At 40.0% G+C, this 216,848-nt stretch overlaps 4 protein-coding genes across 11 annotated transcripts; all 4 read left to right on the top strand.

Annotated features, from left to right (window-relative positions):
• The first annotated feature begins 964 nt into the window (after positions 1-964).
• dlg1a (discs large MAGUK scaffold protein 1a) lies at positions 965-137,770 on the top strand. 8 transcript variants are annotated; one of them, XM_051946971.1, is made up of 26 exons: positions 965-1,098; positions 2,293-2,463; positions 5,148-5,991; positions 7,180-7,276; positions 33,703-34,083; positions 41,546-41,668; positions 80,190-80,243; positions 85,022-85,072; positions 86,730-86,854; positions 87,707-87,876; positions 88,406-88,542; positions 88,946-89,090; positions 91,382-91,514; positions 95,120-95,276; positions 95,962-96,064; positions 111,582-111,696; positions 120,594-120,776; positions 124,493-124,556; positions 127,456-127,471; positions 129,165-129,206; positions 129,586-129,636; positions 130,713-130,814; positions 131,307-131,479; positions 131,599-131,708; positions 132,221-132,312; positions 133,001-137,660. In XM_051946971.1, the coding sequence occupies exons 1-26, from the start codon at positions 1,080-1,082 to the stop codon at positions 133,105-133,107; spliced, it is 3,765 nt and encodes a 1,254-aa protein (XP_051802931.1). In that variant the 5' UTR covers positions 965-1,079; the 3' UTR covers positions 133,108-137,660. The 8 variants fall into 8 exon arrangements, with proteins under 8 accessions (XP_051802931.1, XP_051802925.1, XP_022054549.2 ...); XM_051946965.1 differs by lacking the exons at positions 33,703-34,083; positions 41,546-41,668 and having other exon boundaries at positions 968-1,098; positions 133,001-137,770; XM_022198857.2 differs by lacking the exons at positions 33,703-34,083; positions 41,546-41,668; positions 129,165-129,206 and having other exon boundaries at positions 969-1,098.
• Positions 137,771-137,895: 125 nt separating this feature from the next.
• On the top strand, positions 137,896-157,098 carry meltf (melanotransferrin). Its single transcript, XM_051946978.1, is given in 20 exon segments — positions 137,896-142,762; positions 144,348-144,502; positions 145,360-145,459; positions 146,279-146,461; positions 147,365-147,521; positions 148,273-148,340; positions 148,450-148,634; positions 150,108-150,273; positions 150,600-150,751; positions 152,037-152,133; positions 152,215-152,409; positions 153,254-153,291; positions 153,293-153,361; positions 153,364-153,410; positions 154,884-154,951; positions 155,037-155,062; positions 155,064-155,218; positions 155,980-156,128; positions 156,131-156,172; positions 156,763-157,098. Coding segments are annotated over 20 exon segments (2,169 nt in total). The 5' UTR covers positions 137,896-142,713; the 3' UTR covers positions 156,831-157,098.
• A 4,662-nt stretch (positions 157,099-161,760) lies between these two features.
• On the top strand, positions 161,761-164,064 carry fkbp2 (FKBP prolyl isomerase 2). The gene is made up of 2 exons (XM_022198866.2): positions 161,761-162,361; positions 163,635-164,064. Exon 1 carries the CDS (start codon positions 161,910-161,912, stop codon positions 162,324-162,326), a length of 417 nt encoding a protein of 138 aa, XP_022054558.1. The 5' UTR covers positions 161,761-161,909; the 3' UTR covers positions 162,327-162,361; positions 163,635-164,064.
• Positions 164,065-165,597: 1,533 nt separating this feature from the next.
• Positions 165,598-171,860, top strand: ncbp2 (nuclear cap binding protein subunit 2). The gene is made up of 5 exons (XM_051946977.1): positions 165,598-165,755; positions 166,960-167,046; positions 167,406-167,500; positions 167,679-167,822; positions 171,326-171,860. The coding sequence occupies exons 1-5, from the start codon at positions 165,681-165,683 to the stop codon at positions 171,417-171,419; spliced, it is 495 nt and encodes a 164-aa protein (XP_051802937.1). The 5' UTR covers positions 165,598-165,680; the 3' UTR covers positions 171,420-171,860.
• Positions 171,861-216,848: the final 44,988 nt, after the last annotated feature.

Below are 216,848 nucleotides of genomic sequence, written 5' to 3'. Positions count from 1 at the left end.
GACATGCTATTTGTTTCCTATTTTAAACCAATACTCAGTGTTTATTTTAACCATGACAGCTTCAGAACATAACTGTGTATATATTGTATCAACCATGACAACGGAAATCCCCTAGTTTGATCCAAACCCTGATCTTTCCCAAGTTTTAATGCCTAAACCTCACCAAACAGAGGCGGCAATCGTTTTGATCTGCTAAACACAACTAACTGTTTACATTGACAAACCCACTAAACCCACACAGGGACGAACTTGCTTGAACTACTGGTGGGATTACATTGCAATTTAAGCCCCTTGTCTTGTGCTTGTTGTGTGTTTGTGTGGAATAAATCAACACAATTTAGCAGAAAGAGACAAATAAAACAAGAGCTGGCAGGTATAGATATAATGTGGGAGCTGGATCAGTATCTGTAAATCCAAATCTACCCTGAGTGGATTACATGTGGATCCAGTCCACACCCGAGAATAGAGCAGGCTTTCATCCACTTCACACAATATGGCTGTTTAGCATGACAATACCTCCAAGACACAAGCTCCTTATCAAGAGCCTCTCAAACCTGCTGTAATGGTGTTTGGAGGTGAGCGCATGAATGTGTATGTGTATGTGTGTGTGTGTGTGTGTGTGTGTGTGTGTGTGTGTGTGTGTGTGTGTGTGTGTGTGTGTGTGTGTGTGTGTGTGTGTGTTCATCCCACAGGACCGCCTAACCGGTCGGACGGTGTTTTGAGTCACCTGAATGAAGAAATTGAGAACTAGTTCTGCCGAAGGGAGACGGGAGGGAGAGGAAACAAATCAAGCTAGCTCCACCATCACGTCTCCGGGTTCTAAGTCCACGCGGCGTCTGGCGGCGTTTGATGTCAGCGGCTGACAGCTAGTGCCTCGTTTTTTCTCCAACTTTGAAACACTTTTATGAAGTTTTATTTTGTTTTGACGACACGACAGGCCTGCGTTTGTTGCTGTGGTGACAGTTTGGTGTCCCAGTTTGGCAGCAGGCTGTGGCGGGACAGACGCACACATCTGTAATAACAGTGACAGCGCCGCCGACACAAGCCCCGGGGAGGAGGAGGACCGAGTGTGCGGCACCATGCCTGTGCGACAGAAAGGTAAATAAAATACTTTTTTCATTGTTTATTTCCGCCTTTGAAGTTTATCCAGCCGACATATTGTTCTGTTTTGTTAAAGGAATAACTTCGAATAAATCAGCTTGAGTCAACAGGCTGTGTTGGTGTAGCTCCGTGCGGCGCTTCTCTTTACGTTACAGCACGAAACTAGTTTAAAAACCCCACAATTTAAAGTTGAATTGTTCACCGGGACACAAACACGAGTTGTACAGAACAACTTAACAACTTTTAGTAAGTAGTCAGACACTGTAGTAAATTCGGCATGGACATCCACAGAACAACCCTGTTGTGCGTTTGAATTACAGTGAGTAATTTAATGCCGTGGGCTACCAATAAAGATCGTTGCAAATGATTAGCGCACAGATAACTCCATGATTTGTGTGTCTGTAAACAGTCTTTTGACATCTTTCCATTCAGGAAAATTGCGTGGATAAAGTTAAACGCCTGCGTGTTTAGTTTCGGTTTAGTCAGCTGTTCATGGAGGCTGGAATGCAGTCTGTACCTTCCTTTACAACATTAACTCAAATGCCCTGATGCCCTTCAGCACTAGGGCATCAGGGCAACATAAAGACATGGCAATAAAATTTAACAGTAGCTTCCAATCCATAAAATGGACATAAATGCAGTTGTTGTTGTTTTCCCAAGGGAAGACATAAATGCCATTCAAGATTTTTTTTTTTAAATTAAATTACAGTGGTGAGTGAATTTCCAGCTACCTTTCTGTAAAGTACAAATAAAGCTGTATTAACGTATACAATTGCTGTCAGAAAATCAACACTGATATGCCAAGCATTGCAAACAAGCAACTGAGACAAAAGCAGACATGATTTTCTACTTTATAGAAGAACAGGGAGATGAGATGCGTGACAGTATCTGTGTCTGCATTCGCTGTTTGGAGCCACATGAAGACCCTGTCATGTCTGAACCAGCCACAGTTTCTTACCATCGTAAAACCAAATTACGGAAAAGCTTTACCTAACAATTTGTCTCGTCTTCTTTATTATTTCTATTTTACTACTAACCTCTGTGTAATTGTGTATATTCCAATAACCTCTGTTTATTGTACTCTGGCAAAATCATTTCCTCAGGAATGAATATAGTTGATCTTATCTATAGAATGTCCTTATCTTGAGTGTGGAAAAAAATGCTTTCCACTTATTTATATGTTATATTTAGATGCTCAGCGAGCCCTGGAGTTGCTCCAGCAGTATCGAGCCAAACTAGACCAAAGACAGCAGAACCAGAGCCGGACCAAGCAGGCCATCGTGGAAGAAGACCGCCAGCTGCAGCAGTCTCTGGACAGAGTCATCAATGTCTTCCAAAGCCAGCTCTTTAGTGCTCTTCTTGGTAAGAAAACTTGCCTCGGTCAGTTTTTTTATCAGGTGATAAACCTATTTTTTGGATGGTGGGAAATTCAAAGAATACTAAAGGGTAGTGATGATGTGTGTGGGCTGTTTTCAGTTGAATGCTAGATACATTTTAAACCAAATTTAGCAACATTCTAATGTTTACATGTGCTTAATTTCCCACTCTACGGTAAAATTTGTCTTAGTAGAGACTAAGGTATTTAAATCAGCATAGTTACACTCAAGTAAAAAGTTAGTTCAACCAAAACATTGTGCTTTTGCTTTCTAAGCAAATTAGACCACATAAAAACATTTAGGAACACAGTGTGGCTGCAGCCAGATGTATTTGCCTTGGATTTAGCAATTGTCACATCTTATCAATCAAGTGAGTCACATTTCAACAATCACTGGAATAGTACAGTCAGTCTGTTTATTCTGATCCACATAAAAGCTTGAAGGCAGGAACATGTATGTGTTTTTGTCCAACAGTGCGATAGTGCAGACAGAAGGCTGGACTGATTACAAGACAAAGAGACAATGTTTGCTGTCTGTAGAGTTCATAGCGTCTACAAGATGTTTGAGCTGCCCTGTCACATGACTGGAGATCAGAGCTCACACATGTAGATGTGGCATGGGCTGTCACAGACAACACAGAACTCTTTGTGCAGTGTAGCAATTCCATCAATGAGTTAACAATCTGACAAGTAAGTTGTCTTTGTTAAAAACTGTTGCTCGTTTAAAGAAAAATGCTAGGCACACGTGTCTCTGTGTGGTTATGTGCATGGTGACAAACTGGTTCTTAGTTCCTGGTCCCACCTGCTTGGTGCTCCACCCACACCTTTAGCTCTCACAGAAACACGCCCATCTATGTTTTGTGAGCAGGAGGCTGCATGAGTCGGAGTTCCTGTTTTGAATGTGGATTTGACCTTTAACCGAGCTGTCTCTGATGTGTTAAAAGTAGTATTGTGAAACAGTGCAGTCCATGTTGTGTTTGATATGCATTTTAATATCTCCTTTAATTGATTCTAACTTGCCATGAAGACAAGACAAGCACGTGTCTCTCTGTTAATATACGGGCTAATTCCATGAATGATGACTGCTTTATGGTCATTTTTGTACTCTTCTTTTCACACATTTCCCTGCAACCTATTGCTACTATTAGTACCTCTTTTTTCTTCCTCTTTACCATCCGTTTTATGTGTGATTTGGCAGCCTGAGCTCACAGCCATGATTTAACGCAGAACCGCCTGTGTGCAGAGAGGGGGAAGTGAAACCTTGGATAATAAGTCATCGATACATTCTGTCACTGTACTTACTTCTCAAATGGGAAATCGCAGTGTCATGAACTATTTCTATTTAAAGTGTTAAAGCCTGGATACTTCAGGAGGTTTTTTTCTGTATTACTATGGTGACAGTATCCTTATGTTGCCACTAGATGTCCTGATTGTATTAGCTATGTTCCATTTGGTTTCCTTACTAGTGTACTCCGAAAACTTGGGACTTTTTGTGACCGGCTTAGTATAGCTTGCAACTGAATGATGTAATGTGCAATATAAAGTAAAAATGAAGGTCTTCTGTATTTGGAACAGCTCTTAAGGGCTCATTCTTTTGTGTATTTTCATAATACATAAGTCCATCTGTTGTTGTTTTCTCTTGTCTGCTTTATCAATCAAATGTTCAGTCTTTCAAATATTAAAAATCTTGTTTAGTTCATTTAACTGTTATCTTTTCTCCAAGATTTTTTTTAGTTTAAAATGATTCAAAACAGAAAAGCTACAAAGCTTTGTAGAAACTTCCAACCTACTGGATGCTGCACTGGAGCACCAACATGTCAGAAAATTGTTTACACGAGATCTAACAAACAATAATCCTACCACAACCATAAGCCCTTGCTAACATTGTAAAATACATTGAATGACCATAGCAAATTATTGTGAACTCAAGTAGTGTAATCCTTGCCCTACCTGCATCTCTATTTGTGTTTGTTTCACCATGACACAACAGAGAGACACACGTGGTGGAACAGAGCATTAACCTGAGCATGTTTTTGGACTGTGAAGGGAACCCGGAGTACCTGGAGAAATGCACAGGAAGAACATGCAAACTCTGTGCAGAAGGCTCTTTTAGCTGCAAGGCAACGGTGCTAACCACTGAACTACTGTGCAACCCTCACATGCACTACAATGCACTAAAATCCATGTTCAGCCAGACTGGTGTTCAGAATGTAGAACAAAGAAGCTTGGATTGCAACACACAAGGAGTGTGACTTCAGTGTCTGCTAAGGATGCCATTACTCCACTATATCTTTAGGTAGCGCATCCTTTTTGGGATGCTATAGGAATGCTGTATGTATCTTCAGTATCTTGTATAATGAATCTTTAAACCAGAAAATGTTCTTTGAGTTTGTTATTAATGAATGTAAATGTCTGGAAACATAATTTGATCATTAATTTAACCGGTGCTTCATTTTCTTTTAATCAGCATTACTGCTCTGTATCGCTCAGAGAAAGCCAGACTTGCATTCATTGTTTTCATTGATTTTATTATGTAATTAGTTAGACTTTGATCTATACAGTTATGCACTCAATTATTCATCTATCTCTGCAATATATCATAATCTCATTTACTAAATCACGAAACCATTTAGTCAGTGGTTATGGCTCTAATCTGTCCTGTTCTCTCCAGATATCCAGGAGTACTATGAGCTGACCCTCCTTGCAGACAGTAAGCACTCTGTGGATCAGCAACATGGTCCTGGGAAACTCAGTGCCTCCTCCAACCAACCAGCAGAACCCTCAGCCCAGCCACAGCCCTCCACGACTCCCCTAAGCCCCCAGGCTTCTGGTGGACCATCCCAAGCCAAACCGCTGACCCCCAAACCCAGATCAATCAAGTCCCCTGCCCCTCCAATCCCATCGCAAATACCTGCAACAAAGCAATCTTCCCCTACGACACAGTCCAGCACACCTCAGTCACAGCCAGCCAAAGTGAAATACCGTGCACCTCTTCCTCCTGTCCAGACTGGAGCCTCCTTTTCGTTGGCGTTGGACACTTCTAAATCTTCTCCCTCTGCCGCCACCTCTTCCGGTGTCAACAGTGTAGAAACTCCTTCTAGCTCCCCAAAAGCATCTCCTGGAGTTGTACTGAATGGATCTGAACCACATCTAACTGCCACCAGCTCTAGCATCCCTTCAGACACCTCTACCAATCCACAAAGCCTTTCTGCCTCCCCCGACGTCAACCTGGTGACTGTCTCTGCCCTCGTCTCCAGCACCATCCAAGGCCTTGTATCTCCAACTACTCCAGACAAACTAAAGCCCACCGGCACCACGCCAAGCACCAGCACAGGTCTCAGCAGAGTCACAGATTCTACCATAGTCTCTCCATCTCTTTCGACCCCCAAGGACCTCGGACTGGGCATAGTTACCTCCAGCCCAAGTCCAACTAGCCCCAGTCATGGAAAGTTTACCTTCAGTAGCCGCAGTCCTACAAGTCCACCTGTGCAGCTAAACAAAGGACCTCGTCTTAGGTATGTCCAAAAATGGATTTGGTTCAGTGTGACTTTTAATAACATGCATGACTTTTAGTAGCATGAATTTACATTTTAATTGTTAGTATAGAAGGGCACTGACATTTCAACAGACTAAGCTGATAAAGTTGCTCTTAAAAATTTAGTGTCAAATATTAAAGCAATGAGGAATTAAAACCAAATATGTGGACCGAACAAGGGAGCTTTTTCAGTGTTTCCTATCAGTAAAATCTGAGTTACTACAGGAGGCTCTTTTCTTAATGTGGCATTATACTGAAGTTCTGCTGTTTATGCTAAAAAACTGATTTACTTCCACCAAAATTAAAGCACAAAGCCATCTTAAGAAATTTCTTTTGTAATTCCTGGTGTTTGATATATTTGAGCAGATTTAAAAAGCATGGGCTTTTTGACATTTTGTCAAAACTGCACCATATTTTATTATGCTTGTAACAAAAAATTGTAAAAACAAACAGTGGTCACATTTTTTTTTCTTTCTGAGGGTCCATGAATGTATCATGCGTGACTTACAGGTCCATCAATAAGTTTCATCCTGTATTATTTAATCAACATCATTTTATTCTACATGCCTCATTTGAAAATTATTTGTTAAGTAAAACTGAGCAGCCAAGGCAAATGACCACTTCCTAAAACTCACTTTTATCGACTCGCCTTCCAGTGAATTTCTCTTTTATCACTGTTCTACCTGTCAAAGCACTTTGTGGAATGTTCTTCTGAAAGGTGCTATACAAATAAATTATTATATTATATTATACGTGATCAATAAAATCAATACAGCATGGTTAAAAATGGTATAAGGGGGAGCAAGCTGTTGGAAGATACATTCAACATGGTTAATAAACTTTCTTTAGTTGATGTGCAGAGTGAAAAACCGTTTGTAGAAGTTGATAGACTGTCGGTAGCAAGTGGAGCATCCATTTTTCAGTTTTGGAAACAAAACAATAAAACGGCCAGGTACTGCTTGGCTTTCAAAAGATTAAGCCAGCAAAACTAAGAGACTAAAATACTAAATAATGGTTAATTCACACTTGAGTTATGTTCAGTCAGAGAAGTTAATAACATGTTAATTTATTTTGCACCACAATCTTGGGTATAGACAGTACACAATAATTACTGGCAATTTTTTGAATGTATTTACAAGGATCCTCTCTTCCTGAACTTGTTTCCCAGTCCAACCAGCCCTGGGCCAGTAAAAGTTCCCTCCGCAGGCCTCAGCCATAGTCCAGTCCACTCCAGGCGACCTACAAGCCCACTGACCCCAAACAAGGTAAGACATCTCTTGTTTTGTGTGAGCACCTGAGGAAACCTGCAGGAAATTTCTTTGCAGTTGATAGCAAAGTGACGTAAAGATTGCGTCCTCTCTGAAGGTGAGTGATTTGCTGTTGCTTGGCAAAGTTGAGTAGCAAGAGTCTGGAAGAGAGGAAAAAAGCGAGAACAGGTTTTAGAGCAGCAGTTTAACATGTTTATATGGCCTTCTTTATGCTGTGAAGAGCGTAACAGGTTTTCTGATGTAGCTGCCATGTGAGGCTCCCATCGATTATGGCTAGTGGTAAAGATTTTGATTTCAGTCGATGCTCATGGGGGCTCCACGGTGGATTGGTGGTTAGCACTTTCGCCTTGTAGGTAGAAGATCCCCACTTTGTGTTTCTTTCTGCAAAGAGTTTGCATGTTCTCTCTGTGCATACGAGGGTTTTCTGTGGGTTCTCCAACTTCCTCTCGCAGCCCAAAAAGCATGCTGAGGTTAATTGGTAAGTGCAAATATGATTGTCTCTACATGTAGCCCTGTGGTAGACTGACCTGTCCAGGGTGTCCCCAGCCTTCATCCTAAATCAGCTGTGATTGACTCCAGCCCCCCTCGACCCTAATGAGGATTAAGCGGTGTATAGATAATGGATGGATGGATTTCCTGGTCGTCATATTCTCATATTCTGACTGTATATACAGATTAGATTTTGCCTGGGGAGTGTATCAGTTCATAATATTAACCTTTGTTTTGACCACCTGTAGCGCTGCAAAGTACACTGCTTGCAAAATATATGCTCTCATCGTTGTCTTTCAACTTGAAGATCCACACAATAGATTTGCATGCATGAGCAATAGCTGGAGCTGCAGCTACAGCTGGATAGCAGTGTTTCCCCTCCTATATAACCAACGAGGCGGGCCGCCTCGCTGTTATAGGCCACCGCCTCATTAAAATTCTGCCGACATTGCCGCCTCACTGGTCCGCGGCAAAAAAAAAAAAAAAAAAAAAGTGCAGCGCAAAACCCGCCGGACCGACGACACCGTCCACGTGGGGGTGCGCGGAGACGGTGGAGACGGCCCGATAGTATATATATAATCCCCCCCCCCCCCCCCCCCCCCCCCCCCCCGTCAACAACTTTCAGCTGAAAGTGTCCCGTCAACAACTTTCAGCTGAAAGTGTCCCCACCACCTCACAGCCATTTCAACCCAGGGGAAACACTGGGATAATATTGATTATCTTCTAAACCATTAACGATTGGAGTATTTTTGATAATGTTTTAGCTCCAAAGGGGTTTCGTTCACTGTGCTACACCCTGCTTTGTGTCTGGGCCTTGTCTGTTCTCAGTTTGTCATTTTCGTACCACTGTCTTGTCATTTGTAGGTTTTACAGTAATCCCCAATATACTGTCATTAGGTCACTTTGCTAATGCGAGTACAGAATAACAAGGTTTCTTAGCACTATAAGCTCTGACCATGGTTTCAATATAATTAAATCATGCTAAATGTGGAGTTTTCAGTTAAAATGATCCTGTATTTTGCACTTAATGGCTCATATATAATTTCTCCCTCATGTACATAGTTTTGATATGGAGCAATCATATTTTTCCTAGTGACATGTCTCTTCTTGAATCGGTACATTGAAAAGCACTAAGTGGCTACAGCAGGCAGAATGCAGTGGACAGGTCATTTATGCAGGCTGGCTGTTTGAACATTGGCTTAGATTGTATTACATAACATGACAAGAGAAATCAATTCAGTTCAGTAACATTTTAGTGTTCAGTAGAGTCAGCAGAATGAGATCAGAGGGTTGATGCAACTGGTTTTGTCTTGTTGATCTTCTTAAAATAGGGACTGAATGCTTTTTTTAATGGTTTGTGCTGTTTGACCGCAGGCTTACGCTGCACACATTGTTACTTTGATCGACTGCCGGTAGTACGCATCTTAGGAGACTGTGCTTGTATCGACTTGCTGTCTTGATACTGCAGTTGTTTGCTTCACAGTGCTGTATGTGCATCGGGCAACATTTGTCCTTTCAGGTGCACTGCTTGTATTGCACTTTAGTTGGTAGCAACTTCAGATACTTTAAAGTGCTTCTTAGGGATTCACAATTAATCCAAATATAATTGGAAACTGGGGTGACTAATTTAGCTATCCTCTATGGAAATATTAATACTCATTTTTAATCAGACAAAAATGGGATTTTTGAATATGGCAAAATTCAGACATTTCCATTATATGCATTATTGAACTGTTAAAGCTTACTACAATAGTCTTTAGTGAGAATATGAGATCCAACAATGACGCTCATTAGCACAACCCTGCACAGAAAGACAGACGACTTTCTGCTTGCAACAGTGAGCATCAGGAGATGGCCAACAATGAATGCAGGGCCAGGAGCGAGGCAGAAGTAGAGTAGGACATTGTGTGTATCCACGTGTCCGTGTGATGCTACATATTTGCCTGTGTGACACAGATTGTTGACTTCACCCAACTTTCCCATCTTGCGCTGCCCCACAGGTCTTCTATAGTACATATATTACAATTTTTTGCAACATTTTACATTTACCATCAACTGTAGTACTGCCGTGTATCTAGAAGAAGCCTGACTGAATAAAATCCCATCTCCATGTGAAGCTTCAGGCTGCATATGGAGCTTTAACTTCACCCATACCCACAGTCAAAGTTGAAAGTAGAGCATCCATTGCTATACCGCTGTTACTGTTCACTCAGTCTAATCCCCCACTCCTGCCAAACAAGAGACCTGACCTGATAAAACAGCAGAGAGTGGTGTGTGTAGTATATGAATGTGTGTGTGTTTATGTCTGAGAGAACACGTCTGTCTGTGTGAGTGTTTGCCTGTGCATCCATGTGTATGCGTTTCTGCGCCTGTCTCTAGATGTTTGGCTGTTTTTTTGTGTGCTGACTGTGTTCTGCGTGTGTGCTGACATATATTCTGAGCCACGCACTCTTTGAGCTCAAAACGTGGCTACCAGCTGCTATAGAATGAAGACAGCAGCTGGAAAACAGAAGGGAGGGTTTAGGTGCGCCAGGACAGCTGCCATGTTTCCAAACCGGCCTCTATTTTAGCGAAGAGGTCCTGTCTGGCTGCTCTGATGAAAGGACAGGTGGAGATGACATGAGAAAGGGAGGAGAGCGAGATTGAGGGATGAAGGAGGAGACAGAGACAAGCGGACGGCAGAAGGATGGCACCAATAGCAACAAGCAGCTGAGAGGTGGAACGGAAAAGTTGCGGGTGGAAGATGTTTTGGTGAAAGTTTGCCGGTCGGACTGGTAAGGGATGGACTGCATCTGTATCCTCACTACCAAGGTGAGAAACAAGAACAGAACAGATTAGAGTAGAGCAGAACAGAGGGGTATGGCAGACAAGACTAAACAAATGAGGATGTGAAGGACCAGGATTTCACAGTGTGGTTGCACAGCCTTGGATTAAACTGTGTAATAAGTGAAATTGTAATAATAATTTTGACAACAGTGGCATTCGTTAAGCCATTACAGTAAACCCTGCGTGTGATTTTTGTGCTATACCTTTAATGTACTACGTGCCCTCAAATGATCTTTCATAAACTGTAAACTGTCGTCAAGATGATGTGGTTTATTTAATGTAAAATTGAGAATAAGATCTGTTTCCACATGCAAATGAAACACTTCATGATCTACAGCAGGTTTAGTAAATGATGGGACACAGTGTGCACCTGCTCACAATTAGCCAAATCAAATTAGGGGCAGGTTGCTCATTGTACAGATGGTTTGCTTTAATTTGTGAATGAACAGTCTATAAGGTGATATCTTAGAGGAACAGGCTGTGCTCTAGTGAAGCGACTCTAATGGGAATGCCGAGCTGTTGCTCAGCTGTTGGTTTGACAACATGTGACACCCAGAGAGACGAGAAACTGGGTTGATAGGACACACACTTCAAATACTGACTGACTGGCTGTGTAGGTAGATGACTGATGCAGTGGACGACTGAATGACTAACTGGTCTCAAGGCGGGAGAGGAAACTGAAAACTAGGCTGGCAAAGTTAGACACATACATTATGCACATATGTGCATGCTTGGAAATGCATGGCCCATTTAACAGCGGGAGGAACGGGCAGACATTCATGTATTGCTATACTGTAGTTTTCACATCCAAACTGTAAGAGCCGTAGTTGTGCGTAGAGCTTCAGACTAAGTTTTCCATTTGAAACAATGGCTGCTACCTGCTTTCTCAGTTGGTCCCATCAGCATATGATTTAGTTAGACCTCTTTTTTTTGTCTATTTATCAATGCTCTTGCATGGTGATAGTTGTCTAATACCTTAGCGCTAGTCCATGCGTGCTTAGTGTTCAGGTTCATGTATCAGTGCCAGCTGGTTTTGTGTTTTTGTTGTAATTTTTTTACTGCAGTGTAAAGTCCTGCAGCTCTATGGATACAAACAATGCTAGAAAAAGAAAAATTTAAAAATGTATTATGTGTAGTATTGCAAAGTTATAGTGTCATATATCACAAAAAAGAAAAAAACAAAAGATCATTGATTTTACAGAATAGAAATAGTGACATTATATACTATATTTGCTTTAAAATGTACATTTTGTTGAATTTTCATGCTTTTCTCAGATTAACTCTGCTCACTTTCAGCCTGCAGTTCATCTGAAATGTTGTTTTTTTTTTTGTCTGTTGTCTGTTTGTTATAGCAAGGTACGGACACTTCTCTGATCATCTGGTTCATGTAAATGGTTTATTTTTGGTTAAATTTAACTACACATGCAGAATAAAGCAATTGTAAAGAAATGTCATGATTTTGTGCTCAAAATGGCACGTTATAGACAAGTAGTTCTAAGATCGTTGGAAAGTTAAAAATCCAACAATTCTGTGTTTTTACAGTTTCTGTCTCTGATAAATGGTGCCATTTTGATGATTTTTAAAAAGGTGATGTCCATCTTGAACAGAATTTTGATATACAGAGGGTTCACCTGTGTTGACCCAGTAACAAGTTGCCTGCAATGGATGGGTGTGATGGCACACAGTAGAGTCACAAACTGCCCATTGTACTGCAACCACAGGTACTGCTAACACAGTACCTGTGTTTGAAAGAAGTACCTTTTCTTCCTCACTGTCTCAATCTGTCTCTCCCGCCTGCACCTTAATCATCAATGGCGTCTGAGTTGGGACCTTTTGTTGGCTCTGCTTCCGCATCCTCCTCCTCCTCCTCCTCCTCTCTCACCATTTTTTTAAAAATTGATTTGCTCTAGACCACTTCATTTTTTGAAATATGGTAACAGCTAAATGGATTGTTACTAAATCAATTATGAGTTTATTAATCTATGATAAAATGTGGCAGAGCACAACACAGAATGCAAAAGAATTATACCATCGGTGAAACTGGCAAACAACTTAAGCAAAAATGGTTACTTCGAAGCATGTTTATGTAAATTTCATGAGGGTGATTAATTTGACATTTTTATTGACATTCAAACTGTTACTTCCCTGCTATGAACCATTTCATTGGATCCAGAACTTAACACAGACATCTGTAAGCTGTTCCATGTAGACCCTTGCAGACTTGGGCACATGACAAAATTTACATCACGCAGACCCTGGACACAGAGAATCGAAGAACATGAATTTTCATTTACACAGCTGGTAACACTACCTAGCTAACGTCACTGAATTGTCCACCAATTTGGGTAGATGCTGTAAAGCATTACCTCTTCATTGTACAATGAATGTCTCCATCAGATTTTTGCTTTTACTTTGACTCATAGTGTGCAGTTGTTACATCAGGGCTTCCCCTTGATGCTTTCCTGACACTGGCTGTAGAACCTGAAGGAACTTTCCTGCCACTTTTTTATTTTTTTTTGTGGTAAAGTTTTCTGTTCCTACTCTGCAGATTGCTTGCATCAACTCCTGAATACTCCTGGTCAATCAAGGCATTTTCTGTTGTGGAGAAACTGCATTTGTTTCAGATCAATATTCTGTAACACCTATGAATTTATTTAAATACCTGAGTAATGAGTGGCACTTGAAGTGAAGACGTGGTGTTTTTTTTTTTTTTTTGTTAAACTTCTCTAATAGGGAGGGTAAATATCTCTTGCACTGGCTTTACAAAAACAAATCCACTTGTCCTGGACAAGCAGACAAAGTCCTATGTGAAACCCTGACATGCACTCTGAAACTCAAGTAAGTCTGAGTGTTTTGGCAAGTATACAAACAGACTGGAGGGATTCCATCTCACATTCATCTGGTTAATCCTGTTTATCTCATTGAGATAATGGATTAAAAAAACAGAGGGTGTTCCCTGAGCTCAAGACTGCTAGATTACTGCTGCAGAGTGTTTCAGTACATCCGCTCTCATCCTGCTTGATTAATTTCCTCTAGCAATCACTCCCACTGACTTTAACTGCATTTTTCGTCAACAAGAACAATTATATAACATAAAAATTTTCGGTCCAGTTCACCTATTGACTATATAGCAGCTACAGCAGTGAAACATAGGTCAGTCAGGTAAAATTCTTGAGTTAAAAGGGATGTATTTTCCTTATAAAATGCACATAATAATATAACTTCAGTTCTCAGATATTTACTGAATGTATGCACTCTTAGTATCTGTGGTCCCAGCTTGTGTTATCAACCATATAGTCTATTTGTTTTTCTTTCTATCAATATTTTCCTCTCTGTCTTGCCCAATCCTCTTTTCCTCTCTGATCTTTCCAGTCTTAAATCCCATCCTGGTTTTATAGTGTGCAGTTGTAGCTTGGTCTAATTGAGTGTCACTGGCCTTCTGTGGACCAAGAGAGCAAAAGTTTTTCCTAAGAGGCTTACCTTAGGCTGCTAATAGACTTTGCTGAGGTGGAGCTATTTTAAGATGGACAAAGAGGAGAAAAGATATGAAAAAAGACAGAGAGACACACGAAATCGAAGGGAAAGGGAGAGAGCTTTTCTGTAGCTGCATGAGGACACAAGTTGATTGCATACCTAGCTTTGTTGGGTTATTTTAGTCACTTTTGCCAGAAAACTCCTTGCTACATCCTCCACCGATTCGTCCATCTGCGCAACTGTCCAGCTGGCATTGTGATGTAACTGTGAGGAGGGGCCATGGATGACAAATTAATCAACGGAGAAGGCATGAGAGCAGAGGAGAAGACGGAGAGAACTTCCCAAACTGCTGTAGGACAGTTGAGCTCAGAGACATGCCTCTGCAGTAGGACTGACACAGCGATGTAGGACTGCTCTCAAAGGTTGCCTTACTTCATGAGACCCTGGGGAACAGGTTAAACATCTCGTTGGCGTCTGGATGATCCTCACTTGTAAAGAATTAGACTAATCCTGTAGGTCTCCAGATTGGCCTGCCTGGAGTATAGCTGACACCTGCTGAGCCAGCACAAGGGCTACATGTGAAAATGGACCACTGCGATCCTGCATCCTCTAACAATGTAATGTATATTTACTTATTTAAATTACAGTTTATCTTCTGACTGTCTGTTGGTGGTGAAAAGAAAATGTGATGAGCCTTGTTTTTATGGTAGAATGTAGTAAAGAAGTCTAATCAACAAAAAATCTGGTGGATTTTATGTTCTGTAATTTTGCTTCCTCAGTTAGGGTATTTTAGGGCTTGTTTTCAATCAAACATTGATGTGTGTTTACGTGCCACATGTTCATACTGTACATAAGGTATGGCTCCTGTAATCCTTTTGGGAATACGCTTAAAAACATGATAGAGTAATGATTTGGTATTTTCTCTGTCAGTCTTCAGCTGTATATTGCATATCTAGCAGATGTGCTACGGAGCGCGGAGGTTGGCAGAAAACCAGGAGGAGCTGAGTAATTAAGAGGAATTAATCCAAAGGCCAGAGGTTATAGCTTTAACATTAATGATAGCTGCTTGCTAATGCTTACAATCCTACAAGCCTATGCTGTCCAGTTACTTCTGTTTCAATCTCTGCAGACTAACAACTGAACTCCACTAATTGCCAAAAAACTCTAACCTTACCTATGCACCTCTACTGACCACAGTGGAAATGTTGCCCCAGGGACATAATAGAGCAGTCATCTAATGGGAGCAGCCACCCAAGGTGTGTGTTGGTCTCTGCCGCTAACCGCAAGCTAGCCGCTACTAACACCGGACGAAACGGCGAACTAACACAGAAAATAGAATATCCGAGAATTTAGCAAATAGAACGATTTACAACACAGAGCAGAGATACAGTAATAAAGAACAATTACAACCTGATAGAACAAATAAAAACGTGCTAACTTACCACCACATGCTTTCGCAAATTGGACGTTGATGTCTTATATGCTGAAAGCTCCGTTTTGCCGGGCAGGCACATTTTACACAGCATTATAACGTTGTTGCCCTTTGTGCGTTTGAACGCGAATAAGTCTTCTTCTAAGTTTGGCCAAGGGTTTTTGTGGCTTTCCTCTCCAGAATTTGTGTCCTCTTCGGACTTTTCCTCCTTCATGATCTCCATATCTTGGTCAGCAACAGCCATCTTCCAACGCGTAGATCCAGATTATGATATGGAAAGGGCGCGCACAAGCCAAGGTCACGCAATTGACATTCAGTTCTGGGGACACAGTGGTTTTCTGCCCGCATTTAATTTTTTCACAATCAATATTGTACTCGGTAACGTGAGGGGTTTCAAATGTAGCGAAGTAAAATACTTGGGTCAAAATGTAATTGAGTAAAAGTAAAAATTACACATTTCAAAAACTACTCTGAAAATTACAAATTACTCATAAAAAGTACTCAATTACAGTAACGTGAGTAAATGTAATTCGTTACTTTCCACCCCTGTTTTCAAGTAGTTCTTGCAAAACTTTGACGTGTGTTTGCGTTCATTTTCTTGCTGCAGTATTTCTCCACATTCAGTGCAGGTGTCCAGCTGCAGAGTAGCAAACATCCCGAGACTTAAATATTCCTACCACCATGCTCACTGTGTTTGATGCACTGCAGCATCATTCTCTCTCCTGCTGATCTCCTAACAGACACCCTTATGTTACTTACATCAATTTGAAGCTCAGATTCATCACTGAATAGGACTTTTTTTTTTCTGTCATCCACTGTGAAATGCTACTATGTCTTAGCCAACCTCCTGAGATTTGGTTTGACTGCTTCTTCTGACAAGCAAATTATACGTCTGTGATGAAGTTTCTTTTCTCCCTCTGAATGAAAAAAATGTGATGCATTGCTCTTTTGATATTGTGGTCACTTTGGTCTTCCTAATTGTGCTTTGAATATTAATTTATCAAGTTCACACAAAGACTTTTAGAATTCCTTAGAAACCTTCAATTTAGTCAGGATTTACTGTTGAGAAAGCTTCTCTTTGCTTAGAATAACAATGTGACTTCTGACATTTCAATTTAGTTCTCATGCCTCGTTTTCCCACTATCACAATGATACTAAGTCAGCTGTGTTCTGCTGGAAACTAAAGGCGCAGCCATATTTAGAAGAGGCGAACAATGACTGCAGGTTGGTTTACTTCAACAGGCCTCTGAGTTGATGACATCCACCTGAGTGTCATCTGAGCTGCTGTCTTAATGGAAAGATAGACAGAAGTGTGATCTTTTGTACAAAGTAGATCTGCTTAAGATCTGCTTAAATAGAATTAGAAATAGTGTAGAATCTAAAATATTTAGTCATTTCACTTGTTACATTTTTCTACATCCTCAAACTTGCTAAATATTTCCAGTGTATGTTAAAAAAAAAATTTCCATGTGGTTTAGGACTGTAAATATTGAAATTCTCTGAGAACATAGTCTCGGTGCTGCTGTGCATGCGTTTTGCCACACAGTGGCACTGTATGTATGACAAACACGGCAACATGACGGGTTCGCAAATTTCTGCTCTGCAGTGGCTTGAAGCCTCTGTTTGCTGTTTAACCACACAGCCAGCTGACATATCCCTTGATGTTAAATAATTTTAAATATTCAGTCAATAACCATCTATTCACACCTGTTTGCTGCACAGTTGATATTTGTTGTCGAAAGGTTTCTGCAGAAGTCAGTGTGTCCTCTCATAGCATTTCAGTGACAGAGGATGAGAGATGACTGGAGAGGAAAATTCACTCATGTGGAAACTGAATGCACAGCTGGTAAAAGCTGATCACGTGACCATATTTTAAATGTTGATGTATGAAATATTTTTTAGTTGGTTAGCGTGTAGAATGGAGAATCAACTGTGATTGGCTGGTTGGGAGTGTATGAGGTTACCACACACATACACACAGCGTGGTTATTTCTGTGCTGGCTGACCTACTAATGTTAACATGTAGTGCATGCCTGCTAGGCTCATGAGGTAGCATCCTCTCTCTCCCCTTCTCTGTCTCACTCTCTGCCCATTTGTTATTTATTCCTTTCTTTTATTTCCTCATTATTTCTTTCTTAATGTCTTTCACTTATTTGGTTTGGGCTGCCATCCGATGCTATATTTACACTTCCATTGTATTTTGTAAGCCATATGACCCAAAACGCCTGTGGCTATCCCAGATGTATGAATGTATGTATGTGTTCCAGCAGGATCTCCATCTGTTCTTTGCCAAACACAGAGAGACTCACTGTACAGCCGGGTTTAGGACAGCTAGGTTATTACTAAAGCCAAGATTTTTGGAAGACTGGCACTTGAGTCAGTGCTTACACTTTACAAATATTTATTCTATAGCTTATTCTGAAGGAATCCAGTCTGAAATACAGTACAGAATTCAAAAACAAGACATGTCAGAGAGGTAAATGTATGAAAGCAGAATAATTTTATAAAGATATGTGACCTATTTGTTAATGTCAGTCCTCAGGTGATATCGCACAGTTGTGACTCAGACTGGATGCAGTGTATAAAAGCTTTTATATTTGCTTTCCTAAACACACTTGAGGAAATTACACTGCCACATCCTAAGTGCTTATTTGAAAGAAAAAGAAGAAGAACTGGGTAGATGGCCTCTTGAGGTGTTTAAAGATTTACAGCCTATTCAGGGTGTGCAGCTTCAAAGATGGCATGGAGCGCCAAAAATGTCATCGGCAAACAAGTTAACTCCAGCAAACACACAGAAGAGGAACTCATGAATGTTTGGTTAACTTCCAAGATGAAGTTCACTGAGACAATTTGTAAATGTGCTGACAGTCATCCAGATTAGTTACATCCAAAAGGCAGAACAAATCAAAGCAAGAAACCCTGTTTTGTTACATCTAAATAAATAAGGTTGAAGTTCCACATGTATGAGTTTGAGTATTCCGAGGAAGAAGATTAAGTCCCTGCTGTGCTCAGAGTAACCTTTCATGTCATTGCATTATTTATATGGCTTGTCTACCTGCATCAACTTCTAAACTTAATTGGCTCCTTCAGGCTTGGATCCGTGCATCCTTTATCTGTGTACAGTTAGGGGGAAAAAATACCAGAAACAATTTTTCCATTACTGATTAGCAGCTTTAAATGTAACTTAAGGCATAATCTTGGATTGTGGATTGATTGCTTTATCACCTATAAAATTACTTCAGATGGTATCAACTTGTTTCTCCATTTTTCACCTAATTTTCCCTCTTCTAATATTTTCCCCCGTGACTTCAAAGTCCCCTTTTGTTCACTTCATCCCTGCTTTCTTCTGCATTGTTTCCCTCTCTCTGTTGTCTTCTCTCTCATGCTGCGTTGTTTGTTTTCAAGTGGAGGTGAGAAGGCAAAGTCAACTGCAGAGAGACTACTGTGTGTGTTTGGGTTTGTGTGTGACAGTCCAGATGGCCCAGCCGTCAGCATCAAGAGCCTCGGCTGTGGAGTGAGCTTTGACTTGTTTGACTTCCTCTGCCCTTTATCTCCCATAAGCCTTCTCTCCACTCAATCAAAAATTAACATTGCTACACTCTGTGCTGGAGGTATTATGATTAGCTGGCTATTTGATTAGTTCATCATATTGAGGAGTATGTTTTACGTTACAAAAATGTTGTGTTCTTGCTGTTTTTTGATGTGTTAACTTACAGCATTTTATATGGACGTGATGTTTTTTATTATTTTGTTTTCCAATTATTAATTGATTGGCAAAAGAACACAGCAATATTCCCTCTGGTGGTTGAAACTGAAGGTTTCAGGCAGCACTTGGGAAGTGTCTCAAATACAGTGAATCATAACTGAAAACTAAATGAAATAATAATAAAATAAAAAAAGACAGACTTATTTATTTGAATTTGGCCAGCGTGAACATGAATCAGAGGTGGCAGCACACATTGCTCCAGCAAAAACCTCCAAATTCATCCAGCAAGACAAGTTGCTCAACTGTTGGTAATATAATAACTGCAACAATCAAATACATGCAAACCTATCCATTCTTTAAAAGATAGTTGCGTGTCTCTGCAATGGGGTTGTGTGATTTACTTATCCGTAGTCTATAGTGCGGACCTGCATGGAAGCCAAGATATGAACTCCTGTGAATTCATGCAACATTTTAGCCTCTTAAAAAATGATTACTACTTTACCTCAGAGTATATACTAACCTTTAATGTTAAGGTTACTATCCTGCCTGTCTTGTCTTTTTGTTATTTATGTTGTTGTATGAAAGCTACTGAACACTTGGATTTCCCTCGGCATTAACAAAATATCTCTCTATCTAACCTTTACAAAGCCCTGCCTGATTTTTTTTTTTATCTAGCTCTCCTAAAAGTAATCACTCTTTTGACAAAAACTGTAAGTTTACTTGAAGAACAACTATTTTTGAGTGACTTTGGTATTTTGACATGTCAATTTGGATCTGAACTAACAGTTCAAGAGAGCGATTTAACTGTTTTAGATCTTTGCTGGAAAAGGTTCCCTGGTAGTGAGGTACAGCAGTGAAAATATTTGAAATAAAGCGAAAAGAAATTACACTTAAATTGATATTTTTTTAAACGGTTAGGTGGCTAAAATACATGTTGCTGCTGCAGTTGTTGCAGTTCACTGCTTAGCCTCTGTACCAGTCCTTCTGTCTGCCTCTCCAAACTGGGGATACCAGCCGTCATTTACTGCAGGTTACGCGGTGATTATGGATAGGTATCTCATGCAGTCCCACGTCAAAGAAACCAAACTTTACATCATAAGTGATCGATGTGCACTTTATTGCAGTGAAAGATTAAATATTTGCATCTTTTCTGGAGAACCTCATTGTATCATACCCTACTGTGGAGTGTTTTGGTGCTTAAGACTTCAAAGTCATTGATCTGTTCCTTAACTGGACCGTGTAGATCATCTTGTAGATCATAACTTACGTTTCATTGCTACCTGAAACAGCACTCGACTCGCCCACAAAGTGTTGTTTTCATGTAGGTCTGTTTTGGTGTGAATACCTGCTTACACCAGCAGAATGAATGTGAATCATCTCAGCCAGTTTGAAGTCACCTGTGGTTTAAAAGGGCTCAGTGCCAAAGTGGTAGTCCTGCCACCAGCGCGGCAACACTGTGTTCAAATGTCAATTGAACAAGTCACCCCAGTGGAGTGTGTGTTTAGGAGATCATAATGTGAGTGGTTGTTGTGCAACAACATTGTCTCTGCCTCACTCATTCACTCTTCAGGTCTCTCTGTCTCTCTCTCTCACTCCACCAATGTTGTATTTGGTCAATTCAATCCTCACTAGCCTGTATAATACTGTAGCCATACCTCCCCGCTCTTCACTCTTTGTATGTAAAGCTTTACTGCAGCAGGTAGAGAGAGGTGGAAAGCAAGAAAGAAAGGGGCATGGGGGATGCTAGAGAGACAACACATTTTTAATTCTCCCTCCACCTCTGGGTGCACGTCTCTGCTCTTTCTCTCTTTCTTTCTATCTCTCATTGATCTTGCTGTTGAGAGGCGGGCCAAGAGAGGCAGTGGAGCGAACCGAGGGAGAGTGAGCAAGGCAGGGGGAGAGAGAGAGAGGGAGAGAGAGAGAGGGACATAGATGGAAAGAAAGCAAGAGAGGGAGAAGGGTAGCAATAGAACGAGAGAGGCAAACACTCTCACACACAGAGAGAGAGAGGAGATAGAGGAGTGGGACTGCTGCTGCAGAGGAGGACAAGGGAGACCACATCTATACTGACACACACACACACACACACACACACACACACACACACACTCATACATACACACAGCACACTTCTACATGCACACACATTCATTCATGCACATACACAGACAGACTGACCCACACATGCTGACAACAACAACAACACCCTGAACACACATGTGCTGACACATTCTGACACACACACGGGCAGACAGTGACCATGTTGCTCTTTGCGTCCTGACCAGCTATGAGGATTACACTGATGAAGATGATGATGATGATGGGAGCGATGAAGAGCATGAGGGAGAGGACGCTGGCCTGCCACAGCTGAGGACCGTAGCCAGGCGTTTGGGGGGGTGGGTGGAAGGGGGCGGGGGGGCCGACAGAGTGGGGGATTGTGGGACAGGATGGAGCGCGGCTGATAGAGCACATGCGTGTGCGTGTGTGTATGTGTGTGTGTGAGTGTGAGAGAGAGAGAGTGTGTGTGAAGGTGTGTGAGCGTGAAATGTGTCTATGAAGGCTAGGATGCCCCCCCAGCGCAGGACCAGCTAGCTAACGTTAGCCACATGTTGTGCCACTGCAAAGTAGCATGCACCAACAACACCATATCTCTGATGTTTGGATGCAAGGTAGGTAGAGAGCTTTGTGTGTTTGTGTTTTGTGTGTGTGTGTGTGTGTGTCATTATGGCAGAGTGAGAGAGTCATGCAGGGGGTTGAGTTAAGTAACGGACAGTGAGAGAGAGACACTGACTGAGGTGAAATGTGCTGAGAGATAAGGGAAGAGGTAATGACGAGGCTAAGGGTCTCAAGGTTGAGGTAAAGTAAGGTGAGAGTTAGTAGCCGGCAGGAGAGCGAGAGAGCGCAGGAGAGACACAGAGAGAGAGAGAGAGAGGTCGGATTATGTTTGTTAGTGGTAGAGACAGCGAGAGAGAGAAGCTGTTTTGTGTTCAGCTGTTTGCTTCATATTACGAAGTCTTAAGCCAGTTTATAACAAACAGCCTTGTTGCTTTATCGCTGGTATTTGATGCTTCATTCATTTGAATTCCCCGCTGAAAGTATTTAAAGTCTTTACTGAATACGCCGCATGTGGAATTTACAAGTTACACACAGAGAACACATAACTCACAGTGAAATATCAGCACCTCAGTCCAGTCGATAGATTATTTTGAAGTCTTTTGGTAAGTTTTGGAACTTTACATACATTTCTGTTGTCATGGAAAGCCGGTCGACTTTGAGCTGCATCCAATGATTCTTTTCATTGTTCACTTTTTTGTCTCTTATTTTATTGATTAATTATTCATCATTTCTGCTGTTATTATATAGTCAAATCAAAAATTATTCCCGCCCATGCCAAATGTTTACATTTTTATTTGACCGCTATGCTTCTTCTGGAAATGAAATGAACAGTGATAAAAGATGTTAAGAGTGTGTTAGAAATTTTAACTGTGTTGTTTTCTACATTTTTACTGAAAAGGCCACATCCAGAATTATTACAAGAGCTTGGTGAGGACTACAGTTTTGTGCAGCATGACTGCTCACAAGACAGGGTATGGAGATGAAGCCATATTCAGATACAAAGCAAAATCAAAAAGTTAAAATACAAGGAGTTTCACATTGTGAAATATCTTAAAGAATGTGACAGAAAGCCAACACTGCCCCTTGTGCTAACTTCCACTAGTTGTGCCAAAGGTCAAGGAAAGTCCAAGGATCACCACTAAGGGTGTCCTGAAGCACACAAAAACCTGTCTAACCTTACCAAAAGCTCACCTGGACAAAGAAGAAAGCTTCTGGTCATCAGGTCTGTGGGCAAATGTGGTGAAAATTTAGTTTATTGGACACGGGGATGTGGCTTAGTTTGGCAGAAAATAATCCTTCAATCCCGGGAAAAACTATTTCCACAGTCAAGTAAGGTGTTGGGAATGCCATGCTTTGGGGGTGATTTTTAGCAAATCAGCCAGACATCCTTGTCAAAGTACGGCAAAAATGGACTACTTTGTGGTTGGGAGGCAGTCAGCAGAAAAAAACAATTAAAAAATTGGACCTCCTAACAAGACAATGGTCTATGAACTACTGCCAGAATGGTCAAGAAATGGTTAACAGGAAACAAAACCAACATTTCTGAGTTCAGACCTGAATCCCATCAGTAATCTGTGCAGAGAACTGAAAACCAGAGTGATGGAAAGGAAGCCTTCAACCTCAATGACCTGAGATCATCACAAAGAGGAGAGGAACAGAATCCCAAGGGAGATCTGCAGAAAGCTTGTTTGCATTTCAAATTATATCCTGTTTGTTTGTGTGGCAGCAAATAAAGACTTTGCCACCGATTACTGAACAAGAAGATGAATAATTTAAGACCTGGCATTTTAAGTATAATTGCAGAAAGAAAATAGAAATGATCATCAGCTGGTAGGACAATGTCTTACCAACCTCTTGTCACTAGTTTTTGACATTTCCAGCCAGAAAAAAACAATTGGTCAAATATAAATTCCCATTCAATTAAACTTTAACATGGGTGTGAATCATTGTGGACTGAACTGTACTGCAAAACCCTGAAAAATGAATGGCAAAAGTTGTTAAAGCCTAAGATAACTGCTTATTTTGTTCAACTAACAGTCAAAAAAACAAAGTATTCCACTTACAGTTATTTAAGGCAGAAAAACAACAAATCTTCGCCATTTAGGAAGTTGTGTCCAACAAATATTTGGCATTTTTGCTGAAGTTGGTTCAAAATGAATTTTATTTAAACGTAAATACTAAATCTTCAATTGTAAAATTAAATGATAAATAGTTTAGTGTATTTGGCGATGAGGATGGGTAACTTGTGAATTGTGTTGTTTAGGTTGAACATTTGCAAAGTTAAGACAGTGTTTCCCATTGGCTGTCTTCTGGGCTCTGACCTCTAAATTTAAAACACTAAAATGAGAATCTGACAAAAACTTTGTGGTGAGAGGTTCCGTGAGCCCCTGTTGCACTATAAGATATTATATATATATATATATATATATATATATATATATATTATTGTGCAAAGGACTGCAGATGGAAATTAGCTCTGTGCTAAATCTGGTGCAGGCATCTTTTTAATGTTACTGCACATTGTCCTTTTAAATAAACTAAACTAAGAGGTTATCCTGTATCTTACCGTATGCGGTCAGAGACCTACAACCCTCATCTGCATCTTATGTGTCCCATGTTTCGTGTGTTTAATCAATTAACTTGTTTTATTAAAAATAAGATTCCTCATGACGTCTGCCTTCCCAGTAAATCCATATTCCAGCAGCTGCAGCTGTCTTGAACTCACATTCTGTTAGGAATGGTAAATGTTTCACTTCCTGACAGGCATTCCTGGCCCATTATTATTAAATTAACACCACCATATGCCTTAGGAGTATGTCGACTTGTTAATTATATAACATCAGCCTGACGCTAAACGAAGGAGCTTAGGTTAGAATTGGCATTCATCGTCTTGCAAAATACTCCAAAATTGTTGAGTGGAAAATCAACACATGAAATATTAAAGTTCCACCCAAGTGCTTAAGGAGCAGTGCCTTTGATGTGGAGGAAGTGTTCGTACCCTGTGCTGCATCTTTGAATAGTCATTAAACACCCGGCTAACCCAAAAATGGCCTCATAAATAGGTCTATAAACTTGTCGAAATAGCACAGTGAAACTGGACCTGATATTGAGAACGGGCTCAGAGAAAAGGAGTAAAAAACTGAATATTTTTCAACTTGGTGGTATTTGTATAAACGCTGAGACAGAGAATTGTGTTCAGTTTGCTGTTACAAATTCATATACAGGAATGTACTATAAGAAGATACAGTGGAACTCCTGAACTGTGTATGTGTTTGTGTGCATGACTTGGAATGCTGTTGTCCAGTTCAGCAGTTAGGCCACAATAAAGTGTATAGGCTTCACTTCTGTCCTATTAGATCACCTCATCATGACAGCCTGTTAGATAGAGGCAGCCCGAGAGACAACTGCTAGACTGGAGCTATATAGAGAGAGAACAAGTCAGCATGAGTGTGGGCGACAGCGGTAGTTTTGTCCTCCAGAAGTGTAGCTATACAGGGTAACAAGTGAGTGTATCCTGAGGATATCAAAAAGTTCCCTATGCAAGATTTTTGAGAGATGGTGGACCTGGTTAGCTGCCATCATCCATTTTCAGACTTCGTTAGCTTGTGTTGAAAGTGGCCGTGCTCAGACACTGCAGTGCCAGAAATGTACAGCATTTCAGGAACGATATGGGTAGAAACAATACTTGACCAGCACCTTCACCTACACATGTAAGTTCCCTTTTAGAAATATTTGTAACTAATTTGATGAGGAAACATTTGACCAAAAAAATATGCTTATGAGTGCTGACCAATTTTTATTCAACAAGAACTTTGCATTTGGCAAAGTTCTTGTAGTTCTTCTAGCTTCAGTAGCTTCAAGAAGCAGTGCCAGGAAATATGTTTGGATTTGCTGTACTGTAACATGTAAATTGTAATTTACCTCAATCAAATTACATGTGAAGTGCACTGATCAGCCACAACATTAAACCCATGAACACGTGAAGTGAATAACACTTAAAAGCTACTGTAGCTCAAACTGCTGAAAACCTTAATGCTGGCAAAAATAGAAAAGTGCCAGAACTCACAGTGCATTGCAGCTCACTGTGTATGAGGCTATGTAGCCACGGACCGGCCTGAGTGGCCATAGTGACTGCTGTCCACCGCTGTAAGCATCTACAATGAACACGTGAGCGTCTTAACTGGACCATGGAGCAATAGAAGAAGGTAGCTTGGTCTGATGAGTCGTGCTTTGTTTTACATCATGTGGATGGCTAGGTGTGCGGACATTGTTTACCTGGGGAAGACATTGAAGCAGGATGCACTTTGGGAAAAAGACAAGCCAGCAGAAGCAGTGTGATGCTCTGGGCAAGATTCTGCTAGGAAATCTTGGGTCTGCCATTCATTTAGATTGTACTTTGATACATGCCTTCTATCTAAACGTTATTGTGGGTCATGCACACCCCTTCAAGACAGTGGTATTCTCTGATGACAGTGTCCTCTTTCATTAGGACAATGTGTCCCTCCACACTGCAAACGTTGTATAGGATGACGAAAAGTTCAAGGTGTTTACTTGGCCTCCAAATTCTCAATCCGATCCCGCATCTATGGGATCTGCTGGGGAAAAGAAATCCCAGACAGATTCATGGAGGCTCGACCTTGCCACTTTAAGGACTTAAAGGATCTGCTGCTATCGTCTTGGTGCCTGATGCCACAGGACACCTTTAGAGGTCTTGTAGAGTCCAAGCCTTCAAAGGTCATAACTGTTTTGGCGAGAAACCAAAACAATGTTAATGTTGTAGCTGATTGTGATTCTTCATCATCTTGTTCTTAACAATTGAGTTTCTGCAGTTAAACCAATGGAATGTAATAATGTGATGACAAAGCTGACAAAGTATTTCAGCATTCAAAACAGTGTCTTAGATATTATAGACATGTTTTGTTGACCTTTCTTTTTTAATCTTGCATAAATATTGGCCCAGTTGGATAATTAGCATATTTGTTGTTTTCCTTACCTTGCAGTGTTGTGGTTCCTGTGGGAAATACAGCAAAACACACAGTATGTAATTGGGTGTTTGTAAATTGACCTTTTGGCTAATCAATTCCACCTATGCTGGCGGAATAATTCCCTCAGAGGAATAAAAGTTAAATATTCTTATATTAAATAAAGGGAAAAGTAATTGTCTCATATATGCATACACTATGTATATATACAACTAATCTAGCTAAAGGCAGTTTTTTGATTTTCACTTTTTTTTCTGACTGAAATTATGACAAGAACTGAACTATCATTTTGACTGCAGTTGCTAAGATAAATCATAATCAGAATTGATCAAATGTAAATGATTCTGATGCCTGTTTGGTTCGATTAGAATCACAAGTAAATGTAAGATGCATGCAGAGAGACAAGCAAGAGACATGAACACAAACAGCACAGAGCAGAGAGGAGAGCACATTTTAAATACATGAGGGTGAGCAACATGCAGTTTTTACCTTGCCAGCAACGTGTCCATTTTGGAGGCTGTTTAAGTGCCTGGAAAGATAAATCAAACCCACCTTAACTGGGTCAGACATTTGAACACATTCAAAATAAATGAATGTGTTCCTCTATTTCTGCAAAGTCTGTGTATTTTTACTGAAGACACTTTACCGAGTGGAGCCACTTGGAAGTTATTTCAGTAAAATCTTCATTTGAACCAGATTTCTGCGCTTCTCCAAACATATTTAAATTCTTATATCACATATTTTAGATATAATGGAGATATCTGTAGCAAACTATCTATTTAAAGTACTATACAAATTAAATAATGATTATTAATTCATTTGGAATTTTTAAATAACAGTTCAGAATAATTACCCTGTATGTGGGACAAAAAAAAATGTCCAAAACCAATCAGTTTTACTCAGTCACAGTTTTAGTGAAAGCTGTGAAAAACTAATCCTTTTGACAAATGCGTCCATTGATTTATTGATTGGCTAACTCCATATTAAACCATTCACACACATTACTGTCACTTTGTCACTGTGGCTAAATGAATCTGGTCATCAGCTGTTATCTGGCAACGAGGGCTTTTGTGCTTGATTCCAATAAAGCATGAGAGAAAGTGTGATGTAAGAGATAGAGGGAATGAAAAGATATGGAGAAAGAGAGAAAGACCAAGGCGCGCGTGTGTGTGTGTGTGTGCCCGAGAAGTTCCTTACGGCAGAGGATCCCCTGCTCTTTCATATCTCACCAAGCGTGACTAACTCCTGGCTTTACTCTGACACACACGTACACACAAACTAACACATAGACATGTACTAGGATGCTGAATCTGCTCCCAATCTAGTCACGTTTCTCAGGCTATGCAAGACTGGCTGACACACTAACACATGACAGCCACAACGCGCACGCGAGCTTTTCTGTGTGTGTGTGTGTGTGTTGTGTGTGGGTGTGTGTGTGGTGAGCGGGCTATCTGCAGGCACAGTCCTGATTAGGCTTACTGGGCTCTTGATAGTTGAGCAGGCAGCAGAGCACACACATACATACACACTCTGTGCTGTAAAAACAGAATTATTTGGTGTGTCTGTTCATTCATGCATTTATTCATTCAGAGGTGTTCTTGTGCCATGTGAAAATTAAACACCAAATTTAGGATTATGGATGAGTATGTGTGCGTGTGCGCTCGCATGTGCATGTGAGTGCAGAGGGCAGCAGCAGCAGTGTTGTGACAACAGTGTGAGCCAAACTCTCTTCAGGGTCTTAGCGCCTGGCTCTTCAACCGCTGCTTTCAAGATTATTTTGAGGCATTTCTGACTAATTAGCAAGACGACAATGAATGAAAGGATCGTGGCGAGAGGCGGAGAGGAGATGAAATGTGCTGAAGGTCATGAGACGGGGTCAGATCAGTTCATTCTGTCTGAGCGGTGTTTATTCCCAGTCCCAGTCTAAATGAGGTTAAAATATGCAGCAGTGGAAGCAGGGGGAGCGCACACACATTGCCACGTCTATTTGAATTCACAGGAATTAGCTGATACCATTCGGCGCTCTCCTGTGAAAAGCAGCCGCCCACTCCCCGCCTCAAAACATGATTTCTAGAATAGAATTTGCATCTTGTTGCTGACCAAGATGACAGTTGGCTGCAGGGTCAAACGTAGTGTTAGTGATTTAGTGCTTGTTGAGCTTGCTCTGGTGAGTCCTTTTGCTTGCTGTCACCGAGTGGTTCTGTAAAAACTCAAGTCACTGTTATTTATGTTGCACATTCAAAATAACAACGCTTTCCAATAGCAAAATAAGACGGTGATGCTTTACTTAAAAAGCTCAAATATTAAGGTGCACACCCAACAGTGTTACTTCTTATACAAATTTGCCTAATTGAAACAGTAAGGTTGAAATTCTTCAATTTTATGTGTAATACAAGTTTACCTGACTAATAAATATTAAGTTGACAACATACAATATTATATACTCATACTCATTTACCTTACTAAGAGAAAATCAAGGAATATAAAGGTTCCCTTTAAGAAGGTTATTGGCGACACTGGGAGGATAAACTTCCTTTTATCAGGAAGAAACCTCCAGCAGAATCAGGCTCAGAGTGCGGCCATCTGCTTCACCTATTTTGTAAAGGCGAGACAGAAAAGCAGAGACTAACAGACAGACAAAGAAGACCACATAAACGCTGGACGGAATGGTGAGACCAGATCAGATCAGTGCAGCTCCAGAGCCAGAAATACCTGAAGAGATCTACAGGAAGAGTCTACAGTGAGGACAAAATACGGGAGAGTAGACACGTTAACAAGAAAAGCGCTCAAAACGCAGTACTCCGCCAAGGCTGCTCAGTTGACGTATCATTTCTGAGGGATGAAATCTTTGATAAAAAATGACCTTGCGCTGAGCACAGGCACGTGTTATGCATGTGCACATTCTGTATCTATACCGAATTGCGTGTAAATTACTCTTATAAAGATTTTTTTATCAGTTCATTTTGGCAGACCTTTGTTTTGGCCCTTTTAAAATAACCGTTCCCTCCATGCTTTTATTTTGAAGGCGTATTTTTAATGTTATGGGCTCTTATTGTGTGAAAATTCCAGTGGCATAGAAAGTGTTTATCAAAGAAGCGGTGTCTTGACATGATGAAGACGCTGCCGAAAAATCTGGAAATTCACATAAAGATGAAAGGAAACGGTTCCACGCTGTTGCTGTCTAGCAAAGGACGTGTCTAAACTTAGAAGCACCTAGCTGGAATGATGACAAGCTCTTACGGAGTTTCCTGAAGAAAGATGTGAAGGTCAGAAAGGTGAATTTGTGTTCAAGATAAAGCTGATGGCTGAATGTAAATAAGACTTTGTGAAACATCAGGAGCGTCACCATTGTCTGGCTGGAGTTTGCTACATTGTGAGACCTAAATATGTAGCGGGAATTGTTTAATCAACAGTTTAATCGTTTGTTCCTTGTATGATTTCCAGCTGATAAATCACAGTCATTTTGTAGTAGGGTCACAATCATGTGGTCATCAGCAGGTAACTGACACAGTGTTCAAGTCATGGTTACAGCGATGCCGTGCCAGCAGCTATATTTGGCAATGGGAAGTCTTTAACAAAGCCGTGGATCCAGACTATAAGCTGCATCACTGTGAAAATTTAATGAGGTGGTCTTTGTGTCATTTCTGACCTGCCCTGAAAATTTCACCCAAATCTGTTAGTCTGTTTTTGAGTAATGTTTCACATTAGCAGAACAGTAACAGAAAGAAACTCGAAGAGCCCTCAGTAGAGGGCAGAACCACGCCCTCTACTGGCGAAAACCCTGTCCTCCCTATACAAATGATGCAATATGTATCAATTTTGATCATCGTACGTATCTCCCTTCCTACTTGATCTGCTGACCTGTAACTCCACAACTGAGCAGGGGACCTTAGACTGATCTTCAGTGCCAAGTTTGATTATCCTGACTTCAGCACTTGCAGAGATATCGGAACGGACATAGCCTCATACATACATACATACTTACCCAATCAGATACCGCACCGAATGCAGTAACCCCGCTGACGTTCGTCAGGCGTGGTTAAAGAGGAAACTGACTGAAATCAATTCAAAATCAAAACCTTGCAAAAATACAAACACTTGGGTCATTAAAAGACATTAAGACTGGACATGTTTAGGAAGCTTCAGGAGAAAATTAACAGCACTGGTAAAGATGAATCTTAAAATTTAAAATCACCGTTGATGGGACAGGATTTGTTGTGAGATGATTGTAAAAGAACAGGGTTAACAGGTTGATATTGTAGAAGTAAACCTTCAAGGGCTTTAAAAATTGAAAAGTGAACATCACAGATTGACCAAACATTTTGATTTCCCAATGTTAGGTCTTTTAATTCAAGCATACATCAGGTTAGAGACTGAATAAATCACAACAAGAGAAGAACGAATAATAATATTTTTCAAACAGTCTGCACTAAACTGCACAAAACTCCTAAATTTATCTCTTGGGAAAAATGTTTAATTAACACTGTGGGTTATGTAGTTACTGATGAAGAGACACAGAGGGAGCTGTATGATAAATCACAGGCAGACTAGTTTAGTAGGGCATTGTATTGACTTAAGAAAATTACCAATAAGGCCAATTGTGACCTATTTACCCTAATTGGTGAACTTGCATCATGTTTTTATCATCAAAATGTGATTGTGAGAAGAGGTTTTTCATCCATTTAATGCACATACAGACCCAGGGAGGTCGGCTCTGGCTTACTGTCGGCTACCTAGAGAGATAACAGGTCAAAAGGTCAAATGTTATATTATTGGAACTGACTGTGTGACTGTCTGGCTCTCTGCAGGGGAGGTGAATCTCTTCTCTAAGCTGTGGGCTGTGTTTGTCTGGCAGTGGTGGTAGTTTTAACTTGCTTATTGTAGTCTCAGCTCATGATATAATGACTCAACTCAAACCGCACATACAGTGAGTTCAGAAAGTCTCCTTTATTCCATTAATGTCTCAGCTTGTACTAATATTTCGTCACATATTTCCCATTGATTCACCTGATCAGTATGTGATGCATTATGAAATGGAAAACTGATTGCAGTGACAGGTACCAGCTAAATCTGGTACTGCAAGAATTTTTTCTGATATTAAACCAACAAGACACTGTTACATCACAGGAACTGGGGCCAGGGTGTTACTGTATAATATTTCAAGTTAAATTGGATTACATTTTTGATTTCTATAGAGTGGGCATAGGGCTGTTGTCACTCTCTATTGTTGTGTCTAAAATTATTTTGTGTGGGTCCAAATTCACCGGCAACGGTAGAACTACAGGGAACCTCGAAGAAATCCAGAAAATGACAATCTGATGCAAGCAATTGCTTATAAATGTAAAAGGTGAAAAAGGCAAACATTGCACAAAGAAAGACAGCACGTCAATCAAGAGACAAATAATGTCCAAATTGGAATCTTTTTTCCCCACTTGTGATGCTTGGTTTCCCAGATCTGTTAAGTGTGCCCCCTTTCTGAAATTCAGTCATTGTATTATTCAAAAGGTATTACCATGAAAGTTAGTACTGCAGTTGTTTTGACGTTTCTGCGGTTGCATCAATTATGATGTAAAAGCTTCCCAACTGCTGTGTCTCTCTCTAAGAGTTGCACAGCGAGGCCGACGTGCTGTTAAGCTGCCAAGAGGTCCTACTGTGTGAGAATTACAAATCCTCTAAATGGGCTTTCCACACAGCGCACTGTACACTCTCACTTTCATTTAACCCCAGGTTAAGAATTAAGCTGTGAGTTCAAAACCTGCAATTTATTGACAGAGTAACTAGATTCTGCTTAGATTATTTGTTCTTGACTTGAGGTGCTGTATTAGCTGTAATTGCTGTCATCTTGGTGTAGATATGATCTGGGAACGCATGCTTCATTTGTCCTCGAAGCTTGAAAACCCATCTGCTTCTCTTTTTTTTATCAGTATCTGCTCTTGCTGGCTTGTTTAGGTTTAAATAGGAAATTTAATGAGCGATAAGGGATTTTACCTGGATCCACTTAGTCTGTGTAATCGTGGAAGGAGTGATTGTCTCTTCTTTTTCAGTGTATAGAGGGGCTTCCTCCCTGCTGCACCGCTGGCCGAGCTGCACGCCATGTAGCCACAATGTCATAGATTCACAACTGGCTAAGGACCTGGCATCCCTCCCCCATCAGCTTCACCGACTCCCTCCACTGTACTCTGTCCAGTAAAGCAGAAAATACAACTACGTTTTTAAAACATTAAAAAAAGAAGGCTGCAGAGAGGATGCATGGGAATGAAGAATGAGATGAGGGAGACGAAACAGTGAGACGTTTTGTAGTGAGAGTCGTAGATGTGGAAGGGAAAGGGGCATGATGAAGGTATAGAGAGATGAGATGGAGAGAAAGAAACAGCTATTCCCTGAGGCAGCCTTGTCTCCTGCTCGCTGTCCTCATTCAGTTTTGTGCTTTATTTTGCCTAAAAACTTCTGTGTGAAGTCCTGTGTGTGTTTGTGCATGCACGTATGTACAATATGGGAAACTCAGGAAACAATTACTTCCATGCTGTGTGTACACCTGGACTGGCTCATGTGCTTATACACACAAACTGTACTACAAAAACATCTCATTACACATGCATGTGCGCACACACACTCATGTTCTACTGGGCTCTTTTATCCTGGTTGCAGTTTTGCACTAATGCTTTCCTCTCTTCCAGCTTTACTAAATCTGCTCTACCTCAGAACTTGTCTTAAACTAACCTTTTTCTTTCTTTGTCTTTTTTTTCCTGCTTCCTGCCAACCTTCTTCAATCTCATCCTCCCACCTATTACTGTCCCCTTTTTCCTGTGTATTTCTCTCTCTGCTTTCCCTCACACACATTTCCTTTTAATTTCCACCTGCTTTTTCCTCCTCGCCTCCCCCGTCCTTCTCGCTACAGAAGTATCGGTATCAAGAAGAGGAAGGGGCGTCACCAGGCGCCCCAAAACTCCACCATCACCCCTGCCTTCAGCATCAAATGGGAGTAGCAAGAGAGCTAAGGGATGGAGGGACCCTGGGGAGGGATGGAGGGACCCTGGGGAGGGATGGAGGGACCCTGGGGAGGGAGGGAGGGACCTTGGGGAGGGACGGAGGGACCTGGAGGAGAGACGGAGGGGGCGTCGGGACCATGGAGAGAGAGAGGGAACGGTCATTGGGAAGGGATGGATCTCGCCACGGTGACCTGCGGGGGGCAGAGCTGGTTCAGGTGGCGGAGCGGCAGCTGTCTCAGATTCAACACGTTCATGGATACGTCACTCACACACACATAACGCCCGCTCAGGTAACCAACTCTGGCTGTCTATCTCTGCAAATTTAGTGCTATGTCATCATGTCAAACAATACAGACAAACATATATGTGGCTTACTGACACCGTCAATCTGTTCAACATCGCATCTGCTGCCTAACACCATCTACCTGTCTGTCTCTGTTTTAGAGTCACACATATGGCTCAGGGCTTACTCTTACATCATGGTCACCAAGGAGATTACCATTGTGTCTGTCAATCCATGTGTCAAAATTACTTTAGTGAGAAATGTACTGTATATTTGAAGAGTGATATTCTTTCTCTCCTATGAAAGCACTTTTTTGTTTTGGCTCAAAGGACCAATCCATCATTTTTGAGTGCATATATTTTGAGGTATACTACCAGTCAAAAGTTTGGACACACCTTCTCACTTAATGGTTTTTCTTTATTTTCATGGCTATTTACATTGTAGAGTCTCACTGAAAGCATCAAAACTATGAACGAACACAAATTGAGATAAGTAGTAAACAAAAAAGAGTGAAGTAAGTCAAAACATGTTTTATATTTTAGATTCTCCCAAACTGCCACCCATTGCTTTGATTACTGCTTTACACACTCTTGACATTCTCTCGGTTAGCTTCATGAGATCACCTGAAGTGGTTGTCACTTCACAGGTGGGTCTTGTCAAAGTTAATTTGTGGAATTTCTTGCTTTCTTAATGGGGTTTAAGACCATCAGTTGTGCTGTGCAGAAGTCAGGTTGTAACACAGATTACTAGCTTGGAAAATCCAAACTGAATCTCCATGTAATCTCCTATCTCCATGTTAGGAGATACAGGAGAATCAGTTTGGCACTGGGCGAATTGAATCGCGTTTCCCTCCCGGGAAAGTTTGGTACGACCAATCATACCACGGGAGGCGGGAGTTAATGCTGCATCATCTTCAGCGCCTGGATTACCCATAAAACACCTGCACACCTCCCGTAACCAAACACAAACATTAACAAAGTTATTCCTAACACCGCTAATCATTCGGAAGGAGTCTTTTGTTGCGTAGCCTTTTCAAAAATAAGTGTTGTACTTGAGAGTACCCCATGTATTCGCAGATTTTTGTGACAAAAACGGCAGTCATCATTCACCGCAACGCTTTCTCGGCTGCATGCCATTGTTGTTTGGACTACATGGACTTCAAGGTCGATTTGTTTGTGCGTCACATCCGTGTTATGCTGATTGGTTCTTTCTCGTTCAAGCTGCATTCGTTAGCCCCTCCTTTTTGAAATCGTCTCCTATCATCACAATGCCAGACTGCCTTTTTTTAAATTTATATTAATACATAAATAAAGTCAGTCTGGATTTTCCAGGCAAACAGTTGACAGCCCTATTTGACAACTGTTAGAATCCATATTATGGCAAGAACCAATCGACTAAGTTGGGAACAGACACCGCTGGGGATTAATCCAGAACTGAAGGCACACTGAACCAGCATGGATACCACAGCATGCCATCTCATCTGATTAGCGTTTAGCTGGACCATCATTTATTTTCCGACAGGACAATGATACACCCCCAGGCTGTGTAAGGGCTATTTGACCAAGAAAGAGAGTGATGGATCAGATGACCTGGCCACCACAGTCACCGGACCTAAACCCAATCCAGATGGTTTGGGATGAGATGGACCACAGAGTAGAGACAAAGGGGCCAACAAGTGCTCAGTGTCTCTGGGAAGTCCTTCAAGACTGTTGGAAACTATTTCAGGAGACTACCTCATGAAGTGCATTGAGAGAATATCAAGAGTGTGCAAAGCGGTAATCAAAACAAAGGGTGGCTATTTTGAAGAATCTAAAATATAGAACATGTTTTGACTTATTTCACACTTTCTGTTTACTACATAATTCCATATGTGTTCATTCAAAGTTGTGATGCCTTCGATGGGATTCTACAATGCAAATAGTCATGGAAATAAAGAAAAAACATTAAATGGGAAGGTGTGTCCAGACTTTTGACTGATGGTGTGTATTCATACATAATAGAAAGCACACTGTCACTTGATGATAATTGAAATGATAGCCCAGTTTTTCTGCTGTTTACAAAGCATGAATATTGAAAACCCCTCTTAAATAATATAGGAAGAACTGAATAACTTGTACATTACTAATTTGTTTTTCAATGACTGTCTGAAGGAATTGCAATTGCTGCCTGGATTAGTGGGAGGTTTGGTGAGAACAGTTTTCAGGAACAAGGGGCTGCATTCTTGTATGGAAGTGACGACGAGGTGGATGCTTGGCATACAAAGATTTATCATTAGGGGCCTGTTCCGTAGCACAACTTTACCAAATGAGCCGGCCTTATTAGTCTAATTTATTGTTGGGTAATTTAATTCCATGGAGCAAATTTGATATAGTTCAAGGTCAGTGGTTTTAGCAACTTATGGTGAAGAACTCCCCAACAAGAAGACAGGCCTGAGTAACCACAGTTCCTGTAACAAGAACCTGACAAGAAAGCCAAGATTTTACCACTGACTCGCTTGCATGCTGTCATATTGTTTTATTTGTTTTGCAGAAAATCATCAGAAATAAATAATAAAAAATGCACAGTAATAAATAATAAGATGTTGACTTGCATGTATGTTCAATTATATGGTATGTGATGTCAAAACTTTAGTCCAATGCTACAAAAAAGTCTCAGTCTACATTACCTCAATAGAGCGATAATAGGTACATAAATACTGAACAGTACAACATCAAGAAAACACAAAACATTAGGCAGGATTAATGAGACCTGTCGTATCTAAAGCCATACCCTTCTAACCTCTATTTACATTTTTAAATAATGTAGGCTATTTGTTAATACATTGCAAAACAATATCAAAAAAGTAAATCTGGATGTGGTTAATTAATAAATGTTTATGTAGTCATAATGAATTAAGTATAGGTCTGTAACAAAGGAAATGAACCCATTTGTTGGTCTTTGTCGTGGTGTTTCCTTTTATTGATGATGTGGTGGATGAGGGAGCTGCCATGGAAGTAGTGTTATAGTTTGGTTTGGGATGTTTTTTAACTTACACATTTTCTGTTATTACTGACTGTTCAAATGTATTAATCAGGGTTCTCACCAGGATTTTTTTACAGCACGCACGCGCATGCGCAATAGCCTTCATTAAATCTCGCGAGTGGCCAGCCCAGATGTCAGCCCATGAGCGTCACGCAGATGCTCCAAATGCTCGTGATTTAGGTCACTATTCACCATACATGGCATCATGGAAACAACCGAGACATGCTAATTGTAACCCCGAGATTGGAAGCGACTCTTAATTTTAGGCGGGAACGGGTCAATCGACAGGAAAGTACGGCTGAGGTGGGAAGACATAAATTAACCTAGATAGGCACCCAGTCGATAAAAACAAACGCACATAGCGTTATCTGTCAAAATAACAGCGTAGCGGCCCTAATCACAGCGTAATCTTTTAAACTGACAGCGTAACGGCCCGTTCTGCTGAAATGCGCTGGCGAGAACCCTGTTAATGTATTACACCCAAGATGTAATCTTGGGGCAAACTTTACCATACTTTATAAAGAGCTCATTTTTCAGTATCAGAAATGATAGATACAATTTTTTTTTAACTGATTTATCTTTATTCTGCTATGTAAGAATATGAGTGATAGAAATAGGAAAAATCATTTGCATATTGTCAACTCGATCCCAAAAAATGGACAAATTATATTTTCAGGAGAGCTCATGTCCTACAAATGGGAGCCAGACTTCCCCTAGCTCCCTTTGTTATTCACTATCAACATAGGTTGCATCAAATTGTGTTTAGTTTTAGTTTTATTAACTTAGTTACTACTTGCATCTATTTGATCAGCCATTTGTTGCCAACTTTTCTATTTGGTTTTGTTTTGTTTCTAGGCAACTGTATCACCTTATTTTCATTATTAGATGTTTGTAATCCTGATATGTTTCTAATAGTCTCACTGCTGTACCACTGAAATTTGAGGTGGCGGATAGAACTCATCTGTGTTAGACCTCTTATGATTAAGAATAGTGTACGCATGCAGTTACTTCAACTATTTGAACCCGTACAAAATTAGCCTGATTGGGTGAACTTGAATTAACCTGATTAATTTGTTTGGCTCATCTAAGTCAGTTGACAGGCTTTAATCCCCACTTACGGAACAGGCCCCAGATTGGGTTTTGCATCCTGAGCCTTGGATGTGGTTACCTTAAGGCATGGAAAGCCCTGGTTAAAGGTTAGGGAATGGTTTAGGTGTGATTAATGTTAATAAAGTGATCACATCTATAGTCTCGTGCTGCAGCGTTGGTTATTTTCTGTTTTTAACTGAATGCTTTGAGGTAGAAATTACACACATTAATTGCAGTCAAGCCTAAATTAAGCTTGCTTGTCATGGTCCTTCAGAAGATGACTAATTTGACGTAAAAGACTTTCAGGCCTTAGCACTGATCAGATATGTTGTCACTGTGTAGTTAAGTGTCCTGAATTTTTGAAACTCATTAATGTACATGGTGTTGGTCAAGGTGGCACCAGCAGGGCAGAGGCACTTTTCCAGTGGATTCTGAGTAAGAGCTGTCTTTTGAGGGAACTTAGAAGTCAAGGATACTGGGCTAAATTTGCTTCCATACACAGAGCCTTTCTTTGTACCAGGAGAATACTTTTGCAGAACTCTGCATGCTGGGGATTCAGTCGAATGCTTGTCCCATTTTTTAGTAATGAGGCCCATTACTATCTCTGTTCTGCACTCAGTCTATGTCTGTCTGGCTCTCTCCCTCTTTGTCTCTCTTTCTTTTTCCTCTCTATCGCTCTCACACACACTCATAATCGCACAGCGTAGCCGGGTAATCTCTTTATTTTGGTTGATTGGACTGTATCTGTCTGCAGATTAGTGCTTACATCACTGTAGTCACACAGCCCAGACCGCACACACTTGCATTTATTCTCCATCACGCACATCAGTTTCCCAGCCACACATGTACACTCATTCACACGCACACGCACGGCATTATGCTCCATAATTTGTATGTTATCCTCTGTTAAATGTTTTGTTCCTTAAATTGCAGGGTTTACCAGTGTCTGGTAAATGATCATTTATGGTGTTTTTTAAGCAACAAAAGTGAACCCATAATTCATTTAAATGACATAAGAATATGCAAATTAAGGATGACAAATAGCTTCCTACCATATTAAATTTCATGTTTATAAAAAAAGGTAATCAAAGAGCAAATAACCTAGAGCTTTTCCGCTGGTTTCTCAGATATTTTCACAAGCAATTGCTCAGTTTTTTTTCAAGCTATAAGCTGTGATTTTGAAACTGCCTCCTTCCTCTGCTTTTCACATTTCCTCTCATTTTCCTCTGTCATTTCCAGTTTCATCGTATCATCATCCTCTCATGTCATGCATGATTATCAGTTAGGGTATTATTTTAATAAATCAGCCCTTACGTTGTCAGCAGCAGTGTGTGCGTCTGTGTGTGTAAGTTGCGACAGCCCTCAGCTCGCTGATGGCAGTCAGAGCTGAGGAGTGTCTGTATTAGTGGTGTGTAAGTCATTACAAACTGTCATTTGTGCTTCTCTGCACTGACTCACTTGTCGGTCACCACGGGTTCAAAGTTTGTCCGCTGGGAAAGCTTCGGACAAAGCCTCAGCGGTTCACTTTTGGCAGTGTGGTGAAGGGAAAGTTGTTGTGTAGCTCCACCTTGTGGCTGGATATCACTCCTCCATGTCTTCATGTCAACAGCATTTCACTGTTACAATCACAGAGGGGCTTGTGCTCACATTGAGGACGCATATTGGTGTGTTTCTTGATGTGACTGTGTCATTGTACCATTTAATGACTGAATGATTAGCAAGTCCTTTTAACTATTTATCCATAAGCCAATATAAAGGGTAAAATACTGCATACCAGTGTAGATGTATTTCTGGCTTGTAGTTCTTGTTGCATGCTATCTGGACTCAGCTTCTTTCACTTATGATCACCTCTTACGCTGGTGGATGCTAATGTCCACTAGCTTTATTGAAATGCTCAGATGTCTTGATATTTTGGCCCTTGACCACAGCACAATATCATTGTCATCATTCTCATCATCATTCTACATACTGGTCTGTTCCAGCAGCTCATCACCTGTCTGTCTGCATACAATCTGTGATGACTAACCCCTGAGCATGTGGTCAGTGTGTGGGATGCTGTTGGTGTATTTGGTTTATTTTGAGAACTCGTCTTTTCCAAATGTGTTTATGTGAATATGTGTGTGTGACCACAGGTGCTGGATCTGGCTTGCTTCTGTATGACAGATGGACCTGCCATCTTGCTCTCCCCATGTACATGTTCCCTTCTCTCTCTCTCTCTCTCTCTCTCTGCTCTCTCTCTTTCTTATTCTTTTACACTCGCTCGCTCACACACACAGACACAAACGCCCTTGTGAGCACTTGACCATCCTCTCTCTCTCTCTCTCTGTCGCTCTGTGATTTATCTGAAGATTTATTTGTGCGGTACTTCATTGTATAAATAATCCGTGCACACAATATATTGCTTCGTGTGGCGATGTTACGTACAGACGGGTGACAGATTAAAAGAAAGATCTGAACTCTTGACCCCTACAGTGAGGGGATTCAGTGGCTCTGTTATGCTGTGGGGGCATACTGCTGGCATGATTTGGGTTCACGCGTCCCTCTGGAGTGAAGAGTCAATGCAATTTCATATAAAGTTGCACTGAGTGGTAACCTTTATGATTAAACATCCCGGATGACAATTCCACCATTGACAGATTACATGGGGATCACTGAATGGTTTGATGTTTGTGAAAATCATGTGAATCATTGCTATTGCCATTACAGTCACCAGATTTTAGTGTATTTGAGGTTTTGGACCAGCATATGGGACAGTGCTCTCCACCAACAGCATGAAAATTCCAGATCAGAGAATATCTTATGTGTTTTTCCCCCAGCAGAGTTCCAGAGGCTTAGAGAAACTATACCAAAGAATATTAAAGCTATTCTGACAGCACTTAGAAGCCTTAATAGGACACTTTTTATTGTTTTTTTCCTTTAATCTGTCACCTGTGTATATGTTTTTAAAAATATTCCAGCTATTGTTCATCTCAGTATAATATATATATATATATATTTTTAATTTTCAACTGTCATTGATGATCTGTGAGTTTCTGTTATATTCAGATGGCTATTTCCATTGGTCACAGATGTGCTCATATGTACTTTGTGGGTTTTCTTACACAATTGCATCTTCTCCTTTGCTGTGACCCAACTGGTGCTCTTAAGAAAGAAATACATTACAGATGACTACGTGACAATCGGGTAGCCACCTGTGCAATAATCAGACTGTGGTGCGCCTACAGTGTGTGTGTGTGTGTGTGTGTGTGTGTGTGTGTGTGTGTGTGTGTGTGTGTGTGTGTGTGTGTGTGTGTGTGTGTGTGTGTGTGTGCGTGTGCGTGTGCGCTGCACCATGTTTGAGCACTGTCTGTACATTGTAGGTAGAATCACCTGAGGCTCCCTTTGATGACGAGGGGTGGCCTCACCCAGAGGGAGAGAGGCTGAACGAAGTCCCAGCCCCGCATTTCTCCTCCCTCTATTCACAAAGCCACTCCTATTACCAGGTAATCTTGCCTCTGAGCCAGTTGCATGCGTTCCTAGCATCATTCATTTGTGTTTTCCGATGTTTTTCGTCTCTGAAGTTCGAATTATACAGAGATCATCCACAACATTAAAACCGCCCACCTGGGACACAGGGAATCAGTCCTGTGGTGTCTGACATCTGGATGTTAGCAGCAGATCCTGTGGGTTGGACTTTAAGAGCCTTGGTGGATCGTGCTTGTTCTGATGCATCTTGCAGGAGCTCCATCAGATTGGGATCTGAGGAGTTTGGAGGCCATGTCAACATCTTGGGATCTTCATTGTGTTCCTTGAGCTACTCCTGAGCAGTTTTTGCAGTGTTGCATTGTCCTAATGCTGGTGCTACGTGTCAAAGCAACACCCACAAGAATGCCAGGACACTGTTTCCCAGCAGAACATTGAACTGTAACGAGATGATCAGTCTTGGTTTTAATGTTGTGGCTGATCCATATATGAGCATGCAGTTCCACGTTTATTTGTGAGACACGTGTACGGATTACCCAAGGAATTAGTAAAATGTTGTTGCCTTAACACGGCACAGAAGCATTTTAAGGTGCTCCATGTAGCATTTTAACATCAATAAAATGTTAATAAACCAAACTTAATGGGACACTCTTACTCTGTGCAGTTGAAGCTAAAGTGCCAGAGGTCTCAGTGGCAGATGGCAGAAGGAATGAAAACTAAAGGAAAAATAGCTCCGAAGATTTTTATATTTTTAGAAAAACAAGACATAACTGGAGGGGAGCAGCATGAAGGCATGGGACAACTTTAATATCCTCTCTTCAGAAATGCAATGGTTTGACTTTAGAAAATGATACCAATACCAATCAAAATTTGTCCTTTATTTATTGTAAATATATCTCATATAATTATATCGAACATAATTAATGATGATGATGCAAAGGAAGCTGACATTTTCAACAATGCTACATGTAGGACCTGTAGGAGAGCATGGCCACTTATTTGTAAAATTAAATTTGAATCTACGTCATCATGATGTCTGTGTTGCATTCATCTCTTGAGTCCAGAACCAAAACAGTGCATTCATGCTCTGTTCCTTCTGGTTCATGTTCAATGCAGAGCATGTGAGTGCTGTGTTTGTTGATGTTTATGTGATTTGTGTGACTTCTTGTGTCTTTTTGCACACACAGTTTGTCATGGATGTGATGTGGGTAATTACACAAGTAATAGACCTGTTTGCAATTGCAGCATCACTATATGATTTCTTTATTCCTGATACTTTATTTAAAGGTTGAACTTGCAGCATTTTATCCAGCCCTGAGTTTAAATGTAGTTGTAGTTTGTAAACTGCAGGAGGCAGCATTGGCCAAAGAGCCAGTAGTGTGTGATGCTGTGAGACAAATCAAGATATGACTGAATTCAATTCAAACTGATTACCAGCAAACGGTACAACTTACTGACGGCATATTCAGACTTAATAATCGGAATACCAGGACTTATTGTTATCCGTATGGACAAATCTGTGATGTAGTTGAAGTTGATCAGAGGGTAAGTGCACTTCACACTGCAGTGTATAATTTATATCTACTGCAGAGACTGAATGAGGTGGAACAGTAAAGTCATTTTGTCTTTCTAAAACACACAAACAGTAAGACACACATAGTCCATTCAGAGACCTTAGTGGCTCTTAGTCATTAAGCTAATGCAGATAATTAGGAAGGAAGTAAAGACGGAGAGAACCAGGGAGCGGCAAGAGATGGAGTAAAGAGAGAATTACAGGCAGACAGACAGAGACAGCACAAGATTTGTTGCTGGATGGTAATCAGCCTGTCAGTCAGCCAGTGCACTCCTCCCAAAACAATCTCTTTTCCCTCTGACTGATGCAGTAATAGAAATTAAGACTGTGTAAGACTCTCCACTCAGCTTACTGTAATGTTTGAGTGACATTTGCTTCATTGGAGGCATTCATCAGACTAAGCAGCTACTGTTTGGTCCACTTTGAGAGAAAAACCTATTTCTGCCTTGATGGACTTGGACTCAGTGTGGATGACTCATTTTTTTATTTATTTTTTTTTATGTTTAATGAAACAGAGTGTAACTAGCTTGACCTGGCTGTTAGGTATTGAGTAGCTTATAGTCATTTACACATTTAAAGCTATTATATGTGACTGTCCACATGATGGCTCACTGTCTACTGTTGCACTTGTAACATGTCCAGCTGTCTAGCAAAAGTTACATTTTATATGCTGACAAGGTAACTTAATCAGGAATGTTCATTTTATTAGGACTTGAATCTGTCGTCTGAAAACAACAGCCTCTCTTGCACTGGATGTGCCTATGTTTATTATCATTTTCAGCCACATAGGTTATATAAATGACATAATAATTTAAGGGGAGCTGTGGTAGCTCAGCTGGTACAGCGTGAGCTCCGTTTACAGACCTGCATCATTACTGCAGTGGCCCAAGCTCAGCCACCCGAAACCCCCGACAAACGTTCTTTGTTTTTCTAAAGACTCCATAAAAATATTCATTGCTTTATATATTTTAATGCAAAGGGACATAGAACAGGTATCATAAAATGCTGTGACTATGTTGAATACAGAAAGCATTAATCAAAAAAATCAAATAATTCCAAGAAAAAAATATTAGGACCCTTCCATGGACAGTCTCTGATATTAAGACAGGTGGATCATTCATGGCTCATGACCACCATCTATGTATTGCACATTCTGCAATCAAGTAAAAATAATAATGATGTAAAATACACATTGGATCAGATGCAGTGCATAATGTATATCCTAAGTTCCAGCCTTTGCAACGTTACCTTTCATTTATAGTTGTGTGTCTAGTCTCTTGCCGACCACTTTCATCTTAGCCCATTTTTTCTTCCACCAGTTCCTGAGGTAAAAATAGCTCATCATCTTACAATTTGTCATCTGTGTTCACCAGCTAGTCACTACCTTTGTCTATCTGCTGTTACATTGGTTGTCTGCACTGAAAACAGCTGCCAGCTGAGTAAACAAAAACAGTCAGCTGTTTGGCCGTAAAACCAAAGCAATAAGCCAAACGATGCTAAAAGTGTCTGCATCTGCTGAGGAAAGTCAGAGTCCAGTTTAAAATTGTGGTTAATTCCTTAACATCCTTCATAGTTATTTGATAGACTGTCATTGTCATATTGATTATTGCTGCTGTAAATCACAACATGAAATATTAAACTGTGCTGCATAGCTAAGAACACACAGCCCACCCAGCCCCCGTTCTTAGAAGTCCTAATTTTCTGTCTTTGCCTTCTGGGATTCTCAGTTTGCTTAACCAGGTGCTTTGCTTTCTCTGCAGTGCTTTATGTTTACTTCTCTATATGCCCAGTGTTTACCAGGGGAGCTGGACACAGCCCTGCAAAATGCTCCTTACCAGAATCTGAAAGGGAACTAATGGAAGGGCTGAGGGAGGCGCCGTTAGGAAACACTAGAATAAACCACAGTATAGATCTGCATGGTCGTCTGGTTTACAGAGCTTCTAACTGCATCAGGGTCCTTTTATGGCTGTTAACAGCATAAATATGTAATATTTATTACATTTTTTATGGAAACCCATGTTACAGAGTAGCTAATGCAATGTGACAACAAACAGTACAAAATTGTTTCAGTTTCTGGCAGGCCACCGATGTTGCAGATATAGAGCAATACTTCCACAGATCCTCTTCTAGAGGTTCAGACAGCCTCCAGTCTATGTTAGATTACAACCTAACATATATATCTGCACTGTCACTGGGTTGCAGTGCTTACCTCGTCAGACTGTCTCGAGCCTGCTGAGCTGGGACATAAAATATGTTGTGGGCCTGTCTATGTCGGGCCCACTGCCAGTATAGCACAGAGAGGCAGAGAGGAAATAATTTGTTAAAACAGTAAACACAGCATTTGTATGCTAGGCTATCTATCACTAGCCTGGTCTACCTGTAGAGGATTGAAGGGCAAATTTGGCTCTCTCAGCAGTCCAACATTAAACATGCATGATGTGTGCTTTTATTTAATTGGTTCTGAAATATTAATAGAGTTGGCATTCACTGGCTGACATTTGACTGGAGAGAGAGAGAGAAGGAAAAAGTGAAAGAGAGAGAGGCACATTAAGGGTTGTGATGTGGCCGGTGTGTCACTGAATTGTTGCTGTGTCAGCAAACATGTCAGTGCATTGTACTTTCTGTTATGGTGGCTAGCTGCAGACAGGCTGGTTATTGAAGACGACTGGGAGATGCTAATGATTTGGTTCCAGTTGTAATTTATGCATGCTACAGTGATACTGTTGAATTTTACTGTGCGTTCACACTGCGGGGCAACATGATTGATTTGGAGCTTTATCCTCTGATTGTTGGTAGTGCAGGATGCTCAGGTTTCATCAGTATAGTGTTCTGAGACCGTAGTTTTTTTTTTAAGAGACTGTTTGTTTACTAGGATGTTATTCAATGGTGTCAGCAGCCTATGTTTTATGTTAGGTCTTGAATGTTTTCAGTCATTTTATACTTAACTAATTGCAAACTTCTTCACACATAGCTGGTGTACTGTTACTTAGACTTAGTGAGATATACGTAGGTCACACAAATGTACAACAAGAGAGGAGAGCTGAGGATCTACAGCAATGGTTTAGATTCTGTGACACTGCTCTTGTGGCACACATAAACTGTATGTAATAGATGTAGCCACTGTTATGTAACCCATTGGCTTCAACACTGCTGTTTTGAAGCCTCAAGTTTCAAATTTGATCGTTGCCATCTAAACCAGATGTAACAAGTGAGAAATGGATCTGACTGAGAACTTGAGGACAGTACACATTGCAATACAGCAGCAACAACTGTAAGTCACTTCCACCTTGACTTCACTTCTCAGACCCAAAACACATCTATTCATTCATTTGGTGGCACAGTGGAACTTTGTGCTAACTGCTAACATCAGCATGCTAACGTGCTCACTGCTAAAATGTTTTTGTTTGAATGTCATAAAATCCTGCGGTGCTAACAGGACTTGCTGAAGGCAATAAAACATTTTTAGGCATGACGTTTGTTGATTGTCCCCACATGAGCCAAATCATCCAGGGTAGATCATACGGAATGAAAGTTTGCAAAATAGACTTTCTAGTGGTAGGCGTACAATTTCAGGGACAATTTCAAAGCAACTTTGTTTTTGACAGAACTGTTAATATCTATAGTGCTTGCTGTTTTTTTTTTGTTTTTTTTTATGTCAGCTTGACCAGTCTGTAGCCTTTGTGCATTCAGACCATAATAAACACTGGTCACACAAGTCCTATGCAGTGTCAGGAGATTGAAGCCAGATTTTGGGGGCTGCTACTTTGAAAATCCTCCATTCATCTCACCCACTATATCTCACTGTTTGATTTAAACCAGGGTTCTTCATGGAAGACTAATAAATAGCATAAGAAATCTCTGTGACATCTATTCAGATCTTGGGAAATGCATTAGTCAGCCAGTACCAGGTGTATTTCAGGACACGGAAAGCTGTTGCCATAGATACAGTTCCCAAGGAAACACAGGAAGATGCTGTGACAGGGGTCCCACTCCACCTGTGGCTAATCCTTCTGGAGGCTAAGGTAACTGTAGCTATCGCCTCATACACTTGTGCATGTCACCTAGAACGGGTCGATTTAGTTGTAGTAGTGACGTAGTGAAAGCAACTCTGAGTTACCCATGCACGACTACCTTGCCTTTGGCCCAGACATTATAGCTAATTGAATGCTTGCTAAAACCTGTAGGCCTTCATGCCATGCTTGAGGGATGCTGTGAGGACACTTGCTAGCCTGGTTGCCTCTCCTCTCCTCTCTCCTGTCTTCTCTGTTCTTTTATCTCAGTTGGTGCCCAGCAACAGCCTGTTGTTTTCCATTCTGGAGTCATGCTCTATGCGTGCATGTCTGTGTGCGTCTGTGTACGCCTGTGCGTGAGAGTGCACGAGAGAGTGAGTGAGAGTGTGTGGGAGAGCTGGGTGCTGCAGTGTCTGGAAACAGCCTCAGGAGAAGATCTCTCTCTCTCGAACACAAACACACATGTAAAGACAACAAACATAACGGCTAATGCATGCATGTACTTTGTCACACACACACATTCTCATAGCCGTCGGTGCTCTGCTTCAGTGTGAATTGTTGCTACTAGGTAGGAATTATTGCTGCTACACGTGCACACCTCAGCACACCTACATACACACAAATACACAAACACTTATCTTGTTGTCTGTCTTTGCTCTTCTGTGGCATGAGGCTGTGTTCTACCTTACCTCCTCGTCAACCTGCAACAGGCATCATTGCTTATGGCTGTGTGTGTGTGTGTGTATTTGGAGTAAGGGGATGGGGTGGTGGGGGGCTCTGTTGTGTCATTGGTTGACTGGAATGTCGGGGCGTGGCTTGTACCAGTAATAATATCTGACAGTGAGGGAGAGAGAGAGGCATCGGGTTGCAGCTCCAATAAAAGACTGCAAAAGACAATTTGCTGAAAGACAAGCAGAGAGAGAGAGAGATGTACTGAGAGAGAAGAGAAGAGAGATTGAGACTTGGAGCCACAACAGAGATGTAGGAGGGAGGGGAAGAGAGACAGAAGAGTTGCAGAATGATTCTTCCGACCATCCACCTACTTCAGATGCTCTCCTCCTCGCTTACATCCTTCCACCTCCCTCCTTTCATCTGTCCAGCCACCCATCACTCCCTCCCTTCATCCTTCCATATTTAATGGGAGCACACACAGTGACAGAGGGGAGATTGACTGGTCATCTCCTTGGATTCACAGAGAAGGAGGGAGGGAGGCAGAAGGAGGTGGGGTGGGAAAAGACAGAAAGAGTGAACTCCCTTAAATAATCAATCTTCATATCCTGACGTTGCCTGGCCCACACTCCCCCTCACTCTGTCTTCTCTCTGAAGAGAGGCAAGAAAGGAGCTGAGGAGAGGAGATTTTGGACTTCCAGAGATGTGGATGTTGGACATTTCTCCTGGCTAAAGTGAAGATGGGATGATGGACAAATGGACGGACAACAGAAACAGACAGGCAGATGGATTGATGGATGGACAGATGCACAGAGACCCTGACAGACGGACTGATGCTCAAACTCTAAGTGGACTCTGTCTACCTGCCTGGCACTTTCTACCTCCTCCTCCAGCTCCTCCTCCTCATCTCTCCATCTGCCAGCTGCTCTGTCATTCCTGAGGGAGCAGAAGAAGATAAAAGGGAAAAGAAAGAGGTATTATTAAGAGAAAAATTGGGAAGAGAAGTTAAAAATATCACCAAAAGCTGTGCAATCTTCAGAAACTGGTGAAAGGCAAGAGTGAAGTTGGACTGTATATTTGAAAGCAACGTCTTTAGAGCTGGAGAGAGAGCAAAGCTACAGAGGAGAGAAACTGGAGATGAAGCAGCGGAGAAGCGCTACGACATAAACTCTATATTGTCTGTCTAAGGGAAGAGGAGACAGCAGAGACGATGAACTATATTTTTGGCAACAACACCCTGTACCCCCGCAGTGCAAGGGTAGGTGGGGCGTCCGGGGGTCAAGGGGCGGGGCTAGGAGTCAAACAGAAACTGGGGCCCAAGAGGGGCTCTTCGGAGGAGCTGGCACCTCCTCACACCTCCTCCCCCTCCACCTCCTCTCCCGCCTCCTCCTCTCCCTCCACGTCCTCCTCTCGCTGGCAGCAGCTGCTTACGTTCTTCTCCAGGAGGAGTGCCTTCACCGACTGTATCACTGCTAGCCAGGTAACACACGTCACAGTCTGTGTGTGTGTTCATGCATTGTGCTTGAGGGATGGTAGGGGATCAGGGTGGGAAGCATGTAACTTAACCTGAGTTTTTGTTGTGAGTGTGTATCTGTGTGTGTGTGTGTGTGTGTGTGTGTGTGTGTGTGTGTGTGTGTGTGTGTGTGTGTGTGTGTGTGTGTGTGTGTGTGTGTGTGTGTGTGTGTGTGTGTGTGTGTGTGTGTACGTACACAGAGCTGGTCATTACGTTCGCAAACATTCTCTAGTTTCAGTTTCTTAGCCAGAACAGGGAGGCAGTCAGGGGCAGCAAGCAGGTTTTAAATTGAAGTTGAAGCAGCTCTCTGTTTGTGGTTGAGATTTTTGATAACGTTGTCATGGAAATGAGCTCTGGCATAGTGTATGAGACCCAGAGAGCCAGTGTGTTGCCATGGCAAAGCCATCATTTAGCTAAGCAGTCTCCACACTGAGAGTCTACACTGAAATCACAATTTTACCATGGAAAGGTGTGGCGTCACTGTCACCACGTGTGCAATGTGTTCTTTATTACATCATAGCAACACGAGCCATAGAAATATGAGTGTCTTTGTATTACATTGATATTTTTGAGATCAAAGGTTTAACATAGTCTTTTTAGTACTGTGTGAAAGACCCCCTTCTGATGAAAATGAAGTTATGTACCTTGCTAACATGTCCATATGGAGTTTTTCAAATGCTAGAAGTCACATCATTCGCGAAATAAACAGCCAACACCATGGTTGAATATTTCTTCCTTGAAACTGCAGTCTACTGATGGCAGTCTCAAAAATGCAGATCCAGGCCTCAGGGGTTTCATACATAACAAACCTAAGGAACAATTCCTGTCAACTTGCAGGGTGGAGCATCCTGTGTCACTATTCTGCTTTAGAATTGGAGTCCGGTTTGATCATGTATAGCTAAGTGGTTTCAGTATTACTCCTAGCTGTTTTGTACAGTGGCATAATTTTACAGTGTTTAAAAAGAGCCATTTGTGAGCTGGTGTGCTCAAGCGACAGCAAGGAGGGAAGGGTGTATGGAGAGAAAGAAGCAGGGACTTCATGGTTTTGTTAAATGTAAGCTGTTTTAAGGCAGGAGTGGCTTTACTTATGGCAAAACTTCTACATATGTAGCTTTGATCCATAAAAAAATATTTTTGGGGAGTTTAATCAATCAACAGAGAGGAACTTTAATAGTTTTACCTTAAGTGGTCGTGGAGGGGCTACAGAAGCGACACATGTGACAGCTGTACCACCCTCCAAATATAACTACACTTTGCACTGTGTTGATCACAGAGATACAATGTAAAGACCATCAGAATTGTATTTGGCTGCTTTTAAGTTTCGAGTACCAGATGAGAACATTAATCATAAAGACTAGAAGAGGGAGCTTGAAAAAAAGCTCTGTCTTGTCGTCTTGTGTTTTCAGTAACATATGTTATGAGGGCATTTCTATTCAACATAAAGAGATGTACACATGAAAGCTGAACAGAAGTCTCGCACAGACCTATCCACACAGTGTTGTGTCAGCACTGGAGAATGGTTTGACTGCACCTCATAATGATTCTGCTACAGAGAGAAAATGCACTGATTTGCTTCCATTCCTTTAAACTACTTACAGTAGTCCTGGGCGGTGCTTAGCCCAGAATGCAGCAATAGTGCCCCTGCAAAGTAGTGCTGGATGAAATGTTTTGGGGGTAACTTTTGCACACAGAGGCATGCGCTGTCATCAATATACCTCATTAACTTTGAAAACCAAGCAGGCCTAAATTACTGTCTGATAAAAATCTTCTTCAAACCTTGAAATTTTGAGCCTGTAGCTTATGGCTCAGAGGTTGCGATGTTTTTTTTACGAAGTGAAGGGGGTCTTAAAAACTATAACAGACAGCTATTGGAAACTGAGGGGAAAACGTGTGAAATGCATGGCAGAAATAGCACGCTTATACTTGAAGTCTACATCCAGTGAAGCAGAATACACATTCAGCAACAAGACAAGATCAAACAGAGGTTAACCAATCAGACGCCATAGTTTCTCTGTATGACACAGTAGATCAAATAATGTATATGCAGCTCCTGTATTGTGGGGTTTATAATAGACAGTAGAGCCTGATAATTAAATATACATATAGAACTATAAACTAAACTATAACTCAAAACCTACACTGTTACAGTCTAGTATGGTGGAGCTGCTATGCCCTATGTGTCAGCTACAAACCCTGCTTTATGTCCAGTACATCACCACTTCCCCCATGCAGGCACAACAATGCTTCTATATAGAACGAGGACATTTGACAAATCTTGACAGATGTACGTAACATATTTATATCAATTTATTTTGGGTGGAGATCGAATGAAAGCATAGGATTATGTTCCCTTCCTCACAATTTCTATTTTCAACACAAAGAATGTGCCACACTCATAAATCATTAACAGCAAAGTTAACCAACTGGAGGCATCAGCTTGCATAAATCTCTTAACTAACAACCAAAGCAATCCAGCAGACCGCAAACAACCCACAAGGGTGCTTGTTGAATCATGATGATTTTCACATGGAGCCGCTCAGATGTTGACAAATGCTTTAGCCACTGTCTGCAGTAAATGTTAAAATTCATCGCCCTTTTCTATTTCCACAAAAATACCAAAAATATTTCGAAAAATATTTTGCATCAATTGCCTTAAGTACATTCCAAAAAGGAAGAGTGGTCAGATTTAGGTCAGTTTTAACCGTTTCATCCAGTGAGTCAACTCTCAATATTGTGTAAATGGCAAAGGCCTTTTCTGTAGATTGGTTTACTGTACAGAGCTTTTTCACCTTTCATGTGCATTAAAGCGTGCGTCATCAACCTTTATGTTCAGGGCCTTGCTTATTAATATTGGATGTTTATATTTAGGTGCTGCGTCTTGGACTCAGCTCTCGGAGAAGACCAGTTTTCTCTGAGGAGAAGCGGCCCTGAACTCTCGGCCCATTAGGAAACTGCTGCTGTTAGATGATGTGATTGGCCATTAGTGAGCCCAGCCCCAACTCCACCTGCTGATACTGTGTATTAAGCACAAATAGAGCATCAGCTAAATTTATGCTTGAGCCTCAGGTCAAAAACATTGCAAAAATCATTTGGTTACACACTTGTGTGCTGATGTTGCACTTGTTATTGTATTTGTGCCCAGTTTCTCAGATGTAGGGCCCCAGTTAAATTAATTTTATCACCATGAGACACCTGCATCCTTAAACACATATGAAAACCAATAATGTACACTGTAACAGCTTTTAGCACCTTAATTACACTGTTGTAGACAGCTAAGTGAAGTGTACCTGTGCAGGGGACTGCTCTGGAGCCCCTGGAGTTTGTTGTGATGAGAAGGAGGCTGTACAAGCTGCTAAACGTAATAGAAAACACTACCCATCTGGCCTGCAAAATGCTGGAAAAAATGCTCTGTTGTTCTGTGATTGCAGTATGAAAAACACAGGAATTTTCAGCAGCTGACAAATAATAATTTGGAAAGAAATAATCATTTTAGAATGATGTGATTTTGTAGTAGAGTGTATCTTAAATGGAAAATGAAAGAAATTATTTTACAATGAATTCAAAAATGACTTTTTTCTTTGAAAACTTTTTTTGGTGTAAACCATTTGGAACATTTCTATCTGGCAAAGGTATTTGATTGGCATTCAGACCTGGCTTTGCAGTCATCATACAAGGTTTGTAGTGCTAAGAAAAAGGCTTAAAATAAGATTTTCTTAACCTGAATTCAGAGCCCTTCCTGGAGATATAAATGAAATGTAACTAAAAAGTCTAACTTACTTTTGTTTATGAACATGTGCTTATCAGTACTTCCTACAATTTGCCAATGTTCCCTAAATGTCTCACATGCAGGCTACAGTAGATGCTAGCTAGGTGTCTGTAGACAGAAAAACCTCTGGTCTTCCAGCACAGTTACTGTGTGTGACAAGAAATAACTGAAAATAGTTAAAGAAGGTGTTTTTTGTTTGTTTGTTTGTTTTTAATCTACTTGGGATATTTGAGCCATGTTTTATGAGCATTTAACACTTCAGTATTGCAGTCAATCATGTTTCTTTAACAATCTGAAGCTAAAATCATGGTCGTTATGAATATTCAATTAATTATGCAGCCGTACAGCTGATGTTGCAATTCTCTTTGGCAATCAGATCTTTCTATTCTGTGTTTCTCTCCAGTTTTGCTGTGCACATGTTGAGGTCAACAAACCTTGTCTTGTAAATAAAATTTAAATAAATAAACTATGAGCATCCAAAAACCCTTAAAGGCATTGTTTAATTTGTCTGATTCACATAAAATGAATATACTGACCTTTAGTGAACTTGTATGTATGGTTTCTAAAAGAATTTAAAATAAAATAACTGTGGACATGGCAGGACTTGAAAAACATCAGCCAATCAACGCGCTCGGACCGAGGCGTTTGGTTTGCTCCCTTTCCTGTCAATCAAAAATCTTCTGGCTCAGGCCTAGTTACGTAGATTACGTACGCCTTGGACTTACGTGTTTTCTGTATGTGTTGCTTTGGTATAGCTTCGTAGTTAGCTGGCGACTTGTTTTGCTCATCTTTTTTTACATAATGGCAGATAAAGATCCAGGGGGACCCAGCTGTAAGAGAAAGTCATTTTTTGAGGTCAGAGAAAATAAAAGACAACTGGACCGCGACAATGCAAAAACAAAAGTGATTATTGGCGAGTCATTTGGGCGATGGCGTCAGCTCAAGCGACAAATGGACCTAAAGACAGATGCCTTGGTTGCTAGATTCCTTCTAGACAGGTAAAATGTATTATTGTATTATACTGCGGCTGTAGGCAACTTCACGAGTCCTACGCAAGTTTCTGGAGGGGGGCGTTTCTTCGTAAATGTTAAGAGGGGGGAGGTTAGAGGGGGGTGAGGGAGAGGTTGTATGTGCGCATGCGCATGCTACGTTCAAAGTCGTAGGAAATTAAATCTCCTCTAATGCCTTTAAATTGAGTAACCAGTGTTCTATCAGACAGACTTCTCTTATAGATTAGTCGTGGAAAATGACAATATGTCATTTCTTTCTTCACATTGCACCTGCTTCAACTTGCCCACTGTGCTTATGACCACAATGTAACACAACAGGATGCTAAAATGATATATCGAGAGTCCATCTGTTGTACATAACACATATTTTATTATTAGAGTATTTTTAATTGGTTTCAGCAGATCTGTCTGGGAGGCGACTTTGTTACTTATATATAAAGCATTTTTAACACGATATTATCAAAGGCACTTCTTAGTTTGATTTCAGAGATTTTTACGTATATCCCTGTGTTTTCTTGTTTTGCCCAAAAAATTACACTCTTTTTTGATTGCAGATGACAAATAATGAATCCAAACCTGCGTTATTCATCTGAAACTCCTGAATGGATGCAGTGTCACTCTGTGTTCCATCCTGCAGCTCTTTTACAGTTGTCTGTAGATTTACAGCTCAGCCCATGGAAAAAGTTAAGCCAACCCCTTGCAGTAATCATATTGGCCAGTGTTTTCACAAGGTGTTGCCATTTTCCTGTCTAAGGCACTTACTGCATGACTGATAGGCCATTATACTAAACACACACACAGCTGTTGGCCCTGTTGATGAGAGGAAGAGAGACTATTTTTTTAATTCAATAATGGAAGTGGTTTGAACCAGTTGATTTAAGTCTCATAGCACAAATCATAAATGTGTCATATGTGTGTGTGTGTGTGTGTGTGTGTGTGTGTGTGTGTGTGTGTGTGTGTGTGTGTGTGTGTGTGTGTGTGTGTGTGTGTGTGTGTTTCCACCTGCAAGTGTTCAGGGTTATGGCCAGATTAGATTTTGATGGTTGAACTCTGGCACTGGGGAGGAGATTGATGTTCACCAGTACATGTATATAGATATTCATTGCTGTTTAATAAAATAATCCAACACTTTTAACTGTCATTGTAAACTTTAATCATATAGAGAGAAACAATATGACATTTAGAGGTCTGGAATATGTTAGCTTCCAGATAGTACTTTATGTCGCTGGACAGCATTTTACTGCAAACCTCTAACTTACTGCCAGTACCGATATTGATGCTACTTGCTGTTAGCCCACCAGTACATCTGTCTGATTAGGTGTCGTCAGCGTTGGCTATAGATTCTCTTTCAGTCATGTCATTGCTAATTAGCAAGTAAATATGATCTCTTTTTAGAGTGCAATTGGTTTTGTAGCACCTCTCTGCAGAAAGCAAAATGCTGAATTTATGTTGCCTCAGGCACTCTGTGCAGCTTGGCTAGGTGTAGGGCTGCAGCTTTCCGCTATTTTAGTAATCGAGTATTCTATTGATTATTATCGAGTAATTGGATTCCGCATTAGGCATGCGCATTACAGCATCAAAAGCAGAAATGAACACGCTGTGCAACAGAAATAACCATCCTGGACACATATATAGTATAGTACAGGGGTATAGTACATATGTAGTATAGTACATAGATAGTATAGTACAGGGGTATCCAACTAAAACTCAAAGCCACGGGAACCCCACATGTATTTAGCATCACTGTAACCATGACAACAAATGAACACTGTGTCAGCTGTCTGCTGACAATCACATGATTGCGATCCTACTACAAATCGACCGCTGCAGACTTATCAATCTGAAATTGTTAACTGACTGAAAAGCCTTGGCTGAATACTGTGCTGAATACTATGCTCTCTGAGTGCCGGTATGGACTCAAATACAGTTGGATCTCAACTCTACTTCCCATTGGCTCATGATATTAGTTTAGTTGAGAGCAAAAGCCGCGTTCCCCTGATTCCATCGGTTGATGAACTCAATTGGCAATGTAGTCTTATATTTTTTTTTCGAACCAAACACCCGCGCCACACATTGGAATTCCGGCACGGTGCCTTAATACTTACAGAAAACATACAAGGTAGGTATGTGTCCACTAGATGCATTTTCCCACATCTAATGTGACTGCCCACCACGCATAGTGGACGGTCAGTAGCGGGCCACCACATTGTCACATGACAGCAATTGAGCTTCAGCGGGCCACTACGTGGTCACATGACCGAGCTTTCAGCTTGACAGCCGGCAGATGCATCGGATAAACATAGCAGCTTGGCCACAAACTTTGTCTTTTATTTCAAAAACACTTAAGGGGAAAGTATTTCTAAAAGCATTTGAGGTGAGAAATGAGGTGTAGAGCAGCTGAATCTGTCTTTGTTTTAGTTCACTGATGGCTAGTTTAGACGACCGTTTAGACTGGTTGGGCAATCCTGCCATAAACAATAAAAAAGCTGCACTGGTTAAAATAGAAGTGTCCCGTCAAATTTAAGGACCCAGTTTGTATCGAATGAAGTGTGTCTCTAGCCTTGGACCACGGTCCGCCATTTTGTGACCTGGGGTCTAGCATGTAGTCGATTAAATGAATCCTCGATTCAGAGAAATTTTGCCTTTAGTAATCGAATTACTCAAATAACTCGGGGAGTCCTTTCAACCCTAGATAGATGTTTAGCATATCTTATGGTTTAGGGCTCCTATCGTCATTGTAAGTTTAGCAGTCTCAGTAATCACAGATGTAGAGTTAACCTCTCTTTTACAGTGTTTTTGTTGTGGACACAAACAGCAGTCCTCGCTTTCTCTCCCCCACCCTTTCCTTGTATAATTGATGAGTGGTAAAGCAGAGGTATGAAAGTCATCCTGGCTCCTCTGAAAGAGCTCTAAAAGCCTTAAAGAGGTGTTTAGTGGTCACAGGAAATGGGTGTGGGGAGGGAGCGTAAAACACTGAAGGAGAAAATTAGTGATTGATTAGGACTGTTAGAGAAATCTGATCCTGTTATCTCATGTCCATCAACAAAAGGAATGATAGGTAATCTGTCATTTTATCAAGACTGGTTATGAGGTAAATAATGTATCAATTGAGCAGATGTTTCTATAGATAAAGTATCAACATCAGAGGCAGTAAGAAAGTGGGACTAGTGTTACTAGTTTAGTTTTACTCTTTGGTTTTACACTTAGCCATTGTGTGCAGTTTGCCAGTATTTCCACTTGGCAACAGAAAAGTTAGAAAACTGGTGTAATTGTATCTAAATTTATCACGGCAGATTTCAGTATTATCACAAGCGAAAGGTGTAAAACAATGAGTAGTACATCTGTAGTTTTTGCTAGAATGAGTTCTGGAAATATCACCTGTATATTTTGGGCGCCACATCATTAACACTCAAACTGTACAGCATTTGTACAGTACAGTTCAAAGTACTCTCCCCAACACATACCCCACTCTTGTAGAGAGTGGCTCATTATCCCCCTCCTGCTCAAGGAAACTTTCCACTCTCCCAGTGCCTCATGGGATACCACTGTGCATGTGTAGGCTTCACCAGCTTTCACTGTCAATCTTCGATCTGTTGTTCCAGCTTTGCCACCTTACCATGGTGACATCACCTTCCTCCGATGGGCAGATAATTGCATGGTTTGGTGCATTTGTTGTGAGTCGCATACTGCGCTCATTTATACTTGTCCACTGTGAAGCTTCATCACAGTTTGAGGCACAATATTTGAGTGGGCGCAGTAATAAACTGAAGTAAGTTGTATTTTTGTGAGTCTTCACACCATAACTGTGAATTTCACCTCCCACAGGCTTCTTAGTGCACTCAGAGACTATACATCATCGGCACATAGAAATGGAAAAGTGCTACAGTAGAGGAGCGGGGAGAGAGTTAGGATAATTTGCTATGCCCTTGCATTTATTTTACAAAAATGCTCAAATTTGCAAGAAAAGACAAGACTGCAGTGTTGTGGTACTTGCAGAAAACATACAAAGTTATCTTGAGACTGCACAGAAAGAGCTCTCATTCTCGTTGTGACATGACTGTGCTGTGCTCACGTCATATGGGAATAAATGTGGGAGCCACTTGAAGGTTAAAAGCAATCACTTGGAAACATTAACGTGCTCAGACTTTGTTTGAAACCCTCAAGGCACCCTGACTGACGTGTACTGCCTGCTTCGGTTGATTCTGATCAGCTGTTACGTGCGAATTTCGATGTTGTGAGCTGTTGTGTAGAAATCATCTCAACAAAACAGCCGCGTTATTTGTTTTCTTCAAAGTGAATCAGCATTTTTCTAAGTATGTGGTAGGGAACAGGATGTTCTGAGGCTACTGTACATGTCCTATTTTGAATAAGTGATGGCAACATAGAGATGATGTCATCAGTGGGTGGGGCTACTGCAAATGTTTACAATCGGGATCAGCGTTGCCCATGGTGACTAACGAGCTGTGCCTCTTGTGCTGGCCAACACTGCAGGTGGCATCAGCTGTTGTCATGGTGATCCTGCTACGCTGATCACCAAGAATGTGTGTTTGTGTGCGTGCATGCGTGTGAGAGAGAGAGTTAAATCGGGGGAAAAAGAGTACATGAATGTGTGCGCATAAAGTTGCAATCTTAATATACACTTCATCGCACTGTACACACTGGTGCACACACACACACACACACACACATTGTGTTGTAGCAGTGAGTAGTGCATTGGGTTTGTGATGCTTGAGAGTGTGTGAGGTGTTGCGTCACCTTCTGTGTGTGGGATGAAGCCTGCATATCAGCTTTCTCCCACACACACACACACACACACACACACACACACACACACACACACACACACACACACACACACACACACACACACACAGAGACGTCTCCACACAGGCACACTCTCTCTTCTCCCTCTCCATCAGTCTCCTACCTCCAGCCTGTTCTCTGTCTATGCTGATATAATCAACACAGATTAGCTGACCACGAGCAATTACTTAATATGACCACGAACTAATGAGGCTGAACACAACATAATGACATCTCCATCCTTTCTACTGTGATTACTACGGCACGGTTTCACACTGCTGATGGCTTGACCTATTCACTGCGACCACTTGAGAACTTCATAACTAGATCCACGCTAAGTGACGATTGAGGTTTGAATTAAAAGCTTGCTTCTTTAGAGCATCAGATTTTGATGTTACAGCAGCAGTTTTTGCTTGTATGATATCACCAAGCAGAATGATTTTAGTGTGTTTGTCATGCACTAACACATTGATGTGCTACAGTAAGTGAAAGGCTTATTGCTATACTGTACAAGGCACAGATTCTAATTGAAAAAAGCTATTGTTACATAGAGAATACAAGACAGCAAACATTATACCATGTAAACTATGCCATCCATGTTGACCTGTAATTGCTGTGCCTGCTCATTTGCCAATCAGTGTTTCTTGATTAAAATTAAAGTTTAATGCAATGCTAATCTCTGGTGTACAGTGACACAATTGATAGTCAGTAATTCAAAGGTTAAGGAGTCTGGCAGAGGAAGTGCTTGGCCACTCTGACAAGGTGTGCCAAGTATGAAATGTTTGTGATGAGATCTGTAATATCAGTTTGAAACAAATGTACATTAAATGTGTCAGGCTTAATACTGCTTCATTTATACATCTGTACAGAATCTATGCTCTAGCCTGGAGTGCATCTCACCAGGAGTGTAACTACACAGGAGCACAGACTGCAACATCTGTGACACACCATGTTGATTTGCACAAAGATAATGTTTTGTTCAGTATAAATGTGAAATCTAATAGGCTTTTATATTTGTAATTTATAATACCTTCTCATAAGGCACGTGTTTCACCGATGTGGCCATACGCTGTTTTCTCTGTTATTATTCTATGGATGTGAGTAAAAGCATTTCAGTGGTCATATAGATCATCTAATGTCATAGGTAACAGTTAGTGATTAGTTCCATCTCTGACGTGATCTGTTCAGTTTCAGTTGCCATTGTACACAAAGAAGCTTGACGCTTAGCTATCATAACACTGTTGTATAGAGCCCACTTGTCTTAAATACTTGAGCTCTGGCCAGAAGCCATTGACCACCACAGAAGTCTTTGTCATGTTGGTCCACTGCTTGCTTAACCCCGTAATACAAACACGAAACTACCCATATGCCTAATTTCTCATGTCACTGCAATGTAAAAAGCACAAATGAACTGAAGTCTTCAATGTCAACAGTAAACTCCTCCTGGTGGCACAACCAGGTTCTATAACTAATGTGCAATATTTTGTTTGACATGCATGTCTTACGTCCTGTGCCTTATTGGTTAAAGATATTCTTAATTAGGTAAGTGATGAACAGCAATTACATAAACACATCAGCTGTCTCTGAACCATTAACAGCCTCAACACAGACACACCAACACAGAAGTATGAGGGCACACAGGTGTAGCATGGGTTCTACACATTATAGTATATGATAAATTATAAGTCAGTCTTTAGGACCAAAGTTACAAATGAAACTCGATATCATCATGAGATGGATTCACATCAGAAATGACACCTGTCAACATGTTGATGCTCCAACTGATGAGTTCTCAGTGAGAACCTTTATTCTGACCACATCAACACTCGGGCTGTCTCAGAATCAGAATTTTGTAAGCTGAATTTGGTTTAGCCATTCACAATGATAATTTTAATATTTTTTTTCTTTCTTATATGCTTTCTTATAAATATAATGTTGGGATACTATCCGGATTGGTTGGATTAATGAGGCAACACATGTATTTCTTTTAAGTTAAGCTGTTTGTGCCCACTATTAGTTTCACTTCAAAGGGGTAAATGGAAAATAACATGAACAAATGAAACAATTCCAAATATAGTCCATGGCTTTGCTTGCTATGAAATAAGTGACATCTCTCATTTCTATGCTACTGTATGAGCAGTAGTTTGTCATGTTCATTATTGCTGAAGGTCATGCTAATTCTTTCAGTGAGTTGCATTTAACTTTCTAAATAAGGTTTGAAAGTTCTAAAAGCTGCAATGCTTTCAACATCTTCTTCAGAATGTTAGCTTTCCAGATCTGCAGCTCCTGACTGTAGGAAGACCTCTAATTTTGACCTGATTATGACTTAAGTGTTTACTATAGGCTGACCCGTAGCTATGGCCCTTTACTGTCAACACCAACTTTGGTGTGATAAGGGGAAGGCAGAGAGAGACCGTTGAAACGTTCTATAAAAGAGGCCTTTAATGACTTTCATTTAGGGCAACAAATGCATTACATAACACTTTCATAGCTGTAACACTGAAAATTGGGCCTTTCTAGACACTTTATGGCTGATCAAAGTAACTTAATTACCGCTGGCACGCACCTCACTGTGTTTGCAGCTACATGCTGGTGACATTACTTTTGGCACTCTGGAGCGACTCACTTCCCACAGAACTGGTCCTACGTCACTCACAGGTTACCTTAAGGCCACCTAAAGTATCACTGCACTTCAGGAGTCAGGTTCTCTCATCAGATAACTGCGAGCACAACACATGTTGTCACAGGGAAAAATTAATGACTCAAAGAATCTGAGTTGAATGAAGGATGTTTTACATCAACATTTAGAGTGCAGTCCTATTAAGCACAGCCAAAATACTCAGAATAGCCTTTGTGGTCATTCTACAGTAGGTGTGTCCAAGTCTATATTTTCCCCTCGCGCACGTTCGCACACACACACACACGCACACACACTGGCGAAGACAGTAGCATCTGCTGCTGGTAATAACTTGTATCTTGACTTTGTCACAGTTGCCCGGACACAGTTATCATTTAGACCTAAAACAATTTATTAAGAGTAAGATTACCTTTGACACTTTCCAGTATCTGCAGCACCTACCGCTTCTACAGTACAACTGAAAACAGGTAACAGTTTCAGAATTTTGCTATCAACCACATTGTACTGAAGTTGTGCTTCTTTAGACATCCTTTGTTTGGTTAAAACAAGCAAATTTAATGTATCACTTTGGACACTGTGAGCTATATTTTATACTTACACATATTATTTATTAAACATTTTCACACTATATGATTAATGAAGATCATCACCAGATAATTCAGTAATGGAAATAAATACTTGTTGCAGCTCATACTTATGGTTTTTCTGCACTGTATACTGCACTTGTGTTGTATTGCATTAATAGCTGCAGGACTTTAATCTCTGTCAGTATTAGGCAGAGGGCGGCTTGTCTAAATGCTGAAAACAGAGTTTGTAATTAAGACATGGAGGAAAAGACATCCAGCCTGGCAGACACAGGAGACACATAGACAGAGAAAGAAACAGAGTGGTAAAGTCATCTGCAACAGACACTGAGACCATTCCCTAAACAGAGAATGCCATTACAGCAGTATTACTTCACTGATACTTTGGCTCACAGTTGGAGTGAGGCACAGCTAGTCTTGCTAACAGAATACAGGGTTTGGTTTCACCAGAAAGTGTGAGAGACAGAGGGTGACACAGATAGATGGGAAAAAAGAGAGAGTATTGTAGTTTGAACAACACAATGAATGAGGCACTCAGTCACTGTTGAACTTTGTGTGCTGACCTGAGGAAGTGATCTTATCCAACAGTTCCACAGTACAGGATCACATCCTGAGGTCAGCAATGAGTATGTGAGGAGGAGATTCTTCTGAGATCATAGGAGACTCAGCTGTCCCTTTACTGATGCCTATACTATGGCATTACACCCTATAATAGTCCTTATAGTATCTGAAATATTGACAGATGGCAGTGCCTTGTAGTTCACAGACAATTACAGCAAACAAACGCTACTGATTATTTTTTGAAAATACATGCTTCACATCTTCATCAGCTACAGGTAAAACTACAGTGGTACATTTATCACCTTAAGTCATGCAAAGATCCACCGTCTAGGGTACAAGGTGTCTGTTGTGTGTTCTGGTACATTTAAAAAAAAAAAAGAAATTAGACCTCATGTACATTGGGAAAGAACCAAACCATAATAAATATGTTATAACTTCACTTATTATGCGGGGTTGTATATATTGGGCACATACATCTTGCAGAGCAATATTGAAAACTTGGAGCAAAAAAAATAAAGGAGTCACTTCATTTGCAACATTTTGACCGTTAAATTTTGTAAAAGTAGTTTAGTTGATGCATCAAGACGTACATAAAAAAACAAACAAACAAATGGAGCACAACTGATTGATAATGTACAGAATTTTTGGGTTTTGTCATATAACTGTTTGTGAAGCATTTTTTATGGTTCCCAAGATAGTCTGAAGGCTAGACTCCCAGAAAGAACTATCACACATAAATTAGTGCGTGTCACTGACATGCTCTATGAATTTTGGAGGAGTCTTCTGTATGTTACATATTATGGGATTTTGAATATTCACACTCACAGTAATGTGGAGCACCATTTGAAGCTGTGTTTGGAATTTGGTTTTCACAATGTTGCAGTGAAGGACACTTGAAACTGAGACCATAAACTCATTAGGAAATATTTAGTGATGTACCAAATCATGAGAGATGTAGAGTTTTCTCATGAACTTCTGCAGGATCGGACTTGTTTTTTAAACCAGAAGAGTTTCCCCCTGCTGGTTGTTAGAAAGAAGGCGCTTTTCATACACTTGTACATTGGCTTGACTTTTCAGACCAGAAGTCTCAATCCATCTTTTATGTACATTCTGAGGTTTTGAAGTCAAACCTAAATCTATTAATCTCTATTTATTTATAAAAACTTGAAAAATTAAAATATACACAGACAAGGACACAGTCACAAAAGACAGACAAAGACACACAACACAGAAACAGAGGGGGCTAGGCATTCATTGACAAAGATCAGAGAGCAAGTAAAAAATAAAATTAAATAAAGAAATACAAATCTCACATCATTTCTTTCAGAGTGTCAGCAGTGTTACGCCAAGTATTTAGGGTGTTCTCATTAGCACCATTGATCCGGGCTGTGGACAGTTCCATATAAACGACATCCAGAAAAAACGAAGTCCAGGCTTTGATCGAGAGGGAATGTGGTGACTTCCAGCGAGTAGCAATCATTTTTTGGCTGCTGTTAGTCCTGCTAAAATGACACGCTTTTTGAGCATGGAAATATTAAAAACTGACAGGTCATTCAAAACCAACACACGCATATTCGCTGGCACTGTTTCTTGTATCAGGTCAGATAATTTAGATGCAACGTTGCTCCAAAATTGAACGACAGGAGGACAGTCCCAAAACATATGGCTAAATGTACCCTGAGCTTTTAAAGAGCACAAATTGCAAAGAGAATTATTAATAAATTTCATATGGTGAAGTTTAACCGGGGTGAGGTAAGTTCTATGAAGAAAATTAAAGTGAATTTGCTGGTGGTCTGGATTACGTGATGCTTCAAGGATACTGGACCACAGTATATTCCAATCAAAGTCCTGAGGTAAATCTGGGCAGTCTCTACTCCAGACTCTCTGTATTGCAAGTGTGGGAGTGTCCGTTACCAGCAAAAAATTATATAATCTAGAAACCATACCTGAGGTTTTGACCTGTTTGGCAAACAGTTCTCGAAGTGGGTGTGTGGGTAAGGGACACTGCCAGGGTACACCATACGCCTTAAGCGCTGACCTCAACTGTAAATAGAAGAAAAAAGAGGAACCTGGCAGATCGAATGCATCCTTAATATCATAAAAAGAAAGAAGGCCAAAATTATTATAAATATCCTTTAAGTGGTGGATACCCTTCTGCTCCCAATGAGGAGCAGAGATAGGTCTGCCACCTATCAGCAGCACCTTATTATTAAATATTGGAGAGAGGGTATGCCACTTGAAAGAAATATGAGTATGAGCTTCAGCCTGTCTCCATGTTTGTATAAGATGGGAAATAATGGGGCTGAAACGCAGTTTACATTGCTTTTGAGATATATTGACAAAAAGGACATCTTGGAGCATCCATGGGTTCACTATATTATTCTCTAATGTGAGCCAGGAGACAGCAATTCGTGAGTCAAACCAGGAGAGCAGGGGTCTGAGCACAAACGACCAAGAATAGAGCTCAAAATTAGGAACAGCCAAGCCCCCGTACTCCCACCTCCTCTGTAAAGTGGACATTTTCAATCGTGGTCGTCTTCGATTCCATACAAATTTGGAAGTTGCAGACTGGAGTTTACTCCAATAACCAGATGGTGGGGGTAGGGGGACCATAGCACTAACAAAATTAATCCTGGGCAAAATAGTCATCTTAACAATGGAGACACAGGCCCGAATAGTCATAGGAAGACCAATCCACTGATCCATGTCACTTAGAACCTTGTTCAGAAAATGTGAATAATTATATTTAATTATCTGATTCAGAGAAGAGAAAATCTCAATTCCCAGATATTTAAACTGTTGCACTACAGGGATATTTAAAGGAAGAGTAGATAGTTTGGCAGAATCATTTAGGTGTAAAAGGGCAGACTTAGACCAATTAATTTTAAAACCTGATATACTTCCAAAGTCATCACAAATGGACAGAAGGTGTGACAGAGACTGAGCATGATTTCCTAAAAACGCCAATATGTCATCTGCATATAACGATAGCCTGTGATGTGTATTGTAAACAGTTATAGGTGATATTAAAACTGACTGACTAATTGATTGAGCTAGTGGCTCCATGGAAAGTACAAAAAGTGCAGGACTTAAGGGACATCCCTGACGTGATGACCTGGAGACTGGGAAGAGAGTAGAGAGAGTTTGACCAGTTAGCACCTGTGCTGAGAGATTGGAGTATAACGTTTTAATTAACCCAATAAAAGTACTACCAAAACCCATCACCTCCAAAACAGACCACAAAATACGGCCATTCTAAACGGTCGAAGGCTTTCATAGCGTCAAGTGAAAGCACAGACATAGGTAAACTATTGTCTATCGCGGCATCAATAATGTGAAGAAGCTGTCTTACATTATCTGTAGCCAACCGAGATTCAATAAAACCTGTCTGGTCTGGACTGACTAGTAATGGCATATAACGTTCAAGGCGATGAGCAAGAAGTTTTGCAAAGATCTTCAAGTCAGAGTTCAGCAGGCTGAGAGGACGATAGCTAGAGCAGTCCGTGGGATCCTTATCTTTCTTAAGCAGCAGTGAGATAAGGGCTGTATTAACATCCCTTGAGAACTTGCCTTTTTCAATGGAGGAAGTGATCATGCTAAAAAGAAACGGACCCAGCTGTTCCCAAAAACTGATATAAAACTCAGGAGGTATACCATCGACACCAGGCGATTTACCTCTTTGCATAGCCCTTGCCGCATCTCTTACTTCCTCGAGCGTGATTGGTTTATCCAAGTCAGCTGAGTCTGTTCTTGACAATAGAGGTAAATGTAATTGGTTCAAAAAACTGTTACACCAGTTCCTATCTGAAGGCACCTCTGACTTGTATAAATCACAATAATATGTGCGAAATAATACATTTATCTGTTTAGGGTCAGTAGTGATGCTACTATCTACGGATTTAATGGCTGGGATATCCGAGAAATGTTCACTGTTCCTAATCCTCATAGCCAAGAGATGACTTGGTCTAGCACTGTGAAAATAGAAATGTTGTCAAGTCCTATGGATTTGAAATTCCGACTGCTGCTTCAGAATATTGTAGGGTCAACATTATTTTCAGTTATTTTTGCCAATAAAAATTTGGCTTTGCTTGATTTTGTGTCTGATGGAGATGCCTTTCAAACCGGATCATAACCTTCAACCCCCACCCCAGAAAAGTCCCTGCTCTAATCATAACACGCTGTTAATTAATACAGATTTATTCTGCCATGTTGTGTGTGGCTGCTGGTGTGATATATGATAATGAAGATCTCAGGCTGTAACCTCACATCTTAGATCAGCCACTAAATCCATGGAGGCCCAGAGCTCTGACTGTGCTGAGATGGAGTCTATTCATGAGCTCCACATTTAGAGGATGTCAGAGTATCTGCAGCCATAATGGTGCTTGTAAATTTAGTTTCTGTCTTAGAAGGAATTTGGTTTAATTCAGCCAGTAGCATGCTGTTTGGAATGATCGAAACAGTTGTTAAGTAGGGGTGGGAAGTACAAAGGAACTCATGACACTGTATTATCATGGTGCACTGTCTCTGTTGTTTGATGTCCACACTGTCGGCCAATTTTCTCCTTTGACTTTCTTCTTTCTCCACAAGTAAGTTAACTTCCCTTCACTTTACTCTCATATAATTTCAAAGCAGCATCAGGAGAAGTCATGGAGTTGTAACAGAAGAATGCACTTAGTGCCTCCATCAAACCATGTAGTCAGGAATCCAACCAACTAGCACATCAGCAGCTTCAAGGTGGTGTGAAGTCTGTTAGATATTGATTTGAGATGCAGTGCTGCAGTGTCTTTCTATGATAGCATGCAGACTGTCAACCAGTACTGATAATGTCAGACTACTTTAACAAATGTATCTTGAATAATGAAAGAACAGTCCTATTGAACACCATCATTCCATTTGTGTGTATGCATTCCAGCCTCCCCTCAGTGCTCTATACATCTGTGGAGTCTGAGGCCCCCTGCTGGTGACATCCAGTATCAGTATCAATCTGGTCTCCCAGTGGAGTTGGATAAAAATGCTAATTGATTTCTCTTGAATGGGTGGCGGAAGTCTGTCTAGCAAGTCACCTAATCCCCTGGCCAGGATGCTGTTTCCTGTTGCGTGTCTGCATTCCCTGGTGAACACTTGATCCTAATTGATTCTCCTTAGAATTGTCAATTTTTGCGTGAAACACTGTGGTATTTAGAGATAAGAAGCAATTTCATTGAAGGAAAGCATGGAAGAAACAAAAGTGAGATAGAACATTCCTTCCCTTTGCACCAGCAAAGGGTTGTCTGAATTTCATATTTTCAGCTTCCACTCTGAATCCAGCTGACCTGTAAAAACTAATTTGTGTGCATGTACAAAGGAGTATTTAATATCTATTATGCTAATTAAGTGAAGGTTTTACACTCAACAAATGAGGATGTATTTCCTGGATAGTCAGGTCAGTCTAACCCAGAACCTAAAATGAGGACTCAATTAGGCAAACCATTTTACAGAATTAATGTCACACTCGATGCACTAATTTGATGTTTCTTAATGTGTTTCTTTCATAAATGTGTCAAAAGGGAGTGGGGGTAGAAAACTAAGTAGAGCTTGACATGGTGTGGGCACGCTGACTCAGATGTTTTATAATGAAAATAAGGGAGGGTAATGTTTCGAATTTGTCACACATTTGGTTCTAATACAGTAATCATGCTGGGCACTAGAAAGTGGTTGACAGATCACTGTGGTGATTTTCTCAGGTAAGATTGGGGAATTTTAAATGAAAACTCCTCTAAAACTCTGATCCTAACCCTTCACTGCAGCTTTGTGCAATTCAGATAAAAATCTATCTCACATCCTTGTTTTTGTCTTTCTCTTGTCTTCAGCCTCCACCTCATTCCTGCTTTTCATTTTTAGCAGCCTCCGCCCCTTCCTTCCCCACCCTCCAGCACTATATTAGCGCTGGCTTCATTTAGCGCTGTGATGCTAACAGCCTATTCTCCTTGCTCATCCTCTCCTGACTGAGCGGCTAGCCTGCAGCTCTAGCAGTACTTTACACAGGGACAACACATACACACTGAGCCGCTATAACAGGCTTTCTCTCAGCCACCCTCTCCTCATCTCTTTGTGCTCTCCACATGGGTGCTGCTTTTTAATGTGCCTCGTCTGCCTATCTGTCTCTCTTTCTCTTATCAGCTTGGTTTGGGGCAAGTTGTGGCATATATTAGTTGACATTTTTAAGAGATGGACCTCATAGCTATTACCGAATGAATGTGTGTGTGAATGTGCGCATCTCTCCAGCTCTGTGTACAAACCTGTGGCAGATCCTGTTCTTTCTTAAATATCAGCTGTAGGCAGCCAGAAGCTATTTAAACTGATGTGAAACATATTCGCCATTCCCTTTTGACTGTGTGCATGTAAAACTGATATCAGCAGTTTTGGTCGTATTTCTATTTAAATGTAAATGAAGACTGATTTACTGATGAACAATTGATTGATGTTTTGAGACTTTTACCATATATTCCAAACACATTTATTTATGAATTTATTTGCATTTAATGAAATTAGCAAATACTTTAATGCTTAGTGATCTGTTGAAAGCCACACTGGTGTTTTCTGAGATTTACACACGTGGACAAAATTGTTGGTACCCCTCAGTTAAAGAAGGAAAAACCCACAATTCTCACTGAAATCACTTGAAACTCACAAAAGTAACAATAAATAAAAATTTATTGAAAATTAAATAATCAAAAACAGCCATTACTTTTGAATTGTTGATTAACATAATTATTTAAAAAAACAAACTAATGAAACAGGCCTGGACAAAAATGATGGTACCTCTATAAAGATTGAAAACTATTTGACCAGAGTGACATGATTAACTCAGGTGTGTCATTTAATTGACATCACAGGTGTTTCCAAACTCATAATCAGTCAGTCTGCCCATTTAAAGGGAGACAAGTAGTCACCCTGCTGTTTGGTGAAAAGGTGTGTACCACACTGAACATGGACAACAGAAAGCGAAGGAGAGAATTGTCCCAGGACATCCAAAAAAAAATGATAGACAAACATCTTAAAGGTAAAGGCTATAAGACCATCTCTAAACAGCTTGAAGTTCCTGTGACAACAGTGGCTCATATTATTCAGAAGTTCAAGACCCACGGGACAGTAGCCAACCTCCCTGGACGTGGCCGCAAGAGGAAAATTGATGACAAATTGAAGAGACGGATCGTTGGAATTGTATCCAAAGAGCCCAGAGCAACCGCCAAAGAAATTAAAGGTGAACTCCAAGGCCAAGGTACATCAGTGTCAGATTGCACCGTTCGTCATTGTTTGAGCCAAAGTGGACTTCATGGGAGACGACCAAGGAGGACACCACTGCTGAAAAAAACTCATAAAAAAGCCAGACTGGAATTTGCAAAAATGCATGTTGACAAGCCACAAAGCTTCTGGGAGAATGTCCTTTGGACAGATGAGACCAAACTGGAGCTTTTTGGTAAGGCACATCAACTCTATGTTCATAGACTCAAAAACCAAGCATACGAAGAAAAGAACACTGTACCTACGGTGAAACATGGAGGAGGCTCAGTAATGTTTTGGGGCTGCTTTGCTGCATCTGGCACAGGGTGTCTTGAAAGTGTGCAAGGTACGATGAAATCTGAAGACTATCAAGGCATTCTGGAGAGAAATGTGCTGCCTAGTGTCAGAAAGCTTGGTCTCAGTCACAGGTCATGGGTCTTCCAACAGGACAACGATCCGAAACACACAGCCAAAAACACCCAAGAATGGCTGAGAGAAAAGCGTTGGACTATTCTAAAGTGGCCTTCTATGAGCCCAGATCTGAATCCCATTGAACATATGTGGAAAGAGCTGAAACATGCCATTTGGAGAAGACACCCATCAAACCTGAGACAACTGGAGCTGTTTGCTCATGAGGAGTGGGCCAAAATACCTGTTGACAGCTGCAGAACGCTCATTGACAAATACAGAAATCGTTTAATTGCAGTGATTGCCTCAAAAGGTTGTGCAACAAAATATTAAGTTATGGGTACCATCATTTTGTCCAGCCCTATTTCATTAGTTTGTTTTTTTAAATAATTATGTTAATCAACAATTCAAAAGTGATGGCTGATTTTGATTATTTAATTTTCAATAAATTTTTATTTATTGTTACTTTTGTGAGTTTCAAGTGATTTCAGTGAGAATTGTGGGTTTTTCCTTCTTTAACTGAGGGGTACCAACAATTTTGTCCACGTGTGTATGTGAGGTGACACGACTGATGAAGGTGTAAACAGCTGCAACAGAGCTAACAAAAAAATCAGGGAAACGTCAAGTCAGTATACAGTCTTTACATGCCCACACACTGCTGAGAATGTGTCTAATCAGGCTAAACATTTAAAATCTCTTGTGTGGGTTTATGTGTAGATAGGGTCTCAAACAAAAAAAAAACATGTACAGGAAATTTATATGACTATAGAAATTATTCAAATGAAAGTTTAAACTTTACATTTAAATTGTCACGTATCGTCATAGATTTAGTTTGTAAATTCTTATTTATACCCAACCACTACATCTTAGTTTAAAAGATTAAAGACAGTAGAGCTTTTCTCATAGTACTCACATTACAATGGCCAAATACTTTGTGACAAACTGTTAAAAAATATATACAGGATAATAAGTTCACTTTGTGTCAGATAAGGGCATGTGTTCATTATGTGTTTTCTCTGGCACAAAAGCTCTAGTAAGGTGCTAGAGAGTGCTTCATCAAAAAAAATGATCCCACATAGTGCATGGGTTTTGTTTGTATGACAGGAATTATCTTATCAAGAGCATGCATCTAATGTATTTAAGTGAATCTATTTAGTATTCTATCGAGTAGTTTTCCTATTACTGCTTATGTGTTGATGAAATGTCTAGCACCAATAGATATTGGAATATTTTATCTTCCAGGCATGATCTTGACAACACAACATCTCTAATCTCCATTTTATTATAGATTAGAGTCATATGATAGACGAACATGTTCAAAAATGAGCTTCTCCGTCATATTCTTGGTTACCAGAGTGACGAGTCCTGACCATGTGATTGGTTGCCTGACAAGGAGACGTTGACAACATTGATAATTTTTTAAAAAGTTAAGAGATTTGCAACTATCAGTGCTTGAAGTGGGTGCAAACAAAAGGCAGAGAACAAGTGCAAACAAATGAATAGAGACACTGTCGCTCTGGAAATTACTCCATATGGACACTCAGCCTGACTGAGTTTCCTCAACATGAGGCCCTTTTGAGTCTTATACATATTTCACATTAGCATTAGCCATCGATATAGTCTTGCATGCTTGCTAATAATTTATTTGAAGTTTTGGTCTCCAAGACTGACAACTTGAATGCATCAGTTTTGGACAAACTTGTGCAGATATGTCCATGATACAAACCATTCATGAACACAATTGATTCAGAGTGTGCATGGACAGGAGGGGCTATTCACAGTCGGGTCTGTTAACACAGTGTTTGTGATAGAGCGAGAGCGAGAGCTGGGCAAGGAGAGGCTGAGCGAATCAATGTGCAGCATGCAGCTCTACTAAGAGTGAAGATTTTACACATTTTAAATAGCAAAAAAGAAGAAAATCAATATCTGGCAGTCAATGTTGATATTACAGTGGCCCACCACAAATACATCAATGCATGAGAAGCATTGGTGCATGTGCATGATAGAGACTGGAAACGCATACGGTAATATGTAAGTGCATGAAGATGCACACTGACACACATTGAGACACGTTGTCATAGGGAAGTAGGCCAACGCATAGAGAAACGCACTCACAAACACTGTGTTGCAGCTGACCTGGCCTGCCTTGTAGTGCTTTAAAAGAACAAGACAAAGGTTGATGGAAGTGACTGCTCTCTACCAATGACAGCTCTCTCTTCACTGTACACACACACATATACACTGTGACTGAGCTCTGAGCGCTGTATCACTGTCCCTGGTCGCCTATCGATTAGTCATGCCTGGCTGCTGTCATGTGCAGGAGGCCAGGGAAGCCCCTAATTGGCTAGTCCGGGAAAGAGAGACACAGAGAGAGGGGGAGTTAAAGAGAGAGAGAGGGAGAGAGAGGCAGACGCTGAGAGAGGGAGGCAGCATAGAAAGATGAGAGAGGCAGAGAAAAAGATTTGTGCATAGAGATATGGCCTCATATTAATTTATTATGACAGAAAGACAAAGCAAGACAAGACGAAAGAAGGAAAACTAAGATATTTGAACACTTTCTGTCCTTTATTCCTTCTGGATGGAAAGAATAAAAACAAATCTTGACAAGAAATCAAACACTAGAGTCCTATCTAGGTTCAGTTTCAGTTTACAGTCTCTGCTTTTTGGAATATGTACATAGAATCGTAGCATCTACGAAGTAACCAACACTTCTGATACAATCCTGGAGTGCGCACTGACATTGGTGGATAATACGAGATAATCTGAGTGACTGACCACTGGAGTGGAGCATAACCGCGGAGTGAGAAGCAGAAATCTTCTATTGGAGAGCATGAATTGACTCCCATCCTCTACAGGAACGAATAGCAAGCAGGACCGAAAGGAGATTCAACTTCTTCAAGCGGTTTTGCTGCTTCTTTTTGGGACCAACTTTTTATCTTTCGGTTGACTCCATAACACTAAGAAATGGTGAAAGGGTCACTGTGCTCCTAAGGGGAGAAAGTCGAGAACAGGAGTATTCCACTAAAGGCGGATGCTTTTCTTTTCGGGACAAGTGGATTTTCTCATCTACAAGCGAGATGAAACAAAAGAATCAGTGCCTGCATGTGAGGGATTGTTTTGTAATTTCCTGATATTATAACGATCTTTACGCATAGAGAGACTGTGATATACAAGAGAAGCTGCTGAAATTCCAACTTTGCACTGGACACAGAGGAGGATTGGCTGTTCATGAGAGGCATGACCTACATTATTCGGACACAAGTGATTCTGAGGAGCTTATATCTTTATCATCTGTGTAAAGGAGAGAATGTGGTAAGAGAAAGATATAAAAACAAAAAAAAAGACTGGACGATTTCTTTTGGACTTTGTATAAATTTTTGTCGATATGACCACTTATTTTCACAGCCATGAGTTTTGTTGTAGCCCCAAAAAGCCTAGCAGTGGCTCCAATAAGGGCAAATCTGGCAAAGGAAAGGCCAAGTCAGGGAAAAGCCACTCTCATTCGAAGCATAACCAGAATTTATTGCAAGTGCAGACGCCAAACCACCAATTGCAAGCGTCACCGTTACATTCACCAAAACACCATCCACATTCATCAAAGCATAGCTGCCATTCACCAAAGCGTCTCCTCCCTTCTCCCTCTCCTAGTTACTATCACATAGCACCACAGGCTCAAAGTCATCAGCTCGCTCCACCATCACCAACTTACCCGCTGACTCCACAGTCACCAAACAACCTACTGCACTCGCCAAGCCAACATCAACTTCACCTATCGCCAAGCCACTACCAGCTTCACCTGTCGCCGAGCCACCAACAGCTTCACCTGTCACCAAGCCACCATCAGCTTCACCTATCGGCAAGTCATCATCAGCTGCAGCATCATTCCCACAACCAGCAACACCAACCAGCTTCGCCCTGCCACCTACTTTCTTCGCCCTCAACTCACCAAATCTGCCACCAACAGCAACTCCATTCCCCCAGTCACCACTCATTGTTCCAGCAGTACCAGCACCACCACCACTGCCCTCCTGCTCTTCCTCATGCCTCCCAGTCGTTGTCTATCCATCCTTTTCATTCACCACAGCTCCCCTTGTGCTCAGCGTTGGGGGGTTATGGGTGGAGCACACTGCCTACCAACCTGGCCACCAGAAGCTCAAGAGGGAAGTTTCCCAACCTGAAGGACAGTGTAAGAAAGAGTCCCACAAAGAGCAAAGGCAAAGCTGGGACCAGGCCGTGGCCCAATGATACGTATATCTGGGCCGCACACTCAATGGAAGTGCCCCCACATGTGCCGCTCATACACCACTTTCCACAAATACAAGCCCACGTGCAGGTAGGTTGTGAATGGATCTATACCAACAGTGGGCAGGTTTAGGGCACTGATCCCTGGAGGGGAAAGCGTGTATATAATTATTACCAGCTGCAATAGCTGATCTTATTCTCACCTTGTAAGACTGTGGGTGTGTCATGATGACTAAATGTGGGACTGGAAACCCCTACTCTAGCCACAAAGGAACATTTGAGTATTTCAGCAGGTGTTTGTACCATCTGTTTATGGTCAGATTTAACATGGAAAATGCAGTCATAAAACATAACCTATATGTGGTTCACACTTGAATAAAAAGATGGGTGTAGCCCAACCCTTTTAGCTTGAGGGTAGCAAATGTATTGCACACACACTGCCTCAAATGTATTTTTCTTTAACGTGGTTGAAATTTTAGCTCACAAGATTAACAATCATCAGTCGACATTCTGACCCTTCTAGCCACCATATCTTACATTGGCTTGACGAGACCCCATTTAGAGGGTTTTGAAGCAGTGGCAGTACTCTATATCTGCTCATTGAATCTGTCACCACACATGGCATAATAGCCATTTCTGGGTCAGATCGCAAAAGATGAGAGCCTCAACCAAGTAGACTCTGAGTCAGGGCTTAGAGTCAGAAACAGTATTATTGGAAAGTTTATACGCCACTGTATATTAAAGATGACAGAAGCCACTGTGATGTCACCCGTGGATTTATGCTACACTGTTATAAAGCCTTGAGTTGGGCATTTGACCATGGAGCAGTACTACGACTCCATGGTCAAATGCTCTTTTGAAACCAGACTTAACAAATGAGACTGAGAACTCTAGGAGCGATAATTTGCAATACAAACAGCCTACAATATTAGAAAAGTCTTGAATCTAACTGTTGAGACCATAATTTGAAAGGTAACAGATCACGGAGGAAATAGGATTTTTTTTTATACACTTATATGCATTCTGAGTTTTTTTTTTTCCTATCAGGAGTCGTGCCGTACTGACTGTTTTGTAGTGAAATTGCATTTTCTGTTGTCTTTGTTCAAACTACTACTGGAGTCAATACACGGACAAGTACATTAGAACTAAGGGAATTAAAAAATCCGTCTCCATCGAACCTATAATATGACCATGTGATGTAAAGTCTTTATAATCCACTGGCTGCTATTCAGAAATCCTAACTCTTCCGACAGTGGAGAGGGCATTGTAGTAGTATATATCCCAACATTAGTGTTTCCAGTATTTTTGTCAAATTGCCCTTTTAAGTGCAGCATTGACAGCCTGAAGTGTTTCAGTGTTTTCCATACAAAGCTACACTCTGCTCTGTCATTGCAGTGTTCGTATCATGAACAGGATGTGGTTCTCGCTTTTTCTCTGAGGGACGCAGAAAGTAATTCAGATGTAGAGATGAAACACATTATGTGTAAATGAGAGTTTTTGTGTGATAACGCATCACAAAATAAAAGCCTGCAGTCGATGGAGTATCACAGAATGATGATCATAGCTCTGTAAGAGTGGTGATGGTCAATTCTAACCTTTCAGTGGCTCAATCAAATGAGCAGAACCATCCACGGGTGAAAAGTTTTGTGTAAACTGTACAATAGGGAACCTAAGAGAAGAATACAAGCACAGCAACTGCTTGTTATTTACTGTTGGTTGGGTCATTTCATTGCTGTACATCTGCTCTGGGCACTGTGACCGGAGGTAGCAGGTAGTGATAGTGTGATTAGCGTGATTAGCATGGAAGCTCTGATTTGATTAGAGTCACGCTCCATCTGATTAACTCATTAGTCAAATGGAGTTTCACTGCATATTAGGAAGACAGAGCAGATAGTATTAAGAGTTGAGTATTGCAAACAGATGAATGTGTGCATCAGTTCTTAGCTCTCAATACTGTCTCCTCAGTACTGTAAATACAATCACAAATACATCAAGAGAGAGAAAGCTCTGAGATAAGCCTTTAACATTACAGCTCGTACTGCTCAACATTCTGTTCCATTTGACTTTTCCTCTTTGCATTTTAGACTTTGTGTTTGTAAGTTCTTGCACGATTGACTGTTTACGCTGCACTGATTGATTATTTAACTAACTGCTGCTGTGTGTCATTAGACGTTATGGGATTCCTGATTTCTGCTTATCTAATCACAAATCAACTGCTAATTGATAATTGAATTTCATGTTGATGGCGTAGCGGCTGAACAAAGCTCCCCACACTAATGGAAAATCAAAACCACTTCAACAAAGAAAGGCCCAAATCACTTTTTTGTCTCTTTCTCTGATGTGGATCTCTTTCTAAGCTGTGCTGTGCTGGACTGAACCAGGCCATAATGCCACGGTAACAAAGCTGCTATAACAGCAATTATATAACAACGAACAATCACTTGCACAGAGCCACAAAATGCTGTCTGGATATGGATGTTGTGTGCGTTTGTGTATTTGTGCATGAGTGCTTGTTTGTTTATAGTTGTACGTTTGGCGTTTTCATGTAACACAGCCCCATCCACACACATATTGATGTTACATAAGCGTGCAGTCTGACATGGCGTGTCAATGGAATCACCAGATGACTGACCGACAGGATTTGTCGCTTTGTGAATGACACACACACACACACACACACACACACACACACACACACACGTGTGTGTCTTGCTATCATTGTGGGGACATACCATTGACTCCCATTCATATCTAACCCCTAACCCTTACCCTAACCCTAACCTTAACCAAACCCAAACCCTAACCAAAACAATGGCTAACCCTAAAGAAATGTTTTTGCACTTTTACTTTTTTCAGTAACAACAACATGGCCAAGAAAACACTGTTTAAACTTGTGGGGACCAAAATGAGGTCCCCATAAGTGACATAGTTTTCGGTTTTCCTACAGTTATGGGGACATTTGGTTACCACAATATAGCAAAAACATGGGCACACACACACACACACACACACACACACACACACACACACAGAGAGAGAGAACGTGTGTGCTTTACACAATGCTGTTACAGTGGTGAGGGAGTCAGATAAGGTTTAGGCAAGGCAATGGACTGGTGAGTGTTAGATAATAACAAATTAAATTGTAGCAGGTAGTTGTCAGATGTTAATAGCTTCCATTAACATCAGCTAAAGTGACAGCCTCATTCAGAAGAAGAATTAGGAAAACACAAGTTGTTATTTTTTTAAATGAGAAAAGAACTTCAGAGGTTTTACAGAACCATTCAGTAAATGTGAGGTGTTTCGCAGTCATTGCACCTAATGCTGTTTACCTTCCAAGTAAGATTATTTTATGCTTAAATTAAATTGACGAAGCTCAGAAATACTTAGAGACAAGCAAGTTTAGATCAGTGTTTTCCAACTTTTTTGGTTGGTGACATTGTGACAGTAGCATCAGCATGTGGCTCCACATTTAGGCTTATGGTGTAAATGAGCTATGAGTCCTGAATGGATAATATTGTACACTGTTTTATTGAAAAACAAGTCAGAAAATGAGTCTAAGTTATGTTGCAAAGTGCTTGCTCATAGGGAATCTTTGGAATTGTTGGATTTTCCATGTACAGTATAATATTGCAGAGTCTAAACCTTATTGTTTAAACTTGCTAGCTAAATTTACATCATTAATCGTATTCCTTTACTTAATAGCACTTTGGCTCAATGTATTTTGTTTTCTGTGTCTTACATAAATACGTCTCATTTTGAGAAGAAGCAACAGATTTTTTGTCTTTCTTGATTTTTTTCTAACCACGGTGTATTGTGATGGTTTCTCAATGCACTAAGAGCAGCAAAGTTAGGCATTCCATTCTTGCATATGCTGACCCTACTTAAAGTATGCAGCATGAACATTTAGTATAGTATTGTCTCTTTAAGTAAAGCAGCAAAAACCTCATTTCCACTCCAATATATCTTTCCCTTCCTCTTCATTTACATGAACAGACACAGATGGTAACAGCTGCATCTGTCAGAATATCCTGTCTGAGCATCCATGACCTGTGTTGTTTCCTCTAAGCCATCCCTGTTTCTCTCTGAACTTGCCTCCACTTCTGTACTCACACTGCTGATTTTCATTCTTTTTTTAAACTCTTTTCAGTGCTTTTGGTTCGTGTGTGCGTCTGTGTGCACCCACTGCTCCTCGTTGTTGTTGAGCAGGCAGATTTCACTCCTCCCATCGTATTCATAATCCCTCTGAACCCCCCCCCCCTCCGCCACCCCCATTCTGTTCCCATGTGGGATCAAGCATTCAGTCAGCTTGACTGACAGACAGTTGCACATGTGGCCGAGAGAGAGAGAGAGAGAGAGAGAGAGAGAGAGAGAGAGAGAGAGACGTGGAGTGAGATAATGTGTGTGTGTGTGTGTGTGTGTGTGTGTGTGAGGTAGAGAAAGAGAGAGAGAGGAGATAAAGGAGTGGAACAGGGTGGATGAGAGGTTGAGATTAGTGCAGAGGGATAGATGCTGTTGCCGCTCTGTTGCACATTCATGTTCTGAAGTCGTGGTGGGCTGTCCGTTTGGTTTTCTTGCTTGTTTGATGCTTGTTTAGCTGGTTGGATGCTGAACTTTTTTTTTTTGGGCTACAGAGCGAGGTGGCGCTCTTACATGGACTTGAGCGCTCATTGCCGATGTGATGGAGAAGACTAGACCTGCAGGCAGTGGGCTTGTGAGCATTTAATACTTTGTGGAGAGAAAGTGAGAGAAGACAAGAGGAATGATGAGATGGATGTTTACTCTCCCCTCACAAGTATGAGGAGAAAAAGACACCATTTTGCTTTTAATGAGCTGGCGTGAGGTCTCTGTATTTGCTGTGCTTGCACAGGAACCAAGACATTGAAGATCATGTTAATCACGTGCAGCTGCTTTCTGCCTAGCTCCTTTTAGCGCTGATCTGTTTAGGCCTGGACTCTAGAGTAGAATCACTTGGTGGAGAAGGGGGAGGGAGAAAAAGGCAGAGGTTGCACAAGACAGCGTATGTTTAGGAAGGTTGCAAATGCTGGAAATCAGATTTGTCTAGGACGTCGACGTCATCAGTTAAATGTGATCGAAATGCAATGATAAGTGTTGTAAAACATAGCCTCATAAAAACCACACACCAGTGTACATTATCCGACACAATTTAAATTGTAAAACTACAGATAGATTGCTTTATGGTGCAGTACTTGACAATAGCACGTTATGGCACAGTAGCAGAGCTGTATCAAATTGTCAGTGTGGTTTGCGGTGTAGTACATTAGTACTGTCCACTATAAGGCCTGTGCAGTATGTCATGCGGTGTATGCAGTCGCTCCATGGTGGTAATCTGTAACAGATGTACTCAACATGCTGTACCAAAACATGAGACGAGTAAGTCACTCTCACTGCTTTCTGTTTGTTTGTTGACGTGTCACCGTGTTTTCGTTGTAATATTCTTCACTGTAAAAGTGATTAGTAGCGCTGTCATTTTTTTCACGCAGGCCAACCCCCCTCCAGTGGTCGTCAACACCGACAGCGTGGACACTCCTCCATATGTGAGTACAGCCTCAGATATGACAGTGACAGCAGATTTAAACATCTGTGTGCTTAATAGAGATCGACCAGTATTGTTTTTCAGTGCCATCAGTTGGTCTTCAAGGACAAAAAGGAGTAAAAGTTAAAGTGACAAATTCAGAATCGCACATACACCATCACAAAAGGAAATGTGTTTGCGTAGTTATGATTTATATATGTTTTATATAGAACTTTTCAGCATTTATTCTTCAGTGTTGATAGGCTGTTACTCATGACATGTAACCAATCAGGACGTGCTGTGGGCGGGACATTGCTCAAAAACACAGAGGTGGCTGCACCAGAACCAAAGTAGCACACTTTTGAATTAATTTATTTTGTCTGAAAAACTCTTTTTAGTATCTGTATCAATAATCACATAAATGCTGAATATCAAATTTGCTTATTGTTCAGGACAGTAATTGTTTGAGCCCTACCGTTTTGTACCTGAAAGATATGCAGCAAGGTGTTGAAGTAGTTTGACAGAAATATCTTGTGTGTAAGACTTTATTTGTAATTGTTGAATTTATTTTGCCTGTTGTCTAATTAGTGGTAGATGAATGTGGTGTGCATTGTTCATTCATCACGTTTGTGTTACAAGGATGTAATCCACTTTGTGACACACAGTGAAGAGAAAGTTTGTACTGTTAATGGCAATTCCAAATCCAGTACTACCATTACTAACATGGAGTCATACACACGTGGACAAAATTGTTGGTACCCCTCAGTTAAAGAAGGAAAAACCCACAATTCTCACTGAAATCACTTGAAACTCACAAAAGTAACAATAAATAAAAAATTATTGAAAATTAAATAATCAAAATCAGCCATCACTTTTGAATTGTTGATTAACATAATTATTAAAAAAACAAACTAATGAAATAGGGCTGGACAAAAATGATGGTACCCATAACTTAATATTTTGTTGCACAACCTTTTGAGGCAATCACTGCAATTAAACGATTTCTGTATTTGTCAATGAGCGTTCTGCAGCTGTCAACAGGTATTTTGGCCCACTCCTCATGAGCAAACAGCTCCAGTTGTCTCAGGTTTGATGGGTGTCTTCTCCAAATGGCATGTTTCAGCTCCTTCCACATATGTTCAATGGGATTCAGATCTGGGCTCATAGAAGACCACTTTAGAATAGTCCAACGCTTTTCTCTCAGCCATTCTTGGGTGTTTTTGGCTGTGTGTTTTGGATCGTTGTCCTGTTGGAAGACCCATGACCTGCGACTGAGACCAAGCTTTCTGACACTAGGCAGCACATTTCTCTCCAGAATGCCTTGATAGTCTTCAGATTTCATCGTACCTTGCACACTTTCAAGACACTCTGTGCCAGATGCAGCAAAGCAGCCCCAAAACATTACTGAGCCTCCTCCATGTTTCACCGTAGGGACAGTGTTCTTTTCTTCGTATGCTTGGTTTTTGAGTCTATGAACATAGAGTTGATGTGCCTTACCAAAAAGCTCCAGTTTGGTCTCATCTGTCCAAAGGACATTCTCCCAGAAGCTTTGTGGCTTGTCAACATGCATTTTTGCAAATTCCAGTCTGGCTTTTTTATGAGTTTTTTTCAGCAGTGGTGTCCTCCTTGGTCGTCTCCCATGAAGTCCACTTTGACTCAAACAACGACGAATGGTGCGATCTGACACTGATGTACCTTGGCCTTGGAGTTCACCTTTAATTTCTTTGGAGGTTGCTCTGGGCTCTTTGGATACAATTCCAACGATCCGTCTCTTCAATTTGTCATCAATTTTCCTCTTGCGGCCACGTCCAGGGAGGTTGGCTACTGTCCCGTGGGTCTTGAACTTCTGAATAATATGAGCCACTGTTGTCACAGGAACTTCAAGCTGTTTAGAGATGGTCTTATAGCCTTTACCTTTAAGATGTTTGTCTATCATTTTTTTTCGGATGTCCTGGGACAATTCTCTCCTTCGCTTTCTGTTGTCCATGTTCAGTGTGGTACACACCTTTTCACCAAACAGCAGGGTGACTACTTGTCTCCCTTTAAATAGGCAGACTGACTGATTATGAGTTTGGAAACACCTGTGATGTCAATTAAATGACACACCTGAGTTAATCATGTCACTCTGGTCAAATAGTTTTCAATCTTTTATAGAGGTACCATCATTTTTGTCCAGGCCTGTTTCATTAGTTTGTTTTTTTAAATAATTATGTTAATCAACAATTCAAAAGTGATGGCTGTTTTTGATTATTTAATTTTCAATAATTTTTTATTTATTGTTACTTTTGTGAGTTTCAAGTGATTTCAGTGAGAATTGTGGGTTTTTCCTTCTTTAACTGAGGGGTACCAACAATTTTGTCCACGTGTGTACTTGGCCTTTCTTTAATCTGCGTCATGCTGTCAAGATTATAGTATAGAATTGTATTGTATTATTGTGTAGCATATACAATGAAAACACCACAATCACTGCAATCATATTGAACTTAGTGTGTGTGAAGGGACAAAGGGAAGGATGGGACAAAAATAATCCACGTAGATGGATGTCTCTCCACAGCGTTCATGTGTGGATTCGTTGAGACTTGTGACTTATTTTTTACAGTGTAGTCAGTAGATTTATAATTTCATATTGAGCATCCAAACGCGACAATAAGTGTCATTTGTTTAAATCAAAGGCTATTTTACCGTGAAAACACTTGCATTCTTTTTAAAGCATCCACTAGAAACATGCAGTGAATTCAGTGTTTCCAAATAAATATGTTCATTGATGATAGCATCCCAGGTTTAGACAGAACACTCCGTCTAGTATTAGATGGATCCAGATGTCACTTTACTGGTAGCCAGCTGCCACAGAGAATCAGCGTGTGTTGTTAGATAAGTTTATTATGCAATTACTGTGGAATTACTCCCTGCTGAATTGAAAAGGAGATAAAACACGGACAGAGAAAGATTTTTCTCAGGCCGAATTCACTTCTTAGTTTTCTGGTGTTATTGGCGACCATTATTCTCTTCTGCAGTAATATGAATGGTTCACAAATACAGAAATTATTATGGACTCTTTTATGAGCCAAGATTATGTGGGAGCTAAAAATGAGAAAAATTATTTTTTTAAGAGGGGAAAAATGGATTTCAGCACACATTTACTGACTATTGAGGGTTAGTAGTAGATGGCATCGGCTGCATTTCTAACTGTGATAATCCTTGTAAGTGGAAACGTTAATTTGGTGACGCTCTTTTAATTATACAGGAGTGATGTTTAATTCTAAAAATTACACACTTTTTTAAAAGTAATTTTCCTCGTATTCATTCTAAATAGATTTATCTTATAATAGTGATGGTCATGGTCCAGTCTGAATAAAAACAGAGCGTTTGGTTGATAATAGTGGAAGCGCTGCACATGGTAGCTGATGGAAGATTGTGGCCTCTGTTTGAAATGACAGAAATTCAAATTCTAAACTAATCTGGCTGCACAGAGACACAGATTACAGCCAAGGGGATTACATGGGCCATTGGGATGCCACTTGACCACAGTGTGTGTGTGTGTACGTGCCTGCAGCAGCTGTATCTGGAACAAGACACTCATCTCCCAGTATAAACCGAGTGCAACACAAAATATATAATAGTCTGTTCAGATCAGATTTAATTCTGTGTGCTTTTCATTCAGGCAGAAAAAGTGGATGTTATTGTGTTTTATAGTGCGGGCCGTCTGGGCTGAGCAGTGCGATTGGCCCATGGGCTGTTCATCAGGGATGCTCTTAAATATGACATCAGAGATACATCATCATTAAGCACGCATTACGTCTTTAATCTCTGGGATTCATGCGTCATTCATAAATAATCAATTGTCTAATTTCATATTTCTCGACTTCTCATATTTGTTGCAGCTTGTTTTAGCTGATGAGAGCATTAATGATCAGATAACAAGCTCACAGGTTGGATCACCAGCAGTAACTGGCTTGACAGAACAAAACACTGTAGAAATTCTGAATCCTATAAAGCTGTACAGCAGACTCACATCTAGACTTCAGCAATATTTAGACATGTTCAGGATGACCGGGGTTCAGTATTTTTACTTTTACATTTGCACAAAGGCTGTCCTTGAGTTCAGTTTTAAGGTTTATAATTTAAAGCAATATCTGTACTTTATATGACTTCATGCTTGTCCTTTTAGTAAATGTTTTTTTCTGCACTGCATTTACTTGACAGATACAAAACTGGTGATTTTTCAAATTAGTAATTTCCATTAAAAAAACACGTCAAGCTTTAAAAATGCAAAATATTGTATTAAATAAGTAGCTTTGAGTGTTTTTGACAAATAAAAAGCAGTATCTAGTTGGGACTCTTCACCATATTTACTGTGTATCAGGTTTTAGCAGTTCCACCAATAAGATGTTTCTCTTCCCAAACTCCTCTGAAAGTTTCATAAATGTTAAATTCATTCACTATTTCAGGTCAAATAAGTATCATGATTTAGTAAGTCAGCAAAAAGATTAAAGCTCAAATTAGTTTCTCTTAGTTTTTGTTTCCTCCCTCTTTGCTTTTTCCTTCTTTCCTGCCAAAATGATGCGTAACGTGTTGATGCATCTGTATTACCAATCTGATAACATATCCATGACTGAGGCTATTTAGCTAGTACTTCTGCACCTTTGCTGTAGTTTTACTCTGAATGCAGGACTTTAGTTTGTAATGGAGTAATTTGAGTATTTTAGTAGTTCTTTAGTAGACTTCAGGGTTTTAGTACTTTTTTCCAGCACTGCGATGAATTTTCTCATTTGACTTTTCTCTTCTTCTGCTCTCTAACAGGCCAATGGAACAGAAGCAGACTATGAGTATGAGGAAATCACGCTGGAGCGGGTAAAACATGCAAAACACAATAAAACACACCACTAACACACAGTTCTATTAGACACACTGTCAGTACATCTCAATGACACTCTGAAATAAACAAACTCAAACATCTTTCGTGCTGTCAGGAGCGAACAAAAATAAAACTTGACTAAAACAAACCAGTTAAAATGTGATTTAAATCTTTTTACTTTAATCAACAGTTGCACCCAGAAGTATAGATTGAAATTCATGCACTTAGGAAGAGCTGGCAACATAAGCAACCAGCTCTTATAAGACATAAATTCAAATGCTGCTCAATCTTGATTGGTGCGCAGAAGTCCTGGCAACTTTAAGAAGTTAGAAAAAATTGAATTCATTTATTTCTTGTAAAAAATGATGTGTTCATACACAACCACATTGCTCATAGTAGAAAGCTGATTAAGGACTGCTAGTGTGTTTAAGTCACGTACTGCAATCTAGAAAAATATTGTTCCTTCTGTGAATGATTCTGTACATATTTATATAAAAATACATGAGTATTGGATAGTGACTATTTTGCCACTATCTTAGACTGACAGACATTTTGCTGATAAATTGAGTTCGCTGAAGTAAGTTACATTGTGATTATCTTTTTTTTTAATCATATGTTTTAAAAATCCAGGTGCTTTTTGCTGTTCCTTTGTTGAAATGTCTTGTTTTTTCGTAAAAATCCTTTAAAACCAAAGCATAAACCAGATAAGGTTGCAAAACACAGATAATAATGGTCATAAAACTCCCATCTGGCTTGTATTAGTCCTATTAGTCCTCATTTATCTTTATATCTCTATCTCCATCTCATCTTTCTGCTTTCCCTCTACTCAGGCAGGCCATTGGTCAGATTCTACTGACCCTCTTTCCCCGTTCTCTCTATTTCTTGTCCATCCTTCCCTGCTTTCCTTCCCCCTCTCTCATTATATTCCCCTTTCTCTCACCCCTGAGGCTGTGTCTCTCTCTCTCGCTCTATTCTCCTGTGACCTGGTTCTGTCTGCTTGACTGGATCTGCTTTAAAGATACTATGGACATACACGCAAACACGGGTGCAGACATTACACTAGTTTTAAACCCAATGACAGAGCATTAGTGAGTGAGTGGCTGTTATCAGATAATTTGAGATCTCTTATGTGCCATTTGGCAATCAGCAATGTTTGGAGACAGATGCGCTACATCTTGTTTGTTCGAATTCCAAATTAGTTTGGCAAGAAGTAAGAATTGGGGAGATCTTTTATGTAGCTTGGAAATTACTAACAGTGACAGAAGAAGTGAGATGCCTCTGACTGATAACTATGGTTTATCATATATGTGTTAGATGTAGTGTAGTCATTTATTGTGTGAGGTTTTGGCCACAATAACATTTTGATCCTATTCATCTTATATAACTGTATCCTAATGTCCTTTCTGTTATTTATTACAAAAAATCATCAGTATAGTGCACTGTCAAAAAATATCTCTAGTCTGGATGAATAATATATGATTTGGTTTGACGTGAGAGGGATACAATTGAGCAACATTTTTATAAAATCAATTTAACATTCTCATCAATCTTGGATCATACTGACTTCACACACCACAATTTAAATCCAGTGTCGCTGCTCAGATGATGTTTATTTTCACCATTAAAACACTCCACGTCTGTGTGTGTGTGTAGGGTAACTCAGGCCTGGGTTTCAGTATTGCTGGAGGGACTGATAACCCCCACATCGGAGAGGACCCCTCAATCTTCATCACCAAGATTATACCTGGAGGAGCCGCCGCCCAGAATGGACGACTCAGGTAGAAACACAGGCACAGATTTGTTTTAGGTGTTAGGATAAAGTGTTGACTAGTGGTGCTACTTGCACCAAAGCTGCTGCATGCCAAACTGTTACCTTCACAATTCTAATCTTTACCAAAGATTTACAAGCTTAAATAAAATATCCTTTAAAGTGATTGTATTTGATTGTGTGCAGAATGGATTAGTAGCCATTCAGTAATTTATAAAGCTGCGTTTCCTCGTCCATGTTCAGAGTGCAGCAAAAATGCTCCAACATGTTGCATCACACTTGTGTAAGCGGTGTCCTTTTGTTGTTACTGGTTACTCAGTGATCGACCAGGTGGCGTCATTGTAACAAAACACTGAAGTCAGACAGGAATGCTTTTGTCAACAGCAGACAAACAACGCTTTTAGAGAGTGCTGTGAGGGGTGCACCTCCTGTCACAGTGCAATGGTTGTCTATCTTTTCACTTCACTTCACCATTTAAGTTGTGCTTACAGTAAAGAATGCAGAAATTGAATGTTATGCCCTTGACAGTTTTGCCCTTTCCCAAGGTACATTACTACCGCTGGTTGTAATGGAGCTTCAGGCACTAGCAGAAGATGCCTGATTGAACCAGGCATTTTCAACAAAGAGTCTTACCTCACTTCATTTCACTTATATTGTAATGGATAGCCATATGTCCTTTTGTCTTTTCCTTAAGTGAACATTTAAAGGACCTTAATTGTGGCTTAAAAAGTCATTTTGTGTGACTTGCTCTCTCTCTCTGTCTAGTTTTAGAATAAGCAACTGTAGAGTCTGTTTTTCTTCCCTATTTATCTCCTGATGCCACTCAAATGACTTCTCCTCTGTGCGTGATGTTGCTGTGCAGGGTGAATGACTGTATAGTGCGGGTGAATGAGACAGACGTCAGGGAGGTGACCCACAGCGGGGCTGTGGAGGCGCTGAAGGAGGCTGGAGGTCTAGTCAGACTGTGTATACGACGCAGGAGGAGCATCACTGAGAGAATCATGGATATCAAACTGGTCAAAGGACCCAAAGGCAAGACAACACTACAAGCACATCATACAGTGGAGTCTGATAGTAGTAAAACACAGATATGCTGTAATTTTGGTGTTATTGCACCATTCCAACACATTAGATTGAAAATAGAGCAGTAACTGTGAGCTTTAGGTGCTGGCTTTCAGTTTCAAAGCAATTTGAAGGGATTCACATGCTTCTACTGTTCTACTACTTACTGACTGCCCAATGAAAACATGGAAATAAAGACTGTTAAAGTGAAAATGTAAGATGAGGGTCAGTGTTTCTTCTTTGAACTCTGCATGTTTGTGAAGAAAAGATCTAGTAATATAACTGAGTATGGGGATGAAAGGAATCAGAGCAAATAAAACCCTTAAAGCTATGGAATATGAAATCTATGAGAAAGTTAAGTTTAAATATTTTTGGTTCTGTCAGAACTGGTCAAAATGACAAAAGGTGAGAAAATGTATCAAATAAAAAAATAAAGAAAATCTTTGGGTCACCCAGAAGTTGCATCCAGAAGCTAAGACCTGCTGATGTTTTCTCTCAGGTTTAGGATTCAGTATAGCCGGTGGAGTTGGAAACCAACATGTCCCTGGTGACAACAGCATCTATGTGACTAAAATCATCGAGGGAGGGGCTGCACACAAAGACGGACGGCTACAAATAGGGGACAAACTTGTTGCTGTAAGAAGCATCTTTCAATTTTTCCTCAGCTTGTTCTCCGTGGTTTTTGTTTTGTTTTATCTGATCATGTAAAGTGCACATGTAGATCACAGCCTTCATCATAAATGAAAATGAAATACGATAAAACAAAAGAAGTTGTCTTGATAAGTTTTGGATATGCTGTCATTAATAGTGAATTGATTAAATGCTATAAATTGCATTTATTCATTAAAGTAATCACGCTTTTTTTAAGCAGATAATTAACCACAGTGTTCCTAAATTTAGAAATTGCTCCCATTTTTTACAGCAGCATCCATTGTATGTTTTTGTTCCAGGCTTTCCAGTGTACATTTGTGCTGTTTCTGTGTTTTCTGTGCGTCTATGCGTGTCTGCAGATACTAACACAGTCTCGATTCATCTCCAGGTAAATGGCTCCTGTTTGGAGGAGGTCACTCATGAAGAGGCAGTGGCTGCACTGAAGTCCACTCCTGACGTTGTGTACCTCCGTGTGGCCAAACACACCTCCCTTTTTATCAATGACAACTTCCCTCCACCCGATGTCACTAATTGTGAGTAGAGACCTGGAGGCTCTCAGTGCATGATTTAACCATGAGACAAGAGTGGAAACGAATGGTTTGAATTTGCTGATTGCATAACTAGCATTGGTGAAATTCCACCTCCATCAGACTGTATAGATTCTTGCTTTTCTTCAACTTGCAGTCGAACAGTGCTCTGGTGAATGTTGCACACATCACTGCAACCAAGATGGTGAACATTTTCGAGCCAGATGGCGTTGAGTGATAAAAAACAGCAAGGAGCAAAACTGGCAATTTTGCTCCCACAAACAGAGAAAGCTCCCGTTTACTGCTTGAGGCTGAGTCGAGGCTCTTGCTCCGAGCGACTCACTCATGAGTCACGAAATCCCAGAGCGCCATTAATACAAACAACCAATCAAGGTAGCGTGTTCAGTCACTGATTTAAAACAGGCTACAGAAAAAGGCTAAAGAGGGAGAGCAAGCCCTGAGGTACAGTACAACAGGGCCAGGGAGTAAAATGAGCTTTCATGTAAAACAGTGAAAGAGATCCAGTTAAAGATGAAGGTGATGGATCCCATGTAGGTAAGAAGTAACAGTTCATAGACCGGGCACATTTGGACAAGACTAGCAGTATCTGTAGACCTTGTGATTTAGAAATGACTGCTCTTGTCATTCTGTTTGGCATATTCACAAAGGATAGAGAAGGTCTGTTTTGCTCAGATTTATTGACATTATGATGTGTCTACCTGAATTGGCTCCCAAGATGATGTTCAAATTTGTATTAATTACTGCCAAAGCCTCTGTTACTTTCAAGCAGGAAGGTGGCAGATACAAAGTGTAGAGAAGAAGAAAACCACAACCCCAAATCACTGAGGAACTGATTTGCATGGGACAAAGATTCAAGATAATCACAGGACGTCTGTGGTTTGTTTGCAGTGACAAGTCTGCTCTACAAATTACGGACATGACAGTGTCACGCTCAGATAAAATCACAGACCACCGCTGCAATTGGCACAACTTACTAAAGTTCCCTAAATAATACTTGTCCCATTCACATATGGCTTAATGTATTTCAGAGCTTGATATGTGCTGTTTCACTTAATCTGTGAGTAGTTATAATGCTCATCAGCATTTAGGTCTGTAATGACATGGCAGCTTTTAACTGTTCACCGCTCATGAAGTTTGTGCTCCAGTTAACTGGACCCATAATCTTGGTGCTTATCATCATTTTAGTTCAACTTAAGGACAGTCAAGGTTGAGTGTGAGGGAGTTCTCGTGACTAAATGTGTCAGAAAAATAGGTTTTAGACAGTCAAAGTTTTGGTTCAGTGCACTTACTAAAGTTGATCATAAATGTTGCTGTGCATCAGTTCTAGATACCACATTGTATAAATTTTCCCACATCGGTTATTAGAGACCAGATAATTACCAGTGCCATTATCATTACATACCTGAATTTACCTGGAAGAGTTTGAATAATGATGCAGTTTTTATTTTATTTTTTATTTAGCCTTTATTTATACAGATAATCTCATTGGGACACTGGGTCTCATTCTCAAGTGAGACCTGTCCTCAAATAACATAAGACAACATTGAGTCACTGACAAACACTAAGGGACCTGTACTAGACAATATAATAATACAATATAACACTGAGTTACAGACAGACAGGTTCATGACAAAACACAACATAGACATCAAAGTGGATGTGCAAAGCACCAAGCAATGAAGTTAAAATGTAAAGACACTAAGAACAAGAACAAGTCCTAAAAGATGATATTTCCATAGTGTTTAAAAGATGTTTGAAGTCCTCCAGGAGAATCAAGTGGGAGTTGTCAAGTTGTCTCCAGGACATAAACCTCCCTGTCGTCACACATTGAGAGTTTTAAAAGCAACTAAAATTACTAAGAAATCTCTCTAGTCATATTTAAAATATATCCTGCAATGATCACATCTCCCAGACAGTTTATTTGTTATATAACAGTCTGATTATCAGACTGGGTAAATTTGGTTCCCTGGATTACTGCCACTTGTCATCACTCCAGATCAGCATAATATCAAACAACACGTCATTTATCACTGCTCTGAATCTAACACTTTACCAAGCAGCATATATCACACCGTCGTATCTCAATATATCTGCTGTACATTTCGCTACATGTGTGTTTTAGTACAATGTGAGCTGTGATTAAATATATGTCAGGATGACAGTGTTTCCAATACAATAAGAGCATGAGCATCAGCAAGTGACATTTCACAAGAAACAAATGAATTTTGTAAACAGTATGGTAAAGTAAGGAAAAAATGTTGTGTGTTTTTCTGCAGCGTACTCCCCACATCAGGACAACCATATAAGCCCCTATATGAGCGGCAGTCAGTCTGTAAGCCCCGCCCCACTGACCACACCCAGATACTCACCGCTGCCCAGGGCCATGACTGGAGAGGATGATGTGCCCAGGTGAGACCTCACTTTATCCCAAAAACACATTTCACTGTCTTGACAATCAGGAACAAAGATATCTCTGTGACAAGACTAGAGACATGTGGTAGCATTCTAGCTCTGACCTTTACCAAGGCAAGCCACGCAATCAAAGCTATTCATATATATATTACATTATTCATTTTTAAATTCAGCTTTTCAAAATAAGTTTTCAAAGAACAACTCAGTTTTGACTACATATTGAACCTCAACAAATGCCAGTGGGATGGAAAGGCATGTTACAGTATATATATATATATATATATACACTGTACACCTTTTTTCTTTTTTCTTTTTAATAACATGTAAGCGTACAAAACATTGTGCAACGAACAACAAAAAAAAACAGACAACAGGGGTTCAAAATTGAATTATACAATAGGTTGTGAGTATTGTGTGTTACAGTATATTTAACATTTTCAACTTTTTGATTGTGGGGCTGCTCAGCGGTGTAGTGGTTAGCACTTTCGCCTTGCAGCAAGAAGATCCCTGGTTCAAATCCCGGGGTGGGCCTGGGATCTTTCTGCATGGAGTTTGCATGTTCTCCCTGTGCATGCGTGGGTTTTCTACGGGTACTCCGGCTTCCTCCCACAGTCCAAAAATATGCTGAGGTTAATTGATCACTCTAAATTGTCCGTAGGTGTGAATGTGAGTGTGATTGTTTGTCTGTATATGTAGCCCTGTGACAGACTGGCGACCTGTCCAGGGTGTCCCCTGCCTTCGCCTGAGTCAGCTGGGATAAGCTCCAGCACCCCCCGTGACCCTAGTGAGGATAAAGCGATGGATGGATGGAACTTTCTGATTGTCCTAAACTAGTTATGTGTGACATCAACCAAACATATTTTTAAAATTCTGATATTTATCAAAGTATATTCATTCTACACCTGCCATTTAAAAACTCACCGAAACATAAAACTGTTGGCACTAAGTCCTGTAAAAACAGAACGTTCTGTACTGCTCAGCGCAACTGAAAAGCTATTAGTGACTCAGCTGTGACCAACAGTCACATGAAAACTCAGGGACTTTTTGGCTGAACTGCAGGCTGTGTTTACACAGGAAAAAAGCAAATATATAAAAAAACAAAAATTGAGAAAATTGAGTTAAGATACAGTAGGGCCAGTCGTACAAGTTACATTTAGCATGTTTTTTTGTAATGTTAGTAACACCTGTGGGCTCATGTTGTCCATGCTGATTTTCAGTTTTTTTTAATTTTGTAAAACAAAAGGAAAAAAAAAGAAACTTGTACCATTATGCACAAACGACATTTATGAGTTCTCTTACTTCAAGCAGTGGTTGTGCTGTTTCCATGGAGATGCAGGGGTTTATGTTGCAGTGGAAAATTAGCCCATAGTGAGTAAAAAAGTAATAAAAACAAAAAAAAATAAGCTTCTTCGGATTCAGAAGGGAGAGGCAATTATTTGTCTAAAACAATTTAATTACTCATGATTCATCTCTAAATATGTATTTTTCACTGGCTGTGTTACGTTAAACGGAAATTTTTAGGGTTGAATATTTTACCCAAGATGTGTATCTAATTGTAATTTTTAAGCGGTCAAACTAGAGAGTAAATATGCAGCATTGATGTATGATAGTGATTTTAATTTTTACTTAGAGGCTGCTCTAAAAATGTGCATGTGTGGGAGAAATCTGGACTTAAATTTTTGGTATAAATTTCTGTTTATCTTCTAGCTCTCTGCAATGTTCTCTTGGTCTCCAGTGATTACTTAACAGTAAATTTAGTTTGGTGCCTTTTTGAAGTGTGTGAGATTCTCCAGTGATTCATGCAACTGACAATATTTGAATGTATCAACTACTGGATGCCCAATTATTTACATACAGTATGTGGGAGATCATTTTTCTTACTTTTTACAGTGAAACCAAATGTTTTAGACTTCACCATTATTTCTTAAAAACTGTCAACCAAGAAAGAAAATTTTAAATTTCAGTGTGTGCCAAACTTTGAGGGAATTCTGTTCAGTTTTGCAGTTTTGTCCTTGTAGTTTTTCATGCTATGTCTCATGTTCTTCTCTGAGGTCTTCAGTGACCATCAGTGATGTCCTCGATGCCATTTTATGAAACGGAGTCCTAGAGAGTCCCAAATACACTAAGTGACCTCTGTCCTTCCCTGCTTGCTCTGCTGCTGCATGAGCAACTGTGTGTGTTTGGCAGAAAAAGGCAGATGGCTCTGCAAATTTTGTCTGGCATGTAAACTCAGGTCACATATGTACACGCACGCAAACACATGCAGATACACTCTCAGTGCTGCTCTACTGTCTTTAATCCATTTTAATGGAGGGATTACAGCCTATCACAGCCCTCGTCACTCGGCTGGCGTCACCGTGGTTACCAGAATATGACTCATTTCGTCATAGACCTCAGGGCCAATCAGTGCCCTTTGATTATAATAAATCTGATAAGCTTCAGATGGACTGCAGAATGGTCATTTTGACGTCTGCCCTTCTCTTTTCTCCAATTATTTTCTCTCCTATTCTGTCTTTCATCTTTTTCTCTCTCGCTCTCTGATTAGTCATGCGAGTAGAGGATTGTGGGTTTTAATAAAAGGCCATTGAGTGAGCACAATTGTTTTACATCTGCTTTGTCTCTAAGCAGATGATTTCAAATGAGAGATTTGATATTTATTCAGAAATAATATGACTCATTCAATTGTTTTTCAGATACACCAGTTCAGCTTTTCTATCTCAGTACCATTTTCAGTACATTAACCCAGGGTGTCTGCCAAAACTAGTCTCCAGTGTTTTTTCCTGTATAGCAACATGGAGGGAAGGCAAGGTTTTCTGTGGCACTAAAAACTGAGTCACCACCCCACCTCAATGAATGCGATGGGATTTTAATTACACCGACAAGGAAGCATGTTTAATGTGGAAATGTCACATGTGGCTGAAACAGAATCCACTTAGGAAGCTCAGGTTTGGTTCCCGACACTGATCCAGCAAATTGGATTGCTCATTCTGTGAAACTGAGATCAGTGACAGTTATTTAACTTGTACCAGTAGATACTTGTTGTCCAGTAGCTGCTTCACTGCTTGCTTGTGTCCGCTTGGATTTCCTTCGTGTTGTTTTACTTCCTTTTTTCTAAGACATTCAAACTTTGTTGACTGATCAAATAATAAAACAGTGAAATAGTCTGAAGTGTGTGTTTAGAAAAACACACAAATACCTTCAGGTGTGGGTGTTCACGTTGACTGTAGTGTTGCAGCAAAACTGAGAAAGTGCAGTACTGACATCTGCTGGTGACTATGGTGAATCATTTTAATGGCAAATTTCCTTTCCTGCCACTCAGATGAACAATTTATCACTACAGATTTCACACGTTTAGAGCATAAATACATACAGTCCAGTAACTGCTGAATATACTAGCCATATTTTAACTTTTTAAAATCTTTTCAGAATTAATTATTGAAATATGTCATTGGCCATGCCAGATTGATCAAGTGTCTGGATACACAATGAAACAGAAAAAAAACACTGATTATTTATGCTAAAACAAACAAACAATAATCTGTAGATAGCATCATCTGTTTCCCTCATCCAATGTGTGTGTGTTTGATTTGTGTTTCTTCCAGGGAACCCAGGCGGGTAGTGCTGCAGAGGGGCTCCACAGGCCTCGGATTTAACATTGTTGGAGGGGAAGATGGGGAGGGAATCTTCATTTCCTTCATTCTTGCCGGAGGTCCGGCTGATCTCTGTGGGGAACTACGAAAGGGAGACCGCATTCTGTCGGTACGATCTCATAGATCCAGTGCACAGAGAATTACAACGCAACTACTGTCACCATTGCTATTATTAATCGCCCTAATTTTGCTTTTATTGCTACATAGGTTGTACACCGTAGCCCTATAAAGGGAACCATTCTCTGTTTATTTTCCACAAGTGTCTCTGTGCATTAATAAGGTGGGGTCATGCAGCTCAGAACACATGTAAAATTTCTGCTAAAGCTGGACACAGTGAACTCATCCAGATGCATCTTTGCTTTCATTTGCATTGTCACCAGCAATCTGAAAAGGAAGTAAAATTCCACTTACCTGGTATTGTTGTCTTTGCATATTACTACTCAGCCAACAGTCACTAATGGCTCACAGGTCGTGTGTGTGTGTTGAAGCCATGTTTCATGTTCCACCGAAATGAAATATGGTTTTGATTTTCTTCAGACAGGTCTCAAGCTGGATTTTATTCTTAGACTGTGGAGATGCTGTCAGTCCCTGCAGAGTTACTGTATTATGTATTCATGTATGCAAGTACTGACATTAAATGAGTGCCTGCGTAGAACAGGCCTTCACAAAGTACACAGCTGCTACATGTGTTAGTGATTGACCCACTGCAGTGTTTTTAACGACATGCTCATCTCACTGTACATTTATTGCCGTTGATCGGCCCTGGGTTATAATTTTATGTGCTGTGTGTGTAGGTGAACGGGGTGGACCTGTCCAGTGCAACACATGAGCAGGCAGCCGCAGCTCTGAAGAACGCAGGACAGACCGTTACCATAGTAGCACAGTACAGACCTGAGGGTGAGTACTGCACATTCACTGTCATAGAAGAACATTTGAAAATGCCATATCAGATTTCGATCAAGTGGGCAAGCTATTGCACAATACAAAAGAAAATGAACAGGTTTTTGTAATACATGATGATGGTGTGGGTCTATCTGTGCTTTGTCTTTGTCTTTGGTAATACCAGGCAGTGTACTGTGGACACAATATTTGCATATTGCTGCCCTCTGCAGTTACACTCATGAAAAAAATTAAAAGGTTGTAAACAAAATGTGCAGGCAGAATGTACAGAGAAGCTAGAAACCAATAACAATGCCATTTACATGAGATGCAGTGATGATCTGCGAGCATACCATAGGATAGAAGTATTTCTAGTGTGAGGAAATTTTCATAATATTAATTAAAGGAAAGACAGTTATTTTGATCATTTGTGATTCGGTCAACATAAACACACATACTGTACACCCATACATGCATACTTTTGTACATCTGTGCTTGTAAAGAATCACATAATGCTGTGCTTGGCCCTAAAGCAAAAACAACAAAATAACAATATTAATAATTTCCTTTATACACCACTTTGAAAACAAGCAGCATCCAAGAAGACAAAAATAAAGTTTTAAAAAAAGAAGGGAACAGATGAAAAGAATATTAAAAGCATTAAAACCCGTAACAAGGAACAACAACAGTGATGAGCAATAAAGAGGCAAAATCATATAAAAGCATGTCTACAAACAATTGGTTTGAAGAGGAAATCACAGACTGTGGGAGCTTTATCTCCTTAAGCTGGTCTGTCCAAATCAAAGGGGTCCTGATGGCAGAATCATGGTCACCTTTAGAGCTAAGCCTCAGCTTTGGAACAGCTAGAAGGGCCCCACCTGAAGGCTGCAAGCTGGCTCACATAATGTCACCGTTTCTGCTATGTGGCTTAGGGCCAGACCCAGACGGGCTTTAAAACTGCTCAGTAAAATCTTAAAAACAATTCTAAAGCAAACAGTGAGCAAATGGAGAGAATCTCAAATTTGGGCTGATGTGATGTCTTTACAGCCCAGTAGGAAGGCGGGGTTTAGCAGATGACATCTCGACTAACATGATTACCCTGATACCTCATCCAGCCCTCACACCAAACAGACCTACCTCTTAAACTAAATCTGAACTCTGTGTGAGACTTTAGAGGGTCAAAACACTCAAATTTGCCCTCACAAAGTCAGACTTACGTACAGACATACGCCGAGATTCCCACCAAGCAACTGGATGTTTGTCTAGTAGAGGTGACTGAGAGAACCGTAACCTAGGAAACCAGGTTATAAAAGCTGATTGGCTCAGCTAATTGGACGCTGTCATGGGGGGACTTGAGCATAGAGCACACACACACACACACACACACACACACACACACACACACACACACACACACACACACTCATGCACAATATGTTGATGCTGGTCTCCTGATCCCTGATTCACTTCAGAAGTGTGTCTACTGGAAGAGGCTGTCTGTGGGATGTGTCCGTGTGAGACTCCTTCTGGTATCGTCATGTATTATTCAGAGAGCCTGTCCACAAATATGTCATAGGCAAAACCAAGGATCACAGGTCCTTAAGAGTTTAAGGAGACACGAAGTTTCAAATAAGTAGATGTTACAGCCCTAAATATTGTTTATGTTTCATTCATGATTTAATTTCAGTTCTAGGTGGCAGATACCCAGCATGTAATGTACATAAAGATTCTTTACAGTCCACCAAAGGAGAAGTATGTTGCAAGATTGAATTCAAACCAGCAGGATGATGTAAAAAGAGGGCAGTAGACCCTCCAATATTCAGATCTTATTTAGTCGTATCGGGTGAGAGAAGAAGAGGGGGCAAACACAGTGTCACATCTGAGACACTGAAACATAGCTTAGTATAAACTGTTGGGAACATTTTGTATTATTCTCTTGCAAAGATATCAAGGCTGCAGTAGGGAGTCCCACTAAATGACAATCAAACTGTCCACAAAAACACAGAGTAATATGGTTAGAATATTCAAGAACACCACCACGAAATTATGCACGTTAGCCTTTAAATGAAAGCACAGCCCATATGTCCCATCAAATATTATGCAGGCCAAATTGATATTGGCCTTGCTCATATAAGAGGGTAAAAGACATTAGGATGTGGAGGGCACCATCACAGCATAATGAAGTTCCCCAGCAGCTCCAATAAATGTCTTGGAAGCTCATGGAAATAGCACGGGGATATAATCCATACATCATGCTGCAAACCATGATGTATGGATTATGAATTCTAAAAGGTCGTGCAAGCATGATAAATGGACTCTGAATTCTGATTTAGGGAGAGAAAATGTGATTAAAGGGAGATCCTAAATGAAGTTTCCTTTCAGGTGCAGATGATAAATTGATGCTGAAAAAGAAGATAGTAGACTGTGACCCTATAAATCCATCTCAAATGCTCAAATACTGTAGGTCCTTTGATATTTTGACAAAAAAATAGAGATTACAGCTTTGCTTTTCTAATAATGATTCAAAAATTGCACCTTATTAGTGACATAGGTTGTTGTTGATCATAGTGCAAAGTGGATTTTCCCATGAAAACTAAACATCTGACAGCTTTTTACCTTGAAATACTGTCATGTGTTGCAGAAACTGGTGACAATATTTTAATTATGAGTTAAAATCAAAATTTCTTTTGTAGCAAATACGTGTGATCATATTGAAAATGGCTCACAGTAATGTTTGCCACTGATCGCTGAGTAAATGTCTGGTTGTTGTACTAGAAGATTAATTTTAAGTCATTAATATGGTGGCACACTTTGATTTGATTCCAAGTAAATCATAGATGAAGAGCAAAGATGGTACTGAGGCCTTCAAGTCAGTGGGTCCATGCTGAAGAGAATAACTGAAAACTGATTTGATAAAGTTGCATTTTAAGCTCAAAGCTACACACCCTCTTCTGTAAACTGCTGTCTCTTGGCCCACAATTAAAAAGAGCCCAGAGGGGATGCAGACTGAACACAAGTGAACATAATGATGCTGATATCTAATGCTAATCTTGAAATTAATTGCACCCCAACACTTCCTTTGTGAAAATACCCACGAGATCAGCAGCGCATTTCATCAGGGTGATCTGCATCTGCTCTGGATTGTTAAGCAGGATCAGCACCATGGACAGCACCCTAAGATCTCAGAGGGCCGCACAGGAAAACCGTTGAAGTGTTACAAACTCATTTATCCTTGCAGCTTGCTCTCTCACAGATGTCGGCCTCTGCAGTTTGCGTCAATATAAAGCAATCACAAGTGATTCAAAATCTACAAAACACGTCAAAACAACACGGTCAAACCTAATCTATTTGAGCCTCTTTATCCATTTTTTCCTGCTACTGACACATGTGTTCAGTATATTGAAGTACTAAAACCAACAAAAATACAGAAATAGTGGACACATGTCAGTATAACGCACTACAGTTCAACAGGAAACTACAGAATCTAAAACATCTTTCATCTTCAAACACACTTTTTAGGCCTGTTTTTTTGAATATACTCAACATCTTTGGTGATTCTCTGCTGACAGCTGACCAAAGAGCAAAATGGTTCAAAGATCTCTGTTTTAGGTCAGTGCAGCTCTGCCTTGGCATTGTTTGGTGTCATGCTGGGATGTTTCCACTCATTAGGAATCATAATAATCCAGGTGCCCTCATAAGGGGACTGCTCTGTGACTTAGTTTTCATGTCCTAGCTTTTCCAAAAATGACCAGTTAGTTGTGTGCCTGTGTCGTGACTCTTCAGCAGTCCAAGTCCTGACTGCTGAATGAACCCCTATATCAAACCGTCTGTCCATGCTGGCCTTTGGTCAGCACTGAGAGTGAGTGAGTGTCCTTCTGAGGTCCATGTTTGTCCCATTCCCGTGGCGACAGCATGCGGTGACCAGCAGTGTTCCCTCTGTTTCACACACACACTTCCTGCCAATGAGAGAGGAACTCATAACGACCTCCACCAGGAGAGGAAAAGTGTCTGTGTGGGCAGGTCTCCTCCTGTTATTTATATTAAATATGGTGGCCACTGTAGCCAAGCACAGCACAGCATGGCACAGAACTGAACTGCTCAGTGTGTGTGTGAGTGTGTGTGTGTGTGTGAGAGAGAGAGAGAGAGAGAGAGAGAGAGAGAGAGAGAGAGAGAGAGAGAGAGAGAGAGAGAGAGAGAGAGAGAGAGAGAGAGAGAGAGAGAGAGAGAGAGAGAGAGAGACATGGTTGACTTAAGCTGATGCAGCACATATACTGTAGATCAGTGTTTATTTGAAGTACAGCAGATGGAGTGTGATTGTGGAAACTCTTCATGCTGCATTGCTACTGCAGGCGTCATTCAACACCTTTGTGGCTATTTTAAGTAAACTCACATGTCCAATAAACAGGTGAGGCTGTTGGCCTGTTGATGTCCTAAGTACACTAACCTGTCACATTTTTTGTTGAATGTTATTTTGGAGAGAGTAGACTTTACTTTAAGTGCATTATGGGGCATTAGAAGCAAATAACGAGCACTGAAGATTTATTTATTTATGTATTTAACAATGTAATCATCAGACAAGCTTATCTTTGGTATTGTTTGCTTAATCTTACAGCTGACACTGTAAATCTTCAGAGCTATTATGCTGTGTGCTGGCTATGTTGATGTTTTTTATTCATGTTATTATGCGCTTAATGTTTATAGTGGATTTCAGGATAGCTTTGAGGTCACAGTTTATAACTTATCCCCTAGATGTTTCCTTCCAGTAGCACTTCTCAAACAAGGTGCCCAAAGAGCAGGAATAAAACACATGAGAGGACATTTCAGCATTGCAGTCCTGAACCAGTGTTTGATTTAGGATACAGTGGAACCGGAGATATTCTCTTTTTCCGCACATTCTTCTTCCTTGTCAAAACCTGAAGCCTCCATTGCCCTCAAGGTCACTTGACCGCAGACAACTCATGTCAGTAGCATAGATGAAATCACAGAGGTGCATTGAGTTCACATCTTTATACAGCTGGATTTATTATTCTGTATGAACCGTATGTTAGATGGTTGGATAGCACTGGAAACCCCTCATCGCCACACTGCTGTCATTGGGTAGACAAGCCCCTCTGGACCAGCAGTACCTGTGTAGGAGGGTGTCTTTTCACATTTGATTGATGATGCCAGAGGGCTGGTTGATGATTTATGGTTAGATGCTTCCAGTTTTAGAAGTGTAAATTTCAAAAGGTTCAGGCAATCTTTAAATAACCCGTAAATATACGAAGGCAATCTTATGTTTTTTGTCTCATGTCTTTGATACACATATACGCAGTGCCAATAAGGATAGTAGGTCTGGTGTTAATTAGCATTTTGCATTTGTAAAATTACTAACAGTAATCATCATTATTGGCACTGAACTTCATTATTGGTGCATCCATTCAGCAGCAAAAGGCCATGCACATCTATATAGCTGTGGACAGCCCTTGATGTGCCCCTTAAAAACTGACATACCTTGAATTACTACAGCAATCTGAAAATGACTTTGGTTTCTCCAGTTTCTTCTGGATTCGGTTACTTTAAACACCCTCTCTGGTCATTGATTAAACCCATAAAAACTCACCTCTGTCTCTCAAAGTTTCATATGTTGGAATTTTGTTTTCCATGTAAATTATTGCATTTAGCTCTAAAATGTCTTAAATGTAACTCCTCAATGTTGCTTCCTCTAGAATGTGCAGATCTATGAATTCATCATCTCTCTCCTCATGCTCCTCCCTGCTTACTGTTAAAGAAGAATATTGACACAGAAACTTTCGCCCTGCAATCAGACAGGACTGGTTCTTTAGTTTTGTTATGTATGAAACCCTGGAAGTCTGAATCTGTGTTATGAGACGGTTATCAGTGCACTGCATTGTCAAGATGGAAATGCTCAGGAATGGTTTTGATTGTTTTGCTCCACTATATGGACTTGTTAAGAAGGTGAAAAAAATGCTTGATTTTCACCAGAGGGAGTCTTTTGAGACATCAGCAGAGAGTGCCCTGACAGATATAAAATTAGTAAAAATCATACATTGAAATATCAGTTATGCTACAATATCTTCGGAAAGTTGGCCACCAATAAACCGCGGGTCCTCGCCGTCATAACAGGCCAGTGGCTTTACAGTCACAACAAATCATAATCTGAAAAAGAAGATTGTTTTGGGTTTTTTTTAATCAAAAGTAGTTTAATTTTCTCATTCTAAATCAAAGCTTTCATGCATAACATAAATCCTTGCATAAATTAGCCAATCACTCATCCCAAATGTGTGTAAATATATATATATATATATATATATATATATATATATATATACTAAGAATACAAAATAAAAGCCACTGCAGTTGTATGTAGCTGTTGGTTTGCTGCTTCTTTTGTGTCCTCTCATGTATCCGGTACAGCTGTTATTTGTGCTGATCAGAAAAATTTCAGGATGTTCATTAAAGAACCAAAATGTTGCAGTACTGACCTTTAAGCTTGATATTCTCCCGTGCTGTTAAGTTTCCTGATGTGGGGCTGTAAAGCCTGCAGGTTGACAGCGGTATTAGTCACTGGGATTACACACAACTGTCACAAGCACACACTATCCCACACATAAACACACACGCGCGCACACACACACACACTCACAGAGGCGGTGTCTGTCAGCAGTAATACTGAGGTGATGCAGAGAGGATTATCTTCACTTCTGTTAGCTGGCTTATTACACTTTGTGTGTGTGTGTGTGTGTGTGTGTGTGTGTGTGTGTGTGTGTGTGTGTGTGTGTGTGTGTGTGTCTGTGTGTGTGTGTCTGTGTGTGTGTGTGTGTGTGTGCGTGTGTGCGCCGTGTACAAGTTGTTATGGAGAAGATTAACAGCAGTTCTATTGCTGTGCTTTCACACACAAAGTTGCTGGAATATCATCTGCTGAATACGTACAGTAGAGTGCTTTCCTTTCTTTCCTTGCGTCACTTTATTACTCCGTTCTTTCTCCTCCGCTCAGTGTCTTTCCTCTTCGTTTCTCCCCACCTGTCAGCTCCTCCTCTCCTCCCCAGGGCTTCTGGTGTCTGTGGTAATGGTCTGACTCACCGCCCGCAAAGTGTGATTTGGGGGATTGGAGGTGTCACTTGTAATGGAAAGGTGACTGATTTGAGTGTTGCCTTGTCACTGTGACACTGAGCTGGTAAAGATAAACCAGTTCTTTTTTTGTTTGTTCTGGCTTTTAAACTTAATTTGATTGTAGACATTCTTGTTTGAAATTGTTTCATTTGCTCTCTTCTTTTTCTCTCCCTTTATCTCTCCTGCAATCTAATCCCTTAATCGATACCAATATAGATTACTGTACTGTATAGCTTCAATTATAGATGAGCTCCTTCCAGCACTGCTATTTTTAGAGCCAGAGCCTTATATCGACTAATGTACACTTATAAAACTGACTTAGGAGGAGAAGGATGGGATTTTCTCTGTGTTGTTGTAAATTCAGCTGATCAACCACAAGAGGTTTATGTTTGCAAACTCAAGAAGGACATTTGTGAATATATTTAGAAAACACTCTCCTAATGCACTCTCTTAACATTTGTTTTTAAAAGCACACACCTGTTAATATATCTGGTCTCTTGTAATCATGTAGTCAAATACACACCCAAAAACCAAGTATAGCCCTCATATTGACCTTAATATGTAGATAACGGGCCTTTCTTTATCTCCTTGGAAAAATTAGACCTTTGCAGAAGCCAAATTAAAAGGACTCAACCAGGGAAAATGAAAAATTAAAGAAAAGCTCATAAATTGTCCACTGGAGTTTTCTTGAAAACAAAGCTAGTGCTGCATTGTGTGTGTCCTTGGATTTGCTTCCTCGTTTAAGCTTTAAGAGGGTAGTGACATTCTGTCAGTCATTTTGAAGGCGACTGACTCAGACTTTGTCATGTGCCCTGTCAGCAACCTTCAACGCAGCTCTTCCTAAAATATGATGAGGTTCATAGTCAGGAATACAAAACATAGTAGACTGTTTAATGCCTATGAATTCCCATTTTTATTTCCTATTAGAGAAGATGAGCCTATAAATTAGTGTCACACATCTGGCTGCAGTCAGGGGATGATCAGGACACACGATGCTTAACAGATGTATTAGAACACCTGTCACAAAAACAAGAAAACACAAATATTTTAGAAATCTGTAAAAAACTTGTTTCAAAATAAAAACTGCATCAGTATTTATTAGGTAAACAACAAACTGGAACAATTAAATAGCCCTTATTCATGTATATTACCCAGAAATCTTAGTATTTTGTATGACCTCTTTCGGTCCTGATAGCAGCTTGTATTCTTGCTGACATTGTTTTTATGTACTTTTCCACAGTCTCTTTTGTTATTGAGTTCCAAATGGTTTCTAGCTGTTCCCAGAGACTTGCTTTGGATGAAACTTTTGTACGATCTAATTTTGAATTCAATAAATCCCAGCTCTGTTCAATAGGATTCCAGTCTGGACTTTGCCAGTCCATCAGTTCCAGTCCTCCAAACTCCTTTTTCTTGGTCCAGTAGTCTCTGCACAGCTTGAAGTATGTTTGAGGTCATTGTCTTCTTGGTCTATGAACCCACGACCAATCAGGTTCAGTCCAGAAGGGATTCCACGATGAACCAAGATGTTGACCACTGATTTTACTAAGACAAAGACATACTTGATCACACTGTGAGAACACCTTATGTCTTGTCCTGTTAGTCTCAAAGACTATCCAGCATCATGAAGTGCTTTAATTCAGACACAGCTTTCCTCAGTGAGTTCCCTATGCTTCACCATTTTGAACTAAAGGAAGGAATTTCAAAGTGAATTCATGTTTTGTACTCAGCACTATAGCCAGCACTGCAATTTGTAAGAAGTCAGATATTAATCAAGAATAACATACAACTACTAAGGCAAAATTTTCTTTTCTGAAATGCAAGCAAATGGCTGTAATTTGACATCTCAATCAAAAATAATAATGTGCTTTGCTATTTTTTCAGTTTTTTTTATAAAGCAGTAAATTTGAAAATTTGTGGATAACATCAATAATATTTAAGCACTGAAGATATCGTTTTGATTAAAGAGCTTGCACATACTGATGGATCAACGTTTACTACAACAAAAACATATTTTGGTAATCAACAATACTGTTAATTTAGGGCAGCAGGGGCAAATACCAGGGTGGTGTTATAGTATATATGTAGTCTAGTAAGAATGTTTTAACATAACATCTAACATGTTACTATATTGTTTGTTTATTGCAGTAGCTTATTCTTTGGAACCTCATTGAGTAGTCATGACCATGTCTGTATAGCTTGTTAGGATGAGACTGAAACGGCTGCAGGGATGAGTATCACCTGCACATTACAAACAAGAGTTCACTGATTTAATGCACTGCTCCATAGAGTGCGTACTGGTAAAAAAAAAACTCCACAGGGTACCATTAAATCTACTTTATATCAGTGTCAAAAGTCTAAATAATAAGGCAATATCGATGTGTCCATGCTCCCTCCTGCAGGAAGGAATAGGATACAGAATATGGGTATTCAACTTTATTATATCAGGACCTATTGTTCCAGGTAGTCCCAAGACACCGTATTCAACCTTATGTTCATATATTTACTTGTCTCGTTTAGTAGCAGGATTTGTGTACTCAGGAAACAGGAGAACAGAAGAAAAGGTGATCTGAAAGGGAGAGATTGGTGCAATGCACACAAGCCTAAAGATGTGAACTGACCATCTCCAGAGGTTTTCTGCTGGATAACACTGAAGCTGCACAATGCAGAAAAGGTCTCCGCCAGCTGCTGAATGGAGGAACAATGCTTCTCTGGGGAGAGCAGAGGAGAGGAGTGTGGAGGTAAATGAAGGAAGGAGGGAACGTGAACCCCACAGCCATTAGTCTCTGTCATCACTCCTCCCCCTCCTCTTTCTCCCACTGTCCTCTCCTCCTCCTCCTCACTTTTCCATTTTCCATCTCTCTTTCTGTATTATATCTTGTTTTCTCCCTCCTCCTCCTCTCTCTCTCTCTCTCTTTCCATTCTGTGTCTCTTCCTCCTAATCTGATAATGCTGCACTGAGGTGATGTGTGCTGACAGAGACAGTTAGATTCTGATCACGTGAAGCCTCATATGTGGCGATTTCGATGTGTGTTTTTACTCATGTGGAGTTCCATGTCTGCCTGTGTGGTAGAATTGTGGAAGCTTGCAGCATAACTGGCTCACTTTTACATGATAAAAAATAGTTTCAAGCCATATTTTTTTTCACATGCAGAGGATTTCTTCACAGACAAACCACACAACCGTACCATACAATAAGATATGCAGACAGAGAAGAACGGAGGAAAACGAGTCTCGACTGGAGATGAAGGGGAAGAGAGACAGATGGAGACACAGACAAACATAAATCATGCAGAGCAGAAAGAGTTTAATTCGGTGCACTTATGAAGACAAATGCTAGTGTCTCTTTTTTGCTGCTTCTATGTGAAACGAATGGAAAAACCATTTAAGACCTATGAATTGAGCCGTTACTTAAGCCTCCGAAAAATCAATATTCAAAATGCTTGGTCAAGCTTTACTGAGTGTGTGTGTGTGTGTGTGTGTGTGTGTGTGTGTGTGTGTGTGTGTGTGTGTGTGTGTGTGTGTGTGTGTGTGTGTGTGTGTGTGTGTGTGTGTGGCGTGTCAACCAATTCCCCGGGCCAAAGTAGGGCAGGAGTGCCTGGCATCGACTCAGCTTCCTGCATGAGTGACCTGAGGAAGCAGTGTATGTGTCTGTTTGTGTGTGTGTCTCCCTCCGCCCTACAGCAAGCTGCTGTCAAAGGGGGGAGGAGCAAAACGAACGCACCAGCGAACGAGACATAGAGAAAGAGACGAGTGTAGTAGAGAGAGAGAGAGTTAGCATCTGTTGTTTCTGTGGCAGCTGAGCAGCATTGGACTGATTTTACATACACACACACACACACATATTTTTCCTCTGTGCCACACACATGCCGACACACACTTTTTTCACACACATTCACATCCTTCTGCTTTGGCTCTCACATGCTAAATTCAACGTGGACCTGGTGTTAGATCTTCTCCAACATCTCTCTCTCTCACTCTTTTGCCTTTCCTCTCATTCACGTCTCTGGACTGTAAGCTTCAAACCCCACTCTCACACGCACACACACTGAACTGAAAGCCTCTGTTGCCGGCATCACATCGTGGACGTTGAGGCTGCCTGTCTGCCAACAGCGTGTGAGTACAGCTGAGAGGGAGTTGGGAGAAACAGACTTGAACTGATTTACTTGTTAACATCTTGCCTCCGGTAATATCCTGGCATCTCTGTTTAGCATCGTTGGCTTTGAGTGTTTTGAGAAATGATGGTAAAGCTAATAGAAGATTGAATCAACCTGATCAGATATGTCTGTGGTGCTCTAACACTCTCTTATCCCTCTAATTACCACTGATGCAGCACTGATACGTTGGCTCCTGTCTTTGGTCCAGTGACTCTCAGGGCAAGAAATGATCAGTGATGTAGAAACAGAGCTGATTTACTTTGAAATAATCTCACTTTTTGTGCTGTTTGTTGATTTCTTTTCTTGCTGTGGTACTTTTGCTCTATCGCTGGATTCGGTTTAAAGATGTTCGGCTCTGGCTTCTCTGCATAAGCTCTCAGCATTGCTCTTAAACAGAAGATGATCAGAGCTGCATCTTTGGCAGCACAGGCTTTGTCTTTGACTTCAGGACTCAGTAGCACTAACACCTTAGCAGCAATTCAGTCTTTGTTCATAGATCACAAAGAGCAACGTCTATCTGTAGCTCTACTGTAGCCCTGTCTTTGTTTTCATTGTTTTAGCTGTCACTGATTGATAAACTGCCTTTTTTCTTTTTTCTTCACTGTAGCAAATGTGATTTTGCTGCAATACATCTAAGCTAAATCACAGTCATTAATCGGCTTCCTCTCGTCCTCCTCCTCCTTTTTCTCCTGTCTGTCCCTCTTCATTCTGTCTTCTTTCCCCCTCCCTCTGTGTTTGTCTTTCTCTCTCTCTCTGAAGCTTAATCCCACAATGTTGCATTGAGCCAGAATGTGTTGACAGGGACAGTTAGCTGCTGATGATTTTAAAGTTATATCTGGGGATTTTGATGTGTGCCGTGGTGTCAAGTTGAAAAGACAAACATGCAAGTGTTAATCCATCAATTTGGGATGGATTAGAGATGATGTCAGTCTAAAACTGAAAATTTCAGACTGGGATCAGCAATGAAAATGCTTGAAATTAAATGAAAAATACGTAAATGTGTTTCAGCAGGACAAGGTCACTTGAATTGTGCTTCTCAGTATGTGCGATCCAATGATCTTGAGATTATTTAAACCTGGTTCATGCATAAAATATTAAGTCCTGAATTTCAAAACAAGTAAGATACGAAACACTTAGAGGTGAATCTCCTAGTCAACAAACAAAAAGTCAATCAGTTTCCATTCCTCAATGTCAGTGTTTTGTATTAAATTTGTAGCTGTGGGATAAACAGATTATGGATCATGCGCCCGTGAATATTTCAGTGATTTTGGAAGTGTGTGTATTTGAGCTCTTTTTGCATAGTTCGGTTGATTTGTGTCAGTTTGTCAAATTAATGAATGCTTTGTGTGAAATCAGTTGGGATCTGGGTGTAGTGAAGGGGAAGAGAACTCGTTAAAGAGGCAAGCAAAGGAAAGAGAGGGAAGTCAGGAGACACTGCAGGTTCCAGATTTGTGTGTGTGGTGAGAGAGAGAGAGTGTGCGTGTGAGTGTGAGTGCATGACCGTGTGTACCTCGAGTATGATTGAATTACTCAGGGTTAATTAGATTCTGTAGTCCACAGTAATGGTGTATGCACACACACACAAACACACACACAGGGACATCCTTCAGAGGGGCTTTTTAAGGTTTATTGCCAGCGGCGTTGTCATCCATGTGTTAGTTCAGAGTTTTCTGGGAGCTGTGTGGTGTTAAGCAGAGTAGAGGACACTCAGTAAGGATATATTACACATTTCTGCTGTTTGTTCAGCCACTCTAGATCAACAAAGTGCAGTTTACTGTCATATACAGACAGCAGGTTGGTGGTTAAAAGTCTTAATTTCCTGCTAAAGGAAGACTCTCATTGTAAAAACCACAAGATTTTATTCACATCAGCTGAAACATAATGTAATTTGTTTTTCCTTTTTGTGCATTTCCATAAATAATGTACATTTATAATTAAAGAGGTACAATGACATTTTTATGGCCACTGAAAATGGGTCAGAAACTAAAGTGTCTTTGCTGGATGTAGCAGGAGGATACTAAAGTACAGGGCAGCTCTGCTGAGTGTATGAGCAAATCATTGCACTTTGCATTGATTGGCCAACTGGTTGCTCTCTCTCAATTTACTGCTTGTCATTCAAGGAAGATGAGTATACAGTTGTTCCTGGCAATTAAACTAAAAGTGCTGTTTGAAAATTCATTGGCGTATTTGTGGGTGTGCACAGGTTGAAGATGGAAAACCACATGCAGTGTAATTGCATTACAGTTGCAGTGAGAATGTGGATAAAATGTGAATGCAAAGAACTCACTGATTTTGTGGGAAATTTTTTTTGTTTTCCAGATATGTTAATGTATTTTTAGGTAAAATTCCATCATTGCGTGCTTCGTCTGTAGCAATTCAGCCACAGAGCAAATAAAAGCTTAATAACATCCATGATGCCGTGTCACACCACTGCTCGGCTACATCAGTGTCACTGTGCCAAATCACTGTGCATGTATAATGAGACTTTTGTATTCAGTGCAGAATCACCTGTTTTCCACCTTCATCAGCACATATAAACAGCTGAAGTCAGATCTGTCTAACATGTCTAGATGTTCTCTATAACAGCACTGAACATTCATGAGTTTAGAGTATCATGACAGTGTGTCCAAAAAAGAAACTCACTTTAATATCTCACATTTGCTCAGAGGTTCGTACAGGTCTGGTGTCAGGTCGATGAACAGTCCACATGATGTAAATTTAGTTCTCTCCCAAAGTCTGTATGGACCAGGCGTAAACTAACCGTGACGTCACCCGTTGGTTTCAACGCCGAGAAAATGAAGCCCGGATTTTGCTACTTCCTGGTCGCCATTTTGGATTTTTTTGGAGCCAGTGACGTAAAAAGCGTCATCAAACAGGCTGGACCGGAGAGCAACTAGGGGCAGGATTGCCTGAGGACTCTCTTATCCCGCCCACATTTTACCGCAGAGGCTTCTGTTGCTGTCTATCAAGTATAGCCACACCCCCTGGCTCCGCCAACTTTAACGATTTATTTAAAATTCAGTATTGATTTATTTTAAGATCGGCCACCCGATCTCTCATTTTGACCATGAAAACTAACGGGAAAAAATCCTGAGCTGTAGAAAATCAGTCTATCACATTTAATTTTTTCCAAAAATGAATTGGGGTCTATGGAGAAAAAGCTTTTTGGAGCCAACCCTAGCAGACGGCGTGATATTGCAAGTTTTTGACACTTCCGGGTTGGCTTCAATTCTGGAGCCAGATGCTACGTCCACTATATATACAGTCTATGGTATGGACCATAGACAGACATCTAGCAGCAGCCCAGTGTTTGTGTTCATGCTGTGACTACACTGCAGGGTCAGTAGTGTGTATGCATTGAATATGTAGATGCACGTATATGGAACGAAGTTCTCTGAGCAGACTGCAGCAGACTAGAAAAACACTCTAATTGCAAGAACTACACGTCCGTGGTGTGCCCAGCTGTCTGTATGCACATCCACAAGGGACTGTAGTCAAGGCTTTAGAGAAACAGTGAACCAATCAGGCTTAATAGATATGATTAAGAACTTGGACATAATTCTCCTGCATAGCTACGCAATGAAATTCTAACCCAGTCCAACAGACATTCACAGGGTTTGCTATCTCTGTCATCACTACAGGATGTATTTAACTTAATGAGACAATTAAAGTCAGTCCTTATGAATAATTAGCATCTTGCATGAACAGTAAACACTGATTTTAGAGGATTAAAGTCTAAAGCTGACTGTTAATGTGTGTGCTGGGTTGTGTAAACGTGTGTGTTGGTCTGATGTAACAGGAGTTGTTATTCAGATCAAACAGACTATTAGATTATGGCTGTAGAGGATCTGTTGACATCTCAATATGTCTGCCTGTCCACGGGTTTGTGTGTGCATGTGTGAGTATGTGTTGTATGAGTGTTTATAGCTGAACAGTATCATCCAGCGCTGAGAGAATCCTTTCTGCTCCTGGACATGGAAAATAAACTTCTTGCAATTTTTATCACTTCTCAAAATACTTGTTGCAGTAAGAGGCATTTATAAGAAACGTGGTTATCACTGCGAATAAACCCTCCACCATCCTTCAGGCTGTGTTTGTTCATGCTCTACTCTGGTAATGTGGAGTAACAGGTTGGTTGTAAAAACAGCTTAATCCATATTCTGTATAACTATCTTAATATTTAACACCAGAAGGGGAAGATTCATGATTCAAAATCTGCTGGGTCTAACAAACGTTTGCCCTCTTTGTGTTTTTGTGTGTCTTTGCAGAGTACAGTCGTTTTGAGGCAAAGATCCATGACCTGAGGGAACAGATGATGACCAGCAGTGTCAGCTCCAGCTCCACGTCGCTCCGCTCCACACAGAAACGCACACTTTACGTCAGGTACCACACAGCACACACACAGGACAGACAGAGGTGACCGATTGTCCAGCGTCCTTCAGTGTGACACAACTATTAGAAGGTCTTATCTCAGCTGTCTCCTGTTTTTGTGTGTGTTAGATGCCCAAAAGGAGGTTATCACATCTGAAATCACGAATATATTGTCTGGCTAATACTGTCTCGCACACAGACACAATCACACGCATCGCCTGTCACGTGTGTTTGTGTCCTTTTGTCCTTGTGCCGTTCGTGCCTGTCCTGGCTGTTCAGTCCATCACCACATCCATCCCTTTGTTCCGTCTGCAGAGTCCACAAGCAGTTCCTGTCCTAAGCTAACGACACTTTCGATGTCTTTTCTCCATAAAAATCACAGTATTTGAAGTATTGACTTCATGCTGGGCAGCTGTGTCCCTTTAAATCACACTGGAGCTCTTGGAACGTCGGTTAGGTGGAACACACATGTGGGAGATAACAAAAGCAACACCAGTTAGGAAATGATGAAACAGTATTTAGGTCATTTCAGTAATGTTAAAGTGTTTTTTGTAATGAGAGAAGGCAACAACAGTCAAACCAGCAAAAAGACCATTGTTTGCAGAGCATCCAGTTGAATTATTCTATTCATTATATCAAAGCACCATTTCTCATAATTTCTTACTGTGTGAAACACATTAAGCTCTCAGTAATAATAGCAATGGCTCCATATAATTGTCAAAAAAAAGTTAAAGGTTTCAATAATTTTAAAAAAGAAAATGCAACTTAGGCTTCTTTCCATAAACTGCTTTTGAGCAAATAGACTGAGTAACAAACAAACAAACAAACAAGTAACGTCCTCTGAAAGTGGCAGTTTATGCTATGTTATGCATGAATGTAGTAAACAGAGTAGAAAAAGCCAGACAAAAGATCTTTTATTTTGCAACTGCTGAAAAATCTAAATTAAAAATTAAAAAGAGGAAGCGCATACGAAAAAAGGAAAGAAATCAGGCAATTCTAATGATTCTTTAATAGCAGTTGGTATTGACCATGTTTCAAATGGAAACAACTCATAATTAAGGTCAAAAATCCCCCCAAGCAAAAATTTTATGAAGTTAGGGTAGTTTTATAGGATTTTTTCCATTAACCTTATTAAATGTGATATTTTGAGGTTATCTAGCGGGTTAAAAAATACATATATTTTCCTTTGCAAACAGACATTAATAGGATGTGGAGGTTTTGGTTTTACATGTTACATCTTTCTTTGTATTGCCTAATTTCTCTGCAGTAAACGGCAAATGTCTGCTACAGATTAGTAAAACAAACTTGGTATAACATCAACAATGAGTTTTGAACTTGATCATGGCAAAACCTCCATAGATCCCCCATTAGATTTATTTTGTAAGACATGAAAAGCAACACAAAGATTAAAAAAAAAAAAAGTTTAACCTAAAAAACAAAGGCATGAAAACTGAGAAAACTCCTGTTGATAAGGTTATTGTTCATGAAAGGAACATCTGACCTGAGCCATGTGCAAGTGGCCTGGAGGAAAAAGCAGCAGCAGCAGGGATCAAGTCATCTTCAACAAAACACACTCTTTGATTCTTACATACATTGATTCAGACAGAGAGCAGAGCCGAGGTCAGAGTCTGTAAAGTGAGCTGGAGGTCAAAGGTTTAAACATCTGGGAGCTGTGACCAACAAGTGTTAAACAAATCAACATTTATTAGTTGAAATGGTTTTCTGGTGATCTTACTGAGTAACTGGCTCACTGATTCACTTATTCTTTTCCTAAATGTATCCGTCCATCCATTATCTGTACGCCACTTAATCCTCATGAGGGTCATTGGGGGCTGGAGTCTATCCCATCTGACTTAGAGTGAAGGCAGGGGACACCCTGGACAGGTCTCTAGTCCATCACAGGGCTACATATACAGACAAACAGTCACACTCACATTCACATTTACGGACAATTTAGAATCACCAATTAACCTCAACATGTTTTTGGACTGTGGGAGGAAGCCGGAGAACCTTGAGAAAACCCACGCATGCACAGGGAGAACATGCAAACTTCATGCAGAAAGATCCCAGGACTCTTCTAGCTCCAAGGGGAAAGTGCTAACCACCAGGCCACTGTGCAGCCCCTAAATGTATTATTTTGTTTTTTTATTTCAAGTCATTTTATTTCTTACAGCTTGTTTCAGTGGGATGCCAGAGGACCCACTGTGTTTCTGCCTCAAATCACCTCATTAAAATAAATGATCCCTTTTGAAAACTATAGGTCTAATAGTTAATTATGAAAAAAACTTGACATTGCAGCTGCTTTCCATCATGCTTGTTAAATTATAAAATATTTAGCCACAGGCATGATTATAGTTAGCATATAATAAATGTGTGCCCACTGTTTTTATTTGGTTTTGGCTAAAAATGAAGACAAATGGCTTGGCCATTGTTCATTTAATTAAATCAGATAAAGAATTTTATCTACTGCCAGTTTGTACACTAACTGTGTTATTGTTCCAAAGAGTGCTTCAAACTCTGTTTAAATGAAATTCTACTGTAGAAATAAATTTGATATTGGCTGTGAGAGAATGTCTACCTCCCTCTTGGAAGTTTCTTTTTGAGCCAAAACACTTCAGAGTACATTTTATTGAGAAGTTTCACAGAAAGACATAAAGTTCTGACCAAAACAGACACCAACAAGACATAGTTCAGAGCCATGTTAGTGACTCTGTGAGGCTGTACAGAGCCAACATTAAAACCATCTTACTAAGTTTGTGTAGGTCCCTGTTAGAGCCGCTCTTTTTTTGTTGATTACAAATTATATTCTCACAATTATCTAATTAATTGAGGTGATGTAAATCTTTTCTGGGAAGTTGGCAGCAGATCTTTTGGGTCCTTTGTATTGTGGGATGGTTCTGGTGTATACTTCAGACACTCACATAGATTTAGACCTGGGGGCTTTGGAGGCCAAATCGATGCTCTTTGTCGTTCTCCTCAAGCTATTTCTGCAGTGTGGCTGTGCATGTTGTCCTGCTGGGGGAATCTCACCGGCATTGGAAGTGCTGTTGTCGTTGACAGGAGATGTGCATGCTCTGCAGTAATGTTTAGGAGGGTCTTATGTGCCAAAGTAACATCCACATGAATGTCAAAATCCAAACTTTTTTTAGAACAACATTAAACTGATGATCAATGTTATTCACTTTACCTTTTAGTGATTTGATGTTGCCACTGATAAGTGTACACTTGTAAATTGCCACTGGTAGATTACCGATGTTTAGCAGGTATAATGTTTAACTTTTTCACCATTTTAATTGAGCATGTTAGCACCATAGACTGTATGTAAAGTTGGATGGAGCATCCATGAGGGTTTTCTGAACAGTGGTTTGAAGCTCAGTGTGATGGCTCCAGCTATCACTCTCTTGGCAGAACCTGACTCTACTCACTCCTGACTAGTCCAAACACAAGCAAAAAGGTGGTATGGGAGTGATGCTGAGAAGTGTGCTGTGACACCACTAATATGTCATTCAGAGTGTCCATATCCTCAATTATGCCTATGTTTAAGTCTCAATACAACCTTAATAGGTGACTTATGTGCAAATCCCCCATATAGCAGCCATGAATGGAAAAATCATCTATAGAGATTAAGACCCTTTTTGTACCAGACTGTAAACGTGTATTTCTGCTGTAAAGTTGAACATTTTAATATGTTTGGAATTGACTGGCTTTTGGAATGAGACTCAAGTGGACATTCAAGAGACTGCAGTTTTTGGCACTTGCATGTTGGCTTCGAAGTCTAAAAATGTCCTTGCACATGTTTAATATAACCACTATATTGGACTAGGTCAAATTTACACCATCATTTTAAATCCGCAAAAAGCTCAGTGAAAATAAAATGGAAACCCCTGGATGGATGTTTGAAAAAACAAGACTGTATGAATTCAGATTTAATAAGGACATTTGCATTTATCAGGTAATTATCATGAGACCCCCTATACCAGGGGTCGGCAACCTTTAACACTCAAAGAGCCATTTCAACCCGTTTCCCACAGAAAAGAAAACACCGGGAGCCGCAAAATCCTTTTGGCATTTAAAATGAAGACAACACTGCATATATGGCTTTTTTACCTCTATGCCCTTGTTAATCAGTCGTGATTAATTAATTACAAAGCCTCTAATTAGATAGATTCATTGTTTTAATTGTGTCCTACCACTAATATTTATCTTACTTGGTTAATGTCATTTTTGCTCCTGGACCTCATATGTTACGTAATGTTAGCTGGAAATCAATAATTTGCGAATGAATGTCTATTTAACTTGTAAAATCTATGTATCTGTTTATTTTAAGCTAATAACTTTTCTCTGGTAAGTTGCTGCCCTATTTTCCAAGACGACATTCCTCTGACTCTCTGATCTGCTGCCTGGATGCTGGACGTGACGTCGAGCCGTGTTCTCGCGAGTAACGTCGTATTAACCTGACATATCAAAGAGTAGACACTGAGCGAGGCGTGCTTGCTGGTCTTTTAACTTTTATTATGACCACAACAATACTTAATATATACTTGCGTGTCTCTTACATCCAGCCGATCTACACATGACTCGATGTCCGGCCACTTCCTGGTTCTGCCCCCGTGGCATGCTGGGTTATGGAGTTCTTCTACACAAAACACTCATTACATCACAGGCTGGAACGCATATTTTGACAGACAAAAATTCAGACGTTTTATTTTGATGTAACAAGATCACCATAATCTTCAAATTTACAATTAAGTTTTAAAAATTAACAATCTAAAATAAAAGAAATTTTAATTAAATAGCTTGCTGATTATTTATTTTCCAAAGCTTCAGGGAGCCGCAACAGAGGGACGAAAGAGCCGCATGCGGCTCCGGAGCCGCGGGTTGCCGACCCCTGCCCTATACGTTAATCAGTTAACGTCCTGAATCTTACTGATCAGCGTTCTGCCAGGTCTTATCAAAATCAGACCGGGACCATTTCAAGGTGACATAGATTATTGCAGTACCCTCCAAACAACCTACACGATAAATCACTGTCAGATGAGAACTTACTGTACCTGGTTACTGGCCACAAATGACCAATCAGCAAGCAAATATTAGAAAGGCAGCCTCAAACTGGCAGCTGATTGGTTGAGTTGTTGGTGCATGACAGGTTCAGGATGTCTAGTGCTCTGGGCTGTTGCCGTTTTTCCATCCATGTTCAGCCAGCATGTGTGTGGTGTTTACATTGTTTGCATGTGTGTTGCGTGCACAAGATAGGCTAACCTTTCCTCAGAGGAAATGCCACTGAAACAGTGTGACATCTGTCTGGATGACTGTACTTTGCGTGAAAGGTGTGTGTGTGTGTGTGTGTGTGTGTGTGTGTGTGTGTGTGTGTGTGTGTGTGTGTGTGTGTGTGTGTGTGTGTGTGTGTGTGTGTGTGTGTGTGTGTGTGTGTGTGTGTGTGTGTGTGCGCGTCCTCGCCTGTGTTCCTCCCTCCTGCCTCATTTTACATTCACACCATTATGGTCTATTTTAAACACTGTATGGCTCGACAGCTTCACGTTGTGATTGTATGTTTCACTGCGGAATGATTCACCTGGACAGGCAGAGATTTCTATAGAGTATATGATAATGAGATGGAGCCTTATCTCTGCTAAAGTTAGGCATTCTTATTTATACATCTGCTATTTTCACAGATCAGGATTTATTTGCTACCAGGGACACAATAAAAGGAAAATGGTTCAATATCCCAGCAGAAATAATGTTCAGTCAGTTGTACCCTGCTGCTGCTATGCTTTATAAGGATCAATGTATTTATAGGAAAACATGCCGCATTGATTGGGTCTGGGGTTTGAGGCGTATGAAGACTTCATGCCTCGCTGTCCACTGAAAACCAAAACCTGCTGCGCTGATTCTAGGGCAGATATCAATTTCGAAGCATTTTAAAATACTTCAGGACACAGGCTTCTTGAAACTGGATATTATGGTTTCAGATAGCTTGAAGGTTCTTTGGAACTGGATATAATTGAGTGTGTTTTTCCAGTTAAAGGTTTTTTTCTCATCCAAAATGAAACATCGAAGCACAGAGGACTTTGTATTGCTGTATCTTGGATTATATTGTATGACATTTACATGCATTCAGGAGCACATGTGTGAATATCTGTTTACTCCTACCAAATTAATCCAGCTGCTTTTAACTACTTGCATTTTATAGTGGATCTCTTCAATTTTCTGGGCGAGAAGAGATGCTTTTCCTCTAATTGCATCATATCAGCTCAGCTTTAAAGCTGACCCTGGGTGAAAATGAAGTATGAAAGTTGTTTTTATGTTTTAACAACAAGATAAGCATCGGTCCTGCAGGATGTCCACGTCAATTACAGACACAAAAATGACCTCTGGAGACATGTACTGAATGTTTTATTTGCTGCTTCCGCCCTGTGTTAATCTTGTTTGGATGGGGCTTTACTTGAATTTCACAGTTTTGTCTTAGACAGCACAATCACACAGCGTTTTTCACCTCTGAAATAAAGTGCACAGAAGCAGTAATACTATATGGGCATTTAGTACAAAATTAAACTGCAGCACTGTTGGAACAATAGGCTGCTGGCTGTGCAAAATCGAACTGAACCTTATTGTTTAAAACAGCCCTTGTAAAACGTACTTAATGTAATTAAACTATGTTCCCTCACTGGAGTAACTCCTGTGAGGTTTACATAATACTCAGAAGAGGTAATTGATTCAGAGACACATTTAGAGCTGTAGCCTTAATAGCTCTACACACAATCCATCAGTGTAACCTGCTGCCTGTAAAATCATTTAGAGTGTTCTGTTTAATTTTTACATCTTCTTTTTCTTCCCTCGTCCTCAACTCTGCAGTATATTAATATCATATATGGGCTTACCAATGGCACATGTCCATTGCTGCATGTATCTGTGGACTGCTGATATAAATGCAGCCCTGAATGTTTTGAATTTTTCACATGCCAGAACAGTACTGCATCAGTATTCAGTGCAGAGTTAAAAGTAGTTAACTTTTATATTTTTGTACACACACTGTGATAATTGCAGTCTGTGTTTCTGTTACTCACTGCAGTAATTAATGTGCGCCCTTTCACTCGAATCGTCAGATTTCAAAGGTTCCCACACAGGAATTAACGTGCCTGTAGTTCAGAGAGCCTGTAATTGATACAGAGTTACATTTACAAAGCCGTGGCCTTAAAAACCGTACATGCATCTATCAGTGGAGCCGGCCATCTGCAAAATCCTGTGGGATGCACGGAGTTAATTTATTTTTTACTGTAGCTTACATTTTCCTTAAATAAGCACTGACTACTTGGAGCTTGCTCTTTGTGAGTCCACTAATGTAAGTGTACTCTTTCATAATTAAAAGATCAACTTTACTGTGGGGTTAATAACACCTAAGTAACTCGAGTTAATTTTTTAAGAAATCTTAGGAAGTTTCCAGCGAAGAGCCATGTGATTTTGTAGTAAATCTCAGAGTGGCTATTTGGTTCTGCTAAATGCAAATACTAAGCTATCATATCCTTGAGACTTCTAGTCAGAGGACAGCGTGTTGGTTTAATGTGATAGTTAATGTGTTTACAAATAAGCATGCAATTAAGAATATCTGTGGAATGGTACCAAATATTAAATGACTGAACATCTATTTTTTGGGGTTTAAACAGAGCAGTTCTTTCAAGAATTTTTTTCTAGAAATTCTCTAATGAAGTCATTGCACAACAAAGGTGACTAATAATTTCCATAGTAACTACAATCCAACAAACGAGTTTTTTCTTGGAAACTTTTTCATAACTTGTTAAGAAATAATGTGGCTGTAAAAGTGAAATGTCAGCCGTTATATCTGCTCTTTATCTGCCCAGTTTCCACTAGTTCATCTGATGTGAATATAATGTAATTTACCATTATCCATGAAGCAGCTAAATTGGAAACCGTGGCATCCAGCCAGTAAAAGGATTTACCCAGTAAACCTTCTGTTAGAAAGATCATACTCCTGTCAGACTACATCGATACAGCTCATATGACAGTAGTTAGTTCTTATACACATTCAGTCTAATTCAGACTGTCACACCTAAAGTTAGTGTCCTCAAGTTTTTCTTTTGCTGTTTGTCTACCATCAATAAAACAAGAGAGGTGTGTTTTTGTTCTGATGTCAGGCTCCCTGCTGGCTCGTCAGCCTCCGTCTGATTTTCTCTGTTTCTCTGTTGGTTTCTCCTTCTCTCTCTGTTCTGTTTTATTGATGAAGGCAGTTCGGACTTTAGGGGATACCGGTTATTTCAGCTCTAGTTCCTTCGCATACACACACACAGACACACACACATGCAGATGCGCACACACACATACACACACACACACACAGACACACACACATGCAGATGCGCACACACACACACACACACACACACACACACACACACACACACACACACACACACACACACACACACACACACGTTGCTGGCCTACTTTCCCAGGTCTTTTCCCTCTGGATGGGTTTGGATCTCAGTGGTCACATAGACGGATCACTGTTCAACACACACTGCATCCATAAAGACACACTGAGGCACACAAATAGCCTGACTCACACACAGACAGATGTGTAACACTGCATACAGAAGCATGTGGACGCGGACAAGGTCATAAATTAATAGTGTAGACAAACAATCCTCAGCTGTCCTCAGATTTCACTTACTACAGTCTGTCATTTTTAATATTTTTTTAGAACTATGTTATATTTGCTGATTTGTAAGTAGTAGAGTGAATGTGTCTTGTGATTTTTTTTACTACGATGCAAAATATAAAGTTATCATCCTCAGGGTCACCAAGTGAATGTCAGACCTGTGTGTGTCTGCCCCCTCCAGCAGATTGGAGCGGGACTGACTGAATGTCTTGTTTGTTTCTCTGTCTGCCTGCAGAGCGTTGTTCGACTATGACGGAAGTGCGTCAGATCTGGGAGCACCCAATCAGGCCTTGCCGTTTCATTTTGGCGACATCCTCCACGTGAGCAGTGCAGGCGAAGAGGAGTGGTGGCCCGCCCGTCACCTCAGCCCTCCGCCCCCAAACTGCCCTGAAGTCGGAGTCATCCCCAGCCGCCGGAGGTCAGAGTTCAAGAGTGTCGCATTTATTGATTCACATTAAGTGAAACGAAGCTTCAGACTGTCCCAACACACATATCATACACTCCTCTCACAGCTGCATTTATCATCATGGCGATTTAGGTGCATGTAAGTTAGGGCTCAACAATTTGGGGAAAATACCTAATTGTGACTTTTCTGACAGATGCTTAAAATTATGAATTAAAATGGACTGAAAACGTGACACAGTATCACCACAAGAGATGATTAATAGCTTGACTGTTACACAAGGAGGACGTTGACATGACAGTTTAAACCCAGAGCCAGATGAGACACGTGTTACATATATCCTAATTTGCAGCAATGATGGGTAACTTTGACACTATAAATTATAATTTAAAGTTAATTTAAACAAACCAAACTAATAATTTGGCTTGCCCAGATAGCTCAGCTGGCTGAGTGGGTGACCCATAAACAGGGCTATAGTCCCTGATGCAGTGATCATAGGTTTGAATTCAGCCCATGACCATTTACTGCATGTCATTCCCCTCTTCTACCCACATTTCCTGTCTCTCTCTCCACTGTCCGGCATAGTAAGGCAAAAATGCCTAAAAAGCATTTTTTTAAAAAATGTGTTTTTTTTTCTTATTCCCTACTTAGATTCCTAGCGGAAGTCTAAAAAATAAAGGCCTCTCAGATCCCAACACTAAGATTTTTTGTGTACATAGGCTAGTGATGTTCAGTTTATAAATCCTGTTGCTTTTTGTGCAGATTGTTTTTCACAAAATCCCTCCCTACACGGTGCAGAAATCTGTTCAAGATCAGATTGGAGCTCCATGCATCATGTTCATGCAGATCCATAACTTGCATTAGCATAATGACATACCAGTACCAGTGTGTTTGTCTTAAACCTAAATAATTCAACATAATTTGAAAATAATCTGACTGAGACTGTTGTGTGCTGCATAGTAAGAATACTGAGCGGACTGAACTGCTGCTGTTGTTCACTAAAATAAAGACAACTTTGCAGATGATTTTTTTTAAAACACAGCTTCCGCAGTTTCAAATTACTCCTCAAATCAGGTTCAGTTTTACATTTACCGTATCGTTTTTCGTATCATTGCAGACCTTATCATTATGTGGAATGGGCTGAATTTAATCCTGTGGTGGAAAAAGACAAACTTTCCTACTTCGCACCTTTCTCTTTCCCTCCTCGTTTCCCCCGAGGAGGAGGTGACAGATGCTGATGGGATTCTCAGGTGCAGGGGGGAGACAATTTAGAAGAAGTCATGTCACCACCCATGACACTGAGGGAGATGACGACAAGGGGAGGAGGGAAAGTGAGGGAGTGTTAAATTACAAGGAGTTGGTGAAAGTGGGATGAAGGGATCAGAGGAGCTAGGACAAAGATCAGCACACAGAGGTTTAATGGTGAGGTAGTAACAGGCCGAGGTATTAGAATAGTGGCCCATTCCTTCTGGCTAATCTAATAACTGTATTGTATTAAAAGGCTAGAAGCTGAATTAATAGAACCTAACATCTCACAGACTGAGGATCAAAAACTAGTGAAAGTATCAAAGAGAATATTAGACTACGTCTACCAGAGGTGTAGATATTATAGAAGTTGTTAAACTGCGGGATATTAGGGTGGATACGCTGCATTATGAATCATTAGAAGCTTTTGAAAATCCTGATCTGCTATGAGGAAAGTTAATTGATAAAATGCTCTCAGTCTTTTGATACAGGCCATTTAGCCGTCCTCTCTTGTCAACTCATTTCCCATCTTGTCTCCTTCTCCTCTCTGCTTCCACTTCATCCTCTTTTACACTTCTTTTCTTATTCTTCCTGCTCTTCATTGTCTCTCCTCCTCCTCTGATCTCCTTCTTCTCTTTCTCTTCTCCTCCTCTTCTCTATCCTCATTTACCCACTGCCCTTCTTTCCTCCCCTCTTTCTGATCTTATACTTCTCCTCCCCTTACTGCTCCACCTGCCTCTTCCTTATATTCCATATTTTCCCTCCTTCCCTGACCTTTTGTCATCCTCCTGTTCTCTACTCCACTGTGTCTTTCGTCCTTCTCCTCTCCTCCCATCTGATTCTTCTCCCCATTCTCTACCCCTACCTAACACTCCCCCTCTCTTGTCTCCCTCCTTGGCTTTTCTTCCTTGCCCATCTCTTCTCCTTTCTGCCATCTTTCCCTTCTCCTTCTTCTCGTCTTTCTGCCACACCAGCTTCTCATCATCACCATCTCTTCTTGTCTGCATCTCATTTATTTTGCTCATAACCTTCGTTCTTCCCCTCTCCATTATTCTCCTTCTCTCCTCTCATCTGCTTCTCCCCCAGCCATCCCTCTGATTCTTTCTGCTCTACCTGCTTTTCCTCCCCTCCTCTTCTTGTCCTTGCTTCATTATCGTCTTTGTCCTGTCTTGTTTCTTTTTCTTCTCCTCCTTATTCTGCTCCTCCTCTTCCTTCTTTTCCCCCACTCCTTTCTTTCCCTCTCCCCTCTTCCTCTCCTCTTATACTTCTCCTCTTCCCCTCCTCTTGTTTATCATCTTTCTGTATTATTTCTTCTTCTTTCACTCCTTTCCCTGCTTCTTTTTATACTCCTCCTCTCTGCTTCCTTCTTGTTTTTCCCCCTCCTCCTCTTAACTCCCTCTCTCTTGCTCTTCTCCTTGTCTGCTCTCCTCCTCCTGCTTTCTTCGATCTAATTATGTTATTTGAAGGAAATAAAAAAACAGGACAGTGGGAGTATAGAACGGCAGGACTGAGAGGAGAAGTGAAGGCTTAAGAACTTGTTTCTAAAGGTATTGTTTGCTTTTAAAGCCTTCCAGAGTTGAGATACCATCAAGCATTCAAAGAAAAGAATGGCCTCCAGTACAACAATTTTTCTTTTAGTTGTTATTTTGTGTTTGTTTTTTTTAATTAACTGCCAGCCTCATTGCTGCTGATCCGTCTGTGACAGTAGTTTGGATGTTTACAGACATTAGGAGGCTAAAAGCTGCATTATGTAAGACTCTGAACAAAAACACATCTGGCTTTTCAGTCTAAATTAAAAGATGAGGCTTCACACAGTTCCCAGAGATTCATCTTATTTGAAATTCTAGTGTTGAATATGATCACCAGCCGGAAGTGGTCCTGCACACGAAGTGACAAATCTAAATTTAAACTCAGAAGAGGACAGTGTCTCCACAGCAGGAGCGAGCGCAGCTTTTATATCGGGAAAGTGTCCTTTGCAGTCTGGTGCTGAAATATTTTGATCTTGTCTCTTTCTTTCATTACTTTGCATTTGTTTTAAGGTAATCGCAGCCCGTCTGGATTAGTGGACACGAACATGCTATCTGCTCTTTACTGTCCAGTTACATAATATCTGGATATTACAGTCCACTAAATTATCTCTGCTTCCTCTCAGTGCTATTTAAAAGTCCATTATCTCATAATGATGCTCAAAGATATCACAGTTCTAATAAAGCGAGCTGCAAAATTACTTTTTAAATAAAGGCATACGGTGTAATAGTCTCACTTCAATTACATTTGTTTTGAACGTGAAAAGATCTGAAGCTCCAGCTGTCAGGTTAAAATACTTCCACGTTCTGAGGCTACAAAATGTTTTAGATGCTTGTGATGATGTCATATTTACAGCTTTGATCTTCCAGACAGAAAAATAGCTTGTGAGGGAAAATCTTTGCATCTCGTCTCCTGCATGTCTCTGAGTGTTTTGCTCTTGTCTTTTGTTCTACACACAGGGCAGAAAAGAAGGAGAGGTCGAGGCTAAAAACAGTCAGAGTGACGAGGTCTCAGGACAGATCGGTGAGTAGCAGCCTTTGTTATATAACCAGTTCGCCAAAAGCACTGGCGCACTTACCAGCGTTCAAAATGAGTAGTTTGCTACACCATCTAACAGATTATGGTTTCATAAAAGTAGCAATAAAGTCAGAAAACTATAAGCATTTTTCTGTCAAGTTGTCTGTCTCTGTGATTGAGCAGAGTGAACGATCCAGGCAGATGCAAAGCTAAACCATCCGTTGCACCAAACACATGGGCTGACTCTGCAGTCTTCTCATCAATCCAAGATGCTCAGTATAGCAGGGAAATGTCAGAAGTAATCACAAGTACAGCTGAGAAGATTAGTCATTTGCCAAAAATGGCCAAACATGCTCTGATTTCAGCTTTCAGATGTGACCATTTACTGATTTTTTTTTTTGTCATACTGAAGACTGACTGAACATCTTTGGGTTTCGGATGCACGCTCAGATTGAACGGAGCATTCAGACGTCACCCTGCATTCTTAGAAATGATTCTGTGTCGTTTATTTACACAGTTTTCTGACATTTCAGAAACTGGATGATTAACTGATGAGTTGAGAAAATGGCCCACAGATAAATTGCAGATACATCTCATCATCGAGAAGCCTCAGCCTCTAATCACTTACAACATAAAGCATAATAATAAAAAAAGTGTTCTGACTCATACCAGATCTCAACTGAAAATTAAATGGTAACATGTTGAGAGGCTATTAAAGCAGGTGCAAAACAAAAAACAAGGCATGACACTGTGTATTTCCAGTGGAAAACTTTTTCCATGTGTCCACTTTACAATGTGCACATCGTATCTACATAAATAATCAAATTTGTGTTGTGTTAATATGAGAGCAAAACAAGCAGTTATGTAAAATATTAATAAAATGTGATTTTAGCTTCTAGAACAATCATGTTTACTCAAATATTTAAAAAGAGGCCACAATAAAAGATTAATTTAATAGTTTGTTTGATAAAAGCAAGACATGAAAACTACATCTGGGTTGAATATTTTATGCAAAGGGAAATGGCAGGGAAGGAGTTTCTAGCACAGTGTCGCCTAGGTGCAGGCAGAAGGGAAATACTTTGAAGAAGTAAAACTCAATATTTATAATATAGAAAAATACTGTGTAACTGTAGGGTGATTGGTAAATGTTGTATATTTTCCATCGACTCTAAAGCAACATGTCTTAAGGGGAAAGTTGTAACTAAAAGTAAGTAACTTTCTCCGAACACAAAATGGAATTTAATTAGTACAAAGAGCAAAACCGAACACAGTAGACACCAGGGGAGACAGAGACTGGCTGACTGCCACCAGCTTCTGTAGTGGAGCCAAATCATGTGATCAGGATCGCCATGACAGCTCGGTAAGCCTACCCAGAGGGTCGTCACAATAAAATGTCAAGAATAACAACACAACTGAGGAACAAACAACAATGGAGCTGCAGCAAACATCCATAAGCACTTCTGTGTTTCAGTAAGAACAGCGGATTAGTTTCTAGCACTGGTGAAATAGCTGACAAAGTGTTCCAAACACAGAATGTGCTGCACAGTAAAACAACAGCGTCGGTTGTTTCAGCGAATTCCCCAAAACGTTTCGGTTCAACTGGAATAGCAATCGAGTGACCTCAGTGATCATCACTGCTGTTGGTCGGTAGCAACAGAGGAAGTTTTGAGAAAGTCCACAAAGGGAACAGGTCGGGTGGTTTGATGGCTCAACAGTTTGACATGAAAGCCACCTGATTGTTTATGATTTTCACCCAGCTGACAAAAATTATTTCCTTTCACTGTGATGATGTTGTATTATAGAACCTTCAACATCTTCTTTGGGCCAAAGATTATAAAGGTTACTGCTTTCTATAGAGGGGTGAAAGTATTATGGTAGTTCTATCAATATATTTTAAAATTATATCTGATAGACAGCGCATAAGATTTTCAGAGACCTATGAAGATGAAGTATAATTTTGTTTTGCTGATTTTAAGATGGTTTTTTTCTCTTTTTTATTTGTCAAATCACCTAGTTTTAATTATGTGTTTGTGGGCAATGGCTTATTAAACCAGCGTTATACTTTCATAATACACAGGGGTCCACATCATGTAAATTTCATCATCTTCCTGAGTCGTGATAGTCCAAGTGAACCACTCTACGGATGTCAGCACAAAATTATCTGTCCACACAGTCAGCCACCCCTGAAAATTAATATTTTCATTTCCGTAATCACAGTAGTATTTATTTTTGTTTTTTAATTTGTAATTAACACTAAAGGTTAAACAATCTGCCTCATTAACAGTTGCATTTTCATTGTTAGCAACATCCACACCACTTGTTACCAGGAAAAGCATAGGTGGGTTAAATGTTGATTAAAAACCAGTTTAAACTACACAGATTTCCGTTTTGTTACTTGGATGTTTGGGATCTAGAAAGTTCCTGTCTGAGTTCACAGGCGAGGCAACAACGTGACTTTGATCACACTTCACACAGCGCGATGATGAGAGCTGACACACTGGTTTAACACGAGCTATTGATATCACTGTGTTGTCAGCTCGCTCTCTCACTCTCCGTCTGTTTTCTTCACACTGTGTGAATCAGCAGCTCTGCGTGAAGAGATGATAATTAAAAATTATCTCACGCGCACACACACAACGTATCCCCTGACACCGTGCTTAGAGAAACACTGAAATTAGTCTTGTTCACTTAAACTGTGTGTGTGCGTGTGTGTGTGAGTGTGTGTGTGTGTGTATGTGATAGCAATAGAGAACCCATGAGCTTGTTTCAAACAGGGCTTCTGCTGCTAATAGTCAAGATACTGTTATGATCGTCTTCAGTATGATGAGTAATGCTCTCTCTCTCCCTCTCTCTCCCTCTCTCTCTCTCTCTCGCTCTCTCTCTCTCTCTCTCTCGCTCTCTCTAGGATCAGGATGATAAAGGTAGGTATTCTCTCCATCACTGACACCTGCTGGTCAGAGTATATAGAACTCCAGCTCCTATCAAATCAAACTGACACGACTGTGCAGTGTCAGTTTCAGCCGATGTTATCTTTTCTCCTTATCTCCTCCTTTAGTTCATCATTCTGGGAGTATATGGGATTTTTACTAACAGCTGACATCCAGCCCACAGCTCAAAGTGAAAACCTCTGTAATAGGCCACTAAACCATTGTGAAGAGGGGCCTTGCCTTTTAACAATAGTCAGATGTTGTTGCGAGTTAAAATTGGTGGTCCTGAAATTAATATTAAGATCTGGCCATCTGGGCACCCCTGTAGCTCAACAGGTTGAGTGAGCGAACCATAATCAAGGGCTATAGTCCCGACGCAGTGGTCATGGGTTTGAGTCCAACCTATGGCCGTTTCCTCTCCCCATGCTCCCTGTCTTTCTCTACTGGGCATTGTAAGAAAGACAAAAAGGCCAAAAAAATAACCAAAAAGATTTAGCTGTCTGAGCTCTGCCAAATTATTGTAAACTTCTGAATATATTTCTGCACAGAATGTCTGTGGAAATGAAAGTACATTTGGCAGGAATATTTAAATTGCCAATATGTAAAGAAGGACTAATTACAGCAAGCAAAACTTTACTTGAAAACTGTGGCGTCATGCTTAATTTAAAAGCAACTTTTTATTTATTTTTTGCATAAAAGAGGAGGGAAGCGAGAAATTAAATCTTAAGAAAACAGCTCCAGCCCCGTTTTGGATATTCTTTTTAGAGACAAATACTTCTGTTGGAGTGTTTCATTTTAGCTCTTAGAGTAGTACTGAAAATTACCATAAATTCTTTATTAAAGTTTGCTGGACAGTTTAGGGGTTTGATCATGGGTTTGGGACTTTTTGTGCTTACACAGTCGACAGTCGTTTTGTCTGATTCTGGGGTTTCCTTGTTTCATCATGACAGTACCCACGTGGGTCCATCAGTCAGTGTGCAAAAAAACTAAGCTAAAAAAAAAAGACTTTCTGCCTTCTAAGGACTTGCACCACTTGTAACCATTCCCTGTAAAGGGAACTCCACCAGATTTACACTTGAAGAATAATTTTCTCGCCACAATCACTACTACTACCACTGAGCCGCTCTAAAGACAGAAAAAATAACCCATCAGAATGATGCCAGATTAACAGAATGGTTGCATCACAAGCTGGAGACGTAAAGTTAGAAAGAAGCTGGCTACTGAGCAGCCTACTGAGTCCTCTGCTGCTTTTATTTGGACCTCTTTACATATCTCTAACAAATCCTTCAGCTTTACAGTAGAGCACTGCCAAACTTCCAGAGTACTTCTTAAAATGGTCCTTTATTACAAGAGTACAACATTCAAGCCTATTTTAGCTTCTACTAAGTAAATCTGTTGTTCATTTAATGTATTAAAGTAGACATGGTTCAAGACGAAAGCTGTAGTTTTCAGGTCTCCACATGCTTTCACCCAGGCCCAGTAGGTCTGGATAAGGATTGTGCACTGCTTACAATGCAGAACGAATGCGCAAATGTCGAAAATGAATGGATAGAATGATAGTGTTTTTATATGTAAAACCGTGTCAGTGATTGTGTGATGCAGAAGGAATGCAATTTTATGTGTTTGTCTGTATGTGTGTGCTTGTATGTGTGTGTGTTGCTGACTCTGACCTGTCTTGTCCTTCCAGAGCTGGTAACCTCTGGCACCAGCGATAGTGAGAGTAGTTCCTGTAAGTGTAGACCCTCCTCTGTCCTCTCTCTCTCTTTCTGTCTTTCTTTTTTCCTCTCACTCACCGCTCACTCTGTCTTTCTTCTTCACTTTGTGTTTCAAACCTCAGCTGCTTCGTGTAGCCGTAGGTTTGAGTGTGTGCGTGTTTTTCTCTGTGTGTGCTTGTGGGTATGTCATGTATACATGCACATGTGTACCTGTGTGCTGTGATTATTGTAGTTTTCTGTGCATGTGAGTGTTTGTGTACAAGTTACCTTCACTCTGCTTCTCCAGAGCTGTTGAAGAAGTTTGCTCCAAAAGTAGAAAAGGACAAGAGTGTGATTTGTAGCCTGTAACCCATCCACTGTGTCTCTAAATGTGTGCGTCATTTGTTTGAACAGCTGGCCAGGAGGAGGCCTTCCTCACCTACCAACCTGTCATGCAACAGGAAGGTCAGTCCTAAATCCTCATCCTCATTTTGTTTCATTTATTCCAGGACTGTTTATTTTGATCCAATGTCTGTTGGTTTTTGATCTCACTCACCAGATGTAACGTACAGATAAAAGCCCACTATTGGCTGCACATTTCAAACTCTGCTTTGTCTTATTCTTCCACTATCTGCGTGTTTCTGTTTTTGAAATCCATGTTGCTATGAGAAACAACAGCAACCTCAAAGCAACAAGCTCTTACACTAAAAATGTCAAGTTTTGCAGAGGACTTGGATCGTGTAGTGAGATAACTCTGCTAGCTTATTTACTGTGGATCGTCCATTTTACTGACGGTGATCATCTTCCTGCTGTAAATGTTCCATGAAAACAATTCCACTCATCACTGTAATGAAAGAACACCGAAGCTGCATCCTTTACTTAGCTCTACCAAAGACTGTTGTGAATGTTTAAAGAAATCCAAGCAATCAGTTTTATTTTTTTGTCCCTTACAGCTTATAAGTAAAGGGAGTAAAATTATCCTGAAAAAAATGGGGCTAATAGAGTTACAGGTGAACCGTTTTAAGTCTTTTCCTGGAGGGAATCTTTAACTTTAATTTGTAAAAACATATTTTAATAGAAAAATATTCCATTGGTTGATTCTGGAACAGCAGCTTGTTTGAGCTCTTAACTCTCTGAAGCAGTGGTGTTTCAGTCATTACAAACTTAAGATGATTTGCAGCCAAACTTTGTTCAAACCCACAAAGATGTTATTACAAAAATGTTATCAGTCAATTAAATAAAGAGACAAATCAAGTTAATACAGAATGTATATGATTATTTCAGCATGTTCTCTAGCCTTTAATGTGACGGATTTTTTATTTTTTTTTGCCACTTCGGAGAAAACAAAGCTATAAACACAACACAGAGTCATCAGAAAGGTTATAATTCTCTTTCTTGCTACGTTGCTACTAAATAACTTTGTCAAACAGGATGTTATGGGTTTTCATTTGTTTTTTGTTTTAGGAGTTTTCACCGCTCAACTCAGCTTTCTAGTTTTTTTTTATGTGGATATTAACCCAGTTCTGTTTCTCATTTCCCAGTTAATTACACGCGGCCAGTCATCGTGCTCGGACCAATGAAGGATCGGGTTAACGATGACCTCATCTCTGAGTTCCCTGATAAGTTTGGCTCCTGTGTTCCACGTGAGTTTTCTAACTTCATGAAAAATCCCAGTTGTGTCCCATAAAAGATACTGGGACGCAAGCTCATAACCTTAACTTTAAAACGTAAAAATGAAACTATAAAATCACATTTATGATGCTGAAACCATAAAATGATGGAAGGTTTTGTTATGTAGCCACTGAAAGTTGATGCCGTTTCCAGACTGAAGTGGAGACTTGCTTGACAGGCAGCTTGAAAATAAAAGCCTTGTTACCAAAGGAAAATATAAAAAAGAAATGAAAGGTGTGATGAAAAATGAAATTGAATCAATACTAAAAGCAGCATTCGTTTTGTTTAAACTGGCAAAAAACTAAGTGTTTGTAAAGAATCCACAAAGTAATCAGATGTGACTCATCGTCTGCAACTCATCCTGTCTGAGTTTACCTTTAATGTTTCAAGCCAATGTGGACTTACATGTACATTAGACAGATACTAATATGCATATTTCTTTACCTAAATCTGTGTAAAATCAGACACAACACGGCCACGACGAGACTACGAGGTGGACGGCAGAGATTATCACTTCATGTCCTCCAGAGAGCTCATGGAGCGAGAGATTCAGGAGCACAAGTTCATTGAGGCTGGACAATATAACAACCATCTGTATGGAACCAGCATACAGTCTGTCAGAGAGGTCGCTGATAAGGTGAGACACACAAGCTGAATGGAAAACAGAACATGGGAATGAATACTGTAGAGTCAGAGGAAACAGACTGATTAATGACTGAGTCCATAGAGCTGTCTGAGTGCATGTCTCTGTTCCAGGGAAAACACTGCATACTGGATGTATCAGGGAATGCGATAAAGCGTCTCCAGTTGGCAGGCCTCCATCCCATCGCTATCCTCATTAGACCACATAATGTCGACAACATCCTGTAAGTGCTGTAGATAGTGACACCAACACTATGATATAAGGAACACGCTGTATCTTAATTTAACAATTTCACCACAAGGTGCATTTAGTAGCTTGTTCTTTAGCTTTCTACCATGTGACATGGTCCTTTTGAAAATGTAAATCTTAAAGTTTGCTCCATGTAGTAGCCACTTTTGGTGTCACACAATTCTAGTCAGCAAAGGGACTTTGAAGGTCAGCTGTGAAGCGAACATGGATGACTTGACCATCTACAGTTCTATTACAACTCTGTGGATTTTTTCGAGGATATTAGCTGTTTAAGTTTTTCTGCAATTACCCTGAAAATCACTGTTCCATTCCTGTTAGTTTATATTTTGGTTAGTTAAAGTTAAATATCACCAAATCATTTGAGAAGTGCATGCCTTCATAGAGACCAGTGAGGTTAATGATAGTTTATATTCAAAGAAGAGATGCTAAAAATGATTTTTAGCTTGAATTTGTTCCTACTAATGACCGTGGTTTCTCTTTCTGCAGAGAGATGAACAAGCGTTTAACTGAGGAGCAGGCGAGGAAGACCTACGACAGGGCTGTCAAACTGGAGCAGGAGTTCACAGAGTACTTCACCGGTCAGTCACCTGCCAGCACACACATGTACTGTACATATATAAGCTGTTCCTGCTTTCCAAGGTACACCGTAACTCGTTAATATCCTGCATGATGGGACGACTCCATGTGAACAGAAGCAGTAGGCAACCATAAACTGTTGCCAGTTTATGACCTGTAAAGATTTCCAGAAGTGTTCCGTTGCAGCTCTAATAGAACAATAAAAAGTGTCGAAAATTCTGTAAAAGTTGGGTTGAACAATAAAAATAAAATAATTATCATTATATTAAGAAGATTATTTCTCATTGATACATTGAATGTATTAAAAAATCAAACTCTGTGCAGTGAACTGTGTTTTACTCCACATTGCTTCAGACTAAATTCTTTATGTTAAAAAAAGAACTAACAGCTGTTCTTTCAGTGTGTGATGGTGGCATTATATCCGTTTTATTTAAAGTGAATGAGTCCACCTCAAGAGATTCAGAGAGTGACACAAATTTTCACGTACTTTTGTTGAATTTTCAAAATTTACAAATACCAATCATGTGATTTATACATGGTGTATTTGACTATCTGGGGAATAAGTCCAATATTCACACTCTTTAAACTCTAGCAACCAAATTCTTCATTGTGTTCACCAACTAGTCTTCGCCTGTGTTCTTTAATTGTTCATGCATCATTTGGTCATGTGTTTCTCTCTGTCTTTTGCAGGAATAGTCCAGGGCTCGACTCTAGAGGAAGTTTACTCGCAGGTGAAGCAGATCATTGAGGAGCAGTCTGGTCCTTACATCTGGGTGCCCACCAAGGACCGACTCTGAATAAACACACATATGGCATATTCACACACACACACGTCACTCTCTCAACACTTCCTACTCGTCTAATTTTCTATTATCAGCCTGCTTCCTCTCTTTCTCGTACACACATCACGACACACACACATATTTACACAAGCACATTAAGTGGGACGAGGCTGGGACTATCTGGGACTGCTACTTCCTGAAGTGGGAGGAGCTCATGTCTGTCCAGCAGCCTATTGGTGGATCTTCCTACAGCTCAGTTCCTTAATGTTTAAGGAGGTGGTTCAAATCAAGGCAACATGTACCATTATCTGATTTGATTTCATTATTGTTCTTCTTATTGTTGTTGTCGTTGTTGTTTTCATATTAACGAAGGGTAATGCATTCATGTATGGGTTTGTAATGATAATATTGTCACCAAGAGGCAGACTTTTGCACGCTGTAGCTTTAAGAGCATGTTTTTGGGACAAAATCTTGATCTCCTTCCTTGTCTATCTGTCTCTCCTCATGGCATCACTCCTGTTTAGAGTTTTCTCTTTCTTGTCTTTTTCTGTCTTTTTCTCAAATGCCATCCCTCCCTTTCCTCCTTTCTTATTTCAACTCCCTACAAACTTTAGATATGAGGTGAAATTAAATATTATAATTAAAATGTCCCCCAGCATTTAGACATTAAGGGCCAAAATAAAACTATCATGCAACAACTGTTGAGACATGTAGTGAAAAACAATCATAAACAATTTAGACTTTGTGTAACTGAGACAGTTGCTGAAAATTACTGTCACAAGCAGAAATTCCCAATTAGAAATAAATAGAAACTAAATTAGATTGCATGCAAAAAAAGGAATAAAGAGTATTCTATCACCATATTGTTTTTGAAATGTCAAAAATAATCTAACTACATGAGCCTCATTAAGGCGGTGGAGACCATTTGGAGCTCTGAACCTGGGTTTGTTAGATTTCTGAGAATTCTGTAAAGTAAAATAGTTTAATTCTTCCGAAAAAATGTGAAGATTTTTTTAAGGCGTCTCACCCCTACGTAAAGCAAAGTGAAAAAGCAAGAGCCTATCTGCCCTATAGGACAATGTTTTTACAAAATTATCATAACTAGAAGTTAATAATCTTTTGCATTTAATTTAAAAAAATATACTAATATGAATATAATTGGCAGATTTTAAAATGACACACAAACGTAACTGCAAGCAAAATCAGTGCATTTTTATCCTTGCTGTTTGCATCCATGCCTGATAAACATGAAAAACTAAAAGAAGGGAAAAGTGGGGTCAAACCCATTAAATGTTAAAATTTCAAAATGCCCAGCTCTGACTTACATGTATTGCTTCTGCTAATGTTTTGCTCATCCTGACCGGTTACATCTTGTGTAATCGTCTAAAACACTTACATTAAAGAGCATTTTTAAAGAGATTTTACATTTCTTAATTAGCTTTAGTCTGTGAGGAGTCCTAGTGAAGGCTTTTTACGTTCAGCTTCAAAAAATATTTTCTCAGCATCTTGATAAATAAGGGGCCAGATTCTCTGTTTAAGAAACTTGGGTCTGTTTTGTCCAAGTCTTCATCCCACAAGACTTCTCAGCCTTTTCCTTCCACCTTCTCCTCCCTGTCCCTCGTCTTCATCTCTCTCCTCTTCTCTCCTCTTTACATCCACAGTGTGACGTTAGTTGTGCACTCCTGACATTGAACGGTGTATCATCTTCTTCATCAACGCTATCATCTCAATCATAATCATCAGCATCATCGTGACAGCTTTCCTTCTTACCGTAGTTGCACTAATGAGGGCTGGTTTCTTAAAAGCATCTTAGCGCAACAGCTGATTCCATCCCAGTGGTTCTAGTTTATGGATATGATGATTTTATGCGCTCACTTTTCTTTCAGTGGTTGTTATGCTGGTTTGACAACAGGTCAGAGGACAGTTTCTGATGAAGGCTTTTTGCAGTTTACTTATTTGCTGTACGTCATGCTGTTGCTAAATATTTAAAATCATCAAATGTACTCCTCCGGTAAAATTTACAGTCAGAATCTACTGCAGTGCTCTTTTGCCAGCAGTTTTTTTTCACGCTGGATTTTTAAGTTTGAAGCCAGTCGTATGTTTGACCTCAGCACTCCATATATTACTACATGGTTCCGTTATGGTTGTGTTGGCTAAGGGTTGTATCTTCAACAATGTTTCCATACATTCTACAGATGTTGACTCTATGTAGAAAGATAAACTGCTTGAACGGGGTTAAACTAGCGTTTTAATCTAACGTTTGCGCAGGCCACAGAGCATTGACAATGGACTGAAATTCACACTTATTTTTGGCAACAGACTTGTGGTGAATTTCCAGAATGTTTATTTTTTCAAAGAAGCTGCAACATTAAAGGATCTGTGTGCATCGCTTAATACCACCTAATGAAGAACACCAGCGTCTCAGACCAAAATGTACAGGCACGTGAGACACACTTCCCCACGCCTTTCATTTCCATTTACAACCAGAAATGTTTTGTGCAGGAGAGCCCAAAAAAATTAAATCCTGCCACAACCATAAGCCTAACTACCACTCTATAATACATTGAATTGCTGTAGTGAGTTGTCGTCAACTCGAACAGCATCTTCACTTCACTTGTCTTTTCTTCTTCATGTTTCTTCTGGTTCACGTGTGTCTGTTTCCGCTGTTCGTCAGACCTAAAGGGACCCAAGAACAAAGCGAACCTGTGTGGAAACAGACACACAAAGACCGGAGCAGAACAGACGTGGTGGAGAAGAAGCAGCAGGGAGGTCAGTTTCAAAGGGAGGACTTCACATGCACCAACATGCATGCAGCTGCCAAAAAAATAGAACAAGGAAGCTCTGAGTATAAAACACACAGAGGGAGTGTGACTCCATTCTCTGCTAAGGACACCATTACTCTATAACTTTGCATAGCTGATAGTTGTTTGCTGCTATATTAATGCTATATTTATGCTAAAAAAACATGCATATTGCATCTTTAATAGTAGAAATATGTCACATATACCCCTTGCTTTGTAAATCTGTTAGTTGTAGCGGTCTTTACTGGGTCTTTGCTGCTCATAGCAGAGATTGAGGATCAACTCATACACTATATTAAACAAGCATATAGATACTTTTAATCTCCTGAAAAGAGTTGTGGAGCAGTGTTTTTATCACCGGCTCCCTGTTTTATTTATGAAATACGCAAAGGCACATGTGGGTGATGTGTTTTACATGTTGCTGCTAGTTTAACACTTATCTGCTGATTAATGGTTGGTGGTAGGATCAATGGTGAATGTAAACATAACTTTTGTTTGTTTACAAAAATGCACACAGCACCTTTAATATGTGTCCCTGTCATTGGATTAGCACAGATTATATAATTCCTGTCAGAAGGTAGACATCTCTGAGAATCCAGTGCTTGTGTCAAGGTAAAAAAAAAAAAGAAATGTTTTGACTTATAAAGAAACTTCATGAGACCAAATGAATATGCTGAGTGCTGAGGTCATGAATCAGACTAACCTGAAACATGAAGATAATCTGTTGTCAAGTGTAACATTTGAGATACCAAGATGCTTTTGGTGACCCAGCCCCTGTAATGGACCTTGTCAGCCACCCACTCCCCATCTCCACCCTCAACCCCGAGGCAACTCCAAGCTGACTGGAGACCAGGATCATACAGAAAGACTGTTCTGTCAACAGAGTAGCTCTTAGGCCCAAATAATGGATTGATATTTATGCCACACGTGTTTTGAAAGCTTTAATGTTTCCGCAGAGAATGTTCAGCTAAACTAAATTTTTTTCCATCTGTAATCCTCGCTGATCAAGTAGATGGACGTAGCTTGTATAAAAGAAGTGGATGTCGCCGCTGTGACGTCAGCCATTAGTTTGTGGACTATCATTTTGAAGCATCACCATTTTGTTTTGTTGGAGCCTGAAGTGATGATATTCGGGCAAGAAGGTGGACCTGAACAGGAGCGAAAGCTGGATCTGACTGAGAACTCGAAGACACTATGCACAGTAGCGACTTGTCAACCCAAGTTAGTCCAGCCCTAACCCTGCTTTGTTATCCATTTTTCATTAAAATGGACTATAATTTACTAAATGAACATCGAGATGTATTGAAAAAGACTTGGAACTAGCAACTAAGATCATAAACTCATTAGAAAAATGTTTACTGAGGTATTCTATCAAGTGAGAAGTAGGATCGGCTCCTCGTATACTTCTATGTAATCAGAATTCTTTGTGGCGTCGCCTCCTGCTGGCCATTAGAAAGAATGCATGTTTAACGCACTTCCTCATTGGCTTCACTTTTCAGGCCCAGAATCTACGTCTACTTCTTTTATACAGTCTATGTGTGTGATGGTATTTGTCAGATGACAGAACTGGACTCTCTTTGTGACTCTGGCTGTGTGTTTTAGCCGGGGGACCATGCCACTGTCTGTTAGAGTAAAGCACCGATGCAAAGAATCTATTACAGAGATGGATCTATATCTAACATATTATAATATTTATCCCTGCTCTAACTGCCTATTTTGGTACAAAAAAAATAAAAGTCTTTATTGAGATTTACTGAAATCCCTCGACCAATGACCAGACATGATTATTATTTTTTTTGCGTTGTGGAATGTGTATGAATGTGAATATTCTATAACAACTGTACATATTAATATATTTTCCTTTACTGTCACCTCTACTGTGCGTTTGTAGTGGTCTCTGTTGATGTCTGATGTGCCTCCCTTAAGCATTTAGACTGCTTCTCAACTGAGTTAAGACTCTTAATACGGATTTTTTAAATTAATTGGAGATAACACAAAGCGCAAAATCATGCCACAGTCACCAGATCTCTTACCAGCTGAACACCAATGTGAGATTTTATATTGGAGAGCTTTTTTCACCACCATCATCCAAGTCTCTAGTGGAGTTCCAGCATAAAGTGTCTGCAGTCACTGAAGATTCCCGTTAAAATCTAAACAAGATCATCAGTCTTTATGTGGATCTTAAACAAATCCCAGGGAGTAGTCTCGTCTTCCTTGTTGCCTTTAATCTGTTAAGCATAGACCAACCATAATAACAGACCTTTGTTTCTTCAACAGCTGTACTTCATACAGAAGAGTCAGTCTACTGCTGTGTACCAGGGATTTTCTTACAACCATATTTTTTTTTCAAATTCATCGTGACATTAATTGACAGTCAAGATGTTTAGTAACTGAACATCGTCTTTATTACTCCGACAAGGAATGCATCGGAGTTATGTGACGATTGTCGTACGTTTGTCCGTCTGTTTGTCTGTTAGCAAAATGACTCAAAAACCAACTAACGGATTTGGATGAAATTTTCAGGGAAGGACCAAGTGATTAGATTTTGACAGTGATGCAGCTTATAGTCTGGATCTATGGATTCGTTAAATATTTCTGTATCATTGCGAAATAGCGGCACAGCATCACAACAAGTGAACAATACATCAGCTGCCTGCTGACGATCACATGATTGCGATCTGACAAATCTACCGTTGCGAACTTATCGGGACTTACCTGTCAGAAATGATATAAGGAACAACTGATTAAATTGTGGGGGTGTTTTGAGTCCCATCAATTCCCGTCGCCTGCTACATATTTAGGTCACGCAATTCTGTATCCATACATTACATGCACATGCATAACACACGCCTGTGCTCAGTGCAAGGTCATTTTGTTTGTTGGGACATCTATATTAAACAGCCATATTCTATGCTGCCCTGATTTCTACCACAATTCTTTTCAAGATTTCCGCCGTCAGAAATGATACGACTGAGCAGTCTTGGTGGAGTACTGGGCTCTCTGACTACTTTTCGTGTTTTCTCTGTAATTATTAGGTCATCAAATTGTGTAATTATTTTACGTAAACAAGCTAGACATTGTTTAAAATTACTGGAAACTACATATAAAAAAATAATAAGAAAAATGAAAGAAAAGCAAAGATTATATGAAGAGAGGACACAGCTGTTACCAGGGTGATTGAACAGGTTTCAAAATATTTCAGTGTTTTTTTTAACCAAATCTTATTTAAACTACATGTTTTTCTACATATTTATATACAGCTCAAAAATGGGTGAACGAAAATATACACATGAAAAACAAAAACAATTCAGCAACGTGACAAACTCATGGCATCATCTGAGAGCAGAAAAGAATTCTGAAACGTAAAAATATGCAATCTAGACCCAAGTATCACGACACCTCCACTTTCAAATCATAACAAAACATCTCCCCAAGCCCGTTAAAAATGTAATATCAGGAGCCCATAAATTCATAAAGGAACCTAATTTCAAATGGAGTTTTGCTGTTTTTTTCTCCCATTAAATACCCTTTCTTTCATATATCTCCATTGGTGGAGGTAGTGGGCTGAGCCAAGACACAGTTATCATTTTCTTTGCCACCAGTTGTAGTATTTCAGTGGTTTTAAGCTTTATTTAGATTTTTTCTTTCTACAGAGCCTCAGTAGTAATCTCCACAGACACTTTGAGGCTCTGTCCTCATGCCAGGTCCAAGGTTCATTTTATCACACTCCTTCAGTTCATCCGGTTCTTGAGTTCAAGTGGCCATAGTCCAGTAATGAGGGGCAATAAAGTAAAATCCAAGTAAACAGACACAAGTAATAGAACAAATGGAAGTGTAGAGGTAGTCACGCTCTGGATGTAATATTGAGGAAATCCATAATGTTCAAATTTAACTGTTATATGATTCTAAACATCTAAAAGTCTTTTTATGGGTGTATTGCCTCTACAGCATGCTGATGGGCTGTACGTGACCAATAAGAAAAGCTCAGTCATGCTCAAGACTCGTGAGGAACGTGCAATTCAGTTGTTTCATACAGAGAAAAATAGAAATTCAGCTGTTCAGCAGAAAAAGCAGCTTACTGGTTTCATATTCTAGAGAAAGTCAGATTTGACAGCAGATTCTCTGATGTTAGGGTTAGCATCTGACCGTCTCCTCTGTGTCATCGTCATTTTGTCTCACTGTAGCCTGTGAATGTTGAAGCAACATAAATGAAATGTATATCAAATCTAAATGACAGGTATCCCATGCTACAGCCGGGTTTACATGACTCCCATGTACTCTGGACACCACTTTACTTTTAAAATAGCACCTCAGCCCTGCTTCTTTTACTCCAGTGCCTGTGGTAAAACACCACAGATGTCAGGATTGCTGTTGCTCTGTTATGCAGTTTTAATGTATGGCAGGTCTGTTCAGGTTTAATGTGTGTCACAGAGGATGAAACCAAATGATCATGTTAGCATGCAGCTATGGATGAGGTCTGCCAACAGAGTAAATAAGAGGAGTAAACATGGAGTAATAACTAAAGAAAGCAATCCATTTTTCAAACAAATGCAACAAACCCTGAGGCCATCAAAGTGTTTATTGTGCTAAGCAGCTTTTTAGTAAGCTGACGTTATCATTTATGTTACAGCACAACAATGGCCACTACGGCCAAGTGTTGTTACTGATCAGACTTTATTATTCCTGTCACTGTGCCTTGAAATGTTGTTGGTGTCAGAACCTGCATGTGGTGATACAATCAGGAAATTCTACTTTTTATGATGATGCCTCCTTCCTGTGTTTCTCTGAAGGACTGCAGAAATATTTTATGACCACTATCTGCACCCTCATATCCTGCAGGATGTGGCAGGTGTTTATTAGTTTGTAGCTGTGAGAACTAGCTGTAACTCACAAAATGTTCTGTTGATCACATAAGAAGAGGTCATTTAGGTGATGTCAGCTGTCCTCTAATGCTTTTTTGTTTGTTTGCACCAAATCATGAAACTATCTAAGCCACCATGAAACCTAAAGGATGCGATCTTTTTTATTTGTATTAGTTTATCTTGGTTCAATTTTCCCACTGACATGAACATTAAAACAGTAATGAAGGATTTATGGATGACAACACCCACAAATGAAATAACATATATTTTGATATATTAAGTGGGTATTTTTATTTTCATTTTCATGTTATATAGTGCAAATGCCCACCATAAGTAATCTGAGGGTGCTTCACACAGTAAGATGAAGATGTTTTAATATTATAGATAGACACCCAATAAATCTAATGATCCCTTTGAGGGGTTTTCAGGTGACAGTGGGAAGAAATTTCCAGCAGAATTGGGCTCAGAGAGGGCAGTTATCTGCTTCGACCAGTTGGGATGAGGGTAAAAACTGCTAAATTTACCAAAAAGACAAGCTTCAGACTTCAAGATTCAGGGAAAATAACTGCCTTTTGGTTAAATATTATTGTGGTAGGACATAACTCAGTGCATTTACTGAAATACAAAAATACATTGCCCAGCTAAAAAAATTTTTAAAAAGTTGCACATTCTAATATTTTGTTGGACCGCCTTTAGGTTTGAGTACGGCACTTATTCACTTTACCATCGTTTTGATAAACTTCTGCAATGTCACAGCATTTTTCTCTGTCCAGAGTTGGATTAATTTTCTGCCAAGGTCTTATATTGATGATGGGAGAGTCGGACCACTGCGCAAAAACTTCTTCAGAACATCCCAAAGATTCTCAGTGGGGCTGAGGTCAATTTTAAGCTACATAGGTTGAGTATTTATATCTGATGCTTGTACCAAAATTTCACTGCCCTTCTTAGAAAATATGGCACTTTTTACTTTAGTAGATTCTAGAAGGAGTAGGCTGTGGCATTTAAAATTAAGATTCCACATGTAAGGCACGGGACAACATGATCAAACTCAACAGATTAAAGCAGTTTTTCATATAAGACCATTTTTATGAGTGACCTTACCAAGAGTCTGTGATTTGAAAGAAATGACCAGATGTTTCATAAAAAAGAGAAAGTTTAGTAAAATAAAAACAGGAAATCGCAAGACTCAATGCATCAGTGTTAATCTAATAGTAAAATGTTTAAAAATAATAAGCCACAGGTCATTTTTTCTGCAGAATGAGCACATTTTGTTGAAGAACATCAACCCTCTGATCCGTCAGAATTTCAGACCTTCAGTTCCTTTGACTTCAGTGACTCATGACTTTTGATAGCTCGTGCTGTTATGGTTCAGGCTTCCTGTAAGAATAAGTGACTTCATGGCTTCTACACAAACAAAGATCCACCTTTTAGTCAGAGCGGAGACGGGAGTTAGCAGTGGAAGCAGGTAAACAGACTCCTTGTGTTTGTGCTGTTTGTCTCAGAGTCCAGAGCAGTGAGTCAGCCACCAACAGCCTCACTCTGTTGGCCTGAATCCCCTCTTTCCTTCCAGCCATCAGTGGAAAAGCACCGCACAAGTTGTGGAGAGCAGTGAGGGGAAGGCAAAGGTGGGGTCAGGACTGTAAAAGACTCTTCTGTCCAGACTCTGGCCTGCAGCCAGGCAGCAGCAGAGACGTGTCCGACCAGGTAAAGCAGGGAGGCACACTTCATAAACTCTACGCGGAGCCTCAAAAACCGGAGCTGACAGTCTTGTGATCCCTGAGTCATGTCGTATGTGACTGAGCTGTAAATCAGTTAATATATTATCCTGTCTTAGCTGCACATGAGGACTCTAAGCTGAATCCTGAAGACAGGAGGAAGACTTTGACCCAGGAGCAATCATATAAAGCAGAGGAGAAGGAAAGGCAGGGAGTTTAATCTGACAGAGAGGGACTGAAGCCATGGCCATGTGGAGGACAGTGGGAGCTCTGCTGCTCATATTACATACTGGTAAGAACTGCTCCTTACAGCCAAATATACTGTAAACAAACACTATATGTTACAGTGTTTGTTTTATCAGTTGATTTTTTTAATAGTGGAGATTCAGTGCATCTTGGTTTGGAGCAGAGCTCTACAGATAGTAAGAGTTGCGACACTCATGCTCTCGCAGCGGGGCGGTCACGTGGTTCATGTAAGCCTGAATAGTTCCAAACAGGCAGCGTTGTCATTTCCTTCTATGGGACTGAGAGCGGCGATTTCACGGTAAAAAAAAAAAAGGAATAAAATCACACCTCCAAGTACTTGTTTGATTATTAATTCATTGGAGTATGTATGTAAATGTCAGTTTTACATTTTGAGCCGTAAGGTGACATATTAAAGACGCTTTTGGGGTTTTGGAGTTTGGAATGTTTCACATTCGTGTTAGCATGGAAAATCGACTTTTACACAGAAATGTAAGATGATTGAAGATGTTAATTTTTGCCCAGCTGGATTATTGTATTTCCAGACAATGTCTATATTTCTCTGATTCACTTACCTGTAGTCTGGGAGTTATTGAAAAGCAGAGTAACAACAGTCCATTCAGCAGATAGTGTCCAGCCACTTCTGATGAGGCAGGAGTTGACTCACTATAACCATTTTAAGACATACACAAAATATATATATTCAAGAATAACAACTCATTATGCTTTGATGAAGGAAATAGTATGTTTTATTGACAATGGGAGAAACAATGAGGGTCTTCGTGTCTTCAGTGACGGCTCTTGGGATACTGGCAGATAGATAGATATTAATAAATATATTTGTTAAATACTTACAAGTATAAGTTTATGCATTATAAAGGGTCTCATATAAAGGATGTAGTCTTGACAATTAAAAAGAGGTAGCGATGTAGCTAGGTAGCTTTCAAAGAAGAGCTAACAAGCACATGGCAATGCCTGAAAGTCGGTCATCTGCCAATATTCACAAATACAGATAAATGTATGCACCACAAAGGGCTTCTGATATAATATAAAGACGTTAAAATTAAAAAGAGGTAGCGACTCATCAACAATTAATCCGTCAATATATCTCTGGAGATAACGTCACAGCTAACAGCAGAGTCGAGCTAAAAAAAGTAGCAGAAATTCGGTAGTCTACCAAGATAAAAAAATATATATATATAATTACGCTGCGCAAATACAAATAAAGCTCAGCATATGCATCATAAAGAGCCTCTGATAAAATATAGGCAGTTGACAATTCAAAAGAGGTAGGCATTTCATCAACTTACCTCCACATATACTCAACAACCTGCAGTGCAAATGAACGGTAGCTGTCACTGTCGAAGCCGTGTTTGGAACTAAACAAGCCTCCACAACCCGGAAGTAGACCAGAAGAAAGCGTACAACGGCACCCTATGGGAGTGTCGCAACTCTTACTATCTCTAAGGCTCTGGTTTGGAGGATGTAAATCTAGCAAAAAACAGAGGAACAGCATCTACATAAATGCAGTAGAAATGTTAAAATATTTTACTGGAGGTCCCAGGATGTTTTCATGAATGACTTGGTGGAATCATTTCCTACCTGAACGGTTTCTACGTCTGCCCCTCCATCAGTGTTTGGCCAGAATACCATCACATGGTGCACCACCTCAGACCAGGAGCAGAGCAAATGTAACGCCATGTCTCAGGCCTTCAGCGAGGTCTCTATCCGACCCCTCCTCGGCTGCGTCAACGGACTGACGGTCGAAGGCTGCGCTCAGAAACTGCAGGTCAGATTTGGATGGTGGGAACTTCAAATCCCTTTTTGAGCCTCGCTGAAATCAACACATTTGAATAAGTATTAGTATGAATTGCACATTAAAGGCTAATAAAACTCTGACACGAGAACACACAATCACACATCAGATAAGAGCAGATAAGAAGAGAAACTGCTGCAATAAGCCTGTTAAAAGGTGAACATTTATCAGTGAGCTCACAGCACACTGGTTCGTTTATGACAAGCTGAGATCTGACCTGAAAACAGGGTCTGAGGTCCTACACTCGAAGAAATGAATGTTTTCTTTACTGCTTTTAATCATAGTTTTTGAACAATTTACAGTTTTTTTACAAGTTAAATTACAGATTATAACCAGTAGCAATTTGCATGCCAACCCTAAAAAACAGGCCAAATCTGTAAATAAATGACTGCTAAAACTGTCCCCACAGTCTGTTAGAAATAGTAATTCATACAGAACAAAAATAGATTCTGCTGTTTAGTAGAAAAAACAGCTGACAAGTTTCCTATTTTCGAGAAAGTCAGATTTGACAGCAGGTTCTCTGATGTGATCATAAAATCACACTCTGTTCCTGTACTGTATCCTGTTATTTAAATTAGATATTTGTTGCTATTTATTCCAAGATTTTTACATGTTTTTTTCTGGAAGCCTTGTTGTCACATTTTCAGTTTTGTTTTTTGTTGTTATTTTTACAGATCACAGATTTTTGTTTTATTTTTTAAGTTGCAGTATGTTTCAAACCATGATAAGGCCACAGTGACTCCTTGCATGTTCATTTTTTAACATTGTCAGCTTGATGTTTCTCCTTATTGTTAACATTATAAAGCTTTCTCTTTGCTGGGCCTCCTCAGAAAAAAGAAGCCGATGCCTTTTCCATGTTTGGCTCTGAGATCTTCAAACAGAGGAAGATTGCTTCCTTCAAGATGGCTGCCAGTGAATCAAAAGCTGGTGGTAAGACTCAACAATAACTTAACAGGCATGAAGTACAGGAGAACGATTAGACGACTGTTGTCTTTACTGTAGCTGTAAATAAATGGCACTCCCTCAATGAGCAGAACAACACTGATGATGACTCCGAGTGACTCCAGCTGATAAGACCTGATGGCCTCTGGTGGGACGTTGATGTTGTTTTACAGCAAAGTATTTAATTTCAAGTAAAAGTCCTATCATAAGGGCACCCTGGTAGCTGAACTGGTTGAGTGGGTGACCCATAAACAGGGGCTATAGTCACAGACGCAAATCCAAATCCAGCCCATAGCCCTTTGCTGCAGGTCTGTCCACCATGTTTCCTGTCTTTTTCTCTCCACGCTCCTATATGACAAAAAAGACCAAAAAAAAACTTCATATAGATCAATCCTGCAATAAAAAACTTAACTTCAGTGAAAGCACATCAGGTTCAGCAGCTAAATGTATTTAGAGTAGTGAAGTAGAAGTAGTGGTTTAGTTCCTCTGACTGATAGATTATTATACAGAACATTATTAGATTATTATTAGTGCAGCATCAGTGTCTCAGCAGAGTCGGTGTTATTGCTGCAGCTGATGCAGGTTTGAACTACTTTATGCAAACTTTTTACACAGGGACCAGAGTTCTCCTGTGTGTGACACATTTCAAAGCTGCCAGGCTGTACAGTGACCTCCTACATCTTACTCATATCCCCTGATAATAGAACCAACATGTCAAACTACACAATGTTGTCCAGGTATGTGTAGAGGTTGGTGTTTCGGTGTCGTTCACTTTGTGTTTTAACACCACTGCCGTTGTTTCTTCAGATACCTTCTCCTACTATGCTGTTGCTGTGGTGAAAAAAGCAAGCTCTTCCATCAATATCAACAACCTGGCAGGAAAGAAGACCTGCCACACCGGGAAAGACCGAACCGCCGGCTGGAACATGCCTTTGGGATACTTTATAGACCAGGGTTACATGTCTGTGATGGGCTGCGACATCTCAAAGGGTGAGAAAGACCTTTGCAAAGCTTCACTATGGAGTTTACTGGAATGAAAACCACAGTGGCAACACAACATAGCTCATACTGACTCATCCTCATTGATGAGTCAGGAAAAGGTATGCAGGCAGGTGCTCAGTCTGGATAAATACCTGGGATACTCTAAAAGTCATTTAGAACTGAGGAAGTGTCTGGGATGAGGGTTGAGGCATCTTCAAGAACCAAAAAGAAGTCCAGTTGTTCATATACTGAAGCACTTTGGATTAGCATGATCTGAATCTCTGATGAACTACACAGACAAAACCCAAACTGTTCAATTGTGAATAAACTAAAAATCACACCAACACACAAAATACACCAATAAAATGTGCGATTTCATGTCCAAACCATGAAATAGATTAACTCCGAAATGCTTTGTCATCCTGCTTTTTCCCTCAACAACAGTAGAATGTATTGTAGGTCATTGTGTTTGATTTCTCCAGATTTTATGTCAAAAAGTAATTTTTCTGTAGTTATTTGTTCACTTTATCTGCTCAGCCCAACCAAAGAGGTTAACTGCAGAACTGTATCGAAAAAGTGGCACTGTTTCCTAATGTATAAAGAGAAAGGAGTGTTGGAAACTCTTACTAGTTACACCTGTGCGCAGCCTCTTAACACTCAACACTGTGTCAGGCAGACAGAATGACATGATTGGAAGAAAGACCATCTAAGGCCACAGGCTGAACTAAGTACATTGTAATGTTTCCTTCATATTTTCTGCTGGTTTTTGATTTAAAAATGTAACCAGATTCTGGTTTGGTAACCATGATGCCTGGTTTATCCACCATGATTAAAGTTAAATCATATTTACAAAATACTTTACTAGCATGGACTTGACAGACGCAGTAAAATTGTTTGTGTGTTTATGATCAGGTGTGGCCAATTTCTTCAGTGCGAGCTGTATTCCTGGAGCTAATGAGCCTGGTGACCCTTCGTCTCTGTGTCAGCTGTGCAAAGGAGACGGAAAAGGACAGCATGTATGTGAGAAGAGCAGCAATGAGATGTACTTTGCCTATGAAGGAGCCTTCAGGTAATACACAGTTTCAGGTGGAGGGGCTCACGTGCACAAACATGCACATGTCACTGCTAAAACATTGAACAGAGCAACTTGGTTAAATGACTCCCCTTTATCTTTACATGTTAGGTAGTTATTTACTGATACATTAATGTTATGTTCATGTTCAGAATCTTGCATATCACACCTTTTATACTGAAAATGATGAAATGAATTTACAGTGATCCACGTCAACTCTTCAGAAGAAGGCACTGATGCTACAAAGATCTAATGTTTTGTTGCACAAAGGTACTCTAGTACTGTGATGAAAACTTTCATAACCAGAGCTGACTAGGTTTCTGGTTCATGGTAAGTTAGGCTAAGCCTCCGTGGCCAGTAGCTTCATGTTCACTGTACAGAGAGTGGCACTAAAGTTGTAATCTAAGTCTCTGCTAGAATTTAAATAAGCATATGTCCCACAGCCATGCACTATGCACATGCAAAATATTCCTCCATTACTAAGTGTGCTGAATTGAAACTGCTCTGCTGACGGCTCGTGCAAGAAAAAATAAAGAAGATTTTTGCCCTCTGTGTGTATATTATTACCACTGAACTGATTTTTCAATAACTAAATAAACAGTTGCAGGTTAATGCTACAGAGGGGCAGAGTGTGTTGACAGCATTCTCTTTGTCACAGAATGTTTTGTTAAAATGTGAGGCACATAAACACTTTTACTTGGGCTGAAATTCCACAATTAGAACCTCTCCTGTCGTTTGGTCTGTGCAGGTGTTTGGCTGAAGGTGCCGGTGACGTGGCCTTCATCAAACACACGACTGTTGAGGAGAACACAGATGGTAACGTCTTCGTGCTTTTTTGTAATAACTGGTGACACATTCAGTCACTTAACTGTACTCTGTTAACTTGTCAGCATGCACGTGACCCAACTAATAGCTTCTTCAACAGGTCGTGGTCCAGCCTGGGCTCAGTCTCTGCACTCATCCGACTATGAGCTGCTGTGTCGTGACGGCACCAGAGCTCCTGTCTCTGATTGGCAAAGATGCCATCTAGTCCGTGTCCCATTTCGTGGCGTCGTGGTCCGAGAGGACATCAGTCCGTCTGTGGTGTTTGACATGTTGAAGGAGGGTCAGGTACGTCCACACCAGCTCTGCCTTCTGATGCCTACAAACACAGGCGTGTCCTGATCAACATGCTATAGTGTCTTCTTGGTCAAAATTGTCTTCAGGTGTGCTTTTATCCAAAATATGAGGTCTGCTGCTGTGGGGACAATGATTATTCAAATACAGGAAAACACAGATAACAGGTTTTTAAAGAGCATTTATAGTGTTGGAGTTGGTTGTTTACACTAAAGGTGTATAAAATAGTTGAGTAACAAATGACCTCCAGAGAGAAGCTAAAACTGAAGCTGCTCTCTCAGACCTGCACAGATGGCTAATTACTGTTTGAAGTGGGATTGAAAATTCCAATAATGACACTGTAGGAAATGTATGTTGTTTAACCCATTTGAAGCGCTGTGGTTAAACTTGAACCCTCAGACTTTGTAGGAGCACTTAGTAAGTTTCAGCACAAAAGTATTAATTTAGTGGGCATGCAGATGTTGTTTCAACTTGTCCTGGAGCTGTAAATGTTCCATTTTCCATATTTTCTGAGAACCTTTAGCACTTCTTTGCTAACATTTGCAATTCCATAAAAGCTGCAGATGGTAAACATGATGTGACTGGGTTGTTTGAACAGTTATTCAGATGAACCCATATGAGGCATTTAAAGAGGAAAATCACTGTGAGTCCAACTACACACTGTTTTTTGTAAGAAGCCATTAAGATTGAAGACCTCAAGTTTAATCTCTGATGGTAGAAGCTTGTTATAGTCTCAACTGTGTAAATCTTCACCTTAAATGTAACTATAGCTGACAAATACATGTGAATGAAATAATTCTCTCTTAGATGTAGTGGAATGGAGACATAAAATAGCCTTACATTGAAATACTCAAAGCACAAGCTCGTCAAAATTTTAATTAAGTATAATACCTGAGTAAATGTATTTTATCACTTTCCTAAAATGTAACTTATCATCCCACCCAGTTACTAAACTATAGGTTTAGTTTCAGAACTAAATTCATTTAGATTTGAGCACATTTAAACCTGGGGGAGGCAGGATTTTTTGGCATCATTGCACAAAAATTCCATAAAAAGCATTGTTGTAGTATGCTGTAATTTGAGTGATCTGAGCGAGAACAATACTTCTGGCCTATTTTCAGGCCTTCGAAAATCTATCCCATAACGGCCGATTTTAGCAAATCACATGACTTTTCGACTTTTCACCCAGAACAGGTGAGACAGTGCTATTATGACAAAGTCCATGTTGATAGCAGGATGTGGTGGAGCAACAGGTTTAACAGAGGACTTTAACTTGGGAGGGGTGGGGGTGGGGGGGTGTTTTCATCCACGATGAAGCAACAACAGCCTTTTAGTTTTACTGTCTTTGAGGGGGGAGGTTAAGGACTGTTTCCTGCCTACCTCAGCTCTAACTTTTAACTATGCTAATGCATTCTCACTGAGTGACTGTATGTGAGACGCATTTGAAGTGCATCCTTCTGTTTGCAGGACAATTCAGGCTTCAAGATGTTCTCGTCTGCTGAGTATGGCGGAGGAACTGTGCTTTTCTCTGAGTCGACCACCACATTGGAGCCGGTCGAGTCCGAGGATCCCCAGAGGTGGATGGGTGATGTGTACACTGACGCTATGACAGCCATGGACTGTAGAGCTGAAGGTAAAAGCATGTCCACTAAGTACTGTTATAAAACTTACAATACCCCCGCTGAATTTTTAAATTATTTAAAGAATATTGGGATAATTTAGCTTGAATATGACATACCAATCATATATCATAATGCTAAACCATGCAGATATTCAATAAGCTAAGCTAAAACTGATGTTCTAAGCAACATATGAGGGAAACAGCATTTAGAGCTTCTTAATAGCTTCTGTGTTAAATGTATTGATTTCTGCTTAGCCCTGTCTGATTTACCTGTCAACCTCTCTATCTGTCTTTCCCACCCGTCCACCCGTCCACCCATCCCTTCATCTCCATGACAGACCTCCCAGCCGCTGTGCGCTGGTGTGTGCTGACCAGCAGCGAGCAGCAGAAGTGTGCTGACATGGGCGCTGCCTTCCAAAGTAAAGCTCTGACTCCAAGAATCAACTGTGTCTTTGGTGACTCGGTGACTGACTGCATGAAGAAAATCCAGGTAACAGATGCTGATTGTTGCTGCCAGTTCAGCTGCAGTGGCATTCAGTTTAAAATAAAGCATAAGGAAAAACACCACAGAAACTGGTTATTAAAGACTACAAAATTTGCACGAAGCTGAACATTTTACAGTCTTTTAAGTGATGGGACGGCAGATGATCACATTCAGTTGTAAATACTGTGGTATCATAGCACTCAGCAGCTACAGTATTTAACATTGCTGAAGTCATATGTGCCGAGTTTGATCTTGCTGTTGTTAGCATAGTCAAAGCTTTTTGGGCTGTATGCAGATGTCTGCATCTGTGCAGATTCTCGCAGACCTTGGTGGATGATGAAATTTACCTCACAGGGGCCTCGGCACACCCTTGTGAATGTGGAAAGCATAACAGTGGCTTTGTAGTTTCATCAGGTTACCTACAGTGAAACCTGAAGGGAAGCATGAATTTATGTACAAATTCCTGTTTCTCAGTGTGACCTGGTGGTGTAAAATTGTTCACACTTACGGACAATTTAGAATTACTAGTTAACCTCAGCATGTTTTTGGACTGTGGGAGGAAGCCGGAGTACCCACAGAAAACCCACGCATGCACAGGGAGAACATGCAAACTCCATGCAGAAAGATCCCAGGGCCAGGCCAGGATGTGAACTAGGGATCTTTGAGCCGTGAGGCGACAGTGCAAACCACCGACCCACTGTACAGCCTCTCCAAAAAACACATCTTTTCTTTTTCTGTGTCACATCTTCTTGTTATCCATCAGTGAACATGCATATTTAAAGATATACACTACCTTTCAAAAGTTTGGGGTCACTTAGAAATGTCCTTATTTTGAAAGAAAAGCATTTTTTTTCAATGGAGATAACATTCACTTAATCAGAAATACAGTCTAGACATTGTTAATGTAGTAAATGACTATTCTAGCTGGAAACAGCTGATTTTTAATGAAATATCTACATATGGGTACAGAGGAACATTTCCAGCAACCATCACTCCTGTGTTCTAATGCTACATTGTGTTAGCTAATGGTGCTGAAAGGCTAATTGATGATTAGAAAACCCTTGTGCAATTATGTTAGCACATGAATAAAAGTGGGAGTTTTCATGGAAAACATGAAATTGTCTAGATGACCCCAAACATTTGAACGGTTGTGTACATGCTTGTAATTTGCTAATAGAGAGAATGCTAAGGTATCCATTAGTCTATAAACGCTGTCTCTTGACCAAATGATGCTGTTTTCTAGCAGTTGTGGCATCCTGGCCTCAGTTCTTTTCCTTTCATGTTTGCGTAGAACAACGAGGCCGATGCCGTTACTCTGGATGGAGGTTACATCTACACAGCAGGAAAAGACTACGGTTTGGTGCCTGCGGTTGGCGAGAGCTACACAGGTAAAAAAAACAGACATTCAGAGACTAATTCTGGTTTCAGAAACAAGAAACACTCAGACAGACGTGTTTCTTTCTCTCTAGACGACCGTGATGGTGCCAGCTACTATGCCGTCGTCGTGGTGAAAAAGACCAGCGATGACATCCGTAACCTTGACGACCTGCGTGGCCGTAGCTCCTGTCACACTGGATACGGTCGCACGGCTGGCTGGAACGTTCCCGTAGCAGCGCTGATAGAGAAAGGCCTGATTGTGCCTGAGCACTGTGAGATACCCCAAGGTCAGTGTGACGGGTGTGTTAGTTTATGTGGCAGAGGTGTGAGCTGTGGTCACTTCAGCTCATACTTTCTGTAGAAACTTTAAGATGAATATTGACAATTGAGAGCATTTCAAGTAACTACAACATTTCTTTTGTCTTTTATATTATTATATACTGGATTTACACATTTTTTATTTCTTTATTAGTGCTTGTTCATTTTTCAAGTGAATTATAGTTTTCTAAAATTCTACAGATCGCAACAGAGCACCACTGATCCAGTGCCCAAAGAGGTCAAAATTTATGAAATATTACTGTGGTATAAAACAGAGGCAAGAAGACACCTTCAGATTTGAGAAAGTAGAACCAGAGGATGCTTGTTATGTTTTGTTGTCACACTGTTTCAGTAGTAATTTTCTTTATTTTTTTTTTATAAAGCTCTAAAACTGAGAAACGATGAACATCTCATAGTTGTTACAGAGGTCAAAATCTAAAAGAACATTTCCTTCAACCCCGAGCAGTAAACTTGGATTGGCTTTACAGTAACTTGTTTAGATTTTCTCATAAAATTTGAGGACCCGCCAAGAGACAGATGCAGCAGCAGAGTCCACGAATTTATGACTCTTAGTCCCTCTTATGAGTCAACTTCTAAATGCATTGCATTACATTCCCCATAATGCCACTCTGTAGTATTTTTACAAAGCCAGAACTGCCCTGATTATATCATCAGAGCAATATTCATAGTCCAGAGTCACCCTTGTTGTTACAGATGAGTAAGCTCACGTTAAACTAAAACGTATGGAATCTAAAGTTTAAAACTGCTGTGGCAGTCTGAGACTTTGCATTTCCTGTTTCCCATGATGCTTAGCGGTGGGAGGGTACTTCAAGCAGAGCTGTGTGCCAGGTTGCCAACCAACCTGGTTTCCCCGACAACCTGTGTGGTCTGTGTGTGGGAGACGCCTCAGGACAGAAACAAATGCGAGAAAGGGACAAGACCTGTATGACGGATACGACGGTGCCGTCAGGTACTAAACACACCCCAGACCTCTTCACCTCATCAGGGGGACTAAGGCAGCCATGTTTTTACTAATTCTACATCCCCATTTCCAGATTTTCTTTAAACAATGTGTTGAGTGTTACTTAAGATGAATATTATCAATACTTTCCTTTAAAGTCTTTTTTTTGGCCTTTTGTGGCCTTTATCAATAGGTAAGTAGAGACAGACAGGAAAAGTAGGGAGAAGAATGGGGGGGAGGACCTACAGTAAAGGGCTGTGAACTGGAATCGAACCCCAGCGTTCATGGGGTCACCCGCTCAGCCAGTTGAGCTATCTGGGCAACCATATAATCAATATTTTATAGTTTATCAAATAGCTAGGGTGAAAATAATGTGCTAATGTGAGAAGTGTCACTTGCAGTGATCAGTCTTCATAGAATTATGACCCACATCTGCAGCTGTCCTCGGCTTTATGAAGCTTACAGGCTGGCCAGCCTCAATCTTAGTTCTGATTCACTCTTCTCACTCGTAAATATTGCTTCTAGAAACCGCAGGAAGCTGATTTTAGTAAAAAAAAAAAAAAAAAAGTCTGCTCAGCAGACACAATCAGATACAAGCTGGTGATCATAGTCAAATATTAATATTAGATCCGGATACAGCAGGTAGTGCAGTTGAAAATACCTCTAATGGCAACACAATGGTGTCAATTATGAAAACGTAGTTGAAAAATGTTGGCAGGACACTTCCTGCGCAGACATGCTTGTCTATTTCCAGAATAAATATGTTCAATGTGTGAAGATTTTCTGTTGTAAAACTTATATTGCACAACACCTTGCTAATGTCATTAGAGACAATAATGTACATGTGTAATTGCTGCAGAATTGTGGAAGTAAACCCAGAACCCTAGAAAAAATTGGCTCATACATTTGTTGCGTATGACCCAATTGGTATCTTGAATCTGGTGTCCTATTTGTATGCCGTCTAATAATACAATATCAAAGATCCTCAGAAACAGCTGCCTTGAAGAAGAAGCCAGTAAGACACCATTCAGATTAGAAATGTTTCCAGGCACTCTGTTGTTGCTGCTGAATTACCCAAAATTAACCCCAGAATGCAAAAGGTAAATTGATTTAAGCTGCACATTCTCTGGCCACTTTCACAACATCTAGACTTTCTGGATGTTTCCTGCACCTCAGGAGTTGTATACAGGGTCTTGACCTTTTGTAAAAAGGTTAAAAAGGATGTTTTCTAACATAGCTGTTGATTCTTTGAACTGAAGGTTTAGCCAGAAAAGTTATGTGCTGATTCAGGCATAGAAGAGCTCCAGCTATCGGTCAAAAACTTGGTTTATGAGAAAAATAATAGGATTTTCATTTCCTAGAGTGGTTTAAATCTCTTTTGCTTACTTAGCAACACTGTTCCCTCAACAGACAAGTAAGACACAAGTATGAGTGTGAAGTCATGCGTCACCTACATGTATTTGTTCATTGTGTTTCAACCAGGTGTCTGGCTGAAGGAGCCGGGAATGTGGCCTTCATCAAACATTCTACTGTCTTCCAGAACACCGATGGTAAGACAGGGAACTTTCAAGATCCTTTAGAGGTTCTCATAGTTTATGTGGGGCGAGTATAGCTTCACTCTGTGTCTTTATTCAGGTCAGTCATCTGAGTCGTGGGCTGTAGTCTGGGCTGTCTAAAGATTTCCAGCTGCTCTGCTCTCAGGAACTAAAGCCTGAAGTCACACAGTACAGACACTGTAACCTGGCCAGAGTCCCATCTCAACGCTGTCATGGGTTCGACCGGCCATCCAACATCCACGCTCTGTATGGGAACTCCTGGACCCACGGCACACGTAACAAGCGACTCACGCAGAAAGGCCGCAGAAAGCGCTGCTACCCATTGCGAACTTTGCGTGAGATAGATATTGATCATTTACGATTAAGTAGAAACAGATGTGGGATTGGATGCGATCGTAAAGGTTCCTATTTGTTGCATGTTGCTCTGAAATTCCAAAAAACGTGGTGAACAGTGATGTTTTGGTGATTAAATATTTATCAGAGATTCAGAAATAAAGAGTAGTAGCCACACTTCTTCATGCACTTAATTTGAAGTTACAACAGGATCAGCTTGCCATTCTGAAGAGGAGTTCAAACATCAACATTTCTTCTATAGGAAAGTGAATAAATTTCGAATTGGATCACACAATATGGATCCGACAAAATATATACTATAAAAAGTGCATGAAGAAATATAAACATATCATGTCTGGTTCATAATTAACATGTACAAAGTCCTGGTTGCTTTTTAATCAAATGTCTTCAAGTACAAGTAGATGAAAATAGTTTCCTATATCAGTAAATCGCTGACTATATAGTGCTACAGACATTATAATTGAATTCTGAAGATAATTTACCTTTAACCAAGAAAGAAAGAAAAGAAAGAAAGAAAGAAGACTTACATTGAATAGACTCTTACAGGTAATGAGAGGAAATCATTGGCTACCTGAGATGTATGAAATCAGCTTTGTTGGTAATGTTGGTGTGTATTCAGCTCATTGTAACTCCTCATTCCTGTTTGTCCCTGTATCTGTTCCTGTGTAGGCTTTCTTTGGCAGTGATACAGGTACTGATTTCAGGATGTTTGACTCGAAGGCCTACGAAGGCACAGATCTCATCTTCAAAGACTCCACTGTTCGCCTTGTGGGCGTTGCTGACAAGAAGACCTACCAGGAGTGGCTGGGTCAGGGCTACTGGACGCACTGGTCAACATGGAGTGCAGCTCATCAAGTGCAGGTACAAAACAAACAACACTTGATGATCTTTGATAGCTTGACATTTATAGGAGTATGTTTCTTAAAGAGAGCTGAAGCAAAGTAAGGCCACATACTCCCATGTCTGTAGCGAAAATATGAAAGTTACAGCTTAGAAAGCAGTTAGCTTAGCTTAGCATAAAGACTAGAAACCTAGGAAACTGCTGGCCAGGTCTGTCTAGGAATTTGTCAAACAAGATACGATTTATTAGTGAGCTTTAGAGATGTAAACAGGAGGTTCTTTCATTTTGGATAGAGCCTGCCACCGGTTGTGCTAAGCTGAGCCCTAACTTCAGCCTCATATTTATTACAGAGTGATATTAATCGTCCTCTTGGCAAAAAGAGAATATTTTCCAACATGTCAAACTATTCCTTAAACACTTAAAATTGTTAGCTTAAACAATCTGTCACCCCAGTTTATTTTTTTCTGTTATGACCTGTGAATAAAGGAACTTTTTGTCCAATTAGTGCAAATTTCGGAAGATAACTTGGCATGCTCTGATTAGATGTGTTTTTTTTCTGTGTTTTTTGTACAACCTTTCTAATGTTTTTTAATTCCACTCCCTCCTACAGTGGTGTCATCTGCATGGCTGCTGCTGATGGCCTTGTTATGCTTCATGCTGACCAACTACTGGATGTAAAGACAGAACATGACACACAGCTCTTCTCCTAACCTTTATTTCCATTCCCTTTCTCCCTTTTATAAACTTCCTGTTTCCTAACTTTATCTCTCCTCTCTGTCTTGATGTCTGTCCGATCAAATCACCCATCATAGCTTTAGTCCAGAGCAGGTTAGCCCCACTACTCTGGTATCCCTCTTCCTTGTTTGTCTCTTTGCGTCACGTTTACCTGATTGTATGCTAATTGAACATATATATGCGAGGACGACATTTGGGTTACTGCCTTTGGATTTAAGATGGTACACGCATCGTTAAAGGAATGAAGCACAATGTCTCCCCCCGAATGTAGCAGATGATGTAAGCAACATGACAAATAACTTGCATCCATGTTGATTAGATGAGGGAGGTGCTGCTTGCCACTTTGTTTACTGGAGGTGAGCTGCCATATCAGTGAGTATTGCCTGCCACCCTGTTACATTGCTCTAGTGGACGGTGCATCCTTGTTCCCTCAAAAGCTAGTTTTACAGATGGAGACAATCTGGGTTTTGACCTCACACGAGCTTACTGATTTACCTAAGAGAAAACAAATCTGCATGCAGACCTGGGGATGAAAGATGTTTTTTGCTATGCCAAGGAACGGGAAGTTATGTGACAATCGCCATGCATTGTCCATCTGTCTTTGTCTGTTCGCAACATTACTCAAAAACGGACAAACAGATTTGGATGAAATTTTCAGGTAAGGTCAGAAATGACACAAGGACCAACATGATCAGATTTGGCAGTGATGCGGTTTATATCTGGATCCAGGGACTTTTTTAAGATTTCTATATCATTGTGGAGATAGCGGCACAGCAGCACTGTAACTATGACAACAAGTGAACACTACAATCAGCTGCCTGCTGATGATCACATGATTGCAGTCCTACAACAAATAGACAAATGCTGCATTTCTAATAATATATAATATATATATATATATATATATATATAGTATATATATATATATGTGTGTATATAATTAAAAATGCTGCATTTCTGACAATGCCATATGAGAGAATAACAATCTTGGTGAATACCATCTTTGGCTTGGCTAAATGGCTGTGGATTGGCTTCAAAAGGCTAATAAACAAACAACAGACATAGCTTGCACTACAGGCAAAGTGGAGAAAACCCCTGTTTGTTATTGTGTGAACTGACCCTTTAACCTTTTTGAAGTCATTAATATTTAAATAGGCTCATTCAGTCAGCCCCAAACAAACCTGTTTGTTGGTGAAAAAATGACTTTTCTCCTCCAAAACCTTTAGAATTGCATCACTCAAACCCATTTTCACAGATTTTACATTAGCACTCTCTTTTCAAAGGTTTCATGTGAACATAGAAATCAGATTGCTGCTCTGCTCTGCTGCCACTTGCTCTGCAGACAAACACAGTCTTTTTTTCCTTGCTTCAGGCTGTGTTTCTACTATAAGCTAATGTCATAATCAGTGAATATGCGCTAGTGTTGCCTCCACACAGAGCTGTGCTGGGGATTGTGTGATGATGAGTGGTGAGTGTTTGTCCATAGGCTGTCAGCTTCATGTGCGCTCCTCTAAATACTTAAAAATAGAAATAGAATTCTATAATTTGATCAGTTCATCATCAACAGGCTTTTTCACATCTTCTGAGTTCCGTATAAATGGGGTGAGTAAAACTGACACACTGGTTAGGATCCATCAGATTTGGGGAGAAAATGAAGAAACATCCAGGATTTGTGTTGGAGAGTGACTGAGTTTTAGTTTTGTCTGGATAGAAAAGTCAGAGGAGATTGTATTAGCAGAAGAAACAAAGCTTAATTTGTTCATGTAATTTCAACTTTTATGTCTGACTTATTACAGTTAGGAAATATTGACTCTGTTTTGATTTGGCGAGGGTTTTAGCTCAATGTTTCCAGTTGTGCACAAGTGTGAAAGGAGTGAAATGTAGCTAAAAGACAGTAATTGTTATAACAAGATTGTTCTGAGTCAAAAAAAATCAGATCTCATGTCTTCTCACCCCAACAGCTCACTCCAGAAACGCCTTTCTAACTCTGATTGTCAGACTCTTGTCACATCTACTGTACGTTCCAGTTGTAACGTGTTGATTGAATGTGTATTTTCCTATGTTGAGAGATTTATTTTTATATGAAGTTCAGGTGCCATATCAGTGTGTATGTACTGACTCATGCTCCAGCCAATCACAAAGCGCGTTCATCAGCCGGCTCATTAATATTTATGTACGGCTCATTAATATTTATGATAAGGGAAAGTGCCGTATCAGTAGGCCACAGGCTATGGGTACAGGTCCGTATCTGTAGACACTACCCTGTCAGAAACCAACGCCTTCTCTTCCTCCTGATCGAGATTTATTTCGATGTAAAATGGCCGAACATGTAACTAATATTTAGTTGCCAGGCCAGTGTGTCTGCATAAGTATTGCTACATAAAGCTGCTGGACTTAACTGTTTTCTGTGCTTGTTCAAATGAAATAAAGCCAAATACTGAACAACGTACACTGTTGAGTTGTTCTGTTTTTAGTGGTGATTATTCACAATTTCTGTCTGTTTCCTTCCACATTTCTGCTTCACATCTGTTTAGTTTCAGATCTTTAGGCCGTCTTAATTTACATCAGAGTAAGTGTAACGTAGCTGCCTTTCTGCAGACACTAACATTTTAATTTTGAGCCTTTTATGTCACAAATCATTTCATCAAACATCCTGCTATGCATTGAGACAAACAGAACTTAAGTTAAATAACAAAATTAAAGGTTCAGCTGTATTTTTTTTTTATTTTTGGGGGATTGTTTTAAAGTAGTGAAAGTGAAGGAACAACTAATGATTACACTAATAAAGGATTGATCGTCTCATTATTCTTGTTTAATTTAGTTCATCTGTAGAAATTCATACATGTAGAACCTCTTAAATATGAGGGAAGTTTCAGTGGAAGTAGATCTTCTTAACTGTATAAAGAATGAACTCTAGCAAACAGGTAAAAGATGGAGAGATTATCTGAGAGGATTGTAAAGCATGCTCATGTATTCTGCACGTTCAGTCCTCTGTACAAAGAAGTGCAATATCTGAGTTACATATGAGTTCCATAGTTGCCATTTTTTAGTCAAAATTGAGGTATTGCCTGAAGAAATCGGTGACGATTAAAAGATGGACAAAAAAAGCAGCAAAGTGTCATATTTGAAATGCTATGAAACTTTTGCTTGAAAAGTCTTAAATAATTCACCAATCACTGATGAAGGTCAACTCAATGAATCATGACAGCTGTACTGTACAACATGCAGTTACTGGGTCAAGCTGCTCTTTGCCACTACACAGAACAAGTGGAAGCAATAAAATGTCCTTATTTATCTAAAGTGGGTTGTAAAGTGTTTCATATCTACGGCACCGCTGTAGTTGTGAAAGCAAATGAGCTACGAACTTAATGTCAGCTGACCGAGGACTTCACTCCTTTGTACCATCCACTCTTATTTTAGTCAGGTCCTGGTGTAAAAATTATATTTCTACAAATGAAAAGCTAAACTTGAACTTCTCCCCTTTCAACATAGTTTATATCCTGAGTGTTAGTGGACTAATTAAAGTAATATCAGTTGACACAAATGCATTATTGTTATAAATTAGAATCTTTATTCATACAGTCGCAACTGAACGGTGAATGCATTGTCTACACATATATCTCCTTATATATATATACATATTTTAAAAGCAGAAAATTATTTCCAAGTACAGAACCAGAAAAAGCTCTCTGGGAGGATCAGTGTCACAGGTGAATGATTGGACATTGGTGGAAGTCAATAGTGGGAAAAAAGCAAGTTGTTCTTTTCCAAGGATTGATGTGGTGAGGGTGTCATTAAAGGCAGTCCCAGTGAGTGTGTTCACCTAATAAACTTAATCTAAATACCTGTAATTGTCAGCTACATTTGGACAGGTGCATTTTATGTAGCCACACCAGTTCCAAGACAGCTTCTCTTTTTGAACGCTTTCAGAAAGATGAAATACACACTTTGAATTTCCACTTGTTCTAGCGTGAAAACACAGTTTATCATTTGTCATCATATCCTGATGGTTGTAGTCTAACAGCATACATGTAGCTGAGGCAGATTGTTCACACATCATTTCTACTGTGCTTCAGTCCAAACACATGGGGAATATAGGATGAGACCATAAACACAGCAGATGTTGTCAGTCAGACAACAAACATGTAGTTATAGGTACCTTTCCAGTCACTTTAACCAGCCTGTCCTCTTATTTCTTGATCTGCCTGGAGCCGTCCTTCCATCCCTGCTTGACTTCATTCACAAATGTCTCTCGGACTTTCCTAAGGCGGTGGTTCATCTCTCCCAGGTCTCCGGGAACTTTACCGGCCTCCTCCCGGACCTGCCGCAGTGTCTGGGACCGCATGACCCGCTTCGAGGCGTCCCGGCCGACTATCTGAGCCTTGGTGATAGCGTAGGCTGTGATCTGAGCCGCCCTGCGGATCGGACGAGACTCTGCCAACTTCTCCACGACATGGAGGTTGTTGAGGAGGGAGAATAACATGCGGGAGAGCATTCTGTCTGTCTGTTAGCGGTTAGCTTAGCTAGCTAACTCAGCCGTCCCGTCCAAAACTCGTGTTTCAGTCCTGTAAAGACACCAGTGTTCACATACGTTAGCTGGAGATATAACCTTCTGACACTCCCATGAAAGCTGAGTGGATAATTTTTTTTTTTAAATACTACACACATATAAAGTTGACTTACTTAAGGTGAACCAGTTGACCGAGACAGTGGAACAGATGACATAACAGACTGTGGCGGGAAGCTGAAGTTTGACTCAAGCTAGTTATCAAGGATTTAGTCAAACTCGGTAATTTGTAATCAACGAATATGAAGCCAACTTCGGATTTTTACGGACATATTTCTTGGTGACACAGCCCGGTGAACTACTTCCTGCCGTGTCGTTTGCACATGCGCTCTCGGTACCAGATTGGCAGCTCATTTCCCTTCTTTCGTCCGCACAGATTTTGCTTTCTGGTCGTAGGTCGGAGGCCTTTCTGAACTTCCACCCGGTAACAGCTGGACACGGAGCGGACTGCAGCCATGCGGGTGTTGGTGCTGTTCGCGGTGGCGGTGCTGTCTCTGAGCCCGGCGGCGGTGAGCGGAGCCGAGAAGAAGAAGCTGCAGATCGGCATCAAGAAGCGCGTCGACAACTGCCCCATCAAGTCCCGCAAAGGAGACGTGCTGAACATGCACTACACCGGCAAGCTGGAGGACGGCACCGAGTTTGACAGCAGCATCCCCCGCGACAGGCCCTTCACCTTCACGCTGGGCACCGGCCAGGTGATCAAAGGCTGGGACCAGGGCCTGCTGGGCATGTGCGAGGGCGAGAAGAGGAAGCTGGTCATCCCCGCAGAGCTGGGCTATGGGGACCGGGGGGCTCCTCCCAAGATCCCCGGAGGAGCGACGCTCATCTTCGAAGTGGAGCTGCTGAGCATCGAGAGGAGATCCGAGCTTTGACGGAGAGGAGACGGCGAGGAAGGCACTTTGGAAACGTGAGTTACTGCAGGTGGATGTCACCTGTATGGATCCGTCCAGGTGCAATTCAGGCTCCATGTGGCTCCATACCTGCCTGGATTAACCAGCTCTGGGGTCCTGAGGGCAAAAATGAGCAGCTGGGGCCTTTTTTTTCTTAAAAAAAAAAAATCTCTTCTGTGTCACGTTTCCTGGATTATACCTCAGACTTTTTTGAGCTAATTTGATTAAATTCAGCATCACTTACACTACCAGTCAAAAGTTTAGACACACCTTCTCATTCAGTGGTTTTCATTTATGTTTATTGTTTTCTGTATTCTTTTATAGTTTTGATGTCTTCAATATTAATTTGCGGTGTAGAAAATAATGAAATAAAATGCATGGAATGAGAAGGTGTGTCCAAACTTTTGACTGGTAGCGTATGTTCAGTATCACTGTAAAAGTGTAGGTTTCAAAACTAGAACTATGTTTTAATGTTCAGAAGTGTGTGTTTGTTGTTTCCCTACATTTAGCAACATCTATCGAATCATTTATCTGGTTTCTGGTCATTTCCTGTATCATCTGTTGTTGTTGCATTGACTTTAAACTCATTTCTGTCACTAAGCAGCACTGTGTAACTAAATATAGTTTGTCTAATTGCACCAAGTTTACCACCTCCTTATCTCTCCTTAAGAACAACTAATGTAGCGTTTTTAAAAGTGATCCATGAAACATGAGTTAACCTCTTCATGTAGCTACACCCAAAATGTTTTCCATAAAACATGAAGTTTGTCACCTTCCTCTTTTTAAAACGTCATCTGTCAGACTCACCAAACACACAAGTTAAAGACAACGGCCTTGTGAATCCTATTTCCGCATTGAATTTTTGCCAGAAGACCCATTAAATTAATTCTCTGTTTGTCTCTGCACTGTCAATCACAGGCACAGAGTGAGTCTTCTTCCTGAAGGGGGCGGGAAGAGCAGCAGCTCAGCAGCATTTAAAGCTACAGATACTAAAACATCATTGTGAAAATGAAGCATCTTTGCAGTATTTGGAGGTGAAAACATTTTGGGCACGTGGAAGACTTTCTTTCATTTGCTGGAATAGGGGCACAATATGGACCTTTAATCCTAAGCTAAGCTAAACACATGCTGGCTAATGACTCACATTTAGCATAAAGACGTGGAAGTGTTTCCTTCAGTGTTGAACTATTTCTTTCGCAGCTATTTCCTCCGCCTCTGGGGGCCTCTCAACCATCAAATTCAGACAGTCTTGTTTTTCTGATGGAGATGTTTGCTGTAATTTTCTTTCAGATTCCAGGAGGTGCTGCATTATTGAGTGGAGACCGTCTGACCTCTGATGATTACACGGCAAATTTGAGAGGAGCTGGCACCGTATGGCAGAGCTGCTGTTCTCGTTTTTCTGACTTTGCTTAATATGCTGTGACAGAAGTTATCATGTGATACAAGAACTGATTGTGTGCTAAACATTAGGAGAACTGTCAGTCAGCAGCTAAGTCCAGTGTCTGCCTGCAGACAACGTCCTGCCATGTCATCTCATTTTTGTTTTTAATTTTCTCTAATTTCTTAGCAGGTTCATTTATATCTGTACATGTTTTTAATGGTTTTCACAACATAATTTATGGTTGTTGATTGACTATGAAGTCAGGCTGAGGGTTGATTAAGATAAATATTTTTGTTCATTTTAAGTTTTTGAATTAGGATAATAAAAATTTTGACCCTGTGGGAACCTTTCAAGTGTTTTTTTTGTTTTTTTTAGATTTAGCTGTTCTTGGCTACATTTGTATTTGCTGTAGATCATCGCCATTCTAATAATTATTTGTTTTGTAATATTATATTACTTTGTTATTTTACTATCAAGACCTCATGCTGTAGTAGAATAATTGCTGTATTACAATATTAGTGGAACAGTATTACAAAAATATCTAATACACATTATGAAAAGCACAATATTAAAGTGCAGGAAAAAAATCGGAAAACCGTTTGTGAAATACAGAAAAAAATCCATCCAAAACATTATGCAAAGGCATGAAAAAACAAGCAAAAAAATAAGATATTTCATTGTAATTCACAGCATGAGGAACAAAATACGGGATGCAGGTCTTGGCTCTAGTAAAAGCAGCAACAATAATCAAATAATTAAGATAAATAGTAACCCACTGACCTAAGAAACTAATGGAAATCTGTATAACAACTTATGTAAAAACAGCAGCGTTGTGGCAGTAGCAGCACAACAAGAGGTCCATGAAGGGAAAGTTCAGCAGCTTAAAGTGCAGTTTTTGTATGTATCGTGACAAAAAAAAAAAAATCAGCAGAGATTACAGAAATAATCAGAAGAATTATATATTTTTTTAACAGTCAAATATCAAACACAGACTGAAGTTTAAAAAAATGTGTAAATATTTTTGTTCATTTTTTATTTTGCTTTAATTAATCTTTGTTGGATATTTTATAATTAATATGTGTATTTAAATACCCCCCCCCCCCCCAAAAAAAAAATAAAATAAAAATAAAAAAATAGATAAGTAAATGAATGAATGAATGAATGAGGAAACATGACTGGCATGTGACAGTAGGACCAGTCCATCAGAGCCACTGATTAAATCACTTCAGCCAATAAAAATACACCACATCAAACACAACTTCCAGCTTTAGTGACTCAGCAGCTCAGTGGTCATGTGATTTTCAGTTTGTCAGTTTCACCCTTGTGTTTGGGGGACAATTTCATTTTGCAAGAAAAGGAAAACAATACAATCCCTCATATTAATGAATGATAAATACGTCTTTGCTATAAAGCACTAAAGTGCTGCTTCTGTGTTAGTTTCTGTTTTTAGTCTGATGTATTCGCTTTTAACGTGAGCGATATAATATAAATGTCTTCAGATGAATAGCTGAAAAATCCATGTTGATGTTTATACAAAAACATTTCCAAAATATTATTCATTATGATAAAAAAAAAACCGAATACAAATAGCTGATTAGATTAACCGTGTAGATGTGAATCAGAATTAGAACCGAAAGAGTGTCATAGTGATGGATGTAATAACAGGTTTTAGATTTCTAAATCATCGTGGTTCATGGGAAAAATCTTTAAATGATTCGAAAAACATACATATTGAAAAATGCATTAAGTTTAATTGGTTTATCTTCGATGTACATGGAATTAAATTAATAAATGAAAACATAAAATGGTACCAACAGACGGCGCCATCAAGCCGCTGTAGCTGTGTGTCGAGTTGTTCCAACCGGAGGCATTTAGAGGACGGACACGTGAACCGGAACTCCACGCAGTGCTGTACGTTGAATCGCTGCTGGGCGCCTGTTTGTGATCTTTATACAATGTCTGCGAAATTAAACGCCTTGAATAGTGATTCTTACACCGACGTTAGTCAATACAGAGACCAACATTTTAAGGTAAGAGGAGAAGTATTTTTAAAAAACGACAAAATCGGATAATTTGAACGTAAGCTGTTTATTTAGGTAGCTAACGGTAAACACGCAAACAACGGAGAGGCGGATCATGCTGTGAGGGGGTTCGTTTACTTAAATAAAGAACATCCCACTGTGCTTTTTTGACTTCACAGCAAGAAAAAATAAAAACACGATGCTGTGTATCTATTTTGGCTATAAAAATCGTCGCTGCTGTGTTATGGTGGCTACATCACGGCTAACTCACCTATCGGAGCTACTTGGTTTCATGAATCAATTAGTGGACATGCTGCATCAAAAATATCGTTGTTTATAGTGTAGTGCTGCATCCTGGTTCTTAGTTTAGATCATTTCCTCTAGGAAATTTTGTTTGCATTCTGTTCCTTGTTAAAAATGTGCAGCTTACAGCCGTTCTCAGGCGTTACGGAGCGTTTATTTCACATCATTAAATACCTGTTATTAGGGAAATCCACCCAGAGGCGTTAGACAGACCTTTACTAGACGAGTAATTTAAAGGTTAAACCTTAATACTTTTTAAATTGCAAGATAGATTTGCAGTTTTTAACTTGTGTGCGAGCTTCCATAGGAGTACCGAGACTAAGACACTGTAATAATTTCTCCTGTTAGTCCTGATCACTGATTGCTGCCTTCTGTTTGTTGAATGTAAGCTATCAGTTCTGTTCTGTATCTTCAGTTCTAAGTTTTAAGGAAACTCGGGAGGCTACCAATTCAGATTTTTCTTTCATTTTACAAATCTGAAACCATATGTTAAACAGCTTTTAGACTCTCTTTGTTAATCTAGTCCAGATCTGACATTCTAAGTTCCGTGGCTGTGAACATTTAGACCTGGTTTTGTGTATAGCTGGATGGCTGAGATTGCTCTTTTTGAGTTTTCTTGAAGAAAGCTAAGGTTTCATAAATCTGAAAATGGATTTAAAACATTATTATGGCTTTAACTATGCTGTCCAATAACCTTACAAACAACTGGTGAGTTAGAATTGGATGATTTGACAGTTAATATTGTCATTTAAGTTTCAATTTTTCCTTTAACCAGCAACTCAAAACTGTCAGTCAGAATCTAGTTTCAAAGTTGTGAGTGTTTGTTGAGGTGTTAGGGGACTACCTGTGATGTCCGTAGCTTCTTAAGAGCAGATTTGACTTGTATTTTCAACTTTGCTTGTGTTTTCAGGGTAACCGCTATGAACAGGAGAAGCTGCTGAAGCAGAGCAACACATTGTATGTGGGGAACCTCTCCTTCTACACCACTGAGGAGCAGGTACCAGACATCATCATTGTCACTGAGTCCACCCTGTCCACCCTGTACCAACTGATTTAGAAATACATTTATTCTCATCTTATTATGTCATGATGAAAAGATAAAAGTCAGAATGTGTTTTTAAAAGATCCAAGAATTAGTAGTTTTTATCTTTGTATGGCCGTCACCTCCTATTCTCAAAGTCTGTTTAACTCTGTCTTTTACACTAGTTGCAAAGTTTCTAATGAAATATGCAGAAATGCTGGGGTATTTAAAATCTGTTACAGTAGTAATTTTCAGGATGCTCTTCTGTGTTTGGCAAACATTTCTTATCTCCTACATAGTTTTGTAACCGTATCATCTTTGAATGTGGTGAACAGGTGCACGAGCTGTTTTCTAAAAGTGGAGACGTCAAGCGCATCATCATTGGCCTGGATAAAGTCAAGAAGACTGCCTGTGGATTCTGCTTTGTAGAGTATCCTTTTAAATCTGAAACCCACGTTACAACTAATTAATGCACAGAAAGCACACAGGTCCTGAGTTTACGATATGCATGTCAAGTTAGTAACCAAAGCGTTGTGCATCTCTATTAGCTTTACGTTCCTGTTGCGGCACCGAGTGTGCATGTTTTGCTTTAACTCCTGCTGTACCAGATACTACACACGAGCAGATGCAGAACATGCGATGCGATTCATTAATGGCACGCGGCTGGACGACCGTATCATCAGGACAGACTGGGATGCCGGCTTCAAAGAAGGACGACAGTACGGCCGCGGCAAGTCTGGAGGACAGGTGAGGTTTATGACACCTGTCAGGAGTGATTTTATGAATGTGTGCCTTTCACACTGCTGTCAGATTTTTATTGGTCAAAAACACATACAGGGTTCCCACGTGTCCTGGAAAACCTGGAAAATCCATCCATCCATCCATCCATCCATCCATTCTCTATACACCGCTTTATCCTCATTACGGTCGCGGGGGGTGCTTCAGCCTATCCCAGCTGACTCGAGCGAAGGCAGGGGACACCCTGGACAGGTCACCAGTCTGTCACAGGGCAACCTGGAAAATGATTGACCAATTTTCCAGTCATGGAAAACATATGAAAAATGAGAAAAAAGGTCAAATGTCCTGGAAATGGTTAACTTATCCTGGAAAAACATTTATCCTCCCCTGTCAATGCAAAAGTTCAGCACAGCGGGAGCTTAACAGGCCATCTTAATGGGCCACGTTTCACTCAGTATTTCAAACTTGTTTAATTGTCTGACAAAAATAAGTGAATGAAAACAACATTAGGAATTCTGTTGTGTTACTTTGTGCACGGGTAGCTGGAGAGAAGACATTAGAGAAATTAACGACTTTTCATGTCGACTTAATCTTGTTAATTTCCAGTAAAAGTAGTTGTCAACAGAGTGAGATCGCACAGAGACCACAGGGAAGAGGCGCACCCTTACAGTGAGAAGACTGTAACTATGAAATGTTCATTTGAACCGCTAGCATGGGCGTAGCAGCCCGGGGGGATGTGGGTATTGCGACACCCGCACTTTTACTTAAACATCATTTCATCCCCTCACTACAGAGGTGTGTGGTGGCGGCCGCATAAACTACATCTTCCCACAACAGTTGAGGGGCTTGTTGAAAACAGTCACTGCAGAATGATCCAAGTTTTCCTATCAGAGTCTCCAAAACGGCAGAAAGTCGCTAGATTTGTCACTAGTCGCTTTTGACAAAAAAAGTCGCTAGGACGCTTTGGAAAGTCGCTAGATTTAGCAAGAAAGTCACTAAGTTGGCAACACTGCATGACTGTAGTTTTCTCTGTGTCAGTCTTGTCAAAGCTGAACCACTTCCGTATACACGATGTAACATGAGGCCCTTTGTGTCATAGAACTCTTCGTCTGCTGTTGTGTCCGCCATGACGGGGATGTGAGTGTTTTTGGCGGAAGGAGATGAGAGGCGGAAGCAAACGCCAGTGCACAAGTCGTAAAAGGCAGAAGAAGAATCTGTATTGTTATATAATTTAAGCTCGCCTTGATTTTACGATTTGGCAAATTTTCAAATCGTCAGATTTTAAAAATGCGAATTAATCAAATGAATTCGATTTATCACCCAGCCCTAGTAACTGCTCAAGGGTCTTCTAGTCTTCCCTGCAGGTTGATTTTTGTGTCATCAGAAGCTTGAAGTATCCTGCTGCCTATTCTGTGTCCATCTGTCTGTTTATATTGGAAAAGTTTTGGATCTTCTATTTTGAAAAACAATGAAAAACACGGCATCCTATGACATTTAAAAAAAATGACATCTACGGAGCTGGCCTTCAAAAAAATCAATACGCTATATCATGACATTTTAATACACCAGTATGATATTTAGAACTTCCAAAATAAATTATGCATGATTAACTGTGGCCTTTGAAAAGACATTACTATAGTACGCCATTAGAAAAATTAAAATCTGTATTATGCTGTTAACAAACACAGGATGCATAATCATGTCCAATTTTGTCGTGGTTCACAATGAGCTTTGAGGGAGAGTATAAATATGGAAACATAAATATTGGCCCAAGGACTGGATTAAAAAAATGTTCAGAAAGTCTCTCATCTGAAGTGATGCATGCTGCATGTGTTGCAGTGTGGCGGTTTCCTCCTGATGTTTGGGAACAGTGTCTGTTTAATCTGCCATTTTACTCCATCAGCTGGTCAGACAGCTTCACCTCCTTTACAGTTTAGAATTTTGTCATCTTGGTTGTCAGTACTTTAAATCTGCAGTTTTCTGTACACACAGCATCAGTTGCACATCTGGGTATCCATGTCCTTTTCAGTCGGTCTAAAAATGGAGGTAAAAGCTTTCAGATTGTAAAACCCCTTGAAGTAAATTAGTCGTTTGTGATAAATAAGATTGAACTGACAAAACTTTCTGAGGTCAGTTTAGGACCAGCTGTGTCCAGCTGTTTCCATAAATTACTAAGCCTTTTAGTGTAACTGTCCAAATGCAAAGAATGTCTAAAAAAGCATGCAGGTACCCCCATATGTAAATGATGGTGCATCTCCTTGTTCTCTGCAGTTGCCACAGCCTCTGTTTTCCAGCGTGGCCAGACAGCACCTTGTTCAACGTAGTTTTGCTCCAGTATAAAAACCTTTACTGGCTTTAGGAGCTATACAACTACGTCATGCTCACACCTGAGCCAGCTCTAATGGCTGAATGAAGACAGCGAGTTTTTACAGTACTAAGACATGTCACAGGTAGTAGATAATCATTCATCCATTATATATTCACCGCTTAATCCTCTTTAGGGTCATGGGGGACTGGAGTCTATCCCAGCTGATTTAGGGTGACGGTAGGGGACACCTGGGAAGGTCATCAGTCTGTTGCAGAGCTACGTATAGACAGACAATCACTCGCATTCACACGGACATTCATTACGGACAATTTAGAATTAGCAGTTAACCTGAGCATGTTTTTGGACTGTGGGAGGAAGCCTGAGTGTAATAGATCATCACATCTTTACAATTATTTGACCTGGCTATAATATTTTTCCTAATTGTTAGAATCATTTCTATTCACCTGTAATAAAAGCAGCTGCATGTAACTAACAGAAATGCCGTATTTCAGTCACTGTTTCCATGTGGGTTTGTACCACATTCTTCTGCTGTATTTATCTCGAGGTGCTTAACTTCTAATGTGTGACTGACTGCATTTCGATGAACATCTATTGGCATTAACGTCATGAGTTCAGTTACAAAGTCAAACACAGCGGCACCGCTGCGGGCACAGCTTGGTTTGAAGCCAAATGAAAAGGGAGAAGCCAATAACTTAGAGGAGGTGATTTGTCAAATTTGCAGCAACAATGTGGCAGTCAAAGGTACCAGGACTACTAATCTAAAATGAACACAGGCAATCATGGCAGTTATTTATACTGCAATATATTCAGGATCATGATGGTCTGAACAGAACTTTAAGAATTGTTTTTTAAAGTAATGATTTTAATTTTTTAATAAGATGGGTGTGTAAATAATTAAGTGGCTTTTCTTTAGGTGTATGTAGCACCTTTAGTGTAAGAGATGCACACCAAGGGTCAGAAATTTGAAACATTTGAACATTAAAAAGATCTTTTTTTAATAGAAAGAAATAACAGATTAAAACAGATGGAAAACTAAATCTCAGTAAATGGGTCATAATTTCTAGACTAACCAAGGTAATGAGTCATTTCTGAAGATGTTTTGGTAATCTAAATAATCATCCGTGTTGAATGTTTTTGTGTACATTTACTGAAGCCCTCTGTTGTGTTTCTGTTTGTTGTGTAGGTGAGGGATGAGTACAGGCAGGACTACGACCCGGCCAGAGGCGGCTACGGTAAGCTGGCTCAGCAACATCGACCCACAGAGACACGCAATAGTTTTTAGACAGAACCCAACACGGCAGTCTGCCTGGACTACTCAGAACTTAATCAATTCTCCAGCGACACCACGACATGCTACCAGAGATTGTTGGTGCAACTTTTACCCCAAGACTCTCTACAGCAGGCCTGCATGGACCACTGGACTTCAGAAATTAGCAGCTTCTCTGTAGCCACCACACCTGCTGTCAGGCCAAACCCCAATGTGTGAGATTTGGTGTTATTTCATTTTCCTGTGTATAGAAATGCTATTCATTTCGCCTCAGACTGATAAAAAGTAGTGAGAAATGATCTTTTTAAGTTTCATTGTCAGTTTAAATAATTCCCTGCTGAAGTAATAGAAGGGAAACATGGTGTTATCTTCTAAGTACTCTCCATGAAAGAAACATTTTGTCCCAAATTGTGTATACTTTTTTAAAGGAATAAAGTTTTGTTTTTTTAAATACAATTTTTGTCTTTGAGGGTTTTTTTTTTTTTTTTACGTAATCACAATGTTTGAGGTGTCTGGTAATCCAAGAGTCTGCCCAATCTTTGAAATTTTAGGATAGAGAATAAAATGATGAAATCTAAAGAGAACTGCAGCAGTGTCTATTCTCCTCGTGTCGTATGTGTATGTTTAACAAAAAACAAGCACAAAATATCTTAAACCTGCACTTACCCGGAAAGTCAAAAGATCGCGTAAGTGGACGTATTCTCAAAGAGTTTAAAAAAAAAAAATCCTATACAGTTGTGCTTGTGATCCAGTGATCACTCTGATCATTTTCTCTTCATAACATTAGGGTCATAACGCTGGCCTCTGCCCAGGAATGATTTTCTGCTATTTAACAACTGTTGTGAACTCAAGAATCTGCAGGTTTTTGACACAAAAGTTCACCAAGCTTAGTCGAAACATAATAAAATCAAACTATGAGCATCTCCAAAGCTTAAAAAAGTCTGGGAGAAACGTAGAAAAGAGCTTCCTAGATTCTGGATTTTCATGTCACAACACTGTAATACATTTCACATATGGAAGTCAGCACAACATCCCTCATGGAAAAAACAAATGCCAAAAGTCAGTTATTTTTGTCTGATGATTTATCTGTCATTGGTGACTGGTCCAAGGCCAATTACACAAATATCTTTTTGGGTTTTGTGCATTTTTTGTATGTAGCTAAGGAATACAAGTGTTTCTTGTATAATGTCATTTTATGGTCGGGGCTGTGTCCCTGGCCAACCTTATGGGCTGCCTCTCATAATGAACATGGTGTCTTGGCTGTTTATAAGCTGTCCGTTGGTCTCTTATCTCAAAATAAGATGTGGAATTGAGGTGAGGAAAGGAGCAGATTAATAAACAATCATAATTGTCTCGGGTTCAGATACATTATGCCATATATTCACATGAGTAATTCCTAGCCTTAAAAAAATCTATGTACATTAATCACGTTCTCTCAAGCAGGTTTAGAAAATGAACACAAGGTGGCAGAAGAGGAGGAGTGAATAATTTAGGGCCAGAGAGAGTGTGAAGCAATGGTCATACAATTTCCAAGTCAACTCTGGGTCCTCTGAGTGATGAGAAACAAAGCCTCAACTTATATTTCTCTATTTCTACGTTTTGAGCATGTAGTTGTGGAGAAAAGGTCAGTCAGGATTTTAACTCGGAGACCAACAACTCCCTTCAGCTGGGTCCAAGAAGTGCTTGTTCTGCAACTGCAGAAGACTGCAAAGTATCTCAAGTAATATAAAAAAGAAAAGAAAAAGAAATTATATATAATTTCAGGAATTTATTGTCAAGATAACCACTGACCTACGTTATAGTACACACCCCAAAGTCAAATGTAAGTCTTTTGCCCTAGAAGGTGAGCAGAGAAGTCAGCATAATTAGCTGAAGGTAATTGCTAAATATTTTTGCATTTTCAGCTAAAGAAATTAAAAAGGTGAACATATAAAGAGTTTACAGAGATTTAACTAATGAATTACAGTGGAAATTACTTGTACTTATAACGTATTGGAGTTGCATCATAGGAAATAGATAAACAGTTGAAAGCACTTGCTAAAAATTACAGATAAACATAGGAAATGATTAGCTTAAAGGAAAAGATAAACAGTTGAATAGTAAAAAGTAATGAGATAGCTGAAATGAAACTAAAGAACTCAAACTAATAAAAATAATATGTCTAGGATAAAAGTTTTGACATTAAAAAGTAATGGAAAAAGCTAAAATGATTAGCTAAAAGTAAAGGATGAACAGTTGAAATAATTAGCATGCTGACATAACTAGCAAAACGTAATAGTTGGGGGAAAAAATGGTTAAAACTAATTGAAACTTCTAATAGCTGAGAGATATAACACTGAAATGATTAGCCTAAGGTGGAAAGCTAAAATTAACAGTTAAGAAATTGAAATAAATAGTATTTATTGATAGTATATTTTAAATAAATGGATAAAAGCGAGGGCTGCACAGTATCGTAGTGGTTAGCACTTTCGCCTTGCAGCAAGAAAATCCCCGGTTCAAATCCCGGCCTGGGCCTGGGATCTTTCTGCATGGAGTTTGCATGTTCTCCCTGTGCATGCGTGGGTTTTCTCCGGGCACTCCGGCTTCCTCCCACAGTCCAAAAATATGCTGAGGTTAACTGGTTACTCTAAATTGCCCGTAGGTGTGAATGTGAGCGTGACTGTGTGTCTATATATATGTAGCCCCGCGACAGACTGGTGACCTGTCCAGGGTGTCCTCTGCCTTCGCCCGAGTCAGCTGGGATAGACTCCAGCACCCCCGCGACCCTAATGAGGATAAAGCGGTGTATAGAGAATGGATGGATGGATGGACTCAACAGAGAGTTGAGCTAAAGCTGATTGGTAAATCATGGAAAGTCTAGTTTTTGCTACTTAGATTGTTTTGTAGTAATGCAAACATGATTGAACCAGGCGCAATTAACATACGAAAATTACAAAAATAAGAGAAAGAAAATAAAGTCAATTTTTTAAGCATTGCTTTTTGTCCATTGCCAAATTCTACTGAATGAAGCATGGAAATGGAGCATGGAGAAGTTTATGAGCCCTTTCTATAGAGTGCATATAGGATGCAGAGATTTGAAGCTAAAGCAGAAGAATGGGCCACTGTTTGTCTTCTTTGCACATCTGTATTCTCCATTCTCAAACCTTTTTATTACACTGCAGTCTTGAAGCTGAGTTGTGTCATGAACTGCTAAAATGATTGTAAAAGGATTGTTCTCAGTACCATAGACAGCCAGTTCATCCATGATCCATAAGAGCTTCATGCATCTAAATTCTGTGTATTTGCTATTTAGTCTGAGCCTGGGGATTTATCCATTTCCATGATTATGCAATGAAAGGGGTGAAGCTCATTGAGGCCTCAGATATGCCCCACATGATACGCTTTTTTGCAGACTTACATTAACTGTTATCAGCCAGGGTCAAAAAGCCAAGTTCAAATGGGGTCAAGTGAGAATTAGACGGCACCGAGGCCAGACCTAGAATTAATGAGGCATTATGCTAATGAAATGAGTGTTTGGAAATATGGGGAGAAAAAAATTACCTCAAAATCTACTGCTTTGTCTCACTAAGGAAATCATTACTAAGACAGCCTGTCATCGTCTGCAGATGATACAGTTGGATAATGATACACCTTTACAGCTCTCCACGACAACCTTCAGTGTGGGAGATTACATGGTTATTAATGTGTGTTGAAGAGTGCTTCATCATGGCACGATGCTACATCCTCTCTCACCCTTGAACACAGACTTTCAAGTAGTTTTATTAAGGTCTCTCCTGGTTTAACCCCTAAAAACAATGCATCTGTATGAATATGTATCACAGTTGCATATTTTTCCTTGAAAATGATCCTTTTTTATCTTAAAACGTTCTTGAATGCTTGTTTCACTGATAATGTGTATTCCAACAAGTAAAAATCATCATTTGGATGTGGCAACAAAGTAAAAAACTTCACTTTTTTGATTGCATTTTGAGGTACATTCCTTTATTCCACCTAAAGGAAATCGTAACACACAGTAGACAATGGTATTTTAGGGAACAGTGTGCCTTAAACATTGCCAAAATGTTTGTTTTTTCAGTTTCAAAGTGCTAATAGATGTTTTTTACAGCAGTCATTTTAACTTGTCATGGCAGGTGAAATGCAATTGAAACAATTTCATTAATGATAGTTAAGTTCTGTTAAATCTAAGCCGAGACAGAGCTACAATGCACAGTACCAGGATCAACAGACTACCCCTCTTCTCATCCTCAGCTCCGATGTCTTTCCTCCCCTCCTTCCCTCACATCTGAGTCCCTCCCAGCAGAGATATGAGCAGAGGAGGTGACGAAGAGACACCAGGAGAGAGGAGCAACAAGCATTTAACAAAATGAGACATTCTTTCATTAGAGCTGTTGTTTCAAATGGATGTCAGTTAAATATGACTTAATTACGACAGTTTTTTTAAAGCCTGCTGCTGTATTTATGATATCTATCAGATGAGTAGAACACTGATATGACAATTTACAGCATATATTTACTTGGAATTCAATTGTCTCTGATAAGAATGCGTGGATTCATTTGTCAGGCCTTCTCCTGGCAGGGTTTATATATTTTAGCTGTGCTGCCTATTTTGTACATCACAGGTGCTGGAAAGGTTTTTGCAAAGGACACACTGAGGATGCACCTGGGCATCCTCACTCACAGCTTCTTTGGCTAATTTCTGTTCTGGAGATGCATTTTAGGAATTGAGTCATCTTTGAAGATGGCCCACTGAGATCGATTTCTGGGTCAGAGGTAGGGGGACGGCGAAAATTGTAGAGGCGAAGTGAAATACACATGTTCTTAATATTATCAAATACATGTGGGCTTTTCCTGTGAAGACAAGCCAAGATGTCTGTTTTAAAATAGGTGGATGCCCCAGTGCTCTTAGCTATGTCTATATAGAAATGTTTTTCAGAATTTGGTTTGGAAAGACATGACTGACCTGCACAGTGCACTGACCTCGACAAAAAAAAAAAAAGAATTTTGGGATGACCTGGAACGCTGACTGTGATTCAGGTCTCGTTGCCCAGCTTCGAAGTCCAACCTCAGTAATACTCTAGTGATTGAATGTGACAAAATCCACAGAGACACGATCCAGACTCCTCAAATAGGAGCAGATGCTGTTTGCTATTTGTGTCGTGTCCTACGCTGAGGTGTCCACAAGACTTTTACTTACTTGTCATTTAGGGATGTTTGTACTTTTGCCATCATAGTGTATAGTTTAGATTGTATACTGCATAGATTGTATCTGTACCAACTGTTCCTTTCGGACTGCGTAGCAATTTGTCAGGAAAATCAGAGTGACATTTATTCATTCATTAACTTTATGGATAAAACCGTTTTTCTACATAGTCGGAAATGCTTAAAATTAGAGAGGATGTTTTGCCTGCAATTTGTTTATGAAGATACTGTTTCCTATTGTTATGCACAGGATTTTGTCATAATTTACCTTATGAATAGTCACCAGCTTCTGTTTTTCACCAGAATACGATAATTATATGAGATGCTTTCTAACCAAGTCAGCTAATAAATTTGTTGCAAAGATAGAAAATAATTCTGAATGCATGATTAGTCTTTGGAGGAATATAAATTAGCAGGAAGGAAGGAACAACTGAAAGCTTTTTTGCTATGCAAAGGAAGTGAGAAGCACTGCAGAGAGATGCCTTCATTCAGTGTTTCATTGTGGAATCCCATTTTTACCTGGAAAAGAAAGCAGCTAAATTGTGATACAATATTATATATAGTGCTGAACAAATTTATTAAACCACCTGTCATAAAAATGAGAAAACAAACATTTTAGAAATCTGTCAAAATTAGTTTCAAACTAAAAATTGTTATTATTTATTAGGGAAATTACAAACGGGAACAACGAAATATTCCCGATTCACATATATTAGCTAGAAATCTTAATATTTGGCTGCTCAGTGGCGTAGTGGTTAGCACTTTCGCCTTGCAGCAAGAAGATGCCCGGTTCAAATCCCGGGGTGGGCCTGGGATCTTTCTGCATGGAGTTTGCATGTTCTCCCTGAGCATGCATGGGTTTTCTCCGGGTACTCCGGCTTCCTCCCACAGTCCAAAAATATGCTGAGGTTACTCTAAATTGCCCGTAGGTGTGAATGTGAGTGTGATTGTTCGTCTGTGTATGTAGCCCTGCGACAGACTGGCGACCTGTCCAGGGTGTCCCCTGCCTTCGCCTGAGTCAGCTGGGATAGGCTCCAGCACCCCCTGCGACCCTAGTGAGGATAAAGCGGTGTATAGAGGATGGATGGATGGCTTGATCTTAATACTTTATATGACCTCCTTTGTTCCTGATAGCAGCTTGTATTCTTGCTGACATTGTTTTTATGTACACACGTGGACAAAATTGTTGGTACCCCTCAGTTAAAGAAGGAAAAACCCTCAATTCTCACTGAAATCACTTGAAACTCACAAAAGTAACAATAAATAAAAATTTATTGAAAATTAAATAATCAAAATCAGCCATCACTTTTGAATTGTTGATTAACATAATTATTTAAAAAAAACAAACTAATGAAATAGGGCTGGACAAAAATGATGGTGCCCATAACTTAATATTTTGTTGCACAACCTTTTGAGGCAATCACTGCAATTAAACGATTTCTGTATTTGTCAATGAGCGTTCTGCAGCTGTCAACAGGTATTTTGGCCCACTCCTCATGAGCAAACAGCTCCAGTTGTCTCAGGTTTGATGGGTGTCTTCTCCAAATGGCATGTTTCAGCTCCTTCCACATATGTTCAATGGGATTCAGATCTGGGCTCATAGAAGGCCACTTTAGAATAGTCCAACGCTTTTCTCTCAGCCATTCTTGGCTGTGTGTTTTGGATCGTTGTCCTGTTGGAAGACCCATGACCTGCGACTGAGACCAAGCTTTCTGACACTAGGCAGCACATTTCTCTCCAGAATGCCTTGATAGTCTTCAGATTTCATCGTACCTTGCACACTTTCAAGACACCCTGTGCCAGATGCAGCAAAGCAGCCCCAAAACATTACTGAGCCTCCTCCATGTTTCACCGTAGGGACAGTGTTCTTTTCTTCGTATGCTTGGTTTTTGAGTCTATGAACATAGAGTTGATGTGCCTTACCAAAAAGCTCCAGTTTGGTCTCATCTGTCCAAAGGACATTCTCCCAGAAGCTTTGTGGCTTGTCAACATGCATTTTTGCAAATTCCAGTCTGGCTTTTTTATGAGTTTTTTTCAGCAGTGGTGTCCTCCTTGGTCGTCTCCCATGAAGTCCACTTTGGCTCAAACAATGACGAATGGTGCGATCTGACACTGATGTACCTTGGCCTTGGAGTTCACCTTTAATTTCTTTGGAGGTTGCTCTGGACTCTTTGGATACAATTCCAACGATCCGTCTCTTCAATTTGTCATCAATTTTCCTCTTGCGGCCACGTCCAGGGAGGTTGGCTACTGTCCCGTGGGTCTTGAACTTCTGAATAATATGAGCCACTGTTGTCACAGGAACTTCAAGCTGTTTAGAGATGGTCTTATAGCCTTTACCTTTAAGATGTTTGTCTATCATTTTTTTTCGGATGTCCTGGGACAATTCTCTCCTTGGCTTTCTGTTGTCCATGTTCAGTGTGGTACACACCTTTTCACCAAACAGCAGGGTGACTACTTGTCTCCCTTTAAATAGGCAGACTGACTGATTATGAGTTTGGAAACACCTGTGATGTCAATTAAATGACACACCTGAGTTAATCATGTCACTCTGGTCAAATAGTTTTCAATCTTTTATAGAGGTACCATCATTTTTGTCCAGGCCTGTTTCATTAGTTTGTTTTTTTAAATAATTATGTTAATTAACAATTCAAAAGTAATGGCTGTTTTTGATTATTTAATTTTCAATAAATTTTTATTTATTGTTACTTTTGTGAGTTTCAAGTGATTTCAGTGAGAATTGTGGGTTTTTCCTTCTTTAACTGAGGGGTACCAACAATTTTGTCCACGTGTGTACTTACGGGGCGTCTGTGGCTCAGGTGGTAGAGCGGGTCGTCCAATGATCAAATGGTTGGCGGTTCAATTCCTGCTCTGACCTAGTCATGTGCTGTTGTGTCCTTGGGCAAGACACTTTACCCACCTTGCCTCCAATGGGGCTACTCACACTGGTGTGTGAATGTTGGTGGTGGTTGAAGGGGCCATAGGCAGCCATGCTTCCATCAGTCTGCCCCAGGCAGCTGTGACTACAAATGTAGCTTACCACCACCAGAGTGAGAATGTGTGAGTGAATGAATGATGGATTCATTGTGCGTGCTTTCAGTATGCCTGAATAGAAAAGCGGTATATAAATCTAATCCATTATTATTATATTACTTTTCAACAGTCTCTTTTGTTATTGAGTTCCAAATGGTTTCTAGCTGTTCCCAGAGACTTGCTTTGGATGAAACTTTTGTACAATCTAATTTTGAATTCAATAAATTCCATCTCTGTTCAATAGGATTCCAGTCTGGACTTTAACTTTGCCAGTCCATCAGTTCTAGTCCTCTGGACTCCTTTTTCTTGGTCCAGTAGTCTCTGCACAGCTTGAAGTATGTTTGAGGTCATTGTCTTCTTGGTCTATGAACCCACGACCAATCAGGTTCAGTCCAGAAGGGATTCCACGATGAACCAAGATGTTGAGGTAGACCTTCTTGTTCATGACACTGTTGATCTTAACTAATTTGCCCATGCTGTTTACACAAATGAAACCCCATACCATAATGGCATCTCCACCGTGTTTCACTGTGGGTCCAATGCATCTAGCATCAAAATGTTCTCCAAATAAACACAATGGTGATGACTGAAGAGTTCACTCTTGGACTTGTCCATCCAGGGTACCTTCTTTCTGTTGCCTACAGTCCAGTGTTTGTGCTCCCTGGGGAATTTTTAGGTGTTTTTGGACGTTTGCAGGATTCAGTAATAGCTTCTTAGCTGCTCTTCTTCACTTTAAGCATTGTTCCTTTAGTCGTCTGCTTGTGGTCATTCTGGAGACTTTCTCAGATTCTAGTCTAGAACCATTAATCTCTGCCTGAAGGTCAGCAGTGATCTTCCTTCTGTCTCTATTAGTTCAAATACTGAGGCGTCTGACATCTACTTCAGGTAGCTTTCGTCTTCGGCCTCTTCCTTGGTGCATTTTGTAAGTAGAAGTCTCTGCAGTCGAGTCCAAGACATACTTGATCACACTGTGAGAACACCTTATGTCTTGTCCTATTTGTCTCAAAGACTATCCAGCATCATGAAGTGCTTTAATTCAGACTCAGTCTTTCTAAGTGAGTTCCCTACGCTTCACCATTTTGAACAGATGTGAGGAATTTCAAACGGAATTTTTGTTTTATATCCAAACATGAGTCTGCACACTGGAATTCTCTGAGAAGTCAGATATTAATCAAGAATAACATACAACCACTCAAACATTTATTTTTTCTGTTCAGGAATGAAAGCAAATAACTGTCTCAATCCAAAAATAATAATGTGCTTTATAATTTTTTTCTGTTTTTTGTAAAACTGTAAATTTGAAAATTTATGGATAACAACATAATTATATTAAAGCATTAAAAATATCATTTTGATTAAAGAGCTTGCACATACTGGTGGATAAACCATTAAAAACATTTTGACAATCAGCTATGCTGTTAATGTAGGGCAGCAGTGGCAAAGACCTTACACTGGGTGGTGGTCTAATAAATTTGTCAAGCGCTGTATATGAGCATACTTAAACGTCTAAATTCAGACTATTAAGATAGATTTTGTGTGTGTGTGTGTGTTTGTATGTGTGTGTGTGTGTGTGTGTGTTCTTGTACTTGCTACATTGTGAGGGCCATTTTCTGCATTTAACTATCAAAGTGAGGACATTTTTACAAAGTGAGGACATTTTGGCCGGTCCTCACTTTGAAACAGCCATGTTTGAGGGTGAAGACTTGTTTTTAGAGAACAGGTATGAATTGAGGTTTGGTTAGGGTTAGGGTAACGATTAAGTTTAGGCAATCAGTTGTGATAGTTAAGGTTAGGGTAAGGCTCTGGGAAATGCATTACGCTTATGGATGTCCTCACTAAGATAGAGGTACAAACGTGTGTGTGTGTGTGTGTAAGAAATGGACTTCCATATAGAACAAATATATAGTGAGGGTTGGAAGGTAAAATCCGCATTGAAAAAGATGCATTGAATATCAATTAAAACAGTAAAGAAAGAAAAATACATGTATTTATAGAACAACATTAAGTCCTTACATATTTCATCCCGAGGCCACTGATGGAATGAGAAGAATCACATTACAGCAAAGTAATTCACTCCTCAGTAGCTAGTTTGGAAACACATCTACTCTGAAGAGCTGCAGCGTGTGCATAAAAAAGCTAAAATTGCACATGATAGCTCGACATTGTGTGGCCACAGGGGAAGTATTTGTGGGGAATGAGGTGTTTTATGTGGTTGCTTGCTTTACATTCAGCCTAAATGTGAGTATTAGTGCCCGTCCTGATTCAGACTGAGCAGTATTGTGTGTTAAGGCTGAGGAGGAATCTGTGAAGAGGATTTGACAGGTAGGTGCTCGGTGTCGGGCCCTAAAAAGCCCTTTGTCCTTCCACACAGCTGCTGTTGTATAGTGTTTCATCATCTGCGGTTTCATTAAATCTGTTTGATCCGTCATCTGATACATCGCGAGGGGGGGGTGAAGCCAGGAACATAAAAACAGGCGTCTCATGTCGGTGAAAATAATGGCAGGTCTTCAAGTTGACACTGTAAAATCAACATCGGGGAAGAGAAAAAGGAGTTATGATCTATGAAATACACTTTGGATGTGCGGGTGGGTGGGACTGTTTCTGTTTGGTTTTCAAGGTCATTTGAAACTTCTGACTGCTGAATGGTCAAGTGTCCTGTTGCATTTCCACCTCAGGTTTTCATTTTCTCTATCTCTCTAGGGTCTGTATAGCAGATCAGCCTTCTATCTGTCAGCAAATGATTGACAAAAATGAGAGACGTATCCACTGTACTGGATGGACACTGTGTGGCGAAAAGAGCAAAGAAGAGAGAGTGAGTAGGAGAGGAGAGGGCAAGAATGGAATTACATTTCTGAGGAACGTAGCCTCAGGCCGTTTTTAATGCATTAAGAACAACCAGTTATGTTATTACTGAGAGTTACAGGGAAATAACATTCTTCGAAGCTAATCAATTTCAAATATGCACATAATTTATTTCAGTTAATAGGTCTGGATCCTTAAACTAATGAGTACTTCTTTGTAGCCTGCTGCTGCTGCTGCTATGCTGGTCAAGGTTTCTGTCTGCCATACATATGCAATTTGGAGAAATAATGTGGCAGCTTTATTATTAAAAAATAGTATATTTTATCATTTGTATTACATAGCATTGTTTGTAACAATATGTCCTTGATTTCAGACAGAAGTAGACACAAGTAACTAGATACTTTCTGGTCAACAGACACCAATTAAGCTAATATTAGTTTCATGAGTTGATTATAAAGACAGTTTCTTATTGACTTTCTAATATTCTCCACTCAGTCATTTTAAAGAGAACCCTTTAATTAAATATGCACCGTAGGGGTACATACTACAATGCTGTACTAAAAGACTGAAACTAAACTACCTGTCAAAAAGTCAGCATCATCACCAGGTAATGATGAGTTGCTGGAAGGTAACCTTTCACAGATCTCATATTTATCAGGACACAACTGCTAACACTATGGACCAAAAACATTTGTATGTTTTGCAGATGAGTTCTGACAGAAATGTGCCCTATAATTTGGGATTTAAACCAGACCAGTGTCTGCTGAGCTTTATACATCTAATCATGAGAAGGATTTCAGCCAGGGGCGGCTGGTCAATAGAGGGCGCTAGGGCGCCGCCCCCTCTGTCTCACATCATGTAGAGTCACAGCCCTTCCTTTAATAAAACGTTTTTAAAATTACATTTACATGTATATCCTATGTTTTTCACAAGCAAAATGGATAATAGAGCCTGTAGAGAGTTACTAAAATGTATAATTTGTAATAAAAAGTCAGATTAGAAACATCCGACGTGCCGGGGGCGCACTCATTTTTTCCCATTGACTCTCGTTATAACTTTCACATGCGCAGTTCGTTCCTCTTCAATACAATAGATAGGAGACAGCAGGGCGCAGGCTGACCACGCCCTGCTGTGGCTGTCTCCATAGACATATATACGTAGACGCCTCATTGACTGTGGCCACCCACTCGAGCGGTGTGCCTGCAGGGCGGCCATCTTGGATCGGTGCCACTCACTCCTACAATGCATTACTTCCATAGAGGAATGATGTGCTTATACAATTAAAGTTGTCATAAATCGCTCAATTCTCAAGCAATTTTGACGGGGTTTGCTTGTAACAAACGCCAGACATGCTAGATAGATAGATAGATAGATAGATAGATAGATAGATAGATAGATAGATAGATAGATAGATAGATAGATAGATGGATGGATGGATGGACGGACGGACGGACGGACGGACGGACGGACGGACGGACGGACGGACGGACGGACGGACGGACGGACGGACGGACGGACGGACAGACAGACAGACAGACAGACAGACAGACAGACAGACAGACAGATAGATAGATAGATAGATAGATATAAATAGAAAAAACAAACAGAAAATGTTCAGATGTGCTCAGGTTTTTATTGACTTTACATTTACAGCTTTACATTGCATTGGAGTACAATTATTATTTTTGTATTATTGTACTACTACTGTATTACTGTTATTGCTATTCATATTATTATCATTATATTCCTGTAATATTGTATGATTATTGTTCATTATTTTTTTATATTACAAGTTACTGGTATTATTATTATGATTATTATTACTATTACTTCTATTATTATTATTATTATTATGATTATTATTACTACTGCTATTATTATTTCCTTACTATTATTACTGCTATTATTACTACTACTACTATTACTATTATATCAATTATTATTATTATTATTACTATTATTACTGCTATTATTACTATTGTTTTTTAATCGTTATTATTATTATTACTGTTATTATTACTACTACTATTACTATTATATCACGTGTATAAATCATGTTCTTTGGGAAAGCTTAAACATGTGAGAAAAGTAGCCAGAGATAAAGAACTGTCTACAGCTAAAATAATTCCATCATAAATCAGGGCTATTATTCAATCTATCAGATGCTGTATTTTAACCCACCAATTACTGCAGTACGTCTGTTGGCATTCTTGATCAGGTGGTTGGTGAGGGTGGTTTTACGCCGCCGATGCCGATGATGTACTTCATGGTCTCAGATTGGTTAAAACTCAGAAAAAGGGTCAAAAATGTCAACTAAAACCGGGTCAGGAGTGATCGGACGTGGAAGAAAGCTGAAAAAGAGAAGGTTGCAGCAGGAAACGTCAACTACTCGAGTCCTCCATGGCACTAGAGTTTAGTGAGTAAGGTAAGAGCAGAAAGGGAGCTGCCACTCGGACGTGGTTCTTCCACCCAGAGAGGACCTCTTTCGGTTGTCGCTGCTACACATACTGCCCTAGTTGAGGTTTTAGGTGGAATATTCCTTTTAACCAGCCCCTCAGGTCTCTTTAAGGATATTGGATGGAATACTCGGTTAAACCAACATTTTAGGTGCATGTCCAGGGATTTTTGGTGGAATGTTCCTTTAAGGTGGATGTGTGAGGACCTTGTAGGTGGAATACTTCCTGAAACCAACCTTTTAAGTCAACATTCAAAGATTTAAGGTGGAATATTCCTTTAAAGCAACCTAAATTTCATGTTTTGATCATTGTCAAATGAGAAACCTCAATCCAGACTCCTCATAAAGACGTTTGAGATTTATGCCGCTGTTATTTGTTTAGTCCAGACTAAATGACAGAAATCCACAACTGTAATTTTTATTTCAGGACTTGGTTATTAAATGTCAAAACAATCCATGTGACTCTTAAAACTCAACAACTTTACAAACTCTAAGATTAAACTCTCCACAAGGATCCAAAATAAGTTGGACTTCTACATGAGAGCTTTAATTATTCTTCATCTAGTTCCTGAAAATTTTGGTCAATAAAAAAGACAAAAACTAATATTTTCAGCTGAACTAAAGACAGACTTTGTGATTTTTCTGCTCACATGTTGTGTTGTTGTAAACTTACTCTTCCAAATAAATAGCCGCCTAACCCCCTGAAAACCAGTGTTTGTCCTGTTTTTGTGTCGCTCCTTGGTGACCCTTGACAGCCAGGTCATAATGTTTTTTGAGCAACACATCATACTATGACGTTTTTACAATGAAACCAGTTTGACATGTTTAGGCATTCTATGTGTGAAAACTCAGAGATTTCAGGTATGAGAAAGTGGTTTTCAACTTAATTTTTTTTTTTTTTTGCCTTTTCGGCTTGGCACAGTGAAGACAGACAAGAAACAAGGAAGAAGAGTTGGAGGATGACATGCAGCAAAGGCCCACAAGCGGGAATTGAACCCAGGTCGCTGCATCTGGGACCAGCCCTGTACATGGGTCACCTGCTTAGACAGTTGAGCTATACGGGTGCCCGCTTTTCAACTTTCTTTGTTAACTTTCTGCTTCAACTTCAAACTAAATTTACTTCCTGGACTTCCAGTAAGCTGTGTTCCTATTGGCTGTCAAGGTGGCTGCTTGGTGTTATCAGGAACACCTGAGTAGCTCAGTGTCTTCCTCTCACTTTGGGCAACTCCGGAGTAGGAGAGAGTCCAACCCCTCTCCAGGATTCTGGTTCCAGAACCCTTGCTGTGCGTGGAGGTGAGTCCAACTATATCTAGCCGGTATCGCTCCACCTCCCGCACCAGCTCAGGTTCCTTCCCCGCCAGTGAGGTGACGTTCCACATCCCCAGAACCAGTCTACGCCACCAGGGGGCGGCACGCCCAGGCGCCCGCTCCTGCCTACTGCCCGGTTGACATAGCACCCGACCCCGACTTCCTGCCCTGTAGGTGGTGGGCCTACTGGGCGATTTGAACATCATTAAAGGGAAATCCAACTTTTGCATGACAATGTCTAATTAAAGGACATTTATTTCCAACGTAAATGTGAGATATTCATCCTCTGGAGCTTCTCTTCACATCATCTTCCACCTGGACTGGTTTGGTCAGGAGCATGTGCAACAAACATCTGAAAAACTGCACTTTAACATCAATGAATGACACTGAAGTTTAACCTCTACATAAATGAGACTGAGTCTGGATGTAAGTTTAGGGAAACTTCAGACAAAAGAAGACAGTTCAGATAAGCCTCGAGAATGATCTTATTTTGAACAAACATCTCAGATTTCAGCTGGATTGCCCTGCATGCCTTCATCCACCCGACCTCCGTGGACTCGTCCCACCTGCCGTCTCTGGAGCTGAAGCTGGATTGGAATAGACCAAAGTATAGTCCAATCACGATGCCAGCTGCCTCTCAAAAGGCTCCTTCATCTGGCGGAGCCAGCAGAACTTTGGAGATGTGTTCCAGTGGTTGGTGGATGTGTGGGGAGATAGAGAGGGACCTTTGAATTGTTCAGAAAGGAAAACAGGGAACCCACTGGTAGTTTTAGTTTAGGGTGCTACTGCGGTGTGTTTTTGGGTTTTAAGAGGTGAACAGGAAGAGTTTTTTCGTATTGATGATGTTTTACTTTGTTCCTGGTTGGAATGCCCATCAATGTCAGTATGAAGTTCACTTTTAGTTCTTTTGTTTATTTTCCTAACACCCATTTGCTTTTAACCCCTTCACATTTTGTGTTGTTGTAAACTTACTCTTTCAAATAAATACTTGTCAAACCCTCTGGAAACCACCGTTTGGACTGTTTTTGTGTTGCTCCTCACCTACTTCAGACAGCCTGGACATAACGCTTTGTGGACCAAAGGCTAAACTATGATGTTTTTAGAGCGACATGCTATGCTATGACGTTTGTTGGGCGACATGCTATACCATAGGCTTTTTTAATTGACATATTACTATGACGTTTTCTTATTTTAGTTTTTTGTTGTTGTTTTTTAGCAACATATAAGAATTTGAACAGTTTTTAAAAATACTATACTTTTATTTGTGCAATGAACTATTATTCTATGGCATTTTTTAGATGACATATTATACTCTGATGTTTTCTTGAATGACATACTATTTTGATAGTATACTGCATTATGACATTTCTTGAACCACATATCATACATGACAATTTCAGGCAACATCCTATCATTTTGCGCTTTTGAACCACATAAAAATCTGGGGGGGGGGGGTTGCCAACATTCTATTCTATGAACTACAGGCCTTACTATGTTATTCTTGAAAAGTATACTATACTTTGACATTTCCTGAACTACATCCTATACTATGACATCATACACACAGTGCTTTGGTTACATGTTGATTTATAATCTAGATTTTTTCTGTTTTGTTTTTTGACGGGATTACCACAGACCTGACTGTGAACACCGTTGACACCCACTTGAGGGAAAAGCTGCCGAAGATCTCAAGGCTGCTTGGTCGTGGTCTTCCTGGTCCTGCTCCAGAACATCTTCATCAGCTAGATCTTCTTTTGAAGAGGCCCTCAGATGCTGCAATCTCTGACCTTAAAGCTGCTGTCCGGAGTTTGAATCGCAGCATCTCCCAAAACACTGTTGGTCCCACCCTCCCTCCCTCTGATTTCGCCCCTTTATTTGTGCACGCGCGGAGTACATGAGAGAAGTGCCCGGAGTGCTGCAGCATCTTGCCTGTTTTGCTGTTTTCAACTCTTCTACATTTAGTACATTTAGTAAATAATAAAGGAATTACGTTAGAATGCTGTATTGAGTCTAACTTGTCCTAATACCAAAATAACATGAATCTGCTAGGACGAACGAGTAAAGTTTCAATATGTGATTACACTCGTGTATCCCTCTCGATGACGTTGTTTATCAAACTTAGTGCATTTACGCGTGTATATGTGTTACATTGTTTATTTATTTCTATCTAGAGTTCAGAATTGCATGACTCCTCTGACGAAGAGTATGTCCCAGACGCCCCAACATCTTCCTCCAGAGGTCGGGCATCTAAACGAAGCCGTCAGGCGGGCTATGGAGGCCGTGGTCGGGGAGCTCTCTCCTCCACAAGCAAAACAAATGTGCGCACGGTTGCGTAGTGCGTAGCTCGCCCACCTCTGCATGGGCTGGCTTGCTGTGCGCGTAACCGTTGATTGACAGCATGACAAAGCTGAAGCTCAAACTTGATTGGTCGGCAGCGACCAGCGCTTTTTGGAATAACATGGGGGTCTATGAGAGGAAGGCGGAGCTCAGGAATAAATTTTCATGTCGCGTTATACTAAATTTATATTATAGTATCGAACTAGGCTAACACATTTAAGCTTTGTTAAAAAATGATACATAAATTGAAAACAAACGGAAACTCCGGACAGCAGCCTTAAGGAGGAACTGCTACTTTCACTCTGTAACGAGACGGCCGTTATTTTAAAGACCCAGCTCCTGGTGGCTTTGAGTGAACATTTAGTTGCTAATCAGGACTGGTCAGCTAGCTTGGTTAGCATCGCTAATTCACATTAAAGCCAATATTCACTGGATGCTAACTCTTTTCTCTGGTCAACACACGCACAAATAAACTCCACCAACTCCTGGGGTTCACTGCTCACATTATATCTGACTCTAAAGTTGAACATAAAGTTCATTAAAACCGGAACCAATCAGTAAATTATCATTTATTACCAACCAGCTGTCAGAGTCCTTCAGTGTCTGTTGGTCCAATCAGCCGAAGGACTGAATTACTGAACTGAAAACTGATTTAAACAAGACAACGGACAGTAAAACTGTCTGTGGAAAATGTGTTGCTGCTCCACCAATAAATACCGACAAACTAAAACAAATTTGGTGGAAGTGTTGCTTTTAGTGATTTTTTAATAAATAGCAAATATGAGACTTTTATTTTTCTGGAAGTAAAAGGGAACATTGCTTATCCGTAGTTTCGCTAACTTAACTTAAACTGCACTTCGACCCTGTTCTCACGGATAGATCATTTCTTTTTATATTAAAATAGCTGCACTTCCTTTGTATATTTGGTCATTTTTTATGTTGCTGCTGTTTCAATTGCAATTATATGTTAATAATATCACTTTAAATATAGATCATTGAAAAGAAAAAAACTGGCTCTGAAATAATCAATGAACTGATGCGTCATCTCGTGTTAAACTGGATAAGAATTCTTAATAATATAAAATGCAATGAGCTGTATTAATTAAGTCAAGATATTTCAAATTGAAAGAAACAGAACACTGACTGAAAGATTTCAGTCAATTAAACCTTAAATTCATTTACCTAAGAAAACCATCCTTTAATGTCTTACCTTAAAATGATCAACATTTTTAAAAAATATAAGTGGAAAGTAAAAGTTTCACACTCAAGGTTAATCACTGATGAACATTTAATGGCTTTAACTAAATTATTATGAATAAACATATCCATTTCTAATATTTCTATCAAATATGTTTATGTCTATAAAATATACTGGACATCAATAAAAATGTCTGTATAGTGACATATATGAAGTTAATCTGTATTTATACATCATATTGATGTTTAAATAACGGGAACTGCAGCCCACTTTCAGTCAAGTTAGCGGAATTACGGATAAACAACGTTTCCAGAGTTCTCTGACAAAATAAAAGCCGTGATTTGTTTTATGGAAAATTCCATGATTTAAAAATGTGACTTTCAAAATGTAAATCAAACTGTAATAAGCGTTAGCTATCTGCTCCACCTGCTCTGAATATTCTTGTTCTTGTCTTTGTCAAGCCCAAACGAAAAATGAATCCATATTCTGGCTACATTACCGACAACAGCGTCCCTGGAGTCACCGGAAGTTAGCCGATCTAGTGGAAGTGCTAATGAGGTCTGCTCTGGCACGGATTGTTACCGTCACACATGTCGCTTTGAAAATATCTTCTTCAAGACACAGAGCTGTAGCTCCGCTTCAGTGTGAGGTCTAATGTTTCTCTGTGTGACTGTGTCTGACTTCCTCTAATAAAATCCTCCTGTTCACCAGGAGTTGCAGCTACCACAGATATGAATCAGTAGATAGGACCATAGATGTGAATCAGTAGAATCAGTAGACAGGACACACCCCTCTGAGCTATGTGCCCATGGTGAGGCTAAGCTAATGGGAGCAAAATTTCAGAGCATGCCGTGGATATAGACAGCGTAAACACGGAAACAAGTATGCCATCTCACTGTGCTGCATACAATTACACACTATGTTGTACGATTGAGACAAGGAAACTTGGAATGGCTTTTCATAGGTAAGAATAGTTTATGGCTCTTTTTTCATTATTAAATCTTGTTGAGAGCTTCTTGTCTATGAGAGCTAACTAATTAGCCACTAGCAAAACACTAACACGGGGCAGCAGCTTGACAACCAAATATACCAGATGATTAATAGTAGCTGTAGTATAGCTGTACAAGCAGCAGTAGTAATATTAAAATAATACTAATACTGGCCCCGTGCCCCCAAGGAAGATCGGCCACTGGTAGAGGGGCATGATATCGAACCATCAGCCATATGATGTGTGGACAATGTGTTATCAGCAGCAACCACCATGTAGTCTTTGATTGGAACTAAGACACCAGGTGATAACTGAGGAGTGACAACAGATGTATCCTCTGAAAAATGGCAGAAGACTATACAAGTATGACCTCTTCAACCTGCAAGACCAGCACTGATACAGTGCATTTTCCTTCCTAGACAGTGAGTCCAAATCCTTAATAGAAAAGGTTGCCTGTTTGGACGGCAGCTCTAAGTCTTCACTTTCCTCTCCTACGTGTTGTTCCGGCTGAGAGACCCTGTCTGTCATATCTGCTGGACTGGTGATGCTCACAGGTCGTTACAGCTCAGGGGTCTTTCGGTGGGAAACTCCAGCGTTAATATCACGCTCCACAACACTCTCAATACCCCGCAGCTTTCTGCACAGCTTCAATTCATCCTTGGTGCTCAAACAGTGCTGCAATACATGTGTTCCTCTTGCTCTCTCACTAAATATCAATGTCAGCTGAGTGAAACACTTACCGGAGTGAAATTTGAACACTTATACCTCTGAAGCTTGTGATTTCCGTAGCTGCAAGTTCTGATTTTTTGATGATAGGCTAGCTGTCAAGCTTGAGGCTAAAATTTCTGCTCCAGTATCTTCCCTCTAGGTGTTTTTGAATGTCCTGCTCTAAGTGTAATCTATGTGCAGAAACAATTGTCACGCTTGAGCACCGATTGCTTGAACCACAGAGCACCTGGTCCCTTTAGTAATCATGTTAAGGCTAATTGAACACAGTTATAATTACAGGGGAATTTTTCAGCCTGTTTCTATTTTGCACAGTCCATTTCCTGCCTCAGATCGATCTGCTTTCTTACTCCCAGCGGTACTGACAACTGTCTCTGAAAGCATACAGTCGCTCACAGACACAAAAAGCAGGAAAACACTGCCTCATGACCCCTCTCTCTCCTCTGAGTAAACACCAGAAAACCATGTATCAAGTAAGAATATAGAGATCACAGGAACAGACACATCTTTTTTTTGCCAGAAATCGGATTTTACAGAAAATTTCAGTTGGGATTCGTTGGAGCGATGGGTGGGTGATGCAGTATGTCAAGGCAGTGTCAGTCTCACTTCAGTTCTTTTCTCCTGGTAACTGAGGTCAGTTCACCTGCAAAGGTTTTCTCATGTACCTCTAGTGGTGTCCAACCATGTAGATCCTTTCATCTGCCAGCATTCAGGTTTAAACATCTCTGTGATTTACAGAAATAATGAACAACGATGAAGAACAGCTGAATTCCAGCAACTTCTCTTTACAATATCCCTTGTAATGATAGTCCACTAAAACACACTCACCAGATGTTATTTATTTTCAATCTGACTGAAAGTAGATATGTGAGATAATATGTAAGTTAAAGCTTATATTTTGTGTTTACTCAGATTCTCTTTTGATTTTGTTTGACAGTTTAAAACAGTTCAGGATGAGATATAAACAAAAATAGAAGAGATCATGAGGGAATTGAATACTTTTTCACACGGATGACTTTTGTCAGCCCAAATCCCATGAAAATGTCCCTTTTTTGTGAATTTATTTCAGGTATTTGATATTTTTTTTTACCAGTGAAATCTTTGTGGCTTCAGGGGATAACATTTTGAAGAATCCATATTATGTGGATTTACAACTTTTTTGGGATTCCTCCAGAATGCTTAATGTTAAAAAAAAAAGCACATTGATTTTCTCCTATTGTACAGCACCTTTTTGACCCTGTGTCTATAAAGACCCTCTCAAAACAATTCCCAGTCTTCTCTGATTGGTCAAAAGGTCCAACAAAAGCAAGGTAACATTGGTTGAATAGCAAAACCCCAAATCTCTATAATAATAATGTTGAACTATGAGGCAGCTACTCATTCTCTGTTAGTCAATAAGCAAGTGTTATGCAAATGTGTTCCCTGGTGACAGATAAGTAACGGAAGAAAAGTCTGAACCTTAAATGATATGTTTCCATTTTCTGTGGGAGAAAATAACTCTCTTTGGTGTTGACTTTGAGCTTTATAAATTTGCAGATATTTTACATGCACAAGAAAAGTTGTAAAACACAGAAGGAATGGAAAAAACCTGACATGAGCTTTTTAAACCAACAAGAAAAAATGGAATTTACCACCACCAACATAATCTCTTCCTTGTTTCCAACCTGAAACACTGCATGCATTTGTTCCCCAGTCTTCTGCTGGCCCATGGAGAGGATTAGATAAGCCAGCAGCTGTTGGTGGGATGCTGCCTCTCTGCAGGCTGGGGTCCTCCTTATCGTCCCCTCAGGTTAGATGCTGACGTTCAGGCCAGGCTACAGCTGACAAATGAGCAGAATCCTGCAGAGCCGATGTCGTCTACAGGTTCATGTCAAACCCTGCCAGACTCCACCTTCTCAGTATGTGAGACCTAAATTTATTCTAGCTTGAAATGTCTGACTGTGCATCTGTACCTCTGTCAGCATGGGTAGGTGTGTTTGAGGCTCATGTTTTGCTCATACGACATTCTACACAAGTGTTAAATTGCTTAAACTTTAATGTTTATATTTTTGTTCTTTCTCTTGTGGGCTCTGTTTATTAGATAAATTACTGTGTTCTACTTCGTGTAGGGACTTCATGTTGATCTTTAATAGAAATACTTAGCTTTTTTCTTGGCACAAGGGACATGGCAACTGATTCTACACTTTCTCATTTTTCTTATTTGCTTATTGTACTGCTATACATCACTGTGTTTCTATTTCTTATAGCAAGTCGTGTTTTTCTGATTTCTATCATTGAACTTGTTGCCCAGTACTGCTTACACAGTTCACAATTCAACAGCCAAATGTTGTCGTTAAGATTGAATAAACCACTGCGTAGTCATGCCTCTGCCAACATACCGATGGCAGAATACCATCACTGATTAAAGCTCCTTGACATCGACAACAGTGAATTACAAATGTTGAGGTCAACAATTACTTCTGTCCATCATGTTTGTTTTGACTTGAGCAGAACCACAGCTGTCCAGCAACATGCAGATTTGTCTCCAATTGGTTTCTTTTGAATAATTTATTTTAAAATATTTTTATTATTTTAAGACATGAGACACTTTCTCCTTTGAAATATTCATGCTAAAAAATTCAAAGAAACATCTTAAACCAGAGGTAAAGCATGAAAACCTTGGTGCTATCTGTGAACCTGTGATCAATGAAGTGCCTGATCCAAAACAATAGGCTTTGATAAATCATAAATAAATGTAGAAAAACGAAGTTGAGTGAAACTTCAAGGGAATCCACGGAGGATGAACAAATGGGATTAAGAAAGGTGTTATCTGTAGACCTGTAGAATTAGAATATTCCAAGGACGAGCCAGAGGAAGCATGTATACTGATATCACTTTTATAGACTGTTGTTTTGTCTTCTCTTTTGTGACCTTGCTTTATAAATCTAGTCTCATAAGTAACACCTTGAGGCTGTGTTTGTTTTCATTACAAGGGTGACTGGGCAGAGACGTGAAGCTGCTCTCAGCCTCACAAAACCTTCACTTTCCACAATATTGTATGAAGGTCCAGTGCTACCTTAAACCAACTTCAATAATATAATGATAATAATAATAATAATAAATAAAGACTGCTTAGCCCAAGAATCTGAGCCTTCAGTACCTGTATGTCAGCAGTCAAACTCTTCCTTCCATCCCGTGCATGATGGGATAGGCCTTCGTTTCCATGTGACCCTGAACAGGAGTAAGTAGGTTTGGAAAATGAATGAATAATACAACTAAGCTATGTTGAGGTTCTTTCAGAAGCTTGCAGCAATGGAGACACTGAATATTTTTCCAGCCAAATGACCTGCCAAAAGACTCCAGCAGCAGATGCTGTGAATAAAAAGTTAGAGGAAAAGTGCATTGATCACTTGGCTGACTCCATTTGGCTTGCAAAATAAATAAGAGCACGTGGAAAAAAAAAAAGGGGGGGGACAGGAGATCGGAGAGAGGTGCAGGAACAGCTGCAAAGCAAAAAATGATTCATTTCATTTCATAGCAAATTAAAGTATCATATCAGGAGCCGGTGCTGGTTAGACCACACGGCCTGGTAAACTCCTTCGTCTCCTGACACTGAAAAACAATTTGCCTAGGTAGAGTATGAGCACACTGGAAAAACTGAAAAACTCTATTGATGCTGCCTTCATATTAGGATAACTATTTATACACAGGGAAGCCTTCCTGAGCTCCCATGCTTTCTTTCAGCAGAAGTTGCATACAGTTACACCTGGGAGCGGTCCAGCACAACCACACACTCTCACTGTTTGCTCCTGAGCAAGTCCAATTATGATGACTGGCATGGTCACCATTATAAGCTCCGATAAGAAATTTCATCATCTCATATCGACTGAACTCAACCATAAAGGACACCGAGGGAAAATAACCTCCGTTTTCTTTCAATATTCAGCTGACTCGTCACCGCTGAAAATTCACCCAGTAAATGTTCTGTGTTCAAATGTTTACCGATGAATATTCCTTTCTCTCTAATTTCATATGAAATATGTGCAATGTAAATGAGCCGGCTAAAACTATACACACTCCAACTAGAGGTAAAAGTGATCATAAAACTGCATGAAAATTGTATGCATCAGCAAAGTCCCAGGTGTAAGTGGATTCTTAGACTCAATGTGCCAATTACTGCTACTAACCCCAAACTGCAGCTCCTCTCATCTTATCCTCTCCTTCTCTAGCTTTGGGTCATCATAACCATTTTTGTTCTTTCAGGGCTCTGACAGACAAATGCAAGCAGCTTCACAGAAAATGCATTACTTACTACATTTATTGCTTTTAGCCTTTTGTTGTATGACGGTCCACTAAAATCTGATTCTAAACAAATTTGTGCATCTCATGCAATCTATCTTTAAGTCTTGTCTCTATATCTTGCCTTCGGCTATTCAGTCATTTATTTAAGCTAAATTTATTGAACTTTTTATCTACTTATTTCAAGCATTTATTAATTACTTTTAGTTTGTGGTTTTTTTTAACCATTTGATCTTTACTTTTAGGTGACCGTTTCCACCACTTATTCATTACTATAAGCTAACTATTACTTTTACACAACTACTTCAAATATCTATCCATCAACTAGGGTAACTATTCCAATAGTTTGTTTGTTAATTTTACAGGATCTTATCTAAATGAATGAGGAGAAAGCCTTAACTGGTTATACCTTTAGTATTCATGCGCTTGGTTTCATCACACTGTGCTGGTATTAGTAAGACAACACTTGTCTTTTTAGTTGGAGTAATGGAACATGTGTCATACAACTGTCACCTTTGGTTTTGTGGAATTCTCTCATAGGATTCTTTTAGTGGCAAGTCTCTCCGTTGTAACATCTCTTGTGTTTACCCAAAGATACCGTACTGGGAAAATCAAGTTTGTTTGTTTTGTTTTTTTTCAGTTAGCTTTCTCTTCTTGATTCATTCTAAGCATCCAATCAAAGCAGAACACTTCAATGAATAATATTTAAAAAAAAATTTTAGCCTTCTCCACATGCCCATACAACAACATTTTCCAACTTGTAACTACAATGTCCTGTCATCTCACAGGCAGAGTTTCTGTTCTTTTTTCTTTTTTTTTTACATCTTTATTCTTCCTCAATATTAGTTTCCGGCTTGAACGTGTATGGCTGAATAATTTCCAGTATTTACCTTTTGATTGTGTCACATGTAGTAATTTTCCAGCTTTTGAGCAAAGTTGTAGGTGAGCTGGTGTGCTAAGCTGCAGTGAGACGGGAGAAATGGGTGAAGCTAGAGGCAGGGAATTCAAAGATTACTTAAACAGCTTCAACTACTTTTAGCTAGCTTTTGCAACAGTTTACTTTTGGCTATTTAAACCCTTTATCTAAAACTTTCCCTCCATTTTGTGAACACCTTTAGCTAGAAAACCGTTCACCACTTCACCACTTTCTGCTGTTTAAACCATTTATTAATTACATGTGATGGATTTACAGTCAAACAAATTTACAAAAAGATCTTGAATATCATGAACACCTTGGGTTTTAATGACACATGCATCTTTGTCACACATAATAAATAAAGCTATAATGAATTTTAACTCATTCACAGATTTGTTATAGGTCCTCTGGAAAAATGACCAAATTTGCTGGGTCAAAAATACACATGCAGCAATGGTGATATTTGGTTAAATGCTCTTTGGCCATTTTCAGCTCAACTCGGGGCTTTTGGGATCTGTTCGCAAGCTTCTGGTTGTACCCACTCCTCTTCAAATTGGTACAGTGCAACTAAATTGGTTGGCTTCCTGAAAGAATTTTGTTTCTTTAACAAGATCAACAGGTTCTTGATGAGGTTTAAGTCAGGACTTTTGGGAGGCCAGTCTAAAACCAGAATTCTGGCTTAATTTAGCAATTTGTCTAATTTCTGACATGTCTCTGTTACGGGGGGAGATGGAGAACCCAGGCGCAGACACAGAGAGACTGGCACACAGGTGAAATAAGGAAAGGATTTTATTTAACCAGAAAATGAACACAATCCATAAATGGAGAACTGAACTGGGGGAAACCAAACCAAACCAAGTACTAACAAGCACTATGAATTCAAAAACGGAATATCGCAAAACTAAACTGAATTAACAAAACTAAGCTAAGGAGGGGTAATTACAAGACGGAGGAAACTGACAACAGAAAGGGCAGGAAAGCAGGCTCAGGAAATCTAGGGCAAACGGAGATGAGAACGGAGCTACTGGCTGGAGGCAAGAACAGGGCTAGCGAGAATCCAAAAGAAGAACTGAGTCAAAGTGAGGGTAATCCAGAGGAGGGGAAAGCAGAGCCCATGTGGGAACCAAGTCTATGAAGGCATGTGGACCAATGATCCAGCAAGGGGAGACTGAATGAGCTGAGCTTTATATTAGATACAGATACAGAGTGAACAGGAGGAAGAAGGAGAGACCAGGAGGGAGAATGAAAGACAGAAACAGGAGCTGGAACAGGAATCTTAACAGTCTTGTGTCATTGATTTGTTAGGTTTTCCTGAAGAATGTAGAGGTAGTCCTCCGCCTTTATAATTCCATTTACTTTGTGTAAAGCACCAGTTTCACTGGCAGCAAAACAGCCCCAGAGCATAATAGTGCCACCACCATGCTTGACAGATGATATGGTATTCTTGGAGGTCAGCCCGAACTCACAAGGATTCGTGAAACTGTCACGTAAGTTTTAGTTTCGGTTTCGTGCGCACCAACACGATTTCGTCATGTTTTTCGTGCCGCTCACCACGAAATGCGCACCAATGTATTTTAAACGGCGGACTTTTCGTGCCACTCAGAACGTATTTCAAAAGAATGTGTATATTATATTTTTAATGTAAAACCGAGGCGAATCCAACGCTATATTTTGCATGACATCGTTCCTAAACATAACCCTAACCATAACCATAACCATAACCTAACCATAAGCCGGTGGTACACTTACCAATTTGCATAGGAATTTCAAGAATGTCCGGCGGCCGGCGGCCGCAAACGCGATCACACAAGCAGTATACGCCGATGGACAGCTTAGATCGTCATGAATCCGCCGGTATAAACCACTTTCAGATGTGATTACCACAGCGAAAAACATTTCGTGGTGAGCGGCACGAAAAACATGACGAAATCGTGTTGGTGCGCACGAAACCGAAACTAAAACTTACGTGACAGTTTCACGAATCCCCGTGAGACCGGGTTGTGGAGGTAGAAGCCTCACCTTCTCTGCACCAAACATATTTCTGCTCATTGTGGCCAAATAACTTGATTTTTTTTTCATCTGACCACAGAACTTTCTCCCAGAATGCCTTTTCTTGGTCCATGTGATCAGCAGCAAACATCAGCTGAGCTTTAAGGTGCTGCTTCTAGAGGAAGAGCTTCTTTTTTAAATGAAAGCCTCTCAGTCCTTTGCAATGTGTTTGTGGCTGAGTGTAATGAATGGATCAAATGGGCTTTATTTAAATTGGCTCAGGGAAGTCAGCAGGTGTAGGGGCCATGACACTAAGAAAATTTAATCAGAAGTGAAGAAGCCTCTTGGATGAGAGGTGAAACATCTTCAAGAATCTACAAGAGAAGTCCAGTTGATTTTTACTGAAGCTCCTTATGACTGAGAATCTTCACAGACATACACACGTGGACAAAATTGTTGGTACCCCTCAGTTAAAGAAGGAAAAACCCACAATTCTCACTGAAATCACTTGAAACTCACAAAAGTAACAATAAATAAAAATTTATTGAAAATTAAATAATCAAAATCAGCCATCACTTTTGAATTGTTGATTAACATAATTATTTTAAAAAAACAAACTAATGAAATAGGGCTGGACAAAAATGATGGTACCCATAACTTAATATTTTGTTGCACAACCTTCTGAGGCAATCACTGCAATTAAACGATTTCTGTATTTGTCAATGAGCGTTCTGCAGCTGTCAACAGGTATTTTGGCCCACTCCTCATGAGCAAACAGCTCCAGTTGTCTCAGGTTTGATGGGTGTCTTCTCCAAATGGCATGTTTCAGCTCCTTCCACATATGTTCAATGGGATTCAGATCTGGGCTCATAGAAGGCCACTTTAGAATAGTCCAACGCTTTTCTCTCAGCCATTCTTGGGTGTTTTTGGCTGTGTGTTTTGGATCGTTGTCCTGTTGGAAGACCCATGACCTGCGACTGAGACCAAGCTTTCTGACACTAGGCAGCACATTTCTCTCCAGAATGCCTTGATAGTCTTCAGATTTCATCGTACCTTGCACACTTTCAAGACACCCTGTGCCAGATGCAGCAAAGCAGCCCCAAAACATTACTGAGCCTCCTCCATGTTTCACCGTAGGGACAGTGTTCTTTTCTTCGTATGCTTGGTTTTTGAGTCTATGAACATAGAGTTGATGTGCCTTACCAAAAAGCTCCAGTTTGGTCTCATCTGTCCAAAGGACATTCTCCCAGAAGCTTTGTGGCTTGTCAACATGCATTTTTGCAAATTCCATTCTGGCTTTTTTATGAGTTTTTTTCAGCAGTGGTGTCCTCCTTGGTCGTCTCCCATGAAGTCCACTTTGGCTCAAACAACGACGAATGGTGCGATCTGACACTGATGTACCTTGGCCTTGGAGTTCACCTTTAATTTCTTTGGAGGTTGCTCTGGGCTCTTTGGATACAATTCCAACGATCCGTCTCTTCAATTTGTCATCAATTTTCCTCTTGCGGCCACGTCCAGGGAGGTTGGCTACTGTCCCGTGGGTCTTGAACTTCTGAATAATATGAGCCACTGTTGTCACAGGAACTTCAAGCTGTTTAGAGATGGTCTTATAGCCTTTACCTTTAAGATGTTTGTCTATAAATTTTTTTTCGGATGTCCTGGGACAATTCTCTCCTTCGCTTTCTGTTGTCCATGTTCTGTGTGGTACACACCTTTTCACCAAACAGCAGGGTGACTACTTGTCTCCCTTAAATAGGCAGACTGACTGATTATGAGTTTGGAAACACCTGTGATGTCAATTAAATGACACACCTGAGTTAATCATGTCACTCTGGTCAAATAGTTTTCAATCTTTTATAGAGGTACCATCATTTTTGTCCAGGCCTGTTTCATTAGTTTGTTTTTTAAATAATTATGTTAATCAACAATTCAAAAGTGATGGCTGTTTTTGATTACTTAATTTTCAATAAATTTTATTTATTGTTACTTTTGTGAGTTTCAAGTGATTTCAGTGAGAATTGTGGGTTTTTCCTTCTTTAACTGAGGGGTACCAACAATTTTGTCCACGTGTGTAAGAAAATTTGATTAACATCACATTTTCCCATCACCAAAACTGACAATTAAAGTTGCTGTATGTGTATTTTTGACCCAGCAGATTCTGTCATGTTTCCAGAAGACCTATGAAAGAATCAAAATTATGATAGTTTTATGCTCTAACAAAGATGCATGTGTTTTAAAGATTCCATCATAGAAAATTAAGAGTCACAGGAGTCATTATTACTCAAGACTGCCATGATATAAAGCTTTTAAAAGTGTATGTAAGCTTTTATTTGCTTTGTGAGCAATGTGTTTTTCATACTTTTTGACTTACACTACAACTTTTCCAAGTGCCCCCCTTAATAACTGTAGAAGTACTCCCTGGAGTACAAGCCATCAGCAATCTCATTGGCAGAAAGGATGCTATCATGCAAGATGAAGAAGCAGAAAAAGCTTAATTCCAAATGAAGCGCTTGATGCCCCATGGGGAGCCGGCAGTACTGGACTCAGCGGTCTGAAATCTAATTCTACGTTGGACTTAATTAATGCTTGACAACAAACAAAAGAGAGAACGAAGTTGTGAGAAGAAATGCTGTGTCTATGTGAGCGTGTGGATGTGTTTGCATGAGTGTGACTGCACGAGAGAGCCTAAATATGTGAGCGTGCATCTGTTTACATATTAATGGCAAAAAAGATTTCAATATCAAAGTGAAGCGGATGTCTGGATAAATGAGGCAATTATTTTCACAGATTCCACTGAGACTCATTTGCATTATATGCTAACTAGGGCTAACAGCAGGTAAGAAAGGAATGAATACCAACAGTAGATGCAATCTGACACAGTAACTCAATTCTGTTCCCTTGATAGGTTTGGTGAAGCAGACTATGTTTAACCATTGTCAAGAAAACCAAGATCTATAGTGTATTAAGTTGAAGATGAACATGTTTCTGAAGGTCATTCAACATAAGAGATGACTGGAAATAAATAGTAAGAAACTGAAGCTGTATTGTTCAGTATTTAATGTCAAGACTGGATCAAATGGCTGTTTATAATAAAAAAAAGGGTCGCTTTTATCACCGGACCCTGCAGTTTCTCTCAGCTTAGAGAACATCTTAGCATCTTTCATCTTACTGTTTTGCTTTTATCACTTTTATCATTTTGATTCACTGCTCTTGTCAGCAACACATCTTGACTTAAGTTTTGCAAGTGCAGCAGATAGCTTCTTTTATATAGCAATGTAGCTCTAAAAACATTATATATGCAGCACCAAACACTAATGTGACCAACAATCTACTGATCAGTGGTTAAGCTCAATTGGTAAAGAGTTCGTGGGAATTGGACTTTCTTTAGTCAGATCGGCAGCAAAAAAGCTTTAAATTTACTCTTAGTCTGCCTCATGTCTAAATAAGCAAGTGGTTGGTACGATCACCAAAACAGTTGTATTTAAACCAATCATCTACAACATTAAAACACAAACAAGCGAAGTGAATAACATTGATCGGCTCATGAAAATACAATGCTTCTCTGACAAACCTCGGGTCATGGTGTTCATGTTGGTGTTACTTTGACCACCTAAATAAATATTGCTACAGACAATGCACATCCTTTATTGCAATGGGATTTCCAGGTGGCAGCAGCCTCCCCCAGCAGAAACATACACATAATGCTGCAAAACAGCAAAAACCACTCAGACACAGCTTGTGAAACATGACCCGAGGCGCTGACCCGGCCTGCAAATTTCCCAGATCCCAGTCTGGTACTTGCTCGATCTAGAGGGCCCATCCTGCAACCCATAGGACCTAAAGGATCATCTGCAGACACTAACTCCCCCAGAGGTCCTGTGTCCATGGTCTGACAGATCAGAGCTGTTTTGTTGACACATGGGAGAACTACACAATATTAGACCAATGACTTTAATGTTATGGCTGATTGATATGAGCATCTGCTTGTCTTCAGCACAAAGTTGCCCTAAGATGAAGGCACCAAACACCTTTATCTTCTCTTGAATCTCTTTTTAAAACATTTTCTATTACATTCTTGCCAAGTTTTCTTTAACTTCCAACACTATTTTGTTCTTCCTTGTGTTTTTATTTCATCCTCTTTATTTGCTTGTTTACTTGCTTCTTGCTTGCTCTTGGTTATTGCCTTCCTTTAGAGTGCTATGCAACTTTGTGAAAAATATTGTCACACCAAAAGATTTTAGTTTCTATTTATTCTAAACTTCAAAAAACAAAGAAGTGTTGCCATTTCCAGCGGTACTGCTGTGTGGTCTGTCTGGTCTGTGACCTCTTTGCAAGAGCAAAAGTAGTTAACAGTCAATAAGTCATCAGCGTTGTGATTCAGCCTCCTTCGTTAACTGAGATAAATTGTTCTACCCAACAAATGAGCAGCAGACAACATCTCCTTGTTAGACACAGGAATCCACTGAACATTTAACAACAGTAAGAGAAAGTAGTCTCCTCCAGTCAGCAGCAGCAGTGGGTTTCATAATATTAAGTGCTAACTCTCTACCTCCTTGCATTTTTCACTGGGGCTTATTCCTAATCCAGGAAGTCTTCTCTTCTTTGCCTTTGCTCATTGAGGTTTGACTGTCCCTCCAGAGCAATTCTGCCTCTGAGAGTGCCAGCATGACTAAAACGCCAATCTGCAGTACAGAAACCTTGACAATTAAGCTAATTTAGACAGACAGATTTGATAAGAACCCAGTATTACATACTGCCTCTGCACCTTCAGATCAAGCTACAGCCTACATCTTTGTGTCACCAGGGACTAAGCTCTGCATTCAGCCCACAGGGAGGGAAAGAAACAAGCCAAGCATGCAGACAGTTTTGAAACTGGACTAAAAGGTTTTGTCGAATCACTGCCCAACTTTATTTGTAACCACACTGGTTTTATTTCTTTCAATGCTGTTTTTTTTAGTTTGTTTCTGAGATTCTGTTTTACTAAAAAGCACATTTTAAATATAATTCATGCGGAACATATTCATTTTGATAAAGCTTAGAGACAACAATAGGCATAACACCAATAAAACATGTTTGTATTCAAAGTAGAATGGGTGACATTTTCATGGTAATATTCAAAAGACATCTGTGTGAGCCGGCAGAGATGAGACGATGCATTTTCACAATGTGCGGGAAATTACTTTCCTCACACCTCCAGTGCAGGATGATTTCGCATTCTGTGTGATTGTAAGGCTATTTCATCAGATCTCTCAGATATGGCAACAAATAATCAAGAGAACAAATAGCATCAATCCAATTTTCAATTTTGCTTTTCACAGGAGGAGAGGTTGGTGATGACAGCATTATGTCCCTGGGATAGCACAATGTCCTATTGAGAGAGGGACTTTCTCTTTGCATTTTCAGAGGCGCTTTTCTAACCCACAAGTGCTTCATTGAGAGGAAGAGCAAAGTCCTTGAGGAACCAAAGCTGGTAAGTGTGAAGGGATTGAGAAAGATTGACACAGAAAGGCAGAAAGACCACTACCAAACTTTAAAATCCCTGCAGTTTTTCTTTCAAAGTTTTGTCAAGAATACACATTTGAAAAAGATTCTTCAGATTCATTAAAGACTTTTCAGTTAGCCAACATCTTGGTTAAAAGCATCTTCTATAATTGTCTAATCTTTTCATTTGATGTATAATTGCAGAAAAAGTGCAAGGGACAAACTGGTTTCATCTTTCTGTTGTGCTTTAGATGGTTACTCCAGCATGTGTAAGCAGAGCATCTAACTGCACTATAACCAGGCTAATCTCCAACATTAGTCAAGACTAGTCAAAAAATATTTGCCTAATCAAACTAACCAAACCACCTGAAGCAGTATAGCCTTAACTGGTGTTGCAAACTAATTTGTGAAAAGTGCACTTACTGACTGACTCTCGTGTTTTCTCTCATGGCTTTCTGCCAATTCATGCTTCACAATTGCACACATCAATAAGTGGACAGCAGATGTGCACATGGCTCAGTTCATAAAATAGGACTGGGCTGGTCTGCACAGACAGCAGCAGTACCTCTGTTGTCAAACCCAGAAAAACACACGGGGCAGTTTTTTTTTTTTTTTTACAAGATATCACAGCTGCTTGATATATGGGGGGGATTTGGTTCATTCCCACTGTAGCCGACTGCTTGTTCATAGGGAATCTAATGGGAAAGTTGATTTGTTGGGTTCTCTGTGTAAAATTTGTAAGGTCTTCACCTTGCTATGTTAATTGCTATGAGATTGCAGATGCTGTGAATTAGCCTTATATAAATACAATTATTTAAATCATTTACAAATTGAGGTTTAGCACCATGTCAGTAAATATCTCTGAAGTGTGTTAAGTACTATGAGTCAACATAGTACAGGGTTTCTGGAGAGTTTAGAACCTCTCACTATGTCTGGGCTCTGCTGATGGAAACTATGTACAAAGCAAAGCACCTCCAATGTCCTGCCTGCACATCCAGCCATCCATCCATCCATCCATTATGGTCACAGGGGGGCTGGAGTCTATCCCAGTTGACTGAGGGTGAAGGCGGGTGGCGCCCTGGACAAGTACCAGTCTATCACAGGGCTACACAGAGACAAACAATCACACTCACATTCACATCTACAGACAATTTAGAATGAACAATTAATCTCAACATGCGCAGGGAGAACATGGAAACTCCATGCAGAAAGACGCCGTGAAGGTCGGGACGTGAATCAGGGATGTTCTACCTGCAAGGCGAAAGTGCTAACCACCAAACCATTGTGCAGCCCAAAGACAAATCATGCTTATAACAAATATTTAGTATGAGGAGAGATTGTACAAAACGATTATCGACACCATCCACACCATAGGGTGACCATACGTCCTCTTTTGCCCGGACATGTCCTCTTTTGAGAGGCTGTCCGGCCTGTCTGGCCGGCGTTTATAAAGTCCTTCAAATGTCCGGGTTTTTGATCTTGCCTAGCTTGAGCGCGTCACAGACCAGTGTATTTATCATTCACGTTGAATGGTTCCTTTGGAAACACGCTCTGAGAGGCGGAGTTTGAGCCGAACCCCGGAACGTGTATTAATCATTCACAAAGCAGTACAGAGGCGCTCCACACTCACTCACTCCTCGCAGGCTGACAGGCAGGTAGACACACTGCGAGAGAACAGTCGAACCGAAGAAAATGTCGAAACGCAAATGTCATTTCACTGATGAAATGCGAAAAAAGTACCCCTGTTTTCGTCCGGGTCATGTCAAATGGGAGGCAGAATGTACAGTCTGCAAAGCTGGGACTTATGTCTCTGTAGCTAATAAGAAAAGGAAAAAAGGACTGTTGAGTTGAGGCATTATTTCTATATGTTTTTCATTTGCCATTAGACACATTATTTTGAAGAATGTGCTAACTGAACATTGAAGAATAGGCTACCTCTGTTTTTTCTTTTCGTTTAATAATTTGAGGCATTATTTCTATTTGTACATAATTGATAATTGGGAGGTTATTTTGAAGAATGGTACTCTACCTCACTTTTCCTAACTAAGGTATAAGTGTCAGACTTAAGAGAGATGATTATTTCTTATTTTGTTAAACATCTGAATACATGTGTTCCTACACAACTTGAGTCAATAACTATTAAAGACTAGAGCAGGCCGTATTTGTATGTGACTGATTATATTGTTTAGGAGAATTGCTTTAAATTAATAAATATATTATTTATAAAGCAATTGTTTATGAGTGTTTTGGGCTATTTTTCTGTATATCCAGGTAAAGTGTTCTTTTCTGGGGAATTCAGAAAATCTGTTTAACTGAGTTTGAAGCACAGAAAGCCCCCTGACCCATGGAAAACCCCTAAAAATGGGTGGGGGGTGGGGGACTGAAATTTTTTCGCGCGAGCTAGAAGTGTGTCCTCTTTTCAGAGAAACAGAATATGGTCACCCTACCACACCATAATAATTCATAATTAACAGAGTTGTAATTGAAAAAGTTGTTGCAGGGCTTTGGAGGTGCTGATTTTGCTCAGCAAACCTCAGAAACAATCACAGTGACACATTAAGTGCTACTGCCCAGTCTGTACGAAGATGATGTATTCTGTAAAAATTGTTCCATCTGTTTTTCTGTCTGTGACATGAGGACAATGTGACCGTCTACAGATCAGTGGGATGTGTTGTAGTATGAACAGAGCTGTCTGCACGTCTACTGATGGGCAGGGATGTGGGAAGCATGATTTGGCCTTTAGTGGTGGACCTTTCACCTGACTTATCTCATAAATTCCACATATGCATGTCACTCCTGTAAAGCTACTGTTAGAACAAAATGAGCAGTGCACACTTTGAGCCTGTTATTGGGTTACACTGGGTTATACTCTTTAAATTTGCTGATGCTGCATGTATGCCTATATAACCAAGTGCTCAGCAACCCAGTGAAACATTTCAAGCTTTCAGAGGAGTTCTCAGTAATTCAATATGTGTTTATGGGGAATATTAAGTGCCCTTTAGTAGAATCTCCATCTAAACCCAACATCTTGCGCTGGTGTCTCAAGCTTAGGCAGTGCAAAGTTACATTAAGCTGCCTTGTTGTTACTTTTTCATCTTTTTGCCATTTTAACATTATTATAGAACATTCAAAAAAGAACTAGGATATAATGAGGTTTTTAGTTGGTGTGTGGTGCAACCCGGTCACCTGGAAAACACATTTATATTCACAGCAAACCTCAAATGTGTTTTGAAGAAAACAGTGCAGGCTGGACTGTGTTTTCTTTCACCATAATGAGGAAATTTTGCCAGTTAATGAATATGGCAAGTATCTAAAATGTGTATAAAGAGCTCATTAACGATACGGCTCATTTGTTTTCCACCAAAATATCCAAACTTCTTCAAAGTGAGTAGGTTTTTATTAAACTTTGTCTTTTGATTAAGCTTTTGCTTAAGGTCAGAGAACAATCACGATTTTGGTTCAATATAGGAGAGGTCTGAAATATATGCACATCTAAAAAACTATTTCGAAGATGCAGACAAAACATGTAATTGCAGCTCAGGAAAAGGCCTGAAAAATCCTTTAAAGATGATTGAATTATGCTGATAATTCAATCATCTTTTAAAGGATTTCCTCAAAGACCACATCTTTTAGACTGAAATATTTTTGTTGGAGAGAATGCTTTGAAAAAGAACTAACTCACTTTTTGGAGCTGGAGCCCCAAAATGTCCAAACTACTGTCTGACCTTTTCTGAGTTTAAAATAGCAAAAGTTCAAAGTGCTTTTGTTGCCTGAACCCAACTAGCGGTGCTTGTCATGAAGCAAACTGTTAGTCCTGGTGTTGGATTCCAGCATTAGTCCTTTATAGCTCTTGAGCAGCTCATAAATGTTGCACTTCAATCAGTCATTCCATAAAGTAAATGGACTTTTTTAAAGACAAGGTTGGACAGTGTTATCATGTTGTTAGAAGCACATTGTGATTACTGAAAGAAACTGTACATTGTTACCTGGGTGACTGGTCTGTTATACTGGTTGATGCTATAAAAAAACACAAGATGCGTGAAGATGAAAAGAAATTAATATTCGTCAATTTATATTTATAGAACACGCCTACTGCGAATGTGTACATCTTCCTCTTTTTTATGTTTGGAGACAGCAGATCTTGCCATTACATAGTCCACTGGTTCCTCTGTGTGCTGCCAACTGGTGGGGCACTGAGATGTAACAGATGCTGTGTGTGTGTGTGTGTGTGTGTGTGTGTGTGTGTGTGTGTGTGTGTGTGTAAACCGCTGTCACTCCCACACTCTGTCCTCCCTCTGGGTTGATATAACCTGCTGTTTCTCGCTACAGCTCTTCCTCTCATGCATCACTTCAGAGTCGTTGTTCTTTGCCATCCCTCCTCTCCTGCGTACGAACAGGTGCCTCCTCTCATTTCTGCTGCCAGCTATCATTCCTTACCCTGCATGCTTTGTTGAATATGATCATGCAGCAGCTTCATCAGTGCTGGCAGTACACTGTATCAGTGGGGAAATGAACCGGGCGCCGCGCGGCTTATTCTGGCTCAGCGCTAAGGTCTTGTTAGTGTTCATTTGAGGGGTACAGTAGAGCTGGAAAATGGAGCCATGCAGAGTGGATTTGTGCCAAAATAAGCCTCTTTGCACCTGTATAATCATGCATATGCAAATGATATGTAAATCTCTTTACTTTTGCCCACATTATGCTTATTTCTTAGGTGAAGTGGGGTTTTGATGGATTCCCTAATGCTCTAAAATGTAAACTGCCCCAAATTACGGCAACATGTGTCCTTTTAAGGAGTTTGGTTATTTCTAATGGTACCCATCTCTCATAGTAAGTCTGGTCCTTCTTGTTTAAAACAGTATGCGACTTTTACAATAAGAGAAACGAGTCACTTGTTCAAAATGTTCAAATACTTGCTTCTTCTAGTTGTGTGAATTGCATCCATCGAGTGTTTGAGGAAAGGCAGAAGTGACACCACTTTACACAACCTAAATACCTCTACAGGAGGAAGCTGGGGTGTCACAATGCTAATCTGGACACTTTAAGAGTAGCTCAGGCAGGAGAGACTCAAATGACAAAACATCAAGAGTAATTCTTTTTCAATATATATATTTTTTGATTTGTCAGCCAATGCAGTGTAGACGGAGAGGAAATGTGTGGGGAAAGAAAGAGAGCAAATAGAGGGAAATGGCACATGGTTGAGGATCAGGGAGCTCATTGCTGATGGCATTTGAATCCATGTGGCATTTGCCCTAACAACGGCCACCGGGTTGCCCAAAGGGTATTTATTTAACATTGTGTCCACTTTAAAAGTGTAAATGTTATGTCTTCAGGGATTAGCGTCCATTGTGACATCATCATTTTAAAGGTCCCATACTGTACGCTTTTACAACAAGGTAACGAAAGTCTCACATGTCTACTGAATGTGTATTTTAAGTTTCAGCTTAAGATTCTGCCATGTCTGAGTTAAAGCCCTGATTAAATTTTGAATTAATTTATTTATTTTAATTTATACTTTTATTAATCAACAGAGGGGAAATTCTGCTTTTTCCCATATATAGTTTGTGTTATTCACTTTTTTTTTTTTAGCTGCATGGCACTTTGTTATGCTTTTTATATAAAAACTAAATAAAATAATTATTGCTCCGTACAGTTGGGAAGCCATCTAGGGGAACTTAAGAGTACAGAAATTATAGTAGTACGTGACTTCAGATCTAAACAGGGTTTTTCTTTTACACTTCATAAAAATACAAAACATGATGGGCGGGATGCCGTGAGCTGAACAGAAATATTCCCAATGATGTCTCATCACCGGTGGAGGGCTGAAGAGCCATCTCGATGTTCTGGATCAGTGTACAGTGCCTATCATAAGTATTCACCCCCTTTGATATTTTACCCTTTTATTGCTTTCATAAATCAATCATGGTCAATAAAATTTAGCTTTTTTAACAACAAAATTTATTGGAAAAAACTCTTTAATGTCAAAGTGAAAACAGATTTCTATAAAGTAATGTTAATGAAAGAAAATTATATAAATAAAAATAATTGTTTGCATAATTATTCACCCCCTTAAAGTCAGTATTTAGTAGATTCACCTTTGGCTGCAATCACAGCAGTGAGTCTGTGTGGATAGGTCTCAATCAGTCTTGCACATCTGCCCACTGCAATTTTGCTCCATTGTTCTTTGCAAAACTGCTCAAGCTCTGTCAGGTTGCACAGGTATCGGGCATGAACAGCCCTTTTCAAGTCCAGCCACAAATTCTCTATAGGATTGAGGTCTGGGCTTTGACTCGGCCACTCCAGAACATTTAGCTGGTTCTTTTTTAACCATTCCTGTGTAGCTTTTGCAGTATGTTTTGGATCATTGTCTTGCTGGAAAATAAATCTTCTCCCAAGACGTAGTTCTCTTGCAGACTGAAAAAGATTGTCCTCCAGGATTTCAGTGTATTTTGCAGCATTCATTTTGCCCTCTATCTTTACAAGCCTTCCAGGTCCAGCTGCTGAGAAACATCCCCACAGCATGATGCTGCCACCACCATGCTTCACAGTGGGGATGGTGTGTTTTTGGTGATGTGCAGTGTTTGGTTTCCGCCAAACATGACGTCTTGTCTGATGGCCAAAAAGCTCAATTTTTGTCTCATCAGACCAAAGAATCTTCTTCCACTTGACCATGGAGTCTTCCACATGCTTTTTGGCAAACTCTGGTCGAGATCTAATATGACTTTTCTTCAACAGTGGCTTTCTCATTGCCACTCTCCCATAAAGCTTTGACCGGTGAAGAACCCGGGCAGCAGTTGCTACATGCACAGTCTCTCCCATCTCAGCAGCTGAAGCTTGTAACTCCTTCAGAGTAGTTGTTGGGGTCTTGGTGGCTTCTCTCACTAGTCTCCTACTTGCACGGTCACTCAGTTTACGAGGGCGGCCTGATCTAGGCAGATTCACACAAGTGCCACATTCCTTCCATTTCTTGATAATTGATTTCACTGAACTCCAGGGGACGTTCAGTGCCTTAGAAATTTTTTGGTAACCATCCCCTGAATTGTACTTCTCAATAACCCTTTCCCTGAGTTGCTTAGAGTGTTCTTCTGTCTTCATGGTGTAATGGTAGCCAGGAATACTGATCAACCACTCTCTGGACCCTTCAGACACAGGTGTTTTACAACTCAATCACTTGAAACACACCCACACCACTCAGGTGATCTTCATTTCACTAATTGTGAGACTATTGGCAACAATTTGATGGACCTCTATTGAATTAGACCATTAAATTAAAAAGGGGGTGAATAATTATGCAAACAATTATTTTTATTTATATAATTTTCTTTCATTAACATTACTTAATAGAAATCTATTTCCACTTTGACATTAAAGAGTTTTTCCAATAATTTTTTTTGTTAAAAAAGCTAAATTTTATTGACCATGACTGATTTATGAAAGCAATAAAAGGGTAAAACATCAAAGGGGGTGAATACTTATGATAGGCACTGTATTAGTAACAGGACTGCTGATGAGCTTTTATCAACAAACTCATGCATGAGGGTTGCAGCGACCCTGAAATAACTGACAGCAGCAGACAAACAACTGACTCAGACACAGAGACTCTGACAAAATGTGATTTAACCAAGAAAAGATGCACTCAGTTAGCTGATGGGATAAGTTAGGAAACCGACTTGCAGATTGAGTGTTTGGTTCTCTTCATGTTGCACACTGGCAAAGCACACCACAGTTTCCAGCAAATGATCTGTTGATTGCATTGGTAGTTCCAGTAGCTAGTAGTTAGGCTACATTGTATCACGCTTGCACTGTGTACCTGAGGCCACTATGACTAAGTTACCAGCAATTAATGTGTATGGATTAAAACTGGGGCAGTGATAGATGGCTTTGAAGGCCTGCACCACCCGCTGAGCACCACAGACTTAAAAGTGCTCAACTGCACTAGAAGGGAAAGTTCAGTAAGGCTCAGCTTTATGCAAATATCCTCTGATGCAGTGTGAACAACATCTAGGTGAAAGCCAATACTGAGTGATATTGTTGATCCTAGCAGGAACACAAACACAAGGTTGTTACTTTTCTTAATCTAAGTAACTTAAATGGTGGAAACGCTGACCTTCCGTTTCCCAACTCTCTAGGGTGTGTTTTTAACAATTTGCCAGGACATGTCTGGAAGCAAATCAAAATGAGATATTACATGAATGTAGTATCAGCAAAAACTGTCCAGTTGGAGCAGAGCATGTAAATTACCACAATCAACAGAACACAGCCTCAGAACTGCAGATTTACAACAGGCCAGATTCTGACAATTACTTTTTATTCCTGTGTGAATGCACTGCAGAGAACAGAGCACAGTAACCTGCTAACAATAGAATTACTTGTTAGTTATTTCAGTTTTCTTCCTGGCAACATTTACATACCATTGAAAGGACACCTTTGGCACAGTGACATTAAAGAGGACTGTTTGTGCGTGAATTCTGCTGAAAATAAAACCTGATTCTGATCCATGTCACTGGGGATGTGATCTTTTGATTCCTCCATGAGTAAAGAACAAACATCAGTCACAAAAGATAGAAAAATCCATCTCGTCTGTACTGTGCCCTACTCTAAAGAGACCCTCATCAAAAAGCAGCAGAAACACACAACCTTGATAAGAAACAGCATGCAGCTGAGAGCAAAGATCACAGATTGAGTGGGGGCACGTTAACAAGGCTAAACTACTGCCACGCCCACTCACGACCCTCACAGGGAACAACAGAAACTCTGCTGCTGTTTGTAGGTCACTGGTACACTTGGTTTTGTGCTTTTATTATTTGTAGATGAGTGACGTTTGTGGAGATAAATGTCGATCAGATTGATTGATGGGCACCTTTTTGAAAGATCTGACTCAGTGAAAACATGCTGAAAAAGTATATACATAATTTTGAAGTGCTGAGGTACCTTGTGCCAAACATCTCATTTCACCTTTCTCCAGCGCATCAGGATGACTGATGAGGTGTGTCAGAGTAGAATATTCATTAATCTGAGATCCGACTAAATATTCAGATTCTCTGAGTTTCAGAGCAGAGGAGGTGACAGATTCTTCGGTTGTCAAATGGTTTCTTTATTTCTTTTTAATTATTTGTGCATTACCATTCAAAAGTTTGGGATCACCTAGACAACTTCATGTTTTCCTTGAAAAGTCACATTTTTATTCATGTGCTAACATAATTGCACAAGGGTTTTCTAATCATCAGTGAGCCTTTCAACACCATCAGCTAACACAATGTAGCATCAGAACACAGGAGTGATGGTTGCTGGAAATGTTCCTCTGTACCCCTATGGAGATATTCCATTAAAAACGAGCCGTTCCCAGCTGGAATAGTCAGTTACCATATTAACAATGTCTAGACTGGATTTCTAAATAATTTAATGTTATGTTCAATGAAAAAAAATGCTTTTAATTTTAATTTAATTTTAAACATGCCTATATGAAGTTCATTATGTGCTTGAAGACACATCATGAGCACAATAAGCAGCAACACCATGCCTGAGTATTTCCACCTTAAAACTGCTGATAGTGATGATCGTCTTAAAAACACAGATTCAGAATTTTGGGGTTTCAAACGTAACACACTTTAGGAACCAATCCCTTCAACTTTCAGAGTGCGACTTCCTCTGTCATCACTTCTGATTTCCTGGTTGAAACATATGGCTGAATTGCTCTAAGATTACTAGTGGGCACTGTGTAGTGTAGAATAGTTTTACAGTGTTTTACAGTTTGAGCTGATTTGTAGGTGAGCTGGTATGCTCAAGCTGCAGGGAGTCCCAGAGGAATGGGTGGAGTGAGACTGCAAAGATTTGCATATTTCGAAGGAGATAACAGTGTAGAGTTGAACTTCAGCCATTTTCATGCAAAAAGGGATTATTTTCATTAAAAAATACTTCTGAATATAAAACACTGAGCTACAATTTAATCAACAGTCAGGGAGGAACTTTAAAGCCACATATCCCCCAGAAAATCGAAGGACAACAACTTAGTCTCGGAAGAGTTTTATTTAGGGTGGTTTCAGTTTTTTAGGTGGCCTTAGCCTTATGAAGTGAGTGGTGTACTTGTGCGAGCGACCTCTTATTGAGAGGAGGATGCATTCAATGTAGTTTTCATTAAAAAATTGTGTTCTTAGAAATCTTTTCTGATCATTTCTGATGAATGAATGTGTACTTTTATCATTTGCTTGATCATTCCACTTGATCCACCTAATGCATCTAGATTCAAAAAATGAAAGTGCCTCAGATATTCATTGGACTCACAACAAACACTGAGGACCTCACATTCATAAGTGGAACAGTCATTATTGTTTTCATCTTTACTGGCTATGGGCCCAGTCCTTGATATAACATCTGATTTAGTGTTTTATTCAGTTTTACACTACCAACATTATCGTTCTTGACCCATTACAGCACTTCCTATTTATCCTGTAACTGTTTTTTTTTCACTCATAATGAATGTCTGAGTTGCTTGTGTGATAACTGTGGAGGTTTACTTGCTGCCACAGTAACCTATGAGGGTTCTGAGAAACAGATTTACCTGTAAATCATGAATTCAGCTTAGTTAGATGTAAATTCCCCTGCTGCTTTCAAAATGTGAGTGATTTGCCTTTGGTTGATTAATTAGTTCAAAGTCATTCAGTTGGTTTTGAAAAGAACTAATTAAACTGAACTTGAAAGAACAATTCAATAGATGTAAGTTGAGTCACATTAAAAATGATTAGTGACAGAGCTGATTTCCTAAGTTTAGTGAGTTTCTCCTTCATTTAGCATTGATCATTTACGTCCTCGGCTGTTGAAGCCATATTGACCAGAGTTAGTATGAAAACAATCTCAAATCAAATCAAATCAAATCAAATCAAATCAAATCAAATCAAATCAAATCAAATCAAATCAAGCTTTATTGTCATTTAGCTGTACATACAACAGTAATGCAAGATGGGAGAGCAGTTCTCCAGGATCTAATTTAAAGCAATTACTTTAAGAACACTCACACTTATGCAATCACACACACAGCCATCCTCCCGCCCACACACTTACACACATCCCTAAGATGTTGTTTTAACCCCTTCACACCTGAATTTATTTATAATTACATTAAAAAAAAAACATTTTTTGTGTGTGTCTTTGCTTTCCAGCTGATGCAAAAGTAAGTGGAGGTTGTTAATTTATCTATTACACATAGAACAGATATAATAATAATAACAGATGTATAGGTCCCACTCCGACCGGTCCTACGACAAACCAGTGATTACAAAAGATTCTGAGGTACTTATTGAATATGCAAAAACCGGCATTGGGGGAATGGATATGGTCAAATTTGCAACAATAGGCGTCAAGGGGTTTTAAAAACTGGCAAAAATGACTAAATTGACGGTTGAATTGTTGAGTCTGTGGGTGTTGTTCTGGTTTCAGTAAGTTATATATGTGACAGAGAAATATATAAGGCTATGGATAGAGACTGAAGTCAATCCTAAACTTTGCCATGGCTAGAATCAGTTTAATTATCATAAAAGTAATATTAGTTAATTTAACTGATGCACAGCTCGTTTCCAACATGTCACCTTTTTTCAAACTGCAGAAATGAGCTTTAGCTTTGTTCGTTATAAACTTTAACTGAATGAGTTCATTTATTCCTTCAGCTCATCATTTAAGTCAAACTGAAGTTAGAAGAACTTGTGTTTTGAAGTTCAGATCTTAAGTGATCTAAATTAAATTGAATAGAAATGAGCAAAATTCATGTAGTATTAATTTAAATGACATTATGTAAACCAGAAATATACAGTGATTTGACTAAATTTATGATGTTGAGCAGTGAGCAGTAACCTTAAGAAGCTGATGTAAAAATGTTTTTTGAGAACATTCCAGTGCAATCATCATCTCCTTAGGTTTGCACTGCTTAACTGGGCATTAAGTACTTTATTCAGATCTTGAGGGCAGTAGGACTGTTCCCTGTCTGATGTGTGTTTAATATAATTAACTGACACAGACAAAGTGTCCACAATTTCATTTAAAGCAAAGTGAACTCTGACAAAATTATGCATCCAAGTGTGACATTACAGGGGACAGACACTCAGTGTAAAAGAAGGACCTTTAGAAACTCTGCATCACCGTGTCCTCATTTAAAACTGCTACCCAAGCAGGGACGAAGTGTAAAATGTAGTTTGCACAGTGTAACTTCACTTGGATGTTTGACCTCTGCTGTGTAGAATGATGTATGTGTAGAATGATGTATGTGCACACTTTGACACCAGAAGGCTGTTAGGAGGAACATTCATCTGCTGAAAGAGGGGAAGGTTTCTCTATGCTCACCTTAAATCTCTCCTGTACGTACAAGCATGATTGTGTAACATCACAACTTGTTTTAAAATCACTCATAGTTTAGGAACTTGAAACTTGGTATGCACACAGTCCAGAAGGATAGTAGTTAAAGAAAACACAAGTGTATAGCATATTTATAGATTTTTGATTTTCAAGAAGGAATAAAAAGTAGCCAACTTGTTTTGTGGCACTTATCCAGGTTCTCCTGACTAGATCCTTGCTTGTGTTGTATCTACTCTCACATGCTTTGGATAAAAGCATCTGCTAAATGAAATGGTAGAATTCCATCCATCCATTCTCTATACACCGCTTTATCCTCACTAGGGTCCTGGGGGGTGCTGGAGTCTATCCCAGCTGACTCGGGCGAAGGCAGGGGACACCCTGGACAGGTCACCAGT

This window comes from Acanthochromis polyacanthus, chromosome 4 (genome assembly GCF_021347895.1).
Source record: "Acanthochromis polyacanthus isolate Apoly-LR-REF ecotype Palm Island chromosome 4, KAUST_Apoly_ChrSc, whole genome shotgun sequence".
Taxonomy (NCBI): Eukaryota; Metazoa; Chordata; class Actinopteri; family Pomacentridae; genus Acanthochromis; species Acanthochromis polyacanthus.
This window is presented reverse-complemented; position numbering and strand designations above follow the sequence as displayed.

Coding starts and splice junctions, on each gene's coding strand:
- ncbp2 (XM_051946977.1), top strand. CDS start 165,681: ATGTCTGCGAAATTAAACGCCTTGAATAGTGATTCTTACACCGACGTT. Junction 167,501..167,678: donor TGTGGATTCTGCTTTGTAGA/GTATCCTTTTAA, acceptor CTGCTGTACCAG/ATACTACACACGAGCAGATG. Junction 167,823..171,325: donor AAGTCTGGAGGACAGGTGAG/GTTTATGACACC, acceptor TGTGTAGGTGAG/GGATGAGTACAGGCAGGACT.
- fkbp2 (XM_022198866.2), top strand. CDS start 161,910: ATGCGGGTGTTGGTGCTGTTCGCGGTGGCGGTGCTGTCTCTGAGCCCG.
- dlg1a (XM_051946971.1), top strand. Junction 34,084..41,545: donor CACACATAACGCCCGCTCAG/GTAACCAACTCT, acceptor TGTACATTGTAG/GTAGAATCACCTGAGGCTCC. Junction 88,543..88,945: donor TAGGGGACAAACTTGTTGCT/GTAAGAAGCATC, acceptor ATTCATCTCCAG/GTAAATGGCTCCTGTTTGGA.